Genomic DNA, 283,289 nt, shown 5'->3' with positions numbered 1-283,289 from the left:
ATTATAATGTGTAAGGTTTTTATTGTTGTTATAATAAATTAATAAGTTTCGGCTTAGGGTTATAAGTTTCGGCTTGGTCTTGGATATAATTTTCATGCACAATTATTGAAGCAATATATCTTTTTTTACCAAAACATTAGAGATGATGTGTGACTGTTTGAAAATTTAAATTGATATTTATATGGTTGATGGTACTTGTAATTCTTTCATATTAATATTAATGATTATTGTTGTGTAGTAGTATTAATTTTTTTATTTTTATCTGAGTGTTTAGGTTGTCCATTAATACTAATATAGAACTGTGATTGTTATTGTGTTAAGAGATAAGAAAGTGGTTATTAGAAGCTTTGATTAATTTTACAAATAATGCAACTTTATATACTTAAATATGTGTATAGGTTTGGTAGATTTTTAAAGTTGTTTAATTTTATGTTTTGGATTATATATTTAAATTGTATTTACATATCTATTATTTTTAAATTTTATTCAATTTTAAGTAATTAGTCCAAATTATAAATTTATTATTTTTGTTTGTGATTATAATGTGTCATTATAAATATTTAAATGAAATTACAATGTGTAAGGTTTTTATTGTTGTTATAATAAATTAATAATTTACGGGAGTGGAAGTGGAAAAGTTATAGACAATGTTAAGAGTTTCAAGAGACATAACAGTTATGATCAATTATTTTATTAAGCAAATAATTTGTTGATCCAAAACTAATTACAGTAATAAAACGTATGCCAACAAAAATGCCATTGTGGAGTATAAGGAGATTGTGGGGTATTTAGGAAATGCCATTTTAAATTTAAATATTATAATTTAGATCAAACTGATTATGTTAATTAATTTACACTACATCATCTTATCTGGCAATTTGTATAGACTATAAATATAAATATTGTCAATGCCCCTGTTACTAGAATATTTAATCTATTAAATTACGAAATGTATGATACGTACTAGAAAAACCAGTTTAAATTATACAGGAACAGAAACGGTTGCATTTATAGAAGGAATGAAATGACCGTTTTTGGCCTTTGACTTTCTATCTCTTCTGACCTCTATCACTATAATTTAATGATTTATGATGTTTTAATTTTATGACTTTTCACATCTTTATTTTATCTATATAAAAAGAATAGAATTGTAGGCCGATTACATACCAAACCTTTCTCCCTCTCTTTCTTATGCCCTATACATTTTAAGAGCACTGTATTACTCAAGCTCTATCAAGTTCGTTAGTGCTTAAAAGTTTTGAGATGCTTTTACACACTCGGAGGAAGTCGTCTACGTGAACAACGCGTTTATCCGAGAGCATTAGTCGTTACACGAGTATCATGGAAAGATGGTTTTCCACAACTAGACTTATAGTTTGAATTTTTGGTATTTTTATTTTATAGATTATTTTGATGATATATATTCGAGGTCTCGTCACAAAATTGTTGCTAATGGTTATGGAAAGGTCAAATAAAGGTATTTCCTATTAATTATTGTTTTAGTGTTTAGACCAATAGTAATAATAATTGGTTTCTTGATTTGTTCATTTACTAATTGGTTTCTTGATTGTTCATTATTTTTTGTCATCGGTAATTCGTCCATCACACTATTCAATTTTATATTTTGGTTAGCATGTTATCAAGTATCATATTATTTTTGTTGTTGACGATGATGTTGATCTTTAGGTATGTTTTAATATATATTTATGGATTATTTTGATTACATATATTCAGAATTTATCCCATAATCGTGGTTAATGATAAAATGAAGTTACTTATTGATTATTTTTTGCTATTTAGACCAATAGTAGTAATAATTGGTCTTATAAACAAAATCTCCAAATAAATTTACAAGTGTAATGAAATAAAGATTCAATTTTTCCCCCTAGACTTTAATTTCAATCTATCATTATAAACATGCATACAAAATTCTCAAGAATATTAACAAGGCAGGATCTTCCTTTGATTTGAATAAATTTTTAAAATACTAAAAAATAATATTTTTTTAATATGAATACTAAAATTTAACATATATCAAAATCATATTTTGAGTTTAAATGTCCCACCATTGTTATAATTGAATTCACTAATTTAATCCAATTTGTTGTGAAATATAAAAAATCAAAAATATTCTATACAATATTTATATTAAACATAATTTTCTTTATTAATAAATTTATTGAATGAGTTTAAACAAATGATATTTTAACTTGGTTTTGCACATGTCAATCATGCCCCATTGCATATATATGTCAATAATTTTTTGTTTTCTTTCATTAAACAATAAAGTATATATCGAATACATATCTAAAACCCAAAAATAGAATAAGTGATCAACAAAGTAAAACTGAACTGGGGCGGAGGAGAATTTTATTAATATTTGGCTCATTTGTTGGTCATGATGAATATATTTTAAAGTTAAGGGTTTAGGATTTAGGTTTCAAAGTTTGGGTTTTTAGTGTATAGGGTCACTATATTGAAATGAAATGAATCTCGACTAGGAAGTGTCTCACCAGTGCAATATTAAATTATTGCAAAGTAAACTTGCTCGTGCAGTTATAACTCAACAGTTAATTCGTATTTTCACATAATTAAAATGCTTTTTAATTTTAAGTCTGATATTTAAATGTCAAGACTGTTTATTAAAATGTCAACACAAATATGTGTCGAAATTTTAATGTGATTGTATTGACATTTTTAAGAACAGTTAGCATTTAAACACACTCTTGTGGCTATGTGAGGTTAATGTGATTGAAAAAGTATAATCCAAAATAAGAGGATGTCGAATATTTTTTTGTTTATACATAATAAAATAAATACGGAGAAATTAAAATGACCCGTGTATCGCACGGGCGTGATACTAGTTAGATTTAACTGGGAGAGGTCCCAAGATTGATTTTTTAATATCACGATGCTTAGCTCCAAGTAATAACGTTATTAATAACAGTTATGAAACGTGATACTTCTGCTGCTAATTATGCAGCTACTTCCAGCGATGTCGAAATTGAAAAAATACCCCGCACACGTCCCAATCATCAAAACACACACAAGTTCAACTAGCCTACCTTGTACTCCCACCCTAGCCACTACCATTATCTCCCCCTAATTCGACCCAACCCAACCCATCCCATTATCTTCGGATTCTTATTGGGTCAACCCTATAAGAACTCAAATCCTGAACGTGCGTGTTCGTGTCGTGTTAATTTCGTGCGGATTCATGTCGGAATAAAAATTACCAGTCCGACCCTATCTGTCACCTGTGCTATGTAATAACTGCCGATTTTCAATTCAAAGCGTCGCAACCACACTTAATTATGCATGTCTACCTTTATCCGGAGCGGATATTCTACTCTAACAATGGTACACCATTTCTACTTCAACACTCATAATAAATAAAATAATCTTATAAACATATAAGGCCATCCGCAATGGGCGGACGATGGCACGCCCGATGGCGCGCATCGTCCGCGCCATTCATCGTCCGCCCCCACTGTGGGTGTGTGGCATAGGCCGCGGACGATAGTCGCGGCCTATGCTTCGGGCGCGACTTAAACCGCGGACGATGGTCATCGTCCGCGCCATCGTCCGCTCCATTGCGGACGTCGCGGACGATGGTCGCGAACGATGGCCATCGTCCGCCCCATTGTGAAGGCCGCGGACGATGGCACGCGGACGATGGCACGCGGTTTCGTTTTTTTATAAATAGCGTTCATTTGTAACATTTCATTTCGCACGATTTCATCTTCGAAACTTACATTTACATAATTACTACGAAATGGATTCAAGCCCCAATAGCCCTACGTTTAGCCCGACTTAGTTTTTTTCTTTTTTTAGTTGAATGGTGTAATTTTTTTTTATTAAAACTTCACCGCTTGTTATTTAGTCGTTTTTTTTACTCGTTACGTGTTATTTGAAAACAATTAAATTAATTAAACAAAACAACAAAATGATGATGTGGCGCGTCATATGACGCGTCTTAAGGCGCCCCACTGCAGGTGGAGAAGGATGAGGATAAAAATGCTGACGTGACGCGCCATAGGGCGTGCCTTAGCGCGCCCCACTGCCGATGGTCTAAGGGATGGTGAGATTATTTTATTTGGTTATGAGTGTGGCTTAGGAATGTGCACCATGGTTGAAGTAGGAGATCCACTTCGACCTTTATCCCGTTTCCTTTCCAAAAATAACAAAACAAAATTGATAAAGAAAAAATCCTACTGCTATTCTTCTTCCACCGCTTCCAAGGAACCTCCTACACACTGGAAGAAATTCGATTTGGTGAAACCACGCATCTGAGGTCAAACCCCAATCTGCAAATTTCCATAAATTTATTTTAAAATTCACAATTTTTACTTGAGAGTAATCAACCATGGCGATCGCCCAATCTAACATGAATCCGGCGATCCACCTAGCAGCCACCACATTCCGTCACCACCACCGCCTCCTCCAATTCCGCCACTGTTTTGTCTCTCCGAGAATTGCTTCCTTCCGCCGCCTCTCGCTCGTGTCTGCGAGAGTTAGAGCGTTCTCCACCAACGAGACTCAGCCAGCCGATGTCGATAAGCTCCCCAACAAACCTCCGATATGCACCGCCGACGAGCTCCATTACGTCACGGTCAATAACTCGCCCTGGAAGCTCGCGCTCTGGCGCTATAGCCCGTCGCCGCAGGTACTCGTCGTCATTTTGTTGCGTGCACTGAAAATTGGTGTTGGTGGCTTGTTTAGAGTGGGCGAGCTCCTGCATACATATAGTCGATCCACGATTTAATTTCTAAGCAGATTATACTTGGTTTAAGATAGTAGGCAGAAAGTGCGGCTGAAGTATTTCAGATTTTGATTGCAAATTGACCTTGAAGTAGAGAATTCCATGTTGAATCCTGGAAATTGCTATATGTAGAATTTCGACAGTTATTGTCTTTTTGTTAGTAATATACTTATTGAATACGGAAGAGATTAGCAGTCTTATTATGGAATTTAAGTTCAAGTTAATTTTATATTGAAGCAGGCTCCACCGAGAAATCATCCGCTGCTGCTGTTATCCGGTGTGGGAACAAATGCCATTGGATATGATCTTTCTCCTGGGGTTAGTTTGATTCTCTTTCGTGCATCAACATTACATATCAGTGTGGACATGTGTATAGCTAAGTGTTAGTTAGATATGGATATTGTGTATGCAGATTTTGGAAAATGTACTCATGAAGATTTTATCTTTGAACTGTGATACAATGAAATGGTTTCAGTTGAATGAAAAGTCTGCATCTGTAAAACCTTCATTTTGATTTTGTAGATGAACACACCAATCTATTAAGGGGAATGCTTATGAGGTTGAAATATAGACAATGCTGATATGCCCATCGATACCCTGAAATCTAAATGGAACAACTATTTAATATGAGTAGGCAGAATTCATTATCATCTCCATTAGCTATTATCAAACATCATATACGGACTTAGTGTTATACTCCCTCCGTCCCATTAAATATGCAACATTTGCTTTTCGGCACAGGATTTTATGTAGTCTTGTTTTGTGAGTTAATGAAGAGAGAGTAAAGTAAGAGAGAAGAAAAAGTAGAGAGAGTATTGTTTCCATTTTTAGAAACGTTTCATTTTTATTGGGACAGACCAAAAAGGAAAATGTTTCATTTTTAATGGGACAGAGGGAGTACTAGTTTATTATTAAGAAGGGGGATGCATGTATTTTGAAAATAAAGGAAGAAAAGAAAGGAAAACTAATGCCTTTACTTTTGAAAAAAAACATTATTGCAGTCTTCATTTGCCCGATATATGTGTGGCCAAGGATTTGACACCTGGGTACTAGAAGTTCGGGGGGCAGGATTGAGTACCCAAGGGTCGGATTTCAAGGATGTAGAGAAGTCAGCTCATGCAATATCTGAACAAATGGAAGCTGCTGCAGAGAATATGACTAATGCTACCTCCGTGCAGAGTAAGACTTCTCGTGCAACATCAGAACAAATGGAAGCTGCTGCAGATAATACTAATGGTGCTCCTGCCAACCAGCAATCAACCTCAGCGCTGAGCACGGATAAAACTGAGATTTCTGTTGTAAATGAAGAACTAAATGGGCTTGCTACAGCATGGGATGAATCGAGACTGGTAACAGAATTGACAGAAACCTTTACACGTTTGTCCGAAAGACTTTCTGGCTTTCTTAGTGAAAGTCAATCAAAAATCATGTCAGCGAAATTTTTTGACCAAGTATCAGATCTTTTGGAGGGCTCATTTATATATGACCGTTTTAGTGAAGTAAGGAAGAACCTTTTAAGTTTGCTGGAGAGGAGGCAAAAATCTGGTGTTGCTAGCCAGATTAGGGATCTAAGTCAAAAGCTAGTTGATATCATTGATGAAGCTCAGCGTTCAGTTTCGCCTCCACTTTTTGATCTTTCAGAGCGTCTGAGAACAACTTTACAAGATCTCGAGAATCAGTTGGACTTGATTGTCCAATATGACTGGGACTTCGATCATTACCTGGAAGAGGATGTTCCCGCTGCGGTGAGGTGACATTCTGATATTGTTTCTTTAGTTACTATTTCCTTTTTTCTTGTTTTAAAAAAAATCTTTCTATGTTTCTCCTGTCGCCTATTTCACAGATGGAATACATAAGGGCCCAAAGCAAACCAAAGGATGGCCGGATACTTGCTATTGGTCACTCCATGGGGGGAATTTTACTATATGCCATGCTAGCACGTTACAGTAAGTTAGATTCCTGCATAGATGATGCATGATGTATATTCTGACTTCAATAACTACAGAGATACTCTCAAGCTCAACTGCTTGCAATATATATGGTTTGTCAATCAATCTCAGTTGTAAAAGCACCATGGCTCTATGCATCTTCATGAGTATAGGAAACGTGACTGTTTTAGTATGGAGGATTATTCACTTGGGTGATAATCCCAAGTGAATAATCCCTTCATTGGTACTGTCTAAAGTTGTGGGTAGTTAGTTGACGCAATGCTTTTTTTTTCCTTTTATTTGTGTAGATTTTTGAAATGTCTGACAATTTGATACCTTCATATTTAATCCTATAACATAATTATGTTAGACACATTTTTGTTGTTGGTGTTGCGATAAAAATATTTATCAGCTACTGTTTTAAAAGGTTCGGAAGGAAGAGATCCTGGATTAGCTGCCGTGGTGACATTGGCCTCATCACTTGACTACACATCATCTAAATCATCTCTCAAACTTCTTATTCCTCTTGTAAGTAGCATTTTTTTTAATCGGATGTTAAATGCTATCTCATCCTCTTTTTAAAATACCTTACACTGTGCTGTAGGCTGATCCTGCTCAGGCTCTGAATGTGCCTGTTGTTCCTCTAGGCGCATTACTATCTGCAGCTTATCCTCTCACGTCTAGTCCGCCTTATGTCTTATCATGGATGAATGACTTGATATCAGCCCAGGACATGATGCACCCTGAGCTGTTAAAGAAGCTCGTTCTCAACAACTTTTGTGAGTCACTGTAACTCTTACAAAGTTCTCTTTTACATTATAAGTTATTAAAATGCCCTTGTGAACTATTCTTCTTGCCCTTAGTTAGATGCTTCTACAAACACTAGGCTTGTATTGACTTTCTTGTTTATATTGCAAGAGATGCTTCCTTTTAAAAAAACCAAACACAAACTAGGCCTTGGAAGCTGGTACAACAATAACTTTTTTTAGTGCACATGGTTATTATTGGTTCTTTCTGTGAAATTCTTGAAAGCACTTCACTAAAAGGATAATACCAAGCAGAAAATTTTCAACCTTCTCAATGGAATTTCGTTGCTGCTGGCAGGTACTATTCCAGCAAAACTATTATTGCAGTTAACCACTGCTTTTAAAGAAGGAGGGCTCCGTAATAGAAACGGTACATTTTTTTACAAGGATCATCTACCTAACAGCGAGGTTCCTGTATTAGCGCTTGCTGGAGACCGTGACTTGATCTGTCCACCAGAAGCTGTATACGGTTAGCTTATTATCCTGTCAGACATAGCATACTTGCCACATACTTATACTTACACCAGTCAGTATAATTCAGAGACCGTGAAGACCATTCCTGAGCACTTAGTCACCTATAAAGTATTTGGAGAACCTAATGGTCCACATTATGCTCATTACGATCTGGTGGGAGGACGACTGGTTTGTATTATAACTCTGCCCTCTTCACTTGATCTTTAGGTGCCTTTCTCATAGGTCCATGACTTGGGTTTGATTGCTTAAAATTTTACTACCTAATGCCTGCAGGCTGTGGAACAAATATACCCCTGTATAATCCAATTTCTAAGCCGTTATGACTCGAATCAGTAGTCGAAAGCAAACTTTACGTTCTCTGGCACACAGTATATGATCTTTCCAGCAGTCATTGGTTCTGGTGGTGGGGCAGAGTTAACTTAACCGTGCCAGTGAGCTTTCCTAGCATCCCGCTACATCACCATCTCACGATTCATGAAGTTACACTGCATTTTCACGACGTAGGGGTGTGGGGAATGCCATTACTTCTAGACGATTCTGAACCTTTTAGACTCAAGCTATGCAGCTTTTGTTGTGGTTTGCTTTCTAGTTTGTGATGATGCTTTTAATTCCTACCTTCAAAATCAGTACTTGATTTCTGTTTCCCTTTTGGGCGACAAGTGTAAACTAGAATGGAGCATGAGATGTCTGTAAATGATGCCCATCTTTTATATTTATGATGATATTATGTAAATCTAAAACTCGAAGCCTTCAACAAGTGTTGTGGAGATTATTTTCTAGAGTACTATATTTATGTGGCTGAAAAATGGAGTAGTATTGAATTTTCATGATGTAGGGAACAGAGCTCTGCTTAATAAAGCATTACAAGAGGCAACCCCAGAGCTTGGACCACGATCTCATGCTCCTATCTAGAGTGCCAGAACCACACAAGTAAAAAGTCGTGGAAAAAGGTGAGATTTTTAGCCCCACAATTTCGAAAAAAGGCAAAAAAATGGCTTATTTTACTTGGACAGGGCAGCAGATTTGCAGACAGGGCATGCATTCTTCTGTAGAAGCCACTGCTTTATGCATTCCACGTGATGATGATGGCCACATTTGAGTATTCCTATTTCATCATCTACCTTGCATCTCTCCTGCATGATTTTAACATTAATACGAATATCCCACTCGTAGAGGAGGGGGAAAAAGCAGAGAGTTTACCTGGCAAATGCTGCACTCCCAATCTTTGTTGATATGTTTGAATTTCTTTAGACAATTGGATATCTCTGCTTCCTGCAACCCGGTGCCTACGTACCCAATTCTGTCTCCCAAATTAAGTAGCTCCTGTTGTTGCAAAGTTTAATACTAGGAATTGGAAGGGTGAGAGATTAGGGTACAAACAGGAATCAAGAGTTTCTGTAATAGCACCTCGTACGACATATCATCCACGTCGAGCCTCCAGTGTTGATATCGGTCGTGTTGCCGGAGTGTTCTCCCCGGAAGCAGCGCTTGCCGGTTCATCAGCATCTGCATTGGTCATTACAATATCAATAGAAATTTACAATGCAGTTTTTAGAGCCAAATTTACCTCTATGAATTCTTCAGAAGAACGATGAGTAGTTCGTGGCCCAATCCCAATCTGAAATTCAGCTGCATCAACATCATTTCTTCTTGCTTCTCGAGAATGCTAAAACAACAAAAACACCCACTTTCCAGCTTGATCACAAATCACTCCCAGACAAAATCAAAGTTACTACAAAGCAGCATTACATTGTACCTTTCTGTGTGGTGCAGCTCGAGGTGCAACATCCGAAGCAATACCGATTCCTGGCGACGTGCAACACATGTTGACATGAGGAAGATCAACAACAACATTATCCAGATTCCTTCGATTATGCAAAGGTTTTCTCTTCTGATTTCTTGCACCCTTAGCCTCCCACTCAGCCGCTGATCTTATGATCGCCGGCGTCGTCTCCGCCGCTTTACACCCCAGTCCTTTAAGCTTGACAAACATGAACATCTTCTTCTTTGATGGGATTCTTGATTCAGCTCCATTGGTTGCTGCAAACGAGTTCTGTTGTTGTTTTTCCTTTTCTTGTTTTCTGCATCTCTTGTGCTCTTTTTTCACTTGAGGCATAATTCACATTAACTAGCCTCTGTAGTGTTTTGATACTAGAGAGTGAAATGAGGAGAGAGTAAATGTTTTATGGGAAAATTTGAACTAAAGGAGGTCTTTGAAAGGAAACAGACAATCTTGATTTTTGGAGGTGGTAGGGAGAATCAGAGAAAAGTGGTGTTCATACATGTCTACCTTATGCAATGACTTTTTGTTGAATGTTTTAGCTTTTGTAATGACAACACAAACACTCTTGTCCTTCAATTGTTAAACATATTTTCTTTTATGTCCATCTCCGTACTACACTTTGTCCCATACAAGTACTAGTAGTATTTATTTATTCAAGATACTACGAGTTCATAATTTTTATAAAAATCAAAAGGTGGATCTTTTTAAGATTATAATCCTCCCTCCGTGACCAATATTTTTTCATTTCAAGTCTTTGGTAAAATTTTCTAATTGTTATACTATTATTTAAAAAAAATTATCAATTTTTTTATATATAAAAGGACTTCAATCACTTTTTTTTTTCCTCTATCACTCATATTTATTTTATTGATTTTGTATAAAAATTCATATTGTCCATGACTAAGATTATTGGTAGTACGGAGTAGTATAGTAGATGGAGGGAAGGGAGGGAGTATGAGTTTTAGATTGTTAAAAAAATTACTATTTCAGAGAAATTAAATTCGTATAGCTGGTGTTTGTGATGACTGATGAGAAACATTTATAGAGTAGGTGGCATTGCCACACCATGCGTGTGAAGATGCATTGCAATCGCCGGTGCTGATTATGAAGAAAAAATGCACCTAAGTTTTTAGTATATTCGATAAATCTTTTTCAGCGACATACTCATTCAAATATTCTAATTGTGTCTACTCCACATCTTTTTTCTTAAAAGCTAATTTGACTAAACAGTTCAAAAGGTCTCTCATCATTTTTGTTGTTGGTGGATTTAGAGGTGGAGGTAATGACATTAAGCAGCGTTTAAATAATTGTATTTTAATTGATCAAATGGGAAAAAAATTAGGATTGTTTCTTGGGCAGGCCACTTTCTTATTGGGCTTTATTAATATAAAAGGTTGTCGGCCACCTAGCGTCGCCACAAGGCCCACGAGACTGGACTTTTTTTTCCATATGTAGTTCTTCTTTTATAAATATATACTTATAAATATATTTTATTATTGCCAAAGTAATAACAGGGTTTGCTTGGATTAAGTGCCAAATATATTGCCAAGTTAAACATATTCTTATTGCCAAAGTAATAGTACTTTAGGACTTCAGATTTTCAACTCACATCACAAAGTCACACTTGGAAGTAACACATTCCTATGCTATTCACTCAACATAATAAAAAATCATGCATGTTATTGTGTCCATTCAGACCAATCTCAATCAAGAATCACATTTGAATATATACAATGAGAAAATTAGTAAAATAAGGTACAAATGAATTGCCAAGCTAAGAGATAAAGTTAAGCGACAATCCTAGCCTCAAAAGACTAGCTCATGCTAGATGGTAAAGAACAAGATAATACTAACAAAAATATGCTCATGAGCTTAAGGTTTTAAAAATTAAAAAACACAAAAGTGTGACTTCTTATTTGGTTATTTTCACTTGTTTTTATTAAGATACGAATTCGTATAATGGTTTTCCATATATATACCACCACCATGATGACTCAAAATCTCAACTTATTGCTTTCTTTGGAGGAGCATCTTGCCAACTGAACTGCGCTTCATCGTCCCGTTATTTTCCGGGTTGAAGGTTGACGTTTTTCACAGTGTCGTCGACAAGCCGGCCCCAACTTTCCGGCCAACTATGTCCCCCAAGATCGTAGTTGATTGTTTAGTACGAGAGTTACATTGGTAGACATAATCTTATGGTATGCTAATGAAACAGATGATGCTTATTCTAGACATGAGTGTCCCCCCTCATTAAAATTGGTCCAAGACATGGATTATCTACCCCATCACCACTTTCTCACCTATTTATCTTTGCTTGCCCAACCAATCCCCATCTTATCCACGATAACTCCAACCATTAACTACATCCATCCATACAAAAATATAAGCTCCAATTACATCATAATAAAATCCCAAAAACAATAAATTTGTGGGGCTGCATCTACTAGTGCAACGCCACATCAAGGCGTCGAACTGGGCTCACGTATTAGATATTAAACTGATATCAATAGATACTAATTCCCATTAGTTCCCTCAATATGTGACAACTCATGAACTTTATTTCATTAAAAAAAATAAGTCTCTCTCTCTCACTGCTGCAGTTGAGTAGAACTTGTCCGAATCTTGAAACATGCTACAGCAATTTGCAGCACAGGAAATGCTCTGCGCCAAACACCGTGACGTGCCCGGCGACAATGCGTCACGTGTCGTGCTGCGATGTACAAGGGAGAGGTGGAGTTTTGTAGCAATATGGGGATGCAAGAATACAAGAATCTCACACATCTCTTACCCCTTAATACAAATACTGATATGTGTTGCTGAATTTAGAGCCCATCACCTGTCCTTTTCCTTGCAATTTTGTCCAAACACAATACATGTTGAGAATGTCAGAATTTCACTACTACTACCTATATCATTGGTCATGGGATAAAGCCTCCCTTGTCTTCCTTTTGTCCCCTCCACTCTTTTTCTCATATATACGTACTTCCATTTTTAACTTTCATTTCATATATCCTTTCATTTTTTTAATTTTAATTCTAGTTTTCTATATGGATTCAAGCTACCTTCTAAATCATGCAGCTCTTTCCTCCTATCTTGGAAAAGAAGATTCTAGCATCATCGATTTGGGGCTGAGCTTGCGCATTGTGCAGCCCCATCCTGCTTGCTACTCTCATAATTCCCATGGTAGGAGCACTTCATTAATCACTTATTATTAATTTCATTCTTTTTATAGAATTACTTAATCATGTTTTGCTTCGCCAACTTTGAGTTTTTTACTGAGAATGTAGATATCAATAAAATAATGATGAGTCAGCTCGCATGCTTAATAGGCACATAAAGTAAACATTTTTCTTGAATTTGAGATTTTTAAAAAGAAAACATAGGTCGTGGACATTTTTAGTCTAGCGCTCGAAGTTGAGACGTACTATTATATTAAAAATGTGGGTGATTGATAAATGTAGAGAATTACGAGATGTTGATGGAGTGGCCGAAAAAGAGTGAGGATTTGCAGTCAAAGGAAAATTGTGAGGAGGAATGTGAAGGGATTGAAAGCAAACAGAGATGGAGTTATGTGAAGGTTAATATGGATGGAGTGGTGGTTGGGAGGAAAGTTTGCCTTCTCCACAACATGGACTATTTTACCCTCGCCCTTCAACTCGAAGACATGTTTGGTACGTCACGTTTTCACCAAATGTAAGAGAGACGAGAGAATAAAGTATGAGATACGACGTTAAACAACTTGTGTTGTTTAATCTACAGGGAAACAATCCATGTCTGGATTGAGGCTGTTTCAATCAGATTCGCCGTTTTCATTGTTTTATAAGGATAAAAATGAGCAGTGGAGGAAGGTTGGAGATGTTCCATGGAAGTAAGAAAATTAATTCAGATAATAATGTTGATTTATAAATGAAATTAATTATGTTTTTGAAGTGTTAATTAATGTGTGTGGTTGAACAGGGAGTTCGTGGAGGGGGTGAAGAGGCTGAGAATTGCATGCAAGGATGAAACTACTCGCCTTTCTTCTTCTTCTTCTTCTTCTTCTTCGTCATCTCCATTCTTCAACACTCTCTGACTTGATTAAACTATGCTGTAATATTTCACTAAAGTGTTGTACTACTAACTATCTAATGTCAACTCTCGCCATTGATGACTATGGAGTTTAGATTTACCTACGTGGACTTGGACGGTCTTCATTTAATTTTTTTTATGATTTATCTTTATTTGTCTTAAGGTATATTTCATTTCGCGTTTTATATATTGATGTATGGTATGGCTATCTTTTTTGTAGTGATGAATTTTGAAGTATCTGTTTTAAGACCTGAGAAAATGAATTTATCCTTTTTTTTGGGGATATTAACCAGGTGTGTGATAGGGTTTAAGGTCCTATCTCAGATTGTATGCAAGATGTTTGAAGAATTGCCCCAGTGGAGGTGCTGGGAATTATGGACGAGAACTAGGGTTGAGACAATAGGCAATTTGTATTACTTATTTCTCAAGACTCGATCTATAGGAATTCTATAATATATAGAATTCCCCCTACTTGATTCGGACTTACGATTCGGGAAAGAATCAAGAAGAAAACCCGAAAAGATTTGACTCTATCTAATTAAGCAAAAAAAAAACGTTATTTAAGGAAACACAATAATATCTCTAGAAGCAAAAATAAAGCAAATAAAATCTTCTAATTATCTTGGCACGAAATCGTTGTACTTGCTGGGCCGAGGCGCGTTGCGCTTCGGGCGTTCCTCCCTTGGCGGAACTAACTTCTTCGCGGTCTTGGTCTTGATATTGGGCTCGTTAGTTTGGGCTCCAGCCTGCTCCGCCCTCGGCGACGGCCCTTCTTCCGTGCGTACTCCTTCCTCCAACGTTGAGTCCCTATCAACTCCCCCATCGACGAGAGCCACCTTGTCCTCAAGGTGAAGATCAGGAAAGTGTTCCCTAAGCAAAGCAGCTGATTCCCATGATCGTGTAACGCCGCCATCTGAAGACCAACCAACCGACCACTGCTCCTGTGGAATGCCGTTCACCAACACTGTGCGGGACTCAGAGGCGCAAATTGGGGTGTCATAGGGATCGCTTCGCCGGAAAGAAGCCGGCAAGTTCATCGTCGCCGAAATAAATGGCACGAATTTCTTCAACAAAGAAACGTGAAAAACATTATGGATCCTGCTTTCTGCTGGTAAGCGCAGACGATACGCCACTTTGCCCACACGCTCGGTGATCTCGTAGGGACCAAAATAGCGCCGAGCCAGCTTGTTTGATAATGGTTTGCTGACAGAAAGCTGGCGGTACGGCTGGAGCTTCAGTAACACGCGGTCGCCCACGTTAAACTCGATGTCCCGACGATGGCGATTAGCATATTCCGCCATAGAATCCTGCGCACGGGCAATGCGCCTCTTCAAGGTCTGTAGCGTCTCCTGCCTCTCGGTCAGCAATTCTTCCACTGCCGTGTTGTGCGACGGTCGTGGGTAAGTCGCAAAAAGGTTGGGTGGCTCCCGCCCATACAACGCTTGGAAAGGGGACATTCCTATGCTCGCGTTCACGCTACAGTTAAGTGCTAACTCCGCCCAGGGAAGCAGCGCGAACCACCTTGCGGGGCGATCAAAGGTGAAAGCCCGCAAGTACTGCTCCAAAGCTCTATTAGTAACCTCCGATTGGCCGTCGGTTTGGGGGTGATAGGCCGTCGTAAACTGCAACTTGGTGCCACTAAGCTTCAACAGATCATCCCAAAATTCACTCATGAAAATGGAGTCGCGGTCGGATAATAACTTAGCAGGAAAACCATGTAATTTTACCACCGTGTCAACAAATAGCCGGGCCACGCGGGGGGCATCGAAGCCCGGTTTCAGCGCGCCGAAGTGGGCGTATTTCGACAATCGGTCAACGACCACCATGACAGCCGTATATCCCTGCGAAGGAGGAAGTCCAACAATGAAATCCATGGATGCCGCCTCCCACACCATACCGGGAATAGGCAATGGTTGAATAAGGCCGTTGGGCTTATCTCGCACATATTTTGTTGCTTGACAAGTGAAGCAGGCCGCCACATACTCACGCACGTCGCGACGGAGGCCCGGCCAATAGAAAACAGCGGACACACGAGCGAGGGTCCTGCGCTCTCCGGGGTGGCCGGCGGCAGGCGAGTCGTGACACTCACCGAGGATAGCTGTCCGTGTAAGAGAATCTCGGCTGAGGTACAACCGCCTTTTGAAATATAGCAATCCGTCCACGACCGAGATGTTAGGCGGGGCGATGCCGGCAGTAAACGCCTGGTGCAAAGCTAGCAGATCCGGAAGCTGCTCATTCTCGCGCCGAATCGTCTCTATAACCGCTGGAATTGGGCGAGCATACAACGAAAATAACTGTGCCGCGGAATCTGTGTTGTCATCATCGCGGCGGGACAAGGCGTCTGCCACTTTATTTGATGCTCCCGACTTGTACTCAATCGTAAATTTAAACCCCATGAGTTTGCGGACATAAAATTGTTGATCTGGTGTTTGCACTACTTGAGAGAGAAGGTCCTTTAAACTCCGCTGATCACTGCGAATTATGAACTCCCGACCCAACAGATATTGCCGCCATTTCTGTACCGCTTCAACAATAGCGTAAAGTTCTTTATGGTATATAGACGCGATGCGACGACGCGGTCCCAACTTCTTACTAAAGTAGGCAACGGGGTGCCCCTGCTGCATAAGCACCGCCCCGATGCCGAAGTCGGAAGCATACGTTTCAATCACAAAAGGCAAGGAAAAATCTGGAAGACGGAGGACTGGGGTGGAGCTCATTGCCTCCTTGAGGGCTGTGAAACTTGCCGCTGCTGCCTCACTCCAAATAAAGGAGTCTTTCTTGAGCAGTTCCGTCAGAGGGGCTGCAATAACCGAATAATTTTGCACAAATCGTTGATAGTACCCTGTGAGCCCGAGAAAACCTCGCAGACGTCTGATATTGGTTGGCGTCGGCCAAACCATCATGGCCTCGATTTTTGCTGGGTCGACCCGCAACTCTCCAGCAGATAGAATATGGCCCAGATAATCAATCGTCAACACACCAAATGCACATTTTGACTTCTTGATAAAGAATGAGTTTTCCCTGAGGATCGATAGAACCTCACGGAGGTGATGACTGTGCTCCTCTACAGAGTTGCTGTAGACCAATATATCATCAAAAAATACGATAACGAACTGACGAAGAAATGGTTTAAAGATACCGTTCATCGCCGCCTGGAAAGTGGACGGCGCATTTGTCAAGCCGAACGGCATTACTAAGAACTCAAAGTGGCCATCGTGAGTGCGAAAGGCCGTCTTGTGGATATCGTTGATATGCATCCTTATTTGGTGATACCCCGAACGAAGGTCCAGTTTTGAGAAAATCACTGCTGCATGAAGCTCATCAAATAGCTCGTCTGCGGTAGGTATAGAGAAGTGATCTGGAGTAGTTGCCGCGTTGAGGGCGCGGTAGTCCACACAGAACCGAAATGTGCCATCTTTCTTACGGACCAAGAGGACTGGCGAACTAAAAGGGCTTGTACTATTTTGTATAACCCCTTGAGAGAGCATCTCCTTCACTTGGCGCTCAATTTCTGCTTTCTGAAAATGCGGGTAGCGGTATGGTCGTACGTTGATGGGTTTGGTTGACTGAGGTATGTGTATTCGGTGATCCCAGCAGCGGGCAGGTGGTAAACCAGCTGGTACCTCAAACACATCAGCAAATTGAACCAGAACTGACGTCAGGGCGGGATCGATGGTTGTCTGGGGTGTGAGGTCCCCTGTCTGATCTGGACCCAGCGGAACGATCTCAAATAAATCCGACTCGCTATCGTGACTGATAAGCGAAAATAGGTTGTTGTAGGAGACTTGCCTGGGCGGTTTGTCCTCGCCTGTCAGAGTAACCCGTGACTGATTCCATAAAAATTCCATGGTTAGATGGCGGAAATCCAAAGCCACCTTGCCCAATTCCTGTAACCATTGGACGCCCAAAATGACGTCGGGGCCCTCGACCTGCAGTAGAAACAGATCGATGTCGAAGCAATTACCCTGCAGAGAAATAGGGGTGTTGAGGCTCACATAATCGCATCGCAACGAAGCACCATTGCCGACAAAAACCCGAAATGGAGAAATAGTATGCAATGAAAGACTTAGCTGTTCGGCGACGGCGGGTTTGATGAAATTATGTGTGCTGCCGCCATCGATCAGCACGGACACCGGAGCCTCATATATCATGCCAGTAATTCGGATTGAACGGGGTCGGAGCTTGGGTCCAATAACCAGAATGCGGGATACATCGCCCGAAATTACCATATTTTCAGCCTCCTCGCCGTCCAGAGGGTCCTCCATGTCATGCTCTGGGTCGCCCTCCTCATCCTCGCCCATAAGGGCATAAAACTTCTTGCTGCAAACGTGCGAACGCGAGTACGGTTCCGGGCAATACCAACACAGACCCCGTTTTGTGCGGTCCGCTCGCTCCGCCGCCGAAACGCGGACCACAGGATAATCAAATGGAGCTTGTGCTTCACGTTGTTGCTTCTGGTATGGATTTGGCAAGCGAACAAGATCAGGTTGCTTCGGGGAGGGGCTCTGAGGTTTCTGGTACTGTTTGCCATCGCGATGTTGCCAAGCCGAACGCGATCCAGATGACTGGCTGGTGTGAGAGGCCGTGTGACACGCAGCAAGTTGCTGCGCCAGAGAGATAGCATCGCTGAGGGATGCGGGACGTCGAATCAGTAATTCGTGCTTGAGGGGTGCGGACAACCCGGCGACAAATAACGATGTTAGAGTGTCATCGCCCACGTGGGTCACCTTCCGTAACAGTGGTTTGAACTCGGCTAGATATGACTCCAACGATCCCTTCTGGCGTAGGGTTGCCAAACGACCCACATAATCTTCATACAAATCGGGGTCGAAGCGCCGTTTGATGTCGAGCAAGAAGTCATCCCAACCTCGGTCCTTATTATTAGATTCCCACCACTCAAACCATTCCTCCGCCGCATCATCAAGAAGGAACTCCGTCAGATACAAACGGTCGGATAACGACGTGAAAGTATGATTATAAAATTTCTGAATTTTCTTGATCCACAAACCCACGCCATCACCATTGAATCGGGGTGGATCCATCTTCAACTTCGGCCAAGAGTCCTGATTAAACCCCACCGGCCTGATCGTGTGCGAGGGCGGTAATTTCCAGCCCCGGGGCGGCGTTGCCGACGACATATGCGTCGCGGCATCAGGGGGCTTTTTTCCCAGATTCTCGACGGCCGTTATCAGACGCGTCATGTGATCATCCATGCTCTTATTCCACTGTGTTTGTTGTCGTTCGAAGGCTTCCTGAGCGAAGCGGTTCGATTGGATCTTCTTTTCATCCCCGGCGATGCGGACTTTGATATCGAACATGGTCTGGCCCAATTCTTCAAGGGTGTAGGCAAGAGAAGGGTCTCCACCGGTGTTGACGTCGTCGGATGCCATGATAGGCTGAACAATGGTGGTGATGGTAAAAAAAAAACGGAGGAAGAGTAGCGCAATGAAGCACCAGTTGATAGGGTTTAAGGTCCTATCTCAGATTGTATGCAAGATGTTTGAAGAATTGCCCCAGTGGAGGTGCTGGGAATTATGGACGAGAACTAGGGTTGAGACAATAGGCAATTTGTATTACTTATTTCTCAAGACTCGATCTATAGGAATTCTATAATATATAGAATTCCCCCTACTTGATTCGGACTTACGATTCGGGAAAGAATCAAGAAGAAAACCCGAAAAGATTTGACTCTATCTAATTAAGCAAAAAAAAACGTTATTTAAGGAAACACAATAATATCTCTAGAAGCAAAAATAAAGCAAATAAAATCTTCTAATTATCTTGGCACGAAATCGTTGTACTTGCTGGGCCGAGGCGCGTTGCGCTTCGGGCGTTCCTCCCTTGGCGGAACTAACTTCTTCGCGGTCTTGGTCTTGATATTGGGCTCGTTAGTTTGGGCTCCAGCCTGCTCCGCCCTCGGCGACGGCCCTTCTTCCGTGCGTACTCCTTCCTCCAACGTTGAGTCCCTATCAGTGTGGCCTCGTATATGAACTCTTTCATGGAAAGGGGTGTAAATCGAGTTCTATTGGAATCACTGATCGATCCTATTTTCGATACGAGCATTCGAATCTGATTTTGACCATTATTAGTATACTCCCTCCGTCCCACGTTACTTGAGGCGTTTCTTTTCGGTACGAGATTTAAGAAAGTTGTGTTTATTGAGTTAAATAAAGTAGATGTGAGAATAAAGTAAAAGAAAGAAGAGATAGTAGAGTAAAAGAAAGAATAAAGTAGGTAAGATTAGATGTTTTGTTTTTAGTCAAAAAGAGAAATGACTCAAGTAACTTGGGACAACCCAAAATGGAATACGACTCAAGTAACTTGGGATGAAGGGAGTATTAGAGCATCGGTAATGCGGCGGGCCGGGCCGCAAGTCGCGAATCCCAGCCCGTCCCATGCGTTACACGGAGGAGAGTCACGGCCCAGGCCGGTCCCGGGGCCGCGTTCCCGGCCTGGCGAGCGTCCCGCGTCCCGGCCTGGGACGGCGTTGCACGGTGACGGGCCGCAACTGGAAAGTCCCGGCCCAGCGTTACACGCTCCTCGGGTCGGGCCGCAACCGATTTTTATTTTTTATTTTTTTAAATTCGAAATTTTTTTAAAATTTTATGTTTTTATGTTTTTTTAAAATTTTATGTTTTTATGTATTTTATTTTCAGTTTTAAAATTTATATGTAGTAATTTTGCAGTATTCGGTGAAATTAAATTTTCCATGTTATAAATTTCCGACGTTTTTTATTTTACGTTCAAAATATGTTGGAGTTGTGAATAGTGTCATTTATTAGTTGCGGCCCGAGTTGCGGACTGCAGGGTTACAGCAGTTGGGGCCTGGGCCGCAACTGTAGAGGAATGATGACGTGGAGGGGACTTGGGGCCGGAATGGGAACGAGGTTATTGATGCCCTTACACAAGTGAGAAAGAAAGAGTCAACTTTAATTTGTATAAGAATAGTAATGCGATTAAGTCTCTCAATCTTATTTAACTTAAGAATAATGAGTTCAATTTTTAGATGCGACTAAGAGATAAAAGACTAGTCAATGAATAACGATATCACAACTTAAAAGATAAGACACTTCTACTCTATCCAATAAGTTGATTTTTCGAATAGCCATGAGGTGAATACGGAATCAAAAGTCATTATTGATCTCTTTTTAAAAAATGTATGGAGTCTGAAATTCACTAAAAACTTTTGAGATATTTAAAACTTATCCAACTTGTGTTATGAAATTGGCTATAAAAATAGGAGCGCTTAGGGCCTAGGGCCGGTAAGCAACTGGACTAGTATATCGTATCTATGGTATCGCTGTTTTGATTGCTATTTAGTGTAAGATTTATGGGCATGTTGACAAGCAGAATATATTTATGAATTTGCTTAGAAATAATTGAGGTTATATTTGATTGAATATATTTAGAGGACGAGTTGGAATTCTTGTGTAAGGATGTGGAATCAATTTATTGATTTATTTTTCTCATTGTATGGTTCTTGTTGTCGACACAAAATTTATCAGTAAAAAATTGTCACGTATAGTTATTTCTCCTGAAAATGGTTAGAGTGTAATCAAAACATTTAGTAATTAGAGTAATACGAGTATCAAATTACTAAAATAATCTATTACTCCTGCTAGTACTAGCATTTTTAGCATAGTACCGATTGTGTCACCTCTTGTTCTCTTTATTAGGTCAGGTTTTTATTAAGTACTCATATTTTACACACAGAATAAGAAATCTCCCATAGGTTACTAAATTTGTCAAACTGCATATGTAATATTTTGCTTCTGGAACATTTAAGTATTAGACTGCTTGACCCTAAGCAAACATAGGAACAAATTGCAGCACATCAATCATATGAAAAAGAAAACACACCAAAATTCTCAAGCCATGCCAAACAAGAGAACTAACATTGACTTAATTGGCATATAATAAATCAACTACTGTTGGAAGAATCCCTAAACCCAAATTGCCTCATTGTTCAACAACTTGTCCATCTTAATTTCCTTGATTGGCGGATGGATGAGGATGCCTAACTATTATCATTTGTATGACCAAAGAAATATGAGCATGATAGGAGAATACCTACTCCATTGATGCACTTGTCTACTGTCAAATATCATAAATCAAGAAAAATTTTAGATTTACTATAATCATCCCAATTAGTACCGTGTAGTCCTAGGTCTGGTCGGGTCAGTTCCGTTATACGCAAAAAGCCCGGCCCTTTCCAAGCATAGTCTTGGCCGGAGGCGAGCCTAGCCTAGCCGGGCATGATGGCATGACCCTATCTGAAATTGAGACTTTTTATTTCAAATTTATCACTTGTGATTTAGTGAAGTTCGGACTTATCAAAGAGTTGGAGTGACTAACGGTCATATGATCTAGAAAGTGATTTAATTGAATGATGATCAAGCTTGGATGCTGTGATGTGATGTCCCCACCAATCCCATAATTATCAGCGCCTACGGATATTTAATGATTATTTGTCACATTTTCACCACCACAGAGGAGAATATATCACCAATAGCAAAAACAATGCAATAATTTAATCAGATTCGTATGTTACAAATGAATAATTTCACCATGTAACAACCAAAATACAAAAAAGAAAAGAAAATAAGAATAAAACTAATACGCCACGTAACTCACAAACCAACACGGCCAATTTTGCTAAATGGGCTCGAACGAACTTTTAATCACGGGAAAGCGGGAGTCTTTCCATAGCATCGGAAACATGCCTCATTGAAGGCCTCCTATCAGGACTACAATGTGTGCACAACACTGCAATCTTCAACACACCCATCATCTCTTCCTCTTCTCTTCTACCACCATTTTCTTGAATCAAATGCAAATCCAATATTTCTGAGAGAGGCCTCTTCTCTTCAATGCATAGCTGCACCCATTTCACAAGATCCACCACTGATCTCCCAGTCACAACTTCCAACAGTATCATCCTATACGAGAAGACGTCCCATTTTTGGGACGCCTTCACCACCTTCACGGCCTCAGGAGCCCGATAGGAGGCTGCAGGAGAGGCCCAAGTTGGGACAACCTCCGAAGACACATAGCTCCCCTGCCTTTGGTGGTGGTGGTGCTTCTGCGTGCCCACCCCACCGGCTATGTGAGCAAGGTGGCCGAGGCCAAAATCAGAGATCTTCGCCTCCATCTTGTGGTCGAGTAGTATGTTTGATGGCTTTAGATCACCATGGACATATTTCTTGAGACTGCATTCATGTAGATAAACTAGGCCTTTTGCAACTCCTCTCATTATCTTCAATCTCATACACCATGGAAGAGGATTGTTCCCTGCAAAATAGCAAGAAACCAAGAAAGAGATCGAAACTACAACAATCAAGAACGCATTTTTATGAGGCTAACTCACCATGGATGGCTGCAGTGAGATTCCCATTTGGTAAGAAGTCATATATGAGTAACTTCTCATCAACTGACCAATAATAAGCTCGAAGAGTCACTAAATTTGGATGTCGTAGCTTTGCAATTGCTTCAACTTCACTTTGGAATTCCTTAAACCTCTGTGAGCCTCCTTCCCCTAGCCTTCTAACAGCCAAGTTAAGGCCATCATCAAGCACAACTTTGTACACAATCCCGATCCCGGTCTTGCCAAGAACGAATGCAGACGCCTTCAAAAGCTCGTCCAGGTCAAAAGCCACCTCTGCATCCAAATGCACTAGATCACACTTCTCTGCATTTTCAGATAAAGAATCTGACTCTTCCCCCAGGAAGCATGAACACTGCTTCCTACCTCCACCCCCCTTCTCACCGCCATTAGCACGGTCTCTCCTCGCCTTCGCATATCTCGTATAACAATAAGAGAGTAAAAATCCTATCACACAAATGCCAACAGCATCACTCACAACAATGGCAGCTACAGTTGCTTTACTCAACCCCTTCTCTCCATCAACTTTCCCAACACTCTCCCCATCTTGGACAGGGTAGTTATAGGGCAAGTATGGCAACGAGGAGGGCGGATTCGCCTCATTACTTGGAGAACAAGGGTTCTTGAGAGGAGGGCCACAGAGACCAAGATTCCCAACAAATGCAGTTGGCCCTCTGTTCACCAAAGAACCATTTTGTGGAATTGGACCAGTTAAATTGTTGTATGTTAGATCAATGTAAACTTTCTCCAGCAGATTGCCAAGACTAGCCGGAATCGAACCGTTGAACAGATTATGAGACAAATCAACGGTTCCTATCAAATTAGACAAAGACCCTAAATCATCAGGAATCACACCACCAAATGCATTGTAAGAAAGATAAAGCTTCTCCAACAAAACCAAGTTCCCCCCAATCCCAAAAGGCAAAACCCCAGTAAAATTATTATGACTGAAATCAAGATACCTCAACCTCTTGCACTGAAGCAACGCCAACGGAAACGACCCACTTAACAAATTGTTCGAAAAATCTAAAATTTGAAGTGATACAAGGTTTCCAACCTCAAAAGGGAGAGGCCCAGAAAAGGAATTCCCATAAAGAACCAAACTTTGCAGAGCACGAGCGTTAAAGAGATGAGAGGGCAAGGCCCCATGAAACCTATTGCTCCTCAAGTTGAGATGGCGGAGCTCGGAGAGAGAGCCGAGAGAGGGAGAGAGAAAACCAGAGAGTTTCTTGTTAGGAATGCTAATGGAAACAACTCTGTGTTGTTTGCATGTGATGCCATTCCATGAGCACGGGGTTTGGTCGGAATAATTCCAGTTGCTGAGTGAGCTTTGAGGGTCTGAATCAATGGATTGCTTGAATGAAAACAGAGCTATGCCTTCATCGTTCAAAGAAGTCACCACAGCAATATTGGTGCAGTGATGCAAGATTGAGAGGAAGAGAGAGAGTAGAGCTAACATTTGCAAGAAAATGAGGGTAACTGAGGGATGCAACCGTTGGAGATGCAGCTGAGAGAGATAGGAGGTTTATGGAGATTGGTTTTCACTTTGTGGATTACGGAAAATGGACTGTACCGTTATATGTCAGTCCTCGGAAACATTAGCTTAGATTCCTCCTGTACTTATAAGTTTAAGAAATTTTAAAACAAAAATGGATTCAAACTTTTTCCAAGTACAAATAGTCTAATTTTTCTATTTTGGGTGTCCAAAAAAAATAGTTTAATTTTTTAAAATGAAAATGTTTCTCTTTCATATTTATCTACTTTTTATTCCCTTTCATATATATCCATTTTTCTCATTTCTCTCATATTTTACTCTTGTTTTTTTTATTCTTTATCATGCTTATAATTTCTCATTGAGACGTGTGTTGTCCAAGCCTATTTTTTTGGACAAATAGAGTACTAGTGGATTATAAAGTTTATTTATTGAAAATAATAGTTATAGTAAAATGAGATATTTAATGTTGGATATTTCAAAATGACCATATGGGTTATTTAATGTTATCGAATAATGTATTTTTTTATTTAAATGTTACTGCTATTTTTTTTAACTGGGCAAATATCACTTTATGTTAGTAACATTCCAAAATGCCAATATAAATACTTTTGTCATTTTTAAATAATATGGCACATAGCAATGTCCTTTTATGCTCTAATATTTACAAAAAATTTAAGTGTCGTGTTGTTTTCTTTTGCGCCTTATCCTTTTATGTCATGTTATTTAAAATGTTTCAGGGTTTGGATAATGTAGACGGGATATTTTTTATAGTACTACAAAATTGATATTCCACATAAAATTTCAAACTTTGTTTAATGTGTGAAATGTCATAAATTTGCAATGGTGGATGGGGAAAAGAATGTATACAGACGAATATTTCGTTTTCAATTCTTAATTAAATGTTGGAAATGTTAAAAGTATATTGAATACGATTCCCATTTAGAAAAAGTGGAGTACAGTTTGATACGGTTGTTTTATAGGCTATATTTAGTTTAAACTTTTTTTTGAACCAAAATATCCTAAAAATCCCCACCGTATTTTTTATGCCTAGTTCGTTGGCTAATTACATCTCGAATCAAGTAAAGGAAGCATGAAAAAAGTTACATATATCCAGCGACGGTAATGTGACTAATAATTTATGAAATTATATTAATTAATTATATAATGATGATCAAATAGATCATGTTAGAGTTGGAGCGCACTTCTTCTCTTATTTACTTTAAAAAAGAAAATATATTTAATACTCAGTTAGTACTAGTACTTTTGAAGAAATTAATACTTATGCTACATTTCACAATGCTTCCAACGCTAATAATTGCGAACTAACGTAAACGAGCAAACTTGTTAGTATAAATATTAAATAAATATAGTTTTCATTGATTACTTAGTTTAGACATTTGTATGATTTCAACTAGTTGAAAATTGAAATGAATTGAGTGCAGTGGACCCTTGTGTGCATTTGAATTATCAAATCACATTAAAAGAAATATATTCACCAAGAAAGGCGAGCGACCATACACTTCCATAAATATTAATGTAATTTAACTATGATCCAACAATTAACAATACAGTGACGATTGTCCAGTGCGAAGAATATTAAATTATTTATTTTCAGAATCTAATTTAATATAATTCCATTATCATTTTATTATTGAAATAAAATAGATGTGCTTAACATGGAAATATGTATGAACAAACTAAAGATTGGATTTTTCTCGTTCATGACAACCTAATTAAGCTGGACCAGTGCTTCTTCAGTATTAGTATGAATTTAAAATAATAAAAAAAAGAAATTAAACAATTCATAATTATATTTATTACGTGCAGTATGTTTTTCAGATTATTAGCTAAAAACAAATGATGGCCACATCAAAAGCAAGTAAATTGTGTTATAATTGTTAGGCAGGAAGTACTTATAAACCTATAATCGAAGATTGAATCAATGTAATCACGATTACACCACATGCAATATTATCCCTACTTCTACTGTATTTCAATTCAAATAATATCAATGCGAAATTATGTTAGTTAAAGATTATGTTATTCAGATAAATTTATAGTAGTATTTATTATTTGGGTTTATGATTTTTTAGAATTAAAAAAAGGGATAATAGTCTAGACATATTGCTAAGATTAGCTACATAGTTAAAACGAATTTTGTTTATAAGAGAACTTTTAACATAAACGACACCGTTTAGCGTTTTTACCCGCAAAGGGACGACACTCTTCCAATCCGATAGCCTAATTATGGACGCTTCGGCACGAGCGATGGTGGAGGCCATCCACGCCACTCCCACTCAGGCCGTACTCCATTTCGCCGGCGGCGGTTCTCAGGTTAACTTCGACGACAACTCCTAATTTAATTTTAAAAAAAATTGTACGTCATATGTTACACGACAGCTGTTTGATGAAATGTCCGAATGAAGTAACCGATGAAATTCATACGGGCAGGCGCTCGGGTGGCTGATGTCTGTGCCGGGAGCTTCGAATACTGTTCTAGAAGCAGTCGTGCCGTATTCTAGAATGTCCCTCGTCCAGTTACTCGGCAAGGTTTTTTTTCCTTTTTGTTTGAATTTCTTGAGTGAAATTGGACTAGGTTTTCATCTTCTGATAAGGGTTTTTTTTTTAAATATATTTTTGTGATGTTTAAAGGTTCCAACTCAATTCGCCAGTCGACAGACTGCGGAGGACATGGCGTTAATGGCGTACAATAGAGCTATAGTGCTTTCCAATCCAGGTTGTCGGTTGTGTATGTGTTTATGTTTCCCGTAATGTAATTTTGTTCAAGTTCTCACCGAATTTGATGTTTTTTACTGCTTTATTTAGTCTAAGCTGTTAAAAGGTAGTTGTCTGGCTATCATAGTGAGAGAATTGGCAAGGAGTACTGAATCTTTACATGTGTTAGAAATGCCATTTCATGATATTATGACTATTTGTAGCTTATGTAGTCTTTTATGTGGTGTTTACTTTAGGTGATAGGATGGATAGATAAAAATAATTCAAGCTAAACTACCATTTACTTGATGGATTGGTTAATTTTGACCATATTATCCTTCAAGAAGCAATCTTTTGTTTTATCATTTTATCATATCACTCAAAGTAAACACCTACTTACTGATCTCAGGTTTTCCGGCTCTTGGTGTGGGTTTCAGTGGTTCTCTAGCCAGCTCGCGCCCCAAGCTTGGGGATCACAGGTAACAAATTAATTTCACACACATTTTCATATTATATAGTATGTTGTTTATGTCTGCAGTGATTCGCTGTTGCTTACTGCTTTATGTTGCATTATGACAATTATATGAACCAAAGCAGACTATGTTTGTGTTAACAACTATCGCCTATTAACGAGTGGAAGTTACTGATTAGTAGTGCATTTTTCTTGACAAACATGGTAAACTGTTTGTAGGTCTAGATATGTGAGAAAGCCAAAAATGAATCTCGGTTAATAGAGACTCTAGGGTTCTAAAACACTTCATGTGTTTTAGGTGTTAAATTATGATTACACCACTGCTTCATTATTTCAATCTATTTTATGGAATTCATTTATTTGAGATAGAATGAACTTTAATCGTTCAACTTCATTCAGGTTTCATGTATCAACAAGAACATCTGACCAGCTTTTGTCATCTACGGTAACCTTGTCTAAGGTAATAGATAAATTCCCCATCTCTCTAGCCCACAGGTTGTATTTGGTTCGTTCTGTCATCTATGTATATTAATTATTTCAGGGTATGAGAACACGTGAGCAAGAGGATAAAGTTTCTAGCCAGTTTGTATTGAAGGTAACGTGAATGTATAATAAGTTAAATAAGTCATACATGCAAGTTATGTAACTGATGGTATAAGAATAGAAACAGAAATATTATAATAGTAGTACAGTATATCTTAGTAAAAAAGATTATTTTCCAGTCCCGTATCTGTTTCCTTTGTCACTATTTTCTTTGTTATTCGGCTTCAACTCTTGTCAGAGGTTTCCAAATATTACCATCATGTTTTCTCAATCTATTTAGTGATTAATGGAAACTTGGTTGTGGAGTATGAAATTCTCCTTGCTTAATTTAGATGTTGTTTCGTTTATGCAGTATTCTATATTGGTTTTAATTGATAAGATAGTGAGATGTTCGTTTCCCCTGTATTTTGTAAAATATCATAAACTTTCATCACCTGTTTGTAGGCAATAGCATATGCTTGCAAGGTTCCGACAACATTCATCTCCGAGCTAACTGATTCTGAAGTTCCTGATGAATATAAATTGCAATTCAACGAAGATCAGGAATTGGAGCAACTTATAAATGGTGAAATATGCTTTAAGGTTTACCCCTTTTCAAGTGGTATGGTTTAAGTTAGTGCAAATTCAAGGTTAGATCATTTATGGTCTCTTCATTGTTCACTGTGAAGGACATGTTGTGCAGATTTTTCGACGGCTGAAAGGAAGATAATTCTCCCAGGCTCTTTTAATCCCTTGCATGATGGCCACCTAAAACTCTTGGAAGTTGCTATGAAGTATTTTTTTCTTTTCTTCAATACCTTGACCTATAGAAACTTTCCTGTGACCATTATAGGAATGGATTCTATCCTTGTCTCTCATCTTCACATGATTGCAATGCTAAAATAAAATATGGTTGTGTTAAGAATATCCGACCATCTATTTAAATGCAATCAATTAACATTTATAAATTTATAATTTCATCCCATCTGTTGACATGCATTTTAATAACTGTAGTTACATTACCATCTTGTGCAGCATTCTTGGTGAAGGATACCCATGCTTTGAGTTGTCAGCAGTGAATGCAGACAAACCTCCACTTACCGTGTCAGAAATCAAACGTCGTACTATGCAATTTGAAAAAGTTGGTGAGGTTAACTCATGACCTTCAGACTCGCAAGTAGAATCTCAAATGTAGCTTCCCAATAAATCTATCGTGTTTTCTTTCTAGTGATTTTGTGCTCACAGAGAACACATTTCCGTACTTATGTAACTGTTGGTGTGTAACTTTGTTATGTCATATAATTCTAAAAGATAGTATTGTGTAACACAGTAAAATTAATGCCCATCCTTCTTTACATACAACAGATGAAGCTATTAACGTGCTGTATTTTCTAAATCCAGGGAAGACTGTCATAATATCCAACCAGCCATATTTCTACAAGAAAGCCGAACTTTTCCCTGGCAGCGCATTCGTGATTGGTGCTGACACTGCAGCAAGGCTTATAAATGTAAGGGACTTGATCAACATTTAGTATTCTACTATTTGCTTCCTGTTTTTTGGCTCTTTATTCTGGACTACTCCATTTTTTTGTGTTTTTCATTCGCATATGCTATTGTGCAGCATTTCTAACCCACAAGTATGTGAGATATTTGTACAAAGGCTTATCTCTGCTTCCTACAGACGTTATCATCTTATGAAACTGACATGGTAGGATAGCATAGTATGGCGAGTGATTCCCATGTGTCTCTCGCCAATTTGGTTCTGAATTTTTCCCTTTAGAATATACTACTACTTTAGTGATTGAATGTAATATTCCTCTTTATGTAGTCTTCAGGAAAAGAAAAGGAAAAGATAAAAAGGAAAAATGCTAATATGCAATTGTGTTTAACCTAACACAGAAATTTTTTGTGCTCTTGACAGTCCAAGTATTACAGTGGTGATTATGGGAGAATGTTAGAAACTCTATTAGGTTGCAAAAGCATAGGCTGTGTCTTCCTCGTTGCTGGTCGGAACATAGACGGCAAGTTTAAGGTAAGTCTCAAATCCTTAGGTTTAAAATTGTTGCATGTTTTAATGATTTTAGAGGTTAAAGTAAAGTGAGTTGCATGGTCTTAGGTTGTTGATGATCTTGATATTCCGGCGGAGCTAAGGGATTTGTTCATTCCGATTCCACCGGAGAAATTTCGGATGGATATATCGTCCACTCAAATCAGGAAGGCTCAAGGAATGCTCTAAAACAATGTGTTTTCTATATACATGTTTAATTTTTTTGTGATTGAAAATATATCTACTGGAATACTCTAAATAAAGTGATTTTGTATACAGATTTTATTTATTTTTTGATATTGTATCTCTATTACGATGTTTGGTGCTTGAAACGAACGATTGTATGTGGATTAAGTGTGTTGAAATTTTGGTACGGAATTGTGGAGATGCAGATCAATCAGAAAGTGCATAAATGAAGATATTTTTTTAATTTTCCTATGTGTATTTTTTGTATGACATTCAGAGAGTGCCTGATCTTGATCAATAGATGTGAAATGATAGTCGAGACTCGAGCATCCAGATGATTTTGGCTCGTGAAATATACAAATTAAATAAAGAGAATAAAATATAGAATTGTCAATATTTGGCCAGTCACTCTTTTTCTGTTATCTATATAGTTATTTTAATTATAATATCTCAAATTATTACAGAGATCTCTAATTTCGTAAATTACATGAAAATCAAATATATATATATATTTATTTGAAATTAAAAGAAAAAGAAAAAATGGTAACAATAACTAAACATGGGACACCAATTCCATGAATATAAATGTATTTTTTAATATACTTTTCTGATAATAATTAAGTATTTTGATAACATTGAAGATTCCATGAATTGATGAAGGAAGTGAGGCAGTGAGCATTCAAGATTCTTGAATAATTTACAAAGCGATTTGTTACGTTTCCATTCATACACGTCCCTTCCAAGTAACAATTTCCACACCAAATTAGCAATCAGAAGATCATTTACGACGGTGAGCCGTCATCCCCCGCAGCCGGCGCCACAAGCGCCGCCGCATGCCGCGCCGCCGTACGAATCAGCGGCCGAAGTCTTGTCTCCCGACGCGCCGCCAGCGCAGGAAAATACCACGGCCGTGATCAGGACGAGGCTGACCAAAACCGCCCACAACGCGAGAATAGCTCCGCCGTAGGCCGCGGCGCCGCCGCCGGCCCAGCTATCTCCGCCTCTCCATTGCCGCACCATCTAAAAAATAAGTGCTGAAAAAGTGGGAAAATAGGTGTGTGGATTAAGTGAGATTGGAAGGGGATAGAGGCAAATAAATAATGAGAAAAAGGCAAAATATTCAGAGTGGATTACACTATACAACGACAAGTGGTCAAATTTATCCCACTTTCAATATTTGGATTAATATTCAATGTAGCTAGTTTGTCAATGTGGACGGTTAATTGAGATTAGATTAGGCTAATTAACAGATAATTGGTTAGAGATTAGCGTAGATGGGTTGACTTTAACTTAACTGCCGCTTGTCTCTTGTAAGAGAAATCCCACCCGTGGTCCTATATCGGCGCCGTCTTCTCCTTTTCTAATTTCTTGAATAAATAAATAAATTCTTCAACGTGCACTAAATAAATCAAATAACAAGAGTAGTTTAATTGTATACTAACAAAGAGAAAGTAATTTATACATAATTTAATGGGATAAATCCTTTTCACTATATCCACTTATAAATGTAGAAAGTAAGATTATATAATCAAGTACGTGAGTAGTACTTATTTATTTTCTAATTTAATTACTACAATAAAAATTAAATACTTAAAAATATGTGTTGAGGACTAGGAAGACGCCCCCCTCTGTATGTTAATTAGCATTCTATGTCGTAAAAATTCACTCTTTTATTGTATGAAATTGAGTACTTCAAGATTATTAATGAAATTTTAATCGAGATCAGAGAAAACAGTGAAGAAGGGGAGAACAAAAATCTTGAAACCGAGTCAAATCAGAATTCAATCAAAAGAAGTCGCATACCTAAAATGGTGGTTATTTATAGTTTTTCCATATGCCTATTATTTAGAGGGTGGGATTTGGGCTGTCTCCACTATAATATTTTTTGCCGAGTTAGGCACACACGTTGCTCGCCACAAACTTTAATTTAGTGAAAAATAGACAGAGAAATGCAATATGATATATTCGTATACCATTTATACATTCAAACAATGATACTACTACTAATTGCTCATAATTATTAGTAGTAGTATCATTCAAGATGAAATTTTGAATTTTCATATAATAGAAAATTATGAAAATTAGAGATAATAAAAAAATATGTACAACTAAAATTTATAAACATGAGATTAGATACAAACTAAAACATTAATTATGGACCATTGATTGGATACGAATTAAAACAGTAATTATAAACCATTGATTTAATATCTTAAGTGTCGACAATATTCCTTGAGAGAGGCATAATGCGCTTAACCTTTACTTGAATCCTTCGGCCAAATTATTCGTGATGGATATGATTTCAATTATATATGCTGTTATACTATAGTATTTAATTATTTTTTCTTTAATCTAAGTGCACTATAAAAACGTTTTAAATTTGAAAGGTTGTTATTCGTGTCCGCATCCTGCAGCAGTAGTGCAACAACAACAACAACAACAAACTCATATAAGTCATACTCGGAAAGGAAATAACAAATCAAGAACAAGGGTACTCACGATGGAGGAACTGAAGAATCCTTGGACCTCGAGAGATTTGAGTCTGTGTGGATACTTATGGAAGCCTCGGGAGGGTCACATGTTGGTTGATGAGAAACGTCTTCTTTCACGTCCCTTTGCGACTTCTCTATGGTTTTTGCTGCAGCAGGGGAAGTGTGTGATGATTTTACTGATTGATGCAACTCCCCTGACTTGGGAGATATTCGAGGCAGATATGCTTCCGACAGGGATAGTTCCCCGATGCCTCCACTTATACTCAACGAAACGCTCCTTGGAGATACCGTCATTCTCCATGTGGATGCTGAACAAAGAATCACCCGAATCAAGACTCCACCTGTTTGGACTATCAGTGCTGGGATCAGAGTCTTTTGGCCGTTCCATCACTTGGATGGCAGGGGATTCAGTCAGCACCAAGGGATCACGAGCAACATCTTTGAATGATCCCGGAGAGGAATCAGCAATGGGGGGTTTCTCCAGCCTGAACGAGGGTTCAACCGGAGCAATTTTGGCAGGGCTTCTTCCATTTCCTTGTTGCTTGGTCTCACTAATGCTGATTCTTTCACAATTCACAATTGGGAAAGGCGGTGTAGGCTTCTCGCTCCGGTTGTCTGACAGATTAGCAATATTTGTGTTCAATCGCCTCCCGTTTTCACCGTCCATTCTCCATAACTGAAATCAATGGTTAAACATCATAGGAGTATGATATTTGGATCCACTACTTATATCTGTCTTTTTAAGTTCCAAAGCATTAAACTAGCTGAGACTATGAAGAAACATAATGAAGGTTACAATTAGTAAGATGAAAAGCTCAGTTATTCCACTCTGATGACAGATCATATCGAACTACATAACAACGATTTATAGCCAAATGTAACACCACACAGCCGAAGATAGTTGTAAAAGTTCAATTAAATTGGAATTTAGCAGTAGACTTGATCTTCTATCACATTCTACATATGAACAAAGAGCTCGAAATTACTCTAATCGGCAAAACAAATCTTCAAATATACATCGAGTCTTCCTGCAGTAAAATTCTAAATAACTAGCTAGCTAGGATCCTGCAATGAATTAATTGAATTTCTGGCAGATATGCCTTTGAATTTTCCCAAAATCCGACATTTCTGAGCAACAAAACACCAACATCAAGCCGAAATCATGAAGAAGGACAATAGTTCTCTGTATAGAGATGAAACCGACATGCAAACGGAAGATTTTTCGATAGAGTGAAGCACAAATGCATATGCTAAATCCATGGATTTTCACCTGACGTTCGAGCAAGTTAAATTCTCGGTAGGAATCCTCGGTTAAAGATTGATTTGGAAGCAAGGAAACGTGGAAAACACCGAGGATACAGATATTGAGCTAGGGTTTTTCTGGGAACTGAATTTGGGGAAAAGAAATTGGAAGGGAAGGCGTTAGGTTTTCGGAATGTGAATTTCTTTTTAGTTACAAACCAACTCTTTGGTTCTTTTTTGGCGCCACAGTGTCACGTGATAAGCACGTGAAAGAAGATTTCGCAAGTGTAACATTTTTCTCTAAAAATTCTGTTTCATTTTGTGAAAACCTAATTGTTTATATGAAATTAATTTCTCTTACGATCCACTAGTTTTATTAATTTTTCAAAAAGAAATTCATCTCAACACGAATAACCCAAATTAATTAGCAATTTACATTATAATGTTACATAATTAAGCCGCATACAAGTTACGTACATGTGATTCTAGAGCACACGAGTGCTCAATACCCTTGAGCATGTCGATGCAGATTGAGAGCATTGGCAATCACACACATATGCGTTCATGATATTGTTGACGCAGTTAATGCTAGCTTATAGCCAATTATAGTGTGTCACTTGGGATGCTTTAATTTGTTTTTTTACTTTAAATATAAGATTTTTATTTATATATAGAAAAACGCAGGTAATGTGCCGAAAATGGTACTCCCTCCATCCCATAAAAGATGTCTCACTTTCTTTTTTACTTTGTCTCACTAAAGATGTCACATTTTCATTTTTAGAAAAATTCTCTCTCACAATAATATAAATATTATATTTTCTCTTTCCACTTAACACACAAAACAAAACCTCCTAAAATCTCGTGCCGTCCCTCAAGTGTGATATCTTTCATGGGACGGGGGGAGTATTTTATTTTCAAAAACCAGGGAGTACTAAAAATAGAAAAAACATTGGATCTAGCTGAAATTTTACCGAGATGTATAAAATATACAAACCTTTATCTCTCATCTAAGCTTTCGTAGCACTCTTCAAGGTTAAAGGATAGTAAAACATAAACTAATATCTTTAAAGAATTGACGCACGGGTAAATGTATTTCTTAGCTTATACTAGTAATAACTTATGAATACTACGTATTCTTTAAATAACTCTACGTAACTTGCATGTTGCAGGATGGTGCACGTACATATTATAACTCACCAATTTATAAGACATGTTTTAACATATGAACACCGTTGAGATAAACTAAAATTAGAAGACAGCAAATTGATTTCCACAGCATCTCAACTCTCAATAATCAAATTGTGCGAATGATGTGAAAACAAAGATGATTTTCCTCTCTCAACTTTTTTATCCTGGTCGACATTGAGGGATTACAAAATCTGGATTTATATTAGAGGAAAGCAATCATCCACATAAGCAAGAACCCTGCAAAAATCCAACACCATAATTCAAAACTGATTTCATCATGTGAGGGAAATCTGGAGTATACTTTTTCCAATCATATTATAGGCTAATCTATCTTTAATGAATGAAATTCACGAGTGTAAATGACTACACCAATATGGTGATATATATAAATCTACATAAATTAGCTAATTAGCTAATTAAGACCAGGATTGGGATTATAACTTGAAGAGTCCTAATGTAGTCAATTACTACTAGATTGCAAAACAATTAACTAAACTAACTCAAAAATAGTACTCCATATCAAACCCATCAAATGTAAAAAGGCTTTCATAAAGATGAAGACTTTTTGCACCCAATGTGGTGAACATAAAAGCACGTAAAAAAAAAGCGTCAGCTTTTTACCTCCAATAGTCAATGCCGTTTGAATTCCGTGTCTCCCCGCCCGGCTCCAGCCATTGCCTGATCACAACAAAATCAAAACACATCCATTAATCTCGCTTCAGATGTCCCAATGTGTGTGTGTTTGTGTGTGAGAGAGAGAGAGGAGACCTCTCCCATAGCAGTTAACGGTGGAATTGACGCCGTTACGACACCTACAAACAAACGACTCCTCCACACCCTCAAACCCACAAAACCCACCACTATCCTCACAATTCCTACAATCACTACTCTCATAAGAATCATTAAACCTCAGCAATATCCCATACTGCCACCTCATCGGGTCGCCCTCGCTGCCCCCGAACCCATAAACCGCCGAGTACGACGAGCATTGCAGCTTCGGCAGATCCAAACCCGAACCCGACCCTGCCAAAACCTCCCCCGGCTCGTACACACAGCACGTTGATATCGGCTCGTGGGGCTCCAACCCGATCCCCTCCACCCCTTTACACGAGTACAGCCCGCGGCACACGTTCTGGCCCGAACCCGTGTCGCAGAAGTCGGCGTCCGGGTCGAACACGGGCGAGGTTGTGGAGCAGCCTACTAAGGCGAATATGTTGTCCGGGGAAAGGGAGAACGGGCTGCCCGGGTCGAGCGCGAAGCTGCCCGAGTTCTGCATGGAGGCGCAAGTGGACATGAGCGGGTCCGCGGCGACGAGTGACCCGGAGGCGTAGTCGATGGAGGAGACGTCCAAGTAGGCGTCCCCAGCGGTGGAGAGGCGGAGGGCCCCGCCGGGGCTGCATTTTAGGTGGCGGGAGAAGGCGGGATGCCCGCACCCGCTACCTGACCCGAAGGGATATTTGATTGGGGTTGGGCCGCACGTGTCGCGGCACGTGCCTGGGAGTGGGAGGGAGGGAAGGGGATGGATGTTGATTAAGAGGAGTGTGAGGAGGAGAATGTGAGTTGTGTTTATTGTTTTCATTTTTGTGAGAAGTGGGAATGTGTTTATGTGAGCAAAATGCAAAATATATGGAGTAATGTTTATTATGGCATTGGCATGAATTCACCTCAAAAGTAGAGCCTTGAGATATGGGATCCAGCAAAGATTGTTGACGGGGTGCACTCTATATCATTCCAAGGTACAATGATTTTTATGCTTTTTTATTCTTGGATGTGATCATATTTAGAGAATCGAGTTCAATTGGTCTATGGTTAAATAATGTATTTTGGAATTCTATAAAATGCCAGCGTTAATACAAATTGAAATAGTTTTCTATATTACAACATAAATTTCCAACAATAACTAAAATTGTCGGTTTTAGAGTGATGATTGAGAAATTATCTTTATTCTTTTGAAGAGTAAATAACAACAGTATAGGCCCAAGAAAGAATTGGCCCAGCCCAGTAAGAGTGGAAATGAGAAAAACTTGACATGCCTAAACACAGACATGAGAAAGTTAAACAAGAAAGGTACATTCCGAGAATTAAACTCGTGACCTCTCACACCCTAAGCGAGAATCATACCACTAGACCAAATGCCCTTTTGTTAACAACCTTTTTACATACATTAACCAAGCTTTTCAATTGTGAATCATTGAAGAATTATCAACAATGTAAATTTTGTTATGTTTTATCCAAGAAATGTACTCCATAACTTAGTGATTGTATATTGTTCCATTGTAAATGTAAATTACCAGTCTCGTTGAGCTACTTAAAGTACAATGAACATTATATGTGAAAGTGAGGGATAATAACTAGTCAACAATAAAATGACACTTCAGTTTAAGACAATTCAATTTTAAAAATGTTATATTTGCACCTAATATCACAAAATTTTCCAAACCTAATATCACAAAATTTTTCAAAAATTTTGATACGAAGTAGAGATTGTACAAGCACACAAATAGAAGAGTGGTTTGGCCAAGTATGAGTGAGCAGAATAGTCCCTCAAATGATAGTTGACTTGGTCAGCTATGCAAGCTAACCGATGGAGAAATATGGGGGAGACAAATCAGTAGATTGTTAGGTTGTTATTTCAGCTTCTTTATTCCTATTTTGTTGCATTAGTTTTTTTATAAATAGAGAGGACCCCAGACGTTGAAAAGCATCTTTTGGAGAGATCAGGTTTGAGACGGCGTAGCCGTGGCCTCCTGTGTGAGGATTGGCTTCCTTTGTGGGGATTATTTCTTTTATTGTCAATTCTATTCACTTCTTGTCTGTGAGGCGGAAAGGGGAGTACCCAAGTTACAACTGTTGAGGATTCATATTTAAGTAAAAAGAAAAAGAAAAAGAAAAAGAAAAAGAAAAAGAAGGATAGTCGAAAAGTATTAAAAAAAAAGTCCTGTTGTTCTTAAACCCTTGTGATTGATACTTGAACAATGTCGGATCCAGCCTAGGTAATTTGTACTACTATAGGGATACTTAGTTATTCAAGATAAAAACAATTTTGGACCATTTGATATTATGGATTCCAACAATTTGTAGTTTACATTTGTTAATAAAATTTTAAAAACAATACAGCATATTTTGTTGACGGTTTCCCTACTCTTTCAATTTGTGTTCATACTTGTCCTACGTAGCTTCTTGTCACAATTCATCGCTTTCTCACACTAAACATGGCTTTGCAACTGCTCTATGCAAACATTTTATTCTTTCTTCCACAAAGTATAATGTCACAATTCTTTGTCTTGGATCAAAGGATTCGTTCAAGATGTGAACCATGAATAAATTGAGGCTAAATTAAGAAGAAGGAAAAATCATAGATGCAAACTGATCATGATTCAAACACTAATCTGTCTATGAAGATGAACTACAAACGCTTTTATAAGACCACCAATGTCTTCAGTTTTGAAAGAGGATGGAAAAATAGATGAATTTATATAGTGGATGGTGAGACACCCACAAATAATAAAGTAAAAGTAAGGATAAAATTTTTTCATAAATGAATATGGACTATTTCTATGAGACGAACGAAAAAGAAAATTCAACATATTTCTATGGGACGGAGGGAGTATATTCTTCCGTCCATAAAAATAGATCAATTCTGAAATAACACAGGTTTCAATGAGCAATTATAAAACTAAAAAAGATGTAAAAATAGAAAAAATATTTCTATAATAGAAATTGTTATTTTTATACGACAAATTAAAATAACAAAATAATTTATTTTTATAGAATACAAAAATACTAATATTGTATTTTGTGAAAATTAGAAAGAGTTAGTAATATACAAGCTATACTTACTAAATGTTAAAAATAAAGTGTACTAGTAGCAATGAATAGGGACAGACAAAGTGGGACAAGTAATAGGGAGTCGAGGGAGTATAATATGTTTAGATTTTACCATAGATTATAATTGATGTTGCAACATAGTCAGCCTTTTTATATCTCAACACACATTAAACTCGTTTCTACCACATGAACCACATGAACTTGTGACCATCAGAAAAGTGTACCACGTGTAGTGTCTATTGAAAGGTCATGCATAAAGCATAATGGTACATTATTGGTACTTTTAAGTGCATCTACGCATGAGAGCATCCGCAACGGGGCGGACAATAGACCGCCCGATGCCTCGGGCGGGCCATCGTCAGCCACTGTGGGTGTGCGGACGATGCCCGATGCATCGTCTGCGCCCTATAGATCGTCCGCGGACGATAGGGCATCGTCCGCGCCATCGTCCGCCCACTATGGGCGACGCGGACGACGCAACTCGTTTTTGTTTTTTTTTTTTAATTTGAAAATTATTTTTATATAAATACCCCTACCCCACATTCACATTTTTAACATTTCCATTCACATTTCCACTCTCAAATTACACTATAAAATGGATTCCGGTGAATACCCAAGTCCGAATAGTCCGATGTTTGGGGGTGGTGCACGTTGGCCGGGTACAGACCCTGACGAATATCGGCCCTTCGACTCCAACACGCAGTACGATCCCGAATTCAGTACGGATTAATACAGTCCGTCCGACATGGAGCTGTCTCCAACCCGCCCCGCCGCCCCTTCCCGCCGCACCGCCTCCGCCGCCGCCGCCCAAGCCAGAAAGAAGCGGAACCGGCACCGGGCGTACAAGTTACCACCTCCGGAAACGAATGAAGAGTACGCCCCTGGGAGGACGAACTACCAACCGGATGAAACCCTCGTCTTGGCGAGGTGTTGGGTGGATATTTCGGAAGACCCAGTATTTGCGAACAACCAAAAGCAGGTTGCGTACTGGGAGCGCATCGCCGAGCGCTACAATGAGGCGAAGCCGGCGAGCGCGTACAAGCGCCATAGGAAGCAGCTCCGCAAGCATTGTGATCAGGTGAAGAAGCAAGTCAACATGTTCTCGGCGGAGTACGAGAAGTGCTTGAGGGAGCAGGGAAGCGACGAGAGTTTGAGCGATGTGCGCGATAGAGCGCTGTTGTCGTACTAGTCATTGTACGGCGACTTCAAGCATTTCAACATCTGGGTGCTCTTGAAGGACAAACAGAAGTTCCAAGGCAGGATTCTGCCATCGGTTGCGCCAAAGAGGACGAGGACCACCGAAGCCGGTGCTTACACGAGCAGCGAAAGCGGCGCATATCCGGTGGACCTCAACCGGAGGATGTATGAGGAGGAAGAGAGTTCCGGCACACCGGTGTCCTCCCGGTGTCCCGTTAGCGTCAAGGCTGCGAAGAACAAGGGGAAGGCGAATGTGACATCCACCTCACAAGCCGCGGCCGCCCCCCATCGCCGATCCCGACCCCGACGTCACTTGCCTACTCGGAGTTGGCAGCGGCCGCCAACCGGAGGACATTGTTGGACACGCACAACGCCCTCATGCAGTGTCAGGATCCGGCCAAATCCGAATACCTCCAGGGGATGATCGATGAGCTGCGCCGCAAGTTGAGACTTTTGTAGAGTAGTCAACTTTTTTTTCATTTCTAACTCGTGTAACTTTTTTAAATCAATGTAGGATTTGCCGTTTTAATTAATCGTGGTGTTTTTTAATTATTTTGCATTTACATATTTGAAAACATTTAAATTAATTAACAAAACAATAGTGAAACATATAGGACGGTCTTTAGGGCGGCTTATAGGACTCCCCACTACAGGTGGAATGGTAGGAGGATAAAATGATGATGTGGCAATGCATAGGGCGCCCCATTGCTAATGCCATGACAAGTGTATTAAATTCCAATTCAATTTAAAGTTTTTAGAATACATGTCAATTATACACATGACAATTTGTACTAGTAATAAGTTAAGTGGTCAAGTGCCTTAATTTGGTCCGATCTCATGCTCCGAACCGATGAGAGTCTGAACCTCATTATCTCAAGTCAATTCAAACTTCAAAGTGACTTTTATTTTTGCAATTTTTAATTATTTGATACACAAACATCATTTTACATTTGATATACTGCAATTTTTATTATTATTTTGAGGTTTGACGTTTCCGGTCGCTCCTGAGTCCGGTGCTGATTTGGAGTAGAAGTTTGAGTAAGTGGATCCGAGGTTTGAGTTGGAGCGTGAGCGTCTGTTAGCGGGAAACGGCTAAGGAATCTCTCGATCGCGGGACGCCGGGAAAGAATGATGTCGTACAGAGAAGCCAAGCGCCGCAATGATTTCACAACTTGTTGGCAAGCCGAGCTCTCCAGCACATTGTTCTTCCGGAGTACATGAAGCTTTTCCCACAGACGGCGCCAGTGATGATGTGGCGAATTTTTTATGGGAATAAATGCAAGTAATAAACGATCACAACACGGAAAATTACGTGGTTCGATTTACTGAGGTAAATCTACGTCCACGGGAAGAAGAGATGGCAAATTTGTATTGCTTGGTCTCGCTTACAGATTACAATACTGATTTGCTATAAGAGATTCAGGATCTAGAGAACTTAACCCTCATCTATCTGATCTAAGTTCTATTTATACATTCGAACTAAGATCGTGGTTTGCAGCCCTGGTAGTGGGGTTGATAACTGCTTAATACCACTAAATAGATCGTGGGTGTAATGGAGGTCGTGGAGATCCTGTAGGGGTCCACTATCTCCTTGTTCGGTCGAATACTGAGACCGAACTGCTGGACTTTGCCGATCAGCTTTTGCCGATCTGAGAGTTGAGCTCGATTGGTCGGCTTTTACCGAGCTATAGGCTGTGACCGAACTCTTTGGTTGTGCCGAACTGATACTACCGAGCTATAGGCTGTGACCGAACTCTTTGGTTGTGCCGAACTGATACTCTTTCTTGGGTTTTGGGCTAATGGGCCGTCACTGCTATTGGGCTCGCAATTAGGGTTTAGTTGTTTAGTTCGTATCCCATCATACTAGTAATAAGTTAAGTGGTCAAGTGCCTTAATTTGGTCCGATCTCATGCTCCGAACCGATGAGAGTCTGAACCTCATTATCTCAAGTCAATTCAAACTTCAAAGTGACTTTTATTTTTGCAATTTTTAATTATTTGATACACAAACATCATTTTACATTTGATATACTGCAATTTTTATTATTATTTTGAGGTTTGAGTTTGAATCTCTGTATCTCAAATCAATTCCAACTGGCTTTGATTTGTGCAATTTTTAGTTATTTGACACACAAACATCGTTTTACAATTGATAGTGCATTTTTTTATTATTATTTTGATGTTTTACCCACGCCAGTTTACATTATGATTTTATAATTTTTTAAAAATAAATATTTTCGATAATTCATTGAATAAGTACTTGTGACTTTGATAATATTCAATGTCAGTTTAGTCTTATAATTTTTTTTTACTATTTTAGTTCATCCCACATAATTATTCAACTTTCTATTATAGAAAATCTTTTCACCACATCTTACATTATTAGTAAGGCTAGTTTTACTATATATTATTACTATTTTAATTATTTTTTTTCCATTCTTTTTCATACGTTGTCAATTTCGCATTTATGGGTTTCACTACCTACTAATTACTTATGTTTCATATTTTTTTTTCAAAAAATATGTAATTTAAGTTTTTATTAATAAAAAATTACTACTATTTGTGATGTCATATTTAATCAAAGTTATAAATAATAAAGAAAATGAAAAATGTTAATATTATTAGATGGTTAAGATTTAAATGTATTCAGACACAATATACACATTGTGCGTGTGCACGCGCAATGTGTATGTGTGTCGTGTATCGTCTGTGTACCCGCGCGCATATTGTGTGTGATATAATTCATTCCATTCATATTCATTTATAGTCACAAAACCTAGAAATGGAATCAATTAAGGAATATAGTGCTAATTTCATTTTTTTGGGTATTTTACGTGCTTAGACCATTTCTAATGGTATACTCTAATCTAAAATGGAGTAGACGACTAGTTCCAATGATACTCCAAAATCTATTTCTAAGTAAAATATACTACATATCTTTATATTTACACTAAAACAAACCCATAACATTTTTTCAATTTTTATGAGTTAAAATAGGTAGCGGATAGAGAATATTCTTTTGAGTTTGAATTTAATATAAATAATTTAGACTAAAATCACTATTTGATATTACTAAGCAAATGTATCATTATATTCTTATCTTAATTTTCCTCATTCTACCCTCATTTTATTCTATCATATATTAAAACAATCTAATATTTAAAATATTTTTCTAAAAATTGAAAAATGGAACAAAAACGATAAAAAAAATAAAGTAACAAAACGAAGAAAGCACAAAGATGGCAGCCAAAAGTAATGATTTGTAAAGAAATCATTATATATCAATAGTAAAAAGTTGATAAGATCTAATAAAAAATAATAATTGAATTAATTTTTTTAAAAAAGAAATTCTAAAATCTATTAAATAAATATCTAATCAAATTAAAAAGAAAAATATAAATATCATTTAAATTAAAAATACATTACTATAATGATTTATCAAAATAAAATTTGTATAAGAATATAATAAAACAAAATGCATTTGTACAAGAATATAATAAACTAAAGTTTTATAAATATATTTTGCATTTTAATTATACAGAGTAAAAACATTCGCGCCATTTACTTAAAGGTCCGATGAATTTAGATTGCGTGTTCAGTTCCTAACTCCGTTCAACGGTGACGGTCCACAAATTCGTTTGCCCATTTACCCGGATTCTTTCGGGCTGAACCACGATGCTCATTGCCGGCGCCGCGCTGCCTCCGCCGCTGAATTCAGCCTAAATTATTCAAGGCAAAGCTTCATAACCTCCGCCATCAATTTTCCCGCCTTTCTTCCTAAAGAAATCGACAGTATTACCGACCCTTTCGCCAGAAAGCTGGCTTCCAGGATTGAGCGAGTGCCCGTCGATGTAATGCTTTGTATTGCATTACCTTTTTGTTGTTAATCTGATTTTCATGCTATTTGGTTCAATTTACTGATTTTCATCGCGTGCAATTGAACATTTGGACCTGTGTACTGGCCTTGAACTCAATTGCATGCTCAATTTGATACTACTTTTTTTGTTTTGCGCTCAATTTCTCTTTATTTGAGCCCAAAGAAGAGGAGAATGTAGAGTGATGACGAAAAGACTCCGTGCGTGCGGAGATTTCGATGTTTCACGGGAAATATTTCACTTATTTTTTGGTGTTTGTTAGGCGAAATCGAATCCTGAATTTTGATTTTTCAATTTTGTTGTTACTTATCTTTTTCATTTGTTTGGTAATTTGAAGTGAGTTGGTACAATTGGATTCTAATGCATTAATATCTACTCACTCATATATGTATAGAATGTATATATCTTCAAGTTTAAGTTGTGAGATCAAGATGGATATGGGGAAATATGTATGAAAAGATGTTGAATTAGTGTTGGTGTTTAATAATGTATGTGATGAATCCGCGAATTTCTGATGTTAGTAAATGCAGGAAAATACAGATCACGACACAGAGAATTTACGTGGTTCGATTTACTGAGGTAAATCTACGTCCACGGGAAAAAAAGGGGGCAGAGTTGTATTGCTTGATCTGTTTTCTACAGCTTACAAATACAAACTTGCTATTTGCTATATGGTCTTTTATCTCTAGAGAGCTTAACCCTCTTCTATCTGATCTAAGTTCTATTTATATCTTGAACTAAGATCGTGGCTTGCATCACCACCCTAAGTCGTGGATGTCGTGTAGGTCATGGCCTAAGATCGTGGATGTAGCGTAGGTCATGGCCTACGATCGTGGCCTGAGTTGACACCACGTGGTAGTGGGTGTGTTGGACATCCTGTATGGGTCCACTAACTCCTTGTTCGGTCGAATACTGAGACCGAACTGCTTTGGTTGCCGATCTGAGAGTAGAGCTTGATGCCGACCTGAGAGCAGAGCTTGATTGGATGGCTTTTACCGAGCTGTAGGCTGAGGCCGAACTCTTTGGTAATGCCGAACTCATACTCCTGCTTTGGTTTTGGGCTGATGGGCCGTCATTGCTGTTGGGCTTGTTTAGTACGCACCCCATCACTACCCCCCCCGAAAAGCGAAGTGAATCATTTCGGCGAAGCGAGTCACTTCGGCATTCTGAAAAAGGGTACGGGGGAGGCTGAAGTCAGGGGACGTGCCCTGCGCGTGACTGCATTAAATGCGGCATTAAATGCGACAGTAAAATCCGGCCGTCGAATCCTGAAAAGGTGGGATGTGAAACGGTGCGATGATTTGAAATCTTTTCCAAATCTGATAAATACCGCCTTTCTTCATCATTTGAACACCTTTGCTATTGGCTTCTTCTGCACTCTCTATCTTTTGCGTGAAAAAATTTCCTTCCGCTTTCAAAAATTTCCTCAGGATTTCTTCAACTTTCAAAGAGTAAGAACCATGTCTGCTTCTTCTTCGTCTGAGTCTGGTAGCGGTAGAAAAGGGGGTAAGGGGTCTTCTAGCCGGAAAGAATCCGGGGAGAAGACCGTAGAGTATTTTCACAGTATCTTGAGTAAGGATACTGTGATATCCCTTTACGAAAAATACTCTTTTCCTGGGGGGAAGGTTGCGATTCCCGACGACCTTTATAGGGCGGACTCGCCGCCGGAAGGTTACGCCACCGTCTACGAAGCCAGCTTAGAATGCGGGCTTCGTTTCCCCCTTCCCCTTGCCTTTGTAGAGTTGCTAGATTTTTTTCAACTCCCTTTAGGTCAGGTGACTCCGAACTCTTGGAGGCACTTATCGGCTTTTGCTGCCGAACTGCGTAGGCTAGATAAGGATCTGTCTCTGAGGGCAATCCTTAATTTTTTCCAGTTTAAAAGGAAGGGATCTTGGTTTTACTTGGTCCCTTTACAGCCTTTTAGGGCCTTTTGTAAAACCAAATGGCCGAAATGGCAAAACCGCTTCTTTTTTTATGATAGGACTGCGGCTCCTAGTTTTCCCTGGAGAGGGCCGAAGTCCGTTATCCGTCACCCTCGGCCTGAACCGTTGGACGAGCTCGATGGCGAGCTCAACAAGATTCCCATAGTTAGGAAACAATACACGGAGTCTGAGCTCGTCAAGGGCGACGTCGTGTTCGACATCTCGTCTTCGGACGAAGAGGCCGAGGGTGAGGATTTCTCTTTATCTTTATGCTCTACTGCTTTAGCGAAGAAAACTAACCTTGCTTTCTTGCTTTTTGGCAGTGTACATGCTGAATAAGGCTATCCGAAAGTCCTCCGAGCTTGTGGAGCCGGAGAGGCAGAGAGCCCCTCGCTCGGCGTCTGAAGCCGAGAAGGATCCGAAGAGGCAAAAAACCTCTTCTTCGGATCCGAAAGAGCCGGAGCCGTCTTCGGCTAAAGGGAAGGGGAAATTTCATGAGTCCCCAAAAGTGCCGGGGAAAGAGCTGGTCATCTCCGAGGTGGTTGCAGACATCCCGGAACACGTCCCTGAGCCGTTTCAATGGCCGACGAATTTTGTGGAGGTAAGCTTTCTGACTCGGCTTCTTTTCCACATTTTTTGATGGCCATTCTGTTGAGTTTTTTTTTCTTGTTCATCTTCAGAGAGCCAAGCTCGTCTCCGTGGAGCTCTCCAAAGTATCCCACGACTACGAGGAGATGCAGAAGGAGTTGCATCTTGCTCGTAGTCTGGCCGAACAGGCTGAGGCCAAATTTGAGAGGGCCCGAGCTGCTAGGATCTCGGCTCAGGAGGAAGCTCGGTCAGCCAAAAACCAGCTGATCATCCTGCGAGAGCAGACGAAGCTCCGGGAGGCTCAGAAGGAGGCAGCCGATGTGGCTGCCCAGGGGGAGGCTCTCCGTGTTTACACGGAGAAACTCTTTTTGAGCAGCCAGTTCTCGGCCTTTGTCGGTAGTCTGGTAAGGCTAATTACCGATAAGGGCGAGCAGGGGGCCAACGTCGTGCTGCCTCTGTACAGCCGAGAGATAGCCGCTCGGCTTCAGAATCTGCCGCTCCTTGAGGAGCTCGCTTCATCCTCGGTCCTGCTTTCTGCAGACCGAGTCCGGAGCTGTCGAGCTGATCGGGACGAGAACCTGGAGGCTATCTTTGCCTCCGTGGGACCCGTTTCACCCGCTTCGACTTACAACGGAGAGGGTGAGGCCGAGCCGCTGGAGCGGGAGGCCGAAGTCGATCAGGCCGGGCATCCGGAGAAGGAAGCCGATCAGGAGGCGGAGGCGAGGCCGGCAGGAGGCGAGGCTGAGGCTGAGGTAGCCCAGGAGAAAGAAGCTGTACCAGACCGAGGAGCCGGAGACGAAGCTGGCGGAGTATGATTTCGTCTCCCTTCTCTTACTCTGGTTTCTTCCTTGTAAAATGGCCTTGAAGCCCTCCTAGTGTAAAAAATTTTCTGTGTGAATGAAAAATTCTCTACACTTGTCTTCGTATAGCTTTTCGTACTCGCCTTTACTCCTGTTGTATTTTACTATCTGCTCGGTACAGCTGCCGAACTAATATAGCTGCTTTGTACTCAAGGAGATGGAGATACTTCACTGGAAACGGCTGTACTCTTCGGCTTTAGACGAAGCTGAGAAAAGAGCTATAGCCGATCAGACGAAGAATGACGAGCTTCTGGCTCGTTTAGTGAAGCTGGAGGCCGATAATAAGGACTTAGAGTCCGATAAGAAGGATCTGGAGGCCGAGCTGAATACGACCATTGCTGAGAGGACTGCGTACGAGGATTACATCCGTGTGCGCGGGGGCTTGACCATATCAGATGTTCAGAGTCGAGTTGACGAACTGTGGGAGGAATATCATGTACTCCGGAGGAACAATGCGCTGGAGAGCTCGGCTTGCCAACAAGTTGTGAAATCATTACGGCGCTGGGCTTCTCGGTACGACATTGTTCTTTCTCGGCGCCCCTCCATAGAAAGATTCCTTCGGCATATCGTGCCAACAGATGCTCGCACTCCAGATCAAGCCTCTGGTTCCCTTGTTCAAAATCCTACTTCCAGTCAACAACGAACTCCGGAACAGCCGGAAACGTCAAGACGAGAACGGGCTCAGGAGCAACCGGAATCGTCAAGACAGGGACGGACTGAAATTCGCCGAGGAGTTGTGACTATGAGCGAGCAAGATCAGCAGATGATTATTGCAGAGACTCTTCATCGCCGGGGTGTTAGGACTTCTCGGGCTCGGGGAAGAGGCGTTGGGTCGAGGATAGCATCTCGTCGACCTGCTTATTCTTCATCTGCTCGGAACAACCGAACTCGGCTTCCAGAGGATTTTGCAGATAGGTGGCTCAACTTTAGCAACCCTGGACAGTAGAATAGTCCTTTGTAATAGCGTAACGCCATCTTGTAGGGTAGCGGAGTTGTGTGCTGAACAAGATTTGAAAATGAAATTTTGTTTTCGCTTCTGACACTGTGTATTTACAGCTTAGCGAAAAAATTTCATCGTACTTGTCCTCGGTCTTATGAAGTAAACTTCTTTGACCGGACTTGTCTTTGGTCTGATGAAATAAACATCTTTGACCGGACTCGTCTTTGGTCTGATGAAATAAACATCTTTGACCGGACTCGTCTTTGGTCTGATGAAATAAATATCTTTGACCGGACTCGTCTTTGGTCTGATGAAATAAACATCTTTGACCGGACTCGTCTTTGGTCTGATGAAATAAACATCTTTGACCGGACTCGTCTTTGGTCTGATGAAATAAACATCTTTGACCGGACTCGTCTTTGGTCTGATGAAATAAACATCTTTGACCGGACTCGTCTTTGTGTTCTAATTTGGCGATTTTTGTCGCCGGGATCGAACTTTCCCTTGTCCTAATTCGGCGAGTTTTATCGCATGGATCGGACTTTCCCAGTTAACCGAAGTGGTCTTATGCAGTAAGCCTCTTTGACTAGACATGGTCGTCCTCGGTCTTATGAGGTAAACTTCTTTGACCGAACTTGGTCGTCCTAATTCGGCGAGGTTTATCGCGTGGATCGGACTTTCCCTTATTGCAGTTCGTTTCAGACGAAGTGCTTATTAAGCTGAATTGTGGTCTTGTATCCTCCTTGGAAGCTTGGACCCACAGTCGTTGGCTTGTTGCAGTCCGTTTCCGACGGACTGCTTGTTAAGCTGAATTGTGGTCTTGTATCCTCCTTGGAAGCTTTGACTCGCAATCGTGGGCTTATTGCAGCTCGTTTTAGACGAACTGCTTGTTTAAGCTGAATTGTGGTCTTGTATCCTCTTTAGAAGCTTTGACTCACAATCGTGGGCTTATATATGTTCTAAGAAGGGGATCAGCCTTCGAAGAACAAGATACCTCAGTAACATTTGTAAGAGACGACACGCACATAGACAGACAAAACGCACAGATAAAACGCACAGAGACAAACAAAGACCAAGCAAACCAAAGAAAACACATTGACCGAACAGAACTCAAGACTGACTGACCGGACTGTCTCTTACAAATGAAACTTTTTGAGGTTGGAAACGTACCATGTTCGGGGTACTTGTGCTCCTGACAGTCAATTTGTAAGACCCTTTGCCGAGGACTTCTGACACCCGATATGGACCTTCCCATGTGGGTTCGAGTTCGCCCAGCTTTTCTGCTCGGCTTACTTCGTTGTTTCTCAAGACGAGATCTCCCACTTGAAATTGCAGCTTTTTCACCCTTTGGTTATAATACCGGGCTACTTGCTCCTTGTACTTGGCTGCTTTTATGCAGGCCAATTCTCTTCTTTCTTCGGCAAGATCTAGTTCGGCTCTCAGTCCGTCACCATTCATTTCTGAGGAGAAATTGAGTTCGGGGACTGGGTATGCCGATCTAAACCGGAATCACGGCTTCAGTGCCGTACACCATCGAGTTCGGCTCCGGTGTGACTTCGGTCATTTCGCCTGCCTCTGACTCCGGCTGCTGTGATTGCTATGCTTGATGGTGCCGAGCTGATTGCTCGGCACTTTTAAGCGCAATCTGCAAACTCTTGCTCTTTTTTGATCACCTCGGATGACCGCTATCCCTCCTTTAGGGGGGAAGGTGTTCGGCGAGGATGCCTCTGATCGCTATGATCGGGCTTCTTTTCGTCTCCTCTAGATGAGCTGTCTAAAGACCGTTTTCGACGGTCTGCCTCATCGGCTCGGGAGAATTGGTCCGCAATGTCCCACATCTCTTGAGCTGTTTGCGGACTGCATTCCACGAGCTTTCTGTAGAGAGCTCCGGGCAGGATTCCATTTTGGAATGCCGAAATGACAAGTAGATCATTGAGATTATCTACTTGTAGGCATTCCTTATGGAATCTCGTCAGGAAGTCGCTGATCTTTTCGTCGCGACCTTGACGTATAGAAAGCAGCTGAGCCGAAGTAATCCGGGCTTCCGCTTTCTGAAAGAACCTCCTGTGGAAAGCATCCATTAGATCTCGGTAGGATCTAATGCTGCCTTGGGGGAGGCTATCGAACCACCTTCTTGCGTTCCCGATAAGCAGTTCGGGAAACAGCTTGCACATGTGGACCTCGTTGAGACCCTGGTTCGCCATGTTATATTGATAGCGTCCCAAGAAATCATGAGGATCCACGAGTCCGTCATAGGTTATCGACGGAGTTCGGTAGTTCTGTGGTAGGGAAGTTCGGGTAATATCGTCCGAGAACGGAGTCCTCAATGCTCCGTACATGGCGAACCCGACATTTCTTCGGTATGGAGGAGATGGAGTTCTCCTGTTATTCCGGTACCGAGGATTCTTTCTTCTGGAAGACATGACACTACTGCGGTAGTGACTGTCTCGTATGGAGGGAGAGGGAGAATCCGCCGTTTTCGCCTCCGGCTGCTTTTGGCTTCTCTGCAGGAAGGTTAAGAATTCCTCCTGCTTTTCAGCCAGAAACAGCTTGACAGCCTCGTTCAAATCGGGCTGCTGGGAAGACTCGGTGTGACGGCTTTTGGAGCGGCTTGTTCCTCCGCCATGAGAACTGGTGGTGGATTTATCCCTAGGCTGTTTTCCAGACCTATGGGGTGGATTGGCTTCCTCCTGGTTCTCACGGGCAGGAATACGGGTACTCTGCGATCTGGTATGCATTTTTTGGGTTGAAAAAATGGTCAAAAATTCGCTTTATCACAAATTTGGTTCTCTGTTTCCCACAGACGGCGCCAGTGATGAATCCGCGAATTTCTGATGTTAGTAAATGCAGGAAAATACAGATCACGACACAGAGAATTTACGTGGTTCGATTTACTGAGGTAAATCTACGTCCACGGGAAAAAAAGGGGGCAGAGTTGTATTGCTTGATCTGTTTTCTACAGCTTACAAATACAAACTTGCTATTTGCTATATGGTCTTTTATCTCTAGAGAGCTTAACCCTCTTCTATCTGATCTAAGTTCTATTTATATCTTGAACTAAGATCGTGGCTTGCATCACCACCCTAAGTCGTGGATGTCGTGTAGGTCATGGCCTAAGATCGTGGATGTAGCGTAGGTCATGGCCTACGATCGTGGCCTGAGTTGACACCACGTGGTAGTGGGTGTGTTGGACATCCTGTATGGGTCCACTAACTCCTTGTTCGGTCGAATACTGAGACCGAACTGCTTTGGTTGCCGATCTGAGAGTAGAGCTTGATGCCGACCTGAGAGCAGAGCTTGATTGGATGGCTTTTACCGAGCTGTAGGCTGAGGCCGAACTCTTTGGTAATGCCGAACTCATACTCCTGCTTTGGTTTTGGGCTGATGGGCCGTCATTGCTGTTGGGCTTGTTTAGTACGCACCCCATCAGTATGGCTTGTAAACTCTATCATTTCAATTAACTGGGAATCCTCACTTCTGTGTAGCTAAGTTTGTCGACGGCTCGCGTAATGAGTAGCTGCATAAAGCCGAGAGCACAGCTTGATACAGCCCCCTTAGTTCTTCTTCACGGATTCGATAGGTTTGAGAATGTGAAGATTATTTGGTAATTTTGAGAACATTGCTCTATTTTTGATTCAGCATATCTTACCCTTCAGCTCATGTTTTGAATGGAGATACAGTCTTCCTTTGCTCGAGGATGCAGGATTTGAGACGTGGGCTGTTGATGTTCTTGGATGGGGATTCTCTGATTTGGGCAAGTTCTCTTGATTAATATTCACTTTACTTGTTAGATATGTGCATTGTATCTTGCTTAACTTTTATTGTTGTGTTGCGTTTTACTAGAGAAGCTTCCCTCGTGCAGCGTGGCTTCCAAGCGTGATCACCTCTATCAGCTGTGAACTCTCCTATCCTGTTTACGTGAACACTCTTTTAGATTATTATTTGCACGTTCATTATGAAGTAAACTTCGCAAGATTTTGGGATTAGATCTAAGCGTGTGCGGTTTCAGACGATAGAAATGAAGTAGTGTTGCAGAGTACCAAAATCTCACTACTGTACACTGCCATCCTCTAATGGCCTGTCTTAATTGATTCCCTGGTCTTTAGGTAACTGAACCTCTCGACTCTTGGGAGAGGTCGACAAGCACATGTTTGGGCTGATCATTGCTGCATTCTAAAACACATGTGAAGTTTAGCTTACCATTTAAGATTGGCCTTACCCAGTTTTGGAGTTCTTATGTTAAGAGGCCGATGATTTTGGACAGACCAAGTCTTGGAGCTGCTGTTGCCATTGACTTTGCAGTCAACCACCCGGAAGCTGTAAGTATCGTTCTGAGATTTTCTGTTAATCTGTGTGGATGATCATGACTGGCATTTCCGTTAAATTTCTAGGTCGACAAGCTGATTTTGATTGATGCAAGTGTCTATGCTGAAGGCATCGGAAACCTTGCTACATTACCTAAATTGATGGCATATGCTGGAGTGAGTTCCACAACAACTTGAATGTTCATGTTCTGGTGATTTGCTTCACATTAAATGCAAACTCATGATCAAGCTATGCCATTAGCCCTCTTTCTTGCGCCTAAGAGCTTTTAAGTGGAATTATACATGTATTGTCTGAATTTATATCCTTACCTGTGTTCATATCGATATGTTATCTCTTGGAATGCACAGGTATATTTGTTAAAGTCCTTGCCGTTGCGCCTATATGCGACTTCATTGACTTTCAATACCTTAACATGGGATACCTGTTATGAAGGGGCAAAGGTGAGTGGCAACCTTTGATACACTGAAAATGAAAAAAATCTGCACAATTTCAATGTTACCGTTTTCTATATGTCACACATTTGATTTTCCTTTGAATTAAATAACCCTTATCACTGATGCAGATTGGTCGTCTACACTGTCTCTTGCCTTGGTGGGCTGATGCAACTGTTGATTTTATGACAAGCGGAGGCTACAACGTCAGTGCTCAAATCAGGGATGTATGTATATAATAAAACTTGCACCACAGTTACACTCCAGTCTCCATTAGGAATGATCTGATCTGCTTTCTGCAGGTGAAGCAGAAAACACTGATTGTATGGGGAGAAAATGATCAGATTATAGACTATAAGCTTGCAGTGGTGAGTTTTCGTCTTAGTTTCTGCTGCAGGACGTTGAGAATGGAACAAGTGACGGGTTGTTTCTTTTTCTAAACAGAGACTGCACAGTGAGATACCAAATGCAATGTTACGCCAAATACCAGAGTGCGGCCACATCCTTCACATAGAGAAGCCTGCTGCTGTTTCCAAGTTAATAACAGAGTTCGTTCGAGCTGAGAGCAAGGTATGTATGGTTGCTTGAGGAATTAAAGACTTATAGTTTCTCCTCTTTATGGACTTGATTTCATGCTAGTGAGTAGTGACCTGTGTTTCTTACAAGCAATGATCCTATCGTCTAGTCGTGAGTGATTCCTTTCCACATATTGTGTTTACGATGATTTGATTATTTATCCGAGAGTACAGAGCTTTACTATGTCGTTTGCAAGCTATTGAACAAGCGCAAGAGGTTTTTTTATTTTTCTTCTTGAGGAGAAAATTTTGTTGTGGATATCCAATAGACGAGTTGTGGATGTAATTAAGAGATTATTACAGCAAAAGAAAGTTTTAAAATAATTCAAATTAAGATATTTGCATACTGGCATATTTATAACAATAGATTTATTTTAAATGAATAAATAGTTCATAGTATTTAATTTTTGTTAGTTGTGTGTTCATAGTTTTGGAAATATAGTGACCACCGAGTCTATGATAATTAAATTGTGTGTGGGGCGAAAAAGGATAAATGTATTTCCATATGAAGGAAGGAGTTACCAAGTTACAACTGTTTGGATACATAATGCATGTGACCATCCTACATTTAATTCGTTTTTTGCTACTCTTGGTACATAAAAAATAGTTTTATTTGTGGATGACACGTGATTTAATGAGAAATTGATAAAATAAGAGAGAATGTGAGAAAAAATAGGTAAAGGGAGAAGGGGTGAAAAAGTGGATAAAATATGAGAGATGAGAAAAAGTAGGTAAAGGATGAGATATAAACTTTTCACTTTAGAAATGAGACTATTTTTTATGGACATCCTAATAATAGCAAAATGTGACCATTTTTTGTGGATGGAGGGAGTATTATTAAAGGGATACAAGAAAAAAAAATACTTCCTCCTTCTCATAAAAATAGGTAAAAATAGGTACTGTGGTAATACAAGTTTTAATACAAAAGTGATTGGGACGTTGTTAATAGAGAATAAGATCTAAAATAGTAAAAAAATTATTATTTTTATGAACGAAATGAGTAAGAAAAAAAATCCTTTCATTCTTAAACAATGTTGGATTTAAGTCCTATAGGTAATTTGTACATATGATTTTTACCTCGTTACTCAATATAAGAATAAATTGGTATCATTTGATATTAAATTTTGTAACTAAAAATAAGTTGGGATCAGTTGATAGTATTAGATTGACCAAAAGATACTCAAAATCCACAGAAGTATATTTGGGCTATATAGAGTAGTATAATTATGTTTCAACCGAACATAATGTCGCGACTCTTTAATTTTTAAATACTTGTGTTCATAAAAAGATAAATATGAAATAATGAGGTGAAATATAAATGTGCTCATAATATATTAGTATGTATGTATGTATGTATGTATACCTTAATTATTTTTATTTATAACAGTTGTTGTATGCTTTATTAAATGTCGATACATAAATTTTGAAATTTGATTGTCGTTATTTAGAGGTAAATGATTTTTTGAGATATTTTGGGATAATTTTAAAAAGTTGAAAATTATGATTTTATATTACAGTTTCAAAGGTTGTTATCGTGCTAATGAAAAATCATCTTTAAAGTTATAATTTTCTATTGTGAAATTGACCCAAAGTAAACGAAAACCAACTAATAGTACATGAAAAATTGTGATTTAAATGACAATTTTTTTAAAAAAATTATTTTGATGACTTTCGTTTATAGAGCAATTATGTCATTTTTCTTATAATTTTTTAATATGAGATGAAACTCTTTGTTTTATAGCTATACTCTACAAATAATTTGACTTATGTTTCGGTATGGAACAATAAAAATAAAGTTGCATTCATACATATAAGAACACACTACCAAAGATTGAGATGCAACTAGAAGATTTAAAGATAGCAAATTAATGCACATAGCTAACTATTGAATCCTCAAGTCAATAGGAATGGAGTGTTATTTTTATCGTGATAACCAACATAAGCAATTAAATTAATGATGATATCATTTTTTTCATTTAACTTGGTTGGTATTGTGACTGAAAGATCGACGATTATTTAGATTTTACCAAGGATGCTTAATGTATCCTAAATTTTTAGGGACCATGTTGTTAACCTAGTTAGAGCATCCACAACGGTGGTGGCCCAGCCCGCGTCCGTCCGCGCCGCTGGCACGGACGTGTCTCACCGCCGTGCCAGCGACCAGGACACGTGGCGCCCGGCGATTGAGCAACGACATAGCCGTTGCCTTTGAAATTTTTTTTTTAATTAAAAACCGGTTTTTAATTAAAAAAAAACCGATAAAAAATTTTAAAAAAATTCACTTCCCAAAAAAATTATATCTGTTTATTACCATTTTTTACCACTTTTTATTTTTTTTTATATTTTTTTCCCCAAAAAATACACACTTTCATCTATAAATACCACCACTTTCACACCCTAAAATTCACATCAAACTACACAATTCTCATCTTCATTCTCCCATATCCATTCTCATCTTCATTCTCCCATATCCATTTTCATCTTCATTCTCTCATACCCTACAATATAACAATGTCCGGCCAAGGCGATGACCACCCGCCCTCACACGGTTGGAACCCCGAATGGTTCGGTTCACAACCGTTTCCTAGTCCGGAAAGGGAATATTCGGCTCCTCCTCAAACCCAAGATTCGGGCGTTCTGGGTGGCTACCGGCCATACCCAATCGACGACCAAGGTGCCTCCGAAGGGCGATACGGGTGGACACCGGATCCTACGCCGACCGCCCCCTCCCAAACTCCGACTCTTCTTACTCGTGGTGTCCGCACACCGTACACTGGAAAAGATGGATAAATTGTTCAAGGCGTACTTGGAAATCTCCGAGGATGCGGTGGTTGGCACGAACCAATCTGACGATCACTTTTGGTGGCGCGTCTCTCGCCGGTACAATGAAAATCTGCCGCCGGAAACGATCGAGCGCAACGAGAGTATGGTGCGCAACTCCATCGGCCGAGCCAACGAAGAAATTAGCAAGTTCAGTGGCTATTTCCTCCAGGAGACGCGGAATGCCGGGAGCGGCCGCGCTGAGCACCTACCAATCCATGAACGGCAAGTCGTTCAAGTACCTCAACGTTTGGCAGGACACGCGGACGCACCCGAAGTATATGGGAGGCGCAACATCCTCCTCTAGCGGCTCCTCCAAACGGTCAAGGTCGGTATCTCTATCCGACGCCGGCTCCGAATAAGTGGCTAGCCAACTCGTCGGAGCTAACTTGGGTAGCCTCGACGCCGGACCAAGTGGTTCCCGACGCCGACCGCAAGGAAGGAAGAAGCCGGCGGCCGACCGCCGTCGCGCCGCGACTCCATCTGCCCCCGCTCCCTATGCGCCACCTCCACCCCCCGAACAACTCGCTGTGGATGCTCTTAGGCCAACTCAATATGGCCGATAGGTCAACTATGACCCCCACGCAACTTCAAACGCACGAGACCATGATATTGGGTCTCCAAAAATAATTGGGGTTAGTGCCGCCGGATGAGTAGTCTTCCTCGGGTAATATTAGTCAATAATTATGTAATTTTTAATTTTTAGGAGTTTAATTATGTAATTTTTAATTTTTAGTATTTTAATTAATTTTTATGATTTTAATTATGGCTTTTTTATTTTATTTGTAATTTGTAATATTATTTAGGTTTTTTTAATGAATTTTAGTATTATGGAAATATTTTTGTGTATTTGAATTTTAAATTAATTGTGCTCGTCCTTGCGGAAGAGCACAACTGTAGGTGTTGTGCTCTTGCCAGAGAGCAGACAGAAAAAGTGGGTCCGGGTCTACAACCGTGCCGCTGGCAAGAGCACGGTTGTGGATGCTCTTAGGCCTTATTTATTTATTATCACGATACTCATTAAATTCATTTCCAACACATGATTATGTGACTCTTAGAATAGTCTACCACGTGTAGTGTCTGCTGAAAGGTCTTTCATGCATAAATCGTAAATTCATAATGGTACTTAAAATGCATGACAGGTGTATTAAATTTCAATTCGTTTTAAACTTTTGGAATACACGCTAATTATACATATGACAGTGTAGAGTTGTAAAATTACATCAGTCCACTTTCATTTTCATTTTACATTTTACATTTGATAGTGCAATTCATTACTAGTGGTATATTACTCCATTCGTCCCCAAATAATATACACATTGGGTTCGGCATGAGTTTTAATGCAAAATTAATAAAGTAAGAGGGATATAGAGAGAAAAAGTAATTTAAAGTATTGTTAGTGAGGATTGAGTCTCACCATATTAGAGAGAAAATAGTTTTCAAAACTAGAAAGTGTATATTCTTATGGGACGGACTAAAAATGAAAAAGTGCATATTCTTTGGGACGGAGGGAGTATTCTTTTGAGATTTTATCCGCGCCATTTTATATATGAAAAATAAATATTTTCAAAATTGATCGAATAAGTATTTGTGACTTTGACAATGTTCAATGTCATTTTAGAGGAGTATTCTAAAAATAGTTTCATATAGTCATTTTAGTCTATCCATAAAATTAATTAATTTTCTATTTATAAAACCTTTTAACCACGTAGTTTTACAACACTAATAAGGTGAATTTTGCCAAGAGATAGTGCAGTTGGTTCTGGAAGTGCAGAATTACAAGACTAATAAGGTGAATTTTTATGTGTGGATTAGCCTAGTGATAGTGAGTTAGTGTCTGAGCATGTCTCATATTCGAGTCCATTGTGACATTTCCTTTAAAATTCTATTCATTTATCTATGACAAAAAGGTGAGTTTTACTATCAACTAATTCTACTTCAATTATTTTTCTCCTTCCCTCTAGTACTTTGTCAATTTTGCAATGAATAAAGTGAGTCACTACCCACTAATTTTTAGATTTATAATTTATTTTTTTAAATTATATAGTTTACTCTTTGTAATGAAAAATAAATATTCTTGTGATGTCATATTTAATCAAAATTATAAATAATAAAGAAAAATAATAAATATTGTTTTGTAGTTAAGATTTAAGTGCATTCATGTAATAAAGTGTCTTCAAATTTTGTTTGTGTGCACGCGCACGCACTTGGTATGTATATATAAGTGGCACTAAGTGCGGGCATGTGCAATATATTCCATTTCATCCATATATCAACTATAGTTACAAAACCTAGGGATGGGATCCCTTGTGGTGGAGTGCATAACGGGACTGCTGTCTCTCACAAAATATTATTTTTATTCATCAAATAAAATTTAAAAATTATTATTTTTATTAAATAATGAGGTATAAGGGATAGCAGCCTCTGCTAGGCACACCACCACAACAGGGATCCCAGTCCCAAAAACCTATAAATAAAAACAATAAAAAAATAATAGCTTCATTCTTTTTGTATTATACTATGTATTTACTAAACAAATAGATTGTTATCCTACTTTTATTTTCATTTTATTCTATCTTCATTCAAAAAATTGCCAAAATTTTCTAAATATCGCACTAAAAAGTGAAAAATGAATCTAAAGACAATAAAAGAATAAAGTTAAGAACAAAGAAAGCACAAAAAAGGAAAATGGCAGCCAAAAAGTCATGTCAGGCCATCCGCAATGGGCGGACGATGGCACGCCCGATGGCGCGCATCGTCCGCACCATTCATCGTCCGCCCCCACTGTGGGTGTGTGGCATAGGCCGCGGACGATAGTCGCGGCCTATGCTTCGGGCGCGACTTAAACCGCGGACGATGGCCATCGTCCGCGACATCGTCCACCCCATTGTGAAGGCCGCGGACGATGGCATGCGGTTTCGTTTTTTTATAAATAGCGTTCATTTGTAACATTTCACTTCACACGATTTCATCTTCGAAACTTACATTTACATAATTACTACGAAATGGATTCAAGCCCCAATAGCCCTACGTTTAGCGGAGATGCGCATTGGCCGGGTACAGAACCCGTCGATTATCGTTCGTTCGGCGACTACGATCCCGATTTCAGTACGGAATCGTATGGGTTGTCTGATATAGAGCCGTTGCCGCACCGCCCAACCGCATCGGCTGATCCCGCCCCCGCAGCGACCGGTGCCGCCAAGGGGAAGGCGAAGCGGAACCGGCAGCGGGCGCAGAAGTTGCCGCCTCCCGGTGACTGCGATGAGTACGCCCCCGGCCGTACGAACTACACCGACGACGAAACTCTCACTTTGGCCCGGTGTTAGGTAGATATATCGGAAGATCTGATATTCGCCAACAACCAGAGACAGACCGCGTACTGGGAGCGCATCGCTGACCTCTACAATTCGGTCAAGCCGCCGACCGCGTACAAGCGCAAGAGTGAGCAACTCCGCAAGCACTGGGATCAAATCAAGAAGCAAGTGAACTTGTACTCGGCGGAGTTCGAGAAGTGCGCGCGGTCACAGGGGAGCGGCGAGAGCGTGCACGACGTGCGCTCTAAAGCGATGTTGTCGTACCGGTCGATGTTCGGCGAGTTCAAGCACAAGGCCATCTGGGCACTCTTGAGGGAGAAGCAGAAGTTCCAAGGTGGAATTCTGCACACTGGTGCGCCGAAGAGGACGAAGGTCACCGAAGCTGGTGACTACACGAGCAGCGGCAGCGGCACTAACCCGGTTGACCTCAACAGGACGTACGTGGATGAAGGGAGTTCCGGCACACCGGTGTTCTCCCGGCGTCCTCCCGGCATCAAGGCTGCGAAGGCCAAGGGGAAGGCGACCGCGACGTCATCGTCGACCGCTGCCGCCCCTGTTCCGGACCCGGATGAGCTCCCGACGCAGACGGCCACCGCGTTTGCGTCGTTAGCTACAGCGTCGATGGCAAGGACGATGTTGCAGACGGACAAGGCCCTTAAGAAGTGCACCGACCCCGAACAAGCCGAGTATCTCCGTGCATTACTCGATGAGTTGCGTAGGAAGTTGGGAATTGGCCCGACTTAGTTTTTTTCTTTTTTTAGTTGAATGGTGTAATTTTTTTATTAAAACTTCGCCGCTTGTTATTTAGTCGTTTTTTTTACTCGTTACGTGTTATTTGAAAACAGTTAAATTAATTAAACAAAACAACAAAATGATGATGTGGCGCGTCATAGGGCGCGCCTTAGGGCGCCCCACTGCAGGTGGAGAAGGAGGAGGATAAAAATGCTGAAGGGCGCCCCACTGCTGATGGTCTCAGTCAACAAATCATTACATACCACCATTAAAGAAAATTGATACCGGGGTAATAATATTGCGATGGGATATCGTGGTATGGAAGGGTGCACAACAAGGGTGATGTCCCTCACAATCATTATTTTATTATTTTTTTAAAAATTTTATTAAATAAGGGACAACACCTGCTGTGCACCCCTCACAATTATTATTTTATTAAATTTTATTAATTTTGTTAAATGAATAAAATATTGAAGGTGAGGGACCACACCCCTGCTGTGCACCCCTCCACAGCAGGGGATCCCATCCGAATAATATTAGACACGACATGAATGCGCGCAAAGTTATTAGATTTGGATCCTTATCTTATCGATCTAATAAGAATTCTATGATTTTAAGTTGAGTTTGTGTTAGTTTAGGCTACCCTAGGAAATAAAATTATTATTTCAATTATTTTTATTATTAAAAAATATTATACTTTAATTTTATTATTTAGATTTAAATCATGTTATAACAAGTTTTACTGTCTAAAACCAGGTGTTAATTGTTTAATATCATGTTCAAGTCGCTATCGTGTCGTATCAAACTAAATTGTACCGTAATATACTACGTTAACGGAAGGGTTGACAATTTTTAAAATAACACGAACGTGCATGAAGTTAATGGGGTGAGTTCCAATAAGAATATACGATGATTTCAGTTTGGGTTAGGATTTTAGCCTTGTTGGGTTGGGTCGATATCGAGTTTACCCGATAACGACCCAACTCGTACGATTTGACAGCCCTAATAAAAATGCCCTTAGGATAAAAAAATGAAAATGAAAAAAATCTGAAAAAATGTAAAAGAACTTAAAATGTGACTACTCCTATACTAATGACCTAATATTGCTAATGAAATACATTCAGATTCGAAAAATTAGAATCTAATTGTCCACATACTTACTTTAATTCACTCATAATATAGTATTTTATTACTACAAGTCTTCACTAATTTATAAAAATTCAAAATATGTCTTGGGGCATTTTTGATCAAAAATTAATTTAAATAGTGAAAATATACTTTAGGTGTGATTATACTTTAAGTTCAGGAACCTACTATTTTAAACATCCAAGAATATTTTATGTTTTAAGTTAAATACACCGTATAGTTCACTCTTAATTTTATTTTAGTAATTAAATGTGGAGTTGTTTAGTTTTTTCTAAAATCTAGTGTATAAAAACACATCACAGATTCACAGGAGGAAGGGAGCATTGAGCATCTCCAATAAGCACGGACGTCAAATAGCCTTCACACTGCCACATCATCAGCACTACAATTCTCCTGCCACATCAGCTTGCCACATCAACTGGACATCAAATAGCCCTCACATAGCCTTCACACTACCTATCCACATCACTAATAACTATTATATAATTTAATTTACACTTGTATCAACATACGGAATTTAATTTACGAGACAAATACGGAAAATTCGAATAATAATATTAAAATTTAAAAAGTAAATTACTTTTTAAAAAAATACAATAATATAAAAAAGTATAAAAATTAAAAAGTACATTAATTTAAAAAAGTAAAACAAAATCACTCATCGCCGCCGTCCTCGTCTCCGTCGTCGCCCAGCGCTTCTTCACCGTCGTCGCCGCCGCCTCCGTCGCCACCTACGCCGCGGCTATTCCCGCCGGTGTCCCTCATCATCGCCTCCAATTCTTCACGCTGGCTCTGGAGCAATACACGAAGAAAATCCTTCACCTCGGGGTCCACCGCCGCTTGGAAGTCGGCTAAGGTCTTCACCATTTGAGCGCGCGTTTGTTGGCGCGCGAAGAATTTGAGCTCCTCGGTAGACCTGCCGAGGGGGGATGCCGAATGGACGTCCTGGGAACTCGGGGTGCCCCCCCTCGCAACCTGCTGCGCCCGCCTTTGCCCAACCGGGCGAGGTCGGCGACCGAACGACCGAGGAGTCGGGACCTCCTGGGCCATCTCAGGGAGGTCTGACGAACCACCGCTGCTGCCGCTATAATCTCCGGTATAGTTCAGTCTCTGCCTCTTCGGCCAGCCAGCGTCGACGCCTGCCCGGAATTTCTCCGACTCGTTGAGCACAACGTAGCAGTTCCAGTAGGTGAACTCATAGTACTTCTTATCCGGATCGGGGTAGGCTCTCTCCGCAATCCTCCTGCAGTCTTCATCTGTTTGGCCACTGGTCTGCATGCGGAGGGCGTTGGCGTACAAACCCGAAAATTGAGAGACGCCAGCCCTGATTCGGTCCCAGCACTTCCGGACCTCCTCCCCGGTGCACGGTCTCCCTTCAGGGCAAAATGCCCTGTAGGCTGCGGCTATCTTGGCCCACAAGTTGACGATCCTCTAGTTGTTCGAAACCAGAGGATCGTCGCAGACACTCACCCACGCCTTGGCAACCGCAACGTTCTCCGCGTCTGTCCACTTCCTCCGGCCCCGGATTTCGGCTTGGGGCTGCGACGACTCGCCGACCTTCTTCACCTTGCCCTTCTTCTTACCCCGCCCTACTCCCTGGCTTTGAATGAGAGTTTCCGAAACCTCGTTAATATCAAAACCCAAGTCCGCTAAGGAGAAGGTCTCCATATACTGTGCATCCGTTGGGGTCGATGTGTGCGAAGAACCGGTGGAAAAATCAAAAGTCGGCCGATAGCCGTTGTCCCCCCCGTGCGTCCCCTGCGCCGGGGGAATCATCTGTTGCGCCGGTGGCATCATCTGCTGCGCCGGTGGCTGCATGCCGGGTGCCCACCCCGGCATCATCTGCATAGGGGGCTGCATGCCGGGTGCCCACCCCGGAATCATATGCTGCCACGGGTACATGTTGTAGTACCCGCTCATCGGAGGCCAACCACCTCCCCCAGGAGCCGGGGAAGTATGGGACCCTGCCCCGGGAGTCGGGGGCGTCTGAGACCCTACACCGGGAGGCGGGGGAGTCAGAGACCATCCCCCGGGATTAACTGGAGTACCTTCGTAGTTGTTCTCCATTGCTCGTTATTGATCTTGTACAGAAAGTAAGGTAGAGAGAGAGTACTCGTTAAAACAAGTGGTGCGAATGAAAATGAGGTTCAACGCGCGTATATATAGTGTTTTCGAAAAAAAAAAAAAAATTAAATCCGACGCCGGTTTGGCGCCGATCCGGGACGCACAATGGCGCCCGTGAGGATCGGCGTCGGAACCGGCGTCATCGCGGGAATCGGCATGGCAACGCCGATTTTGACGCCGATTTCGCCCACGCCGGTTCCAATGGTTCGGCGTCAAACCGGCGTGGGCGAAAAATCGGCGTCGCGGTGGTGACGCCGGTTATTGGAGATGCTCGTGGAACCTTTGGTGCAAGAGCTAGGGTAGGGGGTCCACCCTGCCTCATAAAGGTCCGATGAATAATGATTTGTGAAGCCAAAATCCTAACTGAACGCTCCACAAATTTGTTTACCCATTTACCCGGATTCTTTCGGGTCGACCCACGATGCTCTTAGCCGGCGCCGCGCTGCTTCCGCCGCTCGTGGGACCCAAATCCGCCGTTCAATTTAGCCCACATTATTCTACTAGGCAAAGCTTCATAACCTCCGCCACCAATTTTCCCGCCTTTCTTCCTAAAGAAATCAACAGTATTACGGACCCTTTTGCCAGAAAACTGGCTTCCAGGATTGAGCGAGTCCCCGTCGGTGTAAAGCTTTGTATTGCATTACCTTTTTTTAAATCTGCTATTTGGTTCAATTTACTGGTTTTTGCGGTTGAACATTGTTTCAATTTTGTTTTCATCGCCTGCAATTGGACCTGTTTACTCCATTGCATGCTCAATTTGATATTTCTTTTTGTTACAAAATAATGTTTAATTTCTCTTATTTGAGCCTAAAGAAGTGGAGAGTGGAGAGTGCTGATGAAGAAACTCCGTGCATGCGGAGATTTCGGTGTTTCACGGGAAATATTTCACTTCTTTTTTGGTGTTTGTTAGGGGAAATTGAATCTTCAATTTTAAATTTTGTTGTTACTCGTCTTTTTCATTTGTTTGGTAATTTGAAGTGAGTTGGTACAATTGGATTCTAATGCATTAATATCTACTCACTCATATATGTATAGAATGTATATATCTTCAAGTTTAAGTTGTGAGATCTAGATGGATACGGGGAAATATGTATGAAAAGGTGTTGAATTAGTGTATGGCTTGTAAACTCTATCATTTCAATTAACTGGGAATCGTCACTTCTGTATAGCTAAGTTTGTCGACGGCTCGTGTAATGAGTAGCTGCATAAAGCCGAAAGCACAGCTTGATACAACTCCCCTAGTACTTCTTCACGGATTTGATAGGTTTGAGAATGTGAAGTTTATTTGGTAATTTTCAGAACATTGCTCTGTTTTTTATTCTTCACATTTATCCTTTCAGCTCATGTTTTGAATGGAGATACGGTCTTCCTTTACTCGAGGATGCTGGATTTGAGACGTGGGCTGTTGATGTTCTTGGATGGGGCTTCTCTGATTTGGGCAAGTTCTCTTGATTAATATTCACTCTACTTCTTCGATATGTGCATTGTATGTTGCTTAACTTTTATTGTCGTGTTGTGTTTTACTAGAGAAGCTTCCCTCGTGCAGCGTGGCTTCCAAACGTGATCACCTTTATCAGGTGTGAACTCCTATCCTTGACTTCTGTTTGCGTAAACACTCTTTTAGGTTATATTCGCATGTGTTCATTATGAAGTAAACTACCCCATATTTTGGGATTAGATCTAAGCATGAAGCAGTTTCAGACGAAAGAAATGAAGTAGTGTTCAGAGTACCAAAATCTAACTACTGTACACAGTTGTCAATTAATGATGCCATCCTCTAATGATTTGCCTTAATTTGTTTCCTTGAATTTTAGGTAACCTGATCTCTCGCCTCTTGGGAGAGGTCGACAAGCACATGTTTCGGCTGTATATTACTCCATTCTAAAACACATGTGAAGTGTAGCTTACCATTTAAGATTGGTCTTACCCAGTTTTGGAGATCCTATGTTAAGAAGCCGATGATTTTGGTCGGACCAAGTCTTGGAGCTGCTGTTGCCATTGACTTTGCAGTCAACCACCCGGAAGCTGTAAGTATCGTTCTGAGATTTTCCGTTAATCTGCGTGGATAATCATTTTGAACAAACTACTGAGTTCCCTATTCTTCGTTTAAATTTCTAGGTCGACAAGCTGATTTTAATTGATGCAAGTGTCTATGCTGAAGGCACCGGGAACCTTGCTACGTTACCTAAAGTGATGGCATATGCCGGAGTGAGTTCCACAACAACTTGAATGCTCATGTTCTAGTGATTGTTGCTTCACATTAATCACAAATTCATGATCAAGCTATAACATTAGTTCTCTTTCTCCTGCCTAAAGCTTTAAATGGAATTTTATACATGTATTTTCTGAACTTATATCTTTTCCTGAGTTCAGATCGACTGATAAGTCCTCAAGAACACTATGCCAGACTCGATTTAATATCTCTTGACATCTAAGTCATATTCATCTGCTGCACAGGTATATTTGCTAAAGTCCTTACCATTGCGCCTCTATGCGACTTCATTGACCTTCAATACCTTAACATGGGGTACCTGCTATGACTGGGCAAAGGTGAGTGGTAATCTTTGATACACTGAAAATGAAAAAAAAAATCCGCATAACTTCAATGTTACTGTTTTTCTATATGTCAAATATTTGATTTTCATTTGAATTAAATAACCCTTATCACTGATGCAGATTGGTCGTCTACACTGTCTCTTGCCTTGGTGGGCTGATGCAACTGTTGATTTTATGACAAGCGGAGGCTACAACGTCAGTGCTCAAATTGGGGAGGTATGTATATAATGAAACTTGCACCACAGTTTTACTTCAGTCTCCATTCAGAATGATCTGATCTGCTTTGTGCAGGTGAAGCAGAAAACACTAATTATATGGGGAGAAAATGATCAGATTATAGACTATAAGCTTGCAGTGGTGAGTTTTCGTCTTAGTTTCTGCTGCACGATGTTGAGAATGGAGCAGTGACACATTGTTTCTTTTCCTGAACAGAGACTGCACAGCGAAATACCAAATGCAATGATACGCCAAATACCAGAGTGCGGCCACATCCCTCACATAGAGAAGCCTGCTGCTGTTTCCAAGTTAATAGCAGAGTTCGTTCGAGCTGAGAGCAAGGTATGTATGGTTGCTTGAGGAATTAAAGACTTATAGTTTCACCTCTTTATGGACTTGATTTCATGCTAGTGAGTAGTGACCTGTGTTTCTTACAAGCAATGATCCTATCGTCTGGCCGTGAACGAATCCTTTCCACATATTGTGTTTACGATGATTTGATTATTTATCCGAGAGTATAGAGCTTTACTATGTCGTTTGCAAGCTACTGAACAAGCTCAAGTGATTTTATTTTTATGAAGGCGAAGCGATTCATCACCAAATTATTTAAATGCATTAGCTGCATTCAGTGGCACAAAACCATAAACTTAAACAAGTTGGGTATATTTTTTTTGAATACAACACAAAATAAATTTCGGCTTGGAACTGCGACGCGTAAATAAATGAGTACCAAGTGTAGTTCGGTTTCAATGACTAATAATGGTATAATAATTCATCAAGGCTTAAGTTGGGAGATTGTTTTAGTTGGAGTGTGACTATCACTAGTTATCACATGATTCAATCTAGGATTAAGTTGTGAGATTCAATCTCATAAACCAAACACATGTAGATAAAATCTTGCAAACTGAACCGTCTCTTTATATAACATTTTCTTATACTCTTACTATTTTTAGTTAAATCATGCTGCAGCCTATATCACTATGAAACATAGAGTTGGGATGTAATATACACAAATAAAAGAAAAGGGCCCAAATGATTCAGCTGTAGGCTATTAGTAATAACCTCCTCTGCACATTCACAACAAAACCGGTGTCGCCACAACAACTATGGGAAGCTTTGGGTTGAGGATAGAATCAGATAGGGTAAAGGTGCCGACGATCGGGAGCAGCTAACCTGTTCTTGTAGTAATAGTGGTCGGCACCAGTCAAGCCCTTGCTATATTGGTCGACATATGCATGCCAAATTTTCATCAAATTTTAGTTTTGCATATATCAGTTTCAAAATCTGGCATGTTTGTTATCGAACTACTATTAATTTGTTTTATTTTTTTTTTTCATTTTTGGTCATCCACCAAAATTAGTCGCTGTATATTTTTTATGGGCAGAGGTAATATTAAAAAAAGAATAAGATTAAACGAAGAATATGATGTGATGGAAAGAACCATAACAAATGAAATTATTTAATTTAGTGTCACATAAATAAGTTATCATCAACTCATGTCAACACTAGAATTTTGATTGGTTGCAAAATCAAAACGAATTAAAATGTGATCACATGAATCTTAAATTTTTGCTGCTTAGCAACCATAGATATTTCAAGAGATAGGAAGAGAGACGCAACAAGCATTATTGCTGAACTTATGAGTGCGGCACTATTATTCTTGGGACCGCTATATGCATATGCCACACCGGCCGCCGGGTCAAGTCTCCCGCCGGGGACGATCGCGGCTTGGCCCCCCCGCCAGGGGTGGTGGCAGTGCCGCCACCTGTGCTGCACAACCAAAAGTCCAAAACTAAATTCAATAATGATGTTGAAGGACGAGATACCAATTAAGGTTGACACAGAATATTTTCTCTAATTCTAAATAAGGAAAAAGTGAAGTTCAAACCTGGGAGTAGCCATGCACTGACCATAGCTGTAAATATTACAAATAATAATAGTAAAAATTCAATTAAACCAAAAAAAATAAGTAGAGTATATAATTTTGATGAAGATGGGTAATTGCTAAAGGGGGCAGAGCAGCAGCTCCTTGAAAATCACAGGTTGCACCAAGTAGAGATTTCAGCTGATAATAGCTATTAACAGCGTAACTGCAGTGATCTTGGAGGGTGTTTGGATTGTAACACCTCCCAGTTGGGAGAATTGCCGAGCAATCATCTCCGATTACTCTTGGCGTAAACGCTCTCGCTCAGCCCTGATTTGCACACGCAATAGGCTGCAACTGCAAGACAAGAGAGATGATGAGTTGAAGATGAAGATTCATTTCAAAGTTAACAAAATCTTTTATACTTAGTTTTTACCTGAAGAGGCAGCCAAGGCTGAGAAAATCACAAAGCTAAACACAAAAGGAGACATCATTGTTCTCTAGTAATAAATTAAACAATCTCAATAGAAAATGTCTACTAGTAAAAAAATCTTGAACCAATATCCATGGGAAAAGATAGTGGTATTGTACGTATTTATATGTGTGTGAAGTTGGACTTATTTGGGTTACTATCTTTTTGCAGTTTATTACTTTACTTTATATTTCTTCTCTATTTTGGTAATTTGTCTACGGATAAATCTTACATACCTTATTTTTGGACATAATATCGTAGAAACAAATGAAATAATCTTTTTAATTATATTTTTGTAATAATTTGTATGGTAGGTGTTTTCTTTGCTGACGTTTGAACACGAATTGAAGTGTAATGAATCTAATTTCATATTATTTTTTTATTGATGTGATGTTGCTAGAATGACATTTGATCTATCGCATTCGAAATTGTTGGTTGGGTTAGAATTTGCATTCAAATTTGGGTAATTATATCACTCTAGATTTTCGTTTAGTTCGAATTTGGGTAACTATATCAAACGTCGATAGTTGGATTATTATTAGATTGACGTGATCACGATCTAAATTGTTAATGCCAAACTTGAACACTATTTATTCAGGAAATTCTTAATTTGAATAGGAATTCGACCGGATACATTCAAATAAAAACACGATCCGCACACGAAACAAATCCATTAGCGACACGTCCTATTTGTGCCGACACGACATGATATATAGTAACTACACGAACTTGACAACACATGGCAACTACACGAAACGTGTCAAACAAGGAAAGAGAATCATAATATATTATTGAATGTACATGACTTGAAGTAGGGCTGGCAATTTTCGACACGACACGATAATCTGACACGAATCCGCACAAAATTATTGGGTTGGGGTCAAGTCTTATTGGATCCGTGTCCTTATCGGGTTGACCCATTAAGAACCCGATAATTTCGGGTTGGGTTCGGGTCGGATGCGGGTCGGACACGGGTAACCCATTAAGAAATAATATTATTATTTTTATTATTATTTAAAAATATATATATTACTTTATTTTTTTAATTTCTTATAAATTAGGTTTAAATAGTATAAAACGAATTTTAATTGTGTAAATTAGGTTAAAAATTAAGGTTTAATCGTGTAATATTAGGTTTTAATCGTGTAATATCAGGTTCGGGTTGTTATCGTGTCGTGTCAACCCATATTATATCGTGTCGATAACGGGTTCGTGTAGGGTGCGGGTCGTGTTCGGATTTGAAGGTAGCAGGTCGGGTTCGTGTTCGGATTTATAGTTTCCTTAACAGGTCGGGTTCAGGTTAGGCCTTATTGGGTTGGGTCATTATCAGGTTGACCCGATAACGACCCAATCCGCACGATTTGCCAGCCCTAACTTGAAGAGAACAAGAAGAAATACATAACTCATTAACCTTCTCCAATTCTATGTTCATATTCAAGTATGAGATAGTATCAAAGCACGTTGATCACATGGAACGACCATTGCCTAGGAGCAAACAAAAAAACCCAACAAATCTAACCATGGAGGACAAATGAAAATATAGTTTTAAATCCTGATTGAACATGTCTCAAGCCTATTCGAACTATACACATCAAATTAACATGGGAATCGAAAAATCGGAGTCACAGTCACCTTCATCTGATGCAACGACTGGAGACGCTACTCAAAAGTGCAGTGCCATTGCCCGAGACTTGGCACCAAAGATACTCTCCCCCGCAACAGGAGACGATGGAGCACAAAGCCGAAGAGTTACTAAATCGTGTGGGGGAAGAGAGACCGATGACATGAGAACAAATCTTCGACAAGAAAAAAGAGGCAACGCTGTCAATGTCACAACTACACTTGCTAAGGATATATAGCAAGGTCCGTGGAATCGCGACTAGAGGGGGAATCATGAGGATGAAAAAAGAAAGATGAATAAAATCAAGAATCGAACATTTCATTTTCGATATGTCAATGTAGGAATATTTATTCCTATATATGACCTATGTAGAGATTGGTTTAATATTAAAGATCAAGTTTAAATGTATCAATTGGATTCTAACATGAAAGACGATACTGTGATGGATCGGTCTCGATTAAAGAGTTAGAATCGGGCGTATTGATAGCCCTCTTCTCTTGCCTTGAATAGATGATACATTATGTGTATATAAGTATGTAAATAAGATGGAAAAGCTGTAGGAAATATGTGGATAAGTCTGATGCATTTATGAAAAGATGTGAACGAACGGACACGACCCTTCGGAATGGTTGTGTGTTTGCCTATAAATACATTCAGAATTTACAGCTTTTAATACACAACAATTCTCTACATATTCTATATACAAGAATAAAGAAAAGTCATATACATATAAGATTCTTCTCCATCAAAAGAATCGAGTAAAGGAAGGCCAAGAGACGATAACATCAACCGCAGCTTATAGGGGAAACATCAAACTGTGGAATACTACCCTACATCAAATTTAAGCTATGGATGGAGGTTGGTAAATCATCTCTTATGTGTTGTATGTGTTATGGTTGAATTACTACGAATCTAGGATATGATCCCGGTATAGAGATCAATAAAGAATGGCTATCAGTTGGTATCAGAGCCAACCTAGATTTGTTTAAATCACCATATTGAATGTTCAAAATCAAAATATGAAAGTATATGTTTCATTTTGTGTTGTTTGGTTCCGCTGCGTATTGGGTGATTGTTTCATGAAAGGTTGAAACATGAAAATCGAAGGGAGAAAACAGAGGACAGACGATTCGCCCGGTCAGGCATCATTTCGCCCGGTCGGGCGTTTCGAATGGGCGTGTCGTTTGAAACAACGCCCGGTCGGGCGTTTATGAGGTACGAAAATGCCCGACCGGGCGAACTTTCTGGAAGGTCGATATCAACGCCCGGTCGGGCATTTTGAAGGTATAAAATCACCCGACCGGGCAAACTCTCGGAACTCACCAATGCCAAAACGCCCGGTCGGGCGTTGTAAAGGTATAAAATCGCCCGACCGGGCAAACTCTCTGGACAAATTCGTGCATGTCAAATTTTAATCCTTTTAAGTTGCATGTTAATGTTATGTGACATGTTAATCACCAAAGTGGTCTTGTTATATGACATTATGATTATAGAAATGATGTAAAGTTGTTTAAATTATTGATCATGATTAAAGGATGCTAAATGACAAGAAAGTTGATTGATCAATAACTTTATTAGCTATATACTTGGAGATCACCCAAAGGTGGATCATTGTATGTATGTTAATAAAACGAAAAGGATTAATCTTGTCTACAGTATCACATGTAGTATGTATACCCAAAGACAACATGCTTATTTGATATGTGTATGATATGATTGATCATTAAAGTATATTATAGCATCAAAAATAAAAGTATATGTGTTTAAGTATTGCCCAAAGGTTGCTTGAATACATGTTATTACAGTTATCTGAATCGGTGTTTAAAGTTCAAAGCTCTAATTGTAAGCATGTATAAATGTTGCAGCTTCATCTAATATATATGCATCTGCAAACTCTGTCGTAAAGTTCAATGGGCAGAACTATGGTGAATGGTCAGAACAGATCCGGTTTTCACTGGGTGTTATGTCACTTGATCATGCCATACTTACGGAAGATGAGCCTACAGCCATTACAGCAGAGAGCTCTGAAACGGACAAGTCTCGTTATGAGACTTGGGAGCGATCTAACAGGCTAAGTCTCAATCTTATGAGGATGACGATGGCAGAAAGTTTCAAGCCATCTATGCCTAAGACAGAGAGTGCAAGGGAATTTATTGAAAAGATAAAGGAGTGTTCACAGTCGGAATTGGCCGACAAGTCAATTGTGGGAAGCCTAATGAGTGAGCTCACTACAAGAAAGTTTGACTGGTCTAAACCGATTCACGATCATGTAACACACATGTCAAACTTGGCAGCAAGGCTCACGACCTTGGGAATGGAGGTTCATGAACAGTTCTTGGTTCAATTCATCATAAACTCTCTTCCTATTGAATTTGGTCAGTTCCAGGTGAATTATAACACCATAAAAGATAAATGGGACCTTAAAGAACTAAAGGCCATGTTAGTTCAAGAGGAAGGGAGACTAAAGAAGATGGGTGACCAAGTTGTGAACCTAATGGGTCATGGAGGAGCAAGCACCAGTAAGGGAAAGACAAGTAAAAAGGACAAGCGTAAAGATTCTTCTTTTCCTAAAGGCCCCGAAAAGAAGATCCAAAAGGAAAGGAAGTGTTTCTTCTGTAGAGAACCGGGACACTTCAAGAAGGATTGTCCAAAAAGGAAGGCATGGTTCGATAAGAAAGGTAAACATGATAGTTTCGTTTGCTTTGAATCAAATCTTATTGAAGTGCCTAATAATACTTGGTGGTTAGATTCTGGTGCTACTACTCATGTGTCTCACATTGAACAGGGATTCAGTACGATCCAACCTATAAAAGGAAATGAACAATACTTGTTCATGGGGAACAGGATGAAAGCACAAATTAATGGCGTCGGGACCTATAGACTGATCTTGGACACGGGATGTCATATAGATCTTAAGGAATGTCTCTATGTACCAGATTGTGCTAGAAATCTTGTGTCTGTTAGTAGGTTGGATAGATTAGGATTTAAAATCAAATTTGTAAATAGTGTATTTACATTGTACAGAAATGATTACTTCTATGGAAGTGGTACATTGTTTGATTCACTCTACAGTTTCAATCTTGATGCAAAGTTTTCTGAATCATTGTTTAATGTTGAAAGTAGAGGCACAAAACGTAGTGTGTCAAGTGAAAATTCGGCTTTCTTGTGGCATCAAAGACTAGGTCACATATCCAAGGAAAGGATGATGAGGTTGGTAAAGAATGATATTCTTCCTCAATTGGATTTTAGTGATCTAAATGTGTGTATAGATTGCATAAAGGGGAAGCAAACTAAACATATAATAAAGAAACAAGCCACAAGAAGTTCTCAACTTCTTGAATTAATTCATACTGATATTTGTGGTCCGTTTGATGCACCTTCGTGGGATGGTAGAAATTATTTTATCACTTTTATTGATGATTTCTCACGGTATGGTTACATATATCTATTGCGAGAAAAGGCTGAATCCGTGAATGTCTTAAAGATATTCATAGATGAAGTGGAAATGCAATTAGATAGAAAAGTTAAAGTGGTGAGATCAGATAGAGGTGGTGAATTCTACGGAAAATTTAATGAATCTGGACAATGTCCGGGTCCATTTGCAAAGTACCTCGAAAGCAAGGGCATTTGTGCACAATATACAATGCCCGGTACTCCGCAACAGAATGGTGTAGCGGAAAGACGAAATCGTACTCTTTTGGATATGGTTAGATGCATGTTAAGTGGGTGTAATTTACCTCTTTCATTGTGGATTTATGCATTAAAGACTGCAACGTATATGCTTAATCGGGTTCCTAGTAAGGCAGTTCCAAAGACACCTTTCGAACTGTGGACGGGAAGGAAACCGAGTTTAAGGCATTTACGTATTTGGGGTTGTCCCGCAGAAGTAAAGTTGTATAATCCGCATGAAAAGAAGCTGGATTTGAAGACGGTCAGTGGATATTTCATTGGCTATCCAGATAAGTCAAAAGGATATACATTCTATTGTCCTAACCATAGTACGAGGATAGTTGAGACGGGTAATGCTAGGTTCATTGAAATTAGTGGGAGTGATGAACCTCGTAAAGTGAACTTTAATGAAGTTCAAGAAAAGGTTGTTCATCCACCTTTTGTTGCACCTAAGATTGTTGTTCCTATTGAACAACATGAAGTGCATAACCCACCTATTGAGATTGAAGATGAACCAGTCATAATTCAAGAACGGAATGATGAACCAATAGAACCTTTAAGACGATCAGTAAGGGAACGACGATCGGCCATATCGAATGACTATGTGGTATATTCCGTTGAAAGTGAATGTGACTTGAGCATTGATAAAGATCCTATCTCATTCCAACAAGCCATGGAAAGTGACAATTCTGAAAATTGGTTAAATGCAACAAAGGATGAGATGAAATCCATGAGAGATAACAATGTTTGGGACTTAGTAGAATTGCCTACGGGTTTTAAAGCCATTGGTTGTAAATGGATTTTTAAAACAAAACGTGATTCGAAAGGTAACATTGAAAGGTACAAGGCTCGCCTTGTTGCTAAAGGATTCACTCAAAAGGATGGCATTGACTACAAAGAAACCTTCTCTCCAGTTTCAAAGAAGGATTCTTTAAGAGTTGTATTGGCTTTGGTGGCTCATTATGACTTGGAGCTTCACCAAATGGATGTAAAGACGGCCTTTCTTAATGGGGTACTAGAAGAAGAGGTATACATGAAACAACCCGAAGGATTCATGATAGACGGGCAAGAAGGCTTAGTATGTAAGTTGAGAAAGTCAATATATGGACTCAAACAAGCTTCTAGACAATGGTATATAAAGTTTAATGATATCATTGTTTCATATGGCTTTGTAGAGATCATCGTTGATAGATGTATCTACATTAAAATCAGTGGGAGCAAGTTTATCATATTAGTCCTATATGTTGATGATATTTTACTAGCCGCAAATGACATGGGTTTACTACATGATGTCAAGAAGTATCTCTCTTTAAACTTCGAAATGAAGGATATGGGTGAGGCGTCTTATGTGATCGGAATAGAGATATTCCGAGATAGATCACAAGGATTGTTAAGCTTGTCTCAGAAAGGCTATATCAATAAAGTTTTAGAGAGATATAGAATGGATAAATGCTCCGCAGGAATTGCTCCAATTCAGAAGGGAGATAAATTTAGCTTAATGCAATGTCCGAAAAATGAATTGGAGCGTAAGGAAATGGAAAAGATTCCCTATGCATCAGTGGTTGGGAGTTTGAACTATGTTCAAACATGTACACGACCAGATATCACCTTCGCGGTTGGTATGTTGGGTCGTTATCAAAGTAATCCCGGTATGGACCACTGGAAGGCTGCAAAGAAGGTTCTCAGGTACTTGCAAGGCACCAAAGAACACATGCTTACCTATAGGAGATCCAATCATCTAGAGGTGGTTGGATATTCAGATTCAGATTATGCCGGATGCGTTGATACCAGAAAATCGACGTTTGGATACTTGTTCCTTTTAGCCGAAGGAGCAATATCATGGAAAAGTGGAAAGCAGTCTGTCATTGCTACTTCTACTATGGAGGCAGAGTTTGTGGCGTGCTTTGAAGCCACAGTTCACGGATTGTGGCTGCGGAACTTTGTTTCGGGACTTGGAATTGTCGACACCATAGCCAAGCCACTGAAAATTTATTGTGATAATTCCGCAGCTGTCTTCTTCTCAAAGAACGATAAGTACTCGAAGGGTGCTAAGCACATGGAGTTGAAATACTTATCGGTTAAAGAAGAAGTGCAGAAACAAAGAGTGTATTTTGAGCACATAAGAACGGATATGATGGTAGCGGATCCGTTAACTAAAGGACTACCACCCAGTATGTTTATTGGCCATGTAGAGCGTATGGGTATTATAGATAAAGCCTTGCTATTTTAGTTGTGGACTCATGTATTGTGTAAACACTCTTGTGAATTCAATAAAAGTTGTGTTTGTGCTTGTTTATATGTTATCATTAAAGTTGTATACAGTATGGTTGTTTAGATAACATATGTTGTATTGAGAATTAGAGTACATCTCAATGAAAGGTTTGTTCATATAAAGTTAGAATTGATTTGTGATACATGGAAGGAATCATGTCGACTAAATGAGTGTGTGACCGTCATGATCCAATTGAATCTAACTTTATAGGTATTTAAAGGATATATGAACTTGGTTGTAAAGTGCGCAAAAAGGTTATTAAACCATTGAAATCTACAAAGGTCAAGTGGGAGAATGTAGGAATATTTATTCCTATATATGACCTATGTAGAGATTGGTTTAATATTAAAGATCAAGTTTAAATGTATCAATTGGATTCTAACATGAAAGACGATACTGTGATGGATCGGTCTCGATTAAAGAGTTAGAATCGGGCGTATTGATAGCCCTCTTCTCTTGCCTTGAATAGATGATACATTATGTGTATATAAGTATGTAAATAAGATGGAAAAGCTGTAGGAAATATGTGGATAAGTCTGATGCATTTATGAAAAGATGTGAACGAACGGACACGACCCTTCGGAATGGTTGTGTGTTTGCCTATAAATACATTCAGAATTTACAGCTTTTAATACACAACAATTCTCTACATATTCTATATACAAGAATAAAGAAAAGTCATATACATATAAGATTCTTCTCCATCAAAAGAATCGAGTAAAGGAAGGCCAAGAGACGATAACATCAACCGCAGCTTATAGGGGAAACATCAAACCGTGGAATACTACCCTACATCAAATTTAAGCTATGGATGGAGGTTGGTAAATCATCTCTTATGTGTTGTATGTGTTATGGTTGAATTACTACGAATCTAGGATATGATCCCGGTATAGAGATCAATAAAGAATGGCTATCAGTCAAATGATACAACTTAGGATAAATTCAGTCAATCATGAAGAGTGAAGCCGATTGTCTGTACTCCGTTAAATTATCGGAGTTTGTACACTGTTAAATTATCGGAGGTCATCGATCCATTGTGTACTCTAGTCCGAATAGGGTTTATTACCCTAGGACCTTTCAATTCATAACATTTGTTCAGATTATTACTCTAGTCCAAATAGATAAAACATCATAAAAAATTTATTTATGACAAACAATATCCTTTAAATAAACAATTAACTTGTGTTCGGTTTTTGAGAAATGCCACATAGCAAAGTTCACCTTGTATTTTTTTTCCACAAATTAACGATAACAATTCTCCGTCTTTGATGCTACCTTCTTCACGATTTCTCTTTTGAAGAAAAAATAATAATCTATTTAGCTTTGAAAAATATGCTAAAACTTAGTTATTTGCACTTATCCTATTGGGCATATGCATTTTATATTTCGATTCGGCTTCTTCCAAGCGTTTAACTTTTTGCTTCAACTAAATCAAAAGATTTAATTTATGAAATAATTAATCTGAATATTAATTTCTTAAGGTTCATATTCAACTCAAAAGATTCACCTAGGGTGGGGAAACGGTTCTCGGTTCTTGGTTAACCGAAAAAATAAGGTTAAGGTTCGGTCTTAGTTAGTGGGTTTAGGGTTTGGATGGTTCTCGGTTCTAACCAAGAACCGAAGAACCGATTAGAAGATTTAATTTTGATTTTTTATAGATTCACTTTAATTTCATAGACCCTACACATTTAAAGTTTCAAAGAACAATGTTGTGATAGAAACCAAACTCTATGTCCCTATGATTTGTCTGCATTTCAAACAAGAGAAAACACAAATCATCTCTCTGATTCAATAACCAATCTCATGACAGCTACTTTGTTTATTAAATTTGGAACTTCAACGTATTAGATAAATATGGAGCATTAGCAAATAACTTATAAATCCTATACTGATATAGTACATTGACTTATCTTCCATGAAAAAATACCAAGGGTTTACAATGAAGTCAATTCAAATAACTCGTGAGCTCTCTCATCTAGATTCTCCTAGCACGCCGGCACCACTGCTCTCTCCCACGCCAACAACGGCGAGGCTGCTACTTTCTCCTCGCTGCGCTACTCTCTCTGACGAGGCAACGAGAGGCTGCTGCTCTCTCTCACGCCGACGATGACAAGGCTGCTGTCTAATTCTCCATGCTGCTACTCTCTCGTTCGGTTGAACCGAAGAACCTATCGGTCAGGACCGATCGGATCCTCAAGGAACCGAACCGACTAAAGGTTCGGTTACGGTTCTGGTATTTGGAAAAAACGGGAGTTGGTTAACCGACTGATACCAAACCGACCATTTCCCCACCCCTATTCACCCATCCTCAACCTTCTTGGTTTGAAGATTGGGCTCTCTAATTAAATCGAAAGAATTTATTTACTTGAATAAATTCATTTCATTAAGGAATAAATTCATTCCAATCCTACGTATATATACGGACAGGAAATTAAATTATATACCACTTAAATTAATCAAAAGATTAATTCGTCTTGTGGTCCAAAATTTAATTTTGATTATGCATTTAAAATTGGTCTAGTATTGATCACAATCCCACGTATATATACGGACATTGCATTCTTCAAACTCAATCAGCTTATAAAGACATTGCATTCTTCAAACTAAATCAGCTTACTTTAGAAAAAATTAGTTAAATGCAAGCATTCTTATCAATAAATCTTTAAATATGGATCTTATTAATAGCATTCAGTCGCAATACACAAAACCAATATAAATTCAAACCACATTTAGAATATCATTCTATTTTATTTAAAAAAAAATTGTAATTCGAAGCTAACAATGTACGTAGAACTGATCAGAAGTCAGAACCACTCCCTACCGGGGTGGGATCCTCTGCTGTGCTTTTCAGCACAGCAGCCCCTGCTGCCCCTCACAACAAATTAAAATAATATATATATTTTTAATTTATTTTATTTTATTTAATTAATTATTTTATTTGTTGGGAGGGGCAGCAGGGGCTGCTGTGCTGAAAAGCACAGCAGAGGATCCCCACCCCTCCCTACCCATCATGGACATGCTCTCATACAGATAGGAAAAAGATTCAATCAGAAATCAACCCACTACAAAAAAAAATGCTTGTTTGCAAGCACATATTTTCAAGCATATGTTGTGCTTGCAATTTCTGGAAGAATTTCGACCAAAAAAGCGACTAAAATGCAAAATAGATGGTTGCAAATAATTTTGCGACAACTACTTCAAGCAAATTAATTATGCTTGCTAATTTGCGAGCACATGGTGGTAGCAAAAGTATTGATCGCTGTTTTGCTAGCAACAATAAATTGTGCTCGCTGTTTTACTAGCACAATTTTTGGTGCTCGCAAATATTAGATCTACACAAAACAAAATCCTCCCACTACACAAAACCCTCCCGCCACTCTTTCTCCATTCATTTCCTTCCCCTTATTTTTCTCCATTCTCTTAATCTAAACAAAAAACCTAAATCTCGGCCATGAATCTCGCATAGCTGCCAAAATCTAAGGTGCTTTTCTATTCCGGTTGTTTCGTCTTCGATTTGGTAGATCCACAAGTGTTTTCATTGGGAGTTCTGTTTAATTTTTTGATTTGAAGCGCGAGTTCCATGATTTCATCGGCAGATCCGTGAGTTTTTGTGATTCTATATGTAACTCTGAATTTCAATGCAGAAAAAGAAAACATGTGTTTTGCTTTATGTATTCTAAATGTGGAATTGATCTTCTTGAAATCATAATGTCGTTTCATTTTATTGTTCTTCGATTCGTGTGGAATTCGATTTAGGGTGATTTGCTCGAGTTATCGATATTTGTAAAATCGTAACTTGTGATCTTGTCTAACTTGTTTCTACTAATGTAAACCCCTCAGATAAGATATCTCAGTATTCATTATATTTAAGCACAAAAAAAAAATCTCAGTACCCTCCATAGTTCCTGTGGCTTTTTTACCAGAACAGTGGTGTTGATTCAAATAGGGACTTGAAGGAGAAGGGGTGTATGGGTCTCTAGCTTGTTGGTTTGAGCAACTCATTTGGATTGTTATGTGCAATAAGTCGGAATGAGGAGAAAAAAGGGGTAAATTTTTTTCGAAGCTTGAGGGGGGACATATGTACATGTTTTTTCAGACTCGTTGTATTTTCAATTTCTCTGTTTGTTGTATTAAAGTTTGTCGACGGCTCGTGTAATGAGTAGCTGCATAAAGCCGAAAGCACAGCTTGATACAACTCCCCTAGTACTTCTTCACGGATTTGATAGGTTTGAGAATGTGAAGTTTATTTGGTAATTTTCAGAACATTGCTCTGTTTTTTATTCTTCACATTTATCCTTTCAGCTCATGTTTTGAATGGAGATACGGTCTTCCTTTACTCGAGGATGCTGGATTTGAGACGTGGGCTGTTGATGTTCTTGGATGGGGCTTCTCTGATTTGGGCAAGTTCTCTTGATTAATATTCACTCTACTTCTTCGATATGTGCATTGTATTGCTTAACTTTTATTGTCGTGTTGTGTTTTACTAGAGAAGCTTCCCTCGTGCAGCGTGGCTTCCAAACGTGATCACCTTTATCAGGTGTGTGAACTCCTATCCTTGACTTCTGTTTGCGTAAACACTCTTTTAGGTTATATTCGCATGTGTTCATTATGAAGTAAACTACCCCATATTTTGGGATTGTTCAGAGTACCAAAATCTAACTACTGTACACAGTTGTCAATTAATGATGCCATCCTCTAATGATTTGCCTTAATTTGTTTCCTTGAATTTTAGGTAACCTGATCTCTCGCCTCTTGGGAGAGGTCGACAAGCACATGTTTCGGCTGTATATTACTCCATTCTAAAACACATGTGAAGTGTAGCTTACCATTTAAGATTGGTCTTACCCAGTTTTGGAAGATCCTATGTTAAGAGAGCCGATGATTTTTGGTCGGACCAAGTCTTGGAGCTGCTGTTGCCATTGACTTTGCAGTCAACCACCCGGAAGCTGTAAGTATCGTTCTGAGATTTTCCGTTAATCTGCGTGGATAATCATTTTGAACAAACTACTGAGTTCCCTATTCTTCGTTTAATTTCTAGGTCTACAAGCTGATTTTAATTGATGCAAGTGTCTATGCTGAAGGCACCGGGAACCTTGCTACGTTACCTAAAGTGATGGCATATGCCGGAGTGAGTTCCACAACAACTTGAATGCTCATGTTCTAGTGATTGTTGCTTCACATTAATCACAAATTCATGATCAAGCTATAACATTAGTTCTCTTTCTCCTGCCTAAAGCTTTAAATGGAATTTATACATGTATTTTTCTGAACTTATATCTTTTCCTGAGTTCAGATCGACTGATAAGTCCTCAAGAACACTATGCCAGACTCGATTTAATATCTCTTGACATCTAAGTCATATTCATCTGCTGCACAGGTATATTTGCTAAAGTCCTTACCATTGCGCCTCTATGCGACTTCATTGACCTTCAATACCTTAACATGGGGTACCTGCTATGACTGGGCAAAGGTGAGTGGTAATCTTTGATACACTGAAAATGAAAAAAAAATCCGCATAACTTCAATGTTACTGTTTTTCTATATGTCAAATATTTGATTTTCATTTGAATTAAATAACCCTTATCACTGATGCAGATTGGTCGTCTACACTGTCTCTTGCCTTGGTGGGCTGATGCAACTGTTGATTTTATGACAAGCGGAGGCTACAACGTCAGTGCTCAAATTGGGGAGGTATGTATATAATGAAACTTGCACCACAGTTTTACTCAGTCTCCATTCAGAATGATCTGATCTGCTTTGTGCAGGTGAAGCAGAAAACACTAATTATATGGGGAGAAAATGATCAGATTATAGACTATAAGCTTGCAGTGGTGAGTTTTCGTCTTAGTTTCTGCTGCACGATGTTGAGAATGGAGCAGTGACACATTGTTTCTTTTCCTGAACAGAGACTGCACAGCGAAATACCAAATGCAATGATACGCCAAATACCAGAGTGCGGCCACATCCCTCACATAGAGAAGCCTGCTGCTGTTTCCAAGTTAATAGCAGAGTTCGTTCGAGCTGAGAGCAAGGTATGTATGGTTGCTTGAGGAATAAAGACTTATAGTTTCACCTCTTTATGACTTGATTTCATGCTAGTGAGTAGTGACCTGTGTTTCTTACAAGCAATGATCCTATCGTCTGGGCCGTGAACGAATCCTTTCCACATATTGTGTTTACGATGATTTGATTATTTATCCGAGAGTATAGAGCTTTACTATGTCGTTTGCAAGCTACTGAACAAGCTCAAGTGATTTTATTTTTATGAAGGCGAAGCGATTCATCACCAAATTATTTAAATGCATTAGCTGCATTCAGTGGCACAAAACCATAAACTTAAACAAGTTGGGTATATTTTTTTTGAATACAACACAAATAAATTTCGGCTTGGAACTGCGACGCGTAAATAAATGAGTACCAAGTGTAGTTCGGTTTCAATGACTAATAATGGTATAATAATTCATCAAGGCTTAAGTTGGGAGATTGTTTTAGTTGGAGTGTGACTATCACTAGTTATCACATGATTCAATCTAGGATTAAGTTGTGAGATTCAATCTCATAAACCAAACACATGTAGATAAAATCTTGCAAACTGAACCGTCTCTTTATATAACATTTTCTTATACTCTTACTATTTTTAGTTAAATCATGCTGCAGCCTATATCACTATGAAACATAGAGTTGGGATGTAATATACACAAATAAAAGAAAAGGGCCCAAATGATTCAGCTGTAGGCTATTAGTAATAACCTCCTCTGCACATTCACAACAAAACCGGTGTCGCCACAACAACTATGGGAAGCTTTGGGTTGAGGATAGAATCAGATAGGGTAAAGGTGCCGACGATCGGGAGCAGCTAACCTGTTCTTGTAGTAATAGTGGTCGGCACCAGTCAAGCCCTTGCTATATTGGTCGACATATGCATGCCAAATTTTCATCAAATTTTAGTTTTGCATATATCAGTTTCAAAATCTGGCATGTTTGTTATCGAACTACTATTAATTTGTTTTATTTTTTTTTTTCATTTTTGGTCATCCACCAAAATTAGTCGCTGTATATTTTTTATGGGCAGAGGTAATATTAAAAAAAGAATAAGATTAAACGAAGAATATGATGTGATGGAAAGAACCATAACAAATGAAATTATTTAATTTAGTGTCACATAAATAAGTTATCATCAACTCATGTCAACACTAGAATTTTGATTGGTTGCAAAATCAAAACGAATTAAAATGTGATCACATGAATCTTAAATTTTTGCTGCTAGCAACCATAGATATTTCAAGAGATAGGAAGAGAGACGCAACAAGCATTATTGCTGAACTTATGAGTGCGGCACTATTATTCTTGGGACCGCTATATGCATATGCCACACCGGCCGCCGGGTCAAGTCTCCCGCCGGGGACGATCGCGGCTTGGCCCCCCCGCCAGGGGTGGTGGCAGTGCCGCCACCTGTGCTGCACAACCAAAAGTCCAAAACTAAATTCAATAATGATGTTGAAGGACGAGATACCAATTAAGGTTGACACAGAATATTTTCTCTAATTCTAAATAAGGAAAAAGTGAAGTTCAAACCTGGGAGTAGCCATGCACTGACCATAGCTGTAAATATTACAAATAATAATAGTAAAAATTCAATTTAAACCAAAAAAATAAGTAGAGTATATAATTTTGATGAAGATGGGTAATTGCTAAAGGGGGCAGAGCAGCAGCTCCTTGAAATCACAGGTTGCACCAAGTAGAGATTTCAGCTGATAATAGCTATTAACAGCGTAACTGCAGTGATCTTGGAGGGTGTTTGGATTGTAACACCTCCCAGTTGGGAGAATTGCCGAGCAATCATCTCCGATTACTCTTGGCGTAAACGCTCTCGCTCAGCCCTGATTTGCACACGCAATAGGCTGCAACTGCAAGACAAGAGAGATGATGAGTTGAAGATGAAGATTCATTTCAAAGTTAACAAAATCTTTTATACTTAGTTTTTACCTGAAGAGGCAGCCAAGGCTGAGAAAATCACAAAGCTAAACACAAAAGGAGACATCATTGTTCTCTAGTAATAAATTAAACAATCTCAATAGAAAATGTCTACTAGTAAAAAAATCTTGAACCAATATCCATGGGAAAAGATAGTGGTATTGTACGTATTTATATGTGTGTGAAGTTGGACTTATTTGGGTTACTATCTTTTTGCAGTTTATTACTTTACTTTATATTTCTTCTCTATTTTGGTAATTTGTCTACGGATAAATCTTACATACCTTATTTTTGGACATAATATCGTAGAAACAAATGAAATAATCTTTTTAATTATATTTTTGTAATAATTTGTATGGTAGGTGTTTTCTTTGCTGACGTTTGAACACGAATTGAAGTGTAATGAATCTAATTTCATATTATTTTTTTATTGATGTGATGTTGCTAGAATGACATTTGATCTATCGCATTCGAAATTGTTGGTTGGGTTAGAATTTGCATTCAAATTTGGGTAATTATATCACTCTAGATTTTCGTTTAGTTCGAATTTGGGTAACTATATCAAACGTCGATAGTTGGATTATTATTAGATTGACGTGATCACGATCTAAATTGTTAATGCCAAACTTGAACACTATTTATTCAGGAAATTCTTAATTTGAATAGGAATTCGACCGGATACATTCAAATAAAAACACGATCCGCACACGAAACAAATCCATTAGCGACACGTCCTATTTGTGCCGACACGACATGATATATAGTAACTACACGAACTTGACAACACATGGCAACTACACGAAACGTGTCAAACAAGGAAAGAGAATCATAATATATTATTGAATGTACATGACTTGAAGTAGGGCTGGCAATTTTCGACACGACACGATAATCTGACACGAATCCGCACAAAATTATTGGGTTGGGGTCAAGTCTTATTGGATCCGTGTCCTTATCGGGTTGACCCATTAAGAACCCGATAATTTCGGGTTGGGTTCGGGTCGGATGCGGGTCGGACACGGGTAACCCATTAAGAAATAATATTATTATTTTTATTATTATTTAAAAATATATATATTACTTTATTTTTTTAATTTCTTATAAATTAGGTTTAAATAGTATAAAACGAATTTTAATTGTGTAAATTAGGTTAAAAATTAAGGTTTAATCGTGTAATATTAGGTTTTAATCGTGTAATATCAGGTTCGGGTTGTTATCGTGTCGTGTCAACCCATATTATATCGTGTCGATAACGGGTTCGTGTAGGGTGCGGGTCGTGTTCGGATTTGAAGGTAGCAGGTCGGGTTCGTGTTCGGATTTATAGTTTCCTTAACAGGTCGGGTTCAGGTTAGGCCTTATTGGGTTGGGTCATTATCAGGTTGACCCGATAACGACCCAATCCGCACGATTTGCCAGCCCTAACTTGAAGAGAACAAGAAGAAATACATAACTCATTAACCTTCTCCAATTCTATGTTCATATTCAAGTATGAGATAGTATCAAAGCACGTTGATCACATGGAACGACCATTGCCTAGGAGCAAACAAAAAAACCCAACAAATCTAACCATGGAGGACAAATGAAAATATAGTTTTAAATCCTGATTGAACATGTCTCAAGCCTATTCGAACTATACACATCAAATTAACATGGGAATCGAAAAATCGGAGTCACAGTCACCTTCATCTGATGCAACGACTGGAGACGCTACTCAAAAGTGCAGTGCCATTGCCCGAGACTTGGCACCAAAGATACTCTCCCCCGCAACAGGAGACGATGGAGCACAAAGCCGAAGAGTTACTAAATCGTGTGGGGGAAGAGAGACCGATGACATGAGAACAAATCTTCGACAAGAAAAAAGAGGCAACGCTGTCAATGTCACAACTACACTTGCTAAGGATATATAGCAAGGTCCGTGGAATCGCGACTAGAGGGGGAATCATGAGGATGAAAAAAGAAAGATGAATAAAATCAAGAATCGAACATTTCATTTTCGATATGTCAATGTAGGAATATTTATTCCTATATATGACCTATGTAGAGATTGGTTTAATATTAAAGATCAAGTTTAAATGTATCAATTGGATTCTAACATGAAAGACGATACTGTGATGGATCGGTCTCGATTAAAGAGTTAGAATCGGGCGTATTGATAGCCCTCTTCTCTTGCCTTGAATAGATGATACATTATGTGTATATAAGTATGTAAATAAGATGGAAAAGCTGTAGGAAATATGTGGATAAGTCTGATGCATTTATGAAAAGATGTGAACGAACGGACACGACCCTTCGGAATGGTTGTGTGTTTGCCTATAAATACATTCAGAATTTACAGCTTTTAATACACAACAATTCTCTACATATTCTATATACAAGAATAAAGAAAAGTCATATACATATAAGATTCTTCTCCATCAAAAGAATCGAGTAAAGGAAGGCCAAGAGACGATAACATCAACCGCAGCTTATAGGGGAAACATCAAACTGTGGAATACTACCCTACATCAAATTTAAGCTATGGATGGAGGTTGGTAAATCATCTCTTATGTGTTGTATGTGTTATGGTTGAATTACTACGAATCTAGGATATGATCCCGGTATAGAGATCAATAAAGAATGGCTATCAGTTGGTATCAGAGCCAACCTAGATTTGTTTAAATCACCATATTGAATGTTCAAAATCAAAATATGAAAGTATATGTTTCATTTTGTGTTGTTTGGTTCCGCTGCGTATTGGGTGATTGTTTCATGAAAGGTTGAAACATGAAAATCGAAGGGAGAAAACAGAGGACAGACGATTCGCCCGGTCAGGCATCATTTCGCCCGGTCGGGCGTTTCGAATGGGCGTGTCGTTTGAAACAACGCCCGGTCGGGCGTTTATGAGGTACGAAAATGCCCGACCGGGCGAACTTTCTGGAAGGTCGATATCAACGCCCGGTCGGGCATTTTGAAGGTATAAAATCACCCGACCGGGCAAACTCTCGGAACTCACCAATGCCAAAACGCCCGGTCGGGCGTTGTAAAGGTATAAAATCGCCCGACCGGGCAAACTCTCTGGACAAATTCGTGCATGTCAAATTTTAATCCTTTTAAGTTGCATGTTAATGTTATGTGACATGTTAATCACCAAAGTGGTCTTGTTATATGACATTATGATTATAGAAATGATGTAAAGTTGTTTAAATTATTGATCATGATTAAAGGATGCTAAATGACAAGAAAGTTGATTGATCAATAACTTTATTAGCTATATACTTGGAGATCACCCAAAGGTGGATCATTGTATGTATGTTAATAAAACGAAAAGGATTAATCTTGTCTACAGTATCACATGTAGTATGTATACCCAAAGACAACATGCTTATTTGATATGTGTATGATATGATTGATCATTAAAGTATATTATAGCATCAAAAATAAAAGTATATGTGTTTAAGTATTGCCCAAAGGTTGCTTGAATACATGTTATTACAGTTATCTGAATCGGTGTTTAAAGTTCAAAGCTCTAATTGTAAGCATGTATAAATGTTGCAGCTTCATCTAATATATATGCATCTGCAAACTCTGTCGTAAAGTTCAATGGGCAGAACTATGGTGAATGGTCAGAACAGATCCGGTTTTCACTGGGTGTTATGTCACTTGATCATGCCATACTTACGGAAGATGAGCCTACAGCCATTACAGCAGAGAGCTCTGAAACGGACAAGTCTCGTTATGAGACTTGGGAGCGATCTAACAGGCTAAGTCTCAATCTTATGAGGATGACGATGGCAGAAAGTTTCAAGCCATCTATGCCTAAGACAGAGAGTGCAAGGGAATTTATTGAAAAGATAAAGGAGTGTTCACAGTCGGAATTGGCCGACAAGTCAATTGTGGGAAGCCTAATGAGTGAGCTCACTACAAGAAAGTTTGACTGGTCTAAACCGATTCACGATCATGTAACACACATGTCAAACTTGGCAGCAAGGCTCACGACCTTGGGAATGGAGGTTCATGAACAGTTCTTGGTTCAATTCATCATAAACTCTCTTCCTATTGAATTTGGTCAGTTCCAGGTGAATTATAACACCATAAAAGATAAATGGGACCTTAAAGAACTAAAGGCCATGTTAGTTCAAGAGGAAGGGAGACTAAAGAAGATGGGTGACCAAGTTGTGAACCTAATGGGTCATGGAGGAGCAAGCACCAGTAAGGGAAAGACAAGTAAAAAGGACAAGCGTAAAGATTCTTCTTTTCCTAAAGGCCCCGAAAAGAAGATCCAAAAGGAAAGGAAGTGTTTCTTCTGTAGAGAACCGGGACACTTCAAGAAGGATTGTCCAAAAAGGAAGGCATGGTTCGATAAGAAAGGTAAACATGATAGTTTCGTTTGCTTTGAATCAAATCTTATTGAAGTGCCTAATAATACTTGGTGGTTAGATTCTGGTGCTACTACTCATGTGTCTCACATTGAACAGGGATTCAGTACGATCCAACCTATAAAAGGAAATGAACAATACTTGTTCATGGGGAACAGGATGAAAGCACAAATTAATGGCGTCGGGACCTATAGACTGATCTTGGACACGGGATGTCATATAGATCTTAAGGAATGTCTCTATGTACCAGATTGTGCTAGAAATCTTGTGTCTGTTAGTAGGTTGGATAGATTAGGATTTAAAATCAAATTTGTAAATAGTGTATTTACATTGTACAGAAATGATTACTTCTATGGAAGTGGTACATTGTTTGATTCACTCTACAGTTTCAATCTTGATGCAAAGTTTTCTGAATCATTGTTTAATGTTGAAAGTAGAGGCACAAAACGTAGTGTGTCAAGTGAAAATTCGGCTTTCTTGTGGCATCAAAGACTAGGTCACATATCCAAGGAAAGGATGATGAGGTTGGTAAAGAATGATATTCTTCCTCAATTGGATTTTAGTGATCTAAATGTGTGTATAGATTGCATAAAGGGGAAGCAAACTAAACATATAATAAAGAAACAAGCCACAAGAAGTTCTCAACTTCTTGAATTAATTCATACTGATATTTGTGGTCCGTTTGATGCACCTTCGTGGGATGGTAGAAATTATTTTATCACTTTTATTGATGATTTCTCACGGTATGGTTACATATATCTATTGCGAGAAAAGGCTGAATCCGTGAATGTCTTAAAGATATTCATAGATGAAGTGGAAATGCAATTAGATAGAAAAGTTAAAGTGGTGAGATCAGATAGAGGTGGTGAATTCTACGGAAAATTTAATGAATCTGGACAATGTCCGGGTCCATTTGCAAAGTACCCTCGAAAGCAAGGGCATTTGTGCACAATATACAATGCCCGGTACTCCGCAACAGAATGGTGTAGCGGAAAGACGAAATCGTACTCTTTTGGATATGGTTAGATGCATGTTAAGTGGGTGTAATTTACCTCTTTCATTGTGGATTTATGCATTAAAGACTGCAACGTATATGCTTAATCGGGTTCCTAGTAAGGCAGTTCCAAAGACACCTTTCGAACTGTGGACGGGAAGGAAACCGAGTTTAAGGCATTTACGTATTTGGGGTTGTCCCGCAGAAGTAAAGTTGTATAATCCGCATGAAAAGAAGCTGGATTTGAAGACGGTCAGTGGATATTTCATTGGCTATCCAGATAAGTCAAAAGGATATACATTCTATTGTCCTAACCATAGTACGAGGATAGTTGAGACGGGTAATGCTAGGTTCATTGAAATTAGTGGGAGTGATGAACCTCGTAAAGTGAACTTTAATGAAGTTCAAGAAAAGGTTGTTCATCCACCTTTTGTTGCACCTAAGATTGTTGTTCCTATTGAACAACATGAAGTGCATAACCCACCTATTGAGATTGAAGATGAACCAGTCATAATTCAAGAACGGAATGATGAACCAATAGAACCTTTAAGACGATCAGTAAGGGAACGACGATCGGCCATATCGAATGACTATGTGGTATATTCCGTTGAAAGTGAATGTGACTTGAGCATTGATAAAGATCCTATCTCATTCCAACAAGCCATGGAAAGTGACAATTCTGAAAATTGGTTAAATGCAACAAAGGATGAGATGAAATCCATGAGAGATAACAATGTTTGGGACTTAGTAGAATTGCCTACGGGTTTTAAAGCCATTGGTTGTAAATGGATTTTTAAAACAAAACGTGATTCGAAAGGTAACATTGAAAGGTACAAGGCTCGCCTTGTTGCTAAAGGATTCACTCAAAAGGATGGCATTGACTACAAAGAAACCTTCTCTCCAGTTTCAAAGAAGGATTCTTTAAGAGTTGTATTGGCTTTGGTGGCTCATTATGACTTGGAGCTTCACCAAATGGATGTAAAGACGGCCTTTCTTAATGGGGTACTAGAAGAAGAGGTATACATGAAACAACCCGAAGGATTCATGATAGACGGGCAAGAAGGCTTAGTATGTAAGTTGAGAAAGTCAATATATGGACTCAAACAAGCTTCTAGACAATGGTATATAAAGTTTAATGATATCATTGTTTCATATGGCTTTGTAGAGATCATCGTTGATAGATGTATCTACATTAAAATCAGTGGGAGCAAGTTTATCATATTAGTCCTATATGTTGATGATATTTTACTAGCCGCAAATGACATGGGTTTACTACATGATGTCAAGAAGTATCTCTCTTTAAACTTCGAAATGAAGGATATGGGTGAGGCGTCTTATGTGATCGGAATAGAGATATTCCGAGATAGATCACAAGGATTGTTAAGCTTGTCTCAGAAAGGCTATATCAATAAAGTTTTAGAGAGATATAGAATGGATAAATGCTCCGCAGGAATTGCTCCAATTCAGAAGGGAGATAAATTTAGCTTAATGCAATGTCCGAAAAATGAATTGGAGCGTAAGGAAATGGAAAAGATTCCCTATGCATCAGTGGTTGGGAGTTTGAACTATGTTCAAACATGTACACGACCAGATATCACCTTCGCGGTTGGTATGTTGGGTCGTTATCAAAGTAATCCCGGTATGGACCACTGGAAGGCTGCAAAGAAGGTTCTCAGGTACTTGCAAGGCACCAAAGAACACATGCTTACCTATAGGAGATCCAATCATCTAGAGGTGGTTGGATATTCAGATTCAGATTATGCCGGATGCGTTGATACCAGAAAATCGACGTTTGGATACTTGTTCCTTTTAGCCGAAGGAGCAATATCATGGAAAAGTGGAAAGCAGTCTGTCATTGCTACTTCTACTATGGAGGCAGAGTTTGTGGCGTGCTTTGAAGCCACAGTTCACGGATTGTGGCTGCGGAACTTTGTTTCGGGACTTGGAATTGTCGACACCATAGCCAAGCCACTGAAAATTTATTGTGATAATTCCGCAGCTGTCTTCTTCTCAAAGAACGATAAGTACTCGAAGGGTGCTAAGCACATGGAGTTGAAATACTTATCGGTTAAAGAAGAAGTGCAGAAACAAAGAGTGTATTTTGAGCACATAAGAACGGATATGATGGTAGCGGATCCGTTAACTAAAGGACTACCACCCAGTATGTTTATTGGCCATGTAGAGCGTATGGGTATTATAGATAAAGCCTTGCTATTTTAGTTGTGGACTCATGTATTGTGTAAACACTCTTGTGAATTCAATAAAAGTTGTGTTTGTGCTTGTTTATATGTTATCATTAAAGTTGTATACAGTATGGTTGTTTAGATAACATATGTTGTATTGAGAATTAGAGTACATCTCAATGAAAGGTTTGTTCATATAAAGTTAGAATTGATTTGTGATACATGGAAGGAATCATGTCGACTAAATGAGTGTGTGACCGTCATGATCCAATTGAATCTAACTTTATAGGTATTTAAAGGATATATGAACTTGGTTGTAAAGTGCGCAAAAAGGTTATTAAACCATTGAAATCTACAAAGGTCAAGTGGGAGAATGTAGGAATATTTATTCCTATATATGACCTATGTAGAGATTGGTTTAATATTAAAGATCAAGTTTAAATGTATCAATTGGATTCTAACATGAAAGACGATACTGTGATGGATCGGTCTCGATTAAAGAGTTAGAATCGGGCGTATTGATAGCCCTCTTCTCTTGCCTTGAATAGATGATACATTATGTGTATATAAGTATGTAAATAAGATGGAAAAGCTGTAGGAAATATGTGGATAAGTCTGATGCATTTATGAAAAGATGTGAACGAACGGACACGACCCTTCGGAATGGTTGTGTGTTTGCCTATAAATACATTCAGAATTTACAGCTTTTAATACACAACAATTCTCTACATATTCTATATACAAGAATAAAGAAAAGTCATATACATATAAGATTCTTCTCCATCAAAAGAATCGAGTAAAGGAAGGCCAAGAGACGATAACATCAACCGCAGCTTATAGGGGAAACATCAAACCGTGGAATACTACCCTACATCAAATTTAAGCTATGGATGGAGGTTGGTAAATCATCTCTTATGTGTTGTATGTGTTATGGTTGAATTACTACGAATCTAGGATATGATCCCGGTATAGAGATCAATAAAGAATGGCTATCAGTCAAATGATACAACTTAGGATAAATTCAGTCAATCATGAAGAGTGAAGCCGATTGTCTGTACTCCGTTAAATTATCGGAGTTTGTACACTGTTAAATTATCGGAGGTCATCGATCCATTGTGTACTCTAGTCCGAATAGGGTTTATTACCCTAGGACCTTTCAATTCATAACATTTGTTCAGATTATTACTCTAGTCCAAATAGATAAAACATCATAAAAAATTTATTTATGACAAACAATATCCTTTAAATAAACAATTAACTTGTGTTCGGTTTTTGAGAAATGCCACATAGCAAAGTTCACCTTGTATTTTTTTTCCACAAATTAACGATAACAATTCTCCGTCTTTGATGCTACCTTCTTCACGATTTCTCTTTTGAAGAAAAAATAATAATCTATTTAGCTTTGAAAAATATGCTAAAACTTAGTTATTTGCACTTATCCTATTGGGCATATGCATTTTATATTTCGATTCGGCTTCTTCCAAGCGTTTAACTTTTTGCTTCAACTAAATCAAAAGATTTAATTTATGAAATAATTAATCTGAATATTAATTTCTTAAGGTTCATATTCAACTCAAAAGATTCACCTAGGGTGGGGAAACGGTTCTCGGTTCTTGGTTAACCGAAAAAATAAGGTTAAGGTTCGGTCTTAGTTAGTGGGTTTAGGGTTTGGATGGTTCTCGGTTCTAACCAAGAACCGAAGAACCGATTAGAAGATTTAATTTTGATTTTTTATAGATTCACTTTAATTTCATAGACCCTACACATTTAAAGTTTCAAAGAACAATGTTGTGATAGAAACCAAACTCTATGTCCCTATGATTTGTCTGCATTTCAAACAAGAGAAAACACAAATCATCTCTCTGATTCAATAACCAATCTCATGACAGCTACTTTGTTTATTAAATTTGGAACTTCAACGTATTAGATAAATATGGAGCATTAGCAAATAACTTATAAATCCTATACTGATATAGTACATTGACTTATCTTCCATGAAAAAAATACCAAGGGTTTACAATGAAGTCAATTCAAATAACTCGTGAGCTCTCTCATCTAGATTCTCCTAGCACGCCGGCACCACTGCTCTCTCCCACGCCAACAACGGCGAGGCTGCTACTTTCTCCTCGCTGCGCTACTCTCTCTGACGAGGCAACGAGAGGCTGCTGCTCTCTCTCACGCCGACGATGACAAGGCTGCTGTCTAATTCTCCATGCTGCTACTCTCTCGTTCGGTTGAACCGAAGAACCTATCGGTCAGGACCGATCGGATCCTCAAGGAACCGAACCGACTAAAGGTTCGGTTACGGTTCTGGTATTTGGAAAAAACGGGAGTTGGTTAACCGACTGATACCAAACCGACCATTTCCCCACCCCTATTCACCCATCCTCAACCTTCTTGGTTTGAAGATTGGGCTCTCTAATTAAATCGAAAGAATTTATTTACTTGAATAAATTCATTTCATTAAGGAATAAATTCATTCCAATCCTACGTATATATACGGACAGGAAATTAAATTATATACCACTTAAATTAATCAAAAGATTAATTCGTCTTGTGGTCCAAAATTTAATTTTGATTATGCATTTAAAATTGGTCTAGTATTGATCACAATCCCACGTATATATACGGACATTGCATTCTTCAAACTCAATCAGCTTATAAAGACATTGCATTCTTCAAACTAAATCAGCTTACTTTAGAAAAAATTAGTTAAATGCAAGCATTCTTATCAATAAATCTTTAAATATGGATCTTATTAATAGCATTCAGTCGCAATACACAAAACCAATATAAATTCAAAACCACATTTAGAATATCATTCTATTTTATTTAAAAAAAAATTGTAATTCGAAGCTAACAATGTACGTAGAACTGATCAGAAGTCAGAACCACTCCCTACCGGGGTGGGATCCTCTGCTGTGCTTTTCAGCACAGCAGCCCCTGCTGCCCCTCACAACAAATTAAAATAATATATATATTTTTAATTTATTTTATTTTTATTTAATTAATTATTTTATTTGTTGGGAGGGGCAGCAGGGGCTGCTGTGCTGAAAAGCACAGCAGAGGATCCCCACCCCTCCCTACCCATCATGGACATGCTCTCATACAGATAGGAAAAAGATTCAATCAGAAATCAACCCACTACAAAAAAAAATGCTTGTTTGCAAGCACATATTTTCAAGCATATGTTGTGCTTGCAATTTCTGGAAGAATTTCGACCAAAAAAGCGACTAAAATGCAAAATAGATGGTTGCAAATAATTTTGCGACAACTACTTCAAGCAAATTAATTATGCTTGCTAATTTGCGAGCACATGGTGGTAGCAAAAGTATTGATCGCTGTTTTGCTAGCAACAATAAATTGTGCTCGCTGTTTTACTAGCACAATTTTTGGTGCTCGCAAATATTAGATCTACACAAAACAAAATCCTCCCACTACACAAAACCCTCCCGCCACTCTTTCTCCATTCATTTCCTTCCCCTTATTTTTCTCCATTCTCTTAATCTAAACAAAAAACCTAAATCTCGGCCATGAATCTCGCATAGCTGCCAAAATCTAAGGTGCTTTTCTATTCCGGTTTGTTTCGTCTTCGATTTGGTAGATCCACAAGTGTTTTCATTGGGAGTTCTGTTTAATTTTTTGATTTTGAAGCGCGAGTTCCATGATTTCATCGGCAGATCCGTGAGTTTTTGTGATTCTATATGTAACTCTGAATTTCAATGCAGAAACATGTTTGCTTTATGTATTTCTAAATGTTGGAATTGATCTTCTTTGAAATCATTTAATGTCGTTTCATTTTATTGTTCTTCGATTCGTGTGGAATTCGATTTAGGGTGATTTGCTCGAGTTATCCGATATTTGTAAAAATTGGTTACTTTTGCAGCTTTCGTCTTAACTTGTCTTCCTTACTAATGTAAACCCCTCAGAATAAGATATCTCAGTATTCATTCTATTTAAGCACAAAAAAAATATCTCAGTACCTCATAGTTCCTTGTGGCTTTTTTACCAGAACAGTGGTGTGATTCAAATATGGAACGTGAAGGAGAAGTGGTCTTATAGCTTGTTGGTTTGAGCAACTCTCTTTGGATGTTATGTGCAATAAAGTCGAATGAGGAGAAGTCATCTAAGCTTGAGACATTGTACATGTTTTTTCAGACTCTGTTTATTTTTCAATTCTCTTGTTTGTGTATCACTATTTCTTGTCATTAATGCCACCCCAATATGAGAACTATGTGAATGTTGCAGCTTGGTATCTAAGTTTCATTTCAGCATATCTAAATTTCAACATGGTTGGGTGTTATATGCTAATTGCCTTGGAAAAAATACTTGTTTAATTATTAATCAACATTCGAAGTTCTGATGCAGATTTTAGTTAATGAGTCTATAGGGTTATATTTGGCTTGCTCATTGCTGTTCCAATTGGATTAGCATACTACTTCTTGCTGGATTTATAAAGAAAGGTACTGCTGGCAACTAGGGAGAATTATTTCAAATGCATTTGGAACAAATCTATAGTTGAGTGTCATTTATTTGTAGCTATATTTGGTTGATCAATGCAGAATAGGTTTTAGTTGATTAGCAGCAAACATATATGTAAAAAACACTAAATAAAGAACTGATTGTAGAACAAAATCAGAGACTCGAGGAAAAGAAATATGTTCATGAACATCATTTTATTCATTCATCAAAATGTCATTTAACATGTAGAATAGCACCAAGAATTTGAAAATAGAGAAAAATGGATAACAGAAACTTAAAACTGCTTCTGATTGTATGAATGGAGCACATTTTGTGAAGATTAAGTTATGTTTTATGTTTCTATTTGGATATTACATAATGTTTGAACTTATAGTTAATTATTGTTAAATTTTTATTAAAATTGTTTGCAGGCTAAGGAGAACCATGGAAATCTCCCTCCATTTTGGGACCTATTTCTCAAGACTCATAGGCTAAAGGACTCATACGAGTTATGTTCACAACAAGCCAAAGAAATTGAGGTAATTTGCTGTTTGAGTTTTACTCCTTTCCTGTTTTAGTTTAGGTGAATTTTATTGACATTATAAAACATGTTTAGCTTATTATCATGCTTCTGTAAGTTCTGTTTTAGGATAGTATGCTTCTGTAACTTTTCAGAAGAGTCTGTAAGTTCTGTTTTCAGAAGAGTGAGTAGCATGCTTTTGTAACTTTTGCTAATTGCTTGCTAAGTTCTGTTAATTAATAAGTCAAAACTTGGAATCATAATAGTCTACTGCCAGCCACATAAATGAATGATGAACCATTATTGTTTAATACTCCTTATAATCTCTCCTCCAATGAATGATGAACCATTATGTGGCTAACATAATTTCTTGCATCAGCTCACTGCTAAATTTAACGTTTGTTTGTTTGTTTGAAGGAGAGGGTTTTGGCAAGGGCTGAAGAGTTGCGTGCTGAAGGGGAAGATCCAGATTACGATGCAATCTTTCTCGAGCTTTTTGGGAGGGTTAAGAAAAGGAAACAGGTTCCTGGAGTTGGGCAAGCGACAAGCTTGTATTTTCCATTTGCTACCAGCTCAGTTGAGGGCTCTCTGCATCTTCCGGCTCGTCATGCCTCAGCACTGATCAGGTTGATGAGCTTTTCGAGCGACGAGTACAGCCTTTGCATCAAGAGATCGAAGAATTGCGGGAGCTAGTAAAAGTCCTCAGTCAGCAAGTTCAAGCAAGTTCAAGAGTCTAGAAGTGGCTAGTAGTATTTGAACTAAATTGTGGAAACTAGTAGTATTAGAACTTAATTTGTGATTTGATTTAATTGAAGTGTGAAACAATATTTTGTATCTATGTAAAATTTGAATTTTCGTCATTCAATTGAGTTATTTCATACTATGATTTGAAAATATAAATCCTAATATTAATTTTTTAAAAAAAATACAAATATTTAGTAGAAAGTATTTTAAAATAAATGCTGAACAGCGAGCACCACGGTGCTTGCAAAATCAGAAAATGGAATTATTTTGCGAGCACAAGAATGCTCGCCGAAGTTGAATTTGCGACAACATTGAGGAAGTATTGCGAGCAAAAAATTCTTGCAACGGCCTCCAGATTTTGCAAGCCATTTTGCGAGCACCAGTCAATGTGCTTGCAATTTTTCAGAATGTGCTTGCTATTGTTCTCGCAAATTTTGCGACAAGCGAAAAGGCTAGCACACTTTCTACTCGCAAAGTGCTTGCAAAATGATGTTTTTGCGAGCATAAATGCTTATTTGCAAGCACTTTGGTGCTTGCAAATCAACGTTTTTTTTGTAGTGACCCCTTCCCCAAAAATAATTACTATAAACGAAAATGAATGAAAATAAAAAAAAGGGTCCAAATTCTTAAAATTTAGCTGCTTAGAATCTTGGCTAAATAACCCAAGACATTACAAGAAATTGGAAGAGAGACGCAGCAACAAGCATTATTGAACTTATGAGTGTCACACTACTAGCACTTTTATCATTGACACCTGTATATATCATATGGGCCGTCGGGCCAAGGCTCCCGCCAGGGATGGTGGTGGCTTGGCCCCCGCTGGTGGTGGTACCCGCCGCCGGGCCAGGGCTCCCGCTAGGGATGGTGGTGCCTTGGCCCTCGCCGGGGGTGGTACCAACTGGTGGGGCAAGGCTCCCGCCAGGAATGGTGGTGCCTTGGCCCCCACCGGGGGTGGTACCCACTGGCGGGCTAAGGCTCCTACCCGGGATGGTGGTGCCTTGGCCCCCGCCGGGGGTGGTGGTGTTGCTGCCATCCGCGCTGCACAATATTTCAACAAATTAAAAGGTGTGAGAATGACATTTTTAAGAGCAAAATTGCATAACCAAACCCAAATTCAACAATGATGTTGAAGGACGAGATATTGATTGAGGTTTATAGAAATTATTTTCTCTAATTAAAAATAAAATTAAAAAACTGTTTTCTAATTAAGGTTTCTACACATTGTTTTAGTACGCTATGTTAAAACAATTATTGATTTATTGCACATCACAATATGTTGGTTTATCTGATAATCATGTAGAGGGAAACATGATGAGTATTTAAGTGAATGATCACAACATCTATGGAAAAAAAAGCTATACATTGAAATAGATCAGAATTGGTTTCAACTTAGGAGGTAATGAAGAAACATGTTCTACCAATGAATTTCATTCATAAAAAGTCATTAGCTAGTAGAATTTTGCTTCCCTAAAGAAATACTACTAAAAAAACTTGTGCGTATTCCAACAAAGCTTGTGCAAATATTAAAAATCCACAAAATCTAATTCTGAATAAGGAAAAAGTGAAGTTGAAAAAACCTGGGAGTAGACTGGTACACACATGCACCGAGCATGGCTGCAAATATTACAAAAAATAATAAAAATAAAATAAACCAAAAAAATAAAAGAAATTTGATGAAGATAGGAGGTTACCATTGGTGATATTTTGAGAGAGAGAAATTACAAGTTGTACCAAGGTGAGATTTCTTATGATATAAACTATTAACAACGTAATTGCAGTGATCTTGGAGGGTGTTTGGATTGTAACAGTTCCCACTTTGGCTGATTACCTGAAGAGGCAGCCAAGGCTGACAAAATCACAAAAGCAGAAATCATTGTTCTCTAATACTAAATTAAACAACCTCAAACCAAAATTTTTACTAGGAATAAATCTTGAACCAACAGGAGAAGAGATGGTGGTATTTTGCGTGTATATATGTGTACATGTGTGAAGTTGGAGTCTGGCTCAGCATTATTATTTGGGTTACTATCTTCTTACATTTTACTTATTATTTTCTTCTCTTTTTTTGGAAAAAATACTATAATTATTTTCCTCATTTTTGGGTATAATATCGTACCAACTAACTAAATAATCAATTTGAAACACCAATTGAAGTTCGGTGAGTCTTATTTCATATTTACTGCATACTATATTTTCTTATTAATGTAGTGATGTTACTAAAATGACATTTGAACTATCGCATTTTTTGTAATTGGTTGGTTGGATGATCAGGATTTGCGTTCATATATGGGTAACTACAGCACTCAGGATTTTCTTTTAATTAACGCGCTCACGATCAAATTGCACGGGTTGGGTTATTATTGAATTGATATAATAACGATCGAAATTGTTAAAATTAAACGTAAACGTGATTTGATAAGAAAATTCATAAAATTCGAACATGAACCTGACTTGTTACATTCAAACTTAAATACGACATGCACACAACACGATTATGTTAGTGAAATGCCCTATTTGTTTAGACACGGCATGAGAACAGTATATAACAACGACACGAACTCAACATCACACAATTAACATAATGTTTTGGAAAAAAAATCGCAAAATAGTCATATGTTTAAGATACGAAAATGTAAGATTATCATATGCTATAAGACAACAAAAATAGACTTTAGTCTAATGTTTAAGTGCTTAATTAATACTCTGTCCCTCCGCTATTTAAAGTTCCATTTTGACTTGACACAGGTCTAAAGAAATTGTTTGATTTTGTAAAATAAAATGCATGAAAAAGTTAATAAAATATGAATTTCACATATTAATTTTATAATAAAATATAATTATACTGATTTAATGAAGTGTTAGGCTCACTTATCAAAACTAAAAATAAGTGAATGAGAATTTTAATTGCAGAAGTACTAAAATAACAAAATGAGATATTATTTCGTGAACAGAGGAATAATATTTAATTTATTAATCGGGTCAAAATTGCTTTCACCATCGAATTTATTTTAGAACTAAATATTCTAATTCATAACTCTATCAAACTTTTCTTTAAGAGAGAAATTATAAAATAATTATATATATAAATCGGACAAAATATTTCAATTTCATGTAAAGACATGGTAAACCCAAAAGAGGAAAAAGAATCCAAATACCGTTCATACTGGATCGAAAGCCCATTAATTTGTGCAACACTAAAGCCCAAATTAACTTCCAGAAATGACCCTAAGAATGTGGATAATCTCGGATAACCCAGTTTTAAATTCCTAAATTGACCCTTCTCTTTTCAGATCCATGAGCAGAATCCACAGTCGATTCGTACTGCAAATCCATTCATAAACCCTAAATCCCCACTGAAATCCAACTCTTCTTTTACTATTTTTTTTTAAAATTTATTACTGAGCTCTCATGTCGTTTACAAATACAAAATTCCAAATTGCATGAAATTGAATTTATAGATACAATTTCCATACGTAATTCTGTATCCATACGCCATGGCGCCGGTCGCGTTTCTGGCGAAGTCGCGGCCTTACCTCCACCGCCAGAACCTCAAATTCATATCCACATTTGTTCACCTCCAGGCGGAGCCGCAGCTGGCGGATTCGCCGGCCTCGATTCCGCCGCCGCTCCCGCCGAATCCTGCTTCCGGCAGTCCTCGCTACAGTGAGAACTGGCGGAATCCTTCCGCAACGATGGGGGGAGACGGTGCGCTCGTCCCCATAGGGTTAGGGATTCTGCAGCAGACGCAGGGATCGCGGATGCAGATGCTCTCGCAATCGCTTGATGCGGAGAGTCTGATTAATAAGTTCGCGGATTGGATGACGACGCAGCGGTGGGAGGACATGAAGCAGCTCTTTGAGTTCTGGATTAAGTCGTTGGATAAGAATGGGAAGCCGAACACGCCGGATGTTAATCTGTGTAATCATTATTTGCGTGCAAATGTGATGCTTGGGGCATCCGTTAAGGAATTGCTTGATATTGTGGCGCGGATGGATGATTTTGCCGTCGTGCCTAATGCTGCTTCGTATAATCTTGTGCTCAAAGCAATGCAGAGGACTGGTGAAACACTCGCTGCTGTGAAATTGATTGAAAGGTTGGATATTTATCTGAAAATTAAGGGTGAACAATAATTATGCTGCTTCTGTTATATCACAAAATCTGTATGAAATGTATGTTAGTCTGTTGGTAAATTCTGGGAGGGAGAAATTTTTTATAGGGCAATTGGTATGATATCTAGAGGTTCTTGCAGAATTTCCATGAAATGTAGTATGTTACTTATGATGGAAAGCTATTTCCTCTTGTAGTAATACACCATGTAACGGTTCTGTTTGTACTTGTTCGTAAGCTTCTTTAGTTCTTCAATTTTGGTGCTTTATGGTTTTGTATTTGTCTATCTTATTATGTGGTAGTAAATTTATCTACAAGCATGAACGTTGTGTACTTTTTTCTCAATTTCTCAGATTTGGCCATGGTTGAGGCTATAGGTAGTGGGAAGGAATAAAGGGGTGTGTGGATTGACAAACATCATTGGACCGTATTGGTATCTTTTCTGTTTGAGGGTTCTGGGGGCACAAAATTCAGTCTACTGTTTGATGGTTAACTCTTTATCTTGTTGACATCAGGATGCTGGAGATGGGAAAAATACATAAGGAATCTTTGCCCGATGGCGAATCATTTGACTTAGTTATTGAGATTCTACTCTCAAAAAATAAAATTGATTCTGCCCTGAAGTATGTAGATCTAACATTGAAATCTGGATATATGTTATCTATGAAAGCATTTGTGGACTGTGTGCAACGTTGTGTTAGTAACCAGAGGCTGGATACGTTGGTCTCAATTATTGAGAGATGCAAGGTGCACACTTTTGCTGGCTATTTGACCTTTGATATGATGTAGAGTTCTTTCATGTACTTCGACTACTGACTCTTGTCTTATGGATGGCATCAGAAAATGGATCAAAACAAATCCTTATGTCCTCCTTGGCGCACATGCATGTCTATTGCTAATGTCGCAATGCAATCAGATAACAGTGAGCTAACTTATTATGCTCTCGAGTTCATGGCTAAATGGATTGCACGAGGGGAGGTTGCGAGGCCTCCTATTTATCTTTCTGTAGAAGAAGGATTAGTTGTGACAGCCCTAGGTACAGCTGGTAGAACTTTCAATTCTAGACTCCTGGATGGTGCGTGGGCTATCCTTAAGCGCTCATTACGCCAAAATAGCCTTCCCAATCCTGAATCATACCTTGCGAAAATATATGGACTTGCTAGTTTGGGAAACCTGCCAAAGGCTTTTGGTACTCTTCGTGAGTTTGAGGCAGCTTATGGAAATGCGGACCATGAAGATACAGAGGATCTGTTCTCTCCTTTCCATTCTCTAGAGCCTCTAGTTAGGGCATGCTGCAAGGATGGTTTTACGAGTCTAGATTCAGTAAGTTTTTTTTATGCATTTTCTTTCCAATTGATCTTATGATGTGTGAAATTTGATGAAATTCCTGTACATCAAAATGATGCTTCCTTTGATAATTTGATTTAATAGTATATATTTATCTTTACATGATACTCAACGTACATGTAATTTCCTTATGTGTTGGCTTGTTGAAGTGTATAGTGCTGCAGTTGCAATTTCGTGTGGTTGATTTGTATTTTTGAAGTGTTTTCTCAGGTTTATTTTCAGCTGGAGAATTTAAGCAAAGCTGAGCCTCCATACAAGTCTATTGCTGCTCTCAATTGTGTTATTCTTGGCTGTGCAAATATATGGGATGTTGATCGTGCCTACCAGACATTTAGTGCCATTGATGAATCATTTGGACTTAGCCCAGATGTTCATTCATATAATGCCCTGATTTGTGCTTTTGGGAAGCTTGGCAAGGTAACTCAGTGGCATAGACCTTTCTTTGTTTCCCTTTATGTAGGTATGCAGGTTTGCAACATCAGTATCTGTCTTTGAAATATGCAATTACTAATAACTATTCCCAGTAAATATATCCCGAATCTCATAGTTTTCTTGCTCAAACCTATGAACTTTTAATGTCCACATACCCATATCAAATTGCTTCTGTATGCCGGTCCTTCTATCTACTTGATAAAAGCCATGTACACATAAGTCGCCGACGTGTAGTCTTCATGAAGGTGCAGAGGTGTGATGTTCAATGGAACTGCTTAATTAGTTACTCACAGAAGAGCTTCCTGTATATTGATGGTTTTTGAGTGATTGTCTTTCAGTGCAGCAAACGTGCAAGTCTTTCTTTTTGTATACTTCTGCCACATAATAAAAGACTGTTTTCTGTGGCAGAGAGATGAAGCTGTAAAAGTATTTGAGCACTTTGTTGGAAAAGGTCTGAAACCAAATGCTACCACATATTCACTGCTTATTGATGCTCATCTTGTTAAGCGGGATCCGAAAGCTGCGCTCTCTGTGGTGGATGAAATGGTATATATTAATGTGTCCCCTTATTAAATTTCAATATGTTTGACCATTATGTTTGTCACTTTTCGGACTCATGCAGTCTGGCTAAACCTGAAATTTGACTTCTTGAGCAGGTCATTGCAGGGTATAAACCATCCAAGGATATACTACAAAAGGTCCGAAGGCGTTGTTTCCGGGAGCTGGATTATGAATCTGACGACAAGGTGGAAGCCCTTACAAAACAGCTCAAAATTAGAATGAGAACGGCAAATGATATTCGCAGAAATATGCTCTTCAATCTCCAATACAGAGAGAACGCCCAACCGTAGGTTCTCTAGTACCATCAACACATTTCATCCATCCGCTATTATTTTTGTTATTCTTTCAGTATATAGTTGAGGTCTACTTATTGTTTCGAGAATCACACTTGAACACATAATTTCATGTGGAATCTCTGTAGTGCTCTATGTTTTGCAGTTTGTCGAATCTTAACTCTTGCTATTACTCATGTCTGAGCAGGATAAATGGACAACAAATGTAGCTTTTTTCATGCTACTTACTTATGTGTCTTGACCCCAAATCTACAAAAGAGCTTCGGAGGGTCAGTTGCTGATTCGAAACATCATGATGATGGGGCTCAACACTTACCAGAAATAAATAAAAAAGTTCGGCTGTAGCTTTACATTTTTGGTCACGTCTCCTACATGTTCCTTGCTTTGATTTCATTAGGTTTCTTGCCTACCTGTATTCTGGTTCTGGATTTACAGGAGATATGATTTGTTACTATTGATTTTGAGTTGGGAGATGGTACAGCTTCCACAACATTTACCCAAGGTGGATATGGCCTTGGTCTTATCTTGGAGCTGATTGTATTTATTAACAGTGTTTTAATCATCAGTTTTTAGCTTCAGAAATCTGAGTTGTTTCACTTATAATTTAGGAAAATGTTAGCAAATTTTGGGGAATTTGTTTGGATGAAGGTGCTGAATGCTTTCCTATTTCTCTTTTTGGCATTTTTTGATTTGATGTAAGAGCTCGCTTTTGTTAATGAATGCGAATAGAGCAAAACAAACCTGTTTATTATAAGTATATGCATTGTGTGTTAAAATCCCAAAAATTACCGTGGAAGAGACTGAATGATGCGCAAACAAAAGGAGGCAAAAATGGATTGTTGCTTAGTTTGCTAAAAAGTGAAATTATTCATCATTACGAAATACCCTTTCATTACATTATTACATGAATACTTAACTCGAAAATACTACTACTACTAGTCTACTACTTTGTGTTTGCAAAACAATCCAGCTAGTGTTACTGAAATAAACTCCACGGAACAAAACATACAAAAAGTACGACATATATGCCATAAATTTTATAGGAAAAAAAGAAGCCATGTTTGCGAATACACAGAAAACTCATAACAAAAACCTCGGTACACAATCCAGACGAGGGCGACAGATAACCATCGTAGCCTTAGTCTGCTAACAACTTACAATAACGAAAAACTAATGGGGTGTGATAAACACAGCGGGCAGAGACTAATCCCACAGATCTCATCTTTGTTTTTGTTTCTTGATGACAATAACTTGGCACTGCAAACTATCTCAAGCTGCCAACAGCCTTGCTCTGTGTGGAAGCCGCTTTCAATGACAACAACATCCTTGAACCGACATCTACCTGCGTTGCTTGGAGACTGTCCTCCCCGTTACTCCTGCAAAAACAAAAAGAAAAACCAAACACACTAGTCGTTAGTGTCTGAATACGACGTTGGTGCAGAAGAAAAACTTCAGCTTTTCCACCTCTGCCTTTTCTTCCTTTGCCTCCTCGCCCTTGGAGCTCTCCTCTCCTGCACACACAAAGGGAAAGTAGAAAACGTCGGCTCATTAGAAGTCGAGAGCATGAACTTAAACCCTCAAAATGACTCGGTTTTGTTTACCTCCATCTTCAGGCAAATCAGAGGTCCAGAGAGTGAGGTTGTCTCGCAACAGCTGCATAATCAAGGTGCTGTCTTTGTAAGACTCTTCGCTCAATGTATCCAACTCCGAGATGGCCTCATCAAAAGCTTGCTTCGCCAAATGGCAGGCCCTGCCCGTCATCATCAAATAACCATTTACCTTTTTTCTTATCTGGATCCAAAATGTTCGAAAAAAAAGATTAAAGGATTGTGCAAAACTAGTACCTCTCGGGGGAATTCATAATCTCGTAGAAGAACACCGAGAAGTTCAAAGCTAGACCAAGGCGGATCGGGTGAGTTGAGGGGAGCTCAGTACTTGCTGTGGCTGATGCTGCCTACATAAACACGGAAAAATTTATTAATACTCCTAGGAAGATATGACTGGAATCCCCAGTAAATATGCTTCTCGAGCTTGGATGTCAAAAAACTTGCCTCATAGCCCTTAAGCGACTGCTCAGCTGTCTCTTTTCGTTCCTCGTCTGTCTTAAACTCAGCAAGGTAACGGTAGTAGTCGCCTTTCCTGCATCCGAAAGAACCAAAAAACTTCATTACACCAGAATGAAGGACAACTATGCACTATCTTCTCAATAAAACAAACTTTTTTCAGACATTCATATTTTTTGTATATAACCAACAAGAGATCTTGATTAGTCTTACATCTTGTAGTAGAAAACTGTAGCTTCACCGGAGCCAGATGAGGGGATGAGATGCTTGTCGATGACAGAGAGAATGTCTTGGCAGATTTTGGCAAGCTCGTCCTCCACCTTCTGGCGATAGCCCTTGATCAGCTTCACGTTGTTCTCATTTCCCTTGGACTCCTCCTTCTGCTCGATCGATGACATGATCCTCCATGAAGCTCTACGGGCGCCAATCACGTTCTTGTAACCAACCGAAAGGAGGTTTCTCTCGTCCACCGACAGCTCAACATCTAGTTTCGCCACTTGCTTCATACATTCAACCATTTCTGAGAAATGAAAAACACCATGCGGATCACAAAAAACATCATTTTTTCATCATGTTTAATCCCATCATTCTGAATTCAAAGCTCATTGTAATGATGCAATGATGATGGTAAATGGAAAATTCATAACAGAGAGATGTTATTTTAACGTATTTCTAATAGAATTGAAAAAAATATTCACGAATTTTAACATACGTATAACCAAGGAATGAATCCAACAAACCTTTTAAAAAATACACATCAATGCGTTGAAAAATTGCGGATTCCAAACATGCACATTACGAATAATTCCAGAAAATAAAAACTTGAAAAGGATGATACCATCATAACGCTCGGCTTGTTCTGAAAGCTTAGCCATGTAAACATGAGTCTCTCTCTCCTCCGTCGACATTTTCTACTCTTTCCTTTTCTTCAAATCAAATTTTGTCGAAAATTAGAAAAAGGTGAGTTGTGTTGGTGAAAATTAAGCGGAGCTTGAATGAATGAGGGAGATGGTTATTATGTAGGAGAGATAAGGGAGGCACCATCAAATCTAAGCCGTTGAATTCATGGGAGTTGAGCCGCAAATTATGGAATTTGAAGAACTCGTCATTACACACGTGTGTCAAGTTGTTCAATCTCTTCCTTCGTTCGTTCGCTAATCGCCACACATGATTATATGTTAGAGCATCCACTATGGGCTCCTCCGCGATGTCAGTATTTTATCCATCTCATTCACCTGCAGTGGGACGTCTTATACCCCGCCCTATAATTTTAACTCTTATTTTGTATTTGTTTTTTTAATTTTTTTATGTTTGTAAATATATCAATTAGCAATAATAAATATAACGACACTACAAATTAAAGACAAATCCTATTGTTGGGATTTATTTTTTATATTTTATGCTTGTAAATTTGGAAAATCGTCGGAATTCATTATTGAATTTAGAGAGAAATTGAGATGGGGAAGAGAGTGGAGTGAAGGTGTGAAATGAAGTAAAAAAATTGGTGATATATATAGAAGAAAATACAAAAAAAAATTAAAAAATGAAAATGTGTGCATCATCCGGACCTATCCTCCTTACCCCGCAATGGGGCGGATGATAGGGCGAAGGACCCCATAATGGGGCGGATGATAGGGCGAAGGATGCAAAAAATGGTTCATCGTCCGCGGAGGATACATAGGACGCGGATGATGGAAATCGTATAGGGCTTGGAGCTACAGTGGAGGATGATGGGGCGGACGATGCATAGGGCGGGCTATCGTCCGCCCCACCAGTGTGGATGCTCTTCGATAATGCTTTCCACTCGTGGGTATGTATTAATCAAGATTAAGACTACTCCAAAACTTAGTATACGTATATACCCCAGAGATAAAGTTGATTAAAATTAATATTGTAGTGTAATTTAATAAATATAATCAAAAAATTATATAGAGAGATTTAAATGATTGGTATCAAAATTAAATACAAGTCCCATATAAAATCGATTATTTAAATATAAAACCTAGTTTAAAGTAGCAGATTGCGTTCCCATATTCCTTCAACAAATCAGAGCAATGCTTCGACCTACAAAATTCACCAGACCTTCCCTAGCCCTCCTCCACTTCCACTTCCAGTCCTTAACCGCCACCGCCGCCGCCGCTGTTGCGCCGCCAAACACTCGAACCCAGATCGACGAAGCCCACCTCCTTCGAGTCTGCACAATCCTCTACCAACAGCAAAATTCTCCCGACGCAAAGCTGCACACCAATCTCAACAAAACCCAATTCCATCTAACCCACGAATTCTTTCTTCAAGTCTGCAACAAGTTCCCATATTCATGGCGGCCCGTCTACAAATTCCACCAATTTTCCACTTCCCACCCGCACTTCGCCCACACCGCCACCACCTTCAACAAGATCCTCGACGTCGTCGGAAAATCAAGAAACCTCGATCTCTTCTGGCCCCTCTGCAGAGAAGCCGGCGAGCGCCGCCTCGTCAATGTCAAGACCTACATAATCGCGCTGCGCACATTAGCCGCCGCGAGGGAATTGAAGAAATGCGTCGAGTTCTTCCATTTGATGAATGGTTTTGGGTACGAGTATAAAGTCGAGATCTTTAACGCCGTGGTTGAGGTTTTGTGTAGGAACAAGCTTGCTGATGAGGCAAAGCATGTTGTGGTGAAGTTGAGGGATTGGATTAGGCCCGATTCGGATACCTATAGGTGGTTGATTCATGGGTTTTGTGAAGTGGGAGATTTGATTGAGGCGTCGAAGCTGTGGAATTTGATGGTGGAGGAGGAGGGTTTGGAGCCTTGTGTTGAAGTGGTGGAGTTGATTTTGGAGGGTTTGTTCAAGAGCAATAAGTTTGGTGAAGGGTTGAAGCTTTTTCAATCGATGAGAGTGAGGAGGGTGGAGCGTTTGGGGCTGTCGACGTATCGCCTTGTGATAGAGTGGCTGTGTAGGAAGGGGAAAATGGGGGAGAGTTATGAGGTTTTTGAGGAGATGAAGACGAGGGGGATTGAGCCGGACAATGAGATACTAGGATGGATAGTGTATGGGCTTATGAGTAGGGGGAGATTGAGGGAGGCTTATGGAGTGTATCAAAGTGTGGAGAATGGGGATGTGTGTGTGTACCATGGGATGATCAAGGGGCTGTTGAAGTTGAAGAAGGCGGGTGAGGCGACAGAGGTGTTTAGGGAGATGGTGAGGCGGGGGTGTGAGCCCACGATGCACACCTACGTGATGCTGCTGCAGGGGCATTTGGGGAGGCGGGGGCGGAGAGGGGAGGATCCGTTGGTGAACTTTGATACAATCTTCGTTGGGGGGTTAATCAAAGCAGGGAAATCATTGGAGGCGACTAAGTATGTGGAGAGAGCGATTAATAGAGGTGTTGAGGTTCCGAGGTTTGATTACAACAAGTTCTTGCATTACTTCTCTAATGAGGAAGGTGCGGCGATGTTTGAGGCTATGGCTGTGAAGTTGAGGGAAGTTGGTTTGTTTGATTTGGCTGATATATTAGCTAGGTATGGGGTGAAGATGGCCACGAGAGATCGAAGAAGAAACAGAGATGACCGCTCACTTGCATCATCTCCTCAGTAATATTAATGGTAAAAAAAATGTGTCAGTTTGTGAAGAATGGTTTTTGGCAGAGGAGTAGGCGCTGGTCGGTCCCGTTATCTACGTCGATAACCCTTGCTTCCCAGTGAAGACGAGCAGCAACAGTTTTTGCCATCTCTATCAGATCGATCTTGTCGGAAATGACAACCCACCCCTGTCACGATTATCACCAGATTTAATAAAAAAAACATTTGAATGTGAATATTTGAAGCATATAAAACTCTTACACATTACCTCAGGCCGGAGAATTCGATCCATGTCGAAGATCAGATCGGTAATGCTGCACTTGTCTGAAACCAGGTGGGATAACAGACCCTTTGCATGAAGCATATCGTATGTCCGAGAATATGTAGGGAAAGGCTCACCCCTCACAAGTAGTAATATTATTTCAGTATCGCCACATTTTAAGGAGACGTTTTGTTTTTGGACGATAGAAGCATTGGATCTTACCAGTTATGTACAACACCTGCAAAGCCTTGATCAAGAATGAAAGGGAGGGTGCTGCTTTCACCCATAGGAACAACATTCATCACCCGCACCGAGTGCCCACCTTCCAGTAGGGCAGCGTTCAAGCCTCCGTAGCGGTCTGAGAAGATCAAAGGAGATAGCAATGGCCAGTAGTTTCTCAGAGAGGATCTCCAGAACTCCAGATCTTGAGAAAATTCTTGAGGATGAATTCCTGTAAAGCCAAGTTAAATAATGTATTGATATGATGTGATTTAAGCAACTAATTTATGGCATTACATACCATGGATTTGAAAGTCCAGAGAAGCAGAAGATCTGTTCTGAAGTGGTGTCCAATGTTTGCTGGTGGTTCCACTTAAGCATTTCACAAGTGGTTTGTAGTATGATAGGCCATCCTCTCTCTCACATAGAGGGAAAAGATCCTTGCTAATAATTGGGAATCAAAATCACAAATAATCAAGTACAGTACTATTTCATTTGGGAGAGAGAAACGGGGTAGACATTGCATAAGAGAGGAGAGATTACCAGGAAGCATAGCAATGAGAATCTGTAGTTTTCTGCCAGATGAAAGTCCCGTCTTGCTCAGACAAAAGATTCCAACAAAGCTTTTTGATGAATTGTTCAAAAGGACTTGAAGCACTTCCCCTTTTGGAGCCCGGAGAACTTCTGCGTCCTCTGCTCCGAGGTGAGGTCAAAACAAGGTAGCCTCCAGGCTTAAGTACTCTGTCAACTTCAATAAGAAACATGCCATCTGATGACAGACAAACTTATCATGAGTCCAAAGAAAGTATCTACTCAAAATCCGATTTGCATGCTTCAAGGAGAATGAGTGAGCGAGTGTGCGTCTTTGTGTATCCATCGTCTATTTACAGTTTTCAAACGAGATATGATGTAATAAAGGTGTCAATTTGTTGGGAGAACTGTCAACTGCAAGCTGCAAAAAGGTCTGTCACTGATAACTAATTTTGCTTTCTTTTCCACAAATATAAGTACTTCTGATTTCCTTTTCACCTGTAACTAGGGATGTCAATGTAACCAGAACCCGTGGGCCGGCCCGAATAACCCGATAAAAATACAGGGTTAGGGTTGTAATTTCGCAGCCCGAATTTAAAATCGGGCCATTCGGGCTGACCCGTTCGGGTTGTCGGGTTAGGCGGGCTGACCCATTCGGGTTACGGGTCGGCCCGTCGGGTTGAAGGTTTCTGCACAGCGAGCAGTTTTTGTAACGGTCATAACTTTCTCTACAAAGCTCCGATTGAGGCGTGCAATATATCCACGCGAAGCTCTTTCGAAGACGAAGAGAATGATATGTATTAGAGGTTTAGCAAACTTCAAAATCGCGAGAAACATTGACTCAAACAAGGCTGCTGCACATCCACATATTTTGTGTACATTTTCTAATCAATTTTCTATCATTTCTCAACAAACATGTAAACATACCAAAATATAGAAATATAATCAAAATCATCCAAGACAACCCTCTAAAACCATGCAAAATCCAAATACGTCAACCGACTATATAAGATCACAAAAAAATCACCATGTGGTTCATGGATTCATAAATACGCGTATATAAAAGCTTTCTTTTAGTATATTTCCAATATAATAGTGCAAAGTGTTTTGACGCCGCTTCGTCATTGAATTATGCGTACTTTGATGATTCTTAAAACAAAGATAAATTATTATTTGACTTATTTACAGCTGGAATAAATTAAATTTGACCAATTATAATTCAAGAAAACTTAGAGTTACTCCAATTAGCTAGCATCTTGATAATTCACTCTTTAACAATTCAAAATATTTTTGTTACATCTACGATGCACCTCTCACGTTACAAAAATTTTATTTAATTTTCTACGAATTGATTTATGTTTGAATTTTGAAACAAAGTGTTGATTTATGTTTTAAATACATAAACATAAACATACTATTGATAGATATTTTGTAAATAATTATGTAATGAATAAGTTATTTAAATTTAAATAACTTAATCTTTTTTAAAAATATTAAAGAAAATTAAAAATATGTATTTCATTATTGAATGATTAATTAAAAATATGTATATAATTAAAGAAAATTTAAAATACGTATTATTTTTTGAAAATATTAAAAGAATTAAAAATACGCATTGACCCGAATAACCCGGTGGGTTAGCCCGAAACCCGAAGGGTTAGGGTTAGGGTCGAACTTTTATAACCCGAAAAAATCATAACCCGAATAGCCCGTACCCGAATGGCCCGACAACCCGAACGGGTTGGCCCGAACCCGAACGGGTTGGCCCGATTGACATCCCTACCTGTAACAACTCCAAACAATCTCCAATCGTTTCACAGTGCTAAAAGCCACCATTACTAAACACAGCCTTTGATTTTTTTTCTTAGATTATAACTTAAGGGCATAACACAATATCTTAGAGCAAACATTGATATAGTACCTTTGTCATCCCAGAAAATGCCACACTGGGCACAGTGAACCATATCATATGATAAAGACGGGAAAGGTAGCTGTCTCGAGAAGAAGTTGCCGCCATACAAACAGCCATCAATTAAAGTGAAAGCAGATGCGCACCAAAGCTACCAAACCCACAGCCAATGTCTAAAACATTGAGCACCTGTAATTGATCAGACCAAAAAAAAGAAAGACAGACTTCAAATACCACAATATTAAGTTATAAAATGCACTAGCTAACTGCAGAACGAATTTGACAACCTATGGATTCAGCTGAAAATTACATGCTACGATAAAACTGTTTATTGCAAGGGAAATCTTACACCAGCTTGATGAAACTCATTGTCACTCCCCAGTCCTATCATCTTGGCAATCTGATTAGAATAATCTCTGACATCATCAGCAGTCATTCCATCATTTGAATGAAAAGTAATTTGGTTCTCTTCTAGCAACATAAGTCTGATAGAAGTTGCAAAAACATGAGCAAGTTATGCTAAAATAACACACCAAAAATGTCATTTAAAATCAAGAATACCTTTTCATCTTGCTTCCAGACGAAAGGAACTGATCCTTGCTCAGCTTCACATTTCCGCTCCATATAACATCTCTACCACCAGGCCAGGTCAATGGGTCAGACAATGCTGCGTGTTTCTCAATACTTCACAATGACGATCAAACTCCTCGCCATCTTTGAAACCAGCTAGCAAGTTGGCAGATACATTGTAGCAAGGAACACCATTCTCCATTTCCTTCCCATACGAACCGTAATCATTTATACAATTAGCTCCCAAATTTCTCAACTCCTAATAATGATTCACTGCTTGTGCTCTCAACCTTCTATAACTTGAATAAATATTAGGTCTCGCTGAGGCAGTAGCAGAATCAAATTTACCAGACAAATAAGATCTGGAAATCAAGCCAAAGACAGTGATTACACAACATTAACCAGTTAATCTGCGGTCTCTGGCACATAACATATGGTAGGTTATTGTGCGAAGAAGTTCTCATCTCCAATTTCTGCCCTGTCTTCAACATAAAATCACAGGACTTATCTCTGCTCTAATTTTCCATTCAAGCATCTACCGAACCATGAAATCCAGCAATTTCTTCAATATAGGATCCACAATCTGCTCAAAACAACCAAAATACCAGATCATGAAAATCCACCAGCTGAAATTAGCACTAATACATCGACTGGCGCAACAGTACCAATTGAACCAACAAAACCTTCTACTTAAATGAACAATAACGAATCTGAACTCATATCAATTACTCTGCCGATGAATCAAAGCGTGCAGAGCAAACTTGAACAGTTCACCAAAAGAATAAAAAAAAAAGGAAGAGCGATCCATGAAAGAATATGGATCAAAATTGAGTGTATAGTAGTAAAAAACAGTAAATGAAGATAAAGCACAGATGAGATCCAAAACGCACGAAAATGCATATTATTAGACGAGGAAAATCATAATGGAAATGTTTACCGGCACATGAAAGAAGCAGCGTGAAAGAGGTATGGGTGCAAACAGTGGAGGTTGAGTAGCAGAGTAAGGGTGTCCACTATAAGGTGGACACGCCCAATAGCCCCGCCCCAGTTTTGTGTCCATAGCCCCGGATTTTTGTCCATAGCCCCAAAATTCTATTTCCGCGACTATAGTGGACACCTCCAATAGCCCCCAAATTTTATAATCAACTTTCATTTTATTAATGTTTCAAGTAATTACGAAAAAATTTATCGGGATATACGTACGTAGACGAAGTCGACTATACGAATTAAGAATAAAAATAAAATTTAACTTTAAATTAAAATACAAATTAAAATAAAAATAAAAATTAAACACACTAATTTAAAATTAAAATTAAAAGTGAACACTACATTGAATCTAGTACAAATCACGACCAAGTTTACGCAACGCCACCACCTCCCCTACGTGCCCACACTTCTTCAATCAAATCCGCCTGCAGTATGTTATGTGATGTGGTCCTGCGCATATCCGCGAAGCGTTGGATCAAATATTCATTGCTCCGTGGTACGCCCATCTCGATGGGCGCGGAGGCGACACCGTGACTTGTACTTGCGCCCTCTTCCGGCGCCCATCGCTCTGCCGCAAATCCTTCATCTTCTATTATCATATTATGCAATATGATACAAGCTAACATAATATTGGCGACATCATCTTCGTGCCAAACTCGTGTCGGACACCGTATTATAGCCCACCGCGATTGGAGGACACCAAAAGCCCGATCAACGTCCTTCCTAGCACTCTCTTGTTTGCGCGCGAAATATTGTTTCTTCAGTCCTACTGGCTGGCGGACAGTCTTCACGAATACGGGCCACCGAGGATATATTCCATCTGCCAAATAGTAGCCCCTACTGTACTGCGTACCGTTGGCTACGAAGCTGATATCTGGTCCCTCACCCCGGCACTCCTCGTTGAAGAGCGGCGACGACTGAAGAACATTGATGTCGTTGTTCGAACCCGCCACGCCGAAATACGCATGCCAGATCTTCAGACGGTAGTCTGCAATGGCTTCCAGTATCATCGTTGGATGTTTGCTTTTGAATCCAGTAGTGAACTGGCCTTTCCATGCCACGGGGCAGTTCCTCCACTCCCAATGCATGCAATCGATACTTCCTAACATTCCTGGGAAGCCGTGCACCGCCCCGTGCATATCCAGTAGGTGCTGACACTCATCCGGTTTGGGCTTCCGTAGAAACTCTCCACCGAAAATTTCCCGGATCCCCTTACAGAACTGCCTAAGCACTGTGAGGCTAGTCGTCTCACCCATCTGTAGGTATTCATCGAACATGTCCGCTGGTCCGGCGTAGGCAAGCTGTCGGATTGCAGCGGTGCACTTCTGTTGTGTGGACAGCCCGATCCGGCCAGCCGCATCACGCCGGAGAGTGAAGCATCGGTAATGCTCAGCCAAATTCGTCGCTATATAGTTGAACAGCCGCTGTGACATCCTGAATCTCCGGCGGAATATCTCGGGTGGATAACGGGGGTTATCCACAAAGTAATCATCCATTAGACGTTGGTGAGCACCGACGTGGTCTCGTGGGATTGTCCGCCGATGAGTAATGGTGCGAGGGATCGGATCCTCCGCAGCCTCCGCCTCCTCTGCCAAACCGGCCGCTACCTGCTGGGCGGCCTGGTGTTGCATCTTTTGAAGCATAGCATTCCAGTTGTCTCTCCACATATTGTTCATTTCCGACCCAAAATTGTAGTGAGAGAAATTTGTATAGATGTTGTATTGGAATGGTGTGAAAATAATGAATGGAGTGGGGTGTATTTATAGATGAATTGAAGTGTAAAAAAAAACAAAAACAAAAAAATCGGAAAATCGCCAGCCGCGGCGGTTGTCCTCCGCTATAGGAGGCGCGCCTATAGGCGCGGCTATAAGGACGCACGTCGCGTCCTCGCCCCGCACGCGGCTATCCCGCATCCGCCGCCTCCCTCCCCCCTCGCCGCGTCCACCTCCGAGGCGGACACCCCCCTCACTATGATAGCCGCGCCTTTCTCCCCCCTCCGCCCCCAATCGCGGCGACCGCCGCGGCGTGTCCATAGTGGACACTCTAAGTGACCACTGGATTCAAGAGAGAGAAATTATGAGCAGCCTTTTAGAGCATCTCCAATAGGTTAGGACGTCAAATAGCCCTCAAATAGCCTTCACACTGCCACATCATCAGCACTACAATTCTCCTGCCACATCAGCTTGCCACATCAACTGGACATCAAATAGCCCTCACATAGCCTTCACACTACCTATCCACATCACTAATAACAATTATATAATTTAATTTACACTCGTATCAACATACGAAATTTAATTTACGAGATAAATACGGAAAATTCGAATAATAATATTAAAATTTAAAAAGTACATTAATTTTTTTAAAAAAAGTACAATAATTAAAAAAATTACATTTAAAAAATTACATAAATTTGCATAAAAACTAACGCCTTGCAATCCTCCGCGCCCACAACTCTTCAACTAAATCCTTTTGCAGTCGAATATGAGCCTCCGTCTGACGCATGTCGGCATGTGCTTGGAGGAGGGCTCCAATGCGTTAACAATACGCATAAATAAGTCCCGCCTCATCCTAAAACGACGCCTGAAATGGTTGGCGTCAAAACGCGGCTCCTCTGCGAAGTAATTTGTGAACAGGCGCTGATGTGCAGCTTCATGATCACGATGCACCACTTGTCGACGGTGGACAACTGGTCGTGGGCGAGGTGCCGCCGGCTGCATATAACTCTGCATCCATCGATCAACCTCACGGCTCATATAGGCATCTAGCTCTTCGTTCATCATACGCTCGTACTCATCCGCATCCCCACCACTACCACCGGCATTACTCATTTCTTAAATTGATCTTGAACAGAAAGTAAGGTAGAGAGAATACTCGTTAAAACAAGTGGTGCGAATGAAAATGAGGTTCAACGTGTGTATATATAGTGTTTTCGAAAAACAAAAAAAAAATTAAATCCGACGCCGGTTTGGCGCCGATCCGGGACGCACAATGGCGCCCGTGAGGATCGGCGTCGGAACCGGCGTCAGCGCGGGAATCGGCATGGCGACGCCGATTTTGACGCCGATTTCGCCGACGCCGGTTCCAATGGTTCGGCGTCAAACCGGCGTCGGCGAAAAATCGGCGTCGCGGTGGTGACGCCGGTTATTGGAGATGCTCTTATTGTGTAAATTTATGTTTCGCGAGTATGAGTGAGTGTGTGTGCCATGACAGAGAGAGTAGTGGGAGCGGGAATCAAAAGTTTAAGATATTAGAATATTTGTTCCTGGAAGGAGAAAGATGGCATCAGTTTTTGTCTTGACATGTAGGAGTAGTAGTTTTTCTCTAAGTAGCCCCCTCACTCCTCAGGAGTCAGGCCCTCACCCATTCATTATGTTTTAACTTTAAATTTTAATTTCTTGAATTTCTTCCACATTTTCTTTATTTTTTTGCGACACTTCATAAATTGACAGATATTATATTTGGCTGATAAATAATGTGACACTCAACTAATTAGCTGCTTCAAGCCTAAAACGGTAGGACAATATAATGTAAAATGGGCTGGAAATTTGGGATCCCATGTGTTCCCATCTCTCATTAATTACGGTTGGATTTTCAAATATTCACATTGATAAATCAACCCAAATCGACTAAATTTAGGGACTTAGCTCTTTGGTTCTTTAAAAAGATTGCAACTTGAAATTTACAGGAATAATACTACTAGTATATTTCTCAGAAGTAAAGAATACTTCAGATTACTTTATTAAAATAATTTTAAAGTGCATGTCACTGTAAAATCTTTTTACTAAAAAGCTTATTCTTCGGATTTGTGAATTCCTCTATTTCCAGAAGTATTTCTATCTGCCGAATACCATGTGTGTCTGTGATGTAATACCAAAAACTCAAATTGGAAATGGGAAATATAATTAATCTTGTTACAAGAAAGATGGGCACTACGGATTACAGAGTGCAGCTTTGATGGTATTAACTAGAATCTCTTCATTTAAAGATCGACCTGAAAAAAAAAACATTTTCATCTGCACTGCATCCATTTATGTTGTCTCTCTAAAATGGCTTGATTTGGGAAAATGCATACCTATAAAAACAATTTTGTTCACTCTGTCATCTTCATTTCTCCAGTTTCGAGTTGGAACAATCTCATATACTTCCCTCACAGCCTGCAAATGTACCAGTAAACAGTTTGCAATCTTATATGTCGATCACATGTAATTTTATCAACAAAATACTGCATAATTCACCTGTAGGGTATGCAGCTGATCTGAATTTGCAATATTCAAAACCCCTTTGCATCGATAAACGTCCATTCCGTATTTTTTGTCCCAAAGGAGCTCCTCAATCCACACCTTGGCCTGGAAAATGAGTGCATGAAAGTTTGTGAAGTGATGGAAAAGAGAGCTGAGATCCATGGATATAATATCAGACGGCATGATTATTCACCACCAGAATACACACAAAATATGTGGTTTTTATGACATTAGTGAAAAATGATGTTAACAAAAGAATTACCAGATGTTACAGTTGTTATGACTACTATCAAATTAATACGTACCTTCTCTAGATGTAGTTCCTTTGGCTCAGAAATGCACAAGGTTCTAACACCACTGTCATGAAGATCACTTGTAGATAGATTTCGATTCTCTCTCAATAGTGCTTCCAAATGAGTGGCATGCTGAAATGAAAAGTGAAAATATATTGTTTATTTTGCCTTAATCACAAACAAGAATGCCACGACACACAGTCAAAAGTGAAGATGATTTTGACAAAGAAGCTTACTGTAGCGTCATATGCTCGGCGGTCCAGTATCATGGACAAGTCAACTTGGCAGCGAACAGAACGGATAATAGTAGCAAGGGAATTAATGTTATGAATGTCTTTTTCAAGATCTTCAAGAGCTACTCCGGAATCATCAGAAGAAACTAGATCAACCTTATTAAGGATCACAACATCCTGTAGAAACAGAAAGAAACAAACGTCGCATTGGATTTGACCCGACATTGCTAGAATTACTGGATGAAGCAGCAAATAGGTTTCATATTTGGACCTATGAAGTGGAGAACAATCACAACCAAATGAAACAATTACCGCAAATGCTATTTGATTGTAAGCTTCAGGAAATGACGATGAATCGTGATTTGCTTCAAGCTGATAACGGAGGTTTTTAGCATCTACAACCTTAAAAGAAACAATATTCATTGGATGGGGACTGGAAAAAATATTTTTTGATGAGAAATCTAAAATTCGGTGACAATGAGAAGGAAGCTCACAGTGATAATCGAATCGAGCCTGACATCTGACTCCAATTGATCATCCAACCAGAGCACAGATGCCAGAGGTGCAGGGTTTGCCAGCCCTGTAGTCTCAAGTAGTATATGATCAAGCCTGTGTGTAAAAGAAACTTTAATCAAATAATCCAGACATATTTCATCATATACGATAAATATACCTAAAAGTTCAAGAGGAATTTTGTATCATGTAGTTAAAATTACACAAGTTTCCACTACGAATCATCAATGCATATTGCATGATTCTAAAAACCATATGCAACCTTATAGAAGGTTTATAGGTTCACATGCTGATATACCCTGTCGTAGCGAAACATTTGTTTAGCGATCAACATACTTGCAAGGTTAGCTATTCATCCTTGCTATTCAAAGTTTCAAACTACAATCAAACTTTGCCGATACGAAAAAATGCCTTTAAAGCCAATCACATGGTGCTTAACAATAAAATCAGCATCTTAAAATATTAAGAGTGGTCAATTTGTCACGCATTTTCATCCAAACATACTGTATTTAGATCTAACCTTTCTTTCCTCTCTATAAGTTGCTCCAGTGCCTGAACCAAGCTGTGCTTAACAGTACAACATATGCATCCATTCGCAAGTTCAACCCACTCCTCCACTAATGCTCCACCTTCTCCTTCATTAATCATTGCTCTCTCCACTCCTATCTCTTCCCCAAACTCATTCAATATTACAGCTATTTTCTTCCCATGTTGTCCATTCAATATAGAACTCACCAACTACACAGATAAAAAAAACCTCATTTGCTAGATCTTTACAAGAAAAACTATCAAACGACTGCATTTTTACATAATCACTGAATTTGAAAAGCAATTATATATGTACTTTTTTTTATACAATCATGCACAGGCAACTCAACTAGCCTCCAACTAAAAGTCGAGTTTATGCAAGTTACTTTAGATTGAGTTGTGGAAATATTTACATAATCGGCTTTTCAATTTTAAAATTTCGAGTAAACGAAACTTATTACGCTTCATTTCAGCTCAGACTTCGCCAAATTCTCTGAAAATTCACACATTCATCTAAAAATCACATTCAGTAAAATTCACTAACTCCGGGAAATTTGGCTAAAGCAAACCAATCAGTATACAGAATCAAACTGAAGCTGCGAATTTATTATAATCGTTTCTTACCGTCGATTTCCCTGCACCGAGATATCCTGTGATGACGGTGACGCCAACCGGTTGAGCTTCTGGAAGATCTGGCTGTAGATTATCACGCTGCTCGACGACTGAAGGCAGCGGCGTCTTATCTTCAACGACGTCGTCGATTGCGATGGCCATCGGCGGTTCTTCGTCGTCGTAGGGTTCCATTTTCGCTTCGGTCGGGTCTCTCCTATGAGGTTTTTCCAGCTGAAAGTGTGATTAGTATACCAGAGGAGAGTTGAATTTCATATGCAATCGGCTGTCTCGTTAATCTCTTAACTATTCATGAGTCGTACCATGCATCTCTTATTCGTCTCTTAACCCTCTCATCCCTTAATTATTTATTCAATTTTATTTTTATTTCCAATAAATTCAATTAATAAAAACACCCTTCATTAAATAAAATAAAATAAAATAAAATTACAACTACAAATTCTAAAAAAAAATTAAAAACACATAATTAAAATCCAAAAAAAATATTAAAAATGCATAATTTAATTTCTTCCGCACACTCTAATGGTTGCCAAAGTTTGTCCAAATGTGCTCCATTAGATCATCATGGATAGGGCTGGCAATTTTTGACACGACACGATAACACGACACGAACCGGCACGAAAATAATGGGTTTGGGTCAGAGCTTATTGGGTTCGTGTCCTTATCGAGTCGACCCGTTAAGGACACGAAAATTTCGTGTCGTGTTCGTGTCGTGTTCGTGTCGGGTTCGTGTTATCCGTTAACAATACGTGTTCGTGTCGTGTTCGTGTCGTGTTCGTGTTATCCGTTAACAAATAATATTTTAATATTATTAATTCTTATTATTTTCATTTTTAATAGGTTTAACCGTTATCAGGTCGTGTTGTTATCGTGTCGTTATCGTGTCATCTCGTGTACGTGTTGTTATCGTGTCGTGTTGACCCGAATTGGTTCGTGTCGTTAATGGGTTCGTGTCGTGTTCGTGTCGTGTTCGTGTCTGAGGATTTCGTGTCGTGTTCGTGTTCGTGTTTGAGGTTTTCTTAACGGGTCGTGTTCGTGTTTGTTGTTATCGTGTTCGTGTCGTTATCGTGTCAACACGATAATGACCCGACACGCACGATTTGCCACCCCTAATCATGGAGTTGGGCGTGGGCGGTAAAATCACGTGTCCTTGCCCAAGCGAATAGACAACCGATCTTGCATAGACGGATGCACTCCACTGCGAGGTGAACTACTTGCGGTAGAGCTTTTCGGGGTTTCAGGGTCGAACCAATTTCCCGCCTCAGGTCCTTCATCGGCGAAAATCATGTTGTGCAAGATTATGCACGTATACATGATGTCGTTCACTGGCCTGTTGAACGTCTTTACGAAGGTTGGCCACTTCGGGTAGATGTTGTCGGCAATATAGTATCCCATTTTATACCGCCGGTTGTTAGGGATGAAGTTGATGGCTGACGCTTTACCATCCAAAACTTCAGCGAAGAGGTCGGATTGGTTGAGCACGTTGACGTCATTGTTCGATCCGGGGACCCCGAAGTACGCATGCTAAATCCATAGCTGGTAGTCGGCAATGGCCTCGAGTATAACGCTGGGGTGGGTGCCTTTGTAGCCGCTCGTGTATGACCCCCTCCACGCCACAGGGCAATTCTTCCATTGTCAATGCATGCAATCGACGCTGCCAAGCATCTCGGGGAATCCATGCACTTCTTCGTGAAGGTAGAGCAGAAACTGATAATCTGTCGTGCTTGGCTTTCGAAGAAATTCGTCAGTGAAGGCTGTCCGGACGCCTTTGCAGAAGTTCATCAAGCACATTATCCCAGTGCTTTCTCCAATGTGGAGGTATTCGTCGAACAAATCCGTCGTTTGTCCAGTAGCAAGCTGACGGATTGCTGCAGTACATTTATGCAGCGTCGTGTGGCTGGGACGGCCAACGGCGTCGAACCCTTATTGGAAGAACTCTTCCTGGGCTGCCAATGTATTTGCGATGTGCAGAAATAGCGGTTTCCGCATGCGGAAACGGCGACGGAAGTAGGTCTCTCCCCATACCGGGTTATCACAGAAGTAGTCGCGTACTAACCTTGCGGCGGCTTCCTCCCCGGTTACGATGGATGTAAGTCTGGGATCGTCGTTGGGGCGGCGCGGCTTCCTCCGCCTCCCTACGTCGATCTTCTTCAAGCGATTCTTTCATTATTCGATGCATTTGCTCAAATGGATCCATGAATGAATTAAATTTGAGAGAAGAATAAAAGAGATGATTTGAGATGAGAATTGAAGAGGAAAGAGAGATGATTTGAGAAGAATAGATGTGTGTTTGTGTGTGTGAAAGAGGAGTATTTATAGAATAAAAAAAGATTTTTTTAAATGATCGTTGAACGGTCATATTAACGTTTTTTAATTTTTAAATTTTTTATTTTTATTAAATTCAAATTTAAAAAAATGATTTATTGCGTCAGCGTGACGAAGCCAACTCGCGGGCCGGCGAGTGGGCGTCACGCGTGGAACCAGCGTGCGCCACGTCGCGCCGGCGCGTGGCGAGCTGGCGCATCAGCCGTCTCGGCGAGACAGGGACGAGACGGGACGCTGCAACGCGTCTCGCGTCCGTCTCGTCTCGAAGGGACGAGATAAGAGACACCCGCGGGACGCGTTGCGGGTGCTCTAAAAGTGTAGGAAGGATACTAGGATTCCTTTAAAAAATAGATTAAAATATTGAAAATTGTTATTTATATTAGGGTAAATTGCGGCAAATGTCATTGTTCAACTTTTTTTTATTTTTTTCATGAATTTCAAATGTGGTGCCGAATGTCAAAAACTCTTTCTGACTTGGTTGGTAGTGATTAATGTCGGGTTAATTACATGTTATATACAAAATGTTTCACTAATATTTCAATTTAATACAAAAATTTTATGTTTATATATTTCATAACAAAAGTTTATTTAGTGTTTCAAATTAATACAATCCATCAAATCCCTCTAACACCGTTAATTGTAAAAAAAAATTCTTTCTATTCACTCTCAAATCTCCATTCATTTCAATATTAGAATCAGAATTCCCCAAATCTTCCTCCATTTTATATCTATAACAACAAAGGCACAAAAGTATAAGCATGTTCAGGACTCAATATCCTTTTTTTTCTAAAAGTAGAAGATATAGTATGAAACCTCTATTGCTTTAGCAGTATTAAAAGTACTATTGTAATGAAAAGCACTCTATCATAACATTCTTGTCATTTGCACCATCAGTGCAACACTCCTTCCTCTCTTGCTCTCACACACAAACAACAGCCCACCAATCTCTACCTCTCCCTTTTTTTCCCGACAAAATATTTTATCACACCTAATTAAGTTTTTGCAAAGCTTTTGTAAAAATTTTATAACTATGCATTAACAGATGGTGCGCAATAAAAAGAAAGGGAACAACCATGAATCCAGAAAGAGAAAAGAATGATCTTCAGTTCTTCGGAGTGATTTCTAGCAATATATAGTTATTCTTCTTCTTGTTCCTCACATTGATAATTTACAGTAAAATCCTAATTTCTTAATTTGGGAGTGAATAAGAAGAAAATAACTAAAAAACTCGGAATATATTAATTTGGAGCCCTAAATAAATTTTTTATATAAAATATATAAACTTCAAATTTTTTGTATTAAATTGAAATATTGATGAAATATTTTGTAAGTAACGTTTAATTACCCCGATTAATGTCATGTGACAAAAGGTAGTGGCCAATTTGCATTAAGCAAATGTCATCTATACATATATAAAAGTTGAGTTTTGGGGGCATTTTGGGAATTAAAAATTTTAATTTGAGATTATAATGTGCCATTATAAATATTTAAATGAAATTATAATGTGTACGATTTTTATTGTTATTATAATAAACTAATAATTTAGGGAAGTGGAAGTGGAAAAGTTTTATCCTTAATTGTAAAAATATATAAGTTTTGGATTATATTGTAAACGTTAGATATTTTGGTTGGTCCATAAAAAAATAATTCAATTATTTAATATAGCTGTTACAATTCACCAATCATAAACATCATTTGAATCAATTCATCTCAATCTTACACTAATAATATTTCGTCCATAAAAATAGAATAGGCGGTTACACTAACTAGAGTGATAAATGTGGCATGCAATTTCTTCATACAGGTTTAAAAGATTTTGGCAGTTGCAAATTTTTAATAATTATGATTTAATTTCAAAATTTCAATAATAAGCACCACATATCAATCAGCCATGGAATTGGGGTTACACGAACTAGAGATTAACTTTATAACCGCCACATTATTACACATTATTAGTAATTGTGTTAATAATAATTTAATGAAAATTATAACACACTATAAACTCCCTATATTTTTTGTCTATATATTTGTGTCATTGCTAGCTTATTATCCACTTTCATATTACCTTCACCTATAATCTATTGCATCACTGAATTTTCTAAAAACAAAATATTTTCGGTATGGTTCTTGCTCTTTGTCAACAATATCTTTTTATATTTAACCACTTTATGCATTATTTTTGTGTGATTATTATGTTACTAATATTTGTTGTTGTGTTCTTACCATAGAGGATGGTTGAAACTATGGAAATGGAACTAATCTCTCTTAGTGATCTACAAACTACCACAGCTTTATCAATCAAATGTTGAAATCATGGAAGCATTCCCCTTGCCAAATTTGGTTTTGAAATTGGTATAGTATCTATAAAATTTTATAGTACAAAACGCAAAGTTGTATTTGCATTGTTCATGAATGAAATATTTATCGAATTGTAATATGGGGTATTTAGTTGACTTTTGTTTGAAGTTCTCATCTACATATGAGAGCATACTAACCTGATGGAGAAGATGGTGTCGACGCAGGACAATAAAAGTGTTGGAGACGATGAGTGGAGAAGATGAAAGCTATTGGAGATAGATGGAGGCTGATGGGCGGTGGGCCAGAGCTGCATGAGCCTAAATGATTCTGAATTCTACTATTTTTTTTACCGATTTCTTCATTTTTTGGTTGCATTCTGATATAGATCTTATTAATGAAGTTGATTATTTTTTTTTATTGTCAATCGATTTTTTTCTATTAGTGAAATTATTGAATGTTAATAATTAAACGGATTGATGAACAATGTAATTAAATCAAACATAAGTATAAGATTAGAATTTCAACATAATTAAGATTGCTTCGTAATTAATGTCATTGGTTTTTATTGACAAGATAATTAGTTTACGTGAATATTTTGAAAGATTCAATGGCCAATCAACATTTTTGAACAGTTATACACTAATTAAATTTATTTAATTCAGACAGCCATTAAAAAGGAAGCCATTAATAAAAAATGTAACGGCTATACAATAATTAAAATTGTTTAATTTAGGATACGCCCTAAAATAGGGGGCGGTTGAAATTATGAGAACAAGCTTAGAGAATTTAAATGGGAATCAAATAACGAAACAAAGAATTTAAATGGGAAAATAATGATTCGCCCTAAAATAGGGGGCGGTTGAAATTATGAGAACAAAAATAAAGAATTCAAAATTAGTTAATTGAAAATCACCTCAAAATGCTAAAGTGGCAATAAGATCCCCACTAATTGGCGCAAAGTATAAATGTAAAGTAACTGCGATTAAAAGCTAAATAAATGTGTGACATTATGATAACGCGTTACAATAAAATCTTTAATAACGATACATAAATCCATTTTCTATGAGTGATTTACTGATACACAAATTATAACCTCTATTCTATTTATTTTATTAAGTAATTTAGGGATCATGATTTTCCCACTAACTCATTCTCACTCACTTGCAAATAAAACGATAAAGTGTACACTATATATGAGTTAGGGATCATGATTTTTCATGATCTTTTTAAAGTTGTAATAGAGATCCAAAAGTATTATAGTCAAAATATACCGGAGTATGTATTTGCGTTATTTAAATGTCAAATTGATTGAGTTTTATGTTTTTTTTAAAATTCTTATACATTTTCTTAGTTTTAGATTTTGTACAATTATATCATTTTCCATTTCAATTAATTAATCGATAATGTGAAGTTAGTACCAAAAAAATTAATGAGACACATATTTCTTATTAATGTTGTTTCACTATTGAAGTACACATGTTCTTGATTATATATTGTTGTGTTTGTAGTTTTTTCATTAGATATAAAAAATATTTTAGTCACTATTTATAGGTTATATTTAATGAATGATTTTTTTATATTCTTACTTTTACGCATAATAATTTCATAATATAATTTTGAAGGAAATACAATGGGTCGTGCATATAATTGCTATAAAATACTGCTATGTCTTAGTGAGGAAAGTCAAATGTTTTCCCAATTGTTATGATATATGTTTAGAGTTTAGGGTTTAAGATTAAAATTTTTAAAATGAAAAGGTTTTTAAATCAAATAACATAAATGGCTATTGAAATATCAAACGTTAAATATTAGAAGTGATAGTAAATTTATTTAAAATATTTCTTCAGTTACAATATTATTAGTATTTGTTTAAAATGACAAGCCAAAAGCTGATATGAGCATATAAACAAATTTACAGACAAAATTCAGGTAAAAAACCTCCACTATCAGTAAGGATTATCAAGTAGGCTGACCCAATGTAAGATATAAAATACAGATCTAAAACCCCCAAAATAGAATAAGTGATCAACAAATTACAATTGAACTGGAACGGAGGGAAAATTTTATTGATATTTGACTCATTTGTTGGTCATGATGAGTATATTTTGAATAAGTGATCAACAAAGTAAAATTGGACTGGGGCAGAGGGAGAATTTTATTGATATTTGACTCATTTGTTGGTCATGATGAGTATATTTTAAAGTTAAAGGTTTATGATTTAGGTTTCAAGGTTTGGGTTTTTAGTGTATAGGGTCACTATATTGCAATGAAATGAAGCACGACTAGGAAGTGTCTCACCAGTGCAATCTTAAATTATTGCAATGTAAACTTGCTCCTGCAGTTATAACTCAACGGTTAATTCATATTTTTACAGAAGTAGAATGATTTTTAATTTTAAGTCGGATATTTAAATGTCAAGACAATTTATTAAAATGTCAACACAAATATGTGTTGAAATTTTAATGTGACCGTATTGACATTTTTAAGAAAAGTTAGCATTTAAGCGCACTCTTGTGTCATGTGGGGTTAATGTGATTGAAAAAGTATAATCCAAAGTAAGAGGACGTCGAATATTCTTTTGTTTATCATTTCAAAAATTTTATTATAATGAAATAAATATGAAGAAATTAAAATGATCCGTGCATCACACGGGGGTGATACTAGTCGCAAATAAAAGGGGAGTTCTAAATTCAGCTACAGACCTCTTTTACGTGCGGGTTAAAACCCGGGCCATCTTATTTGGATCCTCATCATCTGATTCATCTTTACAAAAAACGCGGTTCATATCAAAATTTTATCCCAAATTCCTGCAATTCCATTCAATCTCATTATTGTGGGAGTCTCCAAATTTGTTTTAGTTTTGCGTTTGATATTCTATTTCGATATTTTTTCCATTCAATTCGTTCTTTTCTCTTTCGATTGATCTCTCTCTCCGAAATTTTGTTAATTCCTAGAATTCTAGGTTTTCACTGTCAATCCTGAGATCCGTTAGATATATTCATCGATTTTATTTTTGATTTTATAATTTATTATTTAGATATTTTCCTTCTTGTTTCCCCTTTGTAAATTGATTTGAAACCCAAATATTTTTCCGGATATCTTTGGACCTATGGTTTGCGTATTTGTGGTGATTGCTCAATCTCAAGGCTCATCGGATCTGTGAATTGATTTAGGATTTTGGTACGTTTATATCTTAATTTGATTTTACTGCTCTTTTGTATTTTGTTCTATTTTGGGGGGAATTTATACATCGAGGGGTTAGGATTTGGGTGTAAATTGTTTTTGTTTTTTTATAAATTCCTTTTTTTTATATGCAATAGTTGTTGTTAATTGAGTTTGAGCTAGTTTGCGAGTAGAATTTTATTATATTTTTTTCTAGTTGAACTTAAAATAATGATACATGCATGTGTTGCCCGGGAATACACTAACTAAATAATTTATCGTCATTGTCTCTTTTTGTTATGTAAATTTTTATTTTTGTAGTTTTAAAAGTATTTCTCAGTAATGCCTTGTGTGTTACTTCATCCCTTCTCTTCTGTGTCATTTAGTAGAAAAAAAAGTTAAAAAGGTGTATTAAGTTGCGAAGAGATAGTTATGTTTTCTTAAAGTGAATATGATCGTGCTATTATCTTTTCATACTTACCCTTTGAGTATGTCAATACCGAATGTTACTAACATCGTTGTTGGGGTTATCAGTATTTGTTTGATTTGTGGTGCTTCTTCCACACCTAATATTTGCAAAGTGACTCATCTTGCTTTGATCATGTTGGTTTTCAGAGTAGTGAGTTGTTAGGTCACTTGGTGTTTGTTGGATGTTGCCATGCAACTTGTTTGTTTGCTTTACGTGTTTTTACATGTCTTTCTAATATTCAGTTCCTAATGTCCTGCTTTCATGTAGTGTGTAGTTCCTAATTAGATATATAGTTACACGTGCCTTACATGATAAATTATTATGTTTTTCCTGTAGTTGTTGTCTATTTCCAAGCTTCCAAGATTACTTGTGTATCTTCGTTCTTTGATATGAATTAAAATATCTATTCTGTTTATCCTTAGTACATAGAATGGGGATGAAACGTCCTTTGGAAGAGAGAGATTTTCCAGATACCTCTTTCAGGCAACCTAAACAACGGGAATACCATGGGAAGTTAACCTTAAATGCAAAAGAATATCACATAACGACTCTTGCAGTTCAATCTCCTGGTAATATTTGTTGTTTGGTCGTATGTGTGGGGTTATCTATATGTTTTGTGCATTGATAAGCTCTTTGATACTCATTAATGTGATGCATGGTGTAGAAAAAGTTGCTTTAACTACATATGTGATTTATCTTTACATTGCACGATCTCACACATATAATGTTGCTTATTTAATTCAAAAACATGGCTATTGAAAGCAACTCATCATGCATGTGCTATCTTGTTACATATTGCCCAATCTCTGGTCAATCTGGCATTGTTCCCCCAGGTGATACAAGTATATTATTTCAGGTGAACCAAAGAACACCTTTTATCAGTTACATTTTGAGCAGCTTAAATATGGTGAGGCCAATAATGCTTCTGTACCTGACGAAAAAGGGGAAGCAAGTGCACTCTTGTCTTTGGTCACCAGCAGCAGTGAGGATGATTCTGTTATTGGGGCAACCTCTGACTGGTCTTGTTTTCCTGAATATATTGATATTAATACTCCAAGTCGTCCCATGAATCAAATTAAACAGCCCTACATGGATTTGTTTAACTCTCCTCCTAGGAAAGAAGTTCCACTTGGATCAGATCATCAAGCTGAAGTCCCACTGTGGGATCCATGCCATTTACTTTTTTGATGATTTCAGGGAGGAAAGACTAACTGGGACCTGCATCATGGCAATGCCTATAACTTAAACAATTCAATGATGGAAGGAGTTGGAGTTGGGCGTGGCAGAACAGATTGTTGTTGCCTGGATATGGGATCCTTGAGATGTGTGCAGCAACATGTGAATGAAGCAAGAGAAAAACTACGAGAGACTATTGGGTACGAGAATTTTTTGGACTTGGGTTTCTGTAATATGGGTCATGAGGTCGCATACCAATGGACCCCTCATGATGAAGAAGTCTTTCATGACATTGTTTACTCTAATCCTGAATCACGTGGTAGAAAATTTTGGAAGCACTTAACTGTTGCGTTCCCAACCCGGACCAAGAACGAACTTGTCAGCTACTATTTTAATGTCTTCGTGCTCCGGAGACGGGCTCTTCAAAATAGATCTTATTTGTTGGAGATAGACAGTGATGATGATGAGCTGAGAGGTGTTCATGGAGGCTCCCATCAGGATAGATTTTATTCGTCTGATCAAGAAACTGATATTGAAGATCATCAAGGTCACAAGGGGCAGTTCTATCTTGTCGAAGGAGAAGAAGAGGACTCCACCGTCTATTCCTTTGGCAACCAAGATTTAGATACAAGCTGGGTGGACGACTTCTGGTCCGAGCCTCAAAATAGCAGCGAAGAACACGAGGTGAGCAATATAAAGGACGATGTCTCTGATGGTCAAGTTGAGAAGCTAGATGCTGTCGAGATGAAATCCCTGAGAAGATGATGAGACGTTCCCTGATGACCCCATGACCCCAGGTTGTATACTCAATTTTTTTCTGGCCTTGAAATTTGTTGTACAAAAACGTAGATTTCGTAGGGTAATAAAGGCTAAAGTGTTTCCTGGCCTCGACGCCACGCCCAACATAATTAATTGAACCTATTTATTTACACAAGAGAAGCTCTCGCTCTTGTAATTTTGATACCGATTATTTATCTGATTACAATTAAGTAATCAGTCTTTAATTTGGCTACATGAATGTTAGATTAGTTTGGAATAAACAATCTTCTTGCTTATCAGGCTTTGTGAGCGTTGCAATTTGCAAAATTTGGCCATGTTAAATTGTAGTATTTTATTCTTTGTAATCTTGAAAAGGCCAACAACTACAACTGCAAAGATTAGGACAAGAGAGTCCTAAATCGACTTATCTATATGTATACTAATACATAGAGAGAGTTTTGGCAATATTTTTAAAAATGCATTGAGCTATGTTTTGGAGGGAAACATCATAAATTCTTAAAAGTTTGGTTATTATATTTGAAGCATAACGTATAAATTTATTTTAAAGTCAAAACATAGATTCATACAAAGTAGAGTTAGATATAACCATTCATTAGTTAGAAAAGAAAAACTATTGTGGTTGTGAAGAAACACCGCCGAGACTTTTAGGCAAGATAATTGTACATAGTATAATGGAGAGATAATAGCTTCCAAAATAAATTTTAAATCCCTAGAAATACCATATAAAAATGAGTATGAAGTTAATCTAGAATAGAAGCAAAATCAATCTGAACATAAACAATAAATATCATAATACTTGAACTGAAGAAAATCATTAACCACTGCAGCACACTAAAGCGAGCCTGGCGAAGCAAGCGGACAACGGTAGTGTGGAAGGAAATCTGGCGAGGCAGGGGAGCGGCAACGCGACAAGGTTTGGCGATGGAACAGCGAGGGGAAGGCTGACGATAAGGTGGTGAGGCAGGGAAAGAGGGATGGAGGTGCGGCAAGTGAGACAATCTTTATAACTTTGAAGTGGTAGCATACATTTGAGAGATAAACCTTCTTAAATTTATATGCTTTTGGAAACCTACTTAATCTACAATTTTTTTTTTTGAAAAAAATATCAATAAAGGTTCTCTATTTATTTTCATGATGACTTGAGATCCTAACCTATTTGATTGATATCAACTGGGTTGCGCTTCATCGTCTTCTTATTTTAGTATGTTCATTGTATGGAATGTGTTAAAATAAATAATAAGTCTGATTTTTGTAATTAAAAATTGAAGATAATTTATAATTTAAATATCTAGGAATAAATAGAATATATAAGAAAAACGGTAGAGAATTCTAGAAGAGAAACAAGTAGGATGAAAACTTTAGAATAAATACATAAGTAGTCTATATGTAAATATTTTTTAAATGTTAAGTTTGCAAGCTTAGTATTTTTTAATTTACAAATTCAAATAATAATAAAGTGATATATTAATTAGTTTTTGTAAAATTAATTGAACCAAATTGCACGGGAGTAGATACTAGTTTCTAACTAAATTCCTACTATAAGGGGGAGGAAATATTCTTTAGGGACGATTGACATTGCAATAACAACCATAATTTAAAAAGTTGATATAGACATGGTGGCTTAATTCAATGAGCTTAGACAAAAAATGACTATCTATTATTTTCCACTGCTATCTATATTTGTGTAATCTTTGTAAATGAATAAATAAATATATAAAAATATTTCAAACATTTTATCCGATAAATAAGAAATATGTTCCTTGTTTTACTTTAATTTTATCATATTAGTTACTACATTTTTAGTAAGTGTTGGCTATTCAACAACAACACTCTTAAAACAATAATTTTATACAGTTGGACGCGTAGCTTTTGAAAGTAAAAATTGCCTAAATTCCTAAAAGCCAAATTAAGGTTTTTCTATATGGAATTAGTAATTAATTACACATAATTTTTGTTATCAACTCTCGTTAAATTCGAATTATTTTGTTATCTGAGCTGTATATGGTTCGTTTTTATTCTTGTTTTATTCATTAATTAATTAATTTAGTAATAAGGGTATTTGATTATAATAACCAAAGTGAGCCCAATCTCAAGTTGCTTTTCACACCAACTTTGTTAAACTCATTAGCACTAAAATCCAGACAATTGATTTTTTTTATGTTGGTGGTGGGTGCTAATTATCATTTGCTACTTTACTTTACTAGATTATCGTAGAAAGACAAAACAAATAAAAAGGAAAAGCTTTTTACATTGAAATGTTTTTGTACCATAAAACGTTACTAAATTTGTCGAATATTTTCTATTAATATATCATACTACCAATTATTCACTATGAAATTTGTATTTGTTTTTTATAATATGTGCCAATAATTTTCTATTGTGTTTTCTTCAATTAATTTCTTCAACCTCATTCCATATAAACTTAGAAAAATAATGTGTAAAATCACTTCTTACGGCAACTAAGTTTCTAACTAGAGAAATTTGATTATGGCTTGAGATTAATATACGGGTGAAACCGTGAAACAAAAAACAATTAAACTTGATCTGAATTGATATGATACGATACTCAAAGATTTGTGCAACTAACATTCAAATCACCTCTTTTATTTACATGATGCATATTATTAGACTATCGCTGCCTCTTTTTTTGGGTAAAGATATATGGCTGCCTTTGTTTAGCTATGCTTAATTTTTAGATCATTCTTAACCGAAAAAATTCCTTTTTTAATAAATTATGCAATGTGTAACGCTTACTGTGTGCGATCATAAATATGCATATATTCAATCAGGGTTGTATTGTTATTGAGTTAAGATTTGATGTTAGCTTTCATGTTTATTTATTTCGAAATTTTAGCTAGCTCCCGAATTAATATTAGTAATTAATTTTGTTTGGGACAAAATGGGTATTTCGATAACGGCTGGGGACCTTTTTTTCAGAAGGTGTGACATTTCAGGAAAGACAAAACGCAGCATAGTGAAATTGTGAAAACTGAAAACGCAATTCGTTTACGGCTCATTTAGAAATCGGTATTTTGGTATACCCTTTTCGCAGTAATCCGAAAAGATCCACACCGTCCGATTCTGCAGCAACTAACTCTCCTCGCTGCTACACGTGCACCCCCTTTCAATTTATTTATTCTCTCTCATGCCTTTGCTTTCATGCATGTAATTCTCCACCTTACTACAAACATATGTAGATGTGGATGTAGAGAGAGATGTATGTGCGTGTGTTGTGGGAGAAAAATAGGGAAGAAAGAGTCTGGGTTCTGTTTCTATTTCTTCATCTTGATAGGCTGTGGCTACTTCAAGCCCATCATTAGCGACCCATCTGTTCAAAACTTTGATTTTTTCCACATTAATTTCTTCTAAATCTTGCAACATTAATATAGGATTGGTGCTGTCATTTATATGCCTTTTTCTTTTTTTGCCTTCCTTCTCTTTGTTGTGTGTGTGTGAGTGTGTGGAAATTTCATCGATTTGGGATTCCAAGAGTGTTTTGATCCACTTCTCTTCTCTTTATTTTTATGCTGTGGGTACTGTCACATCTCACCACTGTGGTTTGATCCTGTTTTTCTCACTAAAGGTATAGTCTTTGTGATCTATGCCCAGCCAATAATTCCTGATTTTGCCTTTTTTCATGTTTGGGAGTTTGTTTTGCACGTTGATGTTGCTAGATCAGGGAAATGTTGCATTATTGTAGAAATCTAAGTTGAGTTTGAGGTTTGCTGAATCTTGATTGTGTGGTTTTTGGGGGAATTTCTGTCTGTTTCTTGTTTAAGTAATTGGATTGGAGGTGTTTGAACTAGGATGGATGAGGAACAAGAATTGAGGTTTGTTTGTAGGTTTTGCTTCAAGAAATACCCTTGTGGGAAGTCTCTAGGAGGCCATATGAGGTCATGTGTAGTTGCAAATTCTGCTGAATCTGATGATAAACTACTTGATCCCAACATTAAGAAATTCCCATCATTTGTAGTTGTTGGTGTTGGTGGTGGAGGTAGAGGTGGGATTCAAAGCACAATGAGTGATCCAAGAATTGTTGATTTAGGAAATGGGCAGTCTAGCTATGGCCTAAGAGAGAATCCTAGAAAGAGTTGGAGGGCTGTGGGTTCAAGCTCCCCTCTGCTACAAGAGAAGTTTTGCAAGCAATGTGGCAAAGGGTTTCAGTCGTCCAAGGCATTGTGTGGGCACATGGCTTGCCACTCTGACAAGGATAGGGGCATGAAAGATGATCATTCTTGGACTAGTGAGATCCAGAAACTAGTGATGGATAGCCATTCGGATATGGAGGATGAGGACCGGGCAATCAGGACTAGGTCTTTGAAGAGCAAGAGGTTTAGGAAGATCGTAGTGAACTCCCCCTTCCCCGATGGTTCTTCGTCTGTCTCTGAGATTGATGGGGAGGAGCAGGAGGAAGCGGCCATGTGTTTGATGATGTTGTCTAGGGATAACGGGAGTAAAGGTGGGGTGAATTCTCTAGTGGAGAGTTCTGATAACAACTCTGTGATCTTGGAGACTAAGTCTTCCTCCATTGATATGAAGAGTGTGAGAAAAAAGTGTGATGTTATCAAGAATGGTTATGATCAAGATGTGAAGAAAGGTGGGGATGCTGTTGTTAAGGCAGAGAATTCTGACTCGGGCTATTTCTTGGACGAATGTTCCAAGGCGGAGGAGTCTGATGTGTCCATGGATGGATTACGCAGGACCATTGGTGTGAATGAGTATGAGGAGTTTAGGCAGAGCTTGAACAGAAGCCGGAGCTATAGAGCCGAGGTGAAGAAAGCACTGGCAAAGGAAAATGAGTATGATCATGATCATGGTAGCAATGGTAATAGTATAGCAGCTAAGATCGAGCAATCAAGAAAGAGGAGATATGCTGTTGAGAATTCTGATCTGTATAATGACTATGATGATCATAGGATCAAGACGGGCGACCCCCCTAGCACTGAGAAGAGGCTGAAATACGAGTGCTTCAACTGCAAGAAGACGTTCAAGTCCTACCAGGCTCTTGGAGGCCACGGACCGTGCCACAAGAAGAGCAACGCGTTGTATGAGTCAAGATATGAGAGTGGGGAGAATAGCCTAGATGATGAGTTCGCGGCTAGAGGGAAGATGGTGGAGTCCACCAGCAATAGGAAGCCGGCGCCTGACAAGAAAATGAATGCTAAGAAGAGCAAAGGCCATGTCTGCCCCTTCTGCAACAGGGTGTTCAAGAATGGGCAGGCGTTGGGCGGCCACAAGAGGTCACATTTCATCGGTGGCCATGAGGTGAACACGAACCCTAGCCCGGTCGCCAAGATGGACTTGCTCGACCTCAATCTTCCCGCTCCTCGGGATGATGAGGATGATGGCGACGACCAGTACTCGCCTTGGTAGGGCCGGAGATGGAGAGAGCAACTCGAGTATATACATTTATATCGGTGGACAGCAAACCACATTATGCTCCTTTCTTGCTTGCTTCGATGGCAGTCTTAGTTTGATGACTGTAAGCAGCTAGCCTCCTCGTATAAAGAAAGAAGGAAAAATGACAAAAGAGAAAGAAGAAAACCTTATGCATGTTCCATGAATATGCACAAATTTTGCAGACTTAAGATTTTATTTTTGTCTTCCAATTTGAAGCATCTACATTATTGTGTCTGAAAATGAAAAAAATTGTTGTTCTTTGTTACTATATAATACTCCATATAAGAGAGGCAGCTCTGTTTCTTCCAAGTTTTTGCATATGATGCTTTATTCACTATTTGTAAGTCATTTGATATTTGGATTAGGAGGCAAGGAAAAGTTGGACTATTTATTCCCACAAAACCTTTTTAATTCATGAGAGTAGCTGTCTTTAATTAATTGTTAGTTCCCTTGAATTGTAGTAATGGTTAAAGATGAGGTTTGAAGAGGTATGATCCATCACTATCACAGCACAACCTACCTTAAATACACAAGCACACATTTGAGTATTTAATGTCTCCTACTTTTTTTACTTGTGAGGAAAAGCAGCCCCATTCCTAGTTGTGTTAGCCCGACACACGCAGTATCGTGTATACTGATGATGTTATTTTATAGTCTTGCTTCATAGTCTGTACAAAAATGCTTGACATTCCATGTGTTTCGTAAGAGTTGGTTGCAACAGAACATTTTTTTGGATCCCATTTTCTTTCTTATTTTTCTTGTGGATACTAAATCTCATGATTGTTGTGTATGAAGCGAGTATATAAAATAAAAAGAAGACTAGTTAAAGCAGAAAAAGGTAAAAATTATAGATTGAGACGACGCTGTAGTACAAATATTAGTTGGGCCGCTATGTCCAAAACATAGGTGGGCCCATTATATACTACTTCAATTTCTGGACCCGATTGTGGGCCCAACTACTAAAAGTGCAGTCAAATTCGGCTTCAATAAATTCGTCTGAATTAAAAGTTGAGTGAATTCTGGAAAATTCAACTTAAAGAATACTAATAATTAATGCAGCAGCCCACGTTTTATCTAATAAATCTGTAAGTTTTATCTCTGAGGATTAATTTTATAAATTATTGGCAGATAGCTAGGACTGCTTCTAAGTTCTAAGTTCTAACTATATTTATTCATTTGGTGGGGATATCAAATATGGAATGAATGAACTGTAAAACGTAGACATTTATGTCATGCTATCAACAGCCTACGATCATAATTAATGTTCAATTTAGCCTCGATATTATTCGCAGTGTCATAATATCCAACCAAATATAAGCACACATTTCCCAAGTTTGACTACCTACTACGGTAATGGAGTATAATTGAAATGAGACACAAATTAGGACAAATTATCAACCACTTACTTTGTCCCATTAAAATATAACTATATAAATAAACAATTAACCACTTTACTCGTCTTCGAAGTCCACGTAAATTTGGGTGTATCATCCAAAATTCGCAACCCAAAAGTTAGTGGGAAATGTGAGTTATAAGTTATATCTGCGTCCAATTGCACATAAAATTCAGTTACTATATAGTAGTATTATCGAATCGAATTTTTTTCTAATAAAACCGACATAATTAGAATTGTCATTCTTTATATAATACAGAATTAAAATTGTATAAAAAATGTTGTGATATTGAAAAGGGGTGATATACTGCCGACATTTATTGTGTCATTGCCATTAAAATAAATAACATAACATTAAGCCTTTAGGGACCCCAACCCCCAGCACCTTAAATTTCACGCAAATATGTTTGGTTGGATTTGATTCCGAGCAACGGTCAAATAATGGTTCAATAAATATTTGGTAGTTTCATACACATAAATCAATTCTTCCAAGACAAACATACAATATTTTAAGTTATTTTATTTTACCGAATTTACGGAAAGTTATTTCTTTTCTTTGAAAAAAATCACCTGAAAAGGAATGTATATATGCATTATCTGGATTACTTCAACAATAATTCACAATGATAAGACTATTGAGATCCTTTCAGAATCTCCAAAAAGAAGTGGAAATATATATTACTCCTCAAACAAGAATTTAAAGATAAGAATGATGTAACAAAAAGATGTGTCCACATGCAAGCTCCTTTTTGGACAAATGTAACTAAAGTTTTGATGTGGATTATTTTATTTTATATATATTCCCGCAGACCACATTATTATTATCCACAAAGATCTGATGCGCCAAACTTGATATAGCTATAGCACAAGATGGGATCAAATATTTTCATCATCTGGTGCCTCATAGCACTGTCGTGCTTGTGTTGTGATGCTGTAGAAGTGAAGCTGGTAGTGAAAGGATCGAAATCCATAGCAAAAACTGATGAAGATTTCATCTGTGCCACTCTTGATTGGTGGCCTGAGACCAAATGCAACTACAATCAGTGCCCCTGGGGCAAAGCTGGCATTCTCAATCTGGTATGCACCTCCTTTTTTTAATAGAGAGAGAGAGAGAGAGATGAGTTTAGCTGAAATTGAGGTTAATTACATTTTTTCTGCTGTATTGTGTGTGTGTGAAGGGGGTTAGTAGAAACTGAGGTTAATTACATTTTCTGTTGTATGTATTGTGTGTAGGATTTGAAGAACAAGATTCTTGCAAATGCCATCAGAGGTTAGTTAATTAGTACTACTCCATCAGTTACTGAATTGATGTTTCTTGATCTGTTTTTTTACTTAATTAAGTGGTTAAGAATGTTGTTTCTTGGGTTTTTTAGTTGTATTAAGTGGTTAATAATGTTGTGATTGGTGTTTCTTGCTGATTTAAGTGGTTAAGAATGTTGTTAAAATGAAACAGCATTTAGCAGCCTGAGGATTAGGATAGGAGGTTCTTTGCAAGATCAGGTGGTGTACGATGTTGTTGGGGCATCGCTTCGAAAATGCCCTCATTTCAAGAGAATGGAGGGTGGGTTGTTCGGATTCTCTAAAGGGTGTCTGCCTAAGGAGAGATGGGATCAAATCAACAACTTCTTTCATGAAATGGGGTATGCATTATCTACATTGTATAGCTAGCTTCCTCTTCATCGATCAAATTTGCCTCTTAGAAAGCACATTTTGATGTGTGTGTGCGCGAGCAGGGTTAGGTTGACATTCGGCTTGAATGCATTGGTGGGGATGAGGAAGGGAGGAGGACCCGATGATTCCCTCATGGTAGGCGAATGGGACTCAAAAAACGCGTATGATTTGATCAACTACACAGCCTCCAAAGGGTACAAGATTGATTCATATGAACTTGGTAAAACTGAACTACTATGTTACAAGTGATCCATTTCATTGTGTTGTTGTTTGGTGTATTGTTGACACCCCCAAATGCACGATTTTTCGCCTAGGAAACGAGCTGTGTGGGAGCGGTGTGTCTGCAAGAGTTGAGGCAGTGCAGTATGCAAAGGACACTGTAGCACTCAAGAAAATAGTAGCTAAGTTTTACCCAAATCCTGCCACTAGGCCAAAGGTGCTAGGCCCTGCAGGGTTCTACGACAAGCAGTGGTTCGATGCATTTCTTGACACGACGGGACCTAATGTCGTTGATGGTGTCACGCACCACATCTACAACCTCGGTGCAGGTTGATATTCTTCCCAAGAAAATCGAAAAGATTTTATATCAGCAAGTTTAATTTAGTGTGTTTGTGTAGGTGTTGATCCCACCCTCATCAACAAGATTCAAGATCCGAGCTTTCTTGATCAGATAGCGGAGACATACAGGGATGTTGCAGCCACCATCGAGCGACACAGCCCGTGGGCAGGGGCGTGGGTCGGGGAGGCTGGTGGTGCTTACAATAGTGGTGGCAGATATGTCTCACACTCCTTTGTTGATGGATTCTGGTTTGTGGCTTTCTACAATGCCTATTTCTCTTACACACCGTTTTCGTTAACCGATCTAATCTTGTCTGAAAAATTAAAATAGGTACTTAGATCAATTGGGAATGACAGCAAAATTCAACCATAAGGTCTTCTGCAGACAATCCTTAATAGGAGGAAACTATGGTTTACTCAACACAAACACATTCATCCCAAATCCAGATTACTATGGGTATAACTAACTAAAATAACTAACAAACTACATTTCTTGAAATTTGTTGAATTCTCAATCCTTGTAGTTGGTTTCTTTGCAGTGCTCTCTTGTGGCACCGGTTGATGGGGACGAGCGTGCTCTCCACCTCCCACACAGGCTCCTCCTACCTGCGCGCCTACTCACATTGCTCGAAGAAAACAGTGAGCTAGCCCGCGAATCTTTCGTGTCAGTACACCACAAACTATACATGTTCATTTTTTGGTCTGAATTTGTGTTTTGTGATTCAGACAGGCATTGCAGTACTTGTGATCAACATGTCCAAATATACAACCTTTGAAGTTACTGTTGAAGATGATGCAAAGATATATGAATATGACCAAGAAGGTTATGTTAATGCATATGAGAGAGAAGAGTACCATTTGACCCCAAAAGATGGCAACATTTTGAGTGATGTTTTGCTGCTGAATGGAGTGGCGTTGAAGCTCACCGGAGCTTCTGGTATACCGGCAATGGAGCCACGCGTTGTTGATGCTTCATTGCCTATGAAGATCGCGCCGCGTTCCATAGTTTTCGCGGTGCTGAAAGGCTTCAAGGCCACAGCTTGTGCCTAGAGTTTCTCTAGTGAAGCCTTCCCGATCCGAATCCTTCGTCGCTGGGACATTTAGCGACAGAATGAACGACGAAAATACCGTTGTTAACTTGTATGGGGAGAAAGAGAGTTGTCTTTCTTCTATAAAATTATTCGTATGGAATAAAAACGATATATATTGGTCATATTCATAATGGAAAAAGTTGTTGATTTATTAGATTTACTAGAAATAAATGCGTGTGATCTTAACTTCCGCCTTGGACTTTTTTTAGGAGATAGAGTTAACTCTCGCTCTATTAGTTGGAGAGAAAACGTTTTAGTAATTGAGCTATGCTTCAACTTTTAGTCTAGTCTATTAGTTGGAGAGAAAACGTCTTAGTAATTGAGCTATGCTTCGTTGTTAAGTTTTGGATTCTTGGATAGTTAAGGGCACGTTTGATAAGAAAGATTGAATATAAAAAGATTTGCAAAGTAAAATAAGATATATGAGCTTCGTGTCAAGATAAGCTCAAATGAGGGTTTTTTCGTTGTTGTTTGGTAGATAAGAAATGAGGTAGAAATGATATCCGACCAAATCTGTGATATACATATCTTTATATTTTAAGAAAAAAACTACGAACTAGGATGGGCCATAGAGTATCACACATGCTTACATGATATGTTAATTATGATACCAAACACCTGGAAATAGTCATATACATATCTATATCTAGGCATTACTAACTTATCAAAACATGTCTTTATTATTTAGCCAAACTGGCAACTTTCTTTGTTTTTAAATTACTGGTCCCCTAAGTCAACCATCAAACATCTTTGTTTTTAAATTACTGGTCCCCTAAGTCAACCATCAAACATCAATACAACGGTAAGATCATTTTGGTAAACGGCAGGGGTAGTTTTCTTAAAATAAAATCCAGATGTAAACTTAATCAACATAAATCACATTTTGTGTTTCCTTGCAAGTTTAGAGAAATGTTGTTGGCGAAACACATTTAGACCCTCAGATTAATTATCTATGTATTGAAACGACATCAAACGCACCATATATGGCCAAAAAGAATGACTAAAAGAACAATTCAAGTGGAATGGAAACGTTTTGGCAAACACTAGTAAAATCTAACAAACTAGACAACATATTTAAATATAGTTTCCTGGAAAAAATTGCAAAAGAAAAGATTTGTGACTTTTTAATAAGGGTAGCCTTAGCAAATCGTATGAGTTTTGTTCTTATCGAATCAACATGAATATGTGATTATGACTTAGCTCAATAAGGTATAACCTGAACTCGACTTATGAAGAAAATTTTCAACCCGAACACGAATCAGACATGCCGCCTTCAAACCCTAACACAACCTCGCATACGACACGAATTCGTTAACAGCACAATATAACATATTGGTTGACATAACACGATAACCACATAAAATCGTATTAACAATCTGAATCTGGTGTACATGATTACAACCTAATATTCACAATAAAAACCCAATTTACTATAACAACACAATAACTGTCTAAACCTGATTTACACGATTACAATTTGATATTACAAGATAAATTTGATTTACACTTACTAAAATATAAATTTTTTAATAAGAAAAAATATAATTTAAATAGTAATGGTATTATTTTTAATGATTTATCCGAACATAACCCAATCCAACTAGAAATTATCGAGTCCTAACGAACCAATTAGATAAAAACACAAATCCGATAAGATTTTATTCAAACCCAACTAGAAATTATCGAGTCATAACGAACCAATTAGATAAAAACACAAATCCAATAAGATTTTATTCAAACCCATTAATTTTGTTACGGGATTTTCGTATTGAAAAGACTAAAGTCCCTTTTGGTCCTTAACATATAACGATTTTTTTATTTTGGTCCAAAACATTATCTTTTGAATTATTCGGTCCCTCACAAAAAAAATGGGTCACATTTGGTCCATTTTGGACGGAACCGTCAAATTTTTGACAGTTTTAATTACCGGGTCACAAATCCGTCACTAATTGGGAGAAACTGATCCGTCACTAATTGGGAGAAACTGATCTGTCACTAATTGGGAGAAACTGATCCGTCACAAATCCGTCACTAAACCGTACTATCACAAGCTCGGCCGCGTTTGGAAGCGGAGCTATCTCCTCTACGGCCAATCCGGCACCGGAAAATCCAGCTTCATCGCCGCCGCGGCGAATCTCCTAAGCTATGACGTTTCAGTTTGGTAAACCCCATAACATTTATTCTTCTTCGCCAAAACCCTGACATTCCACTGCAAATTCTCTAATTACTGCTATATTTCCTCAATGATTTCGCTCAAAATCATCCGCACTCTTCATGTCAGAAATCATACTCTCACCTTCTTCATTTCATCCAATCCTTCAAAATTTACTCACCTCTCTTCAATTCCCCAGCGCCCATTCTCGCGTTCGGCTCAATCCGCAGAAACCATCGATGAACAGACTCGCAGTTTTTCTCAACCCTTGAGCGGCTTCTTCAGAAAAGTCCTCTTCAGCAGTGAAAGTGCTGAAATCAATCGCGTTGCCGCCGAAAATGCGGAGTCGGAGGTGACAATTGTGGCGGGCAATCTGTGAAAGCTGGAGGAAGAAATTAGGGATTTGAACGAGAAAAAGTGCGAAACGGTGGAGAATCTCGAAATTAGTGACGGATTTGTGACCCGGTAATTAAAACAGTAAAAAAATTGACGGTTCCGCCCAAAATGGACCAAATGTGACCCGTTTTTATTTGTGAGGGACCGAATAATTCAAAAGATAATGTTTTAGACCAAAAATAAAAAAAATGTTATATGTTAAAGGACCAAAAAGAGACTTTATCCATGGAAAATTATCAATTCAACTTTTGATAGGCAGAGCGGTAAAACGTGAAATATAATAAAGATGAAGGGCAGTTATGTAATAGCAGGAAAAACATTTTGTTCTCAACAAAACAAAAAATGATTAATAATTATCATGATGAAATACTAAAATAGAAAATCCACCGCAAACTCAAGAGTCAAGACTGAGACCCCATCATCGGCTGCCTCAAATTCCATCTATTCATTGGGTCCAGCTTCAAGGTTTCTACGCTGATCCTCAAATCGCCCATCATCTCAAATTATACGTTTTTTGAGGTAATTTTGCTAATTTACTTGTTTATAGAGAAATCGTGACGCTTATCTGTGAAAATGTTACTGAATTTCGCTTTGCTTTGCCCATCGTCGCAAATTATGGAGTGTGTCTCGGTTCCAGGTTTTGTTTTATGTGTTTATATGTATAATTAATGTGGTTGTGCTCTTAACTTAGTTTGTAGTTGAGCGAATTGTGAATTTAATGATGATTGTTGCTTACTCTTGGATTTCGGTTAGTTTGATAATGATGCAAAAGCTTTGGAAGCTTAAGTGGTTTTTCATCTGAATTGACGTTTCGTTCCTTCACTGTTAGTTTGGAAATTGTGTATTTGAAGTTGATGGAGAATAATATTTGCATTTTTGTTTGAACTTTGATGATTGAGCATTACTAGAATTTCCACTACTGTTGGTAATAACTGAAGGATATGTCTTCTGTGGTAGTGGGAGGGTAGAGGAGGTGAAGATTTGATCTTGGAGCGTAAATTATGTACCGGTCTGGGGCCGCAACCACTTACCGAGGTGGAATGCCAACAGATAGTGGGGACTCTGTTGTGACCCTAGATCAAGTCCCGTGTTGGAGCGATTCAGACTTTAGGTACTCATATGAGAATGAAGATCCGGGGTTCCAGAATCTGCATTTTCCAGACCCATTGACTGCAGCATCTGAAGGGGAGAATGGTGGAAATGGAATGGTATCGAAGTTTCCCATGGATCGTGAAATTAACTCGAAAATATATCTTTGGATGGGCAACCCGTGGAATCTTGAGGTGGATGCTGTTGTAAATTCTACAAATGAGGTGAGTAGGTCATTCATTGTTATACCCTGATAATCATCTATTTGAATGAACTTTTGTAACAGTTCCGGCTTATGCTGACATTTCAAATCTCTTTTACTTGTCTCTATTATCCATACTTTTTCCTCTAGAATTAGGAATGGCAGTATCAAAATGGCTTATCCTAATCTCATACTACTTTTCTGTGTTATACTATAAGATATTCTGAATCCCCCAGCTCTTAAATTCCTATGGTTCTACTTGCTCAAAAGCTGTACATCTTTCAATCTTTGGAACATGCTTTTTTATACATACATGTTCCATATGCATGTGTTTAGTATTTACACAGCTTTTTGTGGTATCTTTGACACAAATGTCTCGTGATTTAATTTCTTCAATACAATCACAAAAATATTTCTTCTGCCTAATCACCCATATCTCAGTAGCCTTGAGAAATTGCGAACTCCTCTGAGCTCTAGCTGTCCAGTTGAGCAAACTTTAGAGCTTAAGTTGGCCATTTCTATTTTCACATGGGTTTATTGGATCCTTACATCTAATCATTTCAATCTTGTTTTCTTGATGGTTTGTCGTTCAGAAAATCTCTTGTTATTTTGGTTGTTTGACAGAACTTAGATGAAGCTCATAGTAGTCCTGGTCTGCATGCTGCAGCAGGACCGGGCCTTGCAGAAGAATGTTCAACCCTGGTGAGCTATAACTTTAGTCTAATTAAACAGGGTCCTCGATATTCTTCACTAGATTGCAATTATATTTGTCATATTTAAGAGTGCAATGTCATAAAGAATCTTGTTTCACTTTGGTAGTGAGTCGATGTGGATGTTGAATGTATGACCAAATCTGAATGGCAGACACAATTCCATCAAATTCAAGTTTCCTTGAGATTGGCAACAGAGTTAATATCATATAGGAGGCTATGATCTAATTTACCATTTATGTTGCAATGTGCTCAACACGAGATGCTAGACATAACTAGGAGAGGATAGTGAAGTAAAGATAGGTTTGCATGAATTAACATTTGATAGGACAAAATGTTGACACTGTAACTTATAAGCTACAGTATAGTTCCTTAGAATATTCATAAATTTGATCTTAGCAAATTATAAATAGGATAGTCCTCATTGTCATTATGTAGAACGCATACTAATGGCCTTTTCAATTATGTACAAACTTATAAGGTTGTGATGATGTGGTGATTTGTGTTTTATCATTTTGTAGGGTGGCTGTCGAACAGGAATGGCAAAAGTTACTAATGCTTATGATCTTCCAGCAAGGTGGTTATCCCAAAACATGCTTATAGTTATTATTCAGTTGTTTAGCTGTTCATTTACTGTACTGGGAAATCCGTATACTTTCGTGCATTTTCAGTTTGTATCTTTACATCAAACCACTTGGCTTGTGAAGAAGATATGTCCGAACTTAAATTAAGAGTTGGCACAGTAGTTTTAAGATTTGCTCTACTTATTTATATAGTCTTTGGTGAATATATTGGTCTTCAGGTTCTGTAACAGAGCAGTAAAAATTAGGATGCAATGTCTATCTTCTCCCTAACTTTTATTCAAAAAATAAGATTTCTTGTACTTTTCAGGAGGGTCATACATACTGTAGGTCCCAAATATGCTGTAAAGTATCACACCGCTGCAGAGAATGCACTCAGTCATTGTTATCGATCTTGCCTTGAACTTCTCATTGATAATGGACTTCGCAGGTGAGTTCAGTGACCTGATGTCTTTACTAGCTGTTAATTCTTCATTGTGTCATTCCTCTAATAAGTAAAATAGTGGGATTGAGCTCTTTTGAAAATTAATTACAGCATTGCTATGGGCTGTATATACACAGAAGCCAAAAACTATCCACGAGAACCAGCTGCACATGTGGCCATAAGTAAGTAGTTCCCTTACAGTTTTTCTATCTATAATATATTTCAATTTACCTGAATTGAAACCCATGCCCACTCCATTTTGTTTACTAGAATGATATGGAGTGAAAGGCGGAAGTAAAACAAGAACTGGAATTCAATATAAAAGAAGAACAATCCTCCAAAGAGGCCAAGATAATCCTCCGAAGAGGCCTACGGTTGATACCGTCCTAATACACTTTACTTTTCGAGATATCTAGCTCATCTAAAGAGGAGCTATTTATAGGGATCAACCTATAGATAAACAAGGAAACAAATCCTCAGCATTTAAAGTAATCTTTCAACAATCTCCATAATAATGAAAATAATCTAAAGAGATAATGGAGATCATTAGCTTGATCTCTATCAATTGCCTCGCTGTCAAAACAGTCTTGCCCACAAGGCTGGAGTTGAAACATAAACACATTGCTTTGATCGGTGGAGACTCGTACTCGTGCTTTCGAAAAGAATCCACATTGCCGAACAAGAGAAAATGACCAACAACATTAATGCATTGCTTGGGTATCCTTGTTGTTGGGCTTGCAAGTAGCCATTCATACTCAAGATGTTTGGTAGTCATATGCATCACAAAGGTACACCAACAACTAGCTTCAATGAATTCACATGTGGAATTGGGAGAGGAAAACATGAGCGGAGAGAGGTGGCCAGCCCCAACTGGACGTACAACGAGGGACGGAGAGAGTGCAAGCAGTTTTGATTGCGAAATGGATGGTGGAAGTGCAACATTAGGTTGGGTGATGGGCGACTTATGGAGATGCAGATTTGCAGGGATGGATGGTGCATCCAAACGTGGGAGAGTCACGGGTTGTTGGATTGGTTGTATCTCCTGCACGAGGGGGCTGGTTAGGTGCAAGAGGAAGTAGGGGCGGCGTTGGCTCGGTGTTGAAGTTGTGGGACTTGGTATTGTTGGTGTGAGATAAATGTTGATCATCTAAAGTGAAAGCGTTGTGTTGCCTGCGCTCCCGAATGAGGCCACGAGACTGCAGATCCTTCCAGAATGGTGCCAAGGCATCATTAATACACTTAGAGATCCGGACATCGAATGTGCTCATTTGCACTTTGATGTTCACGACCGCCTTCTCCAATCTGTCAAGACGTTCTTCAGTGCTGTGAGTGTTCACCATGATGCGATCCACGTTCACCGCTCCAAATTGATATGGAGTGAAAGGCGGGAGTAAAACAAGAACTGGAATTCAATATAAAAGAAGAACAATCCTCCAAAGAGGCCAAGATAATCCTCCGAAGAGGCCTACGGTTGATACCGTCCTAATACACTTTACTTTCCGAGATATCTAGCTCTTCTAAAGAGGAGCTATTTATAGGGATCAACCTATAGATAATCAAGGAAACAAATCCTCAACATTTAAAGTAATCTTTCAACAATCTCCATAATAATGAAAATAATCTCAAGAGATAATGGAGATCATTAGCTTGATCTCTATCATAGAATGCTTTTACAATTTTAGTACATACCTCTGTATTTTGTCATGAAACCCAATGTGTATCTTTCCTTTAGGAACCGTGAGGCGATTTTTTGAGAAACAAAAGGATAAAATACATGCAGTCGTTTTTTGTACCACAACATCATCTGATACAGAGATATACAAAAGGTTTGTTCACTGAAACTACCCATCGCTAGATCTAGTGATGCATATGAAGCATGACTCTTACTTTGTCATGCATTTGTTTCTTCTTGCTACAGATTGCTTCCGCTTTACTTTCCACGTGATAAACTTGAAGAGGAGATGGCTGTTTCGAAGCTTCCTGCTGATGTTGGAGATGAAAATGGTGAGACGGTCATAGATGAACGCAAAATAAGGATACAACCTTTACCCAATTTGAAAAAGGCCGCCTCAAGACCTCCACAGACCTCTACTGATCTGGCAGACAGCAATATATCATTAGCAAGACGGTTCGTGGCTCGTCATACTTTTCTAAGCCCTTTTAAGTCATATATAAGGTCACGTAAAAAGCTTAAGGTTTTAACTCTTATCTGGTTAACTATATGTGTAATGTGTGTTTGTTTTGTACTAGTTCTAAACTTGTTCAAACTTGTTTTGCTCACATACAAACGTAGTAGCACTAGACATGTTTTTCTTGTAATGGTTAACATCTTCCAAATGATACTTGCTTATGAGCATATTCATCTTTATTTCTGGTTCAGATGGTTTACTTTTCTGTTTAATGAGACCAAAACTCGTACGATTTGGGAACTGTTTCCCTGCATTGACTGTTATCAAAGCATTTCTTCTTTTTCAAACAGGGACTCATCGTACTTGGAGTCTTATCTGGATCCTGCATTCATGTCCCTGATCAAAGATCCAGATCAGAGGCGCAGAGAACAATGGGAAAAATCCGCTCAGGCTCGAAATGGTTGGAGTTTTGCTAAAATGCTTGGATATGGAGACATTGGGAGTCCTCCTTTATCAGCTGCTGAAGAATACTCGCTCCATTCTCGATACCTTGCTAAAGCAAATTCACTTAATCTTTCTGATATTGCTGAAATGAAAATTGTGTAAGGCACTGTTAACATTCTATTTTAATTGATGTTATGCATTTAAGAGGGATCCCTCCCTACAAATGATTTATGTCTAGCTTGACTCAGATTTATCACTGAACTGTTACTCAGATCAAAAATTTTGTAGACCATCTCTTTGTTATTAACAGACTTAACTTTAATAGTAGGATTTTCCCTGTATGAGCATCCTAATTAATACACAGCCTCTTGTCTTAATTTTAGTTACCGGGGTGGGGTTGATAGTGAAGGTCGTCCGGTGATGGTGGTGGTTGGAGCCCACTTTCTCCTAAGATGTCTTGATCTGGAGCGGTTTGTGCTTTACATAGTGAAGGTAAATGACCACATTTCAGTTATTTAATTTATTGGACCACTGCTTAATGGCCCTAAATATTAGTAGTATATTTAATGGCATCTATCTACTACTACTTTTTTTAACTTTACTTGCCATATTTGCTAGATGACTATATTATTGTTCTGTTTTCAGGAGTTTGAGCCATTGATACAGAAGCCTTACACAATAGTTTATTTCCACTCTACTGCATCATTGCAGATGTGAGTATTTTCACAGACAGATTATTCTCTTAGTGCCATTTCACTGTTTGCTTTAAATTCCCTATAAATGAGCAAACTCCAGCGTCTAATTAAAATTCCTATTCAACAGACAACCAGATCTGGGGTGGATGAAAAGGTTAGAGCAAATACTTGGTCGGAAACACCAACGCAATCTCCATGTATGATAATTCTCTTTAAAAGCTCCTATATCAACGCTGACAGACATTTTCTCTTCACATGCTCTTCTCACCGCTGTTAGCTTTATATAATGTAGGCAATATACATTCTCCATCCAACCTTTGGTCTGAAGACTGCAATTTTAGGATTGCAGATGCTTGTAGATAATGTGGTATGTGTGATCTCAGTTTATCCCGTTGCACAACAAGAATGAATCCCTCAAATTTCAGATATACCATGTCTCTCTTTTCCTGAAACTCAAGAAATTCTAATCCGATCTTCAGGTCTGGAAGAAGGTGGTCTACGTTGACCTACTTCTGCAGCTATTCAAATACGTCCCTCGTGAACAACTGACTATTCCAGACTTCGTATTCCAGTGAGTTGCTGTGCCTTCCAATCATCGCTTTCGTTATCGGCCTCATATAATCAATCCATGTTAATATGAACACTGTCTCAACTCCCATGATTGTTTAAAGTCCTAAATGATTACATTATTATATGATTACATTATTATATCCCCATATTTATTTTAGCTCATATAGATCTTATTGATTCATATTAAGTTTATCTAGAAGAAAATAGAGAAATATAAGTATCATAAAATCGCGGCTGCAGGCACGACATAGAGGTCAATGGAGGGAAGGGCTTACTCGTGGATCCAAGAACAAAATATGTATATACAAGACCGTAGCAGCAGATCCAGACTCCAGCGTTTGACACTTTTTCGTAGTCATCATTTCATTCATTTATGGGTCAGGTTGTATTGTAACGAAGTGTTACTAATATTTTATTTGCTTGTATATGTACTATGATCCCTCTTTTCACTCTACGGTGTATTTATAATCTTGAATCTATGTAGGGCAATAAAATTTTATGAGTCTGCAAATTTACATTTCTGAAACGTTGGGTTGTATAGATTCAGACTGCAGGCATATCTACTTATAGAATTATTAATTGGTAATTTCTAATAAAAACACTCAATTTTTATTCTATAATATATTGTACTTATGCCCCCTCAGTTTAGAGAACTGGATATGTTTCTAATTTCCTTTTCGAATCTCATATTTCCTTTGACACAAGTAATGTTTTAAAAGGCATGCATGTTGATTCAGGTAAGTCAATTTGTGATTTGAGTCGAGTGAATAGTGATTTCTTTCAGCAAAATGCTAGATTGGTGTTGAAACAAATAACATGTGCACGAGTTCATAATCAGTTTGATCATTTTTCATGATTTGGTGAATTTTTTAACGTTGCCACAGTTAATTAATTCATCTCTCTTTACCAAGAACTGTATTCATGTTGTATCTCATATTCCAGTATTAGGAACACAAACTCCCAGTATTTGACATTGAAAACAAGGATGTGTATATATGTAGATATGAATGGGGCCCACATTATTTCTGAATCAAAGGGCATAAATCACGACCACTACATTTACAAAGACAATTAACCAACATCACTCCCACAAAAAAGTACACTACTTTATGTTGGGACATTAATCTATAGAACTCCGATTCAAGAATGCAATGCCTCTCTTTTCCATTGTACTATGTTAGCACCACAGCATGAGGATTACCTGCAGGGCATCTCTGCCGGCGGGGACGTCTCGTCGTTTTGCCCCATCCCGTTAGGCTTCTGTCCTCCAAACCGGCTTCGATGCTACTGAGTTGCTGTATCAATGGAGCGCAAACCGCGCTTGCAATGGCAGGCGGGACGCTTTCAACCACTGCTCGTCTCCTTCCCCGAGCACCCCCGTTCCTGGTGCCATTTCTTCTTGCTGGCCCCGAGTTCCAAGTATGGCCCGTGGCTCTCATCATCCCTCCAAATATTTGGAGATCTTCTGTCACCTCATGCCTTGCCAGTGATGCTAAACCAGGAAGAACGTCTCGTTGGAAGTCCCTCCACTGCCTTCCTCTCCTTGCATGACCCCTACGAGTTCTGGTCTGAGGAGGCCGAGCTCGTGCCTCTTCGACTTTCTGGGGTTCGGAAATAAAAGGTGTAGGCATGTAGTCTTCTGCTTTCGTCTCGACTAGTTGCAACGCCCTAGCCTCAAAATCATCTATCCCCTGGGATGAATCCACCTTTGGTTGTTCATCCTTGACTGATGTGTTCACAACTTCACTAGAATCTGAAGATACTGCACTGGCCAACACAAGTAACGCTTCTCCCAATGAAGCTTCAGAAGGAAGAGCAACAATATCCTCTGTATCGACCTGTTGAAATGATGAGATGCCAACTAGAGTTTCGGCTGCATCTCTAAGAACCTCATTCTGAATTTCCTTATTTTCAAACGGCTGCGAGGACACCTCGTTCAGCATTTTTCTTTTCGGCTCCATACTATCATCCTCGCTCTCCTCAAGGATCGGAACTTCCAGATCTATCTCCAAAGTCATCTTGACTCTGGGATCACTCCGTTCATAACAGGGCGATGAAGGATCTTCAGAGTCACTAACACAACAATTCAAATCGATGTGGTCCTTAATATGAGTGCCCTTTTTTTGGTTTTGTTTCTCCATAATTGGCTCATCAGCAGCAATTTGTTCATCAGGCTCACATGCTACGTTTATATCAATTATCCCATTTTTTCTTCCATCACCCGTGGTCGTCCTTCCTTCAGGGTAACAATCGACATCCACTGAGATGGACTCGGGGCATGACCTCTCATTGTCGCGTACATGTGTTTCAAAAATGGGAAAGCCGAGAATTTTCTTAACGGCTTGAGGTTGACCTGCTGCTTCCTTCACTCGTAGAGTCACAGAATCACATGAAGTAGACATACGTTGTGAGGAAAACAGTTGATTAAGATCTCTAACTGTTCCACTATTGCTACACAATTCATTGGAAGAATCATGACGGTAGCCTAGTTCTCTCGATATTTCTGATCTTCTTGTATCCATAACCCCATCAACATGCACAGACTTAGGTCTAAGCCATGGCAAAGCCAGATGATTGTCTTCAGGCTTGCTCTTCCCATCTGCCATATTAAGATCCTGCATGATCACATTCTCATTCGCGAGGCTTTTGGGAAGCTCTTCATTCAAGTTAATATCCATAGCAGGCTTTGGATCAGCATGATACGAACCCTTAAGAAAACTCGCAAAGCCATGATTAGTCGATGAAGATGAATGGTGAAATCCATTTGATTTTAGCTCACTACCCAAACCTCCATTAACATGCCACTTTTGGCCAAAAGATTGCTGGCATGGAGCAGGAGGCTGCAAATGTTTACCAACTGCTTCTACTGGATTTCTAGAAGTTTCCGGTGTTGTTACCTTGGGAGTAAAACTACTTGATGGATGTGCCCAAGATGAGACAGTCTGAAACCATGAACTGGCAAAAGAAGACGGCAAATTAAAGAATGGATAAGAGCCAGGAGCATGAGAAGCTATAGATTCGAACTGGCTATTATTGGAGTGACTATAACATCTATCAGAAGATTCTAAACCATGCTGGAATCCCTCTCTCCATTTCTCTTCCCTATTGTAATTACTTGAATACATTCCGGGAGGATGATGAACCAGGTTAATGGTCCCTTGCCCCGGAAGGGAAGATAAATGTGACTTATCTGGTTGACAACCTTGCATGGCAGAACTTAGGTTACCCTTCCGGGATCCTGAAAATACAAGAAATTAATGCTACTTTAAAAAATTAAGCAATAGTGCAAGATAAATATTCAGTTTATAACCAAATCGAACATGTCAAAGAATACAACTTCAACAGCACGTGCTGATTTTTAGCATAGCATTATTGGTTGAATTTCAAAAGTTATTCATTAACATAACTGGTGTTTCTTCCTTCTCTCTCTGGCCACCATACTACCACTCTTAGGATAAACTATTGCATGGATGTGTTGATGCATGATAGAAGTAAGAAAATTTTGACATACCATAACCAGCAAAATGTAAAACAGGCTGAAGGCATTATAATACAGTTACAGTATAGATGTGAATTATTATCATACTCCATATTTTTAGTTCAAGTAACCCTAGAGTTTAGCTTATTTGATATCATGACAGCGAGAGAAATCAGAAATAGAGCAAAGAACTATGGAAGTTCATTAAAAATCATTACCTGCTCTGTTTGCATGGGGAAACCATCCCCTGTCATTAACCTGACTATCAACAGACGAATTTATTGAAATTCCATCACGCACATGCACGGGATCTCCAGCTACACTTAAAAAACTAGCAGTTGATTTGGCATGCTGGTGTATGGTTTTAGCCTCTCCATTTTGTGAAGTATGACCTAGGAAATCAATTGATGATGGAGCTGTTGCTTCTTCAATTTGAATGGGTTCATTTAAATCAGCCAAACCAACAGAACTCCTTAAACAGGCAGCAGAAGCTGAAGCTGGGCGATCAGTTTTTTTACCCGCATGACTACCAATGAATGACCTCATAACATTTTCAGGTCCATTGTTCAGATCACCGTTACGACAGGAACTTGATACACCAGATTTTTGGTACCCCTGCAAATTGTCCTCTTCTTCGGGGTCTACGTACTCATCAGCTGGCAGTTGTAGATCAAATAACTTCTTTCTTACTTTCAGTGGTCGTGAGTCTAATGCTTCAGAGTTTATTGTGGTGCACCCATTCGGGAAAGGAAGCCGACCTGGCTGTATAGGGTTCCCTTTTGTGCAAGTTGTGGGAGAACTAAGATTTTCAACAGCACCAATAGATGTTCTACCATAACCAGAATTCGACAAAGGAAAACCTGCCATATGCCATTTTCGAGCTTCTTCTGAAGGCACTTGAGGTCCTGGAAGACTTGATGATGATGCTGGTTCCACTGATGCTCGATCACCATTATGTGGTTCACTCTTTTTGAACTCTTCCATCATGTCCCTTTGTATTCTATAAAGACGATGGAGTTCCAAAACCTGTATGCCCAGAGTTATTCATTGAATTACAAGGATATAGACTGCCCCAGTTCGAGACCAAATCAACCAGCAAATGATCTTCGAATGAGCAACATAACGATAAAAGAGATCCAAAGTACCTGATTCTTAAATACTGCCTCGTGTTCAAGCATTTTTTGTTTCAAGGAGTCTTTCTCATGCCCCGGGTAACCATTTTCTAGAGTCCTACTGCTAGAATCGTCATTAACGTCCCTCATCGTGTACAATCCTGGGAAGTAGCTTTTGCAATGCATCTTCGTTCCCATTCCTGTAGGAAATAGGAAACATTAATTTGCCAAGTCCAGGGAGAAATATGGTAATATGTCAACTTTTAATATGCTTAGTTTCCACCATTAGCATTACCAAACCTATAATATCACTGAACTTGAATCTACTGCATAGATGATATGCTACCCAGAACACAACTTAGAAACAGCAAAGATTGATACAATTAACACTATGTATATCAACTCTGCAAGTAAGTATGCATTGAAAGCAGATCCTATTTGCACGATCACACATAAAAATACAAGCACCAATCCAATATCAACAAGTAAATATCAATCCAAAACCCTAAACACGACAGCAGATATTCTTCAGAACCAAATGGACAATCCGAAATTCCAGCAAATGAAACCACTCATCTCCATAATTTCCAATTCAGGTTACAATCATGAATCTACTCTAAATAAGATTATCAATTACATAGAGAAACTATTTACAAGCCACTGGATAAACACTACCTCCGATTTTCCGTGTTTTCTGTCACAGTCAAACACGGGTAAACCTTAATTGAAAAAAAAATGGAAGAGTAAAAAAAATGGAAATAAAAGAGGGAAAATAACCTCATAACCACATCCTGAGACCACTTCTCTCCTCAACAATACCAAATCATAGAGCAGTGTTTCCCATAATTAAGGAAGGCAGAATTCAGAGGGTTTCATACTGTAAAAGACGAAGCCAACAGAACAGGAAAATAAAAAAAAAAGTAGAAAATAAAAGAAGCTAAAGTGGCAGCAGTAATTATCGGGAAATGGAGGAAAGAAGTTAGCGTTTTGGTAACCCCATTGAAGAAGCTTAGATCCTCACCAAATTCTAACTAAATATTGGGAGATTTCGATCTGCTGGGTCTCTCTCTTTCTATCTCTGTGTGAGAGAGAAGAAATTGAAGGTAGCCAATTTAGAAAGAGAGAGAATGAGAAGAAATGAAATAAAAAAGTGAGAATTTTATGCAACTGTATATATTTAATTATTATATATACTAAGTATTTAATTAATATGGATTTTGTAGAGAGAGAGATCCCAGATAAGAAATCTTAACAAAAACAAACGACCTTCTAAGAACAGTGACAAAATTTGTCAACATCCGGTCTCTCTTTATTCTAAAATCTCTCTCCCTAACACACTATGGAAAAACACTACTTCCAAAGAGCACATGTGGGCTCGGATCGACTTTTATTAATTTTGTCCTCTATACTATTCCCCAATAGCACAACACTCATATTCATTCTCTTCTGCAAGAACATGCTCAAGGGTCTCACGGTTCTATTATTCAATTTAAATAAAAACATTTCCACAATATTAAAATGCATTAAAAATACTCGGAATACTATTACAAATTACAAAAAAAATAAAAAATTACATAATTAAAATCCTAAAAATTAAAAATTACATAATTAAATTCATAAAATAAAAAAAAAACACTCCTCGTGGCCGAATTTCGCCCAAATGTATTTGATTAAGTATTCTTGTGAGTCTTGTTTCGATCCGCTCATTAAATTCTTCCACTTACAATGCATGCAGCCAATGCTGCCAAGCATACCGGGAAAACCGTGGACTGTTTTGTGAAGATTAAGCAACCGTTGACAATCATCGGTGGTGGGTGCCCGAAGGAATTCCTCACCGAAAGCAGAACGAACGTCGTCGCAAAAATTTTTGAGCCATAGGATTCCAGTTGACTCACCCACATGCAAATACTCGTCGAAGAGGTCAACTGTTTGCCCAGTAGCAAGTTGTCGGATGGCACAAGTACACTTCTGCAACGCAGAGAGACTTTGCCGACCGGTTGCGTCTCTACGTGATTGAAAGTATTCAACACGGGCGGACAATGTGTTGACAATACGCATAAACAATCGTTTTGACATGCGAAAACGGCGTTGAAAGTAATCTTTCGGAAACCGCGGTTGGTCGGAAAAATAGTCGGCAACGAGCCTTTCGTTGGCTCCCTCCCGGTCACGAGCTATTGATCTAGTTGGTCGAGGAGGAGGGGCGGGGGTAGTGGCGGCGACATAGGCTTCATAGGCGACACGATATTATTCATAGTATTCTTGTTCTTCGCGCTCCGCTTCCGCAATGATATCGGTGAAATCCATTTTTGAATTTTTTAGAGAGGGTTTGAGTGAGAGAGAAATATGTAGATGAGTTGTATGAAAAAATATGAATGAGAGATGATTTGATGTGAAAAATGGATGATGAATGTGTGTATTTATAGATGACTTTGGGATTTAAAAAAATTATTAAAAATAAAAAAAATCAAAAAACGGTAATAAAACGGCCATATTTTTTGGAATATGAAAATATTTTTTTTTAATTTTGGGTATTATTTTCTATTTTTTTTTAAAAAAAAAGAAAAATCCAACGGATAATCCGTTGGCGAATAGAAACGTGTCACGTCGCCTGCTCAGCGGCACGGACGAGCTCGATGCATCGAGCAGCGCCGTGCCAGCGCGTTGCCGTACCAGCGGCACGGACGCCGTCCGTCCTAGCGAGCACCGCTGCGGATGCTCTTATATGGACAGATTTAATGGATTTTTGGTGATTTGCAACCTAATTTATGCTTGAGCTCATAGTATTTATTTTCGTAAATAAGGGTTAGGTATTTAATTGTTATCCAAACAAGTGTAGTTACGTATAACATCTCTTAAAACATAAGATAATCAATGTATATACTCTGTCCATTCTGTTAGATCTTTTACACACATTAAGAAAAACATTTACTGTTTTTGAAAATGTACAATATACGTATAATTATTCTATTTTGTCTTATCTATTGCTACACATATTATCTTCATAAACATTAAAGAAGATTATTTTAGTAAATAATTGAGAAAAATCAAATAAAAAATGAGCTATATTGGAGTAGTAGAAGTAGTATATATTTAATTTTTCTCGGTTACAAATTTACATTCTTATTTTATTTTACTTTACTTTTTATATATTTGTTAGGTGAAAATGAAAATATGGCGGTGTATAAGGATTTAGAGCATCCACAACCGTGCTCTTGCCAACGAGCACGGTTGTGGGCCTGACCCCACTTTTTCTGCCTGCTCTTAGGCAAGAGCACAACACCTACAGTCGTGCTCTTCCGCAAGGACGAGCACAAGGGCCCCACCATTCTATTATTCAATTTGAATAAAAACATTTCCAAAAAATTAAAATGCATTAAAAATATCCGGAATAATATTACAAATTACAAATAAAATAAAAATTACATAATTAAAATCCTAAAAAATAAAAATTACATAATTAAAATCCTAAAATTTAAAAAGTACGTAATTAAAATCCTAAAAATTAAAAATTACATAATTAAATTCATAAGTGACCGAATTTCGTCTAAATGAATGATGAATGTGTGTATTTATAGATGGTTTTTTAAAAAAATTCAAAAAAATTTTAAAAAACGGTAATAAAACGGCTATATTTTTGGGAATCCGATTTTTTTTTTAATTTATGGTATTATTTTCGATTTTTAAAAAAAAAGAAAAAAAATGCCAACGGCCAATAGAAACACGTCACGTCGCCCTGCTCGCTGGCACGGACGTGCTCTTAAGAGCACGTCACGTCGCCCTGCTCGCTGGCACGGACGTGCTCTTAAGAGCACGTCACGTCGCCCTGCTCGCTGGCACGGACGTGCTCTTAAGAGCACGTCCGTGCCAGCGGCAAGGGCAGACGGAGAGCTTGTGCTCACCGTTGCAGATGCTCTAAGATCATTCATAACGGATCCCTTTACCTCTCCTCGGACATCTACCATTTTATTTTAAAATTTCACTTTTTAATTAGCAGTTAATTTATTAAATTTAAATACATAATAATATAAATAACTAAAGTATTTAATTAAAAGCATTAAAATTACAAGTCTTCAAAAAAAGTGTGCATATTTATAAAATTTAAATAGATAACACTACGAATAACTAACTTATAATTACTTAACTAAAAACATTAAAGTTACCAAGTTCCTAAAAAATGTGTTGAAGTAATCTGACTTAGATTTCGATGCCTGCATAGTTTGTTGACTAAATTATGTGGCTATTTGTATTTCCCTGTAAATTTTCTAAACTTTTTCTAAATTTTGGTTTTGCAACAACTTTGAAATTTATGTATAAATTTCAAATTACTTTATAAAATTTAGGACTTGTTATGCATGCTTACTAAAATATTCCATCATACATGGCACAACTGTCGTTCACTCATACTTCACTTTTGTAACGTAAAAATGGGTTGAAAACTCTAAATAAATTCCATTAATAGGTAATCAAACCTCACTCTGAATGCAATTAGTAACTGAAATTTTTTGATTCATCTAGCATTACTGAAAATCTGAACAAAGAGAAAGTGGCAAAGGCAGACGTATAAAAATAAAATGAAACAAAATTTGATGAATCAAGAAAAGAGAGTGGAGGGTAGGAACGAATGTATCATAAGAATTCTTGGAATCATTCTTGATGGGTGTAGAGGTAACTTTTGGTTAGTATATAAAAGCATGTTTGATAGGGAACATAACTCATCTGCTTGGAATTCTATAATCATTTAAAATTTTAAAATGAGTTATAAATAGTTATAGAATTTCATATAGATGAGTTATCTTTCCTACAAACATGTGTTGTTTAAGGAGTGGACTCACTCCCTCATACTACACTTTTGCAAAGCAAAAAATTAATACTCTAATACGTTGAAAGCTCCAAATCAACCCACTCTCACAGCCCACAATCATCCCATTGAAGGTGAAGTGTGAGTAATTCATTTTATTGCACAATTCAACCAAATAAAACAAACATAAGCAATAAATGTAGCTTTGCGATTACAATTGTAAAATCGTAGATTCTCAGTATGTTACGTCCTCAACACAACGGAGACTTGATGGAAGCACAATCTAAAAGTATTTAATTTAGTATAACATGAGACGGTTTGTTTGCCTCCAGTGTGACGTGATTTTAATGGTAGTGACATAATTTAAGCAGCAAGTTATGTAAGCGATGAAATCTACCTAGTGGCAAAATCAGATCAAATGATTATAATTTGGTAATTTACTCACGAATTTTTCAAAGATAATATGCAAAAATGAAAAAAATAGGAATTTAGGCCAATACCGCCGCTAATTGTATGTCTCTAAGGCCATGTTTGGTTGGCAGGAAAGTAAAGTTGACAAGGAAAATGATTCCTGGGAAAATGAATCTCGGGAATATGATTCCTAATAACTTTACTTTCTCGTGTTTGGAAAATATCAAGATTTTAAAGTTAATATTTGATTTAAACACTAAACTAAAAATATACTTATCATTTTTATTTATAAAAAATAATAATACATATTATTTAATAAATTATTAATTACAAATGATAATAATTATATTATTATATTTATTATTATGATGGATAGTTTAAATATGGATTATACATCATAATATATAATAATAATATAATAAATAAGATTATTATTATATTTACTAAAGTTTTAATTGAATAAATTTTTTAATTTAAAATTTTACTACAATTTTATTGTTAATTACTAATTTATAAAGTAATAATTATTATATAATTATAGTTATTTTTAATTATTTAATAAATTATTATTATTATGATAATAAAAATTAAATATAAATATTAATAATATAGTTATAATTATGATAATTTGAATTATAGTTATTTATTATCCTGAAATTAGGCATGGTTTATACTTTTAAATTATTTTTAAAATATTGTAGTAATAATAATAATAATAATAATAATAATAAAACTATACTATATTGCATTAAATATGTAAGAATTCTAAAACTGGGAACAAGAATACCTAAGAAAAGTTAGGATTCAGAATCCTGGAAAGTTGTACTAACTTTCCTTGTTTCAGGATTTTGATTACTTTCCCAGTTTAATTAAAAACCGAAACAAACACAGGAATTTAAAATTTAAGGAATCAGAATACTTTCCCAGACAGAATCCTGGCAACCAAACATGGCTTAAATGGTAATGAAGTTTAAGAATGCCATGGAACCAAATATGGAGTAGTAATTTGATGGACTCTATTATACTACAATAGAATCTAATGTTTCAAAATTTTATTGAGGCAAACGAAAAATCAACTATACTGTGTTTATTTTTTGTTACTGTGAAAATCAGTGTACTTGATATATTTATGAATCAATATAACAACCATAATAAATTTAAAATGCAACCAAATATATCTCGTGATTGATTCATTATTCATCACGATCCGAATTAAACACATGCGACTAGATTATTGTAGTAGTATTATATATACTGTAATCCAATAAACAGTTGCACATAAACTAAACCCCAGGAAACAGTGAAAAGACTTTTTAAATTTGTTATTTCCATGGATAAGAGTATTCTATTGTAAATTGCTATTTTAAGTAGTGTCGTATTGGCTCATGCAAGAATCTCGACAAAGGCGCGGACCCCACCTCTAATTCTCTTAAAAAAATAGATTTCCTGATTTTCTCTCTCTACTCTCTCACCTCAGAATTACGGAAAAGGGCTTTTTGATTCGCCTGCGCCAGATTTAATTGGCCAATTTGCTGTGTTTAGTGGAGTAATTGGTATCAGAGAAAAGTACGTGATTAAATATTTGTTTTATTATTATTTTTTTGATATTTTTTTGGGGTTTGAGTCTGTATGTAGTGTGCAGAAGCAGCCATGAATGAACAAACATGATCATGATGGACGCGTGGCACCCTATCAGAGCAGCAACGACCACAAACATTTGATTTGCCTAGTCAATGATTATTGTCTTTCATTTTCATTTTTTATAATTATTTTAATAAATCTAGTTTGTTTTGTGAATGTTCACGAATTGAGTGTAATCGAATTAAATACGTAGGTATTTTTCTTTGAAATTTCCTCTGTGAGATTCTGGATATTTTTAGAGAAAAGCAAACAAGTGTAAAATTCAATGAGAAAATTAATGTCGAAGGAAATAAAGTATGTGTAGTGATGTATATTCCCTCCGTCCCACTAAATATGCAACATTTGCTTTTCGGCACGAGATTTTATTTAGTGTTGTTTTGTGAGTTAATGAATAAACAGTAAAGTAATATAGAAGAAAAAGTAGATAGAATATTGTTTTCATTTATATAAATATTTCATTTTTAATGGGACAAACAAAAAAGTAAACGTTTTATTTTTAATGGAATACTTTTTAGCTTTTTTTTATTACTATTTGATAGTGTCACTATCCTTTTTAATTATGGATAGAAAATTGGAAATACAAGTGTGGATTTTTGGATTGAACGTTAAGTCGTATAAATTGGCACTCCAATTTTATGTTTCACTTTTCTTTTCTTTTTTTTTTGTTTTGTTTTTAAAGGTAGTGATCCTCGAAAAGGGAATTTGTGCAAGGGATCGTCAATTAATTACGTAGGTCCAGATTTATTATGTTTTTAATTTGTTAAATATGATGTTTATCGTTTTTTTTAATCTTAGAATTCAAGTATAAGTAGTTACTCTTTAGTCTCTTTGCAGTTAGAAGTGAAAATAACAGATCATGATTTGATTTCTATGTAGTTTGAAAAGTTTAGGATTTAGATTTTAAATTAAGACGCGTAATAGGAAAAAAAAATTAACATGGAATTCATGACATGTAATAATGTAAAGAATGTTGTTTAAGTCGTCAATAATATTTTATTAAAGTAATAAGATTGAGTGAACGAGTCAAAAGAGAGAGAGAGCAAAAGGTCGAGGTCATTTTTATTTTATTTTGTGAGAGAATCCCGCGGTACACGTTTTATAGTAGAATTTTAATTAATGATTCTAATTAATGTTGTAATAAATTTACTCCCTATTTATTTAAGAGTTGGGACTACGGTGGATTTTTGTTTATAGTTATGTCGTAAATGAATTCATTAAACTTTAATAACATGTTTATTTAGGTTCCTATATTTTTACATTTAAAAATTTTGTACATTGAATTTTGTAAATGTAACTATGAATATGATCATATGATAACTCATATTTATAGTGATAACCTAATAACCGGAGTCAGTGGCGGAGCCAGAGATTTCATAATGGGGGGTCCAAAATTAAACTTCAAAAAAAATTACATAAATTAAATTATAAGGTTCAAAATGTAAAAGTCAAATGCAATCACATCATAACATCTGTCTTCTATTCTTCATCTTCTGAAACCGCTGCATAATAGTTTCATTGGTAACTTTAACAAACACATCCTTTTCGATGTAAGGAACTAAGCAATCATTCAATAGTTGGTCTCCCATGCTATTACGTAGAGAAGTCTTGATGATCTTCATTGCTGAAAAGGCTCTTTCTACTGATACAGTGGCAACTGGTAAGATCAATGACAACTTAACTAATGAATAAACCATTGGAAAAACTTAATGTTTCCTTGTAGAAACCATCTTTTGAGCAAGACCACTGATTCCTGATATTTGTGAAAACTTTTCATCTATGCGCACATCGAAAATAAAGTTCTCAAGTTGACTTTTAAGCTCGGACAAAGCAACTTCAGAAAATTCATAAGGATAATACCGTGCAAGACGAAGCAGCTTCTCCAAATCAAATGCAGAAAATAAATCCCTAGGATCAAAACATGACATGCATAAAACTAAGTCTGTGTTGACTTCATCAAAACGTTGATTCAACTCTTGAGCTTGCAAGTCAATAACAGAACAAAAGAGCTCAACTCGATAATAGTAGGGATTCTTCATTTTCTCAGCTCTACGTCTTCCTTTTTTTCGAGCTACAAACTCATCTTCCATGTCAAGCACCGTAGTCCGTAGCCATTGAATTACATAAGCTATCTTCTTTCTCCCCCTTTGAATTATTATTGCAGCCAAACAAAAAAACAACCTATGTAGAAAAATTAATTGAATTATATTTGAGTTTTGAATATACCTAGTTCTAGTTTACCAGATTTCAGACTTGGAACGGCAGAATGAATACGCTAAATTCAGACTTGGATTGGAACGGCAGAATGAATACGCTAAATTAAGAGGCACGATTCATATATATTTTGCTGAAACCTATCTCTAATATTATATTTATTATAAATTATAATTATTGTGAAATTACTAAAATACCCCTAAGTTTTTTAAGAATTAGTGTGGGGACCATGGGCCCCCCTGGCCCCACCCTCCCTCCGCCCCTGACCGGAGTATCATTTTATGTACGAAAGCATTTTTGGTAAATATGATGTTTATACTCAATAAATTATATTCTTTCGGCATGTATAAAATGATACTCATTACATTTCATAAAGTTTGTCTCATTTTAACATTTTCATCTATCCCACAAAGCTTGTCCCAATTGGAATCTTTCAAAAAATAGACATTAAATACACACTTCCATTTAATACAAAGTCAAACAATTTCTTAGAGCATTCAGAATGGGGCGCCCTATACTTCGCCACATCAGCATTTTTTCCTCCACCCCATCCACCTGCAGTGGGACGCCCTATAGCCCACCCTATAGTTTTAACTCCTATTTTGTATTTATTTTTTATTTTTTATGTTTGCAAATACATCAATTACCAAAAATAAATGTAAAAATACCACAAATTAAAGATAAATCCTATTATTAGTATTTATTTTTTATATTTTATGTTTGCAAATATGGAAAATCGTCGGAATTTATTATTGAATTTAGAGAGAAATTGAGTTGGGGAAGAGAGTGGAGTGAAAGGTGTAAAATGAAGTAAAAATTTGGTGATATATATAGAAGAAAATATTAAAAAAATTTAAAAAAAAGGAAAATGTGTTGCATCGTCCGGAACCCCGCAATAGGGCGGAGGATAGTCCGGAGGATGCAAAAATTGCATGATCGTCCGTGGGCGATGGATAGGGCACGGAGGATGCAAATATAATATCTGAGTTGAAAATAAGTTCAATGGGATATAGAAAGTCAACAATAATATTTGTTGGCATTGATAAATATTTACAAATTCATAACAACTTCAGCATTCCTCAATCAGTAATAGAATTATAGAAAAAGCTCCAAAATTAGGACATGTATAATCAAAGTTTTATTTACTAAAAAATCATATGGAAGATTGTGGGAAACAATTAAAACGAACATATATGGCCCTGGCCGGGGCCCACCCAAGAAAAAAAGACTAACATTTAATTAAATACTAGTAGTATGCAATTTTCTTAATGTGGGTAGTATTTATTTACCAAATGCTCTAATGTGGAGTAACTTCTTAAATGTGTATATACTTTTATTTGATTTAATTTTGGAGTCATGAATTTGCCAGTTGTGGAGGTCAAACTTTTTCAACGGCAAAGATCTTCATTGCTAATAGTACTATGACAAACAAATACTATAAAGCTGTTTAAAAGATAAAAACACTTTATTGATTTACACTTTCTTTTTTCTCCATAATAATAACTTCAAGTTTTTGTGATAATGTCTATATTTTTATTTATTACCACATTCCAAATTTAAGAACTACGACAATGGTATTTTAAAGATATCTTAATATGGGCAGGACATACTAACTTTTATACTACTCCATTTCTCAGTATAATCGAACATTAAGGTGGCATGCAGCAGTTATATTATAGTAGTATCTTCCTTTTAAAATATCTTTCTTTTTAATAACAACCATCTAAAGAGATGATCACGTAATATTAATTTTTAAGGAATATAAAAAAACTATTGCCTAACACCGATATCTATCAATAATTCAAGACATAAAATATTTATTTCTGCGCAATTAATAACTTCCCCTTCAAATATTTATCCTTTTTTAACTGCATATTTATTGCATCTTTATCAGACAAATTCGTGTGGACTTTGTTGGCCTATTTTAGATACATATGATAGATATGATTCCATTTAAGTTGATTTTCTACATATGCGTCTAAAACTTTTACGTGCGAATGTGAAATAAATTAGCGTTGCTATTTGTGTATATCATGATTTAATTTTATATCATGATTTACCGTATACCGTAAATAATGGCATACAATATATTTCAAAATTTTGGTGTTGATATGTTGTAGTATATTTAAAAATTCATACGGTTATCATACGCGAAGCATTTGATAAGATTGCAGTAATTATTTTAATTAATTAGCATGGCAACTTAAAAACAACTTAAATTTAGGCAAAATCTAATGTGCATCGTGTCAGTTTAGATAGCACTAATTTTTATTGGATCAATTCCACTTTTTTTCAATTGATTGATGATGTCCCTTCCTAAATTTTTATTGTGAATAGCACTTTATTAATTATAAAATGGGACACAATTGTTTTGGCCGATTAACTATGGATTTATTTTGTTAACCTTTTACCATAAGAAACTAAAAAATCCAAAATAAAAGTCAAAGTTGCCCTCTTATTCTTTCCTTGTTGTCATCCACTATACTCTATTTTTTTTATTTATACAACTTTTTGAAATTAAAATAGACTAAACAACTTGTTTTATTTCAGTTAAATGTAGTAGACATGATTTTTTTAGGCAATCATGGCTGTAAATGAAATTGACATGTTATGGACAGTTGGGAAATTCAAATAAAATCCAGATACAGTCTGAATTTATTCATCATTTTATCGAAATATAACAATTCAATTCAGATACACAAATGTTTAAATAAATACCAAATCAGGAAATGCGACAATAGTGTATGCGACACACCATATGGGTATTTAATATTTATGTACTTTTTTGGCTAATTGACAATGATATTCCTAAAGTCTAAATTAGTAGTAGCTAGATTTAATTTATTTTCGTAGATAATAATACTCCATATTTTTTCAATCCGATTTCACACTCTGAATGATCATTATCATGTGCCTCACTACGAATCTTTCTTCAACAGAACAATATTCTTTCCCAATTAGTTAGCTTTAGTTTCTACTACAAAAACAAAATTCAAAAGAAAATAAAATATTGTCTTGTTTAATTAAAACTTAGGTGGGATATCTGATGACACAAGATAGTGATTAAACATTAATTAATGACTTTGTAAGCTAATCACTTGGCATGTTGCTTTCATGGTGTCATAATGGCACCTGTCGCTGTCGCCCAAACTTAATCACAGATCTTAAACCTTTGACATATGGGAGTGGGTTAATAGTCAATTATCAATTAAAGGGTTTAATCACATCTAGATTTTTTTTGCTCTTTTTTATTTTAGGCAATTTCTTGATTTTATAATGTTTTTTTTTGTGTGTGCTTGAAGTGGGGACCACCACAGGCCATCTAGTCATTTTCATAGAAAATATCTGAAGGTTTGTTACTGGTAGAAGATTAGGCAACCTTGGAGTTGGTGGGCCCGCTGGAATTTCAAGGTTCTTGAAATTTTAGTAACATTACTATGGGTTTTTTCTAAATATAATATTTTATTGTGAATGTTGTAATTGCATAAATTCGAATAAATAAAGTGTTATTTCGGATGACTTATCCTTTCATGGATATTCCAGTATTTACATGTTTGATAATAATTTAGAGGAATAATGTTCAATTTTGTGCCTTTTCTTCTTTTTTCCCCTTTTCTAGTATTATTAGACTTTACCCCCTTTAAAAAAGTAGATATCAAGGCGGCTTGTTTTTATCTATAACAATTTGGTTATTTAATAATATCTTTTTGGTAGTACCAATAATGTAGATTTTGCCTGGAAATGATCGTAGAGTACATAAAATTACAGTACCTCCTAATTATTAGTAATATTCAATCTAGGAGACAGAAATAAAAATCTTGCTGATGAATAATAATTGGGTCCTTTTAGACTTAAAAGGGTCTGCCATTTCATTATTTCATTGAAATCCTTTAGATTTTTGAAGGGGGAAATAATTATTGCAATTCAAATTGACATGGGGATGGAAAATTAAAAAAGAAATGCTGGAAAAGTGTGGATAGCCTTTTTTCGAAAATATTTAGGAGTACTATCTTTTCAACATTTCATTGAAGATGCGTAGAAAATATATTCTTGCAATTTATTTCCAGAAGGTATTTTTGTTTTTCGTTTCCCCACAAGTTGAATATTTCACAGAAATAGTAATATCATATAAATTCTTTGACCAAAATAAAATTAAATCGTAGCCATTATCATTTTTTAATATGGGCAGAAGCTTATATTAGGTCCAACCGTCCAAGGGGACCATTTGGCCCCCAAATCTTAACTCATAGTGTGATTAAACTTTAAAGTTTTCTGTCTCTTCTCTGTAGTACTAATTTTTCTTTTATATTTAGGAATAGATTGAAACTACAATTATTGAATATTTTCCTTGTTGAATTTGTCAATGTTGATTGTGAATCAAGATCGAACAAGAACTAAGCTAAGGCTTTTTAAGCTTTGAAGAATGTACACTAGAATTACCGAAGGTAAAGAGAGAGATCTTATTGATGATCAAGAATGAGTGTTGTAACAAATCTCAACTGATTACAAAGCTACTCAAGCTATCTATATACAAGCTAAGATGAGTGAATGATGATTCACATCATCGGTTGTAACCGAAAGTGAAACTGCCACAAACGGCTAGTTTCCTAACTAACATTTGAACTCTCTCTTATCCGTTGCATGTATCCTCACCATATGCTTGCATGTGCTCCATGCTCGTTGATATGCTCAGCCATGTATCCTCAACAATCTCCACCTTGGCTGATATAACAATGATCAGAAATCTATCACATGCAAACCTACAAGTCTGCAGCAGTACTCGAACTTTTCCCTTGCTCAATGGTTTAGTGAGCTTGTCAGTCGGGTTGTGTGCAAGCCGGGTTGTGTGCAGTGTCAATCTTCACTACCTTAACCCTGCCACTCTCTACTTCGTCTCTTATAAAATGTAGCCTGACATCTATATGTTTGTTGCGTTAATGAAACATTTGATGTCTAGCCAAACACAATGCTCCATTGTTATCACAATGGACTGTTACTGCACTTTGCTCGATTCCAAATTCCGAGATTAAACCCATTAGCCACTTGCTTTCCTTCACAGCCGATGTCAGAGCAATGTACTCTGCTTCTGTTGTTGAAAGACCTGCCACATCCTGCATATTTGACTTCCAACACACAGCTGAACCGAACAAAGTGAACACATATCCAGTTTGAGACCTTCTTGTATCTAGGTTGGCCGCATAATCTGAGTCACAAAAACCAATCAGCGCTTCTTGCTCATCTCCACCTTCATCAGTGAACAAAATAGCCATTTTATCAGCCCCTTTCAGATACCTCATGGTCCATTTCAGTGCATTCCAGTGCTGTCTTCCAAAATCTGACATATACATACTTGTTGTACTTATAGCCTGAGCTATATCTGACATAGTACATATCATGAGGTACATTATACTCCCAACTATGTTAGAATAAGGGATTAGCTCCATCACCTTCATCTCAATCTCATTTTCTGCCTTCTGCTCATTTGACAACTTAAAATGTACTGCCAATGGTGTTGTTGTGCTCTTCATATTTTCAACCTTGAATTTCTTCAAAATCTTCTAAATGTAGTCAGTTTGAAATAACCATAACTTTTTTCTGGCTTCTATCTCTGACTATATCCATCCCAAGTATCCTCTTTGCAACTCCAAGATTTTTCATTTCAAAAGCTGCCATTTACTGAGCCTTTACTTTGCTGATATCATTGACATCTGACCCTGATATTAGCATATCATCTACATAAAGCAGTAGATATACAAGAGCCTTATTCCCTTGTCTCTTTATGAACACACAATTGTCATAAAGTGATCTGCAGAATCTCAACTTAGCTAGACTTTCACCAAATTTTAAGTACCATTACCTGCTACTTTGTTTGAGGCTTTTCTTGAGCATACAAACTTTCTGCTCTGAGCCAGGAACTTCAAAGCCTTGAGGCTGAGCCATATATATAGTTTCTTTCAAATCCCCATTCAAAAAGACTGTCTTTACATCCAGTTGCTCCAACTCCCAATCTTTCTTTGCAGCCACTGCCAACAAGACTCTAATGGAATTGTGCTTCACTATTGGAGAGAAAACCTCGTTGAAATCTATTCCATCTTCTTGGTTAAAACCTTTTGCCACAAGCCTTGCCTTGAATCTGATGTTTTGAGCCTGAGTTGATTCAATTTTCATCTTGAAAACCCATTTACAACCAATAACTTTTCTGGACTCATCATTCTCAACCAGAATCCATGTTTTGTTGCTAATCAGTGACTCCAATTCTTCTTTCATTGCTTAATCAATTGTTCCCTCTTTGGACTTCTCATAGCTTCCTCATAAGACAAAAGTTTTGAGAATTCCAGTTGCTCAGCTATGTGCAGAGCATAAGAGAGCATATGGTAATCAAAGAACCTTGCTGGAGGTTGCACATTCTGTCTCCTTGGTCTATCTCTTGCCAATTGGTAGTTTTGAGGTGTTGATAGCCCTTGCTGAATGTCAATATCTGGCTGCTGACTCTCCTCAACTTCAACAGGATCAACATCAGTCTCCACCTCAAACTGAGTTTCAACTGCTCTATTTGCAGAACTGCTCCCAGCTCTAGTTTCTTTTGGAGCTTCTTTGTGAAGAAGAGGCATTTCATCATCCATAAAGACTACATCTATGCTCAAAACAATCTTTCCATTATTAGGATCTATACACCAAAGCTTATAACCTTTGACACCTTTGGGGTAGCCAAGCATTATGCACTTCACAGCTCTTGCACTGAGTTTTCCCTACTTCTTGTGTGCATATGCCTTTCACCCAAAAGGCCTCAGATTCACATACTCTGACTTTCCTCCATACCATCTCTCATCTGGGATATCACCACCTATCCCTGAGGCCGGGCATTTGTTTATCAAATAAGCTGCAGTTGTTACTGCCTCAGCCCAGAAATGCTTCTCCACCCCAGATGAAGACAACATGCATCTAACTCGCTCCATAAGTGTCCTATTCATTCCCTCTGCCACTCCATTTTGTTGTGGATTAGCAGGGTCTGTCTTGTGCCTCTTAATTCCCTTCTCATGACACAAAGTATCAAACTCTTTTGACAAATATTCAAGCCAATATCAGTTCTCAAGATCTTTGGTGAAATTCCTTTCTTAGTTTCCATTTCTTTGCACCAAATTTTGAAAGTATTAAATGCATCAGACTTTTCTTTCAGCGCATAAACCCATACTTTTCTAGAATAGTCATCTATAATCGATATATAATACTTCCATCCTCTCATACTCTTCACTGGTGCAGGCCCCCAAAGATCTTAGTGTATATAATCAAGAGGTGAGTTTGAGGTATGTTTACCTGTTGGAAATGAGAGCTTCTTGGCTTTCCCTAGCAAGCAGTCCTCACATGGCTGGAGTATTTCATCTGAACTTGCATCAATGGCCCCTTTCTTTATGAGTGCCTTCAATGTTCCCTCAGCTGCATGGCCTAACCTCAGATGCCAGCTTCTGAGATCAGAGCTAATTGCAACATTAGACTCTCCAGTTATCACAGTTGCTTGAAGATAGTAAAGACTTCCCATTCTATGAGCAAGCATCTTCACCTCGGAGCCTTTGCAAACTTTCATTTCCCCATTCTCCGATGTGAACAAATAACCCTTCCTTTCAAGAGTTCCAAGTGAGATCAAGTTCCTTTTCACATCTGGAATAAATCTGACCTCGGACAATATCCTCACAGAACCATCAAACATTCTCATCTTGATGCTGCCGATTCCTTTGATGTTACAAGAGATATTATTGCCTAGAAGAACAGATCCTTCGCAGCTCCTTAGATCCTGAAACCAATCTGCATTCGGGCACATATGAAAAGAGCAACCAGAATCCATGATCCAAGAAACTCCTTCCCTTTTATCCATAACATTCATCACCTCAGAGGGTTCATCACCATCAATGCTAATAACGTTGCTGTTTGGCTGACTTTCAGCAGCCTGCTTTCGCTTCCACGCGAAGCAATCCCTCTTCAAGTGTCCTGGCTTTTTACACCAGTGAATGAGCGCGTTTCCTTGGCTCCATTTGCATCAGGCTTCGGCTCATCAAACTTTTTTCTTGAACTTTTTCTTGTTGAACTTCTTTATGTTGAGGGATTCAGCCTGTGAATCTGGGCGCCTAACAGCTCCCTTCTGCAGCTCCTTAGCCATAAGAGCGGCATGAACTTCGGCCAACGTGATGGATTTGTCTCGGCCATAGAGGATTGCATCCCTCATTTGATCGTACGAACTCGGCAGAGCATTAAGAACAAGAATTGCCTTATCTTCGTCGCTGATCTTGACATCAATCGCCTCAAGATTATCTACGGACTTACTAAAATCCTCCATTTGCTCAACAATAGACTTATCTTCGGCAAAGCAATAGGAATAAAGCCACATTTTCATGTAGAGGCGATTGGCTAAAGATTTAGCCATATAAACTTCATCAAGTTTATTCAAGATCGCGCCGCGGTCTTCTCACCCTGCACTTCACGCAACACCTTATCTCCAAGGCACATAATCACTGCGTTGTGAGCCTTCAGCTGCATCTCCTCGAGCTTCGCATGTGCCTCCTCATCAAGCGCATGCCCCTTCCCCTTTTCCTCTGCTTCTGTCGTAGATAAAACCGCAGCCAAACCTTGTTGCACTAGCACCGCTCTCATCTTCATCTTCCAGAAGCCGTAATCATTCTTCCCCGTGAACTTCTCCGCCTCTAGTCGTCCCGCCATCGCAGCAATGAACGATCAACAACACGATTCCCACAGACGGCGCCAATTGTTGATTGTGAATCAAGATCGTACAAGAACTAAGCTAAGGCTTTTTGAGCTTTGAAGAATGTACACTAGAATTACCGAAGGTAAAGAGAGAGATCTTATTGATGATCAAGAATGAGTGTTGTTACAAATCTCAACTGATTACAAAGCTACTCAAGCTATCTATATACAAGGTAAGATGGGTGAATGATGATTCACTTCATCAGTTGTAACCGAAAGTGAAACTGCCACAAACGGCTAGTTTCCTAACAAACATTTGAACTCTCTCTTATCAGCTGCATGTATCCTCACCATATGCTTGCATGTGCTCCATGCTTGTTGCTATGCTCAGCCATGTATCCTCGACAGTCAATTGTTATTATTCCAGTTTTTAAATTTTTTTAGGGATTATTCCATTTTTATGAACCAACACTGAGCTTCGCCTTTTTCACATCACTCGAGCTGATGTTAAAAACAATTTTTAAGATATTAGAATCAAGTTAAATATAAAAAATAATAATAAATGTCAATATAGCCTAAACCATAGTAGTACTCACGAAAATAAAATTTTGATTTGTTTTTTATTAACCTAAGTATATGAAAAAGGAACAGATCAACATCCATTATTGTGTAATTTGTTAAATTAGTGATGTTAACAACAATTCATGAGGTACTAGGGTCAAAACAAACAATAAAGTAAAAAAAATGCTAATGTAGGCTAAAAATAAACAATAACATAAACAAATAATAACGCTAATATAGACTAAAGATGATATTACCTAAGAAGCTCAAAGAAGATTAACGAGTTAACTCTCTCTTAGGACCATTCAAATAAAAATAATTCTTACTGATCTGAGAATCGACAAATTATATAGCCTACATTTTCCTCATCATTCAAGAAAGGCATTCTTCGAAGTATAAGCAAGATTGGCTTGATCGGGTCAAAGTACGAATGCTGTAGTATACTACACCGTATATACAGGACGAGCAAAAAAGCCCTAGATTAACTCACACTGCGTTGCATACCGTATTTGGCAGGGAGTCTAACAATCAAGATACAAAGCATATTATGCGACTCTCAAACAGTATCAATACAGAATACTTGATGTAGTTCGATTGTGAAGGCGAAAAAGGAATAGTGGCTACCGCGAATGTAATTCCATGGTTCCTGTTAGTCAGCCTATGGGTTGCCCGTCTCACTAGAGTCTACAATAGACGATGAAGATGGTGATGATACTGCCTTCCCTTTAATATCTGATGCTCCTGCGCCCGTTTTCTTCTCACTGCCTGATTCTTGTAGGTGCTGGAGCTGCCATTGTAGATACTGAAAGCATGTACATGAAATTTCACATCATAAAGGTGCAGTTAATTTATATTAACTGGGTCCAGAAAAGAGTGGTGTAGTGATCGACATATAAATTTTAAAGCATGTGATATCTAGTCACATTTGCTCTCTGATAGCTGCTTTCAAGTTTTGAGATTTCTATAGGGACAGCCATATTTGCAGTGGTAACTAAGATGGTTTAATCATGAAACAAGATCTTAGCAAGAAACAGTATTTATATAGTATTATCACATCCTTGACCTTGGAAATCATTGAAGCAATAACTTAATCTTAAAAAAATGGTAGCTTGAAGCAATTTATCTCAATAATGTTATTGTTCAAGCCCTCCACAAAGAAAGTAAACATTGTATTTGACAGGAAAATAATGTTATATATACCTCAATCTGGCGCTCAATTAATTTTACTTTTATATCCTGTTGAGAGGCTGATGCACTATCATTAGCTGTCATATTGGGGCCGGAAGGTCCAAATGGTTGAGGAGGTACGGTATGTCCAGGCGACCTGCAATAGTGGAGATAACAAATGCTAACTATTTGCCATATTCATTTTTCCTGTTAGAGAACACTTGCAGCCTTGCAGGCAAGACTACCCACGCAATCAATATGATTCCTCCTCATAAGTGGTACAAGTGACATTCCAAAAGCAATGTGTCGCTCAAACTATAACGCAATGTACGGTCTATGACCTTATAATAGCCCAAAACACGAAACAATGAAATTCTACAAGTCCAACATTCAGAAAAAAAAACATGAATTTCCATGCCTCACAGTTTTGACTACGAAGCAACAGTGTGAATAAGAAGCTAATAAGAACTATGGAAGAAATCTAATAATTTGTAAACAGTAAAACAATGCATACCATGCTAGAGTACTTGGAGAAGGATACACAAAAGACGTCTGATACATAGATGCAGCAGAAGCAGCAGCTTGGAGTCTAGCCTGATGCTGACTGATATTACCATTTGCCTCACCAGAACTGACAGAGCCTTGAGATGATGTACCAGTAGCGCTAGTTCCTGTACCCACTGAAAAGTTAGTAAGTGGTTTGTAAAGGTTCATTGCATTCCTTCATATGAAGCATAACCAAAAGATGGCACCATATTTTTCTATAATAGAATCATCACCAGTAAGCTTCATTGATCCTAAATTGAAACACTGAGAAATGCAGAAAAGTCTAACCAAATGCTCAGTGCTTAACACAGATGAAGCTCTATTGCTCTAGCAAGGGATAGTAGGAGCTTAACAACACAGACTCAAAACATTATACCTTGTTGTTGACCACCAGACCTCGTTCCAGTAGTACTCATCCCATGTTCAGGTGGTACAACAGGTGCTCTGCATGTAGGGCATGTATTTTGTCTTTCTAACCATGACCTGAGGCAGTGGACATGAAAGAGATGCCCACATAGAAGTTTCTTTGCAGTAGTCATCTCCTCTCGGCAAATAATGCAGGTTGCATCACTCCTGAAAATCAAAAGATGTGAAGTAGAGTAAAAGTAGAAATCCAGCTAGTTCCACCAAGCAGTAAATAACTCACGAGTTGATCTCTTCAGATGTTGCATCAGGGAAACGATCATTCATATTTGAAGTAATCTTCCGATAGCGTAGATAGTCAGCAATACGGATTTTGAAGTTACGGAAAGTCTCATACAGTTCCCGTATCAAGTGAAGAGGCACACCATAGTTCCTAAAGAAAGAAAATAGCAAATTTGATATCACTGAACATCTTTTGAATAAGATTGCACTAAGAAATTTTGATATGAAGCATCCATGTTACTTTTACTGATTAGCCAACCATAACACTAAGCTAAAAAGTTTTAAATCAATAGAAAATTAAAGCTTAAAATTTTCTTACACAAAAATGACGAGGAAGAAACACATGTACATAGTCAAGTGAAGCAAGTCTCGAGCAAGCTCCAAGTAAAAGGTGTAAACAGCCTTCTTCTCCCATTGTCCATCCATAAGCATGTCACTGACATAGAATATATATTTCAAAAATGTTGATACAGTTGTTGTGGCCAGTATCATGTACCTGAGAAAGGAAATGTGCACCATAACAATACAGATTAGAAATAGTATTCGAGCCATAAATCAAACAGAATAAGCCACTGTCAGTCAACAAAAAAACTTACTCGAATGCAAAGAAAAGTGAAACTGAAGCCTGTTTGGTTTCCAAGATATACTTGATTGAGTTGTAGAGAAAGCTACAATCAAGAAGGAGAAGGAATCCCATGAAAGATACAATTCGGATATGAGCTAGCTTAGGAACAGATGGAGTCGTTTCAATGTATTCAACTCTCTTCTGGGCCAACCAATGCAAAGCTTTGATCAAAAGTAAAGCAGTAACCATCACTATAAATGAAACCGAAAAATCTTGTCTAAAAATAGTTATGGCAAATAGTATTTCCATGACTTCCCGCCATGACTGCTCATTCAGCCTTTCCACTTCTGCTTCTCGTAACTTGCCAAGGAAGATCTTCTTTGTTAATTGCCACAAAATGCACATAACTACCAGGCCCATATTTAAAAGTAGCACCAAACTGATCTTTGAAGTAGAAAGGTACACCATTGCCGGATAAAACTGGCCTCTGCTACTAAATGCATGATAGATAACAGCCAGTGTAGCTATTAAACTAATCCCTCCATAAGTTTGCAGCCTCATCATTTCGCTCTGTTCCTGCCAATCACATTCACACAATCAGGCAAACTTAAGTGGAGTATCAAAATCTAAAATCTCAATTTCGACAATTGCGTAAACTTCAACTAACATATGGGATGTATGAATCTTTATTATACATATGGGATGTATGAATCTTTATAATACCTCATTTATTATCGAATTTCTCCTAAAAAAATTCTTATACTCCACGTATAGGATAAACGTCACCACGTACACAATACATAGACAATAAGGAATTGCCGATAGCATCACAGCACGCATTCACAACCAACCACATTCAACAAATTAGGCAAAACCATGTGTAAAGTACAAACAGATGGAGTACTAATTATGAAAATAAATAGATAAATAAACCAGCACAACACTGAACATTGTTAAATTAATCCATTGTTTCCCCATCATTCAGCTTATTTCAGCCTTAATCACTAACACCCGCGCTCAGGTACAGCAAACAGTGGAAAAAAAGTCAGATGTGTGGAGATTTTTCCAAAAACAGCCCCATCAGACACTCAAACATCAATTTGGGGGTTTCCGGTAGAAGAAAAAGTTAAATTAGAATTAGGGCAAAAGTGTATCGATGGATCTAGTGCAGAAGAAATCGAACTAGATATTTATATGAGGAAGCAGCTAAAAGAATGAAATAGAAAATACAAAAAGAAGAAGAGAACTTGAAATCGGAGGCGGAGACGTACAGGATCGCCGCCGATATCGGGATCGTAGTTCGGGCAAAGCCTTTGAAGTCAGACCTCTGATATGACGTGTTTACATAACATAACAGTATTTACGATTATATAACTAAAAGAAACACACTGGAAAAATTGTGTAAAACACGGGATTTTTTTAATAAAGTACTTACTTTTTTTTTCCTTATACAGGGAGTAGTAACTAGTACGTACTACCGTCCTTAAATTCTTTCTTACTCCCTCCGTCCCAAGCTACTCGCACTTATTTCCTTTTTGGGCGTCCCAAGTTACTTGTACTCTTTCCATTTTTAGTAAAAATTTTCACCTACAGCCGTCATTTTTTACTTTCCTATACACTCATTCCTTAACCTCCGTGCCGAAAAGGAAATGAGCGAGTAGCCCGGGAAGGAAGGAGTATTATTTATTAGAGCATCTCCAATGCCGGCGTCAAAATCGCGACGCCGATTTTTCGCCGCCGCCGGTTCTGATGCCGAACCATTGGAACCGGCGTCGGCGAAATCGGCGTCAAAATCGGCGTGGCCATGCCGATTCGCGCGATGACGCCGGTTCCGACGCCGATCCTCACGGCGCCATTGTGGGTCCCGGATCGGCGTCAAACCGGCGTCAGATTTTATTTTTTATTTTTTTTCTTTTGAAAACACTATATATACGCGCTTTGAACGTCATTTTCATTCGCACCGCTTTGAAAACCGGCGTTAGTTTTTATGTAATTTTTTAAATGTAATTTTTTTAATGTATTTTTTTAAATTATTATACTTTTTGAAATTTTAATATTATTATTCGAATTTTCCGTATTTGTCTCGTAAATTAAATTCCGTATGTTGATACGAGTGTAAATTAAATTATATAATTGTTATTAGTGATGTGGATAGGTAGTGTGAAGGCTATGTGAGGGCTATTTGATGTCCAGTTGATGTGGCAAGCTGATGTGACAGGAGAATTGTAGTGCTGATGATGTGGCAGTGTGAAAGCTATGTGAGGGCTATTTGACGTTCAGTCTTACTGGAGATGCTCTTAATAGCAGTGTATAATCTTAGAGCTTCTAATTATTTCAACCAATATAAAATCAATATAATAAGTTTGAGTACTATGTACTTATATTCGAACAATTTTAAGTGTCTCGTATCGCTGAATAATTTCGGAGCTTCTTATTATTTCTATCAATATAAGTAAATTTTATAAGAATTTAAGTATAATTTTGAAACAATTTGTGAGTCTTGTATCGCTGAATCTAGGGTAATAGTCTTTTCCATAACCATGCACAAAATATTAGTATCCACTCCATTAGCTTGAAACTGATACATAAAATTTACTAGTATCCACTCCATTAGGTTGAAATTGAATACTCCTTCATCCCATTAAATATATAACATTTGTTTTTCGGTACAAGATTTTATATAGTATTGTTTTGTAAATTAATGCAGAAATAGTAAAGTAAGAGAGAATACATAATAGGGACACTATTGTTTCCATATTTAGAAATGTTTCATTTTTAATGGGACAAACCAAAAAGGAAAACGTTTATTTCTAATGGGACAGATGGAGTATTAAATTGGATTTAGATTTACTGATGGACGTAGGGGTGTCGAAAGGGGGTACCCGCGGGTATCCGGACCTGATTTTGCGGGTACCTAAACCAGAAAAGTTCAATATTATACTACCCAATCACGACCCGTATAGTTATACGGGAATCCCGATACCCGCATCGAGTTTCCCGTACCCGCGGTTGCGGGTACCCAAACCCGTTGGCTGTAAATTTACATGTTTGTAATTCCAAAATGAATTTTGGGATCGTTGTTACACTATGATATCGTAGTTGTGTTTTTATACTTTGCTATGTTTGCACAATTTTCAACTATTAACTATGCACAAATGTGGTGATTTCTAATCTCTTACTTATTGATAATATGATTAGAATAAGAAAAACAAAAGAAATACTCACCTTAATTAGAGGAGAAGTCAGGCAGGAGATACAGTAAGGAATAAAGTTTATCTAGCACTATATATTTGAAACTAATTAACTAAAATAAAAAAAATGAAAATCCTAACCATAAAAATACCGTCTCCCTTAAACGCTCTCTCTCTCTCTCTCTCTCTCTCTCTCTGCTGCACCAGCAGCTGCCGCCCACTCCACGCCGTCCAGCCGCCGCCGGAAAATCCGTCCCTCTCCTTTCTGTTACAGGTAAGTCCCCTTCCCCTTTTCCCCAATCAATTAAGTTTTATTCCAATCAAGAGAAAATCATAGAATTGGGATTTGATTGAGGAATCTACTGTGAACTATATGTCATGGAATCAATATGAACTGGCCACTAAGTGGGCGTGGATATTGCAACTGTTGATTGTTCGTTTCGAGTCCATCCCTTGACTGGAAATTTAAGCTACCATGTCCAACCATACTCCAAAAATGAGTTTTGGTGTATAAATCTTCTCCCACCATACACCAAACTCAAACCCATTTTTGATGTTTTTTGTGAACAACACCAAATATGGTAAATTTTGAATTTGGTGTAAATGGTTGGAGTAAAACTACTTTTTGGTGTGACGTATACTCTAAAATGGGTTTGAATTTGGTGTAAATGGTTGGAGATGGTCTAATTTCCAGATTACTTATTTCATACACTTCATACTAGTTCATAGCCGTGGTGGTTTCACCCAAATCTTTGAAATTTAGTACTAGTTCGCAACATTTCATTGAGTTCGTATTTTTTTAACATAACTTTGAAAGCAAAAGCGTTCACCTGCAGTAGAAGGTAGGGTTTGGACCAAAATGCTACTGGAAATTGCGGTTTACAGTTCAATTGGAATTGTGATCATGTGTGTGCGCTCTGTTCTCCCCTCGAAAAATTAGCCTTAGAGATACATTGATTGAATGCTGAATGTAGCGTGGGCTGCCATGGGCACTGAGCTATCAGAGGAAATCAAAACGCTTGAGGAATTTGTTGAAGGGCGCTTGAAACCTAATCTTGTGCGTGCTATTGCTGAACGGTATTTCTCATTTCCATCTTCCTCATTTCGTTAATGCAACTGATTCTGTTATTACTTTTTCAACTTTTTTGCATACATGTCTGGTAAAATCAGTTCAATATCAAGAAAATTTTCCTTTCGTTTATGTTATGTGGCGTACGAAACATCTTTTATTGCATAAGAAATATTAGTCCAAAAAGAAGTCTCAAAATGATTGATATCTTCTGCTACTTTTGCAGGGACAAGGTCTTTGAGCGGCAGAAGACTTTGTATCCTTTGTGATTGTTTAAGATATTACTCTTTTATTGGTCATTTACATCTATGATTTCAGGCTAGAAGAGTATTTTTAGATTAATTAGGGTGTTTAATAAAACGATTTTAGTACTTTAAATGGTTTAGCTAGTTTATTTATAAATTTGCTTTTCTTAGCCTGGTTGCCGTAGCTCTGACCTTAGAAAAAACATCGAGAATCTGAAGAAGAATACGGTGACCAGTATGAGGACACTCGTCAACATTGGCGCCGAAATCTACACGGAAGCTGTAGCGTAAGCTCACCATCTTGTTAGTGATTTGAGCTGTGACCGCTGCTATTAAGTTTTCCCTAATTGTGGCCACGGCCACATAAATGTTTGTATTAGAGCTGAGGGGCTTGATGTTGGAACTATTAAAATTTATTTGAATAGCTTTTAGATAGTCTCTGACTCCTCTAACATGTTAAATAAAACTGAATTACACAGATAAATGTAGAAGTAAAGCGAAAGGGAGATGACAGAAAGTACTTACTACTATGTCCCTGAAAATTGATGGATATTATGCTTTTGAATTTGCAGATGCCATTAACTTGAATGGTTTTTTATTGAAGCTGGGGTTTAGATTAATAGCTTCTTATTATCTGCATATTTGCAGGCCAGATACTCGGCATATATTCGTTGAGGTAGGACATGGATTTTATGTGGAGTTTACATGGGCTGAAGCTCTGAAGTATATAGCTGAAAGGGAAAAATTACTATCCAGGTATGTCATTGTCTAGTAAAATGGAATCAACCTAATGTGTGTATGATTTGTGAGCCACTTATAAACATAGGTTACTTGCTTGCTGAATTTTTGTCAACAAATGTCTGTGACTTTCTTCAGGTCTCGATCTAGAGACTTCAATTAAGGAAAAAGGATCCTAAACTTGCATATAACATCTAACATTTGTTTGAAAAGGAAAAGGTCCTAAACTTGCTTCAGTTCTCTGCTTGCTTCTACCACTGAAGTCGACTGCCTCGTTTTCTCTTTACGTGTGTGTGTTTTGTTATTAGTCGAACAGATAACAGAAGAAAAATCAGATGTATGTAAATTGGATGGAATACGTTTTATCCACTAAAACTAGTGATTGCTTGTTCTCTCAAATTGAAAAATGGTGTTTATTGCTTCTTCTTTTTTTTGGGGGGGGGGGGGGGGTGAGGGTGGTGCATAAGTATCCTGGATTCATGATGTTTGATTGTTGTCATGTCTTGATCTTCACTCATTGAAATCTTTTATGAACTTGTTGAATGTTAATGAGCAAGGAAGCTAATTTTCAATTGCTTTTGTAGGCAAATAGAGGAGTACACTGGCAAAATTGGAGCTATAAAAGTACAAATCAAAGTGGTAACTATGCAGCCTCTTTCTCAATATTTCCAAGTGTTACATTTGTTTATACGCAAAACTAAAACATGTTTGAAGAAATTAAGGTTGGAGAAATGAGATGACCTCGTCGTAACCTAATATATTGATAGTTTTGATAACTTCATTAATTGTTCCATGCAGGCATTGGAAGCGATAAGGAAATTACTCAACATACCAGATTCTGAGCTATAATCTATACGCTATTCAACATCAAATTGTTCAGAGTTACTAAGATATTTTGGCATAAAAAAAAAGTGAAACATGATTTTGATTGTGAGAGAAATTTAGATAGGAAAAGACTAGTCTTTGAAGGAGAAATGGAGAATGTATTCTGTAAACACCTGCCATATGCCTTTCCTTTTTCTTTTGTTTTTATCATCAAGGATCTATGTTAATTTCCTGCTGACGTGCTCAACCGTGCCAGTGAATTTTAATCATGAATTGATGATAGTGTGAAATTTTAATTTATTTTTCGTGTCTAATTTGTTAATATGTATAGATTTGAGTTTGACTAAAAAGCATGGGAGAATATTAGGTAGAATAACAAGAACATCTTGCAATAAAAATATTAGTAGTAACTACTTAGTGAAATTGTTTAATCAAATTTTTAAAAAATAAAATAAATTACACTTTAAAAATAAAAAAATTGTTCTGTTCAATTTTTAGAAAATTAAACAAGATGACTGACCTAAGTAGACTAATATCATATAGTCGATTTATGCTCAATCTAAATTACGACATTTAGATATTCTGATGCGTGGACATTTTTGTACACATAAATAAGATGTGGGGTTATTATTGTCAACCTCTAAATGTGGGAAATTTTATTAAATATTTAAAAATGGAATTAAGTCAGAAAAAAGTATGAGCTGCAATAGTTGTCTTGATCATACACAGCTGCACACTAGTACCGTTTTCTACATATGAGTTGATTGATTTGTAATTTCAGTTGCGACTTGAGATTCTCTGTTTTATTACTACTGTCAAATTCATTTAAAAATTTAATGAAAAAAAGACAAATATCGAAAATAGAAGAATAACTCTTCACGTTTGTACAAACACAGTTTTGCTCGAATTTTAGTACCCTTTTTATTTTCCTTTTGTTCAAATAGCAAAATAAAATTAAAGAAATAAATAAACAGCAAGAGGTCATCCGTAATGCTGTCTCTTATCCGTCTCTTAACCGTCTCATCTCTTAACTATTCATAGACCCCGCTGTACTTTTTACTCCATCTCTTAACTAAGAGACAGCACCTGCAACCCTCCATCTCTTATCCGTCTCTTAATCATCTCATCCCTTAACTATTCATTCAATTTCATTTTTTATTTTTATTTCCAACAAATTTAATTAATAAAAACACAATTCATTAAATAAAATAAAATTACAACTTAAAATTCTAAAAAAATTAAAAACCTCATTAATAAAATCCTAAAAAAATTAAAAATACATAATTTAAATATAAAAAACATATTTTTTATGATGGATTAATTTGTGGGAATGATTTGATATTTATAGAAGTGATTGGAGGCTTAAAAAAAATAAAAAAAATTATAAATTTGCAAAAAAGCCTATAAACGGCTAATATATTTTTTGGGTTTTTTTTTAATTTTTGAATTTTTCCTAAATTTTAAAAAAATTAAAAAAAAATATTTTTTCGGATAAAAACGACGCCCACTCGCGGGTCGGCGAGTGGGCGTCACGGACGAACCGGAGCTCGCCACGTTGCCAACGCGCTTGACGAGACATCTCGCGAGCTGTCCCTCTGATACGGGATGGAGGCGGAAGGCTGCAACGCCGTCTCTTATCCGTCTCGTCTCTCCGGGACGAGATAAGGGACGGCTAAGGAATGCGTTGCGGATGGCCTAATGACGCGTGACGAAGTGGGGCCCACGGACGGAATCTCGTGCAGTGCGGCGTACGGGAATCGCGTAGTCCCCTTGCATCCATGGTTTTGAATGTCATCTAACAGCTTATATTTATCCAGAGCTGATTTTTGATGCCTCGTGATTGGTGATGTACTGCACCAGTACAGCAGCGAAAAGGAGCTTCTACGGCAAAAGGAACAATACCCGTTTCGCGATTTGTCGTTGCCGGTTGGGAATTTCATTTTTTTATGTTCTATAATGGATTAATTAAGTGTTGTTCATGTTTGATTCGTTCATACTCCCTCCGTCCTTACGTAGATGTGTTTCTTTCGGCACGAAATTTAAGAAAAATTATGTTAAGTGAATTATATAAATAAATAATGAAGTAATAAAGAAAAGGTAGAGAAATGAATAAAGAACAAAATAAGAGACAATAAAAGATGTTACTCCCTCTGACCCACAATAAGAGTCACTCGTATTGTGGGCACGACTTTTAAAAAATGTACTCCATCCGTCCGTCATTAGAAGTCTCATTTGAGTTCAGCACGAGTTTTAAGAAATATAAAAAAACTGGGTGAGAAAAGATAGTGGGATGTGAGGTCTATTTTTATATATTAGTTTTATAATCTAATGTGAGTGAAATGAGTTAGTGGAAAGTTAGGTGTATCTACCATTTATAGTAAAAGTGAATCGAGACTCCTAGTGGCGGACAAACTAAAATGGTAAACCGGGACTCCTAATGGCGGACGGGGGGAGTAAAGAATAGTGAGTTGAAAAATTTAGTGGAATATGAGACCCACTTTTTAATATTGGTTTTATAATAAAATGCGAATGAAGTGAGTTAGTGGAATGTGAGACCTACTTATCATTTACAGTAAAAATAAAAGTGTAACTCTTATTATGGAACGGACCAAAAAGACAAAGTGTAACACTTATTGTTAGATGGAGGGAGTATTTTTTACTTAAAAAGAATATGACTTAGCTACAGTGGAACAATCTAAAAGAAAATACAGTACTATATAGGGAGGGAACACCTTTATTTTGTTTTTCTTTTTGATCATACTTATTGCAGCAAAAAGGTGATTCCGTCTCCTTGGCGGCCCCCACACTCCGGCTCACATCATGTGAGGGGTTTCTATCATGGTACACAGTAGCCCGTTAAGGGGTGAGGCTCTAACCCACTGACTGACAGACGCCCATTTCTCGAGGCCTCACACTTGTGCCTGAGATATGGAAACAACTACACGATAGCAACACAGGCTCATTATAGCAAGATCTGTCCCTCCGTTGTCAACTGCTCTGCCCATGCTGACATTTTGTTCCTACTTATTAATAGATGTATCGTGGAGTGGATAAAACTTTGTCAATATATATAGATATGCTTGTGATAAAAAAATGTTGTTTGGTGTAAAAAATAGAGGGTGAAAAAATAATTGAATGTATTAATAGAAAGAGAAAAAAGAAATTGAGTAATAATAAAAAAGAAAAAAAAATACTACTATTAGTTAATGTTTACTATTTCCTCTGTCCCATAATAGATGACATAGTTGGAGAATGACAAGAGATTTTAGGAGATGTTGTTTTGTGTGTTAGGTGGAGAGAGAAAATAGTACTTAAATTAATGTGTGAGAGAATTTTTTCCAAAAAAGGAAATGTGACATCTTTTGTGGTACAACTAAAAGGAAACTGTCACATCTAATATGGGACGAAGAGAGTATTAAATAATATACTTCCTCTGTTCCCTCATATTTGAGTCATTTTTCCATTTCAGGAAGTTACCTCATAATTGAGTCATTTCTATATATAATAACTTTTTTCTTTTCTTACTTTATTATCTCTTACTTCATTCACTTTTTACTTAATTCTCTCTACCTATTTCTTTTTCTTACTTTTTTTATCTATTTATTTAACACACTCAACATTCTTTTCTTAAACTCTGTGTCGAAAAATTTCGCCTCAACTATGAGGGAACGGAGGGAGTAGTAACATCTATATTGTGGGAGGGTAATATATTGCATTGCTAATATTGAAAAAAAAACATAATCATATCAAATTATATGAAAGTACTATCACCGAGCCACAACATCTTGGATGCTAAAAATATATCATATACATTGTCACATAGTAATTCAAATGTCAATAAATGAGAACCACTTGTTATAAGTATAGTACTCCTCCATATGAGAATGAACGAAACATATATGAAAATCTGGAAAAAATGGATTTGATATGCTAAAATTGTACAAACTCACTTTTATAGAGTGCATAACCACCTTATATATATATATTCGACTAATAAAAATGTACTACTAATAATAATATGTATTTTCGTGTGGAATGATTTATAACCATTAGATCAACATATTTTATGGATATTAATTGGTGTATATGATTTGAGTCTTGGTTATTATTGGGTTACCCATATTCGGTATAGAGTAAAGTTAAAATGAATGAAAGCAAGGACATACTGGTTATAATTGAAGCTTGCATACAATTGGGTCCCCTTTTATTTGCAGAGTTCTCTGAGCATACTGTAAAATTACATAAGAAAGCTAGAGACATAATAAGTTGTACAAACCTATAATAAGTGAATACAAATAAAAGGTAGTAAGAGAGAGGGCAGCATACCAATTTTTGGACAATAGACAAAAGGGGAATTCTTCCATTTCCTTCTCTCTTTTTTGCCTTTTGTCTCTACTATATTAATCTTTTCTTTGCTCACTAGTCATTTCTCCAAATTCATCAAATTTCATGTTAATCAGTTTTTCACCGAATATCAGCCAAATTCAGAAAACAAAATTTGTGGGATCCAAATTTTGTTCAATCTCTATACAAATATAAAAGGTTGTACTACTTACTCTCTTTTATGTCCGAAATTTGAAACTCATTAATTTAAAAAATTGATTGCATATTATATATGTATGGGGTTGTCAATTTATGAAAAATGGAGCGTATAAATGAGGGCAGAGAGCTTTATAGTCAGATCAACTTTTTCTTGTGACTTTATCTCTGTTTCATTCTTCAATTCTGAGCAGTCTTCGTCTTCAACCAATGACACATTCTGTGTTGCCCTCTCTCTCCTCCAGACTGCAGTTATGTGACTATTCAAAATTTCGGGTGCTATCAAAAAGGATTCTTTTGCCTCAACAAGACCTAATTTGTAGAGACCTTCTGCTTAATACAGTATTTGAGTGCACAGATCTCCATAACTCCATTCATGTCAACTCCATTATGCTCTATTGCTTGCTTTAGTTCCATCCATTATTGCACACTAAATGCCAAATCACCCATCCATATACAACTAACATACAAACTTTCTATCTTTTTCACTGACATCCACCCTGTTTTGCATGGAGGGTAATATCGTACTTTCATCCTCTCAATATTCTTCTACTACAACTACTCCCTCTAATGAATGCAATCTTGTCATTTTTTAATCAAATCAATTCAATTCAAGTGTTTTGGATTCTACTAACTTCAAATTTACCCCTGTATAAAAATCATATCAATTCGATTTATCTCTAATATTGCGGCATGGATGTAGCTTTGATAGGATAGCATTTATCCACAAAGAACCATCCTTGGATAATTTTCATCAAACATTATAATTGCTTTTTGGAACTTCAACGCTTTCAATTTTGTCGTTTTATGTTTCAACTACAAACATCACATGATTTGTTGCCAAGTGTTACCACAAAATCTCTTCTTACATCATCATACACACTACAAAAAAAAAACACTTTTGAATCGAGAATTTGCACTTAAACAAAATCTGTTAATCATGTAGTATTAGCAAACATTACTACACCAACATAGTAGAAAATTGAAATCTGATCAAACTATGAGAAGAAAAGATAGTATAAGATCAGTAAGAATAGGTCTGTGATGAATGACACTATAACGCATCATCATCATCATCAAGGTGTAAATCAGACCTAATTTTGTTTCTGTTTTTCCCGCCAAAATCAGCAGTAAAACATTAGCTTCCTAATATTATCACTAAGTTTAGGCAAGGGCATTGCCTGCGGCGGGGCTGACCGCGACACGGTGGGGCTCGTCGAGCTCGTAGTTCCTGAATCCAAGCGCTCGAGGTACAGCCGGCCCCTGTATGCTGCAAGGTGCGCATAGTAGGCCGGCGGAACCAACGAGATAGGCTTAGTGCACCTCACAAAGGTATAGCATAGGTTATAAACCAATTTTTGTGCTTCGTCGGACGAGAAGCCGCTCTCGTCCCACAGCACGTGGTAGTGTATCGGTCGGCTCGTCCCCTTCACGCCCCAGTGGCTGCAGAGGTAGAAGTCGAACTCCCAGGGGTGCGTGATCACTGTGTCCACGACCGTCCCTGGATGCACGTTCTCGTCGTTGGATTGAGACGGATCGGCTCCCTCACAAGGGAAGAGACGCGTGTGGTGCCGCTTTTGTACCACAAAAAACGTGATCGGTGGGTCGTAGGCCGGGAACTTCGAGCAGGCACGCCGTATCGCCTCTAGCTCGTCGTGGAGCACCTTGTTGAACTGCGTCTCGCTCACCCCATCTCGGAAGAACACGATTCGCCTCGGGAGTTGGGAGAGCTCTTCGTAGAACTCATCCAATATCTCCTTAACCATTGAGGCCAAATCTTGGATGATCTCTTGCCGGTGCGTTTGTGATCTCATCCGCGACGCGTACTTATTCGCGGCCGGCCAGTTCACGCTTCCCACAACTGCAGCAACGGAGGGGCTGCTGTCGTCCAACGGGTGGGGGTGAGTCACATCGGCTCCCATGAAGATGACCGGCTCATCGTGCTTGAAGAGCCTCGGCATTTGGCAAGGCAACGAGTTGTACAACGCGACCGTGCAACCCCCGACTTTGGCGTTGATCTTGAGGGCTATGTTGGCAAGGAACTGCGAGCTCGGCCTTCCAAGATTCGAGTAGAGGCAGCACTGACTCAATACACCGATGCTCGTCTCAGCGATCCGTTTCAAGTCAGCGTATCCCTTGTGTTTCCTCTCCATCACACATATAAGGAGCTGCAGATTGTTGAAGGCAGCCTTGTGAATCTTCCTCAGCTTTGATTCCAACACTTTGGCATTTGCAAGAACATGCATTGGCTCAAAGAGAGGGCTAATCACAGTGCTCTTGTTTAGGAAAATTCCCAACTGTTCACACCTTTGGCATAGCTGGTTTATGAATCTTGGGATGCCGGATTTCTGATCAGTCGAGCCGCCAAAGCTTATGATCGCCCACCTCTTCACGCACGTGCCCTCGAAGACGTGGCTATCTAGGAGGTTCCATTGACGGTCGTGGCGCGATGGGGTCAGATTCCTCACATGGCCATTGTGTCCGAGCTTGAGCTTCGGAGGGTAAAGGATTCTCCCTTTCAACTGTGTCATCTCTCTAGCCACATGCAGCTTGAACTCGTTCGCCATGCTCCCACTGTCGATAAACGGACAAACTCATGAAAAACACACAATCTTTCACCAAAGAAGGCAAAAAAAATCGAAGATCAACACTACCTTGTTGGTCCGGCTGGCCCATGCATGACTCCATCGATGATAGCCTTGCGTTGTAACGGCCGTTGGCAGCCCATTTTGAGGAGCTTCGCGGTCTGATCATCCGAGAGCTTCCCGAAAAACTTCTGCCCTTCACAGATCACACAAAGCTCCATAGGTAGATAGCAAGGCTTCCTCCTACTAATCTGCAAACATGGCAGATTTCTATACTGCACATCATAATCATAGTGATCTTTGAAATAATGTAAAAGCCTCAAACTTGAACCATCTCTATCAGGGAACCATAGATTCTCAGTAACTTCCTCGGTTAAGCTATGGACTCGATATCTCTGCACCGTCTCTCTATGGCAGACAAAGATCCGGATATTCTTAAGGGCCCTCTCGACCTCCTTCCTCTCTTCACCTGTCAAGCACCTTGCCTTTGTTTGGCAGACATCGTGCATGAAGTCGAACCGTTTCTGCAAGTAAGGGATCACTCCGATGCTCTCGTGGAAAGCTGTCACAGAGAAATCCACATTGAGGGCAAGACCTTGCTGTGTTGGCCTCAGGCTCTGAAAAAACCCTCTATATGCAATGGCTCCTCCTCCGATCTCCTTTGCCCCTCCCATCAAACGAGAGTAGAACGACCTCCCTGAGGCAATGCACTTATCCGTCGGCCCCTCCCTCAGCACCACATCAAGAGCATGGATGTACTCCTGAGGGAGAGGTGTGGCATCAGCTCCTTTGCTATCCAAATAGCTGCTCAGAACTTTCCCATCCAACTTCGACACAAGCTTGATATTGACTCGAAAGATCTTATGCTCCTGCTTCTTCTGTGACAAGTCCACCACTTCTTCCACAGAAGTTTTACCTATAGATACCGGTAGGCTGATGAAGAACTCAAGCCTATCTTCTTGGAACTCAACAGGGCTGTATAGAGTCCTCCGGCCATCATATACAGGGAGAGCACCAGATAAGAGGCCTGGATGCTCCTCAACCAGCTTCTTCTTGATTCTACGCGCAATGTCCTTTGAGGGACTCGGAGATATCTCAACATCGTAATGGAAAACACGGTGGGACGGGCTGAATTTGACTAGGAAATGGTTAGCAAGAAGAGTGACAACTCTCCCTTCCACCCCACCAGAGTCTGGCCTTCTTGCTATTGCATATGACATAGCCTTAGAATCTGATTTCTTTCTCCCATTTTCCTTCCTGTTATAAGTCATGCTAACTGGATTTTTTATTTCTCTTTTACCTAAACAACAAAAGGTCTCCCGCAACTTAAGCAATAACTATATAATCAATCATCAATTTATTTACAAAAACTCTAGCAAAAACTATAGCATCAATCATCTACTACGCCAATATATCCATTCACATAGTACCAATTTTTTTTTTGTCATAATGATCGTTTAGTCACAAAAACACTAGTAGTACAATAGTAGTGATAAGACATTTGGAATTCAAGAATATAAACAACATTTGAAAAATGAGGTCTTTAAGGTTGAACTAACCACCAAGATTCCTTTTTTAATTTGTTTGTTGAGCAGTGAGCACAGAATGCTTTAACATGTTGCAACCAAACATGCAATACGAAATACTGGGGAAATTGCACCATACATACAAAATATTTTATTAGTGTTTCAAATTGATACAAAAAGTTTCAAGTTAACATATATCATACAAAATGTTTTGTTACTGTTACAAATTAATACATTTTCATTATTTAATTAACACCGTTAACTATTCTGTTTATATCTTGTTAGGAGTAGAATCTTGAATGCTCAAGATGGAAACAACGATGCTGATCATGGAGCGAGCAGTTCAGTTTCTGTTGACGCACCACATAGAAACTTTGGCGAAACTATCAGTACTGGAAATCACAACTTTGAGGATGCCAATATAGGCCGTGCTAAACCCACGACTGATGATGGAGAAGAACTTTCTAAGGAACTACAGTGTACTGCAGATTCTAGTAAAGTTTCTTTACAAGGGGCGGGTGTGAGCAGAAATGATGGGGGCTCAAGTTCAGCGCCGTCTCATACAAAATGTTATTTTACTTAATGAAACAGAATAGTTAACGGTGTTAATTAAATAAGGAAAATGTATTAATTTGTAACAATAACAAAATATTTTGTATGATATATGTTACCTTGAAACTTTTTATATCAATTTGAAACACTAATGAAACATTTTGTACGTATGGTGCAATTTCCCCCGAAATACTAGTACACAGACATAACAAAGACAAAGATTGAAAAAAACCCATATTCAAGAAAACCAAAACAAGAAAAGGGTTTTAACTGAAACCTGTGTGATTTTTTTACCTGCAGAGAAATGGTAATCCGAGGAAGTTGCAAGAGCAGGGCTACATAGACCTCTCCGAAGATTGGATTTGTGTCCAAAGGTGTGATTTTGAGGGAAAGCTGTGAGCTGCAGAGGTATGGTTGGAGGCAGAGGGAGCAAAGCAGGGAAATTTTGGTATTGATTTTGGTAGCCAAATCCAAAGCCATAGCCGAAGCTGTATGAATTCTGCAACAGGTGGTGGTGGTGGTGGCGGTGGTGGTGATAGGTGTAAGCTCTCTCTCCCCTCTCTCTAAAACTCATAGTTTTGGGAGTGCATTTTGTGCTGGTATTGGATTCATCTTCTTCTTCCATGACTTGTTTGAGAGGGAGAGAGCTAAAGGAGTCAGCAGAAGGGCCTATATTCATGAAACAGAAGCAGCAATTAATGGTTAAGTTAATTCCTTTTCCCTCTAGAGAGAGAGAGAGAGATAAAGAGAGAGCAGACAGACTGAGAGTTTATTTTGCTCTCTACTTTTGCTGCTCTGTGGTTTTAAGATACTGGGAAATGCTAATGGTCAGGAGGTAAAAGGTGGGCCATTTTTTCACCTTTGTCAAAAACAGAAAAATGTGATTTTTTTTAATAAAAAACAACAACGAGGTTTCTTGTTTCTTATCAAGATTAGATTTTTGATGATGCCCTTTTAAAAAAGAATAGATTTTGATGATACCTCCCAAAAAAGATTATATTTTGATGAGAGCATTATTCATTCTATGGGTGAAACTGTGTAGGTTTTGCATCAAAACATAGGAGTCTTTAGTGTGTGTACTTATATTGTCTATGTTTCTTTTTGACCTTGAAATAAATATTAGTAGTATAATCTTTGGCCTTTTGTCTTTTAAGTCAAGAATTGAGCTTTTTGGTGTATGCTTTTGTGCTTTCTCAACTGACTAATGACTTATAATAATCTTGATTTTGATTGAACTTGCATCTGATCATTCCATATTAACTACTACCAAGCTAAACTATTAGATTATTTAGTAAAAAGGAAAGTAAGAAATGTGATGTTTTGTTTAATCATCATTATATTCAATGAACATCGTAATAACCGTCGTGGTTGTCATTGTCGTTGTTTTGCCGAATTCACGATTATTTTTAAGCAATTTTAAAGGATGAGATGAGGGTTTTGAGGGCGTTGATGTTTAGGACAAGAAAGATTAGTTGAATTTGAGATTTTTGGGCAAGCATTAAGAAGAATAGATTCTTGCTACATATAAATCTAATTCAAATTATTCAATGCGTATTTAACTTTATTCTCATTCAGGAATCATATAAATTGGGAATTTGCTACTCATTAAAAATAGTAGTACTTAGTTACATCTCTAAAAATTAAATTTGTTGCTTATTTTTATTTTCATCTGTCTCTAAAAATTTAGCACTTTTATAAATTGTGATTTAGATTACTTTGATTATACTCCACTTAGGTAGACTATATGGCACGTGTCGATTAATTATATTTTTAGGTAAGAGATAGAATTAGTAGTAAAGTTTTATTACTACTTCACATTGAGGAGTATCATTTACTATTTCACGATATTTTTCACCTTTGGTCAAATGGAAAACATGGAAGCCGACCCTTTTGGACTTGTTTGGATCTTCTTGTTTGATTTTGTTTCGTATATATATCGACGCCTGCAAAATATATTTAGAATACAAATTATTGTAGGTCATGATTGAAATGCCTAACTTAATCTTGGTGTATAATCAAATAATTAAATATGAAGGTTATGTTTAGAGAACCCATAGATTAATTTTAGATTGTTTTAATTCAAAATCGGGATAAAGTTATTTTAAGATCATTTTAGATTAAATAATCTTATGAATTAGATAAATTCCTTATTTTAATCAAAATTAATGGTGGGAGGGTCTGGGTTGTGCTATCAAAATGACCAACTAGGCTTCGGGCCATAATTTCACTAGTCCAAAAAGTTACCAAAATACTTTCATTTACAGTTTGGGGCTAAAAAATTTCACTTCCTCTATTCAATTCAAAGAATCTAACAATCATCTATTTGTATCAACAAAAAATATACTCCTACTTCTGTTTCATACTCTCTATCTTTTATGATTATCCACTCTAAATATACAAATAAACATTTATCAACTACTTTATGAAAAATACTCGTACTTTGTGAACAAAGAGAATATATATATTCAATGAATAATCCATCATAAAATGGAAGCAATTTATGGTGCCGAACCACCTTTCACACATCATCAATAATCATGATGACAAAACAAAGTAAAAGGTCTAGAGTTAGGATCATTGAAATAAGCCAATTCTCTTTTTTCCCTTTAAATCTTTTTGGGGGTTTAGAAAGTTAATGTTATCGGTCTATTTGAATATTAATTTTAGTATTTTTTCTTTACATTTATATCTGATAAATAGATTATAGTTTACTCCTCAAATATATGTCCTACTTTCTCTTTCAGCCCCTTTTTTGCCTCAGCTTTTATCATGTTCATTCTTGTGCTCTGAAATATGGACGTCATTTTAATTTCTTTAATGATTAAAATATTTACCTATATTAGTATAGTTGGTACAGATTATAGTATTAAAATACTACAACTAGTAGAGATGGACCACAATGCGCCTGCTTAAAAAATGTTTTTTGTTGAGGAGCATTTTTAGAATAATAAAAAATACTATAAAATCAAATAAACAAAACGCGAAAATCCAAATGCATGTATATGCGTTACTTTTTTTTGTGTGTCGATACATTTGACGTGATAATATTTTAATTAGAAATTCTTTTGCCATACAAGTTAATGGAGTATTCATTAAGAAGTGTTAAATTTTAGTTACGGAATTATAAATAATTGCCATTGATATATAACTATCTCGAGTGCTTTAATTTTCCAAGCAAACAAAATATTGAACTATCGTAATTATTCATAAACATGGCATAATCGCCAATAAGGAGACAACAAAAAGTATAGTATAATGAAAACATTTGATGATAAAAATATGGCCTAACTGTGTTGATAATTGTATTAGATGATTGGGCCTATTTGAATTTGATCTGATTGGCTACTCACGGGCTTTCCACTTTCTGGGCCATAATGGGCCTATTGTTGCGTGATATATAATCAATTATTCATTATTATCTCGGGTATATTTCAAATTATTTTATTATTTAATTAAAAACTACTTCCTCCTTTCTACCAGAGTGGAGTATGTTCCATCATAATAATCATTTTTTTCAAATAAAAGTAAGTCAATACATTTAGTCTCTCTTACTTTTTCTCCATATCTTTTTCATTTATTACTTTGTTCTTCATTTACTTAACTCGCTTCACACAATATATCTTAAATCGTGTTCCGAAAAGAAACGTCTCCACTGCTGCGGAACATAGGGAGTGGTAATTATTAATCTAAATTGTAGAAGATCCATATACTCCCTCGGTCTACACAAAATAGTCTCATTTATGGACGACACGAGTTTAAATGATAAATTGATAAAGTAAGAATGAAGAGGAGAAAAAGTGGATAAAATGAGAAAGATATTAGAAAAAGTAGATTAATTATGAGAAAAAAGAATGGAAAAGTAAAAGAGATAAACTTTCTATTTTTAGAAATGAGATTATTTTTCGTGGACGGAGAGGGGAGTAAAGTTTAAATACAAAACTAAAAAAAATATATAAATATATCGATCTTCGTAAAAATTTCAATCGTTAGTTGATACTCCATTTTTGTTTTTCTCATAAGTCGAATGTAATCGCAATTCAAGTGTTATTTTAATTTTTTTTTACCAACAAAGTATTGACGATCTTCTTATTACTAAGTAAAAATAAGTAACCTTATTAAAATTGCATTATTTCTAAAAATAAGTAAAAACTAAAAAGAAAAAAAGAAGAATCTGCGAGTAAAATGAAGTCAAAATCCCTAGTAAAATTTGGTGTATTACTAAGTGAATCAATTCAACTTCACCGGAGCCCCCCCTATCAATGAATTCCAAATCCATGTAACAACCCTCAATGATGGCTTATCTCTCGCCAAAATTTTCCTTCACGCCCAGCCCTATCTGCACATTAAGCTACAAAACTTCAATTTTGCTTCACAACTCAGCATTCGGAATTCGGAAACCCCATTCGCATAAGTTTCTGGTTTCCAATAGCGTTAATGTCGGCGGAGGAGTTAGAGATATGGAGAGGCCGGCGCTTAATCGGGCTAGGGCGAGCCCCAAGTTGAGCGAGGAGGAGAAGCTTGCCATCTCTCAATTGCCGCCGAAGATGACGAATCGGTGCAAGGCGTTGATGAAACTAATCATTTGCTTCTCAGCTGAAAACGGGAGCGTTCCTCGAATGTTGGCGGCTTGGGTGAGGAGCACGAAGCCGCAGAGAGCTGATTGGCTTGCTGTTCTTAAAGAATTGGAGCGCTTGAATCATTTCCTCTATTTTGAGGTTTGGTATTTTCTTTTTCCGTGATTGTTTCTATGCATTGAAGCCTTCCTGAATTGTTTAAGATTGATATTTTCTGTTGTGAGGATTTTGACGTGTGAAGCTTGATGTTGTTTTTTTTGTCTTGGTTGGAAATGTGAATTGGATTGTATTAAAAAAAGGTTAGAGTTGTCGAAAATTTCCAGTTTGTTTGAATGATAGCTCAAGTTTTTCTTTGAGGTGAAGTAGTAACAAGTTTTAATCCAGCTCTGTTTCTTATTTCTTAGATTTCTGAATATGCCCTTACAGAAGAATCGTTTGAAGCTAACATTCGTGATTATACCAAGATCATTCACGGTTATGCAAAGCAAGACAAGTTGGGAGAAGCTGAACGCGCTTTGGAGGCCATGAAGAGCCATGGTCTTATGTGTGATCAGGTAACTCTAACTGCTCTAGTGCACATGTACAGCAAGGCCGGTAATCTCAAGATGGCCGAAGACACATTTGAAGAGATGAAGTTGCTTGGCGTGCTACTGGACAAGAGATCGTATGGCTCCATTGTGATGGCTTACATCAGAGCTGGGAAACTAACCTCAGCAGAGAGCTCACTGCAAGAGATGGACGCCCGACAAATCTATGCACCTCGAGAAGTGTACAAGGCGCTGCTGAGAGCCTACTCGATGCTAGGCGACAGCCAAGGCTCTCAGAGGGTCTTCGATGCGATCCAAGTTGCTGGCATCATCCCCGACGCCAAGGTATGTGGGCTTCTCATAAACGCGTACGTTGCGTCAGGGAAAACCCGTGAAGCTCGTATTGCATTTGAGAATATGAGGAAATCTGATCTGGAGCCTAATGACAAATGCACGGCCTTGGTCCTGGCCGCTTACGAGATGGAGAACAGACTGAAAGAGGCATTGGATCTGCTTATAGAGTTGGAAAGAGACAATGTGATGCTAGGAAAGGAGTCTTCAAGTTTACTGGTGCAATGGTTCCGTAGGCTAGGGGTCGTAGAAGAGGTCGAACACGTGCTGAAGGATTTCGCTTCTCGATGATGCATGAGGCAGTTTGTAGCTCACCATCCCAACCCCTTACTAGTCATGGATATTCTGCACCGTTTTCCTCTGGCATTTGTTTATTTTTCTATTCGGGTTACAATATCGTTCATACGGCCTTGAGGAGCTCAGAAGTGCAGGTATTGACAGCTCTTCCTTTCAGCCGCCTTATTTTCGTTCGAGAGTGGTTGCATTGAGTAATGCAAGATTGTGGATTCATGTTGCAGATGTGTTAGTTTCGACCTTGCTGCTGCAAAAAGAAGCAGGAACAAACAACTCATCAACAGCCTTTGTATATATAGGTTGCTTTGCCGTTTAGTTTCTTGGCAGGATCAGTTAGTTATTTGTTAAATAAATTTTACAAAAAGAAATTATCATGAGTTTAGAATATGAGATTTATATGTTACTCCACATGTCTTCTCAACTTTCCAACGCCTGTTGCTTACAACAAGTTTTTTTTTTTGCTTACAAGAAGTTATAAATATCTACCTAATATTTTTTGATATTTTGTGCAAGTCAAATGTGATATCATACAGTATTAATTTGGGAGCTGAAAGCCCGCTAAAATAGTAATCACAGGGTTTTATCTGCATTTTTCGGATAGATTTTTGAATCGATCATTACAGCACAGGGTTTTATCTGCATTTTTCGAGTCAATTAATATAAGACTATGTAACTAAAATCAGTTAGATCATAAATAGTAATCACAAAATAATCTTGGTTACAGTTGTAGCTCATATGATATGCAGTATCCTATTACTCCCTCCGTCCCGCTTTAGGAGTCCCGGTTGAGTCACATATGTTTTAAGAAAGTGTTTGAGTGTGTAATAAATAAATATTATAGTGGATGTTGGGACCTATTTTTAACACTTTTTACTTACTTTGTAGGCATTTTTATTAGTTTATTCCAACCGGGACTTTTGAAATTGATCAATCGGAACTCCTAAAGCGGGACGGAGGGAGTAATATTTATCCCATCTTTTATATCTATACATTACAGACGTCTCATTAATTTTTCTTGAACGTAACAAATTGTGTGGTCGTCTGTGACGACGACAATGTTTCCTTGTTCGATTTGGAGACGATACTAATTATATCAATAATTTTATTTATCATTATGCTTCAAATTGAATAATAAGCGCGGCTCGCTCCATAATTCTCTCAAAATAAAATAACATAATTACTTTTTTGCCCTTATATTTTCCACGATCGACGGAGTGCGGCTACACGTGGACTTTGACTCGTGAGCCGTGTCCAATTTCCATTTGTTGTTTGCATCGACCCGACCCGACCCGACCCGACTCCAACGCATACCGAAAATATCTACAAAAACATGAATCTCAATACTCCATTTCTTCCCATCTAATTCTCCGAGCTCCACTATTTCTACAGATTTCCGCCACCATATATATACACAGAAATTTGTACAGAGTTACGTAGCGCGATACCGTCAATTATGGATTCTCTGTCATCTGTATCGCCATCTATCGTGCCGCCGCTCCGCTGCAACCACCACTACCACCGCCGGTGGCCGGCTGTATCGTTCTCATGCAGAAAATCAATTGGCGGATTTGGATCGCCTTATGATTTTCGCGGAAGACATCACAACAGGCGAATTTACTCTAAATTGGGTGGGGAAGCTGATCAGGAAGGGGGATATCAACGCCGAGATGAGGATCTGGAGAGAGCGCTGCGGATGGACGGTACGATTCCTGGAACTTCCGATGAGTTTGTCAAGCAGGTCTCCTCGCGCGCTTATGTTATGCGTCGCCATCTCCAGCAAAGTTTCGATAGCAGTAGCTACGATGGTCAGCTTGCTAATGTTGCTGAATTTTTTGCTTTACCTAATTGATTGTTAGCAATCGTTGGAGATGATTAATTTGAGTTAGCAATTGTTATAGACAATTAATTTGAGTATATACTCCTCTTCAGCTAGCTTATTCGAAAAACTAGCTAATTAGCAGCACTTTAGCTCAATTACAGGTTGAATGCGTGTTTGATATTGTAGCCGTTTGAGATACAGTGAATACATAAACTATGAAAATCTATGCCCCTTGGTTATAGATGATTAGGAAGGTTAACGGTATAACTAAGATCCTCGTTATCTTTGGATAAATGCAACTTAGTTCTGCTAGATATCGAACATCTTCATCTGGTGATAAATTCTGTCTACAATGCAAACTTTGTTCCTGAATGTCGTATATATGTGCAGTATTGGAGGCAAATCCTTGGCAAGAGTCCTCGAAATCTGTCTATGTGCTGACTCACCAAGAAAACCAACTATGCACAATGAAAACTCGAAGAAACCGCAGGTGATTCAGGTTTTAATTTCCATGTCTTGTACTTCTATGTGTTTGCTCTGCATCAGTACTTCCTTCAGTGTTCGTCAGGGCTTATTTTTTATGCAGTGAAGTTGAGAAAGAGCTTGGACTTCTGTTTTGTAAAGGAGGGAAGAAGCAAAACAAGTCAAAGCAGCCAGGAACCAGCACCAAATTTCAGATGCTTGTTGAGGATGTTCGAGAGGGTGTTCTGGTAAAGTCACTTTACTTATTGTTCCTATGTCCTGTTTCGTTCGAAGCTTATTTCATTAGGACATTAGAAACAATACGGCCCTTGGAAGTCTGAAGAGTTGGCTATAATATAGGAATAGGTGAGAGACCGTGAGAGTTGAAGTGCCTCAAACTTGACCATATTTATGCTTAAGCATCATAGTGTTCTTAATTTCTAATAGAGTGCACTGTATTTTTTGTGGATGGGATTGTGTTATTCCCTAATTTATGCGGAGAATCTGCAGCTGGATAGTTCTGTTTCTAAAGGAAAGCACCAGATGATCTAAGCGGAAAGTTAACTTAAGGTCTGGACTGTCTACGAAAGGCCCAAATGGGGGAGTCCAAAACCCAAATTTAGGAAGAAAATCAACAAAAAGTTGCAACCAAACACCCACTAAAGAAATCAGGGTCTTGGTTCCCCCAAATCAAAACTAGAGAATAATATCCCCATTATCTAGTTTTCAAATCAGTCGATTTTCTGAATATGGTACTTGGCTTCTAAAAACTCTATGCTTAACCATAGGTATTCGAAGATCAAAATGAAGCTGCAAGGTACTGTGATCTGCTTCAGGGAGGAGGGCAAGCTTGTGAAGGTGTTGCAGAGATAGAAGCTTCATCAGTAAGCATCTATGTCGAACCGAACTCTACACTCTGTGCATTTTCAATATTAACCATGATTTGGTTGCAGGTGTTTGATCTTTGCCAAAAGAACAGGGCTCTTGCTGTCTTGTTCCATCGGGGTAGAACGCCGCCTCTGCCAGAGAGCCTTAAGCTTGACCTTGGGGCGCGTAAACACTCCCTCGAAGATGAAGAGGACTTGGCTTGAAGGTTTTGGAATGGTAGCTGGGTCACACATGCATAGTTGCATACACACACATACAGCTCTATAATTTCTTCTGAAGCTAATATTGACAGGACAGATTCAACAATATACTGATTATTTATACTGTATATAATGGAGATTTTTTACGTCCAAACTGGAGTGGAACTTGATTCTATCTGGTAGTTTTCTGTTTTATGAGATTGGGAAAAGCAGCCGAGCTGGGCCATGTTGAATCATTTCAATTATACCACCCTCAACATATAGTGCTTCATGGTTTTTTTTTTTAAAGTCGTGGGATAGACCAACATATAGTGCTTCATGTTTTTTTTTAAAGCTGTGGGATAGACCAGATTGAGAAAAATATCAAAGTTATGATATAATTGACATTTTTTTAAAGTTATAGAATAGATTAGAATTTGACCAAACTTATAGTTTTTTTTGTCCTTCAATTTATATGCATAATTTGTTGAATAATAGAATTGAAATGCGGAAATGTAAATACTAAAATACTAAAATTAAAGAACATCGAAGAACTTTGAAGACTATACATTTTGATAGATGATTTTGGTTGGTTTCTTCAATAATATGACACCCTTATATAGGGTATTACAGAGCTCGTGCTCCAAGTATTCTTGGGCACCAAGCTAATGTATTTCTTAACCTCTAAGCTAACACGTTTCTTGTCCTCCAAGGTCCAAGCTAACACGTTTCTTGATCTCCAAGCTAATATCTTTTACTTTTTCTAACATATCTTACATGAACTTCCAATGTTATTTGCATTGCCTTTATTGATCTCCAAGCTAATATCTTTTACTTTTTCTAACATAATTTACATGAACTTCCAATGTTATTTGCATTGCCTTTATTTCCCAAAATGTACGCTCATAGCACAATAAAATAATGAAATACAACCAAGGATGATATTGTAGCCCCCATTTATCTAAATACACTTAAATCCCGAAAAAATTAGAGGATATTCGGTAATGGATTCTTTCATCACCGAATCCTTTTATCTCGTCAAACACAAAAGTCAGAATCAGATTCTACAGCTCTAATCACAGGTCGAAATATTTCTATCATTTCTAATGTTTCCAATAATACCATCAAATAATGAAATACTTCGATCGCTATCGTCTTTAATTAAAGACCCCAAACAAAATATCCAACTATTTGTGGTAAAATTTCCGACTTTATTTGTTTTACACCGTCAATGTTAGCTATTTTAATTTTTAAATCATAATTGGCCAAAAAAACCAATTCACATATGCATAATACTCAAAGTCAAACGACAGTTTGTGGCAAAAAATTATACCTAAAAAATGGAGTAGACCATTGGAACGGGATTTCTTTCTGTTAAAAGTCAATTCGCAGTTAAAAAAATGTGAAGAAAATTTGCAGGTTAAATAAAAACAAATCTGAGAATGAGAAGAAACCAAACAAAACGGTTACTTATTTCAGTAAAACGAACTGCCCCCAAATTTAACGATCTCTGACCTCCCGATCCATGAGCGGAAGCGAGGGCAGCTCAGGGAACCATGCCGCCGGAGAGGCGCCGCCTCCGCCTTCCGATAGAGAGAAGAAAAAGGAGAAGGCGCGGGTGAGCCGGACGTCGCTGATTCTGTGGCACGCGCACCAGAACGACACCGCGGCGGTGCGGAAGCTGCTCGAGGAGGACCCGTCCCTGGTGGCCGCTAGAGACTACGACGACCGCACGCCGCTGCACGTGGCTGCGATCCACGGCTGGATCGACGTTGCCAAGTGTTTGATTGACTACAAAGCAGATGTCAACGCACTAGATCGCTGGAAAAACACGGTAAAAATTTCTCTTGCTGCGTGTTTATGCAGTTGTGAAGCGTGTTTGGGTTGTGGTTATCTCTGGTTATGAGGTATTGTTGTCGATTGAATAATTGAATCGATAGTTTGATTTCGTGAGCTCTGCTGCTTGAATCAGTTCCGTTTTCTGTGAGATTTGGTCAATTGTGCCTTTTAGGATGTGAATTGGTGCTATCTGGATTGATAATGATGATGTGCTATGTTGCTACTTCATTTCAACTAATTAGGATCAAGAAAAACTAACTTTTACTTCTTAAATTTCAAGTAATCAATGAGACAGAGTGAATCTTTGTTTGTGTTTCTATCAAATTGTAAGTTCACTGAATTGTGCTATTCTGTTATTTACTCCAAAGTTTGAACTTCGTTGAGAATTGAGATCATCATCAGCACTGAGAACGAAATATGATGTATTTTTTGCTTGTATGTTTACAGATTCAAGGTTCTTTTGCGTTTTTTGTTGTATGACACAACTTCAGAGCACTGTGAATTGATATATAACCATCTGCACCTTCTTTAGCTAATTCTACTATCAGATTTTTTGCCTAACTATCTTAGCTTTTGCTAGTTTTACTTCAAAGTGACAATCATTGCAGTTTAGATCATTATTAGTGATTATTGTTTGATTATCACATGATTCAACTGTAGGGTTCATGCTGAGACAGGTTTCTATCCGTGAAATGCTTATATGTGCCAAACACAAACATTTCTTCTTTGTCATTTCTATTTCTTGTTAACATGAAATGGACATTAGTAGATGCTTGTTCATCTTAATTTTTTACCCTGAAACAGCCTTTAGCTGATGCCGAAGGAGCAAAAAGATCAGTCATGGTTGAATTATTAAAATCCCATGGTGGAGAATCTTATGTAAGTCTCATGCTTCTGAATTGCATTCCTACTACTGGAATGCTTTATCTACTTGGATCTCAAAATCCCTTCCCATTTCTCATATTTCCTTTCTTATGCTTTAACCTTTTCTAGTATCCTATGTGAGAGTCTTCAATAAGTATCATTCTACATTGCAGGGCCAGAATGGAAGTCACTTTGAACCAAGACCTGTACCACCTCCTCTGCCCAACAAGTGTGATTGGGAGATAGACCCTGAAGAACTTGATTTCTCTAACTCAACTCTTGTGGGGAAGGTCAGAAATATTTATGTCACTTCTTAATCAACTTGGATATAGACTTATGACCCCTGAATTTGTTAGAAATTTTGATACCATATGATTCACAACCCTAGAGTCTGATAAATTACATCTTATGAAACAAAATCAAAATTGGGAATGGGATAGTACATGTAGGGTCCCTTTCTGTTTCCACTATTTATAATATTTACTCTTGCCATCGATCTGAAAATAAAACCAACCTAGATTTGATTCCAATAAAAAAAATTTCGTCTTGTAATACCATGTGCATGTTGGTCTGCCCTTGTGGAATTTTTTGAAAGTTGTGTGTGGACCTTGTTACTGCTGCCTTCTAATTCTCCTTTGCAATATATACTTCGTATACTACATTATGTGAAGTCAAACAAGTGAGAAACCAAGAATATGGTTTACCTTGGATTGATTTCCATGTTGTTTAGGGGTGTGGTATGCTTATCCTAATATTTTCCTCACAACTTCCTATGATTCCTTTTTCCCTCTAATAACATCTAACCGTCTTATGAATTAAGCTACATGCAACTCATCTCTCCTTTTATGTTCTCAAAACTCGTTCTTGCTAACGATAATTGATACTGACAGGGCTCTTTTGGTGAGATACTAAAAGCTAGTTGGCGGGGCACACCAGTAGCTGTGAAGCGAATTCTTCCAAGCCTTTCAGATGACAGATTAGTGATGTATGGTTTTTCAAATCACTATTTTCAAGTTCCATTTTCACATTATATTAGTGTGCATTGTTTCCCCTATCATGCCTGAATGGGACCTGCACCAAATCTGTCATAAGGTATTCTAAACTGTCTGTTTTGTCTGGCTCAATCCATATGCTAAACTCAGATTTTATCTTTTTTAGCTGCACTCCCCTTATCTAGTATCGTATTACCTATGTACTCCTGCTTCCTTCCTATTTATTTACTTGGTCTCTTGATCATAATACAGTCAGGACTTCAGACATGAGGTCAATTTGCTTGTGAAGCTTCGTCATCCAAATATTGTCCAGTTTCTAGGTGCTGTTACCGACAAGAAGCCTTTAATGTTAGTTACAGAGTACTTGAGAGGGGTGAGTGATACGTTTTCTGTGAATTTAAAGAACTGTATTTCACTTTAAAATGTCCCAACCTTAATCGTTATATCTTCCGTATAGGGTGATCTGCATCAACATCTAAAGGGAAAAGGGGCGCTGAGTCCAGCAACTGCAATTAATTTTGCCATGGACATTGCCAGGTAAAGTGATGTTATTGTTCTTTTTGTTCTAAACTTACAGTACATTAGTTATTGGCCACCCATCTCAATCCCTATCAATCTCGAAGCTTTGTCTCCTACTTTCATGCTACCTTTTATAAGTTGAGCAAAAATATTCATCCAAAAAATACCTTCGGTGCTGAGTAACCTGCTATTTTTAAATGTTTGGTTTTTCCTCTATCTGCCATAGTACACCTAGCAATATCATTATGAGATCATTAGATAGCAATTATTAAATCTCAAATATGAAATGGTGCAGTTTATGTTATTACAGTAGTATCTAATGTGTTTTATGCTTCTCTGAAAGTTTTAATCTTGTTTGGACAGAGGCATGGCTTATCTCCACAGTGAGCCAAATGTTATAGTACATAGAGATCTTAAACCGAGGTTAGTTGGTGGTTTTATGTCTCTCCTTTTTGGCTCGCTAAAGAAACTGTGTTGACTATCTGTACACATTTCTGCTCTCTGCCTCTGTATGATGATGAATGTGGTGTTTGTCCAGGAACGTTCTACTTGTGAATAGTAGTGCTGACCATCTAAAAGTGGGAGATTTCGGGTTAAGCAAGCTCATCAGGGTAAAACATTCTCATGATGTTTACAAAATGACTGGCGAGACTGGAAGCTGTGAGTAGTGTACATAATACTGATCTACTAAGTGCTGCTAGGAGTTGAATCGAGTTTTCATACTGTATATTCTTTTTTTGTATGACCTCAACAGACCGTTACATGGCGCCTGAAGTCTTCAAGCACAGGAAATATGACAAGAAAGTCGATGTTTTTTCTTTTGGGATGATATTATACGAGGTAAGCGCTCTACTTTCATAATGGCATATGATATGAGAACCCGGTATCGGTTAAAACATAGGTTAAAGAGAGTGTTAACCTATAGGTTAAAGAGAGTGTTAACCTATTGCAGATGCTTGAGGGAGACCCTCCAATGTCAAATTATGAGCCATACGAAGCAGCCAGATATGTAGCAGAAGGACATAGGCCAATATTTAGGTCAACAAAAATTATTCCTGAACTAAAAGAGTAAGTACTTAAATGAATGTTGGTTTTGTGAATGCCATTTTCCTCATTATCTGCATAAACTTGAATCTTCATTACTCACAGATTTACATATATAAGGACTGCAGCAGTCGATATATACTTTGATTGCAATGGAAGTCATTGTAATATCTGTTAATCGTACAGGTTAACTGCACAGTGCTGGTCTGCTGACATGAACCTGAGACCACCTTTCTTGGAGATTTTGAAGACACTTGAAAAGTTAAAGGAAGTAGTACCCCCTGATAATCACTGGCACCTATTTGCGTCATGAAGGACTGGATCTCAATGGACGTTGCTGGTGAGGTAATGCTTTACAGGGAATTCGGCAGAACTAGCTACGTTGTGATACCTCCATTATTATGAAGTTATGTTCTTATTGGTGTTCATGTGTTGTGAGTGCTCTGTTTATTTCTTTCGTCATTTATTCCCTTTCTTGACCATGACGCATTGCAGCACAAGCTGAGAAAATCGACATACGCTAATGAAAAATTATGTTTGCTTCTGTCAGATTTGTTTTTTTTTTTGTTTTCTAGTAGAAGATCATGAATGACAGTGTGTGTTTATCAAAGCTAGCTAAGCAGTAAGCACTCTCTAAAAAAATATAGCATGTCTTGTCTGAGAAACTATTGGAATACAAAGGCAGACATGGTGAGTTTAAATAAGCTTCTTCTTTTGAAAGAATGACTTCAAATGCCTAAGCTGCAGCCCTGTGACAGATAAGGAAACGAGAAGTGACAGAAAACTGAGCCACGCCATTTTTGAGTTGGTCGATATATTTAGCTGCTGCATTTCTTTTTCCCTGTTACACCAACTAGTATTCAACATCTGAATCTGAACTGTTGTTGGAGAATATAATTTTGTTAGACAATAGTATTACCTTTCACGTAGATAATATATCTCGTCGTGAATGGCCTGGACCGTATCATACATCCTCTGCAACTCCAGTTCCATTGCCTGCTTGAAAATGAAGACATGAATGGAATACACACACTAACATGATCAAAACCTAGATGCCACACATTAAGATGGATGAAAGCAAACACTTACCGTAACAGAACCTTTCTTGGCAATGTTGCTCCAGTCCTTGGCAGCAACACCAGACTTCCATTCGAAGTCTACGGTCATAAAACTTGAGGGTTTGGTGTCAGCTGCGAAGAAGCAAGCCATGTAATCACCGGCATCCGCTGCCTGAAACGCGAAATGTCCCCAAGCCACATTTTCTGCGTAGTGGTAGTTGTTCCCATATGATGAAGTAACCTATCAGTTATACATACGTAATATTCCACAGATTAATTTACCATCATTTTCTCTTCAAAAGTATACCTTTTTTATAAAAAGAAACCACTCCACATAACTATATGGAATCAAATATACACTATGGCCCAGACTGCTCCACTCTAGTCCTAAGGGCATCACATATAACCGAATTACATGTCTTTAAAGTAACACTTCCAATCCTGAAAATATGCATCAATCACACCACAGTTTTTATTGACACAAACAAACGTCGTGAAAATTACTACTCCTACACAATTTATTCATACAATCCATTATCATACCCAAACACATTAAGATCATGAACAACCTTAATTAGCAAATTGATAAAGCCACAATACAATCTAAATCCCCCAAAAAAAACATACATATATCTGTAGAGAGAGAGAGAGAGAGAGATACCCGAATAGTAATTTTATGGGAATCAGGCAAAGGCAATCCCTCATTGTAGTTTACGACTTGATATTTTCCAACAGTCATTGAATTCAGTTTTATATCCTCTGCTATGCATTTGGTGTGCCCAGTTTCCAGATCGAAACGAATCGATTCCACCGACCTCAATATCAACAAAATTGCACTCAAAACCACTATTATATCTCCTCTTTCTTTGAAATTCATCGTAATTTAATTATACTACTACTACTACTACTACTACTCAATCAGTGATTGGATGCTTTTTGCTAAAACATGAATGATTATTTCCGATATTTATGCAGCTGTTGGAGATGAAATTGGAAATCTCACTAGTCTAACTCTACTATATACATCTGCTGAATTCTTGGACTTGTAGTTCATCAATGCCTGCCACGTCTCATTTTTGCGGGGATCAATTCTTCTTATTAACCATTTTTATTTTATTTTTTCACTAATTTATTTCAATTCATCGTAAAATTAGTTTTAAGAATTGAATTTATTTACACATCGAATGTAAATATATTGCATTATCTATAAAATTCTGGTGATACATTCATCTATTCAAAAAACATATACTGCGAATCTTTGTGGCCTATTTTATGGGGCCCAAGTTCAAAGCCCAGTTAGACTCTAATGATCTGCCCTTTGCTGTGCCTGTTCCGACGATCTATCTTTCATCTCTGAAAACTGAAATGTTATGAACGATGCTTATATCCGAACCAAGATCAAATATTCAATTTAGCATTAATATATATGGAAAGACTAGAATTGATGCCATACTGACCTGACCTCCAAGAATAATTATGTTAATTAGTGGAGTACATCAATCAGTTTTGACAATTTCTCGATTCTCAATATATTTAACATCATTGGCGCTATGTTGTTATAATGTTTCAGATTCAATGTTCATAATGAATCTGATTCAACTTCTGGATAAATTTTTTAAAATCTGTGTTATTTATAAATTTGTCTATTTTTTAAGGATCAAGAGAATGTTTTATTTTGTCAGAAAAATAGTCTAGTTAAAAGTGTATGATCAAGTCTAGATGCAACGGTAGTCAACAAAAGTGAGGTAAAAATCGTATGCATTTGATGTGGATTGTGCACACGGTATTAAGTAGTACTATCTATATCCATGCCAAAATTTACTCCTTTTATTTCATTATATCATCTCATCACTTGATGTTCTGCATATGCATACGTCATATTTACTGTACCTAGCTCACTCTGTTAATATATAATTATATGTATCCGCCGGTAATTATCACATGTTGATATAGATCAGGAGTACTTACTACTACTTTTTATGGAATACTAATAAAATATATATAACTAAAATGAGTTAGTAGAATATTATATAGTATACTCACTTTCTTCTACCTATTTTCTTTATATTTATTAACACTTTTGATAAGATAAGCAAGGAGTATAAATGTATAATAGCAGTTCCCTTTGCTTCTTCAAATTAATTAAAATACGTACACCCTTTAATAAGGTATGATAGAAGTACACAAATACGACGTCGTTTTATTATCGACTTGTTTTAAATATCTAGTTAGTTTTAAGCAATGTTTTAAAAACCGGACCGGACCGGCCAGTTCGACCGGTCGGACCGAGAACCGGTAGGTAGTCCGGTCCGGTTCACCCCATTAAACCACCACTGCATTGAACCGCCGTGAACCGATGGAACCGGCCGGTCGAACCGGTTGGGCCGTGAACCGGAAACCGGTTTTCTATTTTTTTAAATTTTTTTTTAAAATTTGTTGTTGGTAGAGGTTGAACTCATGGCCTCTCTTCTAGTTAAGAAGACCTCTACCACTCCACCACATGGGCTCATTGAACAATTTGAACATTAAATATTTTTATACATTAACCATTAATTTTATCTACAAAAACTAATAATTCATTTTAATTTTATTATTCTTTAATATAATTGTTAATTATAATATATATAATTATCATCCTTTATATTTTAATGATGCTCTACTCTCCACTTATATTATTATTAGTACCATATAAGATTCATTATTTACTATAAATAAATTTTTTATATTACATACTTAATTTATATACCCTAGCTATTGACATTAATGAATAATCTTATCTAAACTAATTAATAAGTACTTAATTCGTATTTAATTATATATTATTTTACGAAATAAATTTTCTTAAATTAATATAAACATTATCTATTTTAATATATGAAATATTAATTTTTTTATCTAGACTAACTAATATTAAATATATATATTTGAATATATTTACTAAATTTTAATATTATTTATATTTATACATCACTAATTATCTATAAGGTTTAATGTTTTGTGATATATTATTAATTGTAAATCATTTACTAAATTTAATATATTTTTATATATATTTGCAACAGTAAAACGGTTAGACCGGTGGTTGGACCGGTTGAACCGTGAACCAGTAACGTCGCCGGTTCGCTTGCCGATCCGGTTTTTAAAACATTGGTTTTAAGATTAAGGTCTACTTATAACACTCGAAATTGTGGCGTAATTATTAAAAGTTTCATATTTTTATTTCTAAACGGCTTTTTCTTTAGATCAGAGCAGCATAGTAAAAAATGTCATTTTCTCCATATTTATTATTTACGATCAAAATTAAAGTAAAAGAAATGGGTAAGTTTTCTCTTAGTAAGTCGCCATCAATTTTCCATCTCAATTAAAACTTAAACAAGAGAATGAAAAAAACGAACATGCAGCGTGCACTATTTTTGAATTTTTTTTCGAGTCTTCGCTTTGAAATTGAAAAGCGAATCCAAAGCAATGTATAAGTAAAATTCTCAAAAAAGAAGAATAAATTATTAGACAAAATGAAAACATAGACAACGGAATGCATGTTGTGATAGGCACGTAACACGGTTGTTGGGATTTCTAATAAATACTATCTTTAGCTTTCTATAGTTACAACCAACTGTTAGTTGACACTCTCTGCAATGTGACACAAACTAGAATTAGTAAAAAAACGAGATACTATAGATTAAATAAACTCATAGCATTAATTCGAACTGACTCATTGCATATTACACATTATTGTTGCACCCAATCTACTTAATTATAACAAACATGATTAGGATTAGGAAAACCTAATCAAACATTGACCAATACTTAGCTAGCAAAGACTTAACTAATGAAATCTCGGAATATTAGTAATAAATTATTGTAGCATAATATCTAACCCTTGTTAATTAATTTAAGTCTTTAAACTTAGACGATCACATGTTGCTCCTGCAATTGGCCTTGTTCTCCTCAAGATCTCCCCAACAACCTCCGAGGGCATTATTGGTATATTCGGGGTCAGAGACTGCACCATCGAGGCCGTCCATGAAGATCGGAAACCCTAAGGAGTCATGATCAACATAAGTAGAATGATCAAGTTCTGCTGAATTCCCCATAATGCCCCTGGCCTGATCAATAGAGCCATAATGTGATTTCCCAGTGGATTCTTTCACGGTGAACGATGAATCTCCATCGAGCATGTTCTTTCCATCGGAGGGGGAAAATCCATTGAGAATCATGGAAGAGATGTCCTTGCCAGGATTTGTCCACTCCCACACTTTGAGGATGTCCAAACATGGGCTCTGCATTGGCGGCTTCTGTTGGGATGGACCGTCAATGCAGAGTGAGTTTGGGTTGATAATGAGTTTGGATTCGCGGACAAGCCGGGACTCGGCTTGAAGCCTGGCGCTTTCCCACTGAGCCATGTGGTTAATGTTGGCCATCTCTTTGGATTGGTGGCAATTTAGTGCAAGATTTTGGGGCTTGCGAGTGATTGGATCAATCCCCAATTTTGTCAATCTCTTCTTTAGACGAGTGTTCCAGTAATTCTTGATCTCATTGTCTGTCCTCTTAGGCATGTGACTTGCGATAGCCGACCATCTATGGATCAAGTGATAAATCATAATAGCATGTCAATAATAATTTATTAATTATTTTAAAATACTAGAAAATTTAAGTAACATTTATGAAGTTTACTCTTATGTTGAATAACATATAGTCTTTAATGTAATAGTAATAATATCGTATGAATCTACCCCTCAAATAAAATATTTTACAAATCTAGAAGCTAGCTAGATATAGTCCACACACTTAAAATGGCCAGACACCATTGGGGTAGCAGATGAACGTTTTGCTCAAACAAATATAGGTCAAGTGTATAGACTTGACTCTTTCTATCATAATCATCACATTAATATATGCATGCAATTTGTCTTTATTTCCATAGATGGACATCTATCTGGATAGAATATTGGTTTTCATGGAAAGATATGTTGTGAATACTTTAAAGTATCATAATAGTTTTTTATTGCACAGTCAAATTGAAGTTCATATTGTACACATGAAAAACACTAACCTATTTCCAAGAAGGGCATGGAGTTGGATAATAGTTTGTTCTTCTTGTAAGCTGAACTTTCCTCTCTTAATATCTGGCCTCAGATAATTGGTCCACCTCAATCTGCAGCTCTTTCCACATCTTTGAAGCACTAATTAAACCACAAACTTTGTTACTCTTTAAATATATTTAAAGGTATGATTTAGTCTCCTTTTTTCATCAAGTCAAGCAATTATCGGCAGATAAAATGAAAAGGTAGATAATTAAAATTACCAGCTTTAGAGGGAAGAGAACGCCAACTTCCATGGCCATGTTCTTGAATATAAGCTAAGAGTTTCTCATCTTCTTCAGCTGTCCATGGCCCCTTTTTCAAGCTTATATTATCACAGCATGGAGATCCAGCCATTTCTTTTGAGGGAGGTGGGAAAAATGTGGATGGTTTTTGCATGCAGGAAGGCTATGAAATTGTACACTATATATAGAGATCAAATAGATAGGTTTTACTCTACCAAACCAATATTTTTACTTGAGCTTCTGACGATGAGAACAGCTGCCTAATATCAACAATTAATGATTCAAGGTAAAGGATCTACGGTTCCAATGTTAGGTACATAGTTCCATTAATAATATATTGATACTTCACTTGTCACATTTTTCATGTCTATGTGACCATGTCATATTGTCGATGGTGTTTTTTTACTCTCTAAGGTGGGTAAAAATGCAAAAAAGTAGCGAGCACAACACCGAACACCTTCCGAGCATCTAGCAAGCACTTGTCCAAATGATCGACCACTCAACAAGAACAATCAACTGAGTCGGAGATCGAAGTGGGAAATGTGAGAATAATACGGAGCGCAAAATTGTTCTGTAAAAGTCATAATTGGTGAGCACGTACCAAATAACATGTATATTATCGTTGGGTTTTTGCAGCGGAAAATTGCAAATTAAACAAATTTACAAACTCTATTTAGGTGGTTTGGTTATACGATTAAAACTTATTCGTGCATACAAACAAGTTGCATGCTAGAAACGCATTTAAATCACATAATAGAATTAAAATCCTAATATATGATTTCTGCAGATTAGTAACGTATCGTTTGATTATTCAAATAATCGAAGGTTGTTTTTGAAAATTTTACGTGGTAGAATTCGTGTTCCTGTCGCATTTATAATCTTCTTCATATAGAGGTATGACGAGCCAGATGAGATTCATGGAAGTTAATTGGAGTAGGCCACATCTGTTGGACCCTCTCTTATCAAAAAATAGAAACTTTGGATCAACGTAGGGTTTGTATAGCTAGAAGTTTACTTTCTAAATAGTTGGATGACGTTTGATATTTGGTAAGTTTAACTCGTTGTGAACCATAGGTGAAATGTTTGGAGTATTCGCATTATTGAGAACCAAAATTAGTAGTAGTAAAAAAGATAATTAGGTGATGGATAGGAGTAAATTTAAGTGAATGTAGTAATATTTTTTAATACAGGACAAATAAAGAGAAACAATGGGCCTCCATTTCAGATCCGTTATTCAATGAGTCAGTTTGTCGATGCTGATAAACAATATTTAATTTAATTTAATTAAACAACAATTATCGAGCAAGACAACTTTTAAAAAATAAATAATAATTATCGGCAACTTTTAAAAATAAACATTAATACATACTGACCATCAACTGAACTCAGAGGATTAAATCTTGAAAACAAGAAATATTTTATCGACCAACTCAAGTGCTTAGTAATTAATATAATAAAATTATCAAAAACGTTAACTGTAAATTATAATTAATCGATAACTTTTACTCAACAATCTAGTGCATGCTCATTAATTAATTCGTAAAAAGTCAAAAATTATTATCGAGCACACTTGTTACCAAGCACTTGAGGGTTTGATAATTCTATTTTGTCGAATCGTTTTGCTTGCTTAGGGAGCATTTTGTTTACGCTTATAAAGATAATCAACAAATTATTTTTATTTTGTGAATCGATGTGAAAAAACCTTAATTATCGAAACGAAATCCATGAAAAGTGGGTATCGTGATTTTTTTAACTTGTGATTGAGTTTAATTTGATTTAGATTCGAAACGATGATAGTATTGGTAAATGCGAATCCAACTTTATGCAAAATTTATTTTCGGTCCAAAGTCTAGGCAGCACGTCGTTTTTTGTTCACCATATTTTGGACCATGCTAACATGTTGACAACCATGCATGTTTCTTTATATAGTTTTTGCTTCATAAAATATACTACTTAACACCTAAATAGTTACGATGGTTCTTAAATCATCATTACGTATTATAAAATAAAAACAAATCGTGTGAATATTGAACTTGGATACAAGTTTGTTTAAATTTCATCTAGAAAATATAGCTATAATTAAGATGAGTTTTAGCATATTATAGATCGAGCTAGTGTTACACAAAGTGCCTAAATTTTTCATTTTACAATAAAATGAATGTGCCGATTATAAATTGGTGGTACTAATAATTAACATAATGATTGAGTGATAATTAATTTCAGTTCAAGTGTTTCAGTAATTGATAAGACAAGAATTTTTGGAATGAAGAACGAGATGGTCCAGTGCATGCTAAAATTAATTATAGTACTCCTCTTACTTTCAAATTTAGTAAGAAAACATTCCTTTGTTTATTCTTTATGATCTTACGTGCTATATTTGATTCGTTTGGAGTCGTGACTGTTAATTATGGTGGAAGTACTTCTGGTTTCAATGTTCAAATGGATATTTATATAATTAATTAAGTTGCATGAAAATTATGCGTTTACAATGGAAAACTCCTGAAATATATGACGCCAATCTAAATTACAATATTCTTGTAAATTGGGAAATCCAACTTTATTTTTATGCATAAAAATAAATTTTAAATTTAAAAAATATTTTTTTAAATAACATAAAATTTTAGAATAGATCAAATTTAAAAATAAAATTGATATATCATAATAAAAGAATATATTTTAAAATAATTTGGTCGCTCCCTATTTACGTAAGACTTTTGGTAGTAATTATCTTTCTTTAATTGTTGATTTGGTATTAATTATACTTCCTAGTAGGATAGGAATATTAGATGGTAAGGATTTGACAGTATCTATGTCCGGATTGTCAACTTCCCTCAGACTCTCAATGTGGGATGAGTTTGTACTCAACAATCTAATTTCGTTTGCTTCTACCTTTAGGTTTCCATATATCTTACCTCATTATGAATGAAAATTGAAGTTTAATTATCAATGAAATACCTTTAGGTTTCCATATATCTTACCTCATTATGAATGAAAATGGAAGTTTAATTATCAATGAAATGTTAATTTTAACTCTTTTTGTCTCGTCCCTTTGAACCATGGTGCTCAGAGTCAATTTATCGATTTATCAAAACGGTCCTATCCTATTTTTGGCATCATTCTACCTCTACGACTTATCAAATGGATAATCATCTTCGTTTATGACTTTTTTTTTACTAGTCTACATTCTTGAATTTTCATTCAAGTTGGATACACATCCATGACATCGGTGTATTTTTCGCTGATTTCTGCGGCATTCATGGACTACACATCCCCGTCGATATCGACTGTCGTTGTACGCTTAGAGCATCCCCATCCGTGCTCTTGCCAACGAGCATGGACATGGGCCCGGACCCACTTTTACTCCCTGTCCTTAGGCAAGAGCACAACACCCACATCCGTACTCTTCCGCAAGGACAAGCTCAAGTGTCCCATCATTCTATTATTCAATTTAAATAAAAACATTTCCACAATATTAAAATATATTAAAATTACCCGGAATACTATTACAAATTATAAAAAAAATAAAAATTACATAATTAAAATTCTAAAAATTAAAAATTACATAATTAAAATTCTAAAAATTAAAAATTACATAATTAAACTTCTAAAAAATAAAAATTACATAATTAAACTCCTAAAAAATAAAAATTACATAATTAAAAGCTAAAAATACCCCCCTGGAAGACTATTCATCCGGCTCTACCCACAATGTTCTTTGGAGACCCCGTATCATTGCCACATGCGATCGAAGTTGTGCGGGGGTCATAATTGACCTATCGGCCAAATTGAGTTGGGCCAAAACCCCCACAACGAGTTGGTGGGGGTTGAGGTGGCACAAAGGGAGCGGGATCGGAGGCGGATGGAGTCGTGGCGCGACGACGGTTGGCCGTCGACTTCTTCCTTCCTTGCGGTCGGAGTTGAGAACTACTCGGGCCGGCGTCGGGGCTACCCAAGTTAGCTCCGGTGAGTTGGGTGGACACCTCATCGGAGCCAGCGTCGGATAGAGATACCGACCTCGACCGTTTGCTTGAGGAGCTGGAGGAGGATGATACGCCTCCCCTATACTTCGGATGCACACGCACCTCCTGCCAATCATTAAGGTACTTGAACGGTTTGTAGTGTTGGGATTGGTAGGTCGCCAACGCGGCACTGATGATGTCGACCTCGCTTCTGCCGCTCCCCGCCAACCGCTCTTCCTGGAGGTAATACCCTTGGAACATTTGGATTTCTTCGTTGGCTCTGTATATGGCATTGCGCACCATACTCTCGTTGCGCTCGATTGTTCCAGCCGACCGGTTTTGATTGTACCGGCGACAGACGCGCCACCAAAAATGGTCCCCGGATTGGTTCGTGCCAATCTCCGGATCTTCGGAGATAGACAAAAACGCTTTGAATAATTGATCCATCTCCCCCGGAGTGTACGGGGTGCGGACACCACGAGTAGGAAGATGAGGAGTTTGAGAGCTGCCGCTCCCTCCCGCTCTAGGTAGGGGTGGTTCTGGTGCCCACCCGTATTGCCCATCGGGGGCATCTTGGTCGTCCACCGGGTAAGGCCGATAGCCACCCGGAGCTTGCGAACTTTGGGTTTGAGGAGGGGCCGAAAATTCCATTTTCGGACTAGGAAATGGTTGCGAGCCGAACCATTCGTGGTTCCAACCGCGGGAGTCGGAGGGGTGATCGTCGGAGCCGGAAATTTTTTTGTTGTAAGAGTGAAAGAAAGATTGAGAATTGTAAGAATGGAAATGAGATTCTTACAATGAGAGAATTTAGATGAGAATTGTGTAGTGTGGTGTGAAATTTTTGTGTGGAAGTGGGGGTATTTATAGATGAAAATGTGAATTTTTGGGGAAAAAATTGAAAAATAAATTTAAAGTGGAGAGGAAACGGATATAATTTTTTGGGAAGGGGGAAATATTTTTTTTTATTTTTAATCGGATTTTTTAATTAAAATCTGGTTTTTTTTTAAAAAAAAGGAAATTCCAACGGCATTGCCGTTGGCCAATCAGGCGTTCGACACGTGTGCTGTTTGTTAGCACGGACGTGATCGATGCATCGAGCAGCGCCGCGCTGCTGGCACGGACGGACGGACGGCGTAGTGTCACTGGTGCGGATGCTGTTACCTGCGAGGATCACATCCCACAAATGACAAAACCTTTATGCACGGACCTATGCATAGATTTAGTAAACATACAAGTGTAAGTGTGTAAGTTGTAACCTTATTAATCTGCCAATTCGTACCTCATACCGTATTACTCAAAAATTCCCTATCAAAATTTTGTAAAAGTTTTGACAATTCCAAAAAACTGTAATGATCTATAACAAACAAAATCCAAAAAATAAAATGAAATTTGATAGAGTACTAAACATTTGAATGCACAAAATTTAAATACTGTTTTGAACCAAATTCTTCTCAATTTCTCATTGATAAAATTAACTACCCAACTGCCCCAGTCGACAAATTAATACTTCAAAATAATTTATAGTTAAAAAAAAAGAAATTTTATCCAAGAATAGTACTACTATTAGTAGTTCAAATATTAAAAAAAACAAAACAGAATTTTGGTAGGTGGTCCAGTTTATGAGCAGTAGCCCAAACAAATAAGTATGATAGATACAAATGAGAAATTTATAACGATCGCATTTACAGGTTGGATCCAAATCAGAGGATAGAGGTAGGTCCAACACCGCATCTACTTCTGGGCTTATTAAATTATCAATGGAACAACTATTTCTTTGATTAAATTAATATGAAATCTGAGCATGGTGTATACCTATAATTAAATAAGAGAATTACATTTTTAGTTCTTATGGTTAGCAATTTCTACTTTAGAAATGACACCATATGTCTTTGATTTTTGAAATTGACACCATATCTCTTTGAATTTTGATAAAATATCGCTGAAATATTTTTCACTATTTCATGATTTTTACCCCATGCATTTCTCTTTTTTTCTATTTTGCCTCAAAGTGTGTTTTTATACATCTACTATGTAAGCTAACATGCGTCATTTGAAAGATTACATGTGGTGGTCCAGCACCTTGTCCCTTAAACATTAGGTCAGAGGTTCGATCTCTGCCCATGTGAATGGAGCAAACTATTTGGTCAATCCCCTGCCATACTTTTCTTTCTTTCTTGTTCTTTTAAGTATTAGTACTATAATTGCTTCTTTAATTCAATAAACTTTCATGCCCTCGCTCTATATATAAGATCATAAACACTAAAATATAACAAAACACAAATATAGAGATTCCATATACAATAAACTTTTCATGCATTTGACAATAAAATCTGATCTAATAAATTAGTATTCTCCATCCACTGAAAAAAAAAACTTAAATTCCCTCTGAATAATATGATTTGAAAAGAATGTATAGATGTCTTCAAAAATATTTTATCCCAACCCTTTAGACTTCACTTCACAAAGCCAAGTTTTTAATAAAACAAAATGAGATAAACAATTGACTTTTCTGACGCACTAAATACAGTTGTCAGATGGGGTCAGGCTAAAAAAAGTTGGCCGGCCCAAGCCCAGCTTGTTTAATACCTACAACTAAAGTGGCCCAACATTTTTTCTATAAATTTGGACCTAACCTAACTCAGGTCCACTTGAGAAGTGGGTTGTGCTTAACTGGGCAATGTTGAAAATTGTTTTTTTTTTCATACATTTTTTTATTTCTCAAAATTTTTAAAAAGTAATAAATATTATAAATTAAAAATAATGATATCGGGATGATTAACTTATGTATAAGATCTTTTATTTTCAGTTGTAATATATATATTTAAAAATCAATTCTTATAGCAAAACTAAGACAGTCCTTAGATTGGTGATCGACCGCCTAGATTATTATGTTAGGTAGCAGATTTATAGTAAGATTTATTTTATGCCGTAAGGGTAAATCAGGGAATCAATCTTTTTGTAGTTTTCTAATAAACGACGATGTGAAAATATATTGTGATTTAATAAAGTTTAATTTGTTGCAGTAGTTTAATGACTCAATGCTATGGCCCTTTTAGGTTGAGATTTTTTAGCTTAATTGAGAATTGAGATGCATTTTCAGTCACTCATCCACGACATTTTCGAAATGTCAACTGCAAGTAGATTATGTTAACTCGAGGGTATTATCGTCAATAGCCTGCACATCAAATGTCAATAGCCTGCACATCAAATGTAAACAATTTATAGTTGACATTATATCTGTATAGTTGACATGAATTGTATATGTAGTTGACAAAAAAAAATAAAAATTAAAAAAAAATAAAATTAAAAAAAGTATTTATTGAATAAAATCTACCATGAATTACCATTATGCCCTTTCATAATTAATTAATCTAAAAATATTTTCCATGTAGCAAATTTTGAACCACTCATATAATGCATCTCAATTCTCAATTATGCTAAAAAATCTCAATTGATCACAGCCCTATATAATGATCTAAGTGCAGTGTATAAAATGCCGAAAAAATATGTCTAATTCGAAGTTGCATATGTATATTTAATATAGTTGTATATAAAGAACACCGAAAAACCTAGATTTACACTATCTATTCTTTGATACCAAGATGGACTACAAAGCAAATTAGTATTATAATTGTGCAGTAATAGAAGTAGTAGTTTCCAATTATAATCTAAATTCAACTCCAAAGCTTGTCATATAGTAGTACATAATTGTGTAGAGACTTTATTCAAATCGCTACAAACCAATGACAAAATGACAAGCTCCGATTCTCATAACCTAATTAAGTTACATCAAATTATTGAATGATACAACACTAAAACACAGGAGATTCCACCGGAGAAGTCACTAAATTAAGCAACTCATTCCAATAATTCTTGTTATCTTCCAACTCTCCCGCGTACGAACTCGTCCCACTGTTGTAGCATTCCGAGCTCAACAGCGTCGGATCCATGGAAGCTTCTAGATTATTCATAGAACACAACGAAATATTATCATCCTGCACCAAATTATTGAGCATACCCTTCTCTTCCACGTATCCGTTTAATTTACCAACTCCACCGACGCTGTTAATGGAAAAGTTCAGTGTTGAAGTCGGCGAGTCCAGGACGAAAAGGCCGGTGTTGGACGATTGCCACGCCTTGAGCACGTCTAGGCAGGCAGGCGGAGGCGGCGGTGGCACGGAGATTTTCTGAAGGAGTTGAAGTTTGGACAGAAATTTTGATTCTCGGACGAGGCGGGCCTCCGCCTCGAGGCGGGCGGTCTCCCACTGAGCCATGTGGCTGATGACGGCCGCCTGCCTTGACTGGGCCAAGCCGCCCGGGGTCTCCTTTGGCTTGTGGGTGGCCGGGTCGATCCCCATCCGGGTCAACCGCTTCTTGAGCCGAGTGTTCCAGTAGTTCTTTATCTCGTTGTCTGTTCTCTTTGGTAAATGGGTTGCTATAGCTGACCACCTATGATTATGTAATAACCAAATTAACATTTGTAGCTGGCTCTACAAAATTCTTTAAAAACACAAAATTACAGACTTTTCATTGAAATTTTTAGAAAAAAGCCAAGATTTTCTAGTTGTAATATACTATTATGAAACCCTAATATGTGATATTTTTTGGTGTAGATTCGTTTTTCAGACCTGTTGCCAAGAAGGGCATGGAGTCGAATAATGGCCTTCTCCTCTTGGGAGCTAAATTTGCCTCTCTTGATATCTGGTCTAAGATAGTTAGTCCATCTCAATCTACAGCTCTTCCCACATCTTTGTAACCCTAAAAACAAGATGATCATTTTTAATATTTCTTCATAAAAATAAAATGAACATACTAGTAAATAGTTACCAGCTTTAGCAGGGAGGGAGCGCCAGCTTCCATGGCCATGTTCTTCAATATGAGCAAGAAGCTTCTGGTCTTCTTCACGAGTCCATGGACCTTTCTTCAACTCTATCTTCTCCTGGCCATTGGAGCTCACCATTTTTTTGATTTGTTACTTTCCAAAAGGGGATGTGAATTATAACTAACTTTAAGACCCTAGTCAATTAATCTTGTTAGCAACCTAGAATATATAGGAGAGGGATTTTTCAATTGCAGGAGATATATATGTTGATGGAGTGATCAATGATGGCATGCATATATAGTGTGTCAAGAATTAAATAGATTTAGTTTGCTAAAAGTAGTATTTGGCACATGTGATTTGAGAAATTAAGGCGTGTTTTCACGTTGATTTTATAACTAACTATATTCTCAGCGTCTGTGCAAAACGAAATAAAGAAAAAAAAACATTAAATTGGTGACCATTATTGTGTCGAAGAAATTAATGGTGTGATGACGTCAGGGTGAGAGCAGCCTTAGTAGTACATATGGGTTAGTAGATAATTTGCTGGGGCCACTAAGATTTTGTGTTGGGATTTCGAACAGTGTACTTTCATTCTCTCAGAGTGAGAGGAAGCAAAAAAAATGAGTTGTGAGGTTAGATGGAAGGTATAAATGACTATATGTAGTAAAAAAAGACTAACCAAAAACCTGTTTATATAGATAAAATATATTTGGATGGTGTTATTTTGCCTGAAAATTCCATTTTTAGCATGAGTTTTCACCGTATTTACCACTTCTAGAGCTTGCTACTTCTAGCTTTGTCTATGTAGAGATTTATTGGATGATGCTATCTCAGTTCAAATTTTTGTTAGATAAATAAGTGTTCTATTTGAAATGAACTTTATTCTCAAATTCCATTTTGAAATTATGAGGTACTAGTTAAGATGACGTTAATTAATTACTACTCTCATTCTATTCTTATTGCTTTATTTATCACAAGCAATAACGGGGAATAACAAAAATAAAGAACCAATAATGAGTAAATCATACTATTCATACATTAATTACAGATAAGTCACCCAATTTGTAAGTACCCCCATTCCCCCTCACAATATACTCTTCAAACCCTAATCTACCAAAATTCCGGTGGTGGTTTGTGATAAAATGCAAACTCTATATATTGTATAAATTTCAAACTCTTCATCACAGTGTAACACATTGTAAAATTTCAAGAATTTAATGTCAATACAGTGTCAACCGTTGACACTGTGTTGACATTTTTTGTTGTCGTTATTTTGTCATCTATTGACATTTTCAAACAGTTCATATTATAGTTTGAAATTTTTATAATATTTAAAGTATGCATTTGTTTACATCCCAATTCCCGGTTAACTCTCCTCTTCTACATCGTTATATTTCGGGCAAGCGCCGCCGTCTTCTCCATTGCATACGGAGCCTTCTCCGCAGTATTTAAATCGTCTCCATCGATGCTCGAACATGCTTCTCACTATCATGTGAACACACCACAAGATTTGTTCGTTCATTCGATCGTATGATGAAGGGTAGTTCATAATTGTAGCTATTTTTGGAGTACATGTGTATTAAGTTGGGTGTAATTAGTATTCGATTTTAGTATAGGGGCCAAGCCTAGCATTTACTTTGAGTTATATGATAAAACATGAAATCCTACCTTTTTATAGATGTGTTAAACCAGTTGGATTATAATAAAATTGGAACACCAATATGGGTTTTGACGGTCCGAAACACTTATATTAAGGCATAACAAGTGAATGATGTTTTATTCATTGAGAGCATTTACACTTCGTTTTAAAAATTTAATAGAGAAATAAAGATTGTAGGGGTGAATACAGGACAAATTATGATTGCGATGCAACTAGTTTGTGGGTCCATTTTGGGTAGTTTCCGCTAATTATTGTGACATTGTAGCAGAAAAGAAGAAACAAAAAATAAATTAATACATTTTCCAACTCTAATGAAATTGATCCTCTCAAACAACAAAAATAAATACTTCAGTTTCTTGTTAAGTAATGCGTTTTGTTCCGACATAAAAATTAAAAAACTAGTACTTCATAGTAGTGTTTAGTTAGTTAAGTACTTACTTAATACTAACAAAATATAAGAAAAATATAATTAAAGTACTGAATTTTGAAAAAAAAACATCATTTAACTTGGTAGTACATCTTAAAAAGTTATAAAACGGTAGAAAAATAAATAACGATGGAATAAAAAAGAGCAATAGTAATAATAATGGTAATAATTATAAAGTTGAAATTATAAATGGCATCAACCACTTGGCAGGTTTTCTGATTAATAGAGAATAAATTTTGCCTGCAGCTGTCGCATGTCATAATGAGAGCCTACCATTTAGTTTTTAACCGATCACACAATTATATTGCTCTATTATTTATATTTAAATTTAAATTATTAGACAAAATTATGTCGCAATATTGAGCCGCAATTAAATGATTTTAACACGGTTTCTGCAAATGTCAACTTACACCGCAAACGGTCGACCCATTTATTATAAATCGGCGCACTGCCATTTTTATATACTTCACGTTACATCGTATAAACATATTATATTATTATTGTACCAATTAAGCCTTATATTGCACTATACTCTACTATTATTATACCAGAAAATAGTGCACTATACTATACATATATGAGGAGGAACCATCATTGATAAAATTTTGTGGTACCATTTGAGGCAAATGGTATGGTACATTTGAGCTACCTCTGGTTTCTAGGAGTGCTATTTTGATGAAATGTTTTGTTCCATGATTTTATTACTGATGGCATTCTTTTTTTTCGATTTTTTAAAAATTCAAAAGTTTTACATTAATGATGCTCTCCCTCGGTCCACTGAATTTCATTTCATGTTTAATATAAAAGAAAGTAGGTGCATAAATTACTAACTTTAATTTTCTACTAATATTTCGTTATAAAAATAGTACTTAGGATAATATTCTGCTAACTATTTTCTCTTATATATTATCAATTTTTTAAAAAACTTATGCAGAGAAAAAAGGAAACACTATGTGTGAAGAACTAGAAAATATTAATGCACAAATTACACCGTGTATTTTTCATTCGTGATGATGTGTATCTATTTATACTTATACTGCTTCCAACTTACTTATATTATTGCTTTCAAATTTTCTTACTCATTTGATGTGGGATGAGTTTGTACCCAACAAACTTCTCTTTAAACCGAGACCACATCGGGAACGCAGTCGACACAAACATGAGTAGTTCCAGCCCTAGCCTCTGGATCAACCTGGGTCCGACTCTAACTCGAGTCCTTCAGGGCCTGACCCTAATCGGGGCTCATTCAGGCCCGACCTATAGCCACCTGGGCTCTAATTCAAATAGGTTGATAATGTCTGCTTTGAGTCAAGTTCACACGAATTTGTTTTGGGGTCACTCTCAAAAGACCTCAAACTAATTAGAGTTGCACAACACATATATACTAGCTCCAACTTCCCTCACTCAATCCAATCTAGAACGCGATTGTGCACAACATAAACATAGTACTTATAAATTAACGTGTAATAGTATAATTTTGAGAGTGCTTTATTTTATGGTATTCACGTGAGACTTAATTGGACATCGGTAGTATAAATTTTATGGAATTCTACTGTAAATATTGGGGAATTATAGAATCGTAGTAAATGAGTCTATTATTCAGGATCCATCTAAATTCTTTTATTACGTCACCATAGCAGTTACTGTCTCTGCATATATGGAGATAGATAATGAGATACAGAGATGACATTATTTTACAGCCATTTCAAGACTCAAGTACTTTCGAAGATTACGTTTCATGACAATTTACTTTATAAATGCAATATCTACTATTGACCAAGAGTGAATTTTCTTTTCATTTTACCGCTTTCGGATAAATAATAAATATCTCAAGCATTACATTTTAGTTTTCTTTACAAATCACAATTTACTTTCGCAAATTAAATGTTTATTTTTTACCCAAGGAATGTGAAGCCAGAGAATTTATATCCTAGACCATGTTACTTGCATTGTAGTACTATCACTTAAATGTGAATTGAATTAAATTGGTTGTGAAACTCCCAAGAATTTATTTATAATTTTGAAATGATGCATTGGATTGAATTGGTCATTAAAGACGAGGAATGCCAATTGAAAAATATGCATTAATATTTGGGTGCACATTCCGCTCCGCCAATTATTTGTAACTTCACATTTAATTGAGCTAAACTCACGTAACATATGTGGCTACATATTTACCTTTTGTTTCTGTTGAACTTATCAAGATGTAGTTTTATTGTATTTTAATTTTGTTCTGTCAAATGAACTAGTCATGTAAACTTATTAACTACTTTATGATTTTTAGAAAACCAAATGTCTCGTGTATGGGACTTGGGTGTAATGTGTAAATCTGCATAATATTTGCGATTGTGTAAATGTGAAAAATAACTCCGATACTTTCTATCGGACTAATTTTTGTGGAATTATTTCCTACTCCATTAATTTATTGATAAAGTTATTAGACTTCAATATCCAAGGACATTTATAATGATATATATGAACCGACAGAAATATCTTGGTTCAAGTATTAGGACCATACTAATGCAATAGAGTGTTCAGTCATGTCACACTTTTCATTTTGTTTGTTCCAAATTTTTTTATATTTCTTTGTTTTTAAATAAATTATTATTAACTCATTTAGTCACATTTTTCTCTCTTCATTATTAAGTATATTAATTACTACATTTTATCTTTATATAAATATATTCAACTATTTTTTTAGTATATATAATAATGGTATAGAATTAGTAGTTTGGTGGTTAAATTATTAGGCTTTCACTATGTTACCTCTTATTTCATACGCTAGTGATACTATAATATTAATATATTCTTTATTTTATTATTAAATTATATAATTATTAAATATTAACTCCGTCCTTTTTTTATTTTTGAGTTCTGGATATGCCACAAAATGTTAATGGAAGTCTAGATTAACAAAATTAGTTACTTAGGGGGGTGTGAAAATGAAAGTAGGGTGTGGGGTAATGTTAGGTCATACTATGATTTGGGATGATGTAATTGAGAGGTAAGCTTTATAAAGGCAGGAAATCTATTTTCTATCTTCCATCCTGCCATGAAATAAATAAATTGGTCTGCTACAACATACATATTTAATTATGATTGCCCCCTCCTTCAATTTAAATACTCCCCATATCCACCTATGTTACACGCATGTATTACGTACATACAACCTACACAGGACTCCCAACAACCAATATTAAAGATTATATCCTGCCATCTTTTAATTTTTGGGTTGCATGCTATGGATTAACATATACTCATGCATCGTCTTGTGTTTTTACCCCCATTTACTTGGTTGGTTAATTTTTACTGATCAGTTGTAATAATTACATGTCATTTGTTGTGTGAGAGTTTTACTTTCTTTAAAAAATGAAAGAAGAGAAAAAGTTCAAACCAATTTACTACTATTTCTTAACTGTCACTAACCGCCGAGAGGCAACGGTACAATACCCACCATGGAGTATACATTTAATTAATTAAGATTTTTTAATTGGACAATTGATTAATTAATTATTTACGATAAAGAATATAAAATCATGGAGCAATGCATGTCGATAAGTCAACATAAGTAAACATAGAGGATTTCTCAATCTTAGCAGACAAAATAGTAAGCACGTAAATTCAATCAAAGCATATATACTCCATGACTTGTTCTTTATTCCGTAATATTAAATGATGACATGAATTATTAGTAGAAAATAAATTAAAATAAAATACTACGGAGTATATTAAAACAATAAGGGGTAGTGAAAGCCAATGAAAACTTTTTAAAAATCATAGAGTATTATTATTAAATTTAAAATAAGCCCGATCGATGTTATTTTGTTCGAAAATTTACTTATTTTAAAATATCTACATCATTAATATATTTCAAATTTCAAACTATAACCACTAACTTTACATGGTCTGTAAACAATAGTACGTAACATTATTACATGGTGTCAAATATATACATTGTTGAAATGGCAAAATAGATAACAGTCACCTACTAAATCGCAATTAACCCATAAAAGAGTATGTATGTCATTATTGAGATATCATATGAGTCATATGAATTTCTTTAATTTTAAAAGACCAAATTTTTACATTCGTGCCAAATTGGAAGTAAAGGATTTTCCAAAAACAATGGTGATATCCGAAAAGATATTCCTTATATTAATTTTCGTACAAGAGAATAAATGGCCTTTGAAATACAACGACCAAAACTATTATGAGTACAGGTGGGGATGTCATTATTGAGATATACTAGTACAAAATAAATAAAAAGTGGTACAAAAAAAATGGTAATATATTATGGGTCGGGTAGGGTTTATAAATTTCAGCATGTACAATTATGATATACACATAAATATTCGGTTTTCTATGTTTCCGGTTGGTATCATTTATTTTTAAATTTTTATTTTGATTTAATTCATCGAAGCGTAGGACAGGGACGGAGATAGCGTTGGCCAAGCCACCGCTCGCGCATGGGCTTGGCCGGTGCCGAACTCATTACCCAGCCATGACTACCCCTTTCTGATGTCGCGTCTATTACTATGAAAGACTGAATTTTTGTTGTGTTTTGAGAAGAGAGAAGATGAATGAGTAAATTGCATCGGCAAAGAAGAAGAAAAAAAAATTGCAGATCGATTTCGCAAAGAGGAAGAAGATGATACGACGGCGCGTGTTTGTTAGGTTTAGATAAATTGGGGTTTTTAAATGGGTTTTGATTAATTTGATCAAATGACCCCAATTTAAATGATTTGGTTGGTCATTGAGATAGACTAATTAATTTATTTTTATTTAAGTAAATGTATAACGTAATTAAATTTAATTGGATTCATCTAAATTATATGATATACTTCAAACAAAAGAAGTATATATATATTATATGTATATAAAATAACCTCTTTTCATAAATTACATAAATCAAATTAAATGAGAAACAACAAAATTACAACAATTTAGATTAGTTTTGATTCTAATACCTCTTTTCATAAATGTATTTTGATCAAATACCTCATTCAACTTAATAGTATTTTATTTCCTTACATCATGTTCTCAGATTTCAAACAATATTAATTTTAAATTTGATATCATATTTTTTTTGTTTTATTTAATTTTTAAAAATATAACAGAACAACGGCTCAAATTAAATAAATTGATTACATCTCTCTTTCTTTCTCGATATTTATCTATATTATAAATTACTTCTTCAATATTATTATTATTTTAAATATTTAAATATTATTATAATTTTATTAAATTTCAGCACGGGTTAATTTGTATTTCTGGTTCCGTCCCTGGCGTAGGATAAGTTCAATGTAAATTTTACAAGTTACTACCTCCGTCCCAAAAATTTGCCCCACTTTGACCCGGTACGGGTTTTAAGAAATGTAATGGAAAGTGAGTTGAAAAAGTTAGTGGATTGTGAGTCCTACTTTTATATATTAAAATATAAATAGGAATGAGTTAGTGGAACATGAGGTCCACTACCAAAAATGTTAAAAAGTTAAATGAGATAAATTTTGAGGACGGACGGAAATGGAAAAATGAGATAAATTTTCAGGGACGGAGGTAGTAAAAGATAAAAAAATGGACTATTCGAAATAACTTCGAATCCTTAGAAGTATCTATAAATTTAATTTTCTTACCAAACATGACACAAGCTCTGAACTTGGATACATGCGTGGCATATAATAATTGTGGATTAAACTTTGGGAAAAAAAACCTATCTTGTATACTAAATTCGAAACACAATCATTTCCATCTGTGAAGTGTGGGGTTTTGTAATCAGGCCCATACTATAAAATTGTGTACCCAAAATAAGGCCCATTTAATATATTCACCAAATTAGTGAACTATGGAGTAGCATATTAATTTAATTAAAAAGGGAAATAGCTGTATGCTAACTGTAAATATTCATAGTTTTTTAGATAAAAAATAAAGGATGAATTCTGCCGACTTCCACAGCGTGACTCATCGCCATAAAATGTAGACTATTGACTTAACAATCTTGACTTCGTAAAAATAGGATCAGATTGCATAAAAAATAATTTAGGATTGACTGTGGTCGGGTTGTAAATTTTTTTGTGATTAAAAAATGAAAGTTTTGAAGGATTTAGTTATTTGTATTAAAAACGTGAAAGAGATGCCAAGAATTAAACTCATATTAATGACAAGAATTAAACAAGATAAGTATAAATGTGTCACTAATATGAATTTAAATGTGTCATTTATACCTATAATTAAAGAGATTCAATTCTCTCTTATCTTGTGTGATAATATTTTTTTCGTGTTATTTCTCTTAGTTTATATATGTCAAAGTTGATCCCTATAAAGTACATTGACGAAAGAAAATAAAGAATAATCATCTAACTAGGGAGATATAGTACGATGTATGCATGTTCATAGTTATCCAAATTTGAATAGTTTATTTTATTGCAATAGGATAAAAATCTCTCAATTTTAATTACAAGTTGCAATCATGGTGGATGATAATTCTTCCAAAATTTTAAAATATTTTCTAGTTAAATACACACTTTATTTTCTAATATTTTCGAGTATGACATTATCTGTTTGTCTTTCTAATTTTGAATTGAAACGTGCTTCTGTGGGTGGTGAATGATATGTTAAAATTATACTTACCCGCCGAATCTAATGTTTGTCACACCCAATTAGATGACAATATATTGGGATTAAATTATAATTTAACATTAATTATATTATATTCCACTATATTTGAACAATTAATATATCAAGATTCTTTTGATATATAGAAATGTGATAATATATAGAATCAAAATCTTTGTACAAGCTATTAAGAATAAGATAGAGAAATAAATTGCAGCTTTGTTTGAAGATAAGCTTAAAAAAGAGCCACCAATGAATGCAGATGCTTAAATCTTAATGGCAATGGAGGTTGCCAAGTCAATAAAATTCTCCTTTACTTCTTTTCTTTTTGATTAATTCCTGCAATCTGATTTGTTTATTGCATGCAATTCTCATTTAATTTCCGAATTTGGAGAAGTTTGAGAAATATAGAGTAGATTTATATTTCAACAATTAAAGGATAAGATTAGGACCAAAAAAGAAATATGTATGAACTTGGGATGTCGCTTTCCCAGGTATGTATCTTTATATCATAATTTAATTTAATTACTTTTATTGCAAAATCTAATGTCCGTCATATATTTGTCCAATATGCTTTCAACTCTTAAATCGTAGCAGTCGTGTATAAAATCCATCAGTTTTGTATTTATTCTTTGAAGAATTTCGACTTAAACTTTACTTTTTTACAATTAATATGTATTCCATTAGTTACAATACTCTCTTCGTCCCACAAAGTTTGTCCCAGTTTGACCCGGCGCTGGTTTTAAAAAATTGTTTGGTTTGTAGTGGAATAAGGGGTTTCACATTGTGGAGATTGAGCGTGTATTTAATGTCTATTTTTGAAAAGATTCTAATTTGGACAAATTTTATGGGACTGATGAAAATAGTAAAACGGAATAAACTTTGAAGAATGAAGGGAGTATAAATTAGTACATGTGCACAAGCAAACTTATAGTATAATAAATAAATACCATCATAAATATTTAAAATTTTTCCTAGATGCTCAAGTAAAAAAAATACCACTCTCTTAAACGAGAACCAACTTTTACATTTGCTGCCGTATGATAATTTCGTCTATATTAAGTATCACGGCAACTAGAAAAAGAAATTGATAAAAAAAAAGGCATAAAATATGCTACTAAAATATAGGAGTATACGCCAAAGTTAAATTTCTCCTAATACAACTGTTCCCCAATATTATGAAAGCTACTATTGTCGCTTCAATTTCCAGAAAAAGATTTAAATTTATTGTACGTAATCAATAATCATGCTATCTAACAAAGATTACCAGAAATATAAATATACATTCTCTGCATCATTTTAATAGCATCCGTGACCTCATCTGCTAGCTTTTTAATTCCCCACCACTATCTTTCCTCCAAAAATATCTCACTAATATTAGTACTCCTTTTCTTATGAATAAATATAACTTATTATTCTAATTACGTAAATACTCCATCTAACTATAAAAAAAATACTGAAAATTTCCAAAAATATATATTTCGGTCTGGTTCACGGATGATGATATTGATATGACATGCCGGAGTCCACACACAATCATCGTATTCACAATAATTTTATGTCGTTGAAATTAGACTAGCTGACTACTAGCGCCAAAAATAGTTAGCCAATTAAATGCAAAAAAAACAAATAAGACTAAACAAAAAAATAAATAAATCAACATGTTAATCGACCTTGTGATATTGGTCAAGTTTTATTTTGGATGCCTTTTATATTCCTTGAGTCTTTAGCATACTAACTCGATGTTAATTTATGGGGCCGATTCTATTGATAGTATCCATTTCACTCAAAATAGCCATATTTAATTAAATAATAGTAGTAATATTAATAAATGCAGTACTATTTTAATCCAATTGTCCCTAATTTGAAATTATAAAATATACCAAAATCATGACAATGAACAATCGAGAGCAAAGAAGGGTGTGTATAGAATTACTCTTAACATTATTAATCTGGGCCGGTAGGGATAAATGAATAAATTATAGTACTAATTTTTTATGTGGTTTAATTAAATAAGGTGCTACTATAATTAGTAAAACGGAGGCTATTAATAAATTTATCATACTAACTTATAGATGGTTTTATTTCTACAAAATACAATTTAAAGGTGGTTTGTCCTTTTTTTTATTTTACACCTAATAAAAAGATTAAGTGTATATATAATCAATCCGATGTAATAACGATAAGTCGAACGAAGTCATTGTTGAGTATATTTGACCAAAAATAAAGATTGGATGAAGTAATTAAGGAATCTAAGCTAAAAAAATTTCCATCTAATAGTCAATAAAGACAAAGCCCACTAGCAATTGACCAGTGCGCGTGGCAATTAAATATTGAGAACTTGAATGAACACAAATTATTAACCAATAAAAATCCCTCATTTTACTAGGAGGTACCTTTCCTCTTAAAATTCCCTAATTTAACGAGAAAGATTTTTTATATAATTTCATGAGAAACTTAAATTAATGAGCTCAGTTTATTCTTATTTATGAGAGCTCGATAAAAAAAATTACGGTTCGGCTATTTATTACAGAATTTGCATGGAATTGAATCAACCGACTATATTACTATTAGAAACTGTTTTTTTTTCCTTATCAAGGTATATAATTTCCGGTAATTTTTAGCAAAAACTACACAAAAGTTTTGCATTTTTCTTTTTCTTGGAGATATCATTTTCTTTTTTAGTAGAGCACAAATGAGCCACGACACGTGTTGATAAGGTAAATTAATCATGTGGATCAAAGCATTACCACGTGCAACTAATCGAGAATTACCCATATTTAATTAAAAAAGGTTACTTCGGTGTTAACGTTGAATTGAAGAAGCTGATCTGGAGCAATTATATGCCTAATCGTGATGTGGCTGGATAAGAGCCACATGTAAAAAAATCAGATCCTATTATAAAATTATACTCTCTCTTTTAACGCTCATCTTTCTTTTCTAGACTATTCGAGGAAATTAAGGACACCTGTCACTTTGTAAACTGACTTACTACTTCAAACTTTATGTTCAAAAGTTGATTATATACTCGAATTGATGAAAGCTCAAGTGTGAAATTATTTTTATTTCTATTTTTGTGAATCTAATTATATGTTTATCTTTTGATCCAGTGCTACTATTTCAGTTTGATGCATGAGATTTAACATGATTACGCTGATGTGATTTGATGTTTATAGTATGGTAGTATATCCGTCATAAAGGGCACACTCCTAAGTTTGATTAGAGTAAATGTCAAAATTGGTCATAAACATAAAGTCAGAATACGAATTTGGTCCAAAACATTCACTTTTTGAAAATCAGATCCTAAATATTTGAAATCGTTATCGAAGTGGTCCTAAACATTTGAAATCGTTGTCGTAGTAGCTTTTTTTTGACGACTCCGTCAAAACTAACAGTCCACGCATAATTAATGATTTTTAACTTAATTAATATACTACTAATACATAATTAATTAAACAAAATTAAATAAAAAATAAAAAAATATGCTAAGAAATTCCAAAATCATACTCTCTCTCTCTTTTCTTCATCACCTTCCATCTCTCATTTATTCTTCCTAAACCAGGCTCTCTCTCTTCTTCTCTCCGGAGCTCAACGCCGTCGCGTCTTTCTCTCTCTCTGCTCGCTCCTCCACAACTCGCCATCAGTGTTTCTCCGCATTGCTGCCGTCTGAGATCAAAACCGTCCCCGTCCACCATTGCTGTCGCCATCAACACCCATTCCTTTCGGTCTTCCTCATCTCTCTCTCAATTTTCTTTCTCGGCGGTCCGGCATGTTATCTCTTCGCCGATGCCGTCGCTGTTGTCGGAAGATGGTTTTGCTTCTGTCGCTTTGCCTGCTCGTTGTCAGTCGAGCAATATTAATTGTTGTTCCATGACCTAATCGCCTCTGCTCTTGCCTCGGTCCAGCCCATTGTCATCCTCTCTCCGTCTCCCAGCTCCACCATCAATGTCCTCTCTTCTCACCCTCCTTCTAATCATACTCAAATTCATATCTTTCTCTAATCAATTTCTGCAACCTTAACTGTCTGTCGCTGCTCAACAATTCAATCTCTCTCACCCCTTTCAATTTCCGCCGCAGTGTTGCCTTACGTGTAGAGATGTTTTGTGGTTGATTTTGGCAAGTTGAGGAGATGGAATTTGTGGGAGGCTGATTTGGGGGCCGATATAGGCGTCGGTGTAGATTTTTGGAGAGAGGCCGTTATTTTGAAAAAAAAATTAATTTAATTTAATTTTATTAAATTATTATGTACTCCCTCCGTGCGCCATTAGGAGTCCCGGTTTACTATTTTAGTCCGTCCGCCATTAGGAGTCCCGGTTCACTTTTACTATAAATGGTAGGTACACGTCACTTTCTACTAACTCATTCCACTCACATTCTATTATAAAACTAATATATAAAAATGGGCCTCATATTCCATTATTTTTTCTCACCCACTTTCTCTTACATTTCTTAAAACACGTGCCGAACTCAAATGGAACTTCTAATGGCAGACGGAGGGAGTATATCATTATAGTACTAATTAAGTAAAAAAATTGTTAATTGGGTGCTGACCGTCAGAAATTAACGGTTCCGTCAAATTAGGACCACTTCGATAACGATTTCAAATGTTTATGACCCGATTTTCAAAAAGTAAATGTTTTGGACCAAATTCGTATTTTGGCTATATGTTTAGGACCAATTTTGCCCTTTACTCTTTTGATTATGATTTTAGTATATTTTGACTAAATTTAGAGGCCAAGTTCAAATTGAAATAATATTCTGTACCTAAAAGCTGAAACTCAAGATAATTTCTTTATCTAATAAAGATTATCAGTATTTTTATTACACACGTACAAATTAAGATTTAGATAAAATCAATAATTATAAATTTCAAACTAATTTACTTAACAGTTTGCTTACGAAAATAAAGAATCAAATTTCACAAGATCAAATTTGATTAGGTCATGTCAATAGCTTGATCAAACATATGAATCCAAGGAATCGATGATGATAGATATATTTATGCAATAAATCAATACTCCAAACATTAGAACACGCCATTTTCAACTACAAATTCTTAAGTTGCTTATGGTACTAATGTCATGATCGATGGAACATATTTCTATGCTTGCCCAAGGATCCGGCCGCATGCTTCCTCTCTTAGTTGGGCATCCATCTTCCAAACATTTTTAAAAGGTGTGAATTTCTGTTTTTAATGTCACCACATGGTCAATTTGAAATACTCCTATCAAAAAATAAAATAACTTTCCAAGGATCTGAACTAAAATACGAGCTCAAAAATAAAAGATTAGTACTTCTACTTACTACTTAAGTTGTGTGCTTTTATCTTTTATTGCTTCTAGCTTAGACTGTGTGTAGTTCTTGTTGTTGATTTTGTCTCATGTTTTGTGCTAGAATGGAGCATTTTGTCCTCATTGCAAAAATGTTAATAGCTTCATTAAGTAAAACTGTAGCACAAGTGATTCCATTAGAACTACACAACACGATCATATAACGATATCCTAGATGAGTGTTATTTTTAACTTATTTTAATAACAATTGGCAGGCATATATGAATAAGACCCACACTGAATAACCCCGAAAATTCTCTTATTTCCCATCCCTAAGGTCCATAATTTCCAATACCATGGCTATCAAATACCACTACTTTATTAAATTATTGGAACGCAGTTCGTTAAAGCAGCATAAAAGAACAAGAAATCTTAACCAGAAAAGGGATTATATTAATAGTATATTCCCAATTGTTATCCACAAGAAAAGAAATAAAATAACACAGATCTAAAAATCAACTATTGGAGCAAGTAGTATTCCAAGTAATCGCAATTTGTGCAGCATGGCATCATTCATTGTATAATGTATACTCACATAAAACAACACCCAAAAGCACACTCTTTTCATATCATACACATATATGTATGTGTGTGTGTAAAGTCAAGCAAGCAGCCAATCACAAGTGATTTTACCTCACAAGATGACAAAAATGTTGAGATATAAATAGACGAGCTATTGCCTTGCAAACATTTCAAACACTTCTCCCTCTCCTTCTCCTTCTCCTTCTCCTTCTCCTTCTCCTCATAGCACTTCTCTTCACCACATAAACACAAAAACAGAGTAAAATTGCCTTAAAGTTGTCATATCATTCTTAACCAGAAGGAAAGAAAATGGTAGGCACATACAGCACTGATCTTCCTCCAGGTTTCAGATTTCACCCCACTGATGAAGAGCTGATCATGTTCTATCTCAAAAACCAGGCTACATCCAGAACCTGCCCAGTTTCAATAATCCCCGAAGTCGATATCTACAAATTTGATCCATGGGAATTACCTGGTTAGTAAACAAATATTAACATTCTTGAAAACAGAGGTATCTCATTTACTACTATAAGTATAACTGATAGGTTTTTTGTTTTGCATGCCACAGAGAAAGCAGGGTTTGGAGAGAGTGAATGGTACTTCTTCAGCCCTCGAGATAGGAAGTATCCGAATGGTGTACGCCCGAATCGGGCAGCTGTTTCAGGATACTGGAAGGCTACAGGCACAGACAAAGTGATCTACAGCAGATCAAAATTCGTAGGTGTGAAGAAGGCTCTTGTTTTCTACAAGGGGAAGCCGCCGAAAGGCGTCAAGACTGATTGGATCATGCACGAATATAGACTGGGTGATTCGAGGCCGCATCCGAGCAAGCAGAATGGCTCCATGAGGGTAAGTTACAAGATTGAGGTTACTCTGTTTTCGGGTTTTTGAGACAAGAAATAGACACGAGATGCAAATCTGAGAATAACTATGTTTTTTGTTGTTGTGTATTCAGTTGGATGATTGGGTTCTATGTCGGATATACAAGAAAAAGAATCTAACAAAGCCTCCTGAGCAAAAAGTAGAAGACTCTTTTATTCAGCCTGTGATTGCCAATGAGGTTATAGAACCACAGATTCACAAGTTCCCGAGAACTTGTTCTCTAACTCATTTATGGGAGTATGAATACATGACCTCAATCTCCCAACTCCTGGATGAAAATGCATACAATGTGCCCTTCAACAATCAAGAAGCAATAGTCGAAAATGGGGCCGAAATGTATCAGACAGGGCAAGTTAAGCTACCTTACACAGAGGACATGAAACGTCAAGTCCATCAGTCGATTTTCGTGAATCCAGTGTCTCAACTACAGTAAACAAGAACAACATCGGATAAAGGGATCAAGTCAGCAGCAAGTGTACAGAGAATGTTGGCAAACAAATGGTCATTGTCAACAGTGGATATAGCTTTATCATTGTAGCTGGTGGTGGACAAGTCCATATGCTGTTAAGCTACATAATTCTAATCTAGTGGTGTTGGGCCATAGATAAATTTATGACTGCTTTTAGATTTGTGCTATATGCTTTTTTGTTGATATAAAGATTTTCCTATTTTTGCTAAATACATCACTAAGGAGAGAATCCTAATTTAAGACTTTAAGTATTGGAATAGACTAAGTTTAAGGAAACCAACTCGCGCTGCCAATTAGAACCAAATCGAGTTCAAAGGTACTTCAAATCTGAGCTGGATTAGTGATGGATTAGTGATATACTGATATGCAAATTGCCACCGTAAGTCCAAATTAAAAACAGCATACGAGAACATTTCTTAGAGTTATTACTCATTGATACAAATTTATCTTGCAATCGTGTAAAAAAGGAAAAGTTTCTGGTCGCTAAGATAAATATCGCGTGTTTAACGTTTCTTTATGCTTGGCACATGCACGCGTGCGTGCATGGCTCTCACACAAAATTTTCTATTTTCATGCCGTATAAATCCAGTTTTCCATTACTATTATACAAATTGCATGAGAAGTACAGCATCAAAGTTTGAATGAATTAGGACACTAGGCAAAAAGAATTCGAAGAGCTTAGCATCATCTGGATTCCATTATAAGTTGACTCATTCAACTGATCAGTACAGTACTAAATTAGACTAGAATGCATCTTAATGGCTTATAGACTGAATCAGATTTTATATTTGGTAATAGGGAAATAGCTTTCCATGTTAAGCTATAAAAGAGATATAAGTTGAGGAGTGAGCTAATCTTAAATTAACTATTGATTTATATCACAGATAACTTGTCTTCTTTAGTTGGGACTTGGTAGACTCATATAATGGCACTTAAGGTCCCCGTACACCCCACTCCATTAAAAAAGTACTACCTCCGTTCCCTTATAGGTGAATCACTTTTTTTTTTGCACTCGTTTTGGGATAAATAGTTAAAGTGGAAAAATAATAAAGTAAAAGAGAGAATGATGTAGAGAAGACTTTTCTCTATATTATTCTCTCCCTTAATTTACTTTTTTTCACTTTAACTATTCATTATGATTTTCCTAAAACGAATGCAAAAAAGAAGCGACTCGGCTATGAGGGAACGGAGGGAGTATATATATTGATAATCCCAATAGTTATCCAAACCTGATCTAGTCAAACTATGAAACAGCATAAACTATAATTTATGAGGAAAGGAAATAAACATTTTATATTTATTAACATAGCCATCAGGAGGTGGTCAAACATGTTCATTCATGCCATAAAGCAGCTAATGAAGTACTTACAAAACAGAGTGCATGATATTTATCCCAGTCAACAACTATGGTCTTACCAGTTCCGTTCACAACTTCCACTCAAAATGCAGATCCAGCTAATGTCAAGCACGCCCTGAAAGCAACAATGAGTGGTCATGACAAAAATATCTCAATCTAGTCACTCATTGTCCTAGAAAAGAAGGATAACACCAAAGCAGTTTTAGTTTGACCAAAATGGCATAATCATTGATCCAACTTTGTGGGGATGTTTACAATTCCTATTTGTGGAATGCAGTGGATTGGTTCATCTTTAGATGATACATACATTATCCTTATCTGAAGCCATACATGTTCGTCAATTATTAAGTCATGTTCAAACAGTAAACCGTAATCATTCATCTACATAAAAATCAAGTGAAATCAGAGACTAAGCTCACAAAAAACACTTACAAACAGCAACAGATAAGCAGTTTATTAAAGCCACAGATAAAACCATATGATATGTAAAGAAAATAAAATGAACCGCTTAATTTTGGCTAATAATAACACCAGAACTATCAATAACACTACTGACTCATTATTCAAAATGGAAGACAATAATAACACCAGAACTATCAAACAATCAGTCAATGGAAATGTAAAATGCACAATTTTTCAACTTCACACAATTGTCCTACAATCAAGTTGCTTCTACTCAGTTGCAGCTACCAAACAAAAATCTGGAGTGCCTATGCCATTCCTAGCCGGAAAGAATCGCAAAACGTCGCAATCGAAGCAAAAGGCTGTGAAAAATCGAAACTTAGGGATGAGGAATTCTATCCATATAAGGTGTGATGGAACAAAAGGGGCTTTGGGAAAGACGATAGGCCCATTTGCCAAAAGCCTCTTTCTAAACTAAAAGTGAGTTTCAGCGGCCATGAGTTGCCTTGCCGCTTTTTCGGCTTCGATTCATACTTCAATTATCGCTCAAGCATAAAGCTGCGATCGCCTTCACCAGCTTTTGATCCACAAATAATCTAGTCCAAATTCGGAAAACGAGAAGAAGACAAAGAAAAATGCAAGAAGCAAAGCAGAGAACTACAATAATGAGAATCAAACTAGTCACTGCGAAAATTCACAGATTTAATCTCGCAGATGCTCGGAAAAATTAGTTGAAATTGAATATTGATAGGAGTGGTAATTAGCAGCTTTAGTTTTTTCCTTTGGGGATTGTGTTCATTTTCACATTTTCGTTGGGGAAATTTGATCTATATTTAATTGATTTTGTTCCTTCTAGAAATGAATTAATTGAACGTTTTGTGCATGATTTCATTCTATCGTTTCTATAATCTTTCAAATTCAATTTTGAATAATAATCAAGCAATTCATTCGTACGATTGTCAATTCACAAATTAAATCATGGTCTAAAGTTTATTAATTTATTCAAATTATTATGTTAGTTTCAAACTTGTACTCATTTTAGGCCATACATACTATGGCCAACTTTAATCGCAACACGTACCGCCAAATATAAAAATTCTCGTGATAGTGAACACAAAAGCACAAGTAAATTGTGTCATTATTAAGTTTTAAAATAGATAGTAACAACAAATATAAATACAGAAGTGGCATTGCATTGGAGTGAAATAGGAGATTGGTAGGAGTTTTCAATGCGTTGTTATAGTATTGTCGGTGTTTTGAATCTTTAGAGCGTGTTCGGTTCGTCCTAAATAAGTTTGGCAGATTTAAATATGGGAAGATTTATTTGTTGTGAGTCCCACATAATTGATATAAAATGCGGTGTTTGGTGTACGTCATTTGCACCCACGAAATGAGTGTCATCCATGTTATCACCATTAAGATTTCACCTAATTTACCAGCTATACCCTCATAAAATTTGTCAAATACCATCGTTTATCCATCTTCATTTTTGTGGGATTTTTTGAACAGGGAGAGACCGACAGAAGAAGGAATGTGGGTGTGGTGGGCTTGATCCTTCTTAAGGCGTTTATGGCAATGAGCGGCCATCCAAATGGCGCCTAACGCCTCCTTCTTCGACGGCAACATCTGAGAGTAAAACATCTCTCGATTCTTTCTCTCTCAGCTCAACTCTCAAGGCCATGTTTATGGTGCTCCCCGCTGCCGCCTCAATCCGACGGCTACCGTCGAGCTCAAGACTGTGGCCAGTGACAATGGTGGCAGTGACTCCGAATCCGATTAGGAATGTCCAGCAGCGGTTCCATTATCTCTTGAAGAACACTGGCCTCGAATCAAATTTCCTCACGGTGAGAGTCTAGAGAAAAAAAAAAAAGAAATGTTGCACAAAGAAGAAAATGATTTTCGTTTTGGGGATTTATGGGTGATTACATTCGGAGAGGGCATTAATTTCTCTCTTAAAAATGATTCTCCGTCGAAAACGTCTCTCTCTGTAGAAATCCGTAAGAAGACTCCTACTCATGCTCAGAGCTCGTGACCTCATCAATAGCCGGATCCGGAACACTCGCGAGGCGCTGAAGCTCGCCGGAGATATCACTGGAGCGCGCTGTTGAACTAGAACGGTGCTTCAAACTCCACACAAGATCTGAAGTTTTTTTACTAGAGAGAGAAAGTATGTTGGAAGTGTGTACCTACAAAATGACATCAAATTGGGGATGGGGAAATGAAAAATTCACGGGGCAAATTTGTAATTTTGCGTGCAATTCTGTTGCCACTATAGCGGACCAGATTATAAAATCAAGTGGGTTGAAATAATTATTTATATCAAAAGTCAAAAGGAATAGTGCGGGCACTTGGTCTTATCGAGAGCCATGCATAATAATCAATGGAACACCGAACCGCATTAATTGTACTGATTTAACTCCATTTATGGCCAATTAAGGGTCACCGAACGAGCCCTTAGTGTCATGTCACTCGTAATAAAAATGTTCAATTCTTAAAAATAAATTAAAAAAAATTTATATGAGCTGTCAAATTAAAAATGTATTTTCACATATAGTATATAAAATTAATTTACCCGTATAATGATGTTCCGATGAAACTATGATTACACGTGTTATTATCCTTAAATCTCGATCTTCTAGTTTTTTCTATCCAATAAATATATGTGATTTTAGATATGGAATAAGAGTGTCGTTTCATATTAAAATGGAAAACCAGATTGGGTTGTAGTAGTACTCTAGTATTTAAATATGTAATGGCAGTAATGCTCAATAAGAAGTAGCCAGTATATTTTACAAAGCCCAGTCAAGTCTTAAGACCAACAAAATATATCCCAAATGGGCCGAAGCCCAAATCAACCACTACCGACGATTAATACGAGTACTAGATTCCATTTCATTTTCTTTGTGGTGTGTGGAGGGAAAGGGCTACACTACTCATCAAATATACTACTACTTAATTATGTCAATTAAGGTCAAAGGGAATAAAAACGCTTTTATACATTATATAAATATGAATAAATTATGTCAATTAAGGTCAAAGGGAATAAAAAGCTTTTATACATTATATAAATATGAATATATACGTTCCTTTTTATGCAGTTCATTATCCTTATCCTTTGCATACGTAATGAATTCTACATTCTTATGCCGTAGTGATGAGAATCAATCTTTTCCAGCCTAGGAGAGAATTAATTCCATATATCATATAAAAGTCATAAACATAAAAAAGTGTTGCAAGATGGCATACTTTATTCATACTAATATTCAGATTGATATTTAGTAGAATCTCTATAAGAATATTGACGTGTAGGCAGTTTGACATAAGACTCACTCAGTTTTACATGAACAATAGTAGCCTCACGATATGTTTATGAAATAGTTTTACTTTGAGACAACGTCATTTTCGCTATATGTTGATGTTCGAATATATAATTAGCTCATGTCCATATTCACTTTTTTTTAAGTCTTCCTCCATTTTTCATAAATGAAAATTGTCATTGTGTTTAGTGTGCTGCCCCATGTAGAGTGACCACTAGTAGTAAACTAGTGAACAAGGGGAGTCAACGTCGACCATTTATAAAGGAACTAGAAATCCTAACCATATAAAAACTGTCTTAAACAATGTATAAACATGTTTATGTAAGGAAATTAACTAGAATTAGATTAATACTATGAATTAGTCAATTATAACTAAACTATAGTTAAATTAATTCAAAGTCTATTGGACTAGCGCTTATGTGCATAGTCGTTCATCTACTTGACCTTTTATCTACTTATATTTCTTGATGATGAAGAATGTGTTTAGAACAGAAAAGTTACGATAGAGATGCATAAAATTATGTAGGAAGATTTTTTAGCTTTTTTCTATAAAGCAATTGTATCGAGAATAGTTCATGCAGCAGATCAGAACATACTTAAACCACGATGATAATAGTGAGTTCAAAAATTTGATTAACACATGACAACTGCGAGAATCAAACAACACAACTCAACTTACGAATGATCATGAATCATGATCTATATTTATGTATGCTTTTCCACTACACATAAATTCCTAACAGTTTCCATGTAATATCGTAGTATAGTGCAATGTCAAATACAACCTTATACCTGACCTCAATAATAATACTCCCCCGTCCTATTAAAATATGAACATTTGAGACGGCACGAGAATTAATGCACAATTGGTAAAATAAAAGAGAGATAAAAAGAAAAAAATTAATTATAGCATTATTAGCGGAAAATTGAGCTCACTTTATTAGAGATAATGAAGTTACCAAAAATAAAAGGTGATATTTTTATGAGACATCCCAAAATAGAAATATGGGACAGAGGAAGTACTTAATATCTAAGCAATTAACTACACGGAGTAGTAACTTTCCATATAATGTTTTATGCCTCACACAGTCGTTCCTTGCCTACATTTTTTACATTATTTTTATTTTTTATATTTTTATCTATATTCATTATTTCTGTAATTTTTATATACTGCTCCGTATAATTTTGATAGCTGTACATTCATGAATCATGATTCATTACAATAATTGATACTCACATATAAAATTTTATTTTATTTATAATATTTATGTATTTTTATTTTTAAGATTTTCAATATCTTTTTCATTTTTATAATTTTGAATATTCATAAAAAATATTTCATAATTTTTTGTTTAATTAAACTAAAAATTAATCAATTTATATTTAAATTAAATTACGGATATATAGTTTAATTGGAATGAATGAATAAATTTAGTAAGAAATGAATAAAAAATAATAATGTGGAATCCATGAATAGTAGTATAAGTGGAAATGATGGGTTGTATGTGTTGTTTCTTCAATAAGAATGAGATAAAAAAGTGTTCTGAGACCCCATGAATAGTATAACGATAGTATGAATTAAAGAATGAGTTTGTCGATAACATAATATCATATGTGATAAATTTGAAAGTCGGGATATTACTTTATGTATAGTTATTAGATGTGTTGTGTTACTTAATTAGTTTTCTTATCAAGCTAAAAAGGAACCGAATTTCAGGAGTAGTATTGATTTTTTTTCTTAAATCGATTTACAATGTTATTTTTATGTTTTGGAACCAAAAATGTGTTCGCTATATAAGTGGATTTGACTATTAAAAATCTGTGGACTGGCTACATAGATTAGCCATTGAGGTTGCAAGGACCTCATTTAAACAAGTCAGTATGTCAATCCTAATTTGTCCTAGATGTTGCGACTTGTAAGTTGTAAACTATATAGTAGTAGCCTAATTTTTTTCTTAGAACTTCTAAGGTCACATTAGAAAATGAGTAAAAGTTTTACTCCCTTTGTCCCAAGAAGGTTGAGTTACTTTATTTTTATATTCTCTCATCTACATTATTCTCGTTTTATTTTATTATTTAGTACACCCTCCGTCCCACAAGAATATGTACTATTTCCTTTTTAGTTCGTCCCTAAAAAATATGCACTTTCTAATTTTGGAAACTTTTTCTCTCTATTGAGGTGGGACTCATTTCTACTAACAATACTTTAATTACTTTTTCTCTCTACCGCTCTCTTACTTTACCAATTTTGCATTAAACCTGTGTCGAACGCAAAGTGCATATTCTTTAAGGATGAAAGGAGTACGATTTTTTAAAAATGAGTATAAAAATGAAGTGACTCAACTTTTTTAGTACACATAGAGTAAACATGAAAAAATCGAACCAGATAGTCGGTTAACCGGCGGTTCGGAATCGCCGGTTCACAAGGCCGAAGCGGAACCGGCGACGGTGGTTCGGCGGTTCAAGCGGGCCGGTCCAGGTTCAAAAAAATAGTGAACCGGAACCGGCGGTTCAGCGGTTCCAACTGTAAGATTCCTGCTAGGGCGTAAGTTTTCAGGCATGGTGTGCAGAAAAACCGACGGTTTACGTCAGAAATCGCCGGTTTGAAACGTCGGTTTCCGATGGTTCAGGACCTTTTTAAGGTAGCAGCGTATAGGTGGCAGTGTATAGGCCTGAAAACCGGTCAAAAATCACCGGTTTTTGGCCAGAAACCGGTGGTTTCCATCAAAAACCATGGACTGAACCGCCGGTTCAAGCGGTAAATCGACCTAAATTTGAAATTTGAATTTTTTTTTCTTCCAATTTTACTCCTATAAATACCCCACTTCCCAATCATTTTTACTCACCTCATTTTTGTGTTAACAAGGATTTCCTTCTCAATCTCAATTTATCTATTCTCTATCCTCATTCTCTCTAATTAATCAAGTTGTTTACTACTATATTTGTTGTTGTGTTCGTAATTTACCATGTATTCAATACTCCATATTCCATACTGCTTTCATTTTCCATTATGTCTTCTTCTCATGGTGGACCGAGACGTGGTGATCGGGGCAAAGGAATTTCCCAAGATCAAAGTAGTCGTCCCCAAAAATCAAAGTGACCTAGTCGTCGAGAAGTTATGGAAGAGGTTTCCCGAGTGGCGGCTGAACGCATGCAAGTAAGTTCTAAAAAATAAAATTATTTTTACAATTCATAATTTCATACGATTGAGTTTTTTAATTTTTTTGTGTTCCTAATTAAAACTTCAACTTATATAATATTTATATATAGAAGAAGATCATAGGACCGTCATGCTACTCGCTCAAATGCATCAAGGTGGGGGCGGTGGTAGTTCCGTGCAACAAGATGACGAGTACGACGTGGCTATATCGTTGGACTCGGACAACAATGATGATAGATCTCGTTCTCGTATTCCGTCTAGCACCGGCAGAAATGAGGACATGCCTCCCCCTCCACCCACTAAAAAAGCATTGAAATCTGATATTTTTGTTAAACACTACATGAAGGTCCCGGTGTTAATTTCAAGTCCTAATGATCCGCTCTCTCAAGAAGAGACATCGGCGTTTCATGCATATTGTAACTATTGTGATAAAGTCGACAAATTTGCGAGTGGTGGGGGATATGGCACCCTCCGTCGTCATTTGGTGACAAAGCATCCGGTAGAATGTGGCACTGCCGCTACCCAAACTCAACTAAACTTCCAACCCGGTGGCTCAGGTTCGTCAGGTACGCATCTTTTTAAATATGATCCTAAAAGTTATGCTGACGTTATGACTAGATTGGCTGCAATGAAGCATTTTTCTTTTAATGTTTATGATGACAAAAAATTTGAGGTTACTATGCAAAGTGGTTTGAACGTAGCTGTCAAAAGAGTAGGTCGAATGACCGTTTAACGATCTACCGTTCGATAATATTTGGAGAAAAAGTTGAATTATCACGTTATTTACTCAACTTGGGACACAAAGTGAACAATTGCTCAGATGTATGGACTGATTCTTTTAATAGACATTCATACATGAGCATTACGGTTCACTTTGTGGGCAATAGTTGTACTTTGAACAAGCGTTTGAGTGGTTTTAGAGAATTTAAGATACCACACAGTGCACCCAAAATTGCTTCTTTAATTATTCAAATTTTGAAGGAATTTCAATTATGCAATAAAATATTTTCAGTTGGTTTTGATAATGCAACTGCTAACATTGCAAGTATTAATGACTTGATTGCGGCTTGTGCTCCGGTTATTGGAGGTAAGTATTTTCATCAAAGATGCATATGTCATATTTTGAATTTATGTGTACAAGATGCGTTTGAATTATGGCAAAAGCATGTTAGTCCTATTAGAACTGCAGTTAGATTAATACATCAAAAGCCGCCTATTGGCAAAGCTTGGAAGAAGTATTGACATCAAAAGAAGGTAAGATATACGAATTTTACCATGGATGTGTCTCATAGATGGAATTAGGCATATGATTATCTGAATTCTACTTTGGAGCATAAAGATTTTTATGTGATTTTTTTAGAACCTATCTCGTTTCTGATTTATATCTGTCGCATAGTTGTTGGGATCATATCGTGAGTTTATTTAAATTGTTCAAATATTTCAAAAATGCAATTGTTGAATTATCGGGTGTTTATTATTGCACTGTTGTTCGTGTTTTAGAGCAGTGCATGTATATATCACTTGGTTTTAAAACTGCGATGGAAAATGCTTACTTTTTTTCTGAATTGATGTGTGTTTTATATTATATGATTGACAAATGGCTGAAGTATTTCAGTGAGATTCCAACGGTGTTTTTGATTGCAAAGGTTTTGGATCCAAAATGGAAATTAGCCGCTACCTCTAGGATTTTAGATTTTTATTATAAAAATTTGAGTTCTATTGATCTTGGTCCACTTCAAGCATTGCAAGCGGATACCAATGACCAATGGGGAGTAAACCTAACCGAAACATTTCAAATAAACCTCCCGGGACGGTCAATTGTCCAACAAACCTTTGAGTTTAACTTGCGTGCTCTCTACACCGAATATGAAACCAAGTATAACAGTACCCACCAAGTAAGAAGACCTACCCCTCCTCAACAACATAATTTTGGCTTCGTATTTCAAACTGATTATGATGACCCCGATGCGCAATCCCAATTAGCCAATCTATACAGCTAAAGCACCGGCGAAAGGTCGACCTTAGGTATGGTAAGTGAGTTAGATTTATATTTCGATTCACTCTCTTCCTTTGGTGATGAAGATCCTACTCCTCCCGCCCAAATCGACATCCTCGATTGGTGGGGGACACGCGAGAAAGGTTTTCCCATACTTGCGTCAATGGCCAAGGAGATTTTTTCAGTTCCGGCTTCCACTGTCGCCGTCAAGTCCGCTTTCAGTGTTGGATCACGTGTGTTGGATGAATCAAGAAGTAAGCTCTCCGCGAAAAATATGGAAACCGTGATGTTACTTGATGATTGGGCCAAAGCTGACGTCAGAGAACAAGAAAATGATTGAGATGATCGTCAGGATGAATCGCAAGAAGATTTCACCGGAGATTAATCGTAGGCCAACCGTCAACCGCCGGCCAAGCCAAATAGGTAAGTAAGGTAAGAGAACTACGTGGACTTTGATTCCCTAATGCAAATGAGCATTGGGGATACGTAGGCACCTCAACTTAAATTTTAAATTTAAGTTGAGCTCAAGTCTTTTTTCATTAATTTCTTTTTTTTCATTTGTTTCTACTTTAAAAATATGCAAATATAATTAAATAATTGTATTTGTATATACTCTAGTCGGTGAAGTAGATTTCACTATAAGGCTAATTCCGGGAAACTTTTGGCAATTCTACTATAATTGTTGATTGTTACACTAAACTCAACATTTAAGGTTGAATTGCTAAAGGTGTCCTCAATTTAGTTATGTAGAAACATCTCTTTCGCCGACTAAAAGTATATGTACTTATAAATTTATTGTTTAGAACTTCAAGTTTTTTTTTTGTAATTTGTAATTAGCTACTAGTCTCGTTGTATTTAAAATTTTTGTTTAAGACTTCAAGTTTTTTGTGATTTGTAATTGTTGTAACTTGTAATCTCAATAAAATTGCAATTTTCATCGTGATTTTTTGAATTTTATTTACGCACATTTCATAGATAAATAAATAAGAAAATGCAAAAAAAAATTACGAACCGCTGAACCGGCGGTTTTTGGCCGGAAACCGGCGGTTCTGAACTGCCGTCCGAACCGGCTGTTTTTTTGAACTGGAACCGGAACCGCCGCAATCCTTGGTGGGCCGGTTCAGGTTCATGAAAATGTTAAACCGTGAAACGCCGATTCCGAACCGGAACCGGCGGTTTATGAACCGTGTGCATGCCTAACATAGAGTAGGTTCGGAATCGGCGATTTATGAACTGTGTGCATTCGTAACCGGAAACCGTGTGCATGCCTAACATAGAGTACTCCTACTACTGTGTCAAATTAATTCAAGAAAACACTAATACTAATTTATTAATATAACCTTTAAAAACATAACGTTGTTAAGTAGGAGTAGTATGTTTTGCCAGCTATAATATCTCTTGTGTTCAGCTCTTTTGTGCTGTTGTGATTCTGCAATTTGGTGACTCATCATTGCAGACACACTGCGCTTTCTTTGATGCGCGTGCGCTTTAATTTAATGCCAAACAAGATTTCTCAGATTTTAAATTTAATTTTTTGTTTTGAATAAAGTGAAGCAAAAGCGTGCACTACATTTTTACGCGAGAATATTACGAGTTATTTTCGTTTTGCAAATGATTAATCATCTGTTTAACTCTTTATACATAAGAAATCAGGTAGTTATTATGATTACAACCAGAAAACGATTGTTCAGACAATTATGGCAGACACAGATAAATTCTGCAGCTTAATTACTTTGATTTTTGTCGGTCCAATTCCAAAAACTGGTTAGTATAATTAACTTAATTCTTTATTTCTGTTTTCTTTTATGAATAAAGTTATTTGGCCACATTATGGTCAGCCATAAATTAATTAAATAATAAAAAAATTTGATTTTTTTTCAAATTTTTGGTTTAACACTAATTGATTTTACTTTTATATCATCTTCATTATATGTTGCTCAACATGTTAGTGTTGCTCTTTCGTAGTTTTTGCTCAACTTATTACTACTGTCATTTCTTGATTGTTGCTCAACGTATACTATAATTCGTGATATTAATGTGATTTACGTAATGGAATTCAAAGATAAGTATCAACTCACAAGTCCATTCACACACATATAAGTTTATATCGGTAATTCTAATTTTTTTATACATGTAAATGGACTAAATTAACTGTTTATGGCCGGCCACATTATGGCCATTTAGCATCACTCTTTTTTTATTAATTTATGGTGTGAGATAATTACTTTTCAAATCATCTGTCTTCAATCAATATTAGGAACTTTTGATATGTAGTACTACAAAAAAAACTCCCGATTGATTCTAATTTTTTGCACGAGTTTGGGGTTTATATATACTTAAACATCCACCTTATAAAATGTAAACTTGGTTGGATGCTATTATAGTCAATTGAGTATAATGTAAATTTAAAAATTGCATCACAAGGGACTCAAGTCTAAAATCTTTGCTCTTAAATATTATCATTCTACCGTTTAGTCAACCTGCACACATCAAAACAATTTCTATTTCTTAATTTGACGTCTGAAAACTAATCATTTAATTAGAAGTTGCTCGACACTAGGAGATGGATTGAAGTGGGTCAATTGATCGACTACGTTCATACAAAAAGGAATATAAATAAAAAAATTTGGGCACTATTAATAGGATACATTTCAAAATTATGTCAGACTCGTAAGTGGTAACAAACAACAATGTCTACATATAAATATTACAATAATAATAATAATACCAGTACTATTTACGTATTTATTTATTTATTCTGGTTTTTTATCAATAGAATTATCTGGGTTTGTGTTAAGGACCTAAATCTTTAACGTCGATTTCCACACAAAATCAAAAAACGAGATGTCGTCGTTGTCGAGCGCCCAACGTTGGGTTGTGACTTGGACGGCAAAAAGGGGCAGCTGAGCGCGAGATTTACTCGTCGGCAGCCTTAGGAGATGTTTCTTGTTTGCTGCTCAATTGAGCCAAAATAACGATAGTTTCATATATTAATTGAATGAATAAAATGATAACAATCTATCTTATTTATAGTACTAGAACTACTACCCTAACTTAATGAACAAGAAACAAATATATGAAAAGATATGCAAATACCTAATATACCTAAACAAAATAATAATAATAATAATAATAATAATAATAATAATAATAATAATAATAATAATAATAATAATAATAATAATAATAATAGACTCGTATCAACTCCCCCACGGTTAAAATCCACCTTGTCCCCAAGGTGGGAACCACGAACCAAGGACGAGAGTTGACAGCAAAAGCTTTAGCTAGACTTCTCCTCCTGGATCAAACACATGTCGAACAGCTGAATGTCTCCATTTATCACCTCCAAGAATGCTCAAACGATGAATCGTGTATCGACGTCGAGCGATGTCGAACGATGAACAATACTTGGGACATTGCCATCAAAGAAATCCACGTAGAAATAGGTAGTTCTCCTTACACCAGTGCAAACACTTCCTCTCTTAAACCAACAATTCATAACATCCGTCGATGACATTTGAGCAACGTTGAACGATGCGATTATCTTCTCCACTTCACCAATAGAACCATCCTCCTCTTTATCTTCTAGCAATGTCTCCTCCTTTTCACCAATCTTCTCATCATATACCCCAACGAGCACTTGCGGTGACTCATTGTCGTTCTTGACAATCCCTTTGTTCTTGACGAACTCTCCAGGGAACTCGTTGTTTGGAACATCAAGAGGAGCGCCATCATTGTGAACATCGGTAACGTCATTGGGAACATCATCACCGAATACTATCGTGGGAGTATTATCAGTTTTCTCTTCGGTTAAATTCTCATCTTGAATGTTCTCCTCAAACTCCTCCCCATCATCCGCATAACATAGAATGCGTTGTTTACACACATGTCCCCTCGCCCATTTCTCGGGACAGTGCCAACAGAGACCCAACCTGGACCGTTCTGACTTCTCCGCTTGGGAGTCCCGTATTAGCGGCAGGTGTGGCTGCTCTGGAGTTTGACTGGTCACACGCACGGGCTGACTGTACATGTCCCGCGTTGGCTTTTCGGTAGAGTAGCGGAGCTGGTGGGAAGCGGGCTGGACTCGCGCTCTCACCTCCTCCCGAGGGCGAGGTCGGTCCTAGCACGTCTCCGAGCGTCGTGACTTGGACGGCAAAAAGGGGCAGCTGAGCGCGAGATTTACTCGTCGGCAGCCTTAGGAGATGTTTCTTGTTTGCTGCTCAATTGAGCCAAAATAACTATAGTTTCATATATTAATTGAATGAATAAAATGATAACAATCTATCTTATTTATAGTACTAGAACTACTACCCTAACTTAATGAACAAGAAACAAATATATGAAAAGATATGCAAATACCTAATATATCTAAACAAAATAATAATTAATAATAATAATAATAATAATAATAATAATAATAATAATAATAATAATATAATAATAATAATAATAATAATAATAATAATAATAATAATAATAATAATAATAATAATAATAATAATAATAATAATAATAATAATAATAATAATAATAATAATAATAATAAGAATAATACTAATAATAATATAATAATAATAATAATAATAATAATAATAATAATAATAATAATAATAATAATAATAATAATCATAATAATAATAATAATAATAATAATAATAATAATAATAATAATAATAATAGACTCCTATCAGTTTGACACCTCGGTCTCGAACTTTTAAAATTTATTTATGTTTCAGTCACTTATTTTATTAATGATCTCATTCCTATCGTACGCGTCGCTCAATTTTTGTTGATGTGTAAATAACTTTAATTTTAAAAATTTAAAATAGACTACTCCTGAGAAAGGGTTAAAATATAGTATAGTTTATACATGATTTATTTTTGTGACATGAATTTTGCTTTCCAACTTCTTTCGAAGGTGTAATAGTAGTATGGATCAGACGTGACACATATTTGGAGTAGTAATTATATTGTGGCATACAACCATGATACATTGAACATTGCCTTTTTATCTTTTCTAATTTGTGGAAGGAAACAAAACATAATGCACTGTGCACATACACGATATGCACACGTAATATGTTTGCTTTTTCTTTAGTACTAGTACTAGTTTATGTCCAAAAACAATAAATTGGAATCAAAAGTTAATTTAGTAGGAGTAATATAATTGTATGTTTTCGTTTTTTATTTATTAAGTATATATGTTCGTACTATATTTAATGACATTTTAACTACGTATATTGTACTATATTTTCCATTCAAGTTTGATTCTTTAATTGTGTGGTCCTAATCTTTTTTAGGTATGTAAAATTATTGGATTACGCGGGGAGGGATGTATCATGTTAATGTACACTGAATTAAGTAGGTTGGATTATTATTTTTTCAATTCCTAATTTTGATAATAATCCAATTTGTATTTAAAATTGCTAAAGAATCAATTTCCCAGATACTGTATTTGGTTGTATTCGGATGAATCACAATTGGACACAGCCATACATTCTAAAAAATAACAACTCCTGTATATTAATTGTTTTGAATAAGAACTCAATTAAAACACCAATACAGGAGCACTATTTACTCGTAGTGTGTTGTTTAAAGTCGCCCACAATATTATTCATACATGCATGTAATTTTTTTTCATAAATTTTTTCTATTAAATAAAATTGAATTCACGACCCTCAATAATTTATTTTATAATGAGTAACTAACTTCTCATTTTATTATTGTAATGTACGCAATTTATTTAAGAGTTGGATTTATCATGCGCCAACTAAACTTAAAAGAGTAAATCTTGCACATTCTTGATATTACTATTAACGATTATATACTTATTCGAAAATAAAAGGAGTGATTATAAAATATTGTTAAAAATATAGTGCGAATAACTGAAAAAAGGCGAAAGAAATTGAACGGCTCATATAATATGGCTTGAAACAGGCAAAACTCCCACTGATAGCGGCGCAGCCATCAGCTTAAGTCGTGTCTGCGGCCACACGTGTTTCGCGACAATGGACAAATGTCATGTAAAAGCGCATTTCGCTGCCTTCATTAATGGTACACCATATTTAAATTTATATTAGGGTTGCTAGTGTGTTAACTAATTTACAGTAATAATTAATAACTTTTAATTTTGTGTATTAAAATTATCAACACAAAACATAATTATATTAATACAACATGAAAATTTAAATATCAACACAAAGACATAAGTTTATCAACACAAGAAGATTGATAAATTTATGTCTTTGTGTTGATATTTTTATCTTACAAAATTGATATTAGTTATTAGTTATTACTGTAACTTAGTTAGTATTTGATCACACACCTATAGTATATCATCCTTATTTAACGGATTTTTTAAAGTAATTTATTGTTTCATTGAAATTCTATAAGGATACCTAATGAAAAAAATGAACTTTTTTAAAATAAAAACTTTAACAATTGAAATACATATCAATTATCAATGCAGTGGTATATTAATATCAATTGACATCACAAATATAGTGCTATCATTTATGATATTAAATAAAAAAACTAATATTCATAAATCAACTAACTAATATTGAGTAAAAATTTGATATATTTCATAATATCAATTTATATAGATGTATTTGCAAACTAATATAGTTTTCTATTCGGATTTCAAGAAAAATTTAAACATTATCTATCTCCAAAATATAGTACTATAAGGAAATAAAGATGCGTATTGGCTAAATTTTATTTATTTCCATTGCATAACTGGAGATCACTTGAAGTTTTTCTTTCAGGAAAAAAAACAAAATTTATTTAAGAGTTTTGCATGTGTTGTTTAGTAAATCTTCACAAAATAAGGTACACCGCTAAACATTTCGAAACAAAATACACTGCTAAATATTAATTTCGATGAATATTTCAAATCTTGTTTTATATGTAAGACCCAAAAATATGTTCTCAAGAAGAAAAGAGAACTTAAAGTGTCACCAAAAATAATGATGTTGGACTAGTGTTTTTAAAAATTGAATGCAAGAACTAATCATTTTTCGTACAATTCTATGATTTATGGAGTACACATTTATGTTACGTGGCTAAAAAATAAAAAAATATAAAATCAACAAGACTAAAATTTACATTTTGTCCTAACTTTTTACTTGAATTGTTGTTGGAGGGAAATATGACTTTAATATTATTGAGTTATAGTTACGCAATCCTATGATTTCATGTCATGGTAGAGCCACTTTTAATCTCTTAATAAATAGTACACAACCTAACTTTTATAAAGAAAACTGACGAATCTTTTAAATAATCCAGTTCAAGCAAACTTCATGTGCAATTATTTGCATATTTTTTTATGATTATAACGTGGATGAACTTATACGTTTTCATTTCATCACATTTTGCGGAATACTTTTAAAGAACTTAATTAATTGACGATAGCCCTCTCTTTTATCTCGTACAAAACATTAATTATTTATTTGATATAGTATATATATGGCTCGTTTAATTAGTTTTCAAACGTGTGCTTGAACTCTCACACAAATTATGATTTAATTACTATATTCATGTAAACAACTGCGCCTTTTCGTTATTCAAAAATAAAATTAATTATTTACATTATAAGTTGTTGGTAAATTATAATCTTCGAAATCATTTTTGTTCCAATATCTCCCGAATGGAATTATTGCTTAACTTCTCATCATTATGTTCTCTGCCTATTTTATTATCTGCTTGAAAGTCTACAATTACATGTACTACAAAGTTAATCCATAATTCTAATCCAACAAATGCAATATTGTTGACGGAAAATGATACATAATGCAAGTAGTATTTATTATTATATCTCTTATAATAAAAAATTAATTCTAATTCAACTAATACAATGGTCAATGAAAAATTGCAAGTAGTATTTATTATTTTATCTCATGTAAAACGAAATTATTGGAGTACTAATCTAAATAATGCTATGTAAAATGAAAAATAATGCAATTATCATTGAGAAAAGATAAATGTATATAAATTGTACATGTACACTATATTCTTAAAATTTTAAATTTAATTGAATTTAATTAAAAATTACTTTTGCTATTTATTGTAATATATGTATCAATAAGAAAGAAGTGATATAGAAAATTTATGTCAAATCCTAACATGATTTTGAGCTTGATTCGAATTAATTATACAATATTTAGTAAAATAAATATTTTTTTCTTTAAACTTACAAATATTTAAGTTAAAATTTTAATTTTTTTTGGAGGTGTTGCAAAATGATTAATATGTGATTTATTTTAAATTAATTAATGTTTTAAAATCGATTTTTAATATAAAATGTTTTAAAAAGTTTGACTATGTACGTACATTATACCCGCATTATTATATCTCATGTAAAAAAATTTAATGTATGTCAGACAACAGAATTTTGTTGCGTATATATCTTGGTAATCAAATATGTACAATTACAAACTCCATTATATACCCAAAATTTAATGTTCATAGTTTATAGTTGGAATTTTTGATTTAAAATTTCTAATTAAATCGCATTAAATTAAAGCTGATCGATAAACTCTGTCTAGTGGAAACCGATGCAGTTAGTCAACTTGTTGATAAGTATTTACCATTTTGCTTTCATATATTTTCTTTCATAAATATACTGTATTTCTCAGAAAGATTTTTTTACCTTGGTAATAGATTTAGTCATTTAGACATATACTACTATGTTTTTATAGAATCTTTACACATTTAAAACTTTATTAAAATAGCTAGCTTTTATTAAATCGTTAGAAAACTCCATCTACATCAATGAATTATTGACTATGAATGTAAAATAATAATAAAAGCATAGATATTTTAATTTTGTAAAAGTCTCCCCATTATATATATGATGTGATTCGGATTCTCGACAACAATATAACCAAAGAAAATGTGATGTTTTACACCATCTTCAACATAATAATTAAATTGAAATCTAGTTCAATATTAACACTTCTTTACATTATGGTCAAGTCAGTTAATTAAATAATCAAGCTTAAAGCCCATAACCATAACCGCATAATCTGCTTTAAAGATCTTGTTGTTACAATATATTTTCTGCTTCTGCAGGTCAACATTGCAAATTATGTGTTTTGGAGTTTAGTAGTAAATCATAATTTTATTGCAGAAAAAATATAAATTAATAATGGTAGATGGAATTAGATGTGGAAAGGGCGTTGAGACTTGAGAGAGACAGCACCAAAGCTCATCCTCGGGCAGGTGATTATATTTGAGATCGACGGTTAGGATTTAATCTCATAAGAAAAGTTATTCTACTAGTATTAGAATTTCTCTGTTAAACAAAAAATATAAGTTGGTTATTGACCGTTAGAGATTGTAAAAGATATTCTTTTCTTGTCAAATGACCAAATGCTGCCTCACACAATAAAAACTTAAAATAAAGTTAAATATGATGGATTTAATAGTATTTTTATAAAATATAAAGAGATATTACTTATAGATCTTCGAATATGACACTTGAAAGAAGACAAAAACTTTTTTCCAATATGAAATCGTTATTAGACATGAGTATCCAATTGAGTTATTATACAATTAAACTTATTAGCTAACAAAAAAATCTGTCCAAAATTGTAGTAATAAATATATATAGTTAATGTGAAAATTCAATTTAATCATAACAAGTTAATAACCATAAATAATAAAATCATTGCATCAAAACTGTAAAACCATTATATTCACAGTAAAAATCATTGTACTCGAAAAATAATGACATTAAACATGACATTAAACGAAATTTTTGCATTGTTGATCTTTATGTTCGAATGGCATATGGAGAATATTTTTTGGTAGACTTTGTCAAGATATCTATTTTGGTTTGTAACATTTGAAAATATTTTTTAAGGTCCATTAGCTTTGATGTAATAATGTTTAAACTACTTTTTCATTGTTTCAAACCTATTTTGGACAAAGATACCCTCAAGCCTATGAAGGACACTTCAGTCTATTTATTCTCTCTTTCTTTATTAAATATTGAATTTATCTCTCTTAATTATATTTGGCCCTTTCTTCCTTCACTCTTTCCCTCTTCATCCCCATGTTTTCTTCTCTCTTTTAATAAAGGGGCAAAAATAATTAAGAGAAATAAATTAAATATTTTAATAAAAAGAGAGAATAAACAGACTTAAATTAAAACCCTTCATGAGGTTGATGGTATTTTTGTCCAAAAAAGATTGAAATAGTGAAAAAGTTGCTCAAACATCAAGTTAATGGACCTCGGAAGATAAATTTTCAAATGTTATAGAACAAAATTTATACCTTAACAAAGTTCGCGGACCAAAAAATATTCCCTCTCAAAATATAATTTTCTAACGGTTTAGAATATAGTCCATATTTTGAATTATTAAAATCATTCGAAGAAAGTAAAATAGAAAACTAAGATTTTGTTATCTTCTCCTTTTATAAAAGTGTTAGCATTTATTCCAAAAGAACAAAGTTATAACTTATAAATAAACTGAAGTAATTCCTTAAAAATAAAGGATGAAAACGCAATTGATTGAAAATTCAAAATGGTCCCAAATGAAAGTGACAAAAGATTGTGCACCGAAGAAAGCCAAAACTGTAACTTTCCCTCCTGTTTTTATTCAAATTTTTCTTACATTTTATTATCATAATCACAAATTATGACAAGGTGTGAGCAGCCCAAGAAAACGATAAAGTTCGAAATATTAATTGTTTTAAAAAGAAATTAGATTACCAAAATGATTTTGTATTGTGAACTAGTCGCCAAATACTGCATGTGCAGCCGAATTTGTTGACGCTCTCAACATCATAAAATTAATTTTAATCTTTATACTATTACTGCTATTATTCTTCACATTCTCATTTTATTTTTATTACTTTGACATAATTACCCTATTAATATGTGAGCATATGATGTTTCATTCCAAGTCAATTATCTGTATTACTATTAATTTTTAAAGAATATTGTTTTCTTGTTAATTTCAGAGTTGTCTTGTCTCATATATTCAAGCATCTCATTGTAATCGTTCTATTTATAGACAAGTTTACTTACTAAAATAATAATGGTACCTCATTAATAATAGAATAAATAAAACTTCATCTTACAACAGAAAATCCTCAATTGGCAAATCGTTTCTCAATATTGTATATAAAAAGATAGTACTACATCGCTAATTATTTCGGTAATCACACATCATTTTCCATGCAGATATGGATGGCATGTTCAAATCTCGTAAACCATTTGATATGATCATGACAGCCATGACAAATCAAATAATGAAAATCTTGATATATAATGATTTTGACTAATCGACATAGTATATAACTTCAATAATTAGGCTAACCTGTACAAGTGATCTTAATTTGTAGATGATGATAGTATTTTAGCATAATAAGAATCAAACTTGGCCTCCTCGCAATATAATGCCCCGTTTTAATTCGGTGCAATTTTGAGAACGGTGAAGAAAATTGAGTAAAAAAAGTTAATGAATTGTAAGTCTCTGTTTTATACTCCCTCCGTTCCATAGCAGTGTAGTCATTTTGTCATTTTAGTACGTTCCATAATAGTGAAGTTATTTCTTTTTTAAGTAAAAGTCAACATATTGCTTCTCATTTACTTTTCCTCATTTCTTACTTTATTCTCTCTACTTTTTCCTCTCCCCTACTTTATTATCTTTTTATTTAATACTCTCCCGGTCCTATTAAAAATGAAACGTTTTTCTTTTTAGATTGTCCCATTAAAAATGAAACATTTTCTAAAATGAAAACATCTCTATCTCTACTTTTTCATCTCTCTTCACTAACTAACAAAACAAAACTACATAAAAACCTGTGCTGATTCCCAAATGTTGCATATTTAATGGAACGGATGGAGTACATTACACACTTTTTTCTTAATCTCTGTGCCGAAAAGAAATATCTCTACTACTATGGAACGGAAGGAGTATATTAATTATATATAAGTATAATGATCCAATAGAGTGTGAGTTCTACTTACACAATATGTAGAAAGTAAATTAAGCTTTTAATACATATGCACTAAAATGAAAAATCAAGACATCGCGGATGAGGAGTAATATATTTCAGCTTTATTATATACTCACATTTTTTTAAAAACTATTTTTCACAAGCTTACTCTTCTACCAATAGCCCACTGTTTTAAAATACAATCTAACAATGTGTCAAGTTTCAAAACCTATGTAAGAAAAATTGACACCTTTAAATTAAACCATCTTATTTGGTACAAATACGAGATGAAAATGTAGTCTAAAACTAGCGGCGAAAATTTGAAGCCTATATAGTATTTGGGGTTGTTGAATTGAATAAGAGAGATAAAAATGTGGTTGGACAAATAAAAGCAGCAGGATTTTGGTTGTGAAAAAATGAAGAATAAATTAAATTCCTGTCACAACATCGTATTTCAAATCCTAGATATGAATAAAGAGAAAAATTCGTGGTCACACATTAAAATCAGATAATAAAGTGGGATATGGAGATAAGAAAAGGCATAAAGGTAGGTCTTTGCGGCAAAATGGTCATGTGCTACTCAAGTGTGAATCTGTGATGTTGAAGTTTTATCTTTATTTACCCATCAAAATTTGAAAAATTAGAATTTTTGAAAGAATAAAAAATCATCACATGAGGCACAATGAAATTCTGTTATTAAAAATCATTATGTTATTCTGTTATTATTCGGAAAAAATAAATACTCCTATTTTGTGCTGAAACAGTTGATGGTCCCCACCCCAACAGCCTTAAAAAGTTGCAGTTAGTTGTGAGACTACTCACTGTAGACCCTCTCTCTCTCCTCCGCCTCTATTTAATGTCGCCACCTCCTTCATTCGCTTCTCATTCCAACTCAAAATCTCTCTCTTCCAACTGCACTCTTTCCAGATCTCAGCTAGGTAACTCTCTCTCCCTGTACAAGTCAAGATTCATAAATTCGCCACAAAAAAGGCTATTAACATGTAATGTGTCTTCACCTGCAGGTAAAGAATGGCAGCTCTTGCACTCCTCTTCCTCGGTTTTCTCGGAACGGCGTCGTTCGTCCGAGGCGACGGCGGTGGTTGGACTTCCGCACATGCAACATTCTACGGAGGCAGCGACGCATCCGGCACAATGGGTAAAAACTTATTCAACACCATTTTTTTGCATGCAGAATTTGAATCTGTTTTCTGACTGCGACATTTCATCAAACAGGTGGCGCGTGCGGCTACGGGAACCTCTACAGCCAGGGATACGGCACCAACACCGCCGCGCTGAGCACCGCCATGTTCAACAACGGCCTCAGCTGCGGCTCCTGCTACGAGATCCGCTGCGCCGACGAGAAGAAGTGGTGCCTCCCCGGATCTATCACGGTCACCGCCACCAATTTCTGCCCGCCCAACAACGCCCTCCCCAACAACGCAGGCGGCTGGTGCAACCCTCCCCTCCACCACTTCGACCTCTCTCAGCCAATCTTCCAGCACATCGCTCAATACAAAGCTGGAATCGTCCCCGTTTCTTACCGGAGGTTAATCCCTAAACCCTAACTCCCCCAATTGCCCCCCAATTTCAATTTTCAAAAAACCTAATTTTTAAATCTTCACATTTGCAGAGTCGCCTGCAACAGGAAGGGCGGGATAAGGTTCACCATCAACGGCCACTCCTACTTCAACCTCGTACTCATCACAAACGTCGGAGGCGCCGGCGACGTCGTCTCCGTCTCGGTCAAGGGCTCAAAATCCGACTGGCAGCAAATGTCGAGAAATTGGGGCCAGAACTGGCAGAGCAACTCGAACCTCAACGGCCAGAGCCTCTCCTTTAAGGTGACGACGAGCGACGGCCGCACTCTCGTCTCCAACAACGCGGCGCCGGCGAGCTGGTCGTTCGGGCAGACCTTCTCTGGAGCTCAATTTTGAGGACAAAATTACTAAGTGTGGTATTTTTTATTTTTAAAAATATATATAGTATAGAATGGTCACGTTTATTAGTAGTGTGTGACTATTGTTTGTTTTAGGGGTGAAATTGGGATAGGACTAGTTTTATATGGTCCTCTTTTAAAAACGCCCAATTTATGATGGGTGTTTTTTAGTACTTTTATCTTTTTCTGTGTGTTTAAAGGAAAAGAAAATGGGTGAGGTGGTATAAAGGGTGTACCGCCCGCTTATTAAATAGTACTGTTTGGAGGCCTTTTTTTATTGCTCCTGATTCGCCTTTGTTGGCTGAAATTTGAAATTGGGTTTGTTTTGTAAGCTCAATTTTTATAGTAATGAAATGAAATGAAATTTCTGGGTTTTGTTCCATGTGTTTTATTCCTTGAAAATTGTGATAATCAAATTAAGCTCGCAAAGTGTTTTTTTTAGTTATTATAATTTGAAGGACATTTTGTCGGACAAAGGATTTAATTTTGTATATAGAAATTGTTTTTTGATTTAGTAACATACTTTTATATCTCCCGGCCATCCGCAACGCTGTCTCTTATCCGTCTCTTAACCGTCTCATCATTTCACTATTCATGACCTCAGTGTACTTTTCATCACATCTCTTAACTAAGAGACGGCACCTGCAACCATCCATCTCTTAACCGTCTCTTAACCATCTCATCCCTTAACTATTCAGTCAATTTCATTTTTTATTTTTATTTCCAACATATTCAATTAATAAAAAACACACTTCATTAAATAAAATTAAATTAAATTAAAACTTAAAATTCTATAAAAATTTAAAAAACACATAATTAAAATCCTAAAAAAATTTTAAAAATACACAAAAAAATTAAAAATACATAATTTAAATTTGAGAGAAGAATAAAAGAGATGATTTGAGATGAAAATTGGAGAGGAAAGAGAGATGATTTGAGAATAATAGATATATGTTTGTATGTGTAATGATAATGGAAGAGAAGTATTTATAGAATAAAAAAAAGAAAAAAGAAATAAAAAAATAACCGTTGAACGGTCATATTACTATTTTTAAAATTGAATTTTTTAAAAATGATTTATTGCGTCAGCGTGACGACTCCCACTCGCGGGCCGGCGAGTGGGCGTCACGCCTAGCACCAGCTCGCGCCACGTGACGCTAGTGCGCCAGCTGTCTCGGAGGGACGAGCCGCTCAGCGAGACGGGACGTTGCAACGCGTCTCTTAACCGTCTCGTCTCGGAGACGAGATAAGAGACGGTCAAGAGATGCGTTGCGGATGGTCAATATTTGCCCATTCCCAACACAAATTAAGTATACGGGCACGCTTTTTCGAAGCGAGAGCATTAATTAAACTCATCAGACTTTATATTTGGGTTCGGCTAGCTCATTAAGTTACAATTTAGTTATAGATAAGTTTTTAATTGACATAGTAAAACAATTTGGTAGAAAAAATGGTAATACATGACCAAGACATATTATATTTTAATAAATTAATTGAATTCCGATGCCTTAAATTCCTGTATCAGTTTTCAAGTTCTAATTTACTGGAGTAGTAAGTAGAAGTAACATTCACTTTATTTTATAAAAATGGAAATCTTATTTCTACATGTAAATTAAGAAGCCTATTCTTTTTGGACGACTGCAACCTTTTGCGTTCTCAAGAGACATGCTTGCCGTTGAGGAAGAGCATTTATGTTTTGTGGAATTAATTTATCTAATCAATATCCTAATACTTTATAATAATGAATACCAATATAACACGATGGCAATAGATACTTAGCATTTATTTAAATACAACTCCAAATTTATGGAAGCCTCAAGTCTCAACCTATAATCTTTGTTAACTACTAGTAAACTTAAAATTAAATGTTACAATAATTATAAAACCTAAATGAGTGTAATATAGACTCGGATTAGTAATTCTGAAGTAATTAAAAATGCTAAGAATTTAAGGAGCTAAAAAATCGAATTGAAGCATGTTTCCTCCCCCTCTAGGCAAAAATCAAATTAAATAAAATTGAACTTTGAATCTCAAATGCTCCTTTAATCACTAATCATACGCAAATTTTCTCTTAATAACTAATTTATTACTAATGCATAATCATTTAATCATTTCTTAGTTAAGAAATAATACTCATAACCTCCCATTCCATATATATCCAGAACCATGTCTTATAAATTCATTAACATCCTCAATCTTATCCACACCTATGTCTTCCCTTCTATTATTAACGGGCTTATATCATTTTATACACTTCTTACACTAATTAAATTGATTTTTATTTGACATAAAATACGAAATATAAACCATGCATAAAAAGAAAACACAAAATAACGCAAAATATTAAAAACAAAAGAAACTAAAAATATATAAAAAATGTGCAAAGAGGCCTGTGTGGGTTTTGAACAAAATAGAAACTCACTTAAAAAAGGAGTCTGTATAAAGTACTTCCTCATTTCCTTCTAAACAGAGACATTTCTTTTTTGACACGAAATTTAAAAATAGTATATTAAATAAATGATGAATAAAATAGTAAGAGATAATTAAAAAGAGAATAAAGTAAAAAAATGAATTACTTTTTGTCAAAAATAGAAATGACTCAATTAACTTGGAACTTCCTAAAATAGAAAAATGACTCAATTAACATGGAATGACAGGATTACTTAGAGCGTCCACAATAAGGCAGAACAACCACGCCACAGCCACGAAAACTTGTCCACCTAGTCAGCACAGCCACAACAAACTTATCCGCCTATTCATCATAAAATAAATTAAGAAAATGTAAAAAAAAAACGTTTTTGACTGCCGCGGCGGTCTCGGCAGCTCACAATAGGCCGCCGAGCGACCGCCGCCACCGCCCCGTCCTTGCCGCCTCCCCGACGCTCCCCCGGGCAGCAATAGACCGCCGCGGCTCACCACTGTGAACACTCTTATAAACTAATCTTTCTTGTTTTATGAGTTTCGATGCAAATAACTATACGTCAAAACTCGATTAAAAGTCCACATTTTTCGGATTAAAATAAGAAGCATATGTTTATGTTTTAAGTACTACTCCCTCCGTCTCTATTAGAGATAATTGGTTCGGCACGAGTTTTAATATAGAATTGGTAGAGTAATAGAGAGGTAAAAAGAAAAAGTAATTAAAGTATTGTTAGTAGAGAATGGATACCACCTTATTAGAGAGAAAAAACTTTCTAAATTAGAAAATGCATATTCTTGTAAAACGGACTAAAAAGAAAACAGCACATATTCTCGTGGGAGCAAAGGATAGGACTTAACATTGAATTTTGGAATCGAAGTGTGAAAATTAAACTATTCTCTGGCTCTCAACTGATTTTCCGTTCTCGAGTCAACAAACAAATGCGTATTTCCAATGCTTTAAAGTGTCTGTGACACCAAGTTTTTTTTTGTTTTTCTTATACCGTATTTTGATTTTGGACCATTACTGCAACTCATATTTACAGTAGCATTAAATTTATAACCATAAAAAACCGTCATTTAGTCAGAATTTCAAAACTTACAAATTTGCACCCTATGTTTTCTCGACGTTTAAAGGATTTATTTATGATAAAAAATGTAATAAAAGTTATGCAAGATGCAATGTGTTTAATCAACTAATAATAATACTCCTAGTTAATTATAAATGTGTCAATAAAGGTTGGAGCTCAAGAATTTGGGTAGATATCTTAGAGAAGAAGATTTAGGTATTCTTTTTCCAAAATCTTAATCTTGCTACCGTAGTGTCTACGTGGAGTCGCGTAATACCTAAAGTGATGAAAAAAGTAATTGCCTTACAATTCGATTTACTCTTTTTTTTTTTTGCTGGAAAAAGCTTACATACCAATTATGTGCAACTCAAGGCCTAACATGCCTCTACTATGATGTAATTTTTTGATAAAAAGACTTCATGTTTTTGGTCATTTTTAGAATATCGGCCATAGTATATGAAGAATTGCTTTGTTGGTATATGATAAAGAGATAAAGTGGTGTGCGTATTGGTGGAGACTTTGCTCTAAGGCAACAGCACAAGAATAGTAGTAACAAGCACAATATATTTTTGAACATCAAATGCATCAATACTGAAAAATGAATTCAATTTGGGCCTTATTGGAGTAAAGCCCATTATTAGTGTGGTTAAATGGGCTCAAATTTCGAAGTGAAATTTATGGATTTTACTCAAATGAAAATTATACCAAACAAAAAAAGAAAAAAAGGATAATGATCCTCCAACTGCAAATTCCATCCCCGCCTAAATTGCAGCTCGCTCAAACCGCCGTCGCCGTCGCCGGCTGCCTCTGCAACGGCTCTACCTCTACCGATTCTGGTCTCAATTTCCGTCGGAAGATACTCTACCTCCAATCCTTAAACGTAAACCACAAAAAGGCGCTAGACCTAAACCCTACACTCCGCTCCACCCCTCTCTCCGCTCTCCATTCCATCACCCAATGCCTCTCCTCCATGGGACTCGACATCGCCGCAGTAGGCCGCATCCTAGACATGCACCCGAAGCTCCTCACCACCGATCCCTACGCCGACATTTACCCAATCTTCGATTTTTTGCTTCACACCGTCGAAATCCCCTTCCCCGAGATTAGGAAGTCGATCACCCGGTGCCCTAGGATCCTCGTCTCCGATCTGGAAGCTCAATTGAAGCCGGCATTTGAGTTTCTATCCGAATTAGGCTTCGTAGGGGCGAACAAATTGACGTCGCAGACGACAGTGCTTCTGGTATCGAGCGTGGAGCGCACACTGGTGCCGAAGATTGAATTTCTGACTAGATTGGGGATTGAGTATGTCGAGGTGAGGAATATGGTGCTCCGATCCCCGGGGCTGTTGACGTTCAGCGTGGAGAAGAATTACGCGCCAAAATTGGAGTACTTTCTGAAGGAGATGAATGGAGATTTGGGTGAAATTAAGAGGTTTCCGCAGTATTTCTCGTTCAGTTTGGAGATGAAGATTATACCGCGGCATCGGCTTTTGATAGAACACGGTGTTTCAATGTCGTTGCCGGAGATGTTGAAAGTTAGCGACGGTGAATTCAATGTTCAATTGATTGAGAAACGCCTCCAAATGGCGGGGGATCAGCCATTGTAGCTTTTATAAGTATAATTGTCTAATTTAGTAATTTATGTATATTGTTGCTGTCTTTGGATGATGATGATGATGATGATGATGATGAGATTGTGTATATGGTTATATTTTAATGCAAGATTCAAAATTTTGTTGTGTTATTGATGTCTGTTTCCAGTTCTTGTTTCTTTCTTTGCAAAGGAGTACTACTCTGTTTGATAACATGAAGTAAAATTCTTGAATCAAGATTAATTTTCACATTTCATGTGAAATATACTCATGGTTCAATAAGGTATTTTGATAGCTTCACTGATACACTAAAATGCTGATCATTTTGGGGTTTTAATAGCAATCTGCAATTTAGAAGTGTGAAGCACAGAGGCTTGATACTGTCCATTTCTTGGTATGTGTTGTGAAAATTGAAGCCAAAAACTTCATGCTAAGTTTAGACTGCATCATGGTTTTCCATCTCTCTTTACTGAGGTCTTTAGTGAGGTTTTCTTAATTAGGAGTTGAGCATTGTTCCTTTTGCACCTCATCACCTTGTCTTAGCCGCAACTGTGGCAATTACAGACCGTCGGTTCTAGGTTCTCTGATGTAAAAATAGCAAGTTAGATATAGAAATATATAGCCAAGTTTTGATCTCCTTAGCTAATTCGCTTAATTGTCAGCTTAAACATTCGAAAGTGATCTATGTTGACAATTTAAGGTAGGGTGCAATGCCGATTCTTATGAATGTGCAGTGTCATTCTCTGATCTGCAATTGTGTTCTTAATGAAATTATTTGTTGACTACATTATCAAAACTTGATAGAGCATCAGCCCATGGCCATCCCAGTAGGCAGTAGCCATTCTTGTTAGGGTGTCCACTATGGAGTGGACGCAGCTGTAGCCGCGAGGGTGGGCGGGGGGGGGGGCAGCGGATTATAGTGGAGAAGTTGTCCGCCCCGGAGGCGGACGCGGCGAGGGGGGCGAGAGGCGCGATAGCCGGGTGCGGGGCGAGGACGCGGCGGGGGGCTATAGCCGCGCCTATAGGCGCGGCGCCTATAGTGGACGACATAGCCGCGGCGAATTAGCCGGTTGCGGGGAATTTGAAATTTTTTACACTCCCTCTATAAGAGTGTCCACTATAAGGCGAACACGCCCAATAGCCCCGCCCCAGTTTTTGTCCATAGCCCCAATTTTGTTGTACATAGCCCCAAAATTCTATTTTCGCCACTATAGTGGACACCTCCAATAGCCTCCAAAATTTATTATTAAAATAATCGCAGTGTAAATAAATAGAAAACGAGGTAATTAGGGCCGAATATTCGTTGTATTACAAACCGGTAAAATTATACAACGAATAATTAAAATAAAATACAACCAAAAACTCCGCCACCGTCTACTCGGTGTCGGAGTCGGCTTCCTCGTCGTCTTCTTCTTCTTCTCCTCCTCCTCCTCCTCCTCCCTCGCTGCTGCCGGCCGCGGTTTCCCCAGGATCATTATCAACGCTCGCCAGTCATCTCTCAATCCGAGTGATGAGCCGCTTGTAGACGTTCCTGAGGTACGGGTCTTTTTCCCCTGCGTATTTGCTGCATACGTCTTGTAGTTGTTGCATCAACGTTACGTCTATGGTATTGATCAATACCTCGTGGGGTTGCACCGTGGGCTGTGGGATTGGGGCAGACTGGGGGATGCGCGATCCGGACGCGGCCGCCGTTAGGCGGGAGGCACTTCTACCCCCTCTGGCACTGCGGATAGAGGCCTGTTGTCCCGGGGGCCGTCGTCGCCTAATGTGAGTCGCGGCTGGCTCTTCGACTTGCTCGAACTCGTGCGAGCCGCTCCCACTGCTGTATTCCCCGGCAAGGTTGTGCCTTGTGCGCTTCGGGCCAGGAGCTGTGCCCACCTCTTGCGCCACGATCGACCTGAATTTCGGACAATCCGCGAGGACAAGATACTACTCCCACAAGGTGAACTTCGGCGCGCCCGTCTTGTGGTATTGGCCCTCCGATAGGGTCTTCAAATCTGCTACGCTTCGGCCACTCTCGGCGTGGGGAGATTGATTCCAATTCCAATACTGGGACGGAGTCGTGCCATATCCGGCAAAACCCGACGGGTGTGATGTATTGGTGTCATATCCCGATTCCTAAGAGTCGCGTGAGTCCTCGTCTCCTCGATTCATTTTTTAGAGAGTGGTTGTGTGGATAGTGAGTGGATGAATTTTGTGAAAATTGTGAAAAATAAGTAGGGGGTGTGGTATTTATAGAGGGAGTGTAAAAAAATTTCAAATTCCCCGCAACCGGCTAATTCGCTGCGGCTATGTCCTCCACTATAGGCGCAGCTATCGCGCGTCCGACGCGTCCTCGCCCCGCACCCGGCTATCGCGCGTCCGCCGCCTCTCGCCCCCCTCGCCGCGTCCGCCCCCGGGGCGGACAACTTCTCCACTATAATCCGCCGCCCCCCCCGCCCACCCTCGCGGCTACAGCCGCGCCCACTCCATAGTGGACACCCTAAATACCACATCCCCTACTTATTTTTCACCATTTTCACAAAATCCATCCACTCACTATCCACACCCCCTACTTATTTTTCACCATTTGCAATACAACGAATATTCGGCCCTAATTACCGCGTTTTCTATTTATTTACACTGCGATTATTTTAATAATAAAATTTAGGGGCTATTGGAGGTGTCTACTGTAGTGGCGGAAATAGAATTTTGGAGCTATGGATAACAAAACTGGGGCTATGAACAAAAACTGGGGCGGGGCTATTGGGCGTGTCCGCCTTATAGTGGACACTCTTATGATAAATGTGCAAGTATGCTCTCTCTCTCTCTCATCAGTCAAAGGTGTGGCTTTAGTTTTGCTGATGAGAAATCAGGTAGATGGCTTTAGTTACAACTCAGAGGTGGGCAGTAAATAGAGTTAGTTCCTCTGCTCAGTGTCTGGTCACCTAAAATAGCCAACATCAACATTTGCACCATCACAGACAAGTCCATAATTTCATTCTATGGTTTTTTTTATATCAAAAGCCAAACTATATTTGTAATTACTATAACTTTATAGGCTTGGATTAAGATACTACTGATTTGTCTCATGTTAAGATAAGTTTGTTTCTCAAAATTTCTGTGGTTTCAGTTCAGTCTAATTTTCACTCTTTTTATGTGATGCAATGCTTACTCGAGTATAGATTCGACAACTGCTCCTGATGTAATACTCTGTTATAAGTTCTTGGAAATGATCAACTGGATTTTACCTTTGCTTGCAAGTTTTTGCATGGAAAATGAAAATGGGTTTTTATCTAACAAATTTTTGCAAGTGTTTGGCCGTGATCATGATATTATTTATTTTATCTTATGGGCAAAACGAGGGGGTTGTCACCTCACTTGCTAAATTTCTTCACACTAATAAAAACCGTAATAATGGAACTACCAACTTATACTAAATACCATTACTATCTCTACCTGATGAAACAATAACGCTGCATGTGAATTACCAAGAATGCCCCTACGAGTGACAGGGAGAGTCAAGAAACTAGGAGTACTATTGACATCAGCTTTGGAATTCAGAATTATGATAGCAGATGGGGGGGCTCTCATTTTTCTGCTTTTACACAAATTTAAAATAATTGACACCTGCAAATATATAGGGGTTCAATTGCCAACTAGGAGTAACAATCTATCTACTAGACTGACTTGTTTATATCATGGGAAACTGTGAAAAAACCTACTTTTACTTGCCACTTTTAGTATATTCAGTCTGTATATGTGCATAAGATGTGGGCACTGATGATTGACTGTTAAAACATTAGAGGACAATTTAGCTTCCATTTAGTATCCATATTTGGTATTAGGTGAATCTCCCTGTTTGGATTGAGTCAGTAAAAAAAAAGAAACCATGGTGTCTTTTTACCACTCCTTTTTGCCGACTTGATTGTCCAGTCTAATTCTGCAACTTCCACTACTACTACTACCTAACTGCATCGCCAGTCTTATTTTTGTTTCTTTCACATTTGCCTCTATCTCCTTCTCTCCATCACCACATAGCAAAACAATGTAGTGTATTACCTTTTTGGTTTAATTGCACTATAAATCACCACATTTGGTGAAATGTATAATAACAATACCACTCTTATAATGTAGGAGTACTTAAAGAAATACTCCATGCATCCGCGAATAAAAGTCTCATTTATTTTCGGCACGAATTTAAAAATATGTTAAGAAAAGTGGGGGTGGAAGAAAATTAGTGGAATAGAGATCACACTTGTAAATTAATAGTTTTAGATGATAATTTGAGTAGAATGAGTTAGTGTAATATGAAGTCCATTTACCATTTATATAGTAATTATGAACCGATAGTCCTATTCGCGGACGGATAAAAATGGAAAAACGGGACTCCTATTCGTGAACGGATGAAGTAAGTACTAAGATCATTTCCACTTTTAAAGGGTGTGCCCTTAAATACAACTAAACCTTGTGCATAAACTCATTTCTAATTGCTCCCTTTATTATATGCTTGCACCACGCCACCACCTAAGTGTGAATCTCAAAATAAGCAAAATTTAACTTAGTTTAATTTTTGGAGTGCAATTAGTTCCATTCATGTTTCCGAAAAAGATGAATATATTCTGTCGTTCTAAATTAGTGTTCACAACAATACTCATGTATTAGATGACTTCATGTTGATGTATTGAGAAAGAAATGGATATCTGCGAATATAGAAAAGCAGTATTGTGCAATGCACATATGGATTGTGACCGATAGATAAGACATGAGTCGCGTACCAAAAATTGGAAATCCCGAAAAGAGAAATTTAGAAGAGAGAAACACAGGTAGTTGGAAAGTGGGCATCCACATATGTCGTTTCATAAGGCCACCCGCAACGCGTCACGCGGGTGGCCTGTATTACGTCACGAAGGAACGAGGCGGCGGCGTGACGCGTTGCGGCGCCCCGTCCTGTCTCCAGCTCGTTCCGTGTTCCGTCACGGCGAGACGTCTCGCCACGCGCCGAGGCGACGTGGCGCGCCCCGGCGCCATGCGTGACGATGCCCACTCGCATGCCCGCGAGTGAGCATCGTCACGCTGACGCAATAAATCTCTTTTTTTTTTAATTCGAATTTAAAAAAAATTTAAAAAGTGGAAAACAGTAATATTACCGTTTATAGCCGTTTTCCATTTTTTTTTATTTTTTTTTATTTTTTTACTCTATAAATACTCCTAATACATCCTCATTTCAGACACAACTACACATCTATTCTTCCCAAATCATCTCCAGTTCCTCTCCAATTTTCATCTAACATCTCATCACAAAATGTCCGGCGACGGAAACTCCGGCGGTGGCGGCTCCGGCGGGTGGAATCTCAACGCGTTCGGCGACTGGGAGAGCATGTACAACACATTGGGTGGTTCCGGTTCGTCGACGCCGGGGGTACCAACCACCCAATTTTGACGTGGATGCATACGCCCGTCCCTCCGCCCCGCGGTATTCGCAGGGATTATCCCAAATTCGAGAGGATTATTCCGTTGAACCCATTCCGAAAGAAGGCCGAGGCGGGGGAGGAGGCCGATGCGCTAGAAGCTCCAGGGCGGAGGCGGACGAGGAGGAGGAGGATCTAGGCCGGCATCCGCACGGCCCCAAAGAAACGCTGGCGGTGTACAACGCATGGATCAGAGTCTCGTACGATCCCATCGTCAGGAATCAACAACCCCGGAAGTGCTTCTGGGAAAAGGTCACCGAGGTCTACCACCAGATTAAGCCGAAGGGGTCCCGCCGCCGCACATATAAGATGCTCCGTGCTCATTTTGACCGAGTCGACAGAGAGGTCAAACGATTCTGCGCCATCCACAAGAATGAAACGGCTCATTACAAAAGCGGAGCCACGAGAGCTGACATTCTGAGGTCGGCTTTGCGGGTCTACTTCGACGAAACCGGCAAACAATTCAAATATGTCGATATTTGGGAGGTCGTCAAGGACGAGGAAAGGTGGGCCAACGGTGTGCGATCCAGCACGGGCTCGACCTCGAAGCGCACGAAGCACACGGCGAGTGGCCAATACTCGTCTGGTGAGGGCGGTTCGGGCAGCAGGCCACAAGAGTTTGCCTCGCAGGAGGTTGAGACCCCGGCAGACGATGCCGGGGGGTTCTCCCGTGGGCGCCGTCGGCCGCAAGGTAGAAATGCGGCGAAGGCGGGTAGAGGGATGAGGGGCCGAGCCGAATCAATCCAGGCGGGCTCGGGCTCGGGGGGACCCCCCAACTCCCTTATGGCCATGTACATGACCGCCACAACGGCGGACACTTCCCGCATGACGCCCGCCCAATACCAAGCCTGGCTTAACGGAATTACGTTTATGGCAGCACAACTTCGCATTCCGCCTCCTCACTGCTTCAGTGCACTTCCACCGCTTTCGGAGGATGATTCGCTGGCGGAGTAGTTTTTTTTATTTTCTATAAAATTGTATTTTAAATTATGTCATTTTTTATTTTTTTAGGATTTTAATTATATTTTTTTATTTTTTTTGAATTTTAAGTGTATTTTTATTTTATGTTGTAATTTTATTTTATTTTTAATGATGTGTATTTTTTTAATTGAATTTGCTTGGAAATAAAAATAAAAAATAAAATTGAATGAATAGTAATTTAAGGGATGAAGGGTTGCAGGTTCCGTCCCTTAGTTAACGAATGAAGTAAAAAAGTACAGTAGGACCCAGGAATAGTAATTTAAGGGACGATTAAGAGACGGTTTAATGTCAGCATTGTGGATGAACTAAGTTTCCATTGCAGCAATCATCACATATGGATAGGGTATAATTACTATTTTTTCTTTCTTCTTTCTTATCACTTAGAGCATCTCCTATGGCGCCCCTCCGGTAGGACGTCCGGTCGGACACCGGGAAGGGCGACGGGACGTCCGCCGTTGGGAGGTCGGAGGTCGGATACGGACGTCCCGTGAGGACGTCGGGTGTCCTCGGACGTCCCGGGGACGGGCGGATGGACGGGCGCCACTGTGGCGAAGGTCGGACGTCCCGGTCGGACGTCCGATATTTGATTTTTTTTTTTTTTAAATTCTATATATACGGCTCGTTGAACTTCATTTCATTTGCACCACTTGTGTTAACAAGTTTCTCTCTTCTTTTACTACAAATTTCATTTCTACAAATTAAATTATTGTGATTTTTTTAATTGTGGGATGTCCTAGTGGGAAGGGCGATGGGAAGGGCGGATATGCAGGGGATGTCCTAGTGATGTGGCAGTGGGGTGGGATGTCCTAGTGACGTGGCAGGAGGTGTTTTTGGGATGTCCTAGTGGATGTCCGAGTGGGATGTCCGCCCACTGGAGATGCTCTTAGGTTTCTTCCCAAGTGGTTCTTTCATATCTCTGTTTTTTTGAATAAAAACTACTGTTTCACCGCAGGGAATTCCTGTGCAACCCTACTACCTCTCTACTCTACCACTACGTTTGCTAATTCAATTATTTTTATTTTTTGGTGTAACTACACGTACTATTTGTCCTTGAATAATTGTCATATTGCTTATTCCTTTATAAATGTTTTATACTATTAAAATTATATGGAAAATAAATCACTCCATGGTTTACCTTTATCTTTAATGCAAATTATATTTAGGAGCAGTAGTTAGAGCATCTCTAAGGAGAGAGATAAATAGAGAGGTAAACTAATATAACTACCATATTTACCTTTTTCATGAAAAATCATTCTCCAAGGGAAGAGGTCAGGGACGGATCTAGCTTACTGCTAAGCATGCACAATCCGGCCCGGCCCGCCGGTTAACCACCGGTTCGGGCCCGCCGGTTCATGAACCGGAACCGGGCCCGGAACAGGCGGGTTGAACCGGCTGAAGGGTCGGAGGGTCATAAGGGCCGGTTCAGGTTCGGGCATAACTTGAACCGTGAACCGGCGGTTCAAAACCGGCGGTTCGGCGGTTCGAACCGCCGGTTCAAAGGGTCGAACGGCTAGGGTTCGTAGGGGTTCGTAGGGGTTCAAAGTAGGGATAGGTATGAACCGGCGGTTCGCCGGTTTTGGGCGAAAACCGCCGGTTTTGGAGGAAAACCGCCGGTTTGAACCGGCGGTTCCGACCGGTTTCCGCCGGTTCCGGAAGCTTTTCAGGCGTAGGGGGCTAGGTGAGGTCAGAAACCGGCGGTTTGTGTCGGAAAACCGTGGACCAACCCGCCGGTTTCGTGGAAAAACCGCCGGTTTTGAGGTTGAACCGCCGGTTCAGGCGGTAAACCGGCGGTTCGGCCGAAAATTTGAAAGTTTGAAATTTGAATTTTTTTTTTTATTTCTTCCAATTTTACTCCTATAAATACCTCACTTCTCCTTCATATTTCCTTACCCCATTCTTGTGTTAACAAGGATTTCATTCTCAATCTCCATTTCTCTATTCTCTCATCATTCTCTCTAATTGCGCAAGTTTAATTCTACACTTTCTACTCACTACTATATTTGTTGTGCTCATAATTTACCACTTCTTTTATACTTCATACATATTTTATTCCAAGTCCATATTACTTTTCATTTATCAATATATTCAATATGTCTTCTTCTCGTGGTGGATCGGGACGTGGTGATCGGGGCAAGGGAATAGCCCAAGATCAAAGCACTACGCGTCCCTCAAAATCTCGACGACCTAGTCGTCGAGATGTTATGGACGAGGTTTCCCGATTGGCAGCCGAACGCATGCAAGTAAGTAATGAAAAATTTGTTTTCCAATTCACATGCACAAAATTTCATTAATTTTTTTTTGCGTTCATACTTTTAACTTCTACGTACATAATATTTGTAGATGGAAGAAGATCATAGGACCGCCATGCTACTTGCTGAAATGCAACAAGGCGGGGGTAGGGGAGATGAGGAGTTCGACGTTACTATATCGTCGGACTCGGACAACAACGAGGATAGATCGCATTCTCGTATTCCTTCTAGCACCGGCGGAAATGAGGAGATGCCTCCCCCTGCACCCACTAACACGGCAAAACCTTTGAAATCGGACATTTTTATCAAACACTACAAGAAGGTGGCGGTGGTGATTCCAAGTCCTCACGATCCGAACTCTCAAGAAGAGACTTCGGACTTTCATGTTTATTGCAACTATTGCGATAAAGTGTACAAATGGTCCGCCGGTGGTGGATATGGCACCCTCCGTCGCCATTTAGTGGCAAAGCATCCGGTAGAATGCGGCACTGCCTCTACCCAAAGCCAACTAAACTTCCAACCCGCCGGCGCCGGCTCGGGTTCGTCAGGTGCGCCTCTATTTAAATATGATAAAAAGAATTTTGATGATACAATGACTAGATGGGCGGCTATGAAGCATATGCCCTTTAATGTTTTTGATGACAAAAGTTTTGAGGTTACTATGCAAAGTGGGTTGAATGTAGCAATCAAAAGAATAGGTCGAATGACCGTGCAACGATCTACCGTTCGGCAGTGCTTGGAGAAAAAGGTAGAATTATCACGTTATTTAGTTAACATGGGCCACAGGGTGAACATTTGCTCAGATGTTTGGACGGATTGTTTTAACCGTCATTCATACATGGGTATTACGGTTCACTTTGTGGACAACAGTTGGACTTTGAACAAGCGTTTAATTGGTTTTAGAGAATTTGAAAGTCCACACACTGCACCAGAAATTGCTTCTTTGATTATACAAGTGTTGAATGAGTTTCAGCTATGCAACAAGATATTTTCTATTGGTTTTGATAATGCAACTGCCAACACCGCAAGTATTGCCGATTTGATTGCGGCTTGTACACCGGTAATTGGAGGTAAGTATTTTCATCAAAGATGCATTTGCCATATTTTAAATTTATGTGTACAGGATGCCCTTGAATTATGGCAAAAGCATGTCTCTCCTATTAGAAATGCAGTTAGATTAATCCATCAAAAGCCAGCTATTGGCAAAGTATGGAAGAAATATTGCCATCAAAAGAATGTCAGGTACACGAATTTTACTATGGATGTGTCTCATAGATGGAATTCGACATATGATTGTCTGAATTCTACCTTGACACATAAAGATGCTTTATGTGATTTTTATAGAACTAACCCCTACCGTGATTTATATCTTTCGCATAGTTGTTGGGATAACAGTTTGGCTTTATTTAAATTGTTCAAATATTTCAAAAATGCTACTGTTGAATTGTCGGGTGTTTATTATTGCACTGCTGTTCGTGTTTTGGAGCATTGCATGTACATATCCCTTGGTTTTAAAACTTCAATGAAAAATGCTTCCTCTTCTCCCGAGTTAATGTGCGTTTTGTATTATATGATTGAAAAATGGCTCAAGTATTTCAGTGAGATTCCTAACGTGTTTTTGATTGCAAAGGTATTGGATCCAAAATGGAAATTAGCAGGTACCTCTAGAATTTTAGATTTTTATTATAACAATTTGAGTTCAATTGATCTTGGTCCCCTTCAAGCAATCCAATCCGATACCAGTGACGAATTTGGAGTCGACCTCTCAGAAACCTTTCAAATAAACCTCCCGGACCGGTCAGTTGTGCAACAAAACCTCGAGTATAACTTGCGCTCTCTCTACACCGAATATGAAACCAAGTATAACACCACTCACCAAGTCAGAAGACCCCCTCCTCCACAACATAACTATGGCTTTGCATTTCAAGCCGATTATGATGACCCCGACGCGCAATCCCAACTAGCCGACCTATACAACTACAGCACCGGCGGAAGGTCCTCAGGTATGGTCAGTGAATTAGATTTATATTTTGAATCACTCTTTTCCTTTGGTGATGAAGGTCCTACTCCTCCCGCCCAAATCGACGTCCTCGATTGGTGGGGAACCCACGAGAAAGATTTTCCCATCCTTGCTTCAATGGCCAAGGAGATTTTTTCTATTCCGGCTTCCACCGTCGCCGTCGAGTCCGCTTTTAGTGTTGGCTCGCGCGTTTTGGATGAATCAAGAAGTAAGCTCTCGGCGAAAAATATGGAAGCCGTGATGTTACTTGATGATTGGGCCAAAGCTGACGTCCGAGAACAAGAAAATGATTGGAATGATCGTCAAGAGGGATCACAAGATGAATTCACCGGGGATGAAGATTAGGCCAACCGTCAACCGCCGCCGGCCAAACCAAATAGGTAAGTAAGGTAAGAGAACTACGTGGACTTTGATTCCCTAATGCAAATGAGCAATTGGGATACGTAGGCACCTCAACTTAAATTTTTAATTTAAGTTGAGCTCAAGTCCTTTTTCTTTTATTTCTTTTTTTTCCCATTAATTCCTACTTTAAAAATATGCAAATACAATTACATAATTGTATTTGTATATACTCTAGTCGATGAAGTATATTTCTCTATACGGCTAAATGAGGGAAACTTTTGACAATTCTACTATAATTGTTGATTGTTAGACGAAACTCAACATTTAAAGTTGAATTGCTAAAGGTGTCCTTAATTTAGTTATGTAGAAAGATCTTCTTCGCCGGTTAAGAGTATATATATAATACACTTATACGTTTAAGAACTTCAACGTCGTTTCTTGTCATTTGTAATTAGTTCTTCACTAGTAGTCTCATTTGTATTTAAATTTTGTTTAAGAATTCAAGACCGCCATATGTTTTCAATTTGTAATTGTTGTAACTTGTAACGTGTAATTTGTAAACATGCAATTTCAATAAAATTGCAGCTTTAGACGTATTTTTTTCAATTTTATTTACTCACATTGCATACAAAAGCAAACTTGAAAAGTGTAATGTAATTTGATTAAAATTGAAAAGTTGAAAAATGCAAAAAAAAAAAAAAAATCGTCAACCCGCCGGTTCGGGCCCGGAACCGGCGGTTCGAGCCGAAAACCGGCGGTTTTGAACCGGCGCGTAACCCGCCGGTTTTTTGAACCTGAACCGGAACCGCCGGGAGCTAGGCGGGCCGGTTCAGGTTCGCGGATTTTCCGACCCTTGACCCGCCGGTTCGGGCCCGGAACCGGCGGGTTCCGACCCTTGTGCAAGCCTACTTACTGCTAGATGGGGCAAATGCCCCTGCTCATATTTAACTACATATATATAAATATAACTTGCTATAACATTTTTTTGTTAATTTTCCATCAATTGCCCCTGAATGTTTAAATTATCTTCATGTATATTTTTGCCCCTCTTACTAAAAACTTCTGGCTCCGTCCCTGGAAGAGGTATTTGAGAAGATATTATACCTTTTCCCATTTTGAAGAGGTATCTTTACCTCCCGGAGAGGTAAAATCTTATAACTATCATATTTGTCTTCTTTTCATGAAAAACCATTCTCCAAGGGAAAAAGTATTTGAGAAGGTATTACACTTTATATTTTTAATGCATTTTGTACTATTATTTTATTTTTAAATGATAATTTACCTTTCTATATATATACCTTTTCTCTTTGGAATGTGTTACTTTTTAAAAGAGTATATTTCACTTTTTTAAGAATGTAAATACATATAATATACCTTTTTTATATAACTTCTCCCTTGGAGATGCTCTTAGATAGTTAGAGATTAAACTTGAGTCGCCAAAGATGTACTCAGTTAACTATATGAGCTTTAATACAAATTTAATGATGTAAGAAAGTATTAGATAGAAAGATTAATTGATGTATTATTAGTGAAAAATAAGATAAAATTCAAAATTTATCAAAAATAGATAGAGATTAATTTTGTTGAACAACCAAAATATAAAAATAAGACTATTTTTCATGAACGGAGGTAGTATAATGTTTTAGTGACACAAAATATCAGATTTCCAGTTAAATAATGTGGGAAATTTGGTAGCAATTTAAAGGCTGTTTATAGTCAAATTGATTGGATTAGACAAGAAGATGCAAGTTGGACAATAAGATTGCAGCGGTTGGTGGTGTGTTGGTCTGGACAACCCTAACTACTTTGATGCACACTTCATTTCCTTGAACTTGTTTGTTTCCCATATTTATTTTCTACTGTAAAAATTAATGATGTTTTCTTGTTTTGTGTCATGGCTGCCATGTTTACTGGTTATATTTGTCTTGTTGAAGAGTGGTGGAACCCTATTTGGTCACAATGAGGGAACACTGAATATCATGGGGGGTCACTCTAGTTATCTATTCTTGATACTTGTCTTTGGCCTTTGGGTGATATGTACAAAATTGTTCTTATACACATCATCACTGATCATATGTACTTAGAGATTTTTTTTGAGAAAACTACATGCTCGGCAATAGACCATGGGTGAGCATGAATCCAAACATCGGCACGCGTTGTGTCTGTGTCGTGGGGAGTTCCGCTAGGGAGGGTGAGGTGGTGGCCCTTCCGCCATGTGCGGAAGGGAAAATAAGTATTATTATTATTATTATTATTATTATGAAACACCTATCACGCTAGCTGGGTTAGCTCAAAACTTGAACAATTAGTCCACACACAATTAATCTGCTAGGGGTGAACTGAAATACGATGGACTAGCGCGATTGACATCCGTGCATATGTGCAATTGTACCCCAATAACATGGAGTACTATCTTAATGTTCAATTGAGATCCTTTTAATGCTTTGGTATGGAATTGAGAATTCAGTTTGCCGTAATATGTTTAGTTAGAATTTTTATTGTTATGTTTTGTCCCAATTATTAGTTTAATTATTCTACCCCGCGTGACTATGAAAATGAACAATGTTTTATGATATAGTATTATTATAATTTTATATAAATATAGTAGTAGTAGTAGTAATTATTTATGATTTAACTCATTCTCACAGTGCTGCTAAGCTAATGTTGAAACAAATAGTACCTATCTTGGAAGTCTTTTTGGTCCAACGACATGAAATGGAAGTAGGTCCACGTCATTTAATATATGTTTGAACATGCTACGTGTTAGTGTTATGATATTTATTATGTGGATAGGCATGTTTTTATATGTTTTTCCGTCTCAATTTTCATTTAAACTATATGCCCCAGTTTATATGTTTTATGGTGGATGGACTAACAACTAACCTGTGTGGTACGGACACAACAATAAGGCCATATTATATTAATTGTAACTATGTAATTTCCCCTTATCAACACAAATTTTAGAAGAAAAAAAATACAGTTAGGGCATCGTTAACGCGGATGGCCGGGCCGCAAATCGCGAGGCCCGGCCCGGCACAAGCGATGGAGGGCGTGAAGTTCCGGCCCGTCCTCGCGTTTGATCTCCCGGGGCCGCTACTGTTCGGGCCGCTACTGTTCACGATTTCTGAATTTTTAATTTGGAAGAGGAAGAAGATGAAGAAGGAGAGGGAGGGGTAGGAAGAAGAACGAGGAAGAGGAAGAAGATGGAGAGGGAAAGGGGTCGAGATTTTTGCACTTTTTTTGCACTTTTTTTTATATTCAAATTTTTTTATATTTTTAGTTTATAATTTATTATTTTTGTATTAAAAATGAATTTCTCGTGTCACAATTGCTCAACGTATTCTATTTTACGAGTAACATAAGTTGGAGTTGTGAATAGTGTCATTTATTAGTTGCGGCCCGGGTTGTTGCCTGTAGGGTTAAAGCAGTTGGGGCCTGAGCCGCAACTGTAGAGAAATGATGACGTGGAGGGGACTTGGGGCCTGAAACCTGGCCGGGGTTATTGATGCTCTAATTCTCCCATTGCTTCTTCGTCCTCCCTTTTCAATTCATTTCGAAACGAAGATTAGGATTATTGAACAAAAATCATAATCGATTCCCTACCCTTTTTTTTAATCGAAATTTGGTATTTGAGTTTTACCAATAATAATACAATACACATGATTTTTTTAAAGGGGGTAAATGATGGGATTTCGAACCTCAATTTCATAGAATGAATTTGTGGGTGCTTCTTTTCATGTTTCATTGGATGATCTCGTAACTGAAATTTTTTGTATTCTTCTCTTTTCATGTTCCATGTTTGATAATTAAATATATTTCGAAATAAGTAGTATACTCTACTCGTGACTAAAAGATGGAATTGAATATTGATTTCACATTATTTGAGATTGAATTGATTGAAACACTTAAAATTAATTTTTTTCATACAGAGAAGAGCAACGTCATTTATGAGAAAAAATAATAATTCTACAAGATACTATGCTGAGAGAGAAAGTATTATGCCAAACCTGATCACTCAAAATCATAACTAATTCATTGAAATGAACACAAAGAAAATGTTGGTATGATTAAGTTTAATTGGTTAATCTTCCTTAGATGAACTGGAAGAATTTATGGTGATGGGGAGAATAGAGAATTCCTACTCTGTAAACTTTAAGTTTATTGTGCAAAATATAAATGCTGAATAAACAATAGAGAAATCAACACGTGCGATAACTGTTAGTTGGGAACAGTCAAGGAGGCAGTTACACGTTTGATCGATCGAATTTATTCTCGAAGATCTGAGCCACTGATAAATCAGATAACAAAATAGGAGAATTTGTATTTCCATATAAATCTTCACGTAATTTTAAATTATTAATATATGTTTTATGTATTATTATTAGATTGGAATGATAGTTATTTTTAATTTATATATTAGGAGTAAATTGGTAAAGTGGAAAACGAGAAATTAAATAGAGTAAAAGGCGAAATAGAGAAAAAAAACCCAGGAAATGTTTAAAATTGCGAACTCATGGAGCAAGGCGAAGCCACGTCTTATACCACTAGGTATACAACCTATTTTGTGTATTATGTAAATATACTAATTTACATAGTTAAATCAAAAAAGAAAAGGTTGAATTTACCGTCAAGCAACGTTAGCGGTAAAATTTATGCAGTTGGAGAAGCTGCTTCTCCGGCACACAAAATGGTGGTGTTTTGGAATTTTATCATATCAAACAAAAAGGTTGAAATCCCAACCTAAGAGCATGCGTAACGCAAGGGGCCGGGCCGCATCTCGCGAGTCCCGGCCCGTCCCATGCATTACACGGAAGGGCGGCACGGCTCAGGCCCGTCCCGGTGACGCGTTACCGGCCTGGGGAGCGTCCCGCGTCCCGGCCCGGGACGGGGTTGCACGGTGACGGGCCGCTACTGTTCATCGATTTTAATTTTAATTTTTTTTTTTGCATTTTTAAGAAGAAGAAGAAGAAGGGGGAGAGGGGGAAGAAGGAGGAAGAGGAAGAAGAAGGAGATGGAGAGGGGTGACGTTTTTTTCATCAATTTTTTTTTTTTTTTTTTATTTTTTGCATTTTTAAGAAGAAGAAGAAGGGGGAGAGGGGGAAGAAGAAGGAAGAGGAAGAAGGAGATGGAGAAGGGCAACGTGTATTGCAGAATTTTAATTTTTTTTTATTTTTTTTGCATTTTTTTTATTACTCTAATTTTTTGTATATTTTTTAGTTTATAATTTATTATTTTTGTATTAAAAATGAATTGCTCGTGTTATAATTGCTCAACGTATTTTACTTTACGTTCAAAATAGGTAGGAGTTGTGAATAGTGTCATTTATTAGTTGCGGCCCGGGCCGCAACCTCCAGGGTTACAGCAGTTGGGGCCTGGGCCGCAACTGTAGAGGAA

At 37.2% G+C, this 283,289-nt stretch overlaps 31 protein-coding genes, 2 long non-coding RNA genes and 1 pseudogene across 58 annotated transcripts; 20 read left to right on the top strand and 14 right to left on the bottom strand.

The window, feature by feature from the left end:
- The first annotated feature begins 4,145 nt into the window (after nt 1-4,145).
- Nucleotides 4,146-8,757, top strand: LOC121769327. Its single transcript, XM_042166100.1, has 9 exons — nt 4,146-4,666; nt 5,003-5,080; nt 5,764-6,507; nt 6,606-6,708; nt 7,118-7,218; nt 7,295-7,469; nt 7,795-7,965; nt 8,038-8,138; nt 8,244-8,757. Exons 1-9 carry the CDS (start codon nt 4,367-4,369, stop codon nt 8,304-8,306), a joined length of 1,836 nt encoding a protein of 611 aa, XP_042022034.1. The 5' UTR covers nt 4,146-4,366; the 3' UTR covers nt 8,307-8,757.
- A 2-nt stretch (nt 8,758-8,759) lies between these two features.
- On the bottom strand, nt 8,760-10,247 carry LOC121769328 (E3 ubiquitin-protein ligase arkadia-A-like). The gene is made up of 5 exons (XM_042166101.1): nt 9,727-10,247; nt 9,538-9,636; nt 9,378-9,476; nt 9,171-9,293; nt 8,760-9,103 (listed from the first exon to the last, which is right to left on the bottom strand). The coding sequence occupies exons 1-5, from the start codon at nt 10,084-10,086 to the stop codon at nt 8,972-8,974; spliced, it is 813 nt and encodes a 270-aa protein (XP_042022035.1). The 5' UTR covers nt 10,087-10,247; the 3' UTR covers nt 8,760-8,971.
- Nucleotides 10,248-12,777: 2,530 nt separating this feature from the next.
- On the top strand, nt 12,778-13,932 carry LOC121767986 (auxin-responsive protein IAA32-like). Its single transcript, XM_042164318.1, has 4 exons — nt 12,778-12,936; nt 13,215-13,424; nt 13,513-13,621; nt 13,711-13,932. Exons 1-4 carry the CDS (start codon nt 12,801-12,803, stop codon nt 13,823-13,825), a joined length of 570 nt encoding a protein of 189 aa, XP_042020252.1. The 5' UTR covers nt 12,778-12,800; the 3' UTR covers nt 13,826-13,932.
- Nucleotides 13,933-22,321: 8,389 nt separating this feature from the next.
- On the bottom strand, nt 22,322-24,816 carry LOC121769507 (receptor protein kinase-like protein ZAR1). Its single transcript, XM_042166334.1, has 2 exons — nt 23,189-24,816; nt 22,322-23,112 (listed from the first exon to the last, which is right to left on the bottom strand). Exons 1-2 carry the CDS (start codon nt 24,660-24,662, stop codon nt 22,499-22,501), a joined length of 2,088 nt encoding a protein of 695 aa, XP_042022268.1. The 5' UTR covers nt 24,663-24,816; the 3' UTR covers nt 22,322-22,498.
- A 2,055-nt stretch (nt 24,817-26,871) lies between these two features.
- On the top strand, nt 26,872-30,851 carry LOC121769329. Of its 2 annotated transcripts, XM_042166102.1 has the most exons (12): nt 26,872-27,032; nt 27,150-27,248; nt 27,351-27,435; nt 27,823-27,892; nt 28,285-28,345; nt 28,427-28,480; nt 28,873-29,029; nt 29,111-29,201; nt 29,443-29,552; nt 29,809-29,915; nt 30,329-30,439; nt 30,524-30,851. In XM_042166102.1, the coding sequence occupies exons 1-12, from the start codon at nt 26,946-26,948 to the stop codon at nt 30,641-30,643; spliced, it is 1,152 nt and encodes a 383-aa protein (XP_042022036.1). In that variant the 5' UTR covers nt 26,872-26,945; the 3' UTR covers nt 30,644-30,851. The 2 variants fall into 2 exon arrangements, with proteins under 2 accessions (XP_042022036.1, XP_042022037.1); XM_042166103.1 differs by lacking the exon at nt 30,524-30,851 and having other exon boundaries at nt 30,029-30,381.
- A 2,165-nt stretch (nt 30,852-33,016) lies between these two features.
- Nucleotides 33,017-34,559, bottom strand: LOC121769330. The gene is made up of 2 exons (XM_042166104.1): nt 34,403-34,559; nt 33,017-33,808 (listed from the first exon to the last, which is right to left on the bottom strand). Exon 2 carries the CDS (start codon nt 33,797-33,799, stop codon nt 33,215-33,217), a length of 585 nt encoding a protein of 194 aa, XP_042022038.1. The 5' UTR covers nt 33,800-33,808; nt 34,403-34,559; the 3' UTR covers nt 33,017-33,214.
- A 971-nt stretch (nt 34,560-35,530) lies between these two features.
- Nucleotides 35,531-37,434, bottom strand: LOC121767390 (LEAF RUST 10 DISEASE-RESISTANCE LOCUS RECEPTOR-LIKE PROTEIN KINASE-like 1.5). Its single transcript, XM_042163652.1, has 3 exons — nt 36,331-37,434; nt 36,184-36,240; nt 35,531-35,799 (listed from the first exon to the last, which is right to left on the bottom strand). Exons 1-3 carry the CDS (start codon nt 37,139-37,141, stop codon nt 35,765-35,767), a joined length of 903 nt encoding a protein of 300 aa, XP_042019586.1. The 5' UTR covers nt 37,142-37,434; the 3' UTR covers nt 35,531-35,764.
- Nucleotides 37,435-52,245: 14,811 nt separating this feature from the next.
- On the top strand, nt 52,246-54,455 carry LOC121767572 (2-hydroxy-6-oxononadienedioate/2-hydroxy-6-oxononatrienedioate hydrolase-like). 5 transcript variants are annotated; one of them, XM_042163875.1, is made up of 8 exons: nt 52,262-52,351; nt 52,428-52,666; nt 52,878-53,090; nt 53,163-53,252; nt 53,445-53,537; nt 53,660-53,755; nt 53,831-53,896; nt 53,973-54,455. In XM_042163875.1, exons 3-8 carry the CDS (start codon nt 53,022-53,024, stop codon nt 54,114-54,116), a joined length of 558 nt encoding a protein of 185 aa, XP_042019809.1. In that variant the 5' UTR covers nt 52,262-52,351; nt 52,428-52,666; nt 52,878-53,021; the 3' UTR covers nt 54,117-54,455. The 5 variants fall into 5 exon arrangements, with proteins under 5 accessions (XP_042019806.1, XP_042019809.1, XP_042019808.1 ...); XM_042163874.1 differs by having other exon boundaries at nt 52,428-52,807; XM_042163872.1 differs by having other exon boundaries at nt 52,246-52,351; nt 52,452-53,090.
- A 10,131-nt stretch (nt 54,456-64,586) lies between these two features.
- On the top strand, nt 64,587-67,591 carry LOC121767583 (uncharacterized hydrolase YugF-like). 2 transcript variants are annotated; one of them, XM_042163884.1, is made up of 10 exons: nt 64,587-64,855; nt 65,409-65,503; nt 65,580-65,677; nt 65,767-65,816; nt 66,171-66,266; nt 66,358-66,447; nt 66,697-66,789; nt 66,916-67,011; nt 67,087-67,152; nt 67,228-67,591. In XM_042163884.1, exons 1-10 carry the CDS (start codon nt 64,661-64,663, stop codon nt 67,369-67,371), a joined length of 1,023 nt encoding a protein of 340 aa, XP_042019818.1. In that variant the 5' UTR covers nt 64,587-64,660; the 3' UTR covers nt 67,372-67,591. The 2 variants fall into 2 exon arrangements, with proteins under 2 accessions (XP_042019818.1, XP_042019817.1); XM_042163883.1 differs by having other exon boundaries at nt 64,587-64,861.
- LOC121767584 (uncharacterized hydrolase YugF-like) lies at nt 64,868-82,959 on the top strand. The gene is given in 10 exon segments (XM_042163885.1): nt 64,868-65,413; nt 81,046-81,135; nt 81,212-81,309; nt 81,397-81,446; nt 81,759-81,857; nt 81,948-82,037; nt 82,287-82,379; nt 82,505-82,600; nt 82,675-82,740; nt 82,816-82,959. Coding segments are annotated over 9 exon segments (807 nt in total). The 5' UTR covers nt 64,868-65,413; nt 81,046-81,064.
- A 12,862-nt stretch (nt 82,960-95,821) lies between these two features.
- On the top strand, nt 95,822-98,256 carry LOC121769484. 4 transcript variants are annotated; one of them, XR_006043592.1, is made up of 5 exons: nt 95,822-95,978; nt 96,428-96,557; nt 96,791-96,878; nt 97,308-97,415; nt 97,814-98,256. It is a non-coding gene; the product is annotated as an uncharacterized LOC121769484 (long non-coding RNA). The 4 variants fall into 4 exon arrangements; XR_006043589.1 differs by having other exon boundaries at nt 96,784-96,878; XR_006043591.1 differs by having other exon boundaries at nt 96,773-96,878.
- A 3,188-nt stretch (nt 98,257-101,444) lies between these two features.
- Nucleotides 101,445-105,462, top strand: LOC121769253 (pentatricopeptide repeat-containing protein At1g26460, mitochondrial-like). Its single transcript, XM_042166005.1, has 7 exons — nt 101,445-102,233; nt 102,763-102,994; nt 103,088-103,570; nt 103,805-104,011; nt 104,435-104,572; nt 104,683-104,873; nt 105,068-105,462. The coding sequence occupies exons 1-7, from the start codon at nt 101,635-101,637 to the stop codon at nt 105,087-105,089; spliced, it is 1,872 nt and encodes a 623-aa protein (XP_042021939.1). The 5' UTR covers nt 101,445-101,634; the 3' UTR covers nt 105,090-105,462.
- Nucleotides 105,463-105,886: 424 nt separating this feature from the next.
- LOC121769256 (14-3-3-like protein GF14 iota) lies at nt 105,887-108,048 on the bottom strand. Its single transcript, XM_042166007.1, has 8 exons — nt 107,985-108,048; nt 107,782-107,869; nt 107,157-107,463; nt 106,932-107,019; nt 106,725-106,834; nt 106,482-106,630; nt 106,345-106,391; nt 105,887-106,256 (listed from the first exon to the last, which is right to left on the bottom strand). Exons 2-8 carry the CDS (start codon nt 107,849-107,851, stop codon nt 106,251-106,253), a joined length of 777 nt encoding a protein of 258 aa, XP_042021941.1. The 5' UTR covers nt 107,852-107,869; nt 107,985-108,048; the 3' UTR covers nt 105,887-106,250.
- Nucleotides 108,049-108,868: 820 nt separating this feature from the next.
- Nucleotides 108,869-111,293, top strand: LOC121769254 (putative pentatricopeptide repeat-containing protein At1g26500). Its single transcript, XM_042166006.1, has one exon. It carries the CDS (start codon nt 108,998-109,000, stop codon nt 110,519-110,521), a length of 1,524 nt encoding a protein of 507 aa, XP_042021940.1. The 5' UTR covers nt 108,869-108,997; the 3' UTR covers nt 110,522-111,293.
- Nucleotides 110,544-114,869, bottom strand: LOC121769255 (annotated as a pseudogene).
- Nucleotides 114,870-118,840: 3,971 nt separating this feature from the next.
- LOC121767283 (COBW domain-containing protein 1-like) lies at nt 118,841-121,681 on the bottom strand. The gene is made up of 9 exons (XM_042163523.1): nt 121,419-121,681; nt 120,787-121,004; nt 120,248-120,362; nt 120,066-120,155; nt 119,757-119,930; nt 119,533-119,652; nt 119,222-119,332; nt 119,059-119,140; nt 118,841-118,977 (listed from the first exon to the last, which is right to left on the bottom strand). Exons 1-9 carry the CDS (start codon nt 121,596-121,598, stop codon nt 118,916-118,918), a joined length of 1,152 nt encoding a protein of 383 aa, XP_042019457.1. The 5' UTR covers nt 121,599-121,681; the 3' UTR covers nt 118,841-118,915.
- Nucleotides 121,682-128,766: 7,085 nt separating this feature from the next.
- LOC121768876 (AT-rich interactive domain-containing protein 2-like) lies at nt 128,767-131,866 on the top strand. 3 transcript variants are annotated; one of them, XM_042165471.1, is made up of 3 exons: nt 128,767-129,227; nt 130,101-130,247; nt 130,535-131,866. In XM_042165471.1, exon 3 carries the CDS (start codon nt 130,933-130,935, stop codon nt 131,617-131,619), a length of 687 nt encoding a protein of 228 aa, XP_042021405.1. In that variant the 5' UTR covers nt 128,767-129,227; nt 130,101-130,247; nt 130,535-130,932; the 3' UTR covers nt 131,620-131,866. The 3 variants fall into 3 exon arrangements, with proteins under 3 accessions (XP_042021405.1, XP_042021408.1, XP_042021407.1); XM_042165474.1 differs by lacking the exon at nt 130,101-130,247; XM_042165473.1 differs by having other exon boundaries at nt 128,767-130,247.
- A 3,014-nt stretch (nt 131,867-134,880) lies between these two features.
- Nucleotides 134,881-137,307, top strand: LOC121767843. Its single transcript, XM_042164165.1, has one exon. The coding sequence runs from the start codon at nt 135,442-135,444 to the stop codon at nt 137,005-137,007; it is 1,566 nt and encodes a 521-aa protein (XP_042020099.1). The 5' UTR covers nt 134,881-135,441; the 3' UTR covers nt 137,008-137,307.
- A 1,930-nt stretch (nt 137,308-139,237) lies between these two features.
- Nucleotides 139,238-141,901, top strand: LOC121769498 (heparanase-like protein 2). The gene is made up of 9 exons (XM_042166324.1): nt 139,238-139,504; nt 139,661-139,697; nt 139,881-140,067; nt 140,161-140,318; nt 140,413-140,646; nt 140,716-140,905; nt 140,988-141,113; nt 141,196-141,295; nt 141,383-141,901. The coding sequence occupies exons 1-9, from the start codon at nt 139,298-139,300 to the stop codon at nt 141,704-141,706; spliced, it is 1,563 nt and encodes a 520-aa protein (XP_042022258.1). The 5' UTR covers nt 139,238-139,297; the 3' UTR covers nt 141,707-141,901.
- A 2,769-nt stretch (nt 141,902-144,670) lies between these two features.
- Nucleotides 144,671-151,665, top strand: LOC121769278 (protein GDAP2 homolog). 2 transcript variants are annotated; one of them, XM_042166023.1, is made up of 15 exons: nt 144,671-144,814; nt 145,253-145,608; nt 146,211-146,288; nt 146,818-146,873; nt 147,188-147,307; nt 147,413-147,483; nt 149,034-149,127; nt 149,220-149,429; nt 149,781-150,032; nt 150,258-150,366; nt 150,520-150,587; nt 150,697-150,766; nt 150,862-150,936; nt 151,049-151,140; nt 151,380-151,665. In XM_042166023.1, exons 2-15 carry the CDS (start codon nt 145,297-145,299, stop codon nt 151,453-151,455), a joined length of 1,683 nt encoding a protein of 560 aa, XP_042021957.1. In that variant the 5' UTR covers nt 144,671-144,814; nt 145,253-145,296; the 3' UTR covers nt 151,456-151,665. The 2 variants fall into 2 exon arrangements, with proteins under 2 accessions (XP_042021957.1, XP_042021956.1); XM_042166022.1 differs by having other exon boundaries at nt 149,220-149,477.
- A 418-nt stretch (nt 151,666-152,083) lies between these two features.
- Nucleotides 152,084-156,900, bottom strand: LOC121768471. 2 transcript variants are annotated; one of them, XM_042164997.1, is made up of 5 exons: nt 156,751-156,900; nt 156,507-156,606; nt 155,763-155,929; nt 154,836-155,643; nt 152,084-154,377 (listed from the first exon to the last, which is right to left on the bottom strand). In XM_042164997.1, the coding sequence occupies exons 3-5, from the start codon at nt 155,925-155,927 to the stop codon at nt 152,312-152,314; spliced, it is 3,039 nt and encodes a 1,012-aa protein (XP_042020931.1). In that variant the 5' UTR covers nt 155,928-155,929; nt 156,507-156,606; nt 156,751-156,900; the 3' UTR covers nt 152,084-152,311. The 2 variants fall into 2 exon arrangements, with proteins under 2 accessions (XP_042020931.1, XP_042020932.1); XM_042164998.1 differs by lacking the exon at nt 156,507-156,606 and having other exon boundaries at nt 156,751-156,881.
- Nucleotides 156,901-174,432: 17,532 nt separating this feature from the next.
- On the bottom strand, nt 174,433-178,394 carry LOC121769552 (ERAD-associated E3 ubiquitin-protein ligase HRD1B-like). Of its 2 annotated transcripts, none has more exons than XM_042166399.1 (8): nt 178,240-178,394; nt 177,000-177,544; nt 176,723-176,899; nt 176,405-176,554; nt 176,135-176,331; nt 175,727-175,883; nt 175,246-175,369; nt 174,433-174,847 (listed from the first exon to the last, which is right to left on the bottom strand). In XM_042166399.1, the coding sequence occupies exons 2-8, from the start codon at nt 177,530-177,532 to the stop codon at nt 174,704-174,706; spliced, it is 1,482 nt and encodes a 493-aa protein (XP_042022333.1). In that variant the 5' UTR covers nt 177,533-177,544; nt 178,240-178,394; the 3' UTR covers nt 174,433-174,703. The 2 variants fall into 2 exon arrangements, with proteins under 2 accessions (XP_042022333.1, XP_042022334.1); XM_042166400.1 differs by having other exon boundaries at nt 177,000-177,538; nt 178,240-178,372.
- Nucleotides 178,395-180,300: 1,906 nt separating this feature from the next.
- On the top strand, nt 180,301-183,336 carry LOC121769284 (protein UXT homolog). Of its 3 annotated transcripts, none has more exons than XM_042166034.1 (7): nt 180,301-180,433; nt 181,134-181,236; nt 181,455-181,484; nt 181,659-181,760; nt 182,122-182,229; nt 182,796-182,850; nt 183,010-183,336. In XM_042166034.1, exons 2-7 carry the CDS (start codon nt 181,145-181,147, stop codon nt 183,058-183,060), a joined length of 438 nt encoding a protein of 145 aa, XP_042021968.1. In that variant the 5' UTR covers nt 180,301-180,433; nt 181,134-181,144; the 3' UTR covers nt 183,061-183,336. The 3 variants fall into 3 exon arrangements, with proteins under 3 accessions (XP_042021968.1, XP_042021967.1, XP_042021966.1); XM_042166033.1 differs by having other exon boundaries at nt 180,303-180,433; nt 180,996-181,236; XM_042166032.1 differs by lacking the exon at nt 180,301-180,433 and having other exon boundaries at nt 180,444-181,236.
- A 5,138-nt stretch (nt 183,337-188,474) lies between these two features.
- On the bottom strand, nt 188,475-193,022 carry LOC121769370 (protein argonaute 7-like). Of its 2 annotated transcripts, none has more exons than XM_042166158.1 (3): nt 192,533-193,022; nt 190,230-191,460; nt 188,475-190,149 (listed from the first exon to the last, which is right to left on the bottom strand). In XM_042166158.1, the coding sequence occupies exons 1-3, from the start codon at nt 192,915-192,917 to the stop codon at nt 188,700-188,702; spliced, it is 3,066 nt and encodes a 1,021-aa protein (XP_042022092.1). In that variant the 5' UTR covers nt 192,918-193,022; the 3' UTR covers nt 188,475-188,699. The 2 variants fall into 2 exon arrangements, with proteins under 2 accessions (XP_042022092.1, XP_042022093.1); XM_042166159.1 differs by having other exon boundaries at nt 190,230-191,417; nt 192,533-192,651.
- A 3,432-nt stretch (nt 193,023-196,454) lies between these two features.
- On the top strand, nt 196,455-198,392 carry LOC121769371 (pentatricopeptide repeat-containing protein At1g01970-like). 2 transcript variants are annotated; one of them, XR_006043540.1, is made up of 3 exons: nt 196,455-196,953; nt 197,217-198,121; nt 198,209-198,392. XR_006043540.1 is itself a non-coding variant. In XM_042166160.1 (2 exons), the coding sequence occupies exons 1-2, from the start codon at nt 196,528-196,530 to the stop codon at nt 197,979-197,981; spliced, it is 1,191 nt and encodes a 396-aa protein (XP_042022094.1). In that variant the 5' UTR covers nt 196,455-196,527; the 3' UTR covers nt 197,982-198,392. The 2 variants fall into 2 exon arrangements, 1 of the variants encoding a protein (XP_042022094.1); XM_042166160.1 differs by having other exon boundaries at nt 197,217-198,392.
- A 940-nt stretch (nt 198,393-199,332) lies between these two features.
- LOC121769372 lies at nt 199,333-201,535 on the top strand. 2 transcript variants are annotated; one of them, XM_042166162.1, is made up of 5 exons: nt 199,333-199,684; nt 200,194-200,293; nt 200,390-200,513; nt 201,054-201,149; nt 201,219-201,535. In XM_042166162.1, the coding sequence occupies exons 1-5, from the start codon at nt 199,438-199,440 to the stop codon at nt 201,354-201,356; spliced, it is 705 nt and encodes a 234-aa protein (XP_042022096.1). In that variant the 5' UTR covers nt 199,333-199,437; the 3' UTR covers nt 201,357-201,535. The 2 variants fall into 2 exon arrangements, with proteins under 2 accessions (XP_042022096.1, XP_042022095.1); XM_042166161.1 differs by having other exon boundaries at nt 199,334-199,789.
- A 1,225-nt stretch (nt 201,536-202,760) lies between these two features.
- On the top strand, nt 202,761-207,139 carry LOC121769543 (integrin-linked protein kinase 1-like). The gene is made up of 11 exons (XM_042166382.1): nt 202,761-203,166; nt 203,976-204,050; nt 204,209-204,325; nt 204,926-205,020; nt 205,280-205,400; nt 205,485-205,564; nt 205,910-205,969; nt 206,085-206,206; nt 206,301-206,386; nt 206,499-206,614; nt 206,777-207,139. The coding sequence occupies exons 1-11, from the start codon at nt 202,858-202,860 to the stop codon at nt 206,901-206,903; spliced, it is 1,308 nt and encodes a 435-aa protein (XP_042022316.1). The 5' UTR covers nt 202,761-202,857; the 3' UTR covers nt 206,904-207,139.
- Nucleotides 207,140-207,251: 112 nt separating this feature from the next.
- On the bottom strand, nt 207,252-208,525 carry LOC121769544 (transmembrane emp24 domain-containing protein p24delta9-like). Its single transcript, XM_042166384.1, has 4 exons — nt 208,310-208,525; nt 207,680-207,889; nt 207,510-207,586; nt 207,252-207,431 (listed from the first exon to the last, which is right to left on the bottom strand). Exons 1-4 carry the CDS (start codon nt 208,523-208,525, stop codon nt 207,287-207,289), a joined length of 648 nt encoding a protein of 215 aa, XP_042022318.1. The 3' UTR covers nt 207,252-207,286.
- A 3,037-nt stretch (nt 208,526-211,562) lies between these two features.
- On the bottom strand, nt 211,563-213,086 carry LOC121766674 (transcription factor MYB106-like). The gene is made up of 3 exons (XM_042162945.1): nt 212,954-213,086; nt 212,702-212,831; nt 211,563-212,226 (listed from the first exon to the last, which is right to left on the bottom strand). The coding sequence occupies exons 1-3, from the start codon at nt 213,084-213,086 to the stop codon at nt 211,563-211,565; spliced, it is 927 nt and encodes a 308-aa protein (XP_042018879.1).
- A 7,545-nt stretch (nt 213,087-220,631) lies between these two features.
- Nucleotides 220,632-222,077, bottom strand: LOC121767467 (transcription factor MYB106-like). The gene is made up of 3 exons (XM_042163735.1): nt 221,761-222,077; nt 221,562-221,691; nt 220,632-221,382 (listed from the first exon to the last, which is right to left on the bottom strand). Exons 1-3 carry the CDS (start codon nt 221,891-221,893, stop codon nt 220,746-220,748), a joined length of 900 nt encoding a protein of 299 aa, XP_042019669.1. The 5' UTR covers nt 221,894-222,077; the 3' UTR covers nt 220,632-220,745.
- A 13,298-nt stretch (nt 222,078-235,375) lies between these two features.
- Nucleotides 235,376-240,278, bottom strand: LOC121769229. Of its 7 annotated transcripts, XR_006043513.1 has the most exons (6): nt 239,074-240,278; nt 237,551-237,612; nt 236,631-236,752; nt 236,418-236,539; nt 235,759-235,901; nt 235,376-235,639 (listed from the first exon to the last, which is right to left on the bottom strand). It is a non-coding gene; the product is annotated as an uncharacterized LOC121769229 (long non-coding RNA). The 7 variants fall into 7 exon arrangements; XR_006043515.1 differs by lacking the exon at nt 235,759-235,901 and having other exon boundaries at nt 235,376-235,678; nt 239,074-240,276; XR_006043516.1 differs by lacking the exon at nt 235,759-235,901 and having other exon boundaries at nt 235,376-235,609; nt 239,074-240,276.
- Nucleotides 236,534-237,867, top strand: LOC121769228 (NAC domain-containing protein 1-like). The gene is made up of 3 exons (XM_042165968.1): nt 236,534-236,781; nt 236,875-237,155; nt 237,262-237,867. Exons 1-3 carry the CDS (start codon nt 236,616-236,618, stop codon nt 237,619-237,621), a joined length of 807 nt encoding a protein of 268 aa, XP_042021902.1. The 5' UTR covers nt 236,534-236,615; the 3' UTR covers nt 237,622-237,867.
- Nucleotides 240,279-260,648: 20,370 nt separating the features above from the next.
- LOC121766394 (expansin-A15-like) lies at nt 260,649-262,149 on the top strand. Its single transcript, XM_042162685.1, has 4 exons — nt 260,649-260,776; nt 260,861-260,994; nt 261,072-261,384; nt 261,469-262,149. The coding sequence occupies exons 2-4, from the start codon at nt 260,868-260,870 to the stop codon at nt 261,770-261,772; spliced, it is 744 nt and encodes a 247-aa protein (XP_042018619.1). The 5' UTR covers nt 260,649-260,776; nt 260,861-260,867; the 3' UTR covers nt 261,773-262,149.
- A 3,830-nt stretch (nt 262,150-265,979) lies between these two features.
- Nucleotides 265,980-267,048, top strand: LOC121767809 (transcription termination factor MTEF1, chloroplastic-like). Its single transcript, XM_042164141.1, has one exon. It carries the CDS (start codon nt 265,993-265,995, stop codon nt 266,866-266,868), a length of 876 nt encoding a protein of 291 aa, XP_042020075.1. The 5' UTR covers nt 265,980-265,992; the 3' UTR covers nt 266,869-267,048.
- Nucleotides 267,049-283,289: the final 16,241 nt, after the last annotated feature.

This window comes from Salvia splendens, chromosome 15, assembly GCF_004379255.2.
Source record: "Salvia splendens isolate huo1 chromosome 15, SspV2, whole genome shotgun sequence".
NCBI classification, from domain to species: domain Eukaryota; kingdom Viridiplantae; phylum Streptophyta; class Magnoliopsida; order Lamiales; family Lamiaceae; genus Salvia; species Salvia splendens.
The sequence above is the reverse complement of the archived record's forward strand: the minus strand, read 5'-3'. Positions and strand labels throughout refer to the sequence as shown.

Coding starts and splice junctions, on each gene's coding strand:
- LOC121769327 (XM_042166100.1), top strand. CDS start 4,367: ATGGCGATCGCCCAATCTAACATGAATCCGGCGATCCACCTAGCAGCC. Junction 6,508..6,605: donor AAGAGGATGTTCCCGCTGCG/GTGAGGTGACAT, acceptor CCTATTTCACAG/ATGGAATACATAAGGGCCCA. Junction 7,470..7,794: donor GCTCGTTCTCAACAACTTTT/GTGAGTCACTGT, acceptor TGCTGCTGGCAG/GTACTATTCCAGCAAAACTA.
- LOC121769328 (XM_042166101.1), bottom strand. CDS start 10,086: ATGCCTCAAGTGAAAAAAGAGCACAAGAGATGCAGAAAACAAGAAAAG. Junction 9,637..9,726: donor GAGCTGCACCACACAGAAAG/GTACAATGTAAT, acceptor TTGTTGTTTTAG/CATTCTCGAGAAGCAAGAAG. Junction 9,104..9,170: donor GGGAGTGCAGCATTTGCCAG/GTAAACTCTCTG, acceptor AAAATCATGCAG/GAGAGATGCAAGGTAGATGA.
- LOC121767986 (XM_042164318.1), top strand. CDS start 12,801: ATGGATTCAAGCTACCTTCTAAATCATGCAGCTCTTTCCTCCTATCTT. Junction 13,425..13,512: donor TCAACTCGAAGACATGTTTG/GTACGTCACGTT, acceptor TTTAATCTACAG/GGAAACAATCCATGTCTGGA. Junction 13,622..13,710: donor GTTGGAGATGTTCCATGGAA/GTAAGAAAATTA, acceptor GTGGTTGAACAG/GGAGTTCGTGGAGGGGGTGA.
- LOC121769507 (XM_042166334.1), bottom strand. CDS start 24,662: ATGTTAGCTCTACTCTCTCTCTTCCTCTCAATCTTGCATCACTGCACC. Junction 23,113..23,188: donor TCTCACTGCAGCCATCCATG/GTGAGTTAGCCT, acceptor GCTATTTTGCAG/GGAACAATCCTCTTCCATGG.
- LOC121769329 (XM_042166102.1), top strand. CDS start 26,946: ATGGACGCTTCGGCACGAGCGATGGTGGAGGCCATCCACGCCACTCCC. Junction 28,346..28,426: donor CTACGGTAACCTTGTCTAAG/GTAATAGATAAA, acceptor TAATTATTTCAG/GGTATGAGAACACGTGAGCA. Junction 29,916..30,328: donor CTGCAGCAAGGCTTATAAAT/GTAAGGGACTTG, acceptor TGCTCTTGACAG/TCCAAGTATTACAGTGGTGA.
- LOC121769330 (XM_042166104.1), bottom strand. CDS start 33,799: ATGGACGGTGAAAACGGGAGGCGATTGAACACAAATATTGCTAATCTG.
- LOC121767390 (XM_042163652.1), bottom strand. CDS start 37,141: ATGAAAACAATAAACACAACTCACATTCTCCTCCTCACACTCCTCTTA. Junction 36,241..36,330: donor CGTTAACTGCTATGGGAGAG/GTCTCCTCTCTC, acceptor TGTTGTGATCAG/GCAATGGCTGGAGCCGGGCG. Junction 35,800..36,183: donor AACGGCATTGACTATTGGAG/GTAAAAAGCTGA, acceptor GGATTTTTGCAG/GGTTCTTGCTTATGTGGATG.
- LOC121767572 (XM_042163872.1), top strand. CDS start 53,022: ATGATTTTGGACAGACCAAGTCTTGGAGCTGCTGTTGCCATTGACTTT. Junction 53,538..53,659: donor CCTGTTATGAAGGGGCAAAG/GTGAGTGGCAAC, acceptor TCACTGATGCAG/ATTGGTCGTCTACACTGTCT. Junction 53,897..53,972: donor TAGACTATAAGCTTGCAGTG/GTGAGTTTTCGT, acceptor TTTTCTAAACAG/AGACTGCACAGTGAGATACC.
- LOC121767583 (XM_042163883.1), top strand. CDS start 64,661: ATGCTCTTAGCCGGCGCCGCGCTGCTTCCGCCGCTCGTGGGACCCAAA. Junction 65,504..65,579: donor CTTCTTCACGGATTTGATAG/GTTTGAGAATGT, acceptor TTATCCTTTCAG/CTCATGTTTTGAATGGAGAT. Junction 66,790..66,915: donor CCTGCTATGACTGGGCAAAG/GTGAGTGGTAAT, acceptor TCACTGATGCAG/ATTGGTCGTCTACACTGTCT.
- LOC121769253 (XM_042166005.1), top strand. CDS start 101,635: ATGGCGCCGGTCGCGTTTCTGGCGAAGTCGCGGCCTTACCTCCACCGC. Junction 102,234..102,762: donor GCTGTGAAATTGATTGAAAG/GTTGGATATTTA, acceptor TGTTGACATCAG/GATGCTGGAGATGGGAAAAA. Junction 104,874..105,067: donor TACAGAGAGAACGCCCAACC/GTAGGTTCTCTA, acceptor ATGTCTGAGCAG/GATAAATGGACAACAAATGT.
- LOC121769256 (XM_042166007.1), bottom strand. CDS start 107,851: ATGTCGACGGAGGAGAGAGAGACTCATGTTTACATGGCTAAGCTTTCA. Junction 106,631..106,724: donor ATTATGAATTCCCCCGAGAG/GTACTAGTTTTG, acceptor GATGACGGGCAG/GGCCTGCCATTTGGCGAAGC. Junction 106,392..106,481: donor TGATTTGCCTGAAGATGGAG/GTAAACAAAACC, acceptor TTGTGTGTGCAG/GAGAGGAGAGCTCCAAGGGC.
- LOC121769254 (XM_042166006.1), top strand. CDS start 108,998: ATGCTTCGACCTACAAAATTCACCAGACCTTCCCTAGCCCTCCTCCAC.
- LOC121767283 (XM_042163523.1), bottom strand. CDS start 121,598: ATGGAACCCTACGACGACGAAGAACCGCCGATGGCCATCGCAATCGAC. Junction 120,363..120,786: donor CTTATAGAGAGGAAAGAAAG/GTTAGATCTAAA, acceptor TTTTACACACAG/GCTTGATCATATACTACTTG. Junction 119,653..119,756: donor GCCGAGCATATGACGCTACA/GTAAGCTTCTTT, acceptor TTTTCATTTCAG/CATGCCACTCATTTGGAAGC.
- LOC121768876 (XM_042165474.1), top strand. CDS start 130,933: ATGATGGAAGGAGTTGGAGTTGGGCGTGGCAGAACAGATTGTTGTTGC.
- LOC121767843 (XM_042164165.1), top strand. CDS start 135,442: ATGGATGAGGAACAAGAATTGAGGTTTGTTTGTAGGTTTTGCTTCAAG.
- LOC121769498 (XM_042166324.1), top strand. CDS start 139,298: ATGGGATCAAATATTTTCATCATCTGGTGCCTCATAGCACTGTCGTGC. Junction 139,505..139,660: donor AAGCTGGCATTCTCAATCTG/GTATGCACCTCC, acceptor TATTGTGTGTAG/GATTTGAAGAACAAGATTCT. Junction 141,114..141,195: donor CCAAATCCAGATTACTATGG/GTATAACTAACT, acceptor GTTTCTTTGCAG/TGCTCTCTTGTGGCACCGGT.
- LOC121769278 (XM_042166022.1), top strand. CDS start 145,297: ATGTACCGGTCTGGGGCCGCAACCACTTACCGAGGTGGAATGCCAACA. Junction 150,033..150,257: donor ATTGCTGAAATGAAAATTGT/GTAAGGCACTGT, acceptor TCTTAATTTTAG/TTACCGGGGTGGGGTTGATA. Junction 151,141..151,379: donor ATTCCAGACTTCGTATTCCA/GTGAGTTGCTGT, acceptor TCGCGGCTGCAG/GCACGACATAGAGGTCAATG.
- LOC121768471 (XM_042164997.1), bottom strand. CDS start 155,927: ATGGGAACGAAGATGCATTGCAAAAGCTACTTCCCAGGATTGTACACG. Junction 155,644..155,762: donor AGGCAGTATTTAAGAATCAG/GTACTTTGGATC, acceptor CTGGGCATACAG/GTTTTGGAACTCCATCGTCT. Junction 154,378..154,835: donor TCCCCATGCAAACAGAGCAG/GTAATGATTTTT, acceptor TTGTATTTTCAG/GATCCCGGAAGGGTAACCTA.
- LOC121769552 (XM_042166399.1), bottom strand. CDS start 177,532: ATGATGAGGCTGCAAACTTATGGAGGGATTAGTTTAATAGCTACACTG. Junction 175,370..175,726: donor TCTCCAAGTACTCTAGCATG/GTATGCATTGTT, acceptor CCACTATTGCAG/GTCGCCTGGACATACCGTAC. Junction 174,848..175,245: donor TAATTGAGCGCCAGATTGAG/GTATATATAACA, acceptor ACATGCTTTCAG/TATCTACAATGGCAGCTCCA.
- LOC121769284 (XM_042166033.1), top strand. CDS start 181,121: ATGCTGAATGTAGCGTGGGCTGCCATGGGCACTGAGCTATCAGAGGAA. Junction 181,237..181,454: donor GTGCGTGCTATTGCTGAACG/GTATTTCTCATT, acceptor CTACTTTTGCAG/GGACAAGGTCTTTGAGCGGC. Junction 182,230..182,795: donor AGGGAAAAATTACTATCCAG/GTATGTCATTGT, acceptor TTGCTTTTGTAG/GCAAATAGAGGAGTACACTG.
- LOC121769370 (XM_042166158.1), bottom strand. CDS start 192,917: ATGAATATAGGCCCTTCTGCTGACTCCTTTAGCTCTCTCCCTCTCAAA. Junction 191,461..192,532: donor GGATTACCATTTCTCTGCAG/GTAAAAAAATCA, acceptor TTTGTTGTTTAG/GTAAAAGAGAAATAAAAAAT. Junction 190,150..190,229: donor GGGCCAGCCGGACCAACAAG/GTAGTGTTGATC, acceptor GTTTATCGACAG/TGGGAGCATGGCGAACGAGT.
- LOC121769371 (XM_042166160.1), top strand. CDS start 196,528: ATGATGGCTTATCTCTCGCCAAAATTTTCCTTCACGCCCAGCCCTATC. Junction 196,954..197,216: donor ATCATTTCCTCTATTTTGAG/GTTTGGTATTTT, acceptor CTTATTTCTTAG/ATTTCTGAATATGCCCTTAC.
- LOC121769372 (XM_042166161.1), top strand. CDS start 199,438: ATGGATTCTCTGTCATCTGTATCGCCATCTATCGTGCCGCCGCTCCGC. Junction 200,294..200,389: donor AAAACTCGAAGAAACCGCAG/GTGATTCAGGTT, acceptor TTTTTTATGCAG/TGAAGTTGAGAAAGAGCTTG. Junction 201,150..201,218: donor CAGAGATAGAAGCTTCATCA/GTAAGCATCTAT, acceptor ATTTGGTTGCAG/GTGTTTGATCTTTGCCAAAA.
- LOC121769543 (XM_042166382.1), top strand. CDS start 202,858: ATGAGCGGAAGCGAGGGCAGCTCAGGGAACCATGCCGCCGGAGAGGCG. Junction 204,051..204,208: donor CCCATGGTGGAGAATCTTAT/GTAAGTCTCATG, acceptor TCTACATTGCAG/GGCCAGAATGGAAGTCACTT. Junction 206,207..206,300: donor GACTGGCGAGACTGGAAGCT/GTGAGTAGTGTA, acceptor TGACCTCAACAG/ACCGTTACATGGCGCCTGAA.
- LOC121769544 (XM_042166384.1), bottom strand. CDS start 208,525: ATGAATTTCAAAGAAAGAGGAGATATAATAGTGGTTTTGAGTGCAATT. Junction 207,890..208,309: donor CCCATAAAATTACTATTCGG/GTATCTCTCTCT, acceptor TATAACTGATAG/GTTACTTCATCATATGGGAA. Junction 207,432..207,509: donor ATATATTATCTACGTGAAAG/GTAATACTATTG, acceptor TTGGTGTAACAG/GGAAAAAGAAATGCAGCAGC.
- LOC121766674 (XM_042162945.1), bottom strand. CDS start 213,086: ATGGCTGGATCTCCATGCTGTGATAATATAAGCTTGAAAAAGGGGCCA. Junction 212,832..212,953: donor TTCTCTTCCCTCTAAAGCTG/GTAATTTTAATT, acceptor TGGTTTAATTAG/TGCTTCAAAGATGTGGAAAG. Junction 212,227..212,701: donor CATGCCCTTCTTGGAAATAG/GTTAGTGTTTTT, acceptor CTTGATCCATAG/ATGGTCGGCTATCGCAAGTC.
- LOC121767467 (XM_042163735.1), bottom strand. CDS start 221,893: ATGGTGAGCTCCAATGGCCAGGAGAAGATAGAGTTGAAGAAAGGTCCA. Junction 221,692..221,760: donor CTCCCTCCCTGCTAAAGCTG/GTAACTATTTAC, acceptor TCTTGTTTTTAG/GGTTACAAAGATGTGGGAAG. Junction 221,383..221,561: donor CATGCCCTTCTTGGCAACAG/GTCTGAAAAACG, acceptor ACATAATCATAG/GTGGTCAGCTATAGCAACCC.
- LOC121769228 (XM_042165968.1), top strand. CDS start 236,616: ATGGTAGGCACATACAGCACTGATCTTCCTCCAGGTTTCAGATTTCAC. Junction 236,782..236,874: donor TGATCCATGGGAATTACCTG/GTTAGTAAACAA, acceptor TGCATGCCACAG/AGAAAGCAGGGTTTGGAGAG. Junction 237,156..237,261: donor AGCAGAATGGCTCCATGAGG/GTAAGTTACAAG, acceptor TTGTGTATTCAG/TTGGATGATTGGGTTCTATG.
- LOC121766394 (XM_042162685.1), top strand. CDS start 260,868: ATGGCAGCTCTTGCACTCCTCTTCCTCGGTTTTCTCGGAACGGCGTCG. Junction 260,995..261,071: donor CGACGCATCCGGCACAATGG/GTAAAAACTTAT, acceptor TTCATCAAACAG/GTGGCGCGTGCGGCTACGGG. Junction 261,385..261,468: donor GTCCCCGTTTCTTACCGGAG/GTTAATCCCTAA, acceptor TCACATTTGCAG/AGTCGCCTGCAACAGGAAGG.
- LOC121767809 (XM_042164141.1), top strand. CDS start 265,993: ATGATCCTCCAACTGCAAATTCCATCCCCGCCTAAATTGCAGCTCGCT.